This window comes from Lemur catta, chromosome 13 (assembly GCF_020740605.2).
Source record: "Lemur catta isolate mLemCat1 chromosome 13, mLemCat1.pri, whole genome shotgun sequence".
Classification (NCBI taxonomy): Eukaryota; Metazoa; Chordata; class Mammalia; order Primates; family Lemuridae; genus Lemur; species Lemur catta.
Genome location: NC_059140.1, coordinates 20706442 through 20944665, shown reverse-complemented (window position 1 = coordinate 20944665; position 238224 = coordinate 20706442). Strand labels below are relative to the sequence as shown.

Below are 238224 nucleotides of genomic sequence, written 5' to 3'. Positions count from 1 at the left end.
TGATCAATGTCTCACTAGCCCACTGGACACAGGGAGAGCAGGGATCATCTCTTTTTAGCTTGCTGTTGTGTCCCTTCTATCTGGCACAGAGCCTGGCACATGATAGGGGCTAAATCCACATTTGCCAAATGAATAAGTCAATGTGTGATTATTGTCACAATTAGAGAGAATATCCTAAATGACTGGCCCGTAGTAGGTACTTAGTGAGTGACACTGATTATTTTTCAGTGTAGCTTACACTATAAATAAACATTTAATTTTGTTTCCTCATACTTGATGCATGGGGGAGAATGGGGTGAATTTGGGACAACTACAATTTGAACTGTCCAAGGCAAGAAAAAATGTGATGTGATAAGCTACTGGCCTGAAGAACTGGAAGCACGACACACTTTTTAAAGACTTCAGATATAAAATGCCCACAGTTTAAAATAAAGGATAATAAATAAAGGAAAAAGTTGCATTTGTCAGATTCACTTGCCCCCACAGCCCAAACCCCAGAGTGCATCTTCTTAAAAAGCACGTGGTGACAGTAGTTCGCCACCCAAGCGTTCACACCCAGTGTCACTGGCCTGGCCCTTCCTCTTCACGACTTGGGGGTTATTTTAACTGCCCCTTTAATATCAGCCAGCCCAAATATTCTCTTGTCAAATATTTCTGGGGCCTGTACTTGAAGAAAGAAACGATTTTCTCAAATCTGTGAACAGGACACTTTTTTTTTTTAATGTCAAAATAAACCATCTGCTTGTACAACTGTTTCTAATTACTTCCCTGCCTAGACTCTCCACTGAGGGGTTTGGCACCAGCACCCCGCCCAGAGCAGTGCCGCTGCCCAAATCCTCGCAGGCAGCTCATCAACGCAATCGCAACTCCGGGTGGAGTCCCGGACCTGCAAGCCTGGGTGTCCGTGGGTCCGTCTGCCCGGCCATCTGCTGGTGGCACCCCTCCTTCCTGCCCCTCCTGCCGTGAGCCCCACCTTGCAGAAGTGCAGCTCGCCCTGCGCAGCCCGGGAGCTCAGCATGCGTCCCCCAGGCTTCAGGAACTTCTTGCTGCTGGCGTCCTCCCTCCTCTTCGCGGGGCTGTCAGCTGTTCCTCAAGGCTTCTCGCCGCCGTCTCTGAAGTAAGTTTGGTTTGTTATTCTTTAAGACAGACCTGTCCTGCTTATGTGGCAGGGCTCAAGCTTGCAGGATGGCTGTCTTAAGCCAAGAGGAGTTACTATGCTGGGCATGGGATAAACTGTTTTCAACCTGTTCCTTTTCCTTTCCTTATATCCACACTGTGCATTGCCCCATCTCTGTCCTTTTGCTTTTCTTTTGGCAAAATACAGTCATTGAATAAAAATATTTCCTCCTCTGCAAATGCATGCCACGAGTTAAAGGTAGTCCTATGTGTACCTGCATGCTCTCTTAGCTTAGAAGGCAACATTATTTTGGTTTCCTAACAGCATCAACATGTATTACATTAGGTATTACATTCTGAAAAAGACTTTGAAGTGCATCGCAATAGCTTAACTAAACTTTTTAAAAGTTGAGTTCGCAAAGACTGCCTAATTCGAATTTTAAAAAACGTTATGTCCTACCCTATCATAATATATATAACTTTCTATATATTCATCTCTTCTTTTTCGTAAAATATCTGTCCCCTGGCCATCAGATAGCAAGCGGACATTTTTAAGAAGAGAACTGAAAAGAAAAGGCAGCCAAGTATCATACTTTGGATTAATGCGTTTTTAATTTAAATGTGAATATAAGATTCAGGGACAAACTGCCAACGGGCAGGGGCACGGATCACCTCTGCCCACCTGGACGAAGGTGCTGTGCGCAGGTGGGCAGATCCTCCTTAGACCTTTTGGGTCACGGCCATGTCTCAGGCGGGTGGTACCAGTTTGCTTGGGGAAACACAGCCCTTCCAGGGGGCGCGTAGCCCCCACAGAAATGCAGGCCTCAGGCTCCCCTGTACTGGGCGGAGGGTTCTCCGTTCGGAGGGGTCCCGGGGGAGGACGCGTGGGCTCAGAGCAGGGGGCAGTGTCTGAGTGTGACCGAGGCCTGGACCTGGCGTTTGTCCCCCGCGCAGGAGCTGGTCGGGCGCCGCCTGCAGGCTGTCCCGGGCCGAGTCGGAGCGCCGGTGCCGCGCGCCAGGGCAGCCGCCAGGGGGCGCTCTGTGCCACGGCCGGGGGCGGTGCGACTGCGGCGTGTGCATCTGCCACGTGACCGAGCCGGGCACGTACTTCGGGCCCCTGTGCGAGTGCCACGAGTGGGTGTGCGAGACCTACGACGGGAGCACCTGTGCAGGTAAGGGGGCGGCGCTGTCTCCCGCCTTGGGAGGCCAGCACCCCCCTCCCGGGACCTCTACCGCTTCCCAGAGGGTGAAGGGTGGGACACGCTTCCTTCAGATAAACCCCAAGGAAGTTATTACCGCCGTGGAGGTCGTGCTTTTCGCTGGTCGATTCTGAAATCATTTATTGCAATACTTTTCTCCCCCCTGGGGTGCGAACTTCAATGGAAATCATACTTGTAAGTTTCATTCACTTAACTCTAGGTCTCACTTGCCTTTGTTTAAAAAAGTTTAAAAGTTCCTTATTACAAGCGAAATTCCTCAACGTCCTCACAAATGGAGTTATGTTGCTGGGCTCTCCTACCCCTGTCGAGAATGTTAATCATAATATTTGCAGAACATAGCCTGTATTTTGTTTTTACCTAGGAAACACAGGGGGGTATTATTTTCCTGGATTCCAGTGGGGCAGGTTGTGTCTTTGAACACTGATTTGCCCTCTCATAACTTAGGATATAGTTCACAGGCAGGGGTGCATATTACAAAACTGTTAACAAGGAAAAAAAAATAAACATGCACGTATTTACTTAGAAGCGATTGCTCTTGTATTGTTTTAGCTGCTTGGATTTTTAGCTGCAGGGAAACTTGGTATTTTGTAAGGGTGGAGTGAAAAACACATTCATTTCTCTTGTATATTTTTAAGGAATTATTCAGGTTCTGATATTGGAAAGGGTAAAGAAATTACTTGGTGGGGAACACCCTTAACCTCTTTACCTGTTTCATATAAATGGTATCATTTACTTAAGGCCAAGAACCTCAATTAGTTTATTGTGAATGACACAGGAACTGCATTAGTAAAAGCACAACACAATGCATTTCAGCCAGGGTTTGGAAAATTTGTAGGGAAAAAATAGCAACTTATTTTGCCCTCAGTGTAGCTAAGATTAATAAGACACCCAACACTAACGCAGAGAGATCCAGAATGGGTTTATAGCAAAATGTGTTTTCTTGGCACCTGGACCCAGGAGTGCATAGTGAGAATACTTAATATGCAGTCTGTTTGGCAGTGGAGAAAACAGTCATAGAAGTAATTCAGAGGGGCACAGGTGCATCTATATGGTTTGTTTACCCTGTGAGGGCTGCAGCTTAACCCTTTAAAAATATTGAATGCCACAACTTGTTATTTAACTTCGTCAACCTCACAAGCTGCAGTATTATTAAGGGTAGCCCCCTTTGGAATGAAAGTTAAGTATTGTCTCATATTTCATTCCAAATTCAACTGTTACCTGGCTTCTCTGGCTTTTATTGCCTCTGGCAAGGCCTCTCCAATATCATTAGTTTTGAATAAATTTTCCAGGGCTTTTTCTATTATTGTTTCATTAAAAAAGTGAGAAATGAAATGCAGCCTTTACCTGGTGAAACCAGTTATGAGTGCCATCAGATAAACTCCCCTATTGAAAAGCTGAGCTGGTGCCTTTCTGTAAAACTGTGCAGAGGGAATGCTATGGTATATAGCACTCTGGTGTTTCTCCCATAGAAAGTGGTTTGTTTTTACTCATAACAGCTTAGCCACTACATTCTTTCCTTCCTGATATAAAATGCAGTACTGAGTCAAGCATGGTTTTGTTTGGTTATATGTGCATTTCTACAGAAGGAGAAACACTGTTCTTTATTATTGCAAGGCTGAATGAAATAATTGTGTTCATTTTCCATTCTCACCTTGCTGACTGATGACCATCAGGGCCGACTCTGCAAACCTCAGGCAGAATCTGTCCCTGTGCATGCTTTGCTGGGCCCATGAGGGGATCCTTACACGTGGCACATTGGGCCGTCTTGTGGGCTTGCTGGCTGGTCCTGTACTTCAAATTTAGCTTCTCAATTTTATTTTCAAGAAAGAGTTCCAATTTTGTAACTAGTAAGATGGAAACAGAGGGTTTTCTACTTTTATGTGCACCTGGGCCTCTAACTCTATGATAAGCCCTTGTAAGTCCTTTCCAGAAATAAGGTAACTTCCGGAGACCTCTCTGACATCTGTGAAGAAAGCAAAATTCTGCTCTGGTAGTCTATCATAGGTAGATTAAGGGTTCTGGGGGGAAATTTCCAGAATTCAAATCCAAGTTCCATACCTTAGCACCTGTATGAACTTGGGCAGTTACTTACACATCATGAGTGTTGATTTCCTCGTCTGTAAAATGGGAATAATAGCAGTAACTACCATACAGAATTGTTGCGAGGTTTAACATACAGAAAACAGAATAGTGTGTGACACAAAGTAAGTGCTTAGTCAGTGTATATTAATATGTGTATGTGTAAATAACAATATTTTTACAGTGATGCACAAAAGATGGACTAGTATGGATGGAAGGATGGATGGAGAGATGGATGGGTGGATTGATGACAGGTAGATGGATAGACAGCCTGGCATTGTGTTTACATTGGACATTTGATGCAGGGATAGTGATTTAGTTTTCTTCACGTAGTCTGGGCCTGTTATTGATTCAAGGCCCAAAAAGTCAAGCAAGGATAACTATTTTGGCCCAGCCTCAGAGCAGCTGTATTAGATACACTATGCCCTTTTCAAATTAAGTCCATTGGGATTCTTCTACTGTGAATCACAGGAAACATACTTATTTTAGTTTGAGCTGGTTGAAAGTGGTTAGGTCCACTTTTGGTGTCCATTTGTTCATGGTATATGAATCTTTGTCATACCTCTATAACAAAAGAGTCTGGCCCAATAATTGTTCCTGTGGATGTGATGGTCTATTAAGTGGTAAACTAATTTAGGTGAAATGTGTCTTTAAGAACAGCAGATTGTTTGATTTCATGAAAACAAACTTTCAGTTGATATTTCCAAGGAATCTCTGGGTAACCCCATGGACAGCTGTGATTACACTTAAATAAAATGTTGGTTTCTTAAAAATGTTTTAAAATCACTTTTGAAATATGCCACTTTAAAGAGTTTCAGTTTTAGTACCTGGAAAGCAAATGGAATTCAATGTAGCACACATGTATGAAGGGCTGAATAATAACTGGGCTCTCTGCTGTTGCAGGGGATAGAAAGATGAGAAATGTGTGGCAGCTTACCATCAAGTAGGGAGGCTGAGAGAAGTCCTAAATATCTGTAATGCAATGCAGGATGCAGTTTCTACAAATTTCTATGAGGGTTTCACTGAAGTAGGGGTTACATGCTGTGGTTGAAAGTTCTTGAGAAAGAGGCAGAATGGGATGTAAGGCTTTAAGTGTAGGAAAGTTTTTAATCCCAAAGGTGGACTGTTCAAATTCTGAGTGAAGAAAAACTTAAGTAAAGGTGTAGAGGCAGAAAAACATGTAGGTGTGTTTGGGGAATAGTGAGGGGTATAAATTTGGCTTGGCTGAATCTTAGGGCTGTGGGGAGAGTAGTAAAAGATATGTTGAGAGTTAATAGCTGTTGGAGAGTTTTGAACCTGAATGCAAAGTTTGTGTTCGATGAAACAGCATACAGGAACTATTAAGTGTTTTGAATATGGGAGTGATGGTTAGTGCTCTGATTCATAAAAAGAAATACAGTCTTCCCTCATACCCATGGGGGACTGGTTAGGGGACCTTCATCTCCTCGCAGATACCAAAATCTGTGGATGCTTAAGTCCCTGATGTACAATAACATAATATTTGTATATGTAACTTACGTACATCCTCCTATATACTTTAAATCATCTCTCGAGCACACATAATACTTAATACAATGTAAATGCTATGTGAACAGTTATAATGTATTGCTTTTAATTTGTATTATTTTATATTGTTGTATTGTTATTTTTTTCTGAATATTTTCAATCCACACTTGGTTGAACCGAACCCACAGATGCAGAGGGTCGACCGGATGGTGCCTGAGGGCATGGCAGGTTATAGTGGACTTGATGGGGAGGAACTCAGTTTAGATGCCGTTTTAATTATAGTCCAGAGGAGAGATAATAAGGGAAGAATTATGATGAATTTTGAAGACTATTTTAAAGTAGAATCAATATGATTTAGTACTCAAGGATGAGTAAAATGATGAATTAAAATTGATACTGAGTTTGTAAGTCTGAAAGACGGGGAGTGTGATAGAACTGATGGAATAAAGAAGTCAGGAGAAAGAACCAGATACCATAATCAGTGAGTTAAAGTTCTTATTGTAGAACAAATAATTTTACCTGGAATTGCTGGAAAGTGAAAAATTATTGCTAGCAGAAGGAGATTCTGGACTTCATTGGTCAAAAGATCTGGGGCTAGATGGAAATCTAGTCTGAATTATTAACTTTAGTTGACTTGCTTATATTGTTAACCTTCAGCCAGCTGTTTGATTTCTCTGCCATTTAGTGTCTTTTTCTGGAACAACAACATCCTTATGGATTTGAAGAACCTTATATCCTACATGATATAGCAAATAACTTATTATTTGTGTATAAATATATTTAATATGCATATAATTTATACATTTATCAGACTATAACACATTTTTATCAACTTTGGTTTATACACATAAACACAAACATAGCCAGGTGTGGTGCTGCACACCTGTAATCCCAGCTACTCAGGAGGCTGAGGCAGGAGGATCACGTGAACCCCCAGGAATTCGAGGTTGCTATGAGCTATGATCACACCACCTCACTTCAGCATGGAAGATGGAGTGAGACCCTGTCTCTTAAAAAATATATATATATGTATAAACACAACACTATAAAACTAATTAAAATACATTGACACATCTGTAATATATAAATATTAGTAATTTTCTTGCAGATATTTCTGACTTTTACATTGTTAAGTAAATAGTATGAGAATTTTATGTAATTATTCATGAGAACTGGACTTTCTGGCTCTTTCTAGTCTGTCTGAGGACTGTTTGACCTGCTTTTCCTTCACAATTGCATTTTTCTTAGACTGTTGAATAATTTCCTTCCAAGCCTATATGTGGAATCACTCGTTAGGTTTGGTTTCTCAGTTGTTTTCTGTTTTCCAGCTTCTCTTCCTTCTTTCAATCCTTATCCTGTCTTACTTCCCTACTCCTCACCTCTGTCTAGCCCCCTGGGATTTATCACTCCCTGCTTTTTAAAAATATCCCCTCTATGACCTTGAGTCAATGGTACCACACATGTAAGAACATTATCTGCTCCTTAACCGCCTTCACCTATGAATGAATTTATTGAACAGATCGACTCTGGATTCCACGTTGCCTCCTCTGATGTGCTTTCATCATAGTCTTAACATCTCATATAGTTTTCGAGAACATATTCAGGAGTTCTCCATTACTAGCTACCCACTTCATGTAAGCCACTTTTTTGGGGGGGTGGGGCTCTAATCTTTTACATTCATCCATTTTGAATAAATGCATCTTGCTATACCCCAAGTAACACCTAAAAGTTAAAGGTTTTCGTTCTTAGAGAAAGTGCCAGACGTACACACCATTTTCCCTCTGTATTTGGGTATTGCTCTATAGTTCTACTATAGAGACTGGCATACCTTGGCCTTGGACCAGGTCATTCCAGCACCTTGATAACCTGGAAGAACATATTTATAATATTATGGTGTTTAGATCAAATAGTATAAATATGACAAGTTCAGCGGTTATTTTTTATGTAAAAATTTCCCAGAAAGAAAAGGGAACATATGGGAACAAATTTATTTGTGTTACAAGTTTTAAATTTGCAAAGCATAAGCCTCCTCCATGGGGTTCTCAAAAGTCTTCCATGTATTTTGAGACATGATGCTAAAACTGACATTCCAAGTCTCTTGGTATCATAACCCCCCCAAAAGCTGCTCAACTCTATGTGCCTCAGACACAGTATGTTAAATCTGGCCTTGTGACCTATGATTGGCCTTGAGGTGGGTGACTAATAGGAGCAGAGAGTCTGGTATGATCCTTTGTATGGAGAATTCCCTGTCTACGGAGTTATAAACTAAAACCAGACATTTTCCTAAGTTCCATATCCTGCCTGTGTATTAGTTTTCCTTCGCTATTATAACAAATTATCATAAACCTTGTGGCTTGAGCAACACAAATACCTTTTCTTAATAGTTCTGTAGGTCTTATAGTTCCTTGACATGGAACTGCCAGGGCTAAGGTGTTCATAGGCTCTGTTCTTTTCTAGAGGTTCTGGTAGAGGATCTGTTTCCTGATTCTTTGGTGTTGAGATAATTTAGTTCCATGTGGTTGTAGGACTGAGGTTCCCCCTTTCCTCACTAGCTGATAGCTGGGAGGTCTCTCTGATTTCCTAGAAGCCCCTCTAGGGCACTTACAGGTACCCTCCCTCCCCATCTCCGAGCCAGCAGCAGGGTGTCAGATCTCGCTCATGCTGCCATCTCTCTGAGCTCCTTCCATTGTTAATCGCTTATCACCACAGCCTGGAACGGTGCTCCACTTTTCAGGACTCATGTGACTAGATTGGATCTACCCAGATAATCCAGAGAATCTAACCATCTCAAGATCCATAACCTTAATCATATCAGCAAAGTCTCTTTTGCCATGTAAAGTGTGGACACCTTTGGGGGCCTGTATTTGTCACAGCATAATCACACTCCTGTAAACTGCAGGGGAATTCTATGTGTGAACAGCACGGGAGAGAGGTTCCTACTCCACTAACACCTGGCTATGCTTATGTTCTATTCAGGATGGAAGTGCTGAGTCTTTTCCTTCTTTTCAGAGGTTATCTACATGATCTAATTCCTCTGGTCCTAGCCTTTCCCACACCATTCCTGATGAGGAACACCAGGTTTCTTGTCTGAATTATGAAGAGAGACGTACAGCCTAAGAGTTGCCTGGGTTCCATATCTGACATCACATGCCGATGGTGGAGCTATGGGCAAGTGACTTCAAATGGTTACAACTTCCGTTTCCTTGTCTGCAAAAAGAGGACAATAATAGTACCAAATGAGCATAATGGCAGTGCCAAAAACACAGGAGTGAACAGTAAGCATTGGAGTTGTTATGCTTACTTAGGCTGGATGCCCCTCTCCTACCCTAGCTTAATTCCTAGTCCTGAGATATTTATTCCCCAAAGAGCAGTTTTCCATCCACATTATATCTTCCTCTGGGACTGAATATGTGTCTCACATTTCCTCCTCTGATGATCAGTGAGTCTTTGGAACTGCCTTACCTCAGCCAACATGTCTGCTTCTTAGTGCCAAGGGCTGTGTGCACTTTCAGCCCTGGCCAGCATGAAGGAATTGAGAACTCCCGACATCCTGCTCCAACTCCGTGGATATCTATGTTTCTGACCTTTGTTTCTGTCTTTGTCTCAGAACTTGTGTTTTGTGTTCCCGTCTCTGAAATCGTTGTCCTGATTTATACCATAATATACTTGGTTGGATGGAGTGTTCCAGAGCCCTACCCTCAAAACTGTGTAATTCATTTGTCTTTGAATTTAGAACTTTCATTATTTTTCTCTACTGAAAACCTTCAGATATCTGCAGATTTCCAGGGCTTACATTCTCGGTGCCTTTCTGCTTCTGATTCTAACCACCACTGAGATGTCTGTATTTCCAGGCTATTCCTTTATCTCCTTCAGAGTGTTGATACCGAGTAGATTGATCCCAGAAACTGCTTCTTCAATTACAAAAATGCAAGAGGCAACACAATACAAAACCAAACCAAAATAACTCTCACAGAGTGTTCAAGTATGTATTAAACATTACCGAATGTTCTGGAGACATTGAGGTCGGGGTTGTTTAATCACAGGCATGTAAACAACTGAAGATTGAATTGTAATTATTCTAGTTCTTAAAACTCTCAATATTCTGTCATGTGCTTCAGCCATTCCCTCTTTCTCCTCTTTAAACTCCTCTTTCTTGTCACATTTCTTTGCTTTTATTTCATTGCCAAATTTGGTTCATTTTTTGTAAGGAGTTTAGTTATTATTTCTCTCATGTCTTGCTCATCCATCGTCTTTGAAGTCTTGACTTCTACCTCAAGTGTTGGTGCCCTCAGGAATTAAGGACACACACATATATGTATATATGTGCATGTATGTGTGTATATATATATATTTTAAATCTTGCTGCATGATGCATATGTATTCATAAATAACAAGGTCTGAGGAGGTTCTCTTTATATGTATATATTCTGATTGCTTATACAAGCATAAATTATGTATAAAAACATATTACATATATATGTATGCATACATATTTGCTATCTTAATTTTATATACATATACCATATATACATAAATATAAATATGTGCATCAACATACCCATATATGTGTGTGTGAGTGTAAATGTTATATACAGAGACACACATGCGTAGCCCATCTTCTGGTAGACCGCTGCCTGCAGACGAGAGGCAAGTCCACATTCAGATCTCTGTAATGCTAACGCTCTTGATTTATAAGGCTCCTTGGGATTGTTACCACATTGTAAATCTGGTACACATCGATATCTCATTTGGGAAAACCTCAGTAAATACCATTAAGACAATGAGATATTATTTGGGTGACTCCTCATGTGATTGTCTTTTTTCACTGTTCAGTCAATTAAATGTTTTTAGGCTGTGGAAGTCATGTTTGAATTACAATTAAGATTTGGTAATGAGTCTTATTGTAATACTAAAACTATGTGAAGACAGAAAAGAGAAAATAGCTTCTTTTCTTGTTTTTTTATAAGTAATAGTGTTACTCTTGTCACTAATATATTTTTATGCCACATACATTTTGTGGAGAATTTGGTTACTCTGCAAAACCCCTTGTTGCATGCTAAATCCTTAAGTCTATGGTTGGAGGCAAAAATCACTCAGGATTTTCTTACAGCTACCCTCTGGGAGACATAGTCTTAGAAATAAAAAAACTAATGATCAATTTTCTGTATCTTTCAGGCAATAGTTTCTTCAAGTGTTGTCTTGCTTCTAATAATAATTCTACTTTGTGTTACAGAATTTTATTCTTTGCTAAATTCCTCTGAATCTTGTAGTCACACTTCGGCAAGAAGAAAAAAGGAAATAAAATAATGGCATACATAAGCTTTAGATCTATCTGGATTTAGGATCTTCTAACTTAAGAAGCAGTTTGCATTAATAGAAAGGTAACTGGATTAGGAGACAGGAGAAATAGGCCCTATTATATACTTTGCCACTTATCTACTATGTGATCTTGGCAGATAACAAAAATGTCCACCTAATCCTATAGTTATCCATTTATATTTGGTATAATGCTTATTCTTCTTCTTACTTTTTCAAAGGGAAGGTATGAGGTTGAAGAATGCTACAATGAGTAATTGGCACTTTGGGCTCAGTAAATACTTGTTCAGTGGATAAATGAGATTCGAATCACTGTTGTGTCTATGGCGTGCATAGTTACGTAAAGGTGTCTGAACAGGTTCATAATGAAGGATGGTGGTAACAGTGAAGAGGGCAGGGGGGAAGACACTTATCATTGTCAGAGCAGAAATAGTGATGCCTCAGGCAAACAGTTGCCAAGCAAACCTAGAATGTGAAAACATGGAGTTGGAAAGGCTAAGAAAACTTGGACGAGATGACATTCTTTAACCATCTAAGAAAATCATGGCCAACTTTAACTTATCCTTTCATTTACTTTTGTATCCTGCTAATGTTGCTAATGTTCTTATTTAATTTTCTATGGAATCCAGGTCTATTGCTCATGCCCTAGTTCAGCCTCTGTTTCCCTTGACTAGGAACAGCAGTTAAGTTCTTATCACACCTCAGGCCATCTTTCCTGCTGTCTACCCTGCATATGACCACTTGGTAAATTAACATAAATGATATTTTGTCAAGTATCAATGCTTTTGCAAATTCTCCTCAAAGATTACTCTGACCATTTATTCTGGCTGCTTGTTCTGTAGCCCTTCTTTGATTTACTTTGTGAATATATATTGAGGGCATGTGCTGTGGGTATCAAATCTAAACTTTGGCTTCACACCTACTTGTCCATTAAGACCTTCTAGAATGTGGTTCCCCTTTCTAATGGCATGCCTACCCTATTTTCCATTTCTCACCATACATGCTCCCTCCTCTCTGGTCAGATCTTCACAACACTGTCACTTAATATAGTCTACACCACACAAGTTATCACTCTGTTCCAGGTGTTTCTTGTGTTCAAAAATATATTGGATATTCTTTGAATGCTGGCACAATGTTACATATTTTTCTGGAAATGTTAAAAGTATTTAGCACAGTGTTGAATAAATAGTACAAAGTTCTCTTTATTGGAGTTATTTATTTTTTCATGTGGTCTTGAATTACTGTCTAATGTCCTTTTATGTCACCTGAAAGACACCCTTTAGTACTTATCACGGGGCAGGTGTCTTAGTCCATTCAGGCTACTATAAAAAATACCTTAGACTGAGTAGTTTAGAAACAACAGAAATTTATTGCTCATGGTTCTGGAGGCTGGGAAGTCCAAGATCAAGGCACCAGCAGATTCAGTGAAGCTCTCTGCTTCAAAGGTGGTGCCTTCTCATCACATCCTCATGTGGAGGAAGGGGCACATAGGCCTCTTCAAGCCTCTTTTATAAGGGCACTCATCCTATGCATGAGGGTGGATCCCTCATTCCCTAATCACCTCCTAAAGGCCCCGTGCCTCTTAATACTATCACACTAGAGATAGTTTTAAACAAATGGTCCAACCGACATTCAGACCGTCACAGCTGGTTTACTAGCTGATCTTGGTAAAAGGAAACACCAAATCAGTGCAACTGAGACATCTGAAATTTTTGTCATTTGGAAAATTTAGCTTCCAGGCCTGGTCTGGGATTCAAGGGCAAGAGTCACATGTAAGAAGGTGGAGAAGTCTAGTACGGCTAGGACTGAAAGAACCAGAGAAATTTACTGGGGCGTTTCTAGGCTTCTGCACACATAAATTCTGATGCTATTTTCCATTAACTCTTAAATTGATAAAGATAGAGAGCTGCAAGAAGGTTGCAAATCTCATTTTCTTTGGAAAAAGAGTGCTTTGTCTTTCCAAGAATCACATTTCCTGGCAAATGAGAAACTAAATTTTGTAATAGAACTCATTCTCTTGTCTACTCTAAATCATCTTACTTAAGGCTCAGTAGAAGAATGACGGCTTTATAAAGGGAAAAGAAAAATAAGACTTTTATAAGGGTGCTGACTGGTGTGACCTTGTACCATTGCAGTCTTAGCTTATAACATAAAACAAGTTCCTATGCCAAGAGCCCTGTCGTTGTAATTGTTTGCACATAGTCACTCGTTCAAACACTAGATTATTCCTAGTGAATAGTTACCCACTCTAGTTTCCTGTTCTGTTATTTTATCTGGAAACTTCCTAGGGAAAAGCAGTCCAAAACAGTTTTTTTTTTTGGTTTTGTTTTTTAAAGAGGTCAGTGAGTTTTGGTATTGCTTCAAAACTTCTCTTAGGGCAAGGCATTAACTGTAAATTTGTGACTTAATCAGTAGGGGAGAGTAAGGAGCCAAAATCAGAAAATGAAAACATGGTAAATGTATTTCCTAATTGATCATTACTGCTCTTTCAAAGCTATCATTTTCTGCTGTGCAAAATAGTTAGACAAAACTAGTTATTTTTCTAAACAAATGACTTGGCCATTTAAGCCTTCCCATCTCCAAAATACAAAAGACAAGTTATAGGCAATTTTATTTCTTTCTTGGTCAACACCATTAGTTATATAAGCCCCAGTAGCTGTCTTGACATGAAAATAATTCATCTGTTTCAAGAAAGGAAACATTTGATTTGTTAACTATGTAATGGACACACTTCTCTTCAGTTGCCTACTTGCGTGGATTTGAGCCTTGAAATTAATGCTGCATTAATAATACAAAAGAATAATGAGAAAATATCTACTTATATTTATGCTTTGCTGGAAAATATTTTTATATGTAGAAATTCATTCAATATTTATAATAACTTTTAAGAGATAGTCAAAATAATTTTCTTCAACTATCATACTAAGTAACCCTAGGAAGAAATTTGATCCCCACCCACCAAATCAATAGGAGGCTTTTCTTCAAGCATAAAATTAAGGTTGTCCTAAAACCACATATTTAGGGAAAATATTTTCATAAATTTTAGAGTACGGAAATGAGAACATAATTTTCAGAAACCTCATTTTTTACATTAAAAAATATAACTTCTGTTTATTTATTTTTCTTAGGAAAGCAGATTTTGATTCTCATTTCTGTGTTATGTCAGAGTGTGCACATAAAAGCTCAAATGCCGAGAAGGTACTGGGCAAAAGAACCTCTTATGCGTTTAATGTCAAAAGAAATTGAGGTAACAGAAGTCACTGGGACAAAATTACTTGTCATACCAAGAAAGAGCATTTTCTCAGCTGTAATTGAAGTTCTTACAGAGATTGCATTTAGCATCAACTATTATCCAAATAATCAGGATCCTCCTGAGTCAGCAATTGAAGAAACTCCTCCATAACCTGTAATTTTCCTTGTCTTTAGAAGTGAAAGAAAAGGTAGCTAGGAGAGTTGAATCTACATATTTGTTATTTTCATGGACATTATGTTATTTTGTGTATTACATATTTTGACTATGAATAAGTCACATTAGAAAGTCTCTTTTTTTCTTACAAAATTAAAGTATTTCTAAAATGAACTCCAGAAATTCAAATGCATGAAATTCTTAACATTTTGTGTAGCCTTTCTGGTATCCAAGCAATGGGAACCAATAGCAATGCAGAGGGAGGGAAGTAAGGTGTCTATAGAAAGTGAATTTTGATTGGATTATCATGATGGTTTACTTTGCACCTTGGAGATGAGTGTGTAGACCTTTGGGTCATGATACGAAGGCCAATGGAGACATCCTGCCTGTCCAAGTTTTCTGAAAGTCTACTCTTTCTGTATTTCATATATCCCTGTTGATAGGCTGATAGAGAATTTTAAGACTTATGAGTGGCAATGCACTGATATGTAATTAATATAGTCTTTATGAAATTTAGTAATCTTTCCCTTGGGAAAGCTAGGTGGGCTGGTTTGGGTATGTTGGAAACACAGAGGCAGACAACTCTGGAAAATGCTTGGGAACTGGAATTAAAAAACAAGAGCCATTTGTTCTTTCTCCATCATTGCTGCTTAGTGTGTGATCTTGCGCAAGTCACTTAACTTCTCTGAGCCTCAGTTAGGTTAAATTCAGCAAGAATTTATTAAGCATCTCCAAAAGGATGTCTTATGATCAGACCTAACCCCATAGCTGGGAGGCTTGAACCATCAGAAGGCAGCAGGAACTGAATCCAGTGACCGCAGGTTCTGTAAAGGGCTGGAAAGATTTTGCTTTCCTGTAGTTGGCCACTAAGGAGAAAAATCCTGTCACCTGCACCTTGAAAGCTCTACTTTCCTTGAGGATTTTAAGAACTCTGACTTCCATAAGTAATTATTTAATGAGTACCCAGTGCCTACAAGGTATTGTAATATAGGCATTGCTATTTACACACTTGGTGTTTGTCTTCAATCCCCCAACTTTCTGCACACAATCTGTCAAAATACAATAAAATAATAATATTTGTGTGCATCTCAGAATTTACCCACTGGATGTGTAGTTATCAAAAACCATGATAGTCTCTCCTGCCCTCCATAAGGAAGAATCAACTAGGCAACCTAGTAAGAGAACCATGAGTTTGAAGAACAACTAATGAATGATGGGTGGGGATATTTGGAAGAGAATAGCAATAGTCTAGAAAACAAATTCCCTTTCTAAAAGGGCAACATTCTATGGGGTGCACATAAAAAATCTACTTAATTGCAGTAATATATCCCATAAGCTTATTATGAACTTGCAATAAGGTAATGGTAGTACAATTAACATTTATTTGGGTTTTGCTATATGCTTCTTGTGTGGTGTGAAGTTTTCACAGTAAATCTATGGTAGGGTAAGTCACTTTGCCATTCTAAAGATAAAAGCACGAGACTGAGAAAGATTAAACTAATTGTTTATCGCATGTTGTCCACCACCATAACTGTGCACACTATTATTAAGCTGCACCATGTAGCACAGTACCACCAGCTAACAGATGCCCAAGAAATATTAAATCCCTTTTTTGCAGCTTTGAATTAGAATATGCAGTATTAATGCCCAATAATTAAATGTCATTTTCATAAGTGAAAGTGTGAGAAGCAGAATAGTGAGCAGATTGAAAGAGAAGGACTGCCTGGGTTCAAAAGTTGACTCTATACATTATGAGCTGTGTGACTTGGGGAAGTTAATTAACTTCCTTGTGCCTCTGTTTCCTCGTCTCATAGTGTTATTGTGAGTAGAAGGACTCAGAAAAACCCCTGTAAGTGCTCAACGGCAGCTAGTCTTACTATTGTTATCAATATTATTATCAGGCTATTCCCATATTACTCCAATTATATACTCCCCAAGAGCAGGAATACTATCTGATTTTCTATAACATTCTCTCTTATGACTTTATTGTTAGTGCTGCAGGAATGCTGTGTTATAGACCACCCCCAAAGTCAGTGGCTTATAAAAAAAATATTTTCCATTTTTGGGTGTTGCAGTTGAGCTACAGCTCAGCTGGGCAAGGCTGGATTCCAGGCTACACATTGTTCTTATGCTTTTCAGGGTGTGTTTCCATCACGGCGGATCACAGGAGCACTAGAGAATGAGAGGAAATATTAATATTTGAGGTGTCTTACAGCTTTGACTCAGACCCAGTAACCTGCACTTTATGTCCACATATCATTGGGCAAAAGGAGTCACAGGGCCAAGCCAGATGTCTTTGCTCTGCATGGTGGTGTGGCAGGAGGATGTGAAGCGCTGACAGCAATAATTCCATCGGCCATAGGATTTAGGGCAGATACTCAAATAGTGAAGTTAATTGATTGATGTGATTGTAAATATCTAACTGATGTTTACATTTAATTTGGAAATAAATGTTTCATTTTTATTTTAAGTGTAACCATATTAATTACATAGTAAATTATATTGGCATCTAAAGTATTTTCATGAAGGGGCAAGAACAATTTTTTAAAAAGCAAAAATACATCCAGAATCGAATACATGAGGGAGTTCATATCAATCTCATAAAAATTAATTCACTAAGTAAAGATATAATGTCCTATGAGCAAAGGACACGGCACTTAAATACACCCAATCTGTCATGTTATGGCACCTTCTTAGTAAAATGCATGTTCCAAATCCCATAAAGCACAGCAGTTAGATGAAAACCAAGCTATTGATACAGGTCACAAGATGGGTTCAATAGTTGTCTGTTTTCATATGCACAGTCAGCAAGCCATTTATCTATTATTTGTTAAATTACTCTAATTTTCACACTTTTCCTACCTTAAAAGAGTATTTTTTTATAGCATAATGTGTTGTGTTCTTTGAAAAAGCTATTTTTAGAATTTCTTGACAACTTCATAAAAGCATTGAAATCAGTCAACATATTATTATTCTTCTTCAGATTTCCATCTTTTGAGTTTTAAACAATAGAATTCAAGTTCAGAAGAAAAGAAAACAAACGTAAACCGTTTTACATTGTGTTAGCTGTCACACAACCACTGGGTGGGCCAGTCAACTTGTAAACTAACTGACATCGCAATTATGTAGTTCATTAATTTAATACAGAATATGGTTATGGTTTCTTTTTTCTAATGAGGAACTGTGTATCCTTTAAGAACTACTTTTTACATAAAGTTTGATTAATTCTGAAATTTAAAATACAGTTTGATTGGAAATTCACGTTTATAAATATTTTTAACAAAAATATGTGTCATTATTGGAAAGGTCAATCTTATACAATAGATATATTTTTAAGAGTTGAAGCTCTAAAAATTGACTCCTTTCTCATATGCAGAGGCAAAGATTTATGTATAGGTATAAAATAAGAGATATATTTATACTATATGCATGTAATTATTTGTTCGATCAACAGCTATTTATTAAGCAACTGCTATGGATAAGACCCTGCACTGTAGCTGTAGGGGTTATAAGGACTAAAACATATGATTTTTGTCCTTGAGAAACTTAGTAGTTGGTTTATGATATAGCATAATGCAGTATTTTTTTTTTTTTTTGAGACAGAGTTTCATTCTGTCACCCAGGCTACAGTGCCATGGTGTCAGCCTAGCTCACAGCAACCTCAAACTCCTGGGCTGAAGCAATCCTCATGCCTCAGCCTCCCGAGTAGCTGGGACTACAGGCATGTGCCACGACATCTGGCTAATTATCTTTTTCTATTTTTAGTTGCCTGGCTAATTTCTTTGTATTTTTTAGTAGAGATAGGGTCTCACTCTTACTGAGGCTGGTCTCAAACCCTGACCTCAAGTGATCCTCCTGCTTGGGCCTCCCAGAGTGCTAGGATTACAGGTGTGAGCCACCACATCTGGCCCATAATGCAGTATTAAAGAGGTACAAAGTACACATGGGGGGTTGGTAGCTATTTAGAAGATGAGCATGATATTCACTAGTAGTGGATATGGGTAGAAGGACATTTTAGCTAGCCAGGGAGAGAAAATAAATAATATTTTAAGGTAGGACATCATGGATACTAGTCTTGCTTGTTTGGGTCAATGGGTTCTTTCAAGGGCATTGTCAGAGAGAAGCCTGCAGAGAGATGGGAGGAGGAGCAGCTCGTAGGGGGCCTTTCAATACCAAAAAAAAAAAGGCTGCACAGCCCTTGGAAGGCAGTGTGAGCAGAGAATTGGCTTTTCTAGATAGAAATTTCTGGGACATTGCTCTTGGGATAAATGGAAAAAGAAAAGCCTTCAAATGGAGACAACAATGAGAAAGCTATTTTAAAAGCCAAGGGTGAAAACTAAAAATATTTTGAATTTTATTGGTGGCCATAGGAAGAAAAGGGAACGAAAGGTGCTAGACACATTGTGAAATCATGGAATTGACAGGAATTAAAGACCAGGTTGGGGAGGTGGAGACAAGCCTGTGATTTGGTAAATGTAAACTGTTATGGCCATTCTGGTTTTCAAATATTGCATGTTCTGCATCCCTTCCCCTCCATCCCCATCCCAGAGACACCTGGGTTTCTTCATGATTCAAAATTAAAGGGTTGAATCCCTGAATATCTGGAGACCCCCTGCTCTGGTGCTAAATACTGACACCTTTTCCACATTCCTGGTTAAATTTTTTGCTTTTGTTTTTTATTTACATATTTACTATCTTTCTTTCTCTGTACACTCCCAAGTAACATGCAGGCTTCTCTCTCTCTCTCTTTTTTTTTTTTTTTTGAGCTGTATATGCTTTTTTTCCCCCTTTTATTATTAGTTGACACATAATAATTGTACATAATTATGGGATACAGAGTGATATTTTGATACATGTATGCAGTGTATAATGATCAAATCAGGGTAATTAGCATATCCATCACCTCAAACATTTATCATACCTGGAAGAGTGGAGTTAGATATGTTGGAGCCAGAAATGGGAAATTGAGAAGGAAATATTTTTGAGGGCAAAGGGGTGAGGGGCAATTTGTTCATGAAACAGCAGTCTGAAGGTACAAAATGGTGGCCAAAGAATATGTCAGTTCCCAAAGACTGCCAGTTTATTACATAATGAGCATGTATTAGTAGCTGAGAAGACTTTAAAAATTATTAATTCTTGAGTACAATACTTTTTTAAAAAAATACTGTATCCAAGTATCTTCCTAGTTATTTAAATTAGTATTTTTATTTGTGGGTGTCTAGGACACTTTAACCCTTTAGATGTAGGTTAACCATTTCTCATTAGGATTGATAAAGATGAATGATAAATGAAATTATAGATTGCATGTTAAAAAGAAAAACACTAGTTGTAACTTTTGGTTATAGTGTTCTACTCAAAGTAAAATTAGATTTATCTACCTTTTTAATTACATTCATGTAAAAATAGCTTCAATTGAAATTTCTCAGTAATAAAATTCCTCAAGAAAAATATCAGAAACCTATTTTCTTTTATAAGGAAAATAAATCTAAGTATTGGTTTTTCATGTGCCTATAATATTTGACTACCAGATATGATGAAATTTAATTATAGCATAGTATTAAGTGGGACAGAAAGTCCTAAATATTTAATATAATATGAAGTTTATGTTACTCTGTGTAATAATTTCCTTATGACTTTCCTTCATATAGTTTTTAATATACAAGCACCTAATAAGGTAGAGTCATTTAGGTTCATTTTGGGGGCAGGTGTTTTTCAGAGACTCATATGTGTATCAGGTGAGATTCTCTTTCTGAGTCCAAATAATAGAAAACCCAACCCAAGCATGCTTAAGAAAAAAAAAAATACAGTTTACTAGCCCACTTAATTGAAATTTAGAACAGTGATTCCCAAAGTATGTTTCTTGAATCAGCAACATCAATATCAACTTGGACTTGTTAAAAATGTAAACTCTCAGTTTCTGTCTCAAACTCACTGAACCAGACACCGTGGCTGTGAGGCACAGCAATCTGTGTGTTCAAGCCCTTCAGGTGGTTTTGATGCATGGTAAAATGTGGAAACACTGGTCTGGGACTGAATCTTTGGGTGCAAATCAGCTCAGGGCTCAAAGGATAATCACCAGAATCTAAATGTGGGCTCTGCTAAACCCTGGATAGACCCATTTCCAGGCTTCACGTGGTGGCCAGTGACAGCTTTAGATACCTATCATCACAGCACCCCATCCAGTAGACAGAAATTATCTCACCTGGAACTTAGTCTTGATGTCCCTGGGTGTAACCTGGCTTAGGAAGTTATCTCTTTCACTGAGCCAATCACAATGGTGAGTAGATGGGGTGTTCTAATCGATTTAGTGTAGTCATGTCACCCACCTATAGACTCCGGGGTTGAAATCTACTTGATGTGTGGGCATTGCCACAAGGAGGACAAGATGATGTAGAACAGCAACAGAGGATGTTCACAGCAATGTCACAAGCTTAAGAAAGCTTCTTGAGTCCCAGGAGAGATTCGCAGGGCAAAAATTCATTTAACTGAAGCTATTGAAGAAAAAAATATATATATATTTGAAGATGCTCTAAAAGTCAGTCACTTGACTGGAAAATGAGAAAATGTTCACCTTCATACAAAATGCATACTCCCATTTTATACCTCCCCTCTACCTAAAGGGAAATTTTAGTTTCATTGTCTTGATGACAGTATCAGTACTGAAGGTATTTGGGCTAGCAAGGAAGAAAGGCTTGGTGCTTGAAAAATGATAAACATGTTTGCATATATTCTTCTAAAATTCAACTTCTATTTTTAATATAAAGAAAACCTTTTTTTCACTTTAATCTTATTTTATCACATATTTTTGACATCTAATAATATTGCTATCACAGTTATGTAAGTGGCATGGTTTTATAATCATTAAGATAATTAAAGGATCAATTAACAAAGGTGACTACTTGGAGAAGAAGAAGCATAGAAATCTGAAATGCAGGTAAATGAGAAATCCTCAGTGTAAATTCTATCTTCTATCCATTTTATAATCTTTTCCATGTCCTTAATTCATCTCCTTTTAAAAAGGAAGCTAAGTGTAAGCCAGAAATCCTCTGTTTTACACAGCATGGCCTTAGAAATAGCAGAAATTTCTGAATGGGGAAAACAGTACTACAAAGTTTAGGTCCATCATGATTTTCTTCATCAATCACCATTCTTCATGCAAATGACATATTTGTTCTTATGTTTTTCTGCTTTTAGTTTAACTAGTTATATATTGCTTATTATAGATACTTTTGAAAATACCCAAAAATAAAGACATTTGGGAAACTTTCCAGAAGCAACATTTTAGCTAATTTGTTTCCAGTCTTTTTCTGCACTTTGTTTTTTCTTTTTAGGGCTAAAATAAAAACGTAAAAATCCATATGCTTAAAAACATCTTACTTCTCTAATACCTAGGACAATAAGAATTGAATTACAAAATACCTAGAGCTGAATGACAGTGCTTTCTTGTTTCAAATATTTCCTGCTGTGGACTTAGTTTTACTTATTCCATCAGTCATAGTTTATTTCATTCTTGAGAATTCTCAGCCATTTTTCTGTTTCAACATTGCCAGTTGACCCAAATTGAATTTCTAGATAGGAAAACCACAGTATTTGATAAAAAAAAAATACTGCATGGGATTAACAGCAGATTCACATTGTAGAAGAAAGAAATAGTGAATTTGAAGGCAGACCATTAGAAGATACGCACATGAAAAACAGAAAAAATAATTTTAAAAATTGAATAGAGCACTAATTGGCTGTGAAACAGTTTTAAATGACCTAATAGATATTTAATTTAGTTTGTGAAGGAGAGAAACACTTAAAATATCGGAGGAAATAAAGGCTGAAAATGTTCCAAATTTGATGACAACTATATACCCACAAGCATAAGAAGCTCAATAAGCTTGAATCATAAGCAAAGAAATCTGCAGAAAATACACTGAGGCACTTCATAATCAAATTGCTCAAAACCAATGATAAGGAGAAAATTTCAAACAGCATCTAGAGAAAAAAAAATTACCTACAGAGGAAGAAACATAAGGATGACAGCATATTTCTCTTAGTTGGAAGACAGTGAAACAATATCATTAAAGGACTGAAGAAAAAAATGTAGACCTAGAAGTCTAAACTCAGTGAAATATCTTCAAAAACAAATATGAAATAAAGACCTTTTCAGGCTTACAAAACCTTAAAGAATCATCACCAGTTGATGTGTACTAGAATATTAGAGGAAATCATTCAGGCATAAGGAAAATGATGCCAGATTTAAAGATGAATCTGCAGAAAGGAAAGAAAAGAACTAGAAATGGTAACTACCTGGGTAAATAAGTCCAGTGCGTCTTACTTTTATTCACATCCCTTTAAAAGAGAAGGTCAGAGGGAAAATAAAAGTAACAAGAGATTGGAGAAAAAACAGGAGAGAGGGTTACTGGGTAAATAAAGACTATTTGAGAAATTGGCAGAAATGATAAATAGTGCAGATCTGCACCATGGGTTTCATATTTTAAAAGTCTAGACCTCTTGGAGCTTTAAAAATTTATGATGCTATTTAAATGTCATGTTTAGTATTGTAAGTAATGGTAATTTAAAAATGCTAATTGCTGTTCTCCATGGCTATATAACTATTCATTTATTCAGTCAATACATATTTTTTTAGCACTATAAGGGATGTAAGCACACATCCAGTAGTTCATATTTTACTCGGTTTAATTTTACACACAAAGACTATAATGTAGATATTCAATGCCAGCTTTTTTTTTCTGTTTTTTTAAGTTTTTATTTTTTTTAAATTTATTTTTATTTTTTTTATTCTTATTTCAGCATATTGTGGGGGTACAAAAGTTTAGGTTATGTATATTACCCTTGCCCCCCCCACCCCGAGTCAGAGCTTCAAACATGTCCATCCCCTAGACAGTGTGCATTGCACTCATTATGTATGTATACACCCATCCCCTCCCCCACCCACATCTGCTGGACACCCGATCAATGTTATTCCTAAATGTGCTCTTAGGTGATGATCAGTGAAACCAATTTGGTGGTGAGTACATGTGGTGCTTATTTTTCCATTCTTGGGATACTTCTCTTAGTAGAATGGGTTCCAACTCTTTCCAGGAAAATATAAGAGGTGCTATATCACCATTGTTTCTTATAGCTGAGTAGTACTCCATGGTATACATATACCACATTTTATTAATCCACTCATATATTGATGGGCACTTGGGTTGTTTCCACATCTTTGCAATTGTGAATTGTGCTGCTATAAACATTCGAATGCAGATGTCTTTTTTATAGAATGTCTTTTGTTCTTTTGGGTAGATGCCCAATAATGGGATTGCTGGGTCAAATGGTAAGTCTACTTGTATCTGTTTAAGGTATCTCCATATTTCTTTCCACAGAGGTTGGACTAGTTTGCAGTCCCACCAGCAGTGTATGAGTGTTCCTGTCTCTCTGTATCCACACCAACATTTGTTGTTATGGGACTTTTTGATAAAGATCATTCTCACTAGAGTTAAGTGATATGTCATTGTGGTTTTGATTTGCATTTCCCTGATGATTAGAGATGTTGAGCATTTTTTCATATTTTTGTTGGCCATTCTTCTGTCTTCTTTTGAAAAATTTCTGTTCATGTCCTTTGCCCACTTTTTGATACGGTTGTTTCATTTTTTCTTGCTGATTTTCCTGAGTTCTAAATAGATTCCAGTTATCAGTCCTTTAATGCTTTCTAAATTGCATCAGCCAAATGGGGAAAAAAATTCTAAAAATATGTAAAGAACTACCTAAGTGCATTCTTAAGGTCACTATTTTAAGATAATAAAATTTTCTTTTTACTTCATAAACGTTGAATTTCTTTTATTGCTTCTAGGTGCTCACAGTGATTTTGATAACCTATCTTATTTTTTGTTATGATATATTTATAGGTAAAAATACTCAATTTAGCATATTACCTGAGCACATTAAATTTCACAAGAGAAATGTGTGGTTATAGCTCCAAGGCAGGTGGTGTGATCGTATCAAATTGCTCAAGTTAATTTTGAGTCATGTCAGGTCTGTTGCTGGAAGATGTTTGAGGAACACAGGAAATTATATGAGCCTATTGATAACAGCTTGTTCTTGTCCTGTGACCTCAAGTAATACCCAACTTGCCACATTACAAACCCTTTTGTTAAAATATAAGACCTATGTTGGAGGTTTATACCAATGTCACTAAAAAGAGAAAATTATGATTTAAAGATACGATTGTATGGTTGTAATTGTTGAATGCAGTAGTGAAAATTTAGATGAAATTGGCAATTATAATTATATTTGGAAAAAGCAATTTTTAAGTAAATCTATTTGATGTATAGCTAAATGACCTCAGGGATATATAAAACTATGACTGATGGCCTAAAGCCATGTGTTCTAAGCTTGGGTGAGCACAAAAATTACCTGTGATGTTTTTCTGTAATGTAGGTTCCTAAACCCCTTTTCTAGAGAAGTACATTCCATAGATGTGTATATTTAAACAGTGTTTCCATTCATTCGTATGCTCAGGCATGTTGGCAACACACTGACCTAAAGTAAGGAATAATTTTTCAGGAAACTGAAGTGGGGAGCTCATAGAAGTATATCCAGTCTCAGCTTGTTGGTTTTATTTCCTCACAGTTCATTAAGGTCAGAAGGAAGGGTTAATCTCCCTAACTCAAATGGTGCCTGAGAAGACAGAGGAAGGGTTAACTAGGTCTGTGCTCAGTGTGAAGTTGGTGCAGAGGGTGTGGCTGCACACAGCCATGAGGAAAGGTTGAGACTGAGGAGGTGGTGACAATAAAAATCCTGAGGTTCTGAGGGAGATCACATGGGCCTCCCTTGTGCCAAGGAGGGACAGAGGAGATGGCAGTGATGGGGACTTGAAGTAAACAGAGATATTGGTATTTCCTAAAGGCTGTTTAAATTACACATGCCATGCTTTTCTAACAAGGAGCCTTCCTTAGCATTCGCATTTTGGGGAGTGTACAATTCCAAATGAAGTTGGAATCAAATGAGCAATTACTTTCTGTATTAAAGGCATGGTCTTTTCAGAGCAATCTGTCTATTCTTTACAGCGATTTTAAAAAAGGAGTCTAGTTTTTAGCTTGACATAGACATTTCACTGACTCTGTATCTTAGCATAGAAGAGTAGATGGCGGTTCAGAGTTTATTCCTTTATTTCTCAGTGGACTAATGGAATATGTCTACTTAGATTTCCTGTGTTCATTTTCTTAAGAGGAAAGAGACTTTATTCCAGTGAATACTTCACAAACAAGGGAGATGCAGAATTCAAAATAAAATGAAGGTGCTGTCTCAGAGAACAACAGGAGGGTTTGTCTTTTATAGAGAAAGATCTGCACAAGTTCCCACTCAGATCCACTTGTGCAAATGAAGGATTCAAACTTCCTTAGTTCTGATTGGTCGATGGTTGCTAAGTTCTGATGGGTCAATGTACGTAGCAGTCTATCTGGTGGTTCAGGCAGCATAAATAGGAAGAGCAGCTATGAAAGTCCCAAAGTTAAGCGTACTTGTGGGTTTTCTTGGAACTTAGTACATGTGTGATGTCTAGTCAGCAAATGGCCATTTGGATCTAGATTCAATATAGGCCCAGTTTGCCACTCGAAATTCATCTTGAGGGATTGCCTCTTAAGCTTCACAAGGCTCAGAAGTAAAGGAAGACAATTATCAGAATAGCAGTCCTTATAAATAAATCCTTATCCACATCCTTATGTAATCCCTGAAGATAAATTATTTACAAGGTAAATAGTTGGTACCAAGGATGTGCACCTAATAAGTATTGCTGCACTGACACCCATAAAGGTAATATCATTTTGACTCCCTAAGAGAAGCCATGTTCATTGTTTTGAAGAGAGTAGGATTGTAACGCTTTCAGGAATTGACCCTGGGAAAGTTTCCTTGTCACAGGCTTTGTAGCCAGCGTCTTCACAGGAAGACCTAGACTGACTGGGATGCGCATCTTGTGGGAGCTGTGTAGGGAAATAAAGCCACTTAACCTGCCAGAGTCTCAAGTTTCCTTGTCTAAACTGAAGAACAGGACATTTTAATAGAAAGTGCTGTTCACTAAGCATGTGCCATGTGCCCATGCACTGTGCTAAGTACCCTATATATTACTCATGGAATTCCCACTACTGCCTTTGGAGATTTGCATCATTATATTCTGACAACAGCTGTAATGGTATATTTTCCTCACAGAATTTTGTATTTGTGTGTGTGAGTAATCAATGAGATTAGAGACTCATTGAAGATTAAATGAGATTAAAGCCATTGCAATATTAGGTTCTTAGTTCTCAAAGCAAGTGAGTTACATTCCTTTCCTTTCATTTGTGACCATTCCTTTATATCTTTTGGTATTTTCAGGAAACCATTCTGCCTGAGCCCCACTGCAGTGGCCCAGCTGCAGGAGCTAATGGCTGTTTTTCAGTAGGAGATCATACAAGGCACACTAAAGAAACTAAGGGATGTGGTTATTTTATCTTTTGTGTAAGAAAAATCCCTTAATGCTACTATCTCCAAATACAGAAATTTGATTTATTATCTCTAAACTATATTTTTAAGCATAGAAGCCATAACGAATGGCTGTATTGCTATCCCTCTGTTTTAAAACGTACCATAAGACAGCCTTTGTCATGTCGAGGTAAAGAACCAACAATTAAAAGAAAGGTTACTAAAATTATACACAGATAAAATTTTATTTCATACAGCCCTGACATTCCAGTATATTCTAAAAACATATATAAAATAAAAGATGGATAGATAGATGAACACACGGATAGAAGAATGGATACAGCTATCCAGGTGATTTTGAAACAACAAACAAACAAAAGCCATGTTCCAAAGTCGGGATCAAATTCTACTTTTTTTGAGACAGAAACTGTTTACAGCTTTGAGATGACAGTTTTTTCCCCCCAGCACACCCATTAAATTTTTATGGAACCTTTTCTCATCTATTAACACATGGCTTATAGGAGGTGCTCAATATATTTCAGTTCCCCTTCATTGCTTTGGTATGTGATTTGGAAAGACCAGCTGACACAGTTGAATATATATCAGATTCAGGGTTAGAAAAATATTGCATAGCATCTGTAGCAGAAAAATTAGTTTTCAGAAGTGTGATTGTAAATAATGTTAGGGCAGCATGCCTTTGAATAACATTTGGTTAGATCCATTCTGAAAGAAGTTGAGTTAGGGAACTCTTGTATATTTTTCACACTAGAGGAAAACAACCCATATGTCCCCAGTAGGGATGAGGTCATTGATATCAAAGGACACTGAAATACTGATGCACACTGATAAAAGAGCATTTAGTTTGTCTGACTCATTGGTGAAAAAATAGAAACCACTGAGAGGTGGACTAAAGGTCTTGGTGTGATGATTGCTAGCTTTTAGAACAAGTGGAAAACTAAGTGTTTTTGCTTTAAACTCTCTCATGAACAAGTTGTGGTGATGGGAACATTTAATATGGGTAAAGAGTGTTTTTCATTCAATTTAGTTAGCACTTTGTTATGGACTAAATGTTTGTTTTACTCTAAAATTCTTTGTTGAAGCCCTAACCTCCAATGTGATGGTACTTGGAGGTGGGGCCTTTGGAAGGTAATTAGGTTTAGATAAGGTCATGAGGGTGGAGTCCCATGATGGGATTAGTGTCCTTATAAGAAAAAGAAGGGTCATGAAGAGCCTCCTCTCTCCCCCATGTGAAGATATGGCAAGAAGGCTGTTGTGTGCAAGCCAAGAAGAGAGCCCTTACCATGAACTAAATTTACGGGTACCTGTTCTTGGACTTCTCAGCCTCTATAACTGTGAGAAATAAATGTCAGGTGTTTAAGCCACCCCTTCTACAGTGTTTTTGTCATAGTAGCCCTAAGTGACAAAGACGTACTTGATAAGTAGCTGCTATGCACAGAGTCCCCTTAACGTAAAGGAACAGTCCAACCCTGAAGCCAATGAAGAAAAGACTGATTAAAATAATACTACATATAGAGGTGTGAGTAATGTGCTGTTCACACACAGTGAGAAGCCATTAATTCTGCCTGGGATTATCATGGAGGAGGTGCTGTTTGATTTGGGTCTTGGAGAATGAGAGGGATTTATATTCTTGGGATGTTATAGCTTCAGAGGATATGAAACTGGAAATGGATACAGAGAAGAGGCTAAACTACAAATAAATGTGTTGACAAAATATGTCAACCCTAATGTACGTAGGCCAAGCCACATGCAGTGGTAGCTCTGGCTCTTTTTTTTTCCTCATTGCTTCAGATTTTATTCTAACAGATTTACAGAGAGAAGGGGCAGAGTTTCCCATTTGTTAGAAAAATCATCACTGAATAGCAAGTTTTCTCTTGATTAGCTGGGAATCCCTAGGGTTGCTTAAGAATGAAAGCTATTTATTGACATTTAGTAAAGGACCTCTAAAATTTCTTCTTCATACTGGTTTTACTGTTAAAAAGTAGTCTGCCACACATTGAGTGCATAAGGTTTTTCTTGGTTTCTGGGTGGACCATTTGGTTGAAAGTTTATAGGAATACATTTTAAAAAAATTCCAATGACTTTTCTGCTATGTAATTTGTAAGTGCTTATATATCTCCCACCTGTAACTGTGTAAATTACTGTGAGTAATTTTGTCTTTAATGAAGCTCTGTCTGGTTCTCTCTGATTACAGATTATGAGTAAAATGCATTGGTCTTTTTTGCTGCTGCATTCCCCTCTGCAAAGTCGTGAGATGATGGAGTTTGTTAGGGCCAAGTTCTAGTGCGCTCCACTCCAGCCTGCCACCCTGCACGGTCTCATCATCCCCATCACTACAGAACTTAACCTTACAAAGCTGATAGCTTCCAAATTAATCCACTTTTTTGATTTCTCATTATGAGAAAGTTTATCTACCAGGTATCAGTTGTGAAGTTTTATTCATATTTTTACATTTGAAGGGAATTTAAGACCAGACAAATTATGGAAGATGGCCCGTGTCAAAACATAGATTCTAACAACTTTTCCTCCACCGTTCATTGCTGTTTCTTATGCCACATACTCCTTGGATCATTTCAAATAATTCCCTTATTTTCAAACTGATTTATAAGATGACAAATTCTTAGTCACCTGGATAAGCATTGTTTTCTTACAGAAAACACTTACACTTCTTACAGAAGTGTCTGGAACAAATGCATCTCCTCCTTTTAGAAGTTTAAATGCTTTCAGTTAAATATATGACTGTATTTGTGGTCATGCCCAACAGTTATTCATTTAGAAGGTGATTTTGCTATTTTTTTTTTTTTTTTTGAGAAAAGGGAAGAAGAATAAATGGGGTTGCTTTAGAGTCCAGAAATCCATTTGGCTCAATGGAGCTGACACACTTTATTACTGTTTTTAGGACCTCTTTGTAATTTACGGTGGATGCTAATTTCCTGCTCAGGTTTTCCATGGCGGCTTCTATTGAGTCAGAACGGAGGTTAGGACTGGGCCTTACTGTGTGGAATTGTGCCCCGAGAGGGGGTCTGATTCACTTCTGTGGGGCTGTTCCTCTGTCTCCACTTCTCTGTTCTTTCTTTCCTTTCTTTTTCTTTTCCCAGAGTTCCTCTGAGCTTGAAGGATGAGATTTTTTTTCCCCCTTCCTGTCCTCCTTGAAATCCTATGACGTAAACACTAGGCTGTAATTCACCAGCCTCAGCTGTTCATGGGTTTAATGGTAGCCACCAGAGGGATTTAAAGTCCTCTCTCTCTTGACAGGACCTGTCTCTCAAATATATTGTCTCACTGTACCAGCCTCTTTTAATTTCCTAAGCTGAATATGAATTCTTTCTCTTTGTATTGCTTCTGTAATAATCCTAAACTTCCTCATTCTGTTTCCTCATCCAAGTTCAAATGGAGAAGACTTAGACTGCCTAAGGATAAACGCATTTATGAAGAATTAGGCATTTTCCGGGAGTGAATCCTTTGTTAAGCACATAGTATATGCTCTAGCAAGTTTATTGTGTAAATAAATAAATAGGTGAATGGGTGGAGGTGTGTGTGGAAATTACAGATTTTGTGGAATGAGCAGATTTCAAATCATCCTTAGCATTTTCAAAATTTTACTTATAGGAATTGATATTTAGAGCTAAGATAAACCTCCAGAAGTTCACAAAAAAAGAGCCAGATGACTTGTATAACTTCCTTTCGTAGCAGAAATGGAGCTCTTGCCTTTTTATCTTTCACCTTCTAGCCCAAAGATTTGTTGAAAGATGGAGAACCCAATGAAGTGCTGGGGGCACTTTTAAGAAGATACCAATAGTGTCACTTTCTGGGGAAAAAAATTATTTCCCATTAAATAATTTTAACAACTCGCATTTCATGTATTCTTATTATGATTCTCAATATTACAGTAAATTATGTTTTGAGAGTATTTAAAAATTTTTTAATTTAATTTTCTTATTTAATAGACTAATAATTATACGTATACATGGGCTAGGTAGTGGTATATGTCAATACATATAATGTATGGTGATAAGATCAGGGTGATTAGCATATACATCACCTCAGACATTTTATCATTTTTTGTGTTGGGAACATTCGATATTCTCTTTCTGACTATTTGAAACTATATAATATATTATTGTTAACTATAGTCATCCTGCGGTGCTGAGAACACTAGAACTTACTCCTCCTATCTAGCTATGATTTTGAGAGGCTTTTGACTCTCGCTAAATTTTGCATTCACTTGCATGATCTGGAGTGACTGATCTGGGGGTGGGATGATAACGTCAGTGCCGAGGTCCTCTTCATGCAGGACGTGCTTCAGCCGCACAACAGCTCTCCTCCCGAGTGATATGTGAGTCGTGTCTTCATCACCTGTTCATCCTGCCAATATATTTTCCACATCTGTCCTCTCATTCGCCTGAAGATTTATTCCACATACCTGATGACAAAATGTCCTTGCACCTGGGGGACCTAAGCCTGTAGGACATCGATCTCATTTTCTTTCTTTTGACATAAGTCCATTAGCTTCATCTGTCCTGAGGACAATCCCGACTAAGAGCCTATCTGATTTTTCTTCTTCAGGACCTTTCAGAATTTCAAGGTTATAGGAAACTTGGCTTTGTGCAAAGTATGTTGCCATCTGTTGCTAGTTTCTAATCTCAGATCCATTTAAGAGATTTGCCAGGCTAGATTTTTATAGACATTTTAACTAATTATATTTCTTTGTACTTAACCCAAGAGCACATTCTTAGGTTTGTCCTTCCAATATCATTTACGTAAATACCCCACTATTCAGCCATTTTGAGGGGGCATATTGTTTATATGCCATTTATTGTGGTAAGACATAATATACAGCATGTGTTTATTTGGTAGTCATAAAATAATAATGCATGCTAATAGAAAAACCAGAAAGCAAACAGGGGATTTAGAGATTCCTGTTTATTTTGTTTTGCTTTATTTTAAATAAGCAAATTGAAACCCAGAGAGCTTATGAGGTTTTATCAACATCTCAAAATTGACTCATATTTCAGATGAAATTTGCCTTCACATTCTAGACCAACTATAGCACTGAAGTTCTGGTGACCGTTCATTTATTATTCAGATTTTATTTTTGATTACTTGATTAATACACGATTCTTTAAAAAGATAAGAAACTTATTTCCTGGTAAAAATTTGAGACAGATATAACATTCTGGTCACAATATATAGCTATACAAAGATATACACACATAGCTCTATACACATAAATATATGTTATGTTTTATATCATTATATACACTTCATATACGTTTTCTCACGTACAGCACCCTAACCTTAGTGCCAATAAGCTCTCTTCTAGAAATTTATACCAAGAAAGCAATCCAGAAAAAAAAGAAAATGCTATACACTTAAAGTTTCTTAATAAATTGATGTCTACAATAACAAAATATTGTAGGCAAATTGTTTATCTAGTAGTATAAAGTAAATTATAGCATATTAACTAATGTGATAATTTATAGTCATTAAAATGACAAATATGGAGACTTAATAAATGGAAAAAGGATATACAACGAAGTTTAAAAAGCCACAAGTACTATGTTCACTCTATTTTCAACTCTGTGAAAAGTATGTATGCATACAGACAAAAACGAAAAAGTCTATGAAATATGAAGTGTTAGGCTGATGAAATTATAACTGTTCTTTCCACTTTTAAATATTTCTGTAGCTTGATATTGGTTTCGTAACACACCATGGTTGCAATAGCATGATACACGCTGTCAGAGAGTAGGAATGAGGTAGGTGAAGGAAGATGGTGATTACATTACACAAGTGCTCTTCCTCTCTGCTTCCCGTGACTGACATTCCTAATCTATGGGGGAAGGTTTTTGAATCCTCCTCAACAGGGCTTCCGGGTCCTTAATTTGATCACTGACAGCATGGGAGTTGCCAACTATTTTTAACTCTTACGGTAAAATTAACTATGTATTCCAAAGTAATTGTTTAGAAAAACTATTGACTTTAGGGGCTCCAAAATATATAAGAAGCAGGAATGGTGACTGGGGAGGACTCTCAGTGTCCAGTTTCCATTACTTAGAAATTTCTGGAAGTGACGGAAACAGCAGGAACTGAGCTGGCCATTGGCATAACTGTGAACTAACTCACATTTGTTCCTCAGCAGCCATACAAATGATGCTCTGTTTCTATCACACAGACAGACCCATGGTCACCTCTTCCCCAGGCATACTTTACTGTTTCCATCTTGGAGTCCTCTTGTGAAAATGTACCTGTTCTCATCCCATGGTTCAGTTTTTACCCTACTGTCAAGACTTAATCCATGTATGGGGGCCACTCCTCAACAGTGGTACTGCTATTTTTATGGGAATCTTCTGGGTATACGCTTTTTTTTTTGCACAAAGAGGTAACTAGCAGAAGGTATATTTTTCATGCAAATGATTTTTGGTAAATATCAAACCATACTGTATGAGGGGCCTACCTCACATAGAGTGGGCTTGGATCGGGAAGGTCAAAGAGGATTAAGAGAGGTCTTTACTTGGAGCTACCAGGGAGATATATGGGATTACATATGTCTGGGACATGATTAAGAATAAGCTTTTCCATTCGAGCAGGTAAACTTAACAGTTTGCATGACTAGGATAGCTTCTCTTTATCTCAAGACAGGAAAAGGAAGACAGTGATTCTGGGTAAAAGTGATTCATCGAGGTAAAAATTAATATCTCATATCTTACATTGTACATTTCATAAGATAATGGGGCATTTTAAAGCTTTATTTGTCTTATACTGGTTTTCTTAATACTCTGTAATTTTCCCACCAGCTTTAAATTACACAACTTACCTACATGCAGAAACCCCACCCACCCCCACAAATATATATTTCCCACTCTATGTTATTCCAGCCTGACTCTTTCTCACAGAACATTTCTACTTGAGTGATTTGCTAATATTTAACCTATTTCTGTTGCAAAACAACAGATAGTGCTCAGTATAGAATTTCATACTCTAATCAAATCCAATTTACTCCAAAGGCAGATAAGCTTCCAGGCAGGCTAGTGTCCAGCCGGACGAGGGCAGGGCTGGCAGTCAGGAGGCCTGGGCTGGGGTTCCCTCTGCCAGAACACAGCTCTGTGTTTCTGTAAACGACTTAACTTCTCCCCTTGCTCATTCACTGTCTGTAAAAGGAGCTGCTTGACCTAGATGATCTCCAGAGACCCTTTATGCTTGAAAATTCTGGTTCTATGATTTTAATATTTCACAATACACATAATTGCGCTTGTGCTGCATGATAATTAGGCATGAATGATAAGTGGCTCACAATGAATGGCTGTAATTAGTTTTACTCCTACAGAGAACAAATCTATTTTTAAGTCTTCTCCTCTTCTCATTTTATTGGTTTTTCAAATATTGATAATCAGTATCAATACTCTTGATTTTCCATTGAAATCTTGCATCCTTTTATCCTTACCATCCTCAACTTTCTTCCTGCCATTGTTCTTTCTTATCATCATGGTGGTCACAATCACAAACCCACACATATGTTAAAGACCATTATGTTGAATATTAATTCCTGCATAACTGAAGTCTCTCCCTTTTCTGACTCTAAAGTAGATGATCCTCTCCCACATCCTTTGCTCTCATCCAACAGAGATACTTTTGTGGCAGCTTCCTGCCACATCCAGAATAAAGGTGTCCTTAAACATTTAGAGGTGAACATGGAGGAATTAAGAAAACAGGATCTGTGAAATCGGAGGCTGTAGACAGCGTGGGGAGTTGGAAATCAGGCATCTAGATCGTGGTGCAGGGGAGGTCTAGGAGTCAGGGCTGTCTGGAGCTGTGGGAGAGGGCAAAGCCCACGGTGAGAGAGGCTCTGCAGCCTGCCTTCCCACCCAGCGGTTCTGATGTCAGAGGGAAAGAGAGGGAGACTTGGCTTCACAGGATGGGAGAGGCTATAAGTAAGGCCATCTAAAATAGCTGTCTGGCTCTGTAAGTGAATTTACCTGACAAATAATTGCATTCATTATTATAGCTAACATAAATTGATCACTACAAATGTGCAAGGCACTATGATAAGTATTGTTAAAGGATTATTTAACTCATCACTTTATTCCTTTTGATTGAATGCTTTTTGAATCGCTGAATTGTTAAGTCAAGAATCTAAGCCCTAGGTATTTCTGGAAACTCGGTCCCAGGCACGTGGGTAGCAGGGGACAGAACCAGCTTTAGACACAGGAAGATGTATGTCTTTCCACTTCTACTGACCTCACAGTCTCTAGTCCCCCTCCCCAAAAGGTATAATTACTTTTTCCTGTTGAATTGGGCCGGGGCATTTAAACCAGGGAGCCACTGAATCTCTGAGAAGTTCTATGTAATTGGGCAAACTAGTCAAAAAGTGAAGCTGGAAATGAAAGACAAACTTCGATTCCACTTGGTGTGTTTTGATTTAAATTGGTCGTGGGGAATTCCTGAGCACAGGTGCTCAGTGTCCCAAGTGGCCTGGTGCTTGTCTTCCTGAGATGGAAGCTCTGTGTCCCTACTCCCTGCGTGACCACCGAGCTCTCCTTAAGGGCAGTCCCTCTAGATGATGACAAGTGGTCTGCAGGGAAGATTACCTGGAAATTGAGTCTGTTGCTGAGGAGTTCTTGAGACAAAATAGCATTTGTTTCTTCTTTTCTAAGTATAGTAATTCAACTGAGATAGTTTTTCCTTTCAGGCAGGTACAAAATTCCCTGCTGTTGAGTTCAGAGATGAATGTTCCTTTTGCAGGGTTTGATACTTGGACAGTTTCAGTAGACGTTGGGGAGATTTTGATGCCAACCTCTGATCAGAATGTTTTTCCAATAGTCGGGCCTGGTTCTGTGGTAGGATTTCACTCAGTAAGGTTTTCCATTTAGCTTTATGGTTTGGTACTCCTGGTATGAATGTCCGAATTTAATATATCTGACCTTTCACTTAAAAATTTTGTTGCACTTTTTTTTCCATTTAATTTGGTACCCCAGAAAAGTTCTCTACCTGAGACCTCATATGGCTTCCATTGGGAGCTGTCTCCACTTTCAACTTACATTTCCTTTGAAATTCCAGTGGCTGGCCTGACTTTCCACATGGTTTGACGAGAAGTCTCTTCTTTATGCCTGGTCATCAAATTTCCTTTGCAGATGTGAACACGTTTTTTATTTTTAACTTTCAAATAGGATGCACATCTAAGACTGCTAAAATAATCCTCGGGCACTTGGTAAGGGGTACTGCTTGTGTCAGTTTATGTCTAGAGATCTATAGTGGGATTCATTTAGGATTCAAATAATTTTGGTTCATCGAGGCTTTTAGTTAACAAATACCTTAGTTAAGAAGAGGTGACACATCGTCATCATTCAGTTTAAAAAGATAGACAGGTGACCTAAATAATTTGTTCAGATGTATACTTGTATGATATATGACGTCTGGTGGTATGATACATGAGTCAGCTTATTAAACCTCCAATCCTGCCTCCTAGAGTCTAGCAATGTGAATGACCAGAGATGGGGATGTCACCTTGGTTCTCGAATGTCCTCTTTGAGCACAGTCTTGCTTTGTATTGTCTGTGCTTTAATTTCATGCTAGTTGTTTCCTGGCTATCTGCAAAAACAAACAAAAAACCCAAGAGCTCCAGATTCCTGCATTTATCCCATATCATTTTATTCTGGTAGACAACCTTTACTACATTCATTAAAGACCAGCTACTGCTGGATATCGGTGCCTCCGTTGCTACTTTTCTTGTAACTTTGTCAGCCCCTGCCGCATGTCTTCATGTTTGCGATTGCACAGAGGTGCTCGGTGCAAAATACATTGTACCAGCAGCGTAGATTGCTTTGCAGCGAAGTCAGTGCAGATTTTTGTGGTTTTATCTGGAGAAAAAAGATTGTTTCCTAGCACTTAAATATTCTTTTCTTTATGTTCATTCCCAACCCCCACTCCCCAAATCTGATTTTCACTATAAAATGCTCTGACTCAATTTTGGAACTAGATCAAAGAGGACAGGAGAAATGATCTAGACTTGCCACTTCTGACTTGGGCAAATAAATTTCTCATGTTTTCCCTGTCCCCTTAGTGTGAGGCACATAGAAATGAACAGATTTTGGCAATTGATTTTTCTGTTTGTAATCAGATAGTCCCCATAGGAATCACTAATGGAAGACTCTGACTTAAAAAAGGAAAAAGATTTCTGTATTTGAGATTTTTCATAACAATCATTAGGAAAAAGAGAAAAAAGAAGTGGGAGGTAACTCAGGGCTTGGACGCCTATGTCTCCTAATTTGCCCCTGAGATGAAACACATTCCTAAGCTTCCCTCCATTGGCACTTAAACCTCCTTCCCCTCAGTTTGGCTTTCCCGCTGTGACCACTGGCTGACCCTCGCTGCTCCCTTGCTGTGATGCCATCTCCTGCTGCCTCTCAAGGCTCCAGCCTTATCTCCCAGCACCAGGTCATCTCAGCCAAACTGGCCCACTAACTAGTACCTTGCATTTTCTCTGGTTTCCCAGGATTAACACCTAAGGATAAAGCCAGTATATCTAAAATAACCTTTATTTAATTCATCATAGGATAATATTTGATCATTGCCTTGTTCAACTAAACAGCAGAAAGTCCAATAATATGTATCATGAAGCATCTCTTTATAAATTGTTTTCTTGAATAGTTATGAACAGAGTCCATTGGATTCCCATTTATAACACTGAGTTTAATGTAGTGAGATTCCTGCTGACCGATATTGGAAATGAAAGTTTCATTTTTAAGGATGTAATTAAAGCATTGCAGAGTTAAAAATGTCATGTTGCTCTTTGTCAATGAGGTTCATTATGCTATATTATTATATTTGTGTGAATCCTTTCTCCTGAGGAGCTAAATGTTCTTTCTGAATATCAACCAACTGCTACAAAATTCTTGTGAGATTATTGCTCTTTCAAATTACATAGAATTAAAAAATAATTTACTAATTAATCCTCCAGAATCTCCCAGAAGTAGGGGGAACTTGAGCAGATTTACCCATTGGTAAAGGGGACCACCCCCTTTTCTAATGTCGGGTTGATTAATAACCACTCAATTACATTACTCCTGCACTTTTATGTAAATCAATCATGGATGTAGAAGGACATCCTGGTGGGAAATAGCATTTTACAGCCTTCAAACATATTTTTTCCCAAATAAATAATAACCTAATTATTCAGGCTCATGTATAAGTCTTCTGTGAACCTATGTCTAGCAGAGGGATCAGAGTTGACTCCAATATCCAGTCTGGATGTGCCTTTGTACCCTTTGAGGATAAAAGCAAATTAAACTTAGAATCCAACCCCACCTTCATTACTTAGCTGAAGTCACTCACAATACAATTTATCTAACCTTCTTCCTGCTTCCTCTGGATAGTAAATAAAGTAATGACAGATTCTTTTTAAACAATAAAGGGATATATGTCTTAGTGGTTGATATTATGATTATTATGGTTTGTCTCCTGCTCTGTTTCACAGTGGGTGGAGTTTTGTTTGCATGGTGGTTCCCCTTTTGACTCCTTTTGTTTGGGTCTATGTCTTAGGCCTGTTTTCCCTGGCCTGTATTGTTAGTTCTGGGATATGCTCTAGGAAGAAGTTGAGTAGCCTAATCTGATTACTTTTCTGGAGGAAAGGAAAGGTGAGACTAGGAGATGGTAGGAAGTCCTTCTGGACTTCCTGGTCTTCCTGTGGTGGCCCAGCCTTCTAGGATTCCCTGAATCACACTGCTCTATAGAACACTTACAGTAACTGTTGACCATGGCAGCAGAGCTGTCAGACTGTCCTGTCATCGGCTGTGAGTGCACCAGCCTGACTTTGCTAGCTTATCTGCTAGTTCTCAGCAGCCTGATGGGATGCAGCAGTCCCGGTGCCCTGTCACTCTCCTAGTGATTCAGTTTCTAGGCAAAACCAAAGAAGAGCTTTCCCTTTGAGAGTTTAGCTGTCTGACACTGACACCCTCCCTTGAAATACCTTGATTGCAGAAACCCAAAATGAAATTTTGTGAGAAAAGGAATGACTCTTAGATCTTACCCAGCAAGAAAAACCACAGTGTTGCAGAGCACCATGATGCCCGCAATAGCCCTTAAACTCCCTCACCACTTAACGGTTTCTGATTGGAAGATCTGTAAGTGCTGTATGACCTTAGGCTCTATCGTCCAGTGAGGTCAGTTTTTCCCACAAAATATGTTCATTGTTTTGTTCCCATGAGGTCAAGATTTCTCCAAGCTCTGTCCTAATGGATAACTTTTTGGACCAATGGTGAGCAAAGCTATGGTTGGTGGGGCAGATGCTGCCTAACTAGCTTCCTGAAGTGGTGAAAGATGTAATTTTTGGAAATCCCTTATCATAAAGAACGGGAAATTGAGAACCAGAGGGTCAAAAATAAGCCAGTTATATTCTGCTTACTCTGCATGTATCTCTCTCCCCTCAAGGGCTTCAGTGACCTGCCTGACCAGAAAAGGCTACTTGACTTAGCCCCATGAGTGGAAGAAAATGGGATGCGGACAGAACAAAGAGTGAGAATGTGCACTGGGGCCCCCAACAAGGAACCCTAATTTAGGGATTGAATGGATCTCATAAACATAAGTGTACACTTTTTTTAAAGTCATTAGTTTTTGACAGTTTAACCCTTCTGTGAATAAGATAAACACTTTAAGCTGTTAACAGTCTTTAATTTTTATGCAAGTTAGTAGTTTTTATTCTCCAATGAAAAATTTTATTTTATACACGAATTAAGAAAACCACACAAAAGGATGTCTGGTATAATGAGTTATCAGAAAGTTAAATAATCTCATGCTCACTACTCAGACCAGGAAATTGAAGTCTGTGGCCATGCCAGAAGCCTTGTGTCCCATCCCAAGTTTAACCCCACTCTGTCCCTTTAAAAGTAATCATTGTCTTGGTGCCTATTCCTTTATTCATTTATTCACTTATTCAACAAACATTTACAGAGTAGCTGGCATGCAATGGTCTTTCCTTTTCCACTTGAAACGTTCAGAATGGCTTCTTAGGTATCCAAGACATTGTTCTAAATAAATTTTATTCTCTTGGCCTGCAAATTCATTCTCAAAAACTGCTATTTATATAACAGCTCCGGTTACTTGGGTCCATATAGGTTGGTTCATACATTTACTAGTTAAATAAATTTTATTGGTAACTTTTAATATTTGATGCCTTGTGTTGGTAATTATGAGAGATATAAATATGAATAAATCAAAATCTTTGCTTCTACAATGATTATACATTATGCAAACAATGTGAAGTAAAGGTTACTAGTAAAAATGTCAGAGCCTCTTTTCCCCTAAATTCTCATGTGCCTTATTCCAGACTATTAATGTTTGCAACAGAAAGGAAAAAAATGATTCGGGATGTTTCTTTTTCTACACTAGCCATTCCCTTGGAGAGAAGAGAGAATGAGGCAAGATGAATTGGATTGTTCCTTAGTCTTTTTCTATTATGCCTCTCTGTCTACAGACTGTGCCCTCTAACAATTTCCTTCCTCTAATTCAAATGCTGTTGCTCCTGGGAGCTTATTTTATGTGTACCCAATAAAATGGCATTAATCTGATAGTGGTTTGTTCAAACTGGCACAAAATTTGAAGCAAGTGCTATTTTGTACCAGCCAGATGTCATATTTGGCAAAAGAAATATGGGGTGATCAATTTGAAAGTCCTCTGGGTCTTTCTATACTGTGCAATTTAGGGAGCGAAAAATTAGGATTCAGGCAGAAGGATCCAGAGCACCTAAAGAAATGTAGCTGGGCACTTAAGTCATGTGCGTTGTTTTTACATATGTGAGCCCACTGTTCCTCAGACTATTTGTAGTGGGGTCCGGAGTTGAGGCTCTTCTCAAATACTCTAGGACATATAAGAGTAGGAGTTCATAGGTGTCTACTCCACAGAAGGGCTATTGGACCTGTGGAAGAAATGGTGACAAGAATTTGAGCTGAGAGTCAAGCTCAGGGATCAGGAAACTATACTCTGACATAATGAAGGAAAACATACTACATTCCTATCCTTGGGGGCTTGATCAAAGATGGATCCGCAACTCGCCTTGGGCTGGATCCATGGTTAATAGAGATTATGCCTTTAAAAGACATGCTGATGGGCAGCCCTGAAATGACCTCCAACATGCCCCCTGGGGGGAGTACACCCTGAACTTCTCAAAAAATGAGGAACCACTAAAAACTGAAAGAACTGGTGTCTTTTATGGAGCTTTAGTCCCTGCAAGGGCATGGTCTTCCTTCAGCTTCAACAGCTAAAACTCTGGGAAGTGATGAATGACAGAGCTGAGATTGTACCCCTGTGCTGTTAAAGATGACAGAATAGACTCTGGGCATCAGAACAACCAAGAAATAAACAGCAGCCCGTGATATCCCAGGACAGCTGGTCACTGGGAAGAGGGGAGTATTCACATCTGGCTATATGTAAACCCTAAAATTATTACTCTAATCTTGTTGGTCATCTTATGCTAATGTGGCCTAGTAAAAGCAGGGATTACATGAAAAACTCAGGTTGTGGCTGAAATACAAGCATGCCCCTCAATCTTTAAAAGATAAAGGTAATTTAAAAAAATAGACTGTAAAAGAAAATATGTATTTGCTAAATGTTGGAATAATTATTAAAAATAATTATTTTGCTTCATAAAGATACATTCCCAGGAGGATTGTCAAAACTCTATGGTTAGAATAGATCCATTTCTTTAAAAAAATTAAAAGATATGTTTTAAATATAAAAGAGGTTATCTTTTTAGCACTTGACATCTGCTACTAGAGACACAAAGTAGTTGGAAAGGAATCATGCCCTCTCATAGAGTCATGACCCAGTGAGGGATTTGAAAATGACAATCCGACCACCAAGCTCAAGCTCTTAACTACTATTTTATACTGATTCTCAGAAGAAGATTAAATAAGATGATAATAAGTATGTATGGTACTTTTATAGCCAAGTAGAGTATCATCCACTAATAAAACAAATGTTCTGTTTAGTTCCTTAAATGTCTATGTCAAATAATTCATCAAGAATATGAAAATGCTATTCTTCTTATGTCACTAATGTTTATAATCAACATTTTTATAAATTCATTTTAGGTACATAAGTCAGAACACATTGTATACATTTTCTGTGAGAGGAAGGCATTAATAAAACAGTGAAGTCAGAAATGTCACATGAACGTCCCACCTTAGCCAGAAGCCTTTTGTACCTATTTTGCAGGAAGATAATTTAAAGAAGCTAAAATAGTACATGCAAATGATAGCTGGCTGGGTGACTCATTGCTTTAACTTGCTTTGGTAGCTGCTTCCTCTGCCTTGTCTATGTTTTAAGGGGAAAATATACCTGGCAAATTCCTCTAATGCGCACTGCACTATACTTGGAGAAAATGACATCTCCACATAATGTCAAAGCAAAAACAGCATCACACAGCCTTTTTGTACAATTAGGGATAATTCTACCTAAGTGGAAGAAGGTAAGGGCAAAATAGAATGTTCAGCAGGTCATCTCTCCATGAAGTGTTTAATACTCAGGCATTTGGGCTGTCCATGCTGTGCTTTAAGCTGTTACCAACTTTCAAGCATGCCTACTTATTTATTATGAACATTTAAAGCTGAGACCTTCACAAAAGGCCAAAATTAACAGTGAGTGCATTTACACAAAGAGCATGTATTTGAATGAGATTTCTCTACTGTTAGATGGACTGCTGGCAGAATTGTCTCAAAGGATGTTTGTATTTCTCTCTGAGTCATTTGGCTTTGACGATCAAGAACACAAAGATTCTTGTAGTAGAAGTGTACACGTAAATGGCATTTTTACCAATTTCATTAGCACTGCTTGAGTGCCTACTATGTACTAGATGTGCATGTCCTTGAAGAGCTCATAGTCTAGCAGAAGATATAAATAAGCAAATAAATATGTAGAACAGAATGTGATGAAATATTTTAGAGAAAGGTGTTCTGTTTGCCCTGGGGACCCCAAATAGGTTGTGACTAACTCTGCTCAGAGGGTTTAGGGGAGTAATAATGAATAAAACATTCGTTATTTTATTATTTACTGAGTGCTTTAGTATGTCAGGCAATGTATTTGGTGCTGGGAATATATTAGTGACAAAACAGCAGTGTCAAGAACTGCAAAGGTCTGAGGTTTTTACCCTCCTTGCCTGCTAACAAGCTCCAGGCTTTCTCCTGTTCTTATGAACCATCAATATCTGGCTTTCTTATCCTCTTTGTGCTTGCTAACAGTCCCAGGAGCAATCATACCACTTCTGGAGCCAGCCCCTGAATCAGAGGACACAGGCAACTTTGGGTGGCTGCTCTCCAGTTCTTCAGAGACTATATAACTGGCAACAGAAAAGAAAGTGAACTTGCTGGGACTAGGCTGGTAGATTTGAAAGTTGCTTCGGCAGCGGAGCACCAGCATCTGAGTTCACTTTTCTGTCTGCACATCAGCCCCAGGGTGACAATGCAGTAATGACATGAGAAAGAGATCTATTAGCAAGAGACTCAGTTACTTCTGAAGAGACAGGTTTTCCTACCAAGTGAATATTCTTTTGATGATCAGCCTACTGCAATGTGCTCAATGTGGAACTAACCTAAGGACATTTGAGAATACTTCAGATGTCCTAAAATGTGATAATGCACTGCTGAGCTAAACAAGACATTCCTGATGTGTTGGATTTTAGACCTTGGTTTGATTTAGGACAAAATACCAGGAGGCATGTCTTTCTGCATTTATATAGCATCTGTGACATTGAAGATAGAAGAAATGTTAAATGTGTTTGATTGTTCAAAACAAAACTAAAATACGTCAACTACAATGCCATAATTTCTTTATTTTGTTCATTCTGGGATAAATTTCTAGAGTCATACATATCAGAATAGCAATGGGCTTTTGATGGGAGTTGTTTTTTCCATAGCAACTGTGAAAGACCACATGTAGGAAGATACTGGAATACTTGGAAGATGTGCCAGATACTCAGAGTGAAGTAGCAGGTGCATGAATGGGCCAGCAGGGCATGGGAGCCAGGCAGAGCCAGGCTGTGTCCTTGCCTCTACCCACCTTCTCCCTGCAGGCTCCACGGAGCAGTGCCAAACCGAGAGTGGTTCCAGACCACTGAAAGCTAGAGACTTTCTAACTGAGAAAAAATTTGCTTCAGCTTAAAGACTTCCTTTATTCTTTTTTCCTGCGACTTGCTTTTTGTTTTTTATTTTCTTTGGCTTCGGTGACATGTCGGATTCTTGTCTCCCGAGATCTCCTGATTCTGAACTGATTAGCCAGTGTGACATGAAAAAATAATATGCTTCTAATTTCCAAGGATTGTGGATTTTAAAGAGAGTCATTTGTTTATTCAGTAGAGATGATAGGTTTGAAGATGTAATTGGAAGAGCTAAGCTTTTCTACATGAGGGAAAGAGATCTAAAGACATCAAGGAAGATCTGGAAGAAGGAGGAGACAGCCTGGCTGGGCAAGAAGAAATAAAGAAAGCCTGGTTGCTGATCTCGAAAGGATGTTTGGGGGAAGGAAGGAATATATTTAAAGAAGAGTTCATCTCCATGCCTCAGTATAGTCTTCTCACATAATATATAGAATACACTCTTTCCTTGCAACTTTGTGAAATCTTCAGGAAGGTATTGGTTTCTCATCGGTCTGTTGTACAATTGAAACTATTTGTTTTCTGATTTTTTTTTCACCAAAGTTCCATAAAGGATGGAGGATAGCCTATTTTGTTCCCTGCTTTAACCCCCAACACCAAAGACAGTGGTTGGTAGAGTGGACACCCAGAAAATACTTAACCAAATAATTTACTTATTTATTTACAAATAAAAAATAAATGATTCTATTTTTATGATTATGTAGAATAAATAAATGATTTTTCCTTACTTATCATCCCAGTTTATATAATATCTATTTCTAGGGTTCTTTTTTATTACCTTTCCTAATGATAAAAAATATACAAATCATTCAATATTTTAAAAATACAAAATAATGTGAGGCAGGAAAGCAACCACGATTTCATCTAAGGAAACCATTAATTCTTTTAATAGGTCTTAGTAGTCTTCTTTGTATACATTTTTACATAGCTGACATTAACTACAGCATCATTTCTACAATTAACTCTAGCTTGTGTTTTAATGCAGAACAGATACAGCAAGCTCACAGAGCCATTTGCACGCCTGAAGCAAGAGATTTTAAGATGGAGCTTTTGGAAATAACTTCACGTTGATCTTGTTTTCTTTCTGAATATGCTTCGTCAAACTTAGGTCATGTTTGGGGCATTGCATCTAAGGGAGTATGGGAAATGTAGTTTTTAACACACCAAACTCTTTCTTGTGTATTGATTTTTATGCTTTATTTTCTTTGTCTGGAACACTCTTCCTCCAGCTGGTCACACAACTGACATATTTCAAGCCTCAGTCCATCAGTCACCTGTTAAGAGAGACTTCATCTGCTTACTGACTCACACATGGCCTCTCCCAGTTACTCTGTCTCACTATCCAGTTTATTTTCTTTGTAGCATCTCTGACAATGTATAATTATTTATGTGTGTCTCTTGGCTGTCTCCTCCACTAGCATGTAAGATCCAAAAGGGCAAGAACATTGTCTGTTTCATTCATTACCCCAGTACCTAACACTTTGCCAGGGCTTAACATATTTTATAAACTTTTTTTAATATGATTGATTCACCAGAAGTTATACATTCAGTTTCTTTCAAATTTACCACCATAAGAACTGCAATGATGAGCATATTTGCATAAAAATGTTTGTCTAGATTTCTGAACTTTTCCCTAGGATAGATTAATAACAGAAGAGGTGTTATTGAATGGATAGACATGGAACACCTTACATCTTATATATTTGCCAAACTGCTTTATAAGAATAATGTTCCAATTCACTTTCCTGCCCGCAATGTGTGAGAGCTTCCTTCTTATCACATTGTCACTGAAACGGAATATTTTCGTGTTTGAATCTTTGCTGTTTTTTCACTGGAGTTCAGAGGGTTTTTTTTCCTTATAAACAGTCATTAAGTTTTAGTATGTTATGGATATTCCTACTTGATTATATTTTTGAAATAAAATTTACACCATTTTGTTATGAAATGTTAGAAGTTTTAAACTTCTCTGTAGTCAAATTAGTTGATTTTTTCCTTTGTGATTGCTTTCAGAAAGCAGATGAGTATTCTGCTGTTAATTCTTTGATGTTTTCAATATTTCAACACTTTGAGATACTTCCTTAATCAAAATCATTTTAATAAATTGTATCTTAAGGGTTTCAAAAAACTTCCTTTCTTTCTCACATGCGAAACTGGTCGTATTAGTAGGTACAAAACATTGGCTAAGGAAGCAAACATAAATCACAGACAAAAATAGGAAGACCATAAAACTAAAGCTTTTATATCTTGAATATCTATCTAATCTTGCACTAGCATTAATCAAGTCTGAAAATCATGTTCACTCATCTCTCATTTTAACTTTATTCAAAAATATAAATTAATATTATATCCTTGTTCTAAATCATTATTGGATGTTATTATTGTTATGGTTGGATGGCAAGGTTTGTACATAGACCTAATGACAGGTTTGAAACTGAGCCTGGTGATGTCCATAGACAAGGATGAATGGGGAAAATTTGCTTTTAGCAATGCAGGAAGCCAGTCATCTTCAGTGTGTGATTCCAGAATGAATAGAAATGCCTTCCTGTAGTTCCTTTAAAGTTTTAACCTATCAACTGAAGCTCCTTAGTCTAATCTCTGAAAAACAACCTTCCCAAGTTTCCTGTAGTTAACTTCACCTCGGAATTCCAATCACCAATGTTTTGTAACTGTGATTGCTTGCTATAATGATAAATTTAATTTACTTTAACAATGTGCCTTCCTAGACATAGATTATGCAGTGACCTTGAAAGAACAAAAGATACTAGAGAAAAGAAATCTGGCTGGGCTCAGTGGCTCACCCCTGTAATCCCAGGACTTTGGGAGGCTGAAGTGGGAGGATCACTTGAGCCCAGGAGTTTGAGGTTACAATGAGCTGTGATAAGACCACTGCACTCCAGCCTGGGTAACAGAGCAAGAATTTGTCACAAAAAATGGCAAGGAAAAAGAAATCTGCTGATTTCTTATATTTCCTCATTTATTTATTGGCTTTTCTTTAGAATAATTGTTCTTTTCTATTGCATTTTGATAAGAAAGAAAACTCCAGGAGTAGAATGAGAGAGGATTTTAATTTGCAGAAGGTATGGGCTCACCTATTTAGGCAGTATAAATGAGAACTCTTACAGAAATAAAATTTGAATGTAACCCCTCGCCCCAAAGAACTCCCATGAGTGGAACATGGGACTTATCTTTAACCAGTAGAATATGACAAAAGTTGATGGGATGTTCCTCCACTGATATTATTAACTTATATGAAAAGATAAAGGGATTTTGCAGATGTGTTAAGTCTTTAGCCAGTTGTCTTTGAACTAATCAAAAGGGGCATTATACTTAGTAGGACTGACCTAATCAGGTGAGCCCTTTAACACATTAACTGCCATGTGAGTTGTATTTAACTCACACTTGTTTTGAGCTGGGACCTTGTGAAGCATAGTAACTCACATGTCTCTTTACCTTGGGAGCCACGTGGTGTGCAGGCAATCCACACTGCCATGTTGTAGCATACATGTTATATGATGGGTGGGTCCCTGGGCAAAACCCTGCAGTTGATTTGTGAAAATCTTACTTGTTGATATTATTATTGTTACAGTTAATATAGACAATTTAATTGCATATAACTCATGCACAAAAAACAATAAAAATAATTTTTTTATTGAATTAGAAAGGGTCATTTTGTTTTCAAAGTTTTTATTCTATTTTCATAATAAAACACCATGGCCCCAAGGAAAAAATTTTTTTTTCCAGTATGGCAGTCAATGTGTTAAAGGAAATCCAGCCCTTTCCTGAGTTAGAAATTCAAAGAAAGCATCAGAAACTCTCTCCCTCCTTTTCTGACTTTGAAGAAGCAAGTTTCCATAAGTCCTACAGCTATAAGGAAATGAATTCCACAAACAACCTATGGTTGCTGGGAGGTGGAACGTTCCTTGTTTGAACCTCCAGATGAGAATGCGGCCAGACGTATGCCTTGGTGTCAGCCTACTGAGCAAAGAACCCAGCTAAGCTGTGCCCAGACTTCTGGTCTACAGAACTCTGAGATAATAAATGGATGTTATTTTAAGCATCTATGTTCATGGTAATTTGTTATGCTGCAGTAGAAACCTAAAACAAGCAGTCTCCTTGATGATATCAGCTAAAGGAGGGAGAATTCCTCCTCTTGGACAATTCCTTTCTCAGTTTGCAGATTAATTTGAATGTTGTCATTATAATTTGAAATTATGTTCATGCCTGAAGAACTGGTATAGTACTTGTATTTCTTCCTTTGTGGACTATTTTTATTAAGGGACACTGATAAAAATCCCAAAGGGAGTTTTCTTGAAATAATGCCCTTTCTGACTAATAGTAGCACTTATTCCTGTGGATTTTGAGTTTCCTTATAATTCTACTACTCTTCTCAGTTTTTCTATTCTCATTTAAGTCATTTTACCTCCGAGCTCAAATGCATACCCCTTTTCCACATGCCACTGTGTTCGGTGATCTGATCTTCTCTCCTGCCGGTTCCGTGCACTTGGCCTTTGCTGGCTAAGTCTGTACTTCCTCCTCACTTCCCACTCAGTCCCATTCTGGGTCACTCTGGCTCCTCCCCAGGCCACTCAGCATTCAAGATATTTCTGTGTCCTTTTCTCCTTCAGATTACCTCCATTTAAGACTTTTCATTTTCTGCATGACACTTTCAAATTTGTAAATGTGGGGTTTAGCTCTGTTTCCTTGTGTGGTTCATGTTCCATGAGAATCAGCGAGCATGAGGCTTTTCATCCTCCTTGGATATAGATCACGTATGAAAACCTCATCCAAGGTCTAGGACCGAGGAACCGTTATTCACAGGTGGTGGGTGAGCATGAGGACAATTTGAGGGGATGTATGGCCTTTCGTTTTGAGAGCCAGAGCACTGAAGGGAAAGTTGTTCTTTAACTGGAGGACCCTAGATCTGCCCTGAATGCTGTAGCCATGGCTTCTCATCTCTGGTTACCTTTTCCCTTAAGTTGATGAGCATGCCAAAGCCTCACCCAGGTCCCGCATCTGCGCCTCATTCTCTGAAGCTGGGATTCAGAATATATTATAATAGAATAAATTATAAAGATTGCTTGGGTGTTTCCTGCACCAGGACATAGCAGTGGTTTGGTGTCCTGCCCATTTGTGTGGCAGGAAATACTTTTGTTTGTGCTGGTGAATTCGTTTTGTCTGGGAGTTCTTCCTTCACCAAAATCTTGCATTCTTTCATTTAAAAAGCATTTAGTGAATAATTATGACATTCCAGGGAGGGTGCAGAGGGATATGGAAGGTATAAAGATAAAAAAAGAGTTGCCTTCACAGTATATAACAAATGCCTCCCAGGTGTAACAAATGTGAAAGGTACTATGAAGGTGACACTGACGAGTCAGGGTGGGTGTACTACTGCTTGTGGCATAAAGTACATACACAGCAAGACTTACTAAATCATAATTGTTTGGTATGGAGCTTAGGGATCCAACATGCCTCCCATGTGATTCTTGTGCACACTAAAATTGAAGAATATTGTTACCTGGTACCAAAATAATGTTGATGATAATGATGATGAGATAAAATAGCAAAAAACTCTTGTCTTTAAAAGTATGTTACAATTTTGAAAGAGAAATCATATGCTCCTCAAAATTATTTTCATTAATCAAAATTAGCATTTGGAGTATGGCTAGAATTCCTCTGCCTTTATAATTCCCTTCTACTTGTAAGTCTAAAGCTTTTAATACGGTCATTCATAATTATACTTCAAATTAATGAAGAACCATTGACCCTGTGAAATCAAGTTCTGAAATTGACCTACAGGTAATGAATTCTTAATAAGGATGTATTATTCACATCTGGAGTAATTATTTTGGACCAATAATATTCTAGACTTAAATGATCTTGGAAAATATCATACATATAATACCTCTGATCTCAAAGCACAACTTAATAATAAAGAATGTATAATAACTTTTATTTTTCTACAATAGGAATGAAGTGTACATATAGATGTACACCTATAGTATTCCTTTATCCAATGTGATTTTAATCACATACATTTAATAACTTCTGCATTTTTAACTACTGGTTTGTATTGTGAGATTTAGAACATATCTGATGTTTAGCACATGTTCTTTGTTTTCATGTGATGATACATACATGAGGACACATTCTAAAATTAGGGGAAAAATAACCTATATCCTAAATATTCCATCCTACACATCCCTATTTTCTTGCATTGCATGAGAAAGTGTGATCGGTTTATGCAAACTTAATAATTAGGTATAAATCCATTGCTGGATGAATGATAAAGGGAAACTTGTATTTGAAAATGGTCCTAATGTCAGCATCTATTAATATTCAAAATTTTTCAAATTTCATCATTGAAATCACCACAATTTAATATACTACAGTGAATAAATATCTCCCTTGGGAAAAAACTAATCACTTTTAGAACTGTGAGAACTCTTTCAGGTCACCAAGGAGCTATTTAATGAACTACATCTAATTATTATTATTATTATTTGGTTAGGAATCATTTAGGAGCTAATTTATTTCCTGAAGTATTTGATTTCTTCTTTAATGTCATTTGTGTAGTCAGAGATATTAACAACTATTTATAAGTAAACATAAATATTTAAAAAATTATATGTTAATAATTATATCTGTTTATATTATGAGATTTCTAGTTTTTATCCCTCTAGTTGTCAAAAATCGCTCCCATTTAATATCTGAATTTCAATTCCTTTGATATCCCTTGTATATGAAAGTTTAACCTTGAGCCTGAAATGACCACTGAATATATTGCCTTAAAAACGGGAAGACATATGAATGTGGTGTGTACACCTTCACTTCTCTGAACTTGGATGACTTCCATTATTTCCATCCACCTTTGCTCCTGGTGCCCCAGGCTAGAGGAATTTGGGTTGAACTAATAAGGACTTTGATATTGGCCACCAGAGGGCTCCCATATTCCTTCCATCTAAGTATAAAACTACAAAGTACAACGAACATAAAGTTCATCATCGAATAAAAAATATTGTAGGACTTTATGACATAGTTTTCAATAGGGTGAAAATGTTCCAAACCCACTGTGTTCTTATACAGAATAGTTTGAATGAACAAACTTAAGAAATAAAACACTTTCATTAAGACAAAGTGATTAAATTGCATTCAGTTTTGTCTTTGTTTCTAGAGGCCATGGCGTATAGAATTAAAATACTTAATAATTGTTAACTCTATCTCTTAAATATTGATGTTAGTAAAGTTGCATATAAATTCATTATTTACATATGAATGATATAAAATACAACTGACTCTAGTCATTGGAGTACAGTCTTTGATCACAAGCTATTTATGTCAATAATCCTTAATTGAAACACTGGGTATTTTTGATAGCCTAGCTTTTGATGGTACACAAACTTTATAGAACAAGATGATAGAGTTTCTTTAAGTGGGTGTTGGTGGTAAGACAAATAATGCCATAAGCTATGGACATTTCCACTGGTTTTTGTTGAGCTGTATTAGCTGAAAACCAGTCCCAGCTGCTGAGACACACCAGGCTCTCTCTGAGGGCTACTATAAACAGCAAAGGTATCTGATATTTTTTTCTTTCCTTTTATTGGTGGTAATTTGTCTGGCTTTGATAACCCAAGTGCTGCCCATAGTATTTATGTTTGCAGACATTTCTGCTAAGAGATAGAAGGGAGGATTAGCACTTAACGGAAATGTTACAATTCACAGCACAACACACTTTGAACACAGACATCTTTAGGAACTCTCTGAATCCAGGTGAAACAATTCAAATGAGTCATCAGATCGATCTTCTCCAGGATGTGCTTTTAAACCAAAATTCATTTATCATCAGTAACTGAAAATGGTGTTTAACCATTCTACCTTTTTCAATTACTTTTCTTCTAGAATACATTACCTATTACTTCTGCACTTAAATGTGTATCAAAGGGAATAACAACATGGAGGGCCTGATTAACTCAATTATACACCCACACCTAGATGCTGTCTTTTTCACTGTAAGATTGAAATATTGTGTTGCAGAAGAAAATAAAACAATCTGTTCTCCTTTTTATCCATTATGTTCTTCTGGTCTGAGAATTATTGATTGTGCCTTTTCTTTAGAGAGAGAGGATAGAAAATGGAACTAATTTTGGTGTATCTTGTATTTATTGAAATAGTTTTAAAGCAATGTTTTGAATTATGTTCTAATCAACTGATTAGTGTTTGTAAAATGGTATTTTTCAGTGCAGGCTTTCTTTGAATCCTCCTCTATCCCAACCATTGCTTTCTTTCCATGAGACAATGGTGATTAAAAAGCATTTTAATCCTTGAATCATAGATATGAAATTATCGTTGTATAAAATCTATCTTGGAAGTTTAAATAAAATTCCTTTTATTCAGAACCATGTAATAATAAATCTAGTCCAACTAGTCCCCATGATTCACTGGGATTTTGATTTGACAGTGTTCCCAGGCATTTGCGTTCCATTTCTGTTCAAGGAAATACACACTATTGCAACTACCAATTAACTGCACTTTAAGACCATCCCTAATCTCAAATTCAAAATATGCACAAGCAAAAGTAAAATAAAAAACACCAACAAATTTTGATAGTGACTGGGTATTACCATAGCCCATAAGCTAAATGTATTATATTTTATGTTTTTCATGGACGTCTTTAAAAATCAAGGAAAATTTTCTGGGTTAGATAGATTTTATTCAGGAACGTCATTGCTAATTGTCATAATATTTTTAGGTTTATATAACTTACGAATGAAAATACAGGGAAGTATTTCAATTAATATGTTCAAACAATTTCATGTAAAATGATTTGCGGTCCTAAGCTTACTGAATAATTACTTCAATTCTGAAATTCAGCATGTTTAGAAACTACTCCAATCATATATATTTACCATTTAGAGAGAAAATATATTCCTATCTCAACTGTGAGAAATCAAATTGACATAAAATGAACTTTGGCTCAAAATCTTTTCCTGACATTTATTTGCAAAGATTTCTATGACCAATATTCCTGCACTCAAGGTGACATTAAGCTTCCTTGGTCACCAGGGAGAAATGTGGCTTCTTTCTTCACTCATTCTGGGTATGAGAAGAAAGGAATTAGTTCAGGATATGCTAACTTTGCCTTGCCTCTTTCTGCCCCTAGCAATACTTGATATTTGCATTTCAGGTAAAAAAAACAGAGAGCTAAATTCCCAGCATGGTGAGGCGCAGTGACTGGGGAGAGGATCTGCATGCATCACGTAGCTCGTGAATCCTACATAAATACCTGTTCCTGAGGCCACTAGTGGTACCCAGAGACCTTCCTGCATCTCAAGTTGTTGATGTATATCATTTCCCCCCAAGATTTTAGAACATCTTTAACAAAAAGTAAGATATACAATTTATCTTAGAATACTGGCTCTGTCTCGGCTGCACATTATGGTCATCTTGGTGCCTCTTTAATTCATAATGCTTGGGCCGCATCACTGACCAGCTAAGTCAAAATGACTGGAGTTGGAACCAGACATCATTAGTTTTTAAGCTCCCCACATGACAACAATATGGAGCCAAGTTCAAGAACCACTGTCTTACAAATGAACATCGCCAAACAATATCATAATCCTACATGGTGACATATGTAGTAGATAAGGATCTTGGTCTGCAGATCCACATGTTGAAGAAACACAGGTTGGTTATGAGTCGCACAATCCAAATTCTGTAATTCAGCCAGTATGGCGGAGAGCTAATCTCGGCCAATTCAGCATTCTTTCTTTCCCTAACTAAGATTGCAAGTGAATTCCAGTGGGTTTATGGGGTACTAAAGTGTTTAGGGGTGGGGCTGGAGAGGACTCTGTCCTAGGTTGCTACTTACCGGTGCCAGCCTTGCTGAAATGCACACCAGTGCGTCTGTCCAGTGGTCAGTGGTCTTGCCTTTACCCCATCTGAAGGGCCCTTTCCTTCTCCCATGCCATGTTATGGAGTGAGGTGCGCTGGCCTCTGTCTTTCTTGAAGCACCCCCCAACATTTTCTCCTCTCTTGTCTTCCCCACACTTGGGAAAATGGCTATGTGTTTGCTGTTTCCAAGAGACTTACTGTGACCACAAATGAAAATGTTAAGAAAGGAACCAATCATTAAACTGAGTCTCCTTGTCCGTACAACCAACATTTTCTTTCTTTCTTAGACAAAAGCCTGTACATTCCTTTTGCATTTATAAGGAGCCATAAAATCATGCCCTTTTGTCTTGCAGTAACTTTTTTAGCATATGATGGTTTGATTAAACATTATCACTAAAAAGGATATTAATATAAATATTCAATTCCAAGTTGTTTTGCTGGGTAAGTCTTATTTGTCTCTGTCTTCCTCAGGTACTTTTGTCATCTTTCTGAGCAGTGTGAATCATGTTTAAAATCTTATCAGCTGGTGCCTCCTCCAGAGTATTTGTATTAATCCAATTAGTGCTCTCTCTCTCTCTCGTCATTCAGAACCTCTTTTTAATTATTGATTTGGATTAGTTATTTCGTTTTAGTGAATATTTGAAGCCAGTTCAAGAGGAGAAGAAGAAGAGTTTATTCATTAGTACCATTACTGAGTATATCTTCTCAATTTGTCTAACTTAGGCAGGGATCCTTCAGGTATGTCTCATGTTGTAGAAAATGTAAATCTAACTTACAAAGTCCAAGTTAAATAATAATGGCATTTATGTTACTATGATTGTAACAACAGTTTACTTAATTCTATGATTATTATAGTGTTGAATATCACATTAGTACCATATACACATTGTCTTGTTTAATCTGATAATCTCATGGTGAGGGTATTTACTATTTTATTTCCATTTCACAGATGAGACAACTGCTCAAATCACTTGTCCAAGTTCACTCAGCTAGTAAACTGCAGTTAGGACTTACACTGTGTTCTTAACCATTAGACATACAAATTGTAGGCCATTCTTGATGTTTGAAACTAATTATTGTAAACACACGCACATGTACACATACATGGTGAATCCTCCTTTTCCTAGTAGGTGCTAAACTTAGTTAATAAAATTAGTGGTGTGCATTAAGAATAAATATGTTCAAATCCATAATGGAATATTAAAGGGAACTTAGAAATATTTTGGAAATGGACCTTTTGAGTATAACATGAGATATGGTACCCAGGCCTCTGCAAGAAGTTTCTTGATACCCAAGGCAGGTATATGGCCACTTCACTAAGAGCAGTGTGATCTCACCCAGAGCTGCCTAGTACAACTATCAAATATATCTGGTGATAGAAATGCAGTGTTGAATATGGTAACCTGTTGAGCATTTGAAATAAGGATAGTGCAAATAAGTAACTGAATTTTTTAAATTTTTAATTATTATGGGTATTAATAGTTGTGTATATTTATAGGGTACTTGTGATGTTTTGATACAAGCATACAATGTGAATTAATTAAATCAGGGTACTTGGCCTATCCATCACCCCAGGCATTTATCATTTCTTTGTGTGAGGAACATTCTAATTCTACTGTTTTACTTATTTTAAAGTATGCCCTAACTAATTGTTGATTATAGTCACTTTGTTGTGCTATCAAATGTTGTTCATTCTGTCTAACTATCTAATATATTTTTGCACCCATTAATCATTCCCACTTTATCCCCCTCTTCCCACTACCCTTTCCAGCGTCTGGTAGCCATCATTCTACTCTTGTTTCCATGAAATCAATGAGATCACATATGAGTGAGAACATTTGAGATTTGTCTTTCTGTGCTTGGCTTACTTCACTAACATAATGTTCTCCAGGGAACTGAATTTTTAATTTTTTAAAAAATCTTAATTAGTTTAAATTTAAGTAGTCATATGTGGCTAGTGGCTACTGTATTGCACAGTGCACCTTCTTTCCTTCTTTCGTTCTCTCTTTCTCTATCTCCCTTCCTCTCTTCCACCCTCCCTTTCTTCCTCCCTTCCATTAGACAAATGAAAGTTCAATACCTAATAATAATCTGGGTAATCAACTGAGTTTTTCCTTCTTAAATGCAAACAGTAAATAGTAACACCTACTTATATGGCAATTTTTAGGATTAATGAGACAAATCATAACAGCTAATTATTATGGTTATTTTTAGGACTAATTAAAAAATCTATTAATATATAAAGCATCCAGTAGAGTTCCTGCTATAATTGATGATCTGGTGATGATGATAATTATTATGATGATGACGATACTGATGCTAATGGTGTGTTCACTCAGCAAATGTGATGAAAGGAGGTCCTCACTGATACATCAGTGTCTCATGTGCTAAAAATGTCACATGTTTACTCACTGATATAATAATATCCCATGCACTGTTAATAAAGCCATGTATGTATGTAGTGGTTTATGAGTATTGGGCAACTTCTCATGAATGAGCATGTACATATGCTTTTTGAGTAAAGGGTTGAAATATTAGTCTTATGAGAGAGGGATTGGCTGTAGATCACAAAGAATTTGTACTCAAATTCCCATCTTCTTTTCCCATTTACTTCTCTTTCTGCATTATCATATTGCCTATCAAAACAAAAAATGAAAGACTCTAATATTCAATGAAAAACAAGAATTTTTGTGGGACTTCGTTAAAACTTTCTGATATGAAATAAACCAATAATGTATTGGAATCAGCGGTTTAGTATGATCAAAATTACAGATGAGATTATTTTTGGTTCAGTTGTTTTTAACCAATCATTAGCAGTGCTTTTTAGCGAGCAGCATTTATTTTGTTTAATCTTCCAATTGGAAAGTTTCAGCCCAGGCCGTTGAAATGAGTGCAATAGCAGCAAATGATAGATGAAGTCCACTATTCTTAGGGGATAAAAATTAAAGAAGTAATCTTGTGGCCAGGAAGCATGCCAAGTCATGTATCAACTTCCATCTTCCACTTTTGTCATAGTGCCATGGAAGCGATGGCGTCTAATCATGTTCTTAAAGGATAACTGCTGTTCTGCTCAGGACATCCCACTTACTCCATGGGGAATGCCAGCAGGATGTGAGCGATACTGCAAAGCTGCCTCGCGGGAACCAAGGGATTTAGCAAATGGTAGGAAAGGAAGCAAGTTTAAGCTGAGAATGCAAGTGATTTGCTGAGATGCCAAAGCAAGAAGAGTGAAACCAGAGGATTGCTGGGTACATCACAAATTCATGGGGCCTGAGGGAGGTGGGGGTGCAGCAAGCTAGAGACCAGATGTGCTTCCAGTCAAACCCGTTTGTGGCAAGAGCCTGAGAAGGAAGTGGTATCGAGTAAGGAGTGGGACGGTGAGGTAGTTAACTCACTTCCTTTAGATTGCCATGGCAGAGTCCTCTTGTACCTGATTCCTGTCCTAGATTGAAGTGCCACTTGACAGGATTTTAAGAGATATAAAATAAGAAAGAGTTACCAAGTGAAGGGATGACAAAAAGTCCTGGAATGGAAAAATATGTGGCACATTTATAAACTTTGGGTAGACTCAAAAGAACAGAACTTTGCTGATGTAAAAACTGTGTTTGGGGACATATAACTTGAGACAATATTGGAAAGTTATTCCTCATCCATTCACTTACGTATTATTTCACTTATTCATTCATGTCCAGGCATTGTTCTGGAAGTGGGGGATATAACAGCAAATACAAAGGATAAAAATCTCTGCTCACATGCACCTTTCATGGTAATATGCAAGAAAAGAAGTAAAAAAATATAGTATGTTAGATGGTGATACATACTACAGAAAAATTACATGGGAAAGGGGCATAGAGTTCTTTGGGCTAAGAAGAGCTGCAATTTTAAATAGGGTAGCCAGGGAAGGCCGGCAAATGCAAAGTGTCTCGCTTTTGTATTCAAGGAACAGAACAGAGACCAGTGTGGTGGGGCTGTGGGAAGAGAGGGAGAGCAGTAGGAGAGGAAGTCAGAGGAGCAATGAGTGAGATCGGAGGATGTGGTAGAGTCTCATAGACCCCGACCAGACGACCTGCCCAGAGGGAGATTACTTCTCCACCTGCAGCAGCATGGAGAAGGCTTTATTCCCTGTGTGATCCCCACAGCAACAAAGAACAGCATCTCATCCCTCTTCCTGACATATCTGTTTGTGAGTAGCTCAAGTAAAAAATTGCAGCAGCTGCCTCTGTAGACTAGTTGGTTTCCTTCTCTCTCTCTCTGTCTCACCTAAACAACAGAAATTCATTTTCTTACAGTTCTGGAGGCTCAAGTTCAAGATCTAGGTGCTACAAAGATTGGTTTCTGGTGAGGCTTCTCCTTGGTTTGCAGATGGCACCTTCTTGCTGTGTCCTCCCATGGCCTTTTTTCTGTGCCCATGGAGACAGAGAGAGAGTGAGCTCTGGTGTTCTCTTCTTATAAGGACACCACCTCTATCAGTTTAGGGCTGTACCCTTATGATATCATTTATCCTTAATTACCTTCCTAAAGGCCCTATCCATGTTTACAGTCACATTTGAGGTTAGAGCTTCAACATATGAATTTTAGGGAGACTGACCATATGAACGTGTAGTCCATAACATTATATAAACTAAAATTGTAGAATAAAAATTTTTACCTATATTATTTTAGTAAAGAACATATATGCTAGTTACTTTCCATCTAGAAAACTAAACTAAATGAAGAAGAAATACACTCTTACTATTGCATCCAATTTACCTTCATTCTGCCAGTCCCAGAGGTTATGATTTTTGTTACCCCCTAACACGTGTCATGGAGGAATTTGAGTTTGGCTGTGAGGAGCCATTGAAGCCTTTTAAGAAGAAATATACCTTGATCAAAACCATGATTTAGAAGATAAACATGGGCAACTACTTTGTGGGAGGGAGAAAGATTAGGAGAAGGGAGACCAGTCTACTAGGTTTTAGAATACTCTAAGAAAAATGTGATGAGGCTCTTAAGTGGAACAATGACAGAGGTTTATTCAGTCAACAAATATTTACTGAGTATCTACTGTGTGCTTATATCTACTATCACCCATCTACATAGTTCTGAGTGCTAGGAACAAGCCAGAGCTCCTTGCATTAATGGTATTTGCCTTTAATGAAAATAATGAAAAGTTGGATTTGAGGAGCTTTAAACCCAGGCAAAGGGAGACATTGTTTTGATCCAGGCAGACAAGTGACAAAGAGCAAGAGCACAGAGTAGTAGTAACGGAATAAAGTCCTAGTGTTAGAAAAATGAAGCAATGTCTACAAAGAAGAGAGAGTTTGGTTATGTAGCTGCAGGCAAAATAATGCTAATGGATAGACATCTCAATATCTACTCCTCTGCCATCCAAAGATTTCACCTTAGATCATTCAGGGATGCTTTTCCTTTTGTGCCAATTAAAAATGTAGACTGAATGGAAATAGTGTTGCTTTATGAAAATTCACTTTTAACTACCTTTCTTGAAATGAAAGATATTTTCCATCCTAGCTTCTTTGTCTTTGAAATAAATATTTGGTCCTAGATCCAAGATTTCTTAGGAAATTGAATTTATTGTTGGAAGTGTTTCAGTGATCTGTGAATGACCCTAAATTACCTATTCATAAGAGAAGAAGGCCAGGCCTGGATGACAAACAAAGTAGCCTTTTCATTCTTCCCATGATTTACTTTTTTTTGGCAAACTATCCTCTTTGTGAGAGCCCAACTCGAAGTTGGCTTAGAAGATGTCCTGGAGCGTATAGTTTACCACCCACAATATTGGAAGCTGAACGTGTTTTTGCTAACTGAATGTCAAATTAATGAGGTTTTACTATCTAGATGGCATATTTTGATAAAAATACTGTGTACCTTTATTGACAATGAACCTTCTGCTCTGGTGTAATGCTAATCCAAGACTGCTTGTTTTTCATGTTAGAAAACCATAGGTTTGTTATTAATGCAGATGACTTCCAAAATGTCAAAACTAAACACTTTGCTTATTCACTAGAGGAGTTTGTGTTGTTCACATTTAAGACTGCTTATTTTTATTCTCTTGACAACACTTTGAACTTAAAATGGATGCATATCAGACAGTTTTTAGAGGGCTTGTGACTGTAAAAAGAATATAACATCACATGCTCCTGTGTTACTCCATCATAGTAATCCTCCGTTTTGTCCCAGAACCAGTGTGTGTCACTTCCAGTGATTCAGGACCAGCTGGTGGGAGGGACAGCCATTCTGGGCTGCCATGAGCAACTGTTGCATGGACCATGATGACTTTTTGGAAAGCTTCACTCACTGCTCCTCAGACCCAGTTTGTTGTGGGAAAGGCAAAACGTGATGGCTGAGAGAATCATGGACTGTGGCCAAATGAGTTGTCACTCCCTGGTCTAATGTGAGCGAAAGACAGAACCATTTTTACTGTGCTTAAGTGTGATTAATCTATGCCTTCCTAATGAGATTAAGGGGGAAAATATCTATTTTCATTTTTTTTTTTGCCAGCTCTCCTTTACACTGCAAGTTAAACGACTGGTTCTGCAGAAGTTTTAAAGAAAGGAACAATTGTTCTTTTGCTGGAAATTCTTCTCATTAAGAGCATAGCCTGTCTTTCAAAAAACAATACCACTGATGATATGCTTCAGATTATATGTAATCATGTCACACTGTGCCACTATCATGATTTACTTTATAAAGGAAATAATTCAGTTTTTTTATATGAAACAGATTATAAAACTCAGTGTATTTTCACTTTTTTTGTTACAATTATTCTTAAATAAGAAACTTAAAATATGATACCAGGGCTTGATACCTAGAGTAGGGACTGTGAAAAAAATGAATACAACTCATGTTTGGGAAAGATATCTGTGGTCATTAGGCCAACTGACTTATTTATATAGCTGTCAACACTGATGTAATTTTACATTTGTTTGTGTGATTACTTGATTGCTATCTGTCTCTCTGTCTCCCCTACTAGAGAATAAGGTGTATGAAAACAACAATCACAGATGTGTAGGTCCATCACTCCTCTTGGAGGACCTTGTCCTCACACAACATTGGCACATCGCTGGCACTCCATTTGAGTGTTTGTCGAGTTAAAGAATGAATGACTAAACTCATCGCCTATATCTAGAGTTTCCTGCAATTTTCTTTTTATAGACTTTTTTGAACACCTCTAGCTATAGAGAAAAATCTTTATTCATAAGGATAGTCATGCATTTTGGACAGTTTTGGATATTAGAAAGTTTTTTTTTCTTTTATGGAGTTGAAATATGTTCATATATACATTTTACTATTCACAAACAAAATGTGTAGAGAAGAATGACTGATATTAAGGGACAATAATCTTTGTGTAATTTATGTCCTATTAATGGTCTTTTATTGTTTGGCATTCATCCCCTTTCATCCAAGCACTCTTCACAAAGCTTGAGTAGTTATTAATTACAAATGGCTAAAACTGTTTTAGAAGAGGATTTTGTTGTGGAAAAAATATGGGTACTATGCAAAAGTCAGTTGGGGTCCTCTTATCCATTTTAATTAAAATGAAATTGTTTCAAACTTATATTTTCTTAAGCTCCTCTTCCTACCTCTTTCTTGGCCCCCTTATTCTGTCCCTAGGCTACTCTGCAAAAACAGAGGTGATGTTTTATGATCTAGGGAAAAATTATGTCTCTTTTTCTTACTCTTCCACAATTCCAGATGTATTCCAAGTCCTGTTCTTTTAAAATGTTAACTATTCTACAGGTAAATGTGTTACCCCCTTAGAAGGAAAAAGCAACTGCAGTCAGTCATGTTTTATTGTTATTATTTCTATTTTAACGTTTTTTAATTAAAAAAGATAGGTGATATGTGCACACATGAAAACATTCCCGTTGAATAATACTGAAACATGGCAGGTAAAGCTAAGGTCCCCTTTAAGCAATAATACCTCATTCTATTTTCCATTCCAGAAATAAACTTATATCAATTTCATGTTTAGTCTTCTAATCATTATTGTGCATTTAAATGTGTAAACATATGTACATCATTTTTATGGGTTTCATCGAGAAAATATTTACCATATTTACCAGAATCAACAAAGACCAAGATATGTTCTAAGGAACTCCTGGACTGTAAAGAAAAAGAAAAAAATATATTTGGGCATCTGGAAAAACAGTAAGTGACATTAGGAAAAGAAAAATATGTTATCAATTTTGACAAGTATGCCTTATTCCAGAAGAAAAAAAAATTGTCATAATTAAAATAATCAGTGAAAGAACTTATGGTCCAATAATTTTATGTACAACAAAAATAACTTTCAAATATAAAAGACACAAATTGTTATATCCAAGCAAGAATTCAGGCAATATTGAGTAAGCCAATAAAGAATGAGTCTCAAACAATGAAAATAACTACAGAGAAACTGCAGGCGGTAAGCATTAAATACTGGTGGAGAGCATTAAAAATGTAGTTACTTTTGTTGAACAAGTCTTACTGTAATATTCATACGAGGCTAGAACCTGCCTTAGTATAGAACTATGGCTAAGTAAGGGTCAAGGGAAAAAGTATGATGTGTAATAACTATGCCTTTTTATTTCAACAGTGTAGTGCTAAAGAATGAAGTGAAATTTGTACTTCTTATTTTGAAAGGATATAATATAGTGATGACTACTAGTATCTCATGCTTTCTAAGAGTAATTATAACAATGTTGATAATTGTCTTCCTGCTTGTCTCAGGCATAATGGGATTTCATGTAACAGCGTGATTCTTTTCACCATGCAGGGTTTTGCTTGGATGACTTCTCCTGTAAGAATGCTTCTGTCACTATTTCTTAGTGGGTCTAGGGGTTATACTGATGAGACTTTGACTCATTGGGGTGTTTTAACCTAAAAACACATTTTTGGGTATGTTGTATGTGAGCAGCAACTGTTTCCAATGAACTAATCTTGATCATCAACCAATTCTTGAAGGGCAAACCACACATTTAATTGACATCTGGTTGGTCCTGGGATAATCTTAAAAAAATTAGTAAGAAAAATAAAAGCATGTGTTCGAAAGCAACCTGGAGTTTTCTTTTCTTTTTCTTCCCTCCTTCACCCCTCTCTTTCAGTATTAGCTAGAGAAGTTGCCATTCATTCTGGGAAGAAATATTACAGGAAAATTCTTTTGATTTTTAAAACTTTTGGAGGCATGTAGGATAAAATTTAAATGATGGCCAAGTTTATGAAATTCAACTGAAATGTGCAAACTGTATATTTAGCTGTAATTGTTGATTTTTGTAAAAATCTTATACTTGGTTCCAGTCAGAGGTCTTCAATATTACTTCATGTAATTTAAAAGTGACTTTAATTCCCATTTAGTATTGAGTACACGCGGTATTTGTCTTTCCATTTTTGGGATACTTCACTTAGAAGAGTGGTCTCCAGTTCCATCCAGGTTGTTACAAAAGATATTAGTTCACCACTATCTGGGTGATGGGCACACTTATAACATTTACTCAAACTGTGCAAAAGGAAGTTATGTAACTAAAATGTTTTTACCCCCATTATATTCTGAAATTTAAAAAAGTGACTTTAAAAGTTACTGAATAGGAAAAATAACAATTGCTTACATGAGGTGTTTTCAGGGCTCTGATATTTCTGCTATTCTACTGGACTAAAATTACCTTCTTGTAACTTAAAGTTATGGTTTAAGCTTTTGCTGATCATTAATATTCATTTCCTTATTCAGTTGTTAAATAATTACCCACATCCTTCTACTTTTTGTGGGTTAGATATTGTGCTGTTTTAAAGCAATACTATGGAAGGAATAAAAATTAGCCATTAACAGTATAGCGTGAAGTCAGGGTCAGTGGGCGGATTTTCACAGATTTGGAAGAATGACACATACACTGAAAAACAGGGGCCGTTGGTATATGGAATGTGCCAAAACTCTTTATTTCACAGGATTTTTTTGGAATCTACTTTAACTAATTTAGATGTTTAATAGTGATTTTGATTTTTTTTGAGAGATTCTTACTTTTTTATTTGCTTTCCAATATTCAAGAGAGATAAGGTGTACATCTTAAAACAAGGTGAACACCTCTATTAAAGAACTAATTTCTCCAAATTATTCCCTAGAAGTCAGTTATTTATTTGAAGGCACTTTTTTCATGGTATGCATGTCATTGAATGCATTTTTAAAACAAAAAAATAAGTATACAAAATCACTTGCAGTAATTCTCTACTTATCTAAGAAGCTAATTTCTATTTTAAGAACATGCAGAGAATAAACATTCAGTACATTATCTGAATAGTGTGTTTATTCATCGCAAATTAAAAATCTTCAAGTTCGCAATTGTTCTGCCTTATAGATGCTTAAATATATTTTAGCAGATTCCAAATATATGCTAAAGTATATTTTTGGAATTCAGTATGCATATATTTAGATGCTAATTACATATTACTCTTTCTTTCTAAAATGTAAGTTCCATAGATTATAAACAGCATTCCTATTGCAGATTTTCTAAATAATGTTTCTGCTGGTAAAGTCCTCTTCACTACCTGGTACTTAAGATTAAAATTACTAAAGGGAAGCAATTGAACAAATGAAAATCTCTGAACATGAACTTACCAAATGAGGATATACATATACAAAAGAATTGTAAACCATTATCTTGCAAAATGTTTTGTTTTCTATAACACTATTTTGATAAAATTAAAAGATTGGCCGAAGTAGCGAATTTAAATAATAGCATTTCATTGCCAGGAGGATTATAATTATCACTGGAGGCCTACAAGCATTAGGTCCTAACTCCTAAGATCAGGTTCAATTTTCATTGCATGGTTATTTAAAGACAGGTAATTAAACTGACCTAGGATTATTTGGAAGAGAAAATAAAGAACTCCTGTTGGAAGCACAATTAACAATACATAATAGAGATACCATATTTCCAATGGCTGAATGTTAAAATCAACCTTCAGCTAAGCTTAGGCCAAAGCAGGATACCATCACCACATGACACACTTCAAGGACTACAAAAACATATATGAAAGTTGACAAACAACTTTAATTTTATTAATTTGATGACTAAAAGCTTTCATGGTCAAATTTGATGACTAAAAGCTTTCGTGGTCAAATTTGAAAATCTTCATGTTGTAATTCCTCAGCACTTTCATGTGGTTATTTCTGTAGTGACCCTGCTGCACATTTGTCATTCTAAAGGGACACTGACTCTCAGTTTAGGTCTGTGGAACAGCAAGACCCACCTCTGCCATAATCGGTTACTGCTAATGGTTATGTTGCCACAACATTATTAAGCTTTTCTTCCTCTCAGAGAAACTGATTCAGGTGACATCATACGTCCTTTACAATCTTGGGACTTGACATACTGTCCCTAAATGAAGGTTTGTGCAGTGTTTGTAGAAGATACTTTCTGACTATTTTTAGAAACAGACTTAAAATTATTGCATAATTTCTTTTATTTTCCATGAATGCACTTTCTGCTTTACTAAGTCACTATTTAAGAAACATAATTCTTAAAGTCTGGATTCTTCCTTATATTTGATGCTAAATAAATGCTAAATGTACTGATGAAAACTTTTTGATTGAAAGTTAAATGTAAATCCAAACACTAAGTCTTATTCAAGTTACTCAAGTTCTGAAACTGGTTTGGTATGCTATTAAACTCAGGCATAACCAAAGCAATATTCAGGATGAGAGAAGATTTTGCAGCAGGTATTTGGATATTCTGACTTCGAAAGCTGAAGTCCAGTAAAAGAGTCTGGCTCAGCATCTTGGCTAAGCCCTAATGTCAGCGCTTTCCTAGTCTGAGTCATAAAAACACTCTTTTCTAATAATAAACAATCTATTCAGCTGCTACTTTGGACAACTTGAAACCAAAGAATATTGAAGATTCCATTAAGAACCTTAAATTAATGAAGTAATTAATGGTCATTTATTCAAATCTTTGCTTATTTTCTAAGTTTAAAAGTGAGAGGCCATTAAGGCAACAAAGAAGAAATAGTAACAGCAGGCTATTCAGGAAATAGTGCAAGGGAAGACAGAGATAGTTTTTCAAAGAAAAAAATAAATAACTGGCCAACAGCATCCTAATCAGCACAGTCTAATCATGCAAATGTAGATGACTGTACTTGTACCTGCAACACAGATGTCATTGTCAGCATTGGGAAGAGTGGGTTCAGGGAGTAATGGAAGCAATAATTAGGATGAGGAGAACCGTTTTGGATGAGAAGAAAGGAGAAACATAAGGCACAGGCTACTCTTTCGAGAAGCTTGGGGTGGGAGGGAAGGGATGCGATGAGAAACAGGTACATGAGTGTTAGGGCTGAGAAAGGTTTTGTTTTTATTTTATTTTATTTTATTGGTTTTTTTTTTGTCTTTTAGAAAAGGAAATAATTAGGCATAATTTTAGGTTGAAGGAAAAACACTAAGACAGTTTGAGAGTATAGGAGAAAGATGGATCCAAATCCAGGAGGAGACAAAAGATGAAATCCAAGATCCATATACACCAGTAAACCATTAACAGGCAGCTTCCTGTTTCCTCTGAACATGGAAAAGCGCTGGAAAGGGTCAGTGCAGAGGTTGGACAGTTATAACTGATGGGTTCAGTAAAAAGAAATCTTAGTTCCTAATGGCCTCAGTCCTCTTGATGCAGTAGAAAGCAAGGCAGTCTTGAAAAGAACAAAGATTAGGAAGGGGGTACAAAAGATTCATAAAGGTCACAAACGTAATAGAAGGAAATGGAATAAAAAAAGAGCTGGCTGTAAAAGGCTTATTAAACCATGTTAAGTACTCCGGGGAATCTGGAGATCGTGGTTTTATATCCTACAAATCTGCACATAGATGTTATTTTTTCCAATAGTAATTATTAATCCAGGTAGAGAGAATAGATTGTGAAATTGGTCCAGGGTAATATAAAATAAAATAACAGGGTAACATAAATCATTGCAGTGGTATTGTATTAATAGCAAGGACAGATGGAGCACTTGTTGAGGACAAGTGTGATCACTGTACCTATTGTCATCATTCTGTAGCTCTGTTTGTAATAGTCCTCTCGCCTTTATAGTTTCTTCCCCAGAAGTATCACTGCTTTTACTCCACCTGGGATTGGCTTTCCTGAATTGACCCCAAAAGGAGGCCAGAACAGTTTTTTCTTTCTCTGCTGCTGTTGTACTTGACTGCATTGTGCATAGTCTGGTATGGGACTGTTACCTGATTGGTAATAATACCATATTAAAATTAAATCTTCACAGATAGTATTTTAGAAATCTTAAATATTTTCTCATTAACCCCCAAACATCAACCCCCATATACTCTGGCAGAAGAGTAGGAAAAGTATACTCTGATGACTCCGGACATCACCTTGTGATGAGGTGTCACCCGCTCTTTCAGAACTCCGTGAGTCTGTGCTCTTAGGAGAATGCTCGGCATTAATGCTGGACCTTAGAGAATGTGATGTTAGTTGGCAAAGACATCCTGGTCAAATGAGTTTAGTGTGAACTTTCAGTCTCTCTCAAAACATCTTTGAAACCGTATGAAAATCATGATTGGGAAAAGTTTCCTAAAATTCCTTCGACTTGCTGAAATCTAGGCTGACTTGGAACTTTTCTCTGTGGAAACTTTAGGCCCAGGCTTACTCCATAAGGGTAAGTTGAGAGTTCTCCTGAGCATATAAGATCTGTCAAGAACTGAGAACACAGTGAAACTAATTGTCATAATCTTCCCAAACAGCAACAGCGGCAACAAGAACAAAAAATTTGTCCCAGGATGTTCTTAAGCTCTTCAGATTACTTGATTCCTGAAAACATTTTCCTTGCAAGATTTCCCAATTCTTGCAAGACCTTCTTCATAATTATTCTACTAAAAGTTAAGGCTGAATATTATTCATATGATCCTTAGGAACTATTAGTTGAACATTGACAACTGGCGTAATTTGGTTGAGAAAGAGTTTCTAAAATATATTCCTCATTGTTGGTTCTGTGTTTTAGCTTTTTGAAATAGATTTTACATTTGATCCTCAATTTATTCTCTTATTCTTAAATATGAATATCTGGGGAAGGTTGGTGGTCCTTTACTGAAAAGGACTCCACCTGGCAAATAAAGAAGATCAGGTTGTAATTGTCTCCTTTAAGAACAATATTAGCTGCCCATCCCTCCCTGAAGTCAAGTTTACTATTAGAACAATGTTTTATATTTATATTTATATTTTTATATACACACACACACACACACACACACACACACACACACACACACACACATATTTTTAACTTCTAGAAGCTTTTGGTTTCCAGAAGAGGAAATGCATAAAATAACATTAATTTTCTCTAGAATAGGTAATCTAGGAAAGTTTACTTAAAATAATTTCTAAACATATATAATTCTACAATAACTAACCATAGAGGCATGTACTTTCTTAAAAATTATGTTGGAAACAGGCAAAATTGAGAGCAATCCTTGAAGCTGAGGAATGCAGGAGAAAAGACAAGATCATGGATATCAGGATTGAATAGAACGTTACGATTTGAGAGAAGTCACTTGGTCTCCCTGGTCCAAATGTTGGAATTCTCATTCCCAGCTCATAAGATGGTGGTAAATAATTCACTGGGCTAATGATTTTGAGGGACCCAGGTACTGTAGGTGCTCCTTTCCTACCCTCATTTCTTTTTGAAAATGTCTGAGTAAATGGATGTCAGCCCTCTATTATTTTCCTATGGTTATCTCACTAGCAAATAATACCTTTCAACACAGAGGATGATTTCTGATTAAATTACTTTATTATAATCCCTTGTTAAAAATTGTTCCCTGGAAAACAGCTAGGACAAGTGATATTTGTGCATATTCAAGAAACCAATGACATTTAAATATTTCATTTAAACCAACAGCACTTAATAAATTTTTACTACATAGCTATTCTTTGCTTATCTCCACTTTGAGGAGGATGTTTTTGTCTATGATGGAAACTATCTACATTTTAAAATAAATTATTTTCTAAATCTATTCTAGCATCCGTTGTTTCTCTTTCTGATTATGATCAAGCATGTGTGAACATATGGAGGTGACAGTGTTACAGTGGTACCTCCTCTTGCATTCCATGGTCTGTCTCCTGAGATATGTGAAATTCATAATATTCTAATCAAGTTATATTTTATCAGTCCTGACATGAAAAATTATAGCAGCTCTGACTGCCTCAAAGCACATCTTGGCCAGAGTCCGGCTCTTCAGGATACTTTACCTCATTTGAGAAGAATACCAAGAACTAAAACAAATTTTGGCCAAGTAACTAAGGCAGTATTTAAAATAAAATACAGGGGAGGAAAAGATGGCAGATTACTGGTGGCCTCCTGGGTCACTGCTCCCAGAGAAGGAGGTGGAGAACTCAAACAACTACACATGGGTGGATCACTCCCCATCATGAACAGTGTTGTGTTGTGAATCTGCAGAGAAACAGCGTGGGACGTGCAGCTCAGGAAAAAAAAAAAGGTGAAAGGGAGATAACGTTCATAAAGACTGGAGAGTGTGAGATATAAAATAGGGAATAAAGCGCAGGAGGACTGTGCCACCTGGTCAGCACAGTGCGATCTGACCCACAGGAGGACGCCTGGCTCCCCCACAGATCTCCACGCCCACCCAGACAGGGATGCACCTGAAGTTAGTGCAAAGTCGTGGCACGGGATGACAGGCTCTGTGGAGAGGAGTCGATAGCGGGGAACATTTTGAACTCTCCAGTGCTCTGTGCTGGGACTGCACTGTGGGGGAGGGACTGGTCTGCGTGGTTACTTCCTGTGACTGTGACCAGCATGAGGGAGTTTAGAGACAGGCACCTCACTTCTGGTGGTCAGTGGGACCAGAGCCCAGGAGGTGAATGCTGAAAAAGGGGTTCTGCCCCTGGAAACTGATGATTTGGCGAACTCATGGTGGGACAAAAAGAGCAGGACCCTCTGCTAAACAGACTTGAGACTGTGGGACTGTGATGCAGAGGTGACCCCTAGTAACTTGTTGATTCAGCCCGCCAGACTGGCATTTGCCAACTTCTAAGTGGTTGCCCTTAATGCTAGTTCTCCAGGGTCAGGTGGCTGCCATTTTTGGAGTCCCCAGCCCAGGGGACCATATGCAGTAGTTTCAGGCAACACCCCTCCCCCAGCCCAGGGACTTTGGCACCAGGCGCCATGGCCTCTGCCCTTGGAGGTGGGGAGAAGCAAGAAAAGCCATTTTCTCTGTGTGGCTGGCATGAATCAGTGGGACATTGGTGCTAAAAATTAGTCAGTGGCCTGTTGATTTGGCCTGTTGGACCTTCTTAGGTCAGGTAATAAGGACATAACTCTAGGGCTTGCTCTCCAGGTCTGGGCAGCTGCCAGCATTGGGGTTTGTGGACAGGGAAGGAAAAACCTGGCCAGAGACATGAGCAACTGCATCAATTAACCCCTCCCATCAGGAGCAGCTTTTCAAGTGTGGTGAAATAGCTCTGAATATCATATTAGCGGCTCCCCCTAGCTGCTGATAAAGCAACCATAGAAATACACACACCCAGGCTTGTACACACCAGCTACAATCTATCTTGCCCTTACCCCCACTTTAAGGGGGAACAGGGCCCAAGTAACCCTCGGGAGTGGCAAAGACCCTCCCAAAGATTGGGGCATTTGTATACCCCATTTGGGGGACCATAGCCTACCACAGAGACATCAGATTCCCTCGATAACTGGCTCCTCCATACAAACTACAATCAACGACAGAGAGAGTAACCTCATAGCTTAACACAATGCCTTCCATCTCAAGGTATCAGAAGATAGTGGAGTTATACACACAAATGTTATCCACCAGCTGGGAGCTTAAGCTGGGGGACCAAACCCACTAGTCTCCATTGGCAAGAGGTGAAGACAACAGGTCACAGGTAACCCAACTTGCTAAAATACCCCTAAGATAATACAGGACCAGAATACCTCTCCCCAGCACTGTCAAGGAATGACCCTTGGGGACTTGGAGATAGGGTCATAAGCCAGTCCTAGCACCCCTAGTTCTTGACCAAGTAGCCTGACGAGAAAGAATCAGCAAAAGAATGCAGGAAACATGAAAGATCATGGAGAAAAGTCACCCCCAAAAGAAATCATTAGATCCTCAATAATAGATACCAATTTAAATAAAATGACTAAAATCACAGAGAAAGCATTCTGAATATGGATTGTAAGAAAATTCAATGGAATTGAAGAGAAAATAGAAACCCAACACAAAGAAGCCAAAATAACAATAGAGGAAATGAATGAAAAATTCTCTAAAGAAATTGGGTACTATGAAACAGAAATACTGGAAATGAAAGAGGCATTCAAGGAACTACAAAACACAGTGGAAAGCCTTAACAATAGGGTGGAACATGCAGAGGAAAGGCTCTTGGAGCTTGAAAATAATACCTGTGTACTAAACAAACCAGATGAAGCAAAAGAACACAGAAGCAAGAGACATGTACAAAACATACAAGAAATGTGGGATTATGTAAAGAAAAAAAAAACATAAGAATTATAGGCATCCTGGAGAGAGAAGAACAAAATACACAAGGGCTGGAAAGTCTATTTCTTAGAGTAATGGAGGAAAACTTACCTGGCCTGGCCAGAAATCTAGATATCCAGGTACAAGAAGCACACAGACTCCTGGGAGACTCAATGTGAAAAGGCAGTCACCATGTCACATAGTTATTAGGCTGACCAAAGTAAACATGAAAGAGGAAATCCTTTGAGCAGTAAGGTGAAAACAGCAGATAACCTACAATGGAAAACCTATCAGACTAACTGCAGACTTCTCAACTGAAACCTTACAAGCCAGAAGGAACTGCGACCCATCCTCAATCTTCTAAAACAGAATAATGGGCAACCTAGAATTCTTTATCCAGCAAAACTAAGCTTCATTTATGAGGAATACATAAAGACTTTCCCAGACAAGCAATCACTGATGGAATTTGTGAAGATCAGACCTGCCCTTCAGGAAGTACTCAGAGTGCATTATACATGGAACAGTGCAATAGACATCCACCAAAATAAAATCACTCAAGAGTTAAAGTCCACAATGGCTCGAGAGGTAAAACAAAAAAATAAGAATTTATCTAACAGTGTGAACAGAAATCTACCTCAAACATTAATTATTTAAATAAATGTGAATGGCTTGAATTGTCCACTGAAGAGACATAAACTGACTGAGTGGAAAAAAAAAACAACAACACACAAGCCAAGTATCTGCTGTCTTCAGGAAATTCATCTTCCCCACAAAGACAATTTCAGATTCAAGATAAAGGGTTAGAAAACAAACTTCCAGGCAAATCGAAACCAAAAGAAAGCTGGGGTAGCTATTCTTATATCAGATACCATAAACTTTAAAACAGCAAAAATAAAGACAAAGATGATCACTATATAATGGTGGAGGTAAAAATCCAACAAGAAAACTTAACAATTCTTAATATTTATGCACCCAACACAGAAGCACCCAGATTCATGAAGCAAACCCTGTTTGATCTAAATAACATGATAAACAGTAATGCCATAGTAGCTGGGGATTTCAGCACCCCACTGACTGATCAGATCCTTCAAGCAGAAAATAAGCAAAGAAATAATGGACTTAAACAGAGCTCTAGAACAAATGGGTCTAATAGACATCTACAGAACATTCCACCCAAATAAAGCCAGATATATGTTCTTCTCATTAGCTCATGGAACTTTCTCTAATATCAGTCACATCCTAGGCCACAAATCAGATCTCAACAAATTCAAAAAGTAGAGATTATACCATGTACCTTCTCAGACCACAGTGGTATAAAATTAAAGATCAATTCCAACAGAAACACTCACCACTTCACAAAGTCATGGAAATTAAACAATCTATTGCTGAATGACTATTGGGTCAAGGATAGATCCAGATGGAAATCAAAAGATTCTTTAAACTAAATGATAGCAGGGACACAAGTTATCAAAATCTGTGGGATATAGCAAAAACATTTCTGAGAGGAAAACTAATAACATTAAATGCTCACATCCAAAAGACAGAAAGTTCACAAATCAATAAACTAACAAATAATCTTAAGGAACTGGAAAAGGAAGAGCAAATCAATCCTAAACCTAGTAGAAGAAAAGAATAACTAAGATCAGAGCAGAAGTAAATGAAATCAAGAACAAAAGCACTTGAAAAGATAAACAAAATTGGCAGACCTCTTGCTAGGCTGACAAGAACTAGAAAGGAAAGGACTCTAATAAGCTCATTCAGAATTGAAAAAGGAGCAGTCACTACGGACATCACGGAAATACAAAATGTTATCTTTGAATACTATTAAAATCTATATGTCCCCAAACTACAAAACATGGAGGAAATGGATAAATTCTTAGAAACACACAGCCTCTCTAGGCTCAATCAGGAAGAAATAGAATTCCTGAACAGACCAAAATCAAGCACAGAAATTGAAGCAATAATTAAAAATATTCCACCAAAAAAAAGTCCTGGACTTTTCAGATAAGTTCACATCTGAATTTTACCAAACTTACAAAGAACTCATACCTATACTGTGCAAATTATTGCACAACATGGAGAAGGGTGGTATCCTCCTCAATTCATTCTACAAAGCCAATTATCACCTTGATACCAAAGGCAGAAAAGGATACAACAAAAAAAGAAAACTATAGAGTAATATCCCTCATGAATATAGATGGAAAAATCCTCAACAAAATCTTAGCAAACTGAATCCAACAGCACATCAAAAAAATAAGTCATCATGACCAAATGGGCTCTATCTCTATTCTCTGCTTCATATGGAACCAGAGAAGACCTCGTATAGCCAAATCAATCTTAAGCAAAAAAACAAATTGAGAGGCATCAGTCTACCAGACTTAAAGCTTTACTACAAGGCTGTAGTAACCAAAACAGTATGATACTGGCACAAGAACAGAAACATAGACCTTTGGAACACAACTGAGAACCCAGATATAAAAACTGGATAACCACATGCAGAAGATTGAAACTGGATCTACACCTTTCAGCTCTCACAAAAATCAACTCATGATTGATAATAGACTTAAACCTAAGGCACGAAACCTTAAGAATTCTAGAAGAAAATGTTGGCAAAACTCTTATAGACATTAGCCTAGGCAAAGAGTTTATCCAGAAGGGCCCCAAAGCAATCACAGCAGCACCAAAAATAAATAATTTGGACCTGACCAAATTAAAAAGCTTCTGCTCAGCCTAGGGAACTATCATTAGAGTGAATAGACAGCCGACAGAATGGGAGAGAATATTTGCATTCTACATATCTGATAAATGGCTGATAACAAGAATCTATATAGAACTTAGGAAAATTAACAAGAAAAAAATCAAACAACCCCATCAAAAAGTAGGCAAAGGACATTAATAGAAACTTTTCAAAAGAAGACAGGATAATGGTCAGCAAACATATAAACCAGTGCTCAAGATCTCTAATCATTAGGGAAATGCAAATCAAAACCACAATGAGATATCACCCAACTCCAGTGACAATGGCCTTTATCAAAAAGTCCCAAAACAACAAATGCTGGTGTGGATATGGAGAGATAGAAATACTCTTACACTGCTGGTGGGACTGCAAATTAGTACAGCCCTTGTGGAAAGTAATTTAGAGATATCTCAAAGAGCTAAAAATAGAAATACCATTTGATCCAGCAATCTCACTACTAGGCATCTACCCAAAGGGAAAAAAGACATTCTGTAATAAAGACATCTGCACTCAAATGCTTATGGGAGCACAATTCACAATTGCAAAGATGTGGCCACAACCCAAATGATCAATAGGTGAGTGGATTAATAAAATATGGTATATGTATACCATGGAATCCTACTTAACTGCAAAAAACAGTGGTGAATATAGCACCTCTTATATTATCCTGGATAGAGCTTGAACCCATCCTTCAAAGTCAGGTATCACAAGAATGGAAAAACAAGCACCACATGTACTCACCATCAAATTGTTACTAACCAAGCAACACTAAGGTGCTCACATGGAAGTAATATTCACTGGGTGATTGTCAGGTTGAGGGGTAGTGGGGGTGGGTAATCTCACAACTAATGGATGTGGAGTGTACTGTGTGGAGGAAGGGCACACTTATAGCCCTGGCTTGGGCAAGACAAAGGCATTATATGTAACCAAAATATTTGTGCCCCCATAGTATTCTGAAATTTAAAAAAAAAATAGAATACATATCTCAAGTGACTGAAATATATGAGATTAAAATAATTTTATAGGAAACTTTGTCTTAATAAACCATAACATTTCAGAAGAAGGATTTGAACCCAGTTATTAAGACTGATAATATTTGGCAGTTTGGGGATGTTGTTGGTCACAGTGTGGTTTGGCAAAAGTCAAGTTAAAATGAAGGTATACATTTTGACAACTGGATGATTAATTTCACTCAACGTAGAGCACTATGATAACCTCACTAGATTTCCTATATTCAAGGTTTATTCAGGATCCTGAATTAAACTAAATTATTAATTTTAAAGCATACATATTTTTCTTGTAAGGTTGAAAAGTTCCTCTCATTTCCCAGAGAATTGAAATTGCCATGTTAATAACACTTATTAAATTACTATGATAAACTCCAAGTAATTTTTGCCTTAGAATGGACTTGTCTAAAAATAGTCTATATCTTTATCGTGTAAAAACCAAGGGTTTTATAAGGTTATTTACATCAATATGAATTGCGTTTTAGCCATGATTGACAGTTGATTAGTTATAGCCTAATTAACTTAGTCAATGAATTACACAGTACTTTTAGGAGGATTTGTTAATTCTATGTCAAAGTTTGGTTGCATAGATAAAAACTATATTTGGAGCAAGCTTTAAAATCTCATATGAATTAGAACTTATTATTAATGTCTCTGCAAACCATACACCATAATTTTACCAGTATTAAAATAAATGAGTCATTTGCAAAAGTCATTTGAAGGGTAATTATAACTTCATGTATGTAAAACAGATTTTTGACCTAGACTTGAGTTTTTTGGTTTATATTGATATAACCAAGGAAAGTAATAGTGAAAACAATTATGATTTGTTGAGAGAAGAACTGGATTTCTATTCTGCTTTTACTATTTATCAGTGGGGTGCCCATGGGCAAGAAATTTTGAGTTGCCTTCATCCTTTATATATTTGTCATAACATTTCAGAGGAAGGATGTGAACTCAGCCATTAAGCCTGATAATATCTGGCAGTTTGGAGATGCTGTTGCTCACAGTGTGGTTTTGGCAGAAGTCAAGTTAAAATGAAAGTATAAATGAATCAATCAGATTTATTTATTTATTTATTTATTTATTTATTTATTTATTTATTTATTTATTTATTTATTTTGGCAATTAGTATGTGCCAGAAAATTGGATAGGAACTTAGGATATAAAAAATGAAGACCAAGTCCCAGTCCTAAAGAAGGTAACAATTTACTCAGGGGTGGGGAGGGGTGGAGAAGGAGCCCTGCATGAAGATGATAAAAAATAATGAATGTGCATCTGGTATATTGGGAGTCAGGAAAAGTTTTCTCTCCCAGCTGAAGATCAGGGAGCATTTCAAGCAGAGGGGAAGCATAAACAAAAGAAAATCAAGAAGAAGTACTGACTTCCAGTTGGTGGTGGAAATAAAAATGGTTTACAGCCATTTTGGAAAACACTGTGGCCATATCTATTAAACTTATATATTCAGATAATATTTGATTAATCAAATTAACTTTAGAAATTGATAATAAAATATTTGCCCAAGTGCACAAAGTAATATTTATAAAGAGGTTTATTTATCTGATCGCTCCCCACATTATCCTTTCAAAAATAATTGCTTTGGGAAAATTCCTTCTCATTCAGTGATGAATAATAATTAAAAAATTAGCACGAGATTTGTGGAAAAAATAATACAAGAAAGAAATATAGAACATGAGCATAACAAGCAAAACTCATTTTAAAAAGTCAGTACCGGAAAGATCTTATTGGAGCTGATAAAAAATTGTGAACATTTTTTCATGTTTTGAAATTAAAAAGGAAGAGTTTTTATATAAGAAGCTAATGGATATATTGCTTCCAAGAAATAAGAGCTCAAAGGGGAAATGTCAAGTAATCAAGGAGGAAATTACATGAAAACAGAGAGAAATTCTTTTTTTTAAATGATTTAACAAATACTTGCATATAGTGTTTATTATGTGACAAGTACTCTTAAGCACTTTACAATCATCTGATTTAATCCTTATAAAACTCTATGATGTCAATACTGCTATTTTTCCCATTTTATAAATGAGTATTCTGATACATAAAGAAGTTAAATAATTTGCCCAAGTTCACACAACAAAGACAAGTAGCCAGAGTTTGTACACCAGCAGTTACAGAGTCGGTGACTTTTAGCTTTATGATGTGCTGACTCTAAAAGTAAAATGAGCTGGCAGTGTTTTTTGGGGGAAATACAGAGGAAAAATAAAAAGTACTGTAAGAATGAATGTAGAAAAAAGAATAGACATTCCCAGGCCAATTGGGAACAAGAAACAGAGGCTTAAGAATATTAAATGAAGAGTAACCAAGTGTTATATCAATGATTAGAGAGCAAATGTCATATCAAGAAGGATAAAAGTGAGATCCAACATAAATGTAGTAGGTGCCTATAGAAGAGAACAGAAAATATGGAACAGTGTGATTTTCAAAGATATAATTTAAGATTGCTTTGTTGAAAATGTGTGCCCTTTAATTTGTAGAAAGGGAAAAACATGTCTCTGGGTGGATAGGGGAACCGAATCAAGCAGCAGTAAAATCCAATGTGGTAAAGTTAGTGGAAATATAAAGAATCCTATGGAGCAAGCAGGCTAAACATAAGCAATCAAACAAATATCAATTTGTTTAGGGAAATTTATATAAAAACCATCAATCAGATATGTATACAAAAGACATATTTTCAAACATGCAAGGACAGGGGGAGTATACTCAGAGCATTTCTTGGAGAAACTTCTAGAGAAAAAGTTTCTATCAAGGAAGTAACAGGTGAGCACCTTTAATAAATACCTTTCCCAGGCACTGTGGAGACAAGTTAACAAGACAAAACTGTCTTGGTTCTCACTGAGCTAACATTCTAGTTATATAATGGTATAGCGAAAAATAAATTAGAGAATAAAAATATTAGAGTATATTCAAAAATGCTTATTGCCAGGGTTATATTCAACTGATATGTACAGATTAAATTTTAACAGTTGTTAATATTGGAATGCACCTCTAGCCGTTGGTAAAAAGATGTTGTCCCAACTTTTCTAAGGTCCCCCAGCCTCTGTCCACTGCAGGCCCTCCCTAAGCATGGACCATGGTCCAGCAACTTACAGCAACTTAAGGCAGAGTGTAGCATGGAGCCTCTAGGCTGGCATATGTTCAGATTGGATAAGCCTAGTTTGTAAATATTTTGAATATTACACTTGTTTACAGTCACCTTCTTGATATTACAACCAGTATAAATAACCCCAAAGTCCAACAGCAGAAGAAAGAATAATTTTTAAAAATAATTATACATTGAGATATATTAAGGTGAAAATGAATGAAATATAGCTACAAGTAACAAAATGGCTGAATCTCACAAATGTAATATTGAGTAAAATGTTATGATTAAAACCTTAATTATAGCATTAAGTGACAAGAGTTCATATAATATGATTCCTTTATAAAGGTTAGAAAATATGTAAAGTTATACCGTTGTTTATGCATATGTACAAATGCCATAAAACTATAGAGAAAAGCAAAGAAATCATAATAAACATAAACTTTGGGGTGGTTGGTACATTTGCTGTAGGGTACAGGGGACTTCAATACTCATTGTGATCTTGTTTTTTATTATATTATCAGGGTGGCGGTTACAAAGTCTATCATTTCATTATTTGGTGTTAAACCATTTGTAGGTTTTATATATATATATATTTGTGTTTATGATATTGTGTAACAAAACAATTCACATAGCAAAATGAACAATTTTAAGGGTCCAAAATCAAAGTAAGAAAAAGAACAACATAATCAATCTTAAAAAATAAAGTTAATAAAAACAAAAAAAAATAATAGAACAAAGAAAGTCAAATGTTAAATCTTTGAAAACTAAACAATCTTCATGCAAACTCAAACAAGGAAAAACAAAAAACAAGCTAGCAAACTAATAACAAAACAAATAAAAATGAAAAGCAACCAACAAATATAAAATAAAAACAACAAGGAAACAAAAAAAGAAATATATTGCAAATGAAACTTCATATATTAGCTACAAAATTGGCATAGATTAATAAAAATGTAGTGAGCAGTCTTTTTCCAGCATGAATGCAATTTTAGGTGAATCTATTCATTTCCCATAAATACATAGTTTATTGATCTGACTCCAAAGAATTACAGAATTGTTCACTATCAGGAATGAATGAGGAGGTTTATAATCACACCTCCGTTCAGTATTTTAGTGAAGATGCTAGGAGGTAAAAACACTATAAGAATTTGAATTAGAAGTAATTCTCAAATACTGTAGTATTGTTACTTTTCCCCTATAGCTTTAGAAAGAAAAGAATAATCAAATTATAGAAAATAAAACACAAAATAGGATCCTATTGATTATAGATTCTTTTAAAAATCTCTCTTAGAACTCTTGCAACAAAAGAAAAGTCAAACCCAAACTGCAGAGTATTAAGATTATAAAAATCATGGAAATCTTGAATATCAGAAATTTGTATGTGTCTCTATAACCTACATATTTATGTATCTTTTACGTACTTAATGATTTCTTTTCTCAGAATTTGTTGCTAATTTTTCTTTGTTTATTCTGTGAACATGTATGTTCCTTCTTTTTGTATTCATTATGAGAGCTAATGACTTTGCCATTTTGCTAGCTATTGAATTTATTAAACCCATTTATTTGTGTGATTTTTTTCTAATTTATTAAATTATGCTTTCATCTTTAATGAATCCTTCCTTTCTCTTTTCTAAGAATTGTTATTTTTTGACTTTTTATAATTAAATCTTACTTTTATGTCCTTTCTTGTTCAGTATAAAAAAGTATTTATGAAGACAGCTTTTTGCCTTAACACTTCTTTAGATACATACAAAAAGATCTGATAATGTTGAACAAAATAATCTTTATGCACATAAATTTTAGAAAAAATAGATAATGTTCTAAAAATATTTCCCACAATGAACACAGGAAGAGCTAAAATAGATCCTAAAGAGGCCTATTAACCATAGTTACAATTTTAAATTTTTAAAAGTCCTCTCACCCTCAAATGCATGGAACAAGGCAAAATGTTTTACAGATACACATTATAAAACTTTTAAGGATAAGTCCAGTTCTTTCTTAAATTCTTTTAGAATGCTGAAAGAGAAGGAAAATTTCAAGTTTATTTTTAAATTCTGCAAAACATTGACAATACATCCAGACAAATGTGACATTACAAATCTCTGTAACAAACTCACTGGATTACAAAACTTTTAAATAATGTATTAACAAATAGAAATAGCAGTATGTTTAAGAATATTACGTCATTATCAATGCAGTCTGTACAAGAAAAGGAAGGCTGGTTTAATCTTAGTATTTTGCTTTTTTTTTTTGAGAGAGAGTCTCTCTCACGCTGTCACCTGGGCTAGAGTGCAAGTGACATCATCATAGCTTACTGCAACCTCAAACTTCTGGGCTAAAGCCATCCTCTTGCCTCAGCATCCTGAGTAGCTGGGACTATGGGCACGTACTATCATGTCTGGCTAAGTTTTCTATTTTTGTAGAGATGGGGTCTCCCTCTTGCTCAGGCTGGTCTCAAACTTCTGGCCTCGAGCAATCCTCCTGCCTTGGCCTCCCAGAGTGCTAGGAGGCATAAGCCACCACTCCCAGGCTAATCTTAGTATCTTTTAATATCATTTTCTGTAATGATAGGCCAGTCTAGAAAAATAACGTGATCATTTCTATAGAGCTTGAAAAGTTATTTGATAAAATGTAACAGTCATTTATCTCTTTAAAAGGTGACAATAAAATAAAATAGATGAATATTTTCTGTATATGAAAAGAATATACATCATAGCCATTCCCCGCCAAGTAGCATTAAGTTCAGTGCATTTAAGTGAAGAATGAAAACATATAGGCATTCCTGGTACCATCCTAAACATTGTTTTATATATAGAAGACAAAATAACTAAACATAAGAAAAATAATTATTTTAACTATTTAACTATCATTAACTTGATGCAGATCTTATTGTATAACTAAAATAAAATGAAATAGCTATCTGAAAAAATGATTCTAATAAGTAATAAGAGAATATAATAGTCAATTTATTGAAATTGACAAACTGTTTTTATATTTTACACTATTGTATGTCTGTAAATTTACCTTGCTGATCTGTATGTGATTAATGCCTTCCTCCAAGAAGTTCCAAGGTTAATTTTTGCAATTAAATAAACTGAGTGTAAAGATAAGTACTGAAAACAGAGAATACGAAAGAAACACCAGACTTATGAGTTATTTAAAAAATACATTATGATAGTCAGGCATTCAAAACAGTTTGGCATTCACACATGAATTGATAGAGATATCAACATAAGATTATATAGTGTTGAGAAATATATATATTATTTTATATTACATATATATATTTCTGGATATATCCAGGAATGTAATACTTGACAAAGGAGACACTTTAAATCAATTTGAAAATAATAAATTATTTATAAATTGTGTCTCAAAACCTGTCTGGCCATATGGAAAAATAAATATGATCACTTACTTCTTACACCAAAAGAATTCCAGATTTATGCATAAAATCAAACTTTCAAGAAGAATACATGAGAGAATTTGATATGATTTCAGAGTGTTAGAAACTTTATATGTCATAAAACATGGAATTCATAAAGGAAATAATGAATTGTTTTTATTTCATAAAACTAAATTTTTTGTGGAAAATGCCATTTATGAAGTCAAAAGATTGACAATAAACTAAGAAAAATATTTGCAATATGATGGAAAACAAAACTGAATTCTTTAACATATATTAAGTCATTAAGTATGAAATGTCCAATTTCCATAAGTATTCAGTTTGACAGTTGATAGATATTTCTGATGTTTCACTTTGACACTTTTATTGTGAAGGTACATCCTCAGTCGCACATTTTGGCTTGTGATTATATTGCAAATTTATTTTTAGAGCAATTTTTGTGAAACCATGGATAAGTCAAAAATTCAGATTATTTTCTAATATGAGTTCCATTGTGAAACCAATGCCTTGCAGACAAGCTCAAAATATCAATGAAGTGTTTGGGAAGGGCATGGCTAATGAACACACAGTACATCGATGGTTTGAGAAGTTCCATTTTGGTGATTTTAATCTTGAAAATGAGCCATGTGGGCGACTTGAGACCCAGGTGGATAATGATGAGCTGAAAGCTGTAGTGGAAGCAAATCCATCTCAACCTATGTTTGAATTAGCAGCAAGGTTTGAACATTACTATTCCAACAATATTAGAGCATTTGAAATAAATGGGCAAGGTAAAGAAGGTGGATAGATGTGTTCCGCATGAATTAAATGAGAGTCAGAAGAGAAATAGTCTCTAAGCTTGCCTTTCTTTGCTGTCACTACATAAAGGCAAACCATTTCTACACTGTATTGTTACATGTGATGAAAAATGGATCTTTTTGACAATTGTAAGCTTTAAGTGCCAAAACACAGCCCAAAACTGAACATTCATCCAAAAAAGCTAATGGTGTCTGGTGGTCTAGCACTGGTATTATCCACCCCAACTTCATGTAACCTGGTCAATTGATTACAGTGGATGTCTACTGCAACCAGTTGGATGGAATGATGAGGATGCTTGTGATTAAGCAGCCAAAACTGGTCAATAGAGACATGCCAATCCTCTTGCAAGACAATGTTTGACCACATGTCACAAAAACAATGCTGCTCAAACTATAGAGTCTGGACTTGGAAACTCTCTGTCATCCACTGTATTCACCAGACCTTGCACCAACTGGCTACCACTTCTTCCAGGCTTTGGACCACTTATTGCAAGGAAAATATTCAATTTTCAATAGGCTGTGGAAAATGCCTTTCATGATTTTATCACCACTTGCTCTCTAGGCTTCTTCACTGCTGGCATAAACAAGCTACCATTAAGATGGCAAAACTGTGTTGATAATTTAGGTGCACACTTTGATTAATTGTACTGCTTCTTTGAGATATAATAAACTAAACTTTTGATTCAAAATCTGACATTTTGTATTTAATGATCTTAATAAAATATAATGCTCATAAAATCATGAAAACGTCCAAGAACCCAATAGAAGAATAGAAAAAATATATAAGCAAAAAATTCTAAGAAAATAAAACAAAAGTGATTTGTTTATAAAACAAAAATGATTTAAAACCAATGAAAAAAATATTGAACCTTATTCACAGTTGACACCTACCAATGAAAATATCCAGTATAATTTTTAATGTTCAGATTGACACAGGTTATTTGATAATAGTCTCTGCTATGTATTGGCAAGTGTATTCTTACACATTGTTAGTAGGAGTGTATTTAATATAGTTTTGAAAAAAAGCTGTTTATATTTCTTAAAACTGTAATTATATGTGTATGCTTTCATCTATAAATTTCACTTAGAATAGTTGATCCCACAGATCTATTTACACTTCTGCACAAAGATATTAGGTGTAAGGAAGAATACTTATGACAACATAGTTTGCAGTGGTTAATGATCAAAAATTAGTTAAATGTACCTCAGTGAAGGATTGCTAAATTGTTATGGCTATACACAGTCCCACATTACGCATCTGTTAGAAAGAGTAAAGTCGATCTCTATGGGCTAAGATATTTTTTTTAGACATATAAGCACTTTTTATTAGTGCGGTCACTTTTTCGAACAAATTGAGATATGATTTACATACAGTAAAATTTACCCTTTTTGATGTAAAATCTGTGCATTTAAAAAATGCATACAGTCATGTGACCACCACTCCAATCAAGATATACAACAGTTTCATCGTCCTGCAAAATTCCCTCATATCCCTTTGCAGGCAGCCTCAAGCCCCCTGGCAACCACTGATTTGTTTTTTTGTCCAAGTAGTTTTGCGTTTTGTACAATGTAATATAAATGGAGCCATTTATATGTAGTCTTTTGGGTTTGGCTTCTTTCCTTTGACATAATGCATTTGAGGTTTATCAGTGGTGTTTTGGGTATGAATAGTCTGTTCATCAAACTCTCACTCTTTGCTGATGATATGATATTATATCTAGAAAACTCCAAGGATTCAACCAAGAGACTCTTGGAATTGATCAGTGAATTCAGTAAAGTCTCAGGATACAAAATCAATACACACTGCATTCCACTCAGGGCAACAGGGCTAAGATATTGACATGAATAGATATTGCGAGAAAATTCTCCATAGATCTCTTGTGTTTTAGCACTTTTTTGTCTACACAGGTACTAACTATAATACTTTCTCTCCAGACTATGTTTTCCGGATGTTTTTTCAAAGAACAGCCTTGGAAGGTAGACATGATGTCTTCTTCGGCAGAAAAGAGAAGTTTGTTTATAGCCTTATATAATAAAAAAATGTCTCCTTCTGGGGCAAAAGTCAAACGTTCTTACTGCCCTCTATGGAAGAATGAGGACCACCCCCATCCTGAAGGTTCCTCTCCTATAACCCAGCTCGCTGCATGTGCAAGCATCACATCGTCCTCATTTGAATTGCCCTTTAGGAAGTAAAGCTCTGATAACTGTCTCAAATTGATATTCCAGTTACCACTCTTACTGTGAGTAATAAAGTCCTTTGACTCTGATTCAAGAGTCTCGTGTCTTCTGCCAGAGTTCACAAAACTGTGGCAAGCTAATTCGTTAGTTTGAAAGTAGGGTAAAATCTAATCTCAGTCTCCCTTCACAGTTCTTGACAAAAGTTCTCCGAGATATATTTTAGGTGGAAAATTAAATCAAGGCACAGAACAGTGTGCGTGATATATTACTAAATTTAAGAAAACTGTTAAGTATGTGCTTGTAGCAGATTAAACTTTACATTATTTATCTTGAAACTTGGATATTTGGATATGCAAAGGAAATATTTCTTTTAATTGCTTTATATATTCTCTGATGTTCCTTATGAGTTTTCTTCCTATTTTTCAATGGCTCACTGGATGCCAGGGAAAAAATAGAGCAAAACTTAATAAAATATAACTTAGTTCAAGCCGGCTTAAAACCTAGTGTGATTCAATAATGTAAAGAATATCTTTAGGAAAAAAAAAAAGAATATCTTTAGGTATAATTAACTCTTTTCAGAATACATATCCCAGTCTTTCTCGTTCCTTCTATTTGCTTCGTCCTTTCTAAGATGCAGTGGGGTGTATGGATTTTGCTGACGCTCTGTCTGTAGTCACAGTAGAGGAGGGTGAGGATGCAGAGGAGGACAAGAGGTGGGTGGGAGAAGGAGGAGACAGTGTCAAGGGACAAAGAGGCAACCAATAAGGTAAGGACCTAAATGACAATTGAATTAAGCAATAAAAAGCTTATTACTCCATCGTAGAAAAATGTCAGTGCATGGTGGGATTGAAATCTGATTGTAAATAAAAGGTGAGACTCGGAGTGAAAACTACCCTTTTTTGGAGGTTTGAATAAGAAAGGGAGAACTGAATTGAGATAGAAGTTAAATGTAGGAACATGGCTTTAATAGAGTAGTGATATTTTGTAAAGAACAGGAGGCACTTGCTCAGTCTTATGGTGTAAGGGAAGGTACTATTAAGGAAGCTGAGGTTGAACTAGAGGAGAGAGAGGAATTAAAGCCCACAAAGAACCAGAAGGCAAATAAGTCAAAGCTCCTTGACAGGAATAAACCTAGACATGACCTCTGGGGCTGGAGGAAAGGAGGCAAGTGGATGAGGAAGGATGGTAAGAGGACAGAAGGACAGGAAGTGACGGGATTTCACTCTTGCTCCTGAGCTCCGGGGTACCTGAGCTGAGTAAGTGACTTGAGACATTGGCTAAAAATTTGAAGGGATCATTGAAAGACATTCATCAAGATTTCCTCTTCTGTGAGGATGATAATACTTGTGTTCTATTCTTTCATGCCATTCTGAGAATTAAAGTGATTTGTGACTCAGAAGCTTAGCATATATTTATGTTCTGTGCATTATAAACTTGGTAAAACTATTTTGCAAAGTAAATACTTATATGCCAATGCAAAAAGGAAGATAATGTAAATTATTTACAATGATTAAAATGCGATAATTTTAAATGTGAAAATAGGTGAAGGTTATCTATGATGAACTGTGATAACTATAGACTTCGGAAATGGGGAATGCCATAGCTCATGGGTCGAGCACAGGGAGGGCATCCTTAACGGGGGCTGGTAAGTTTTGAACTAATCATATTTCTACATGAAGATAACCCCTTTTTTGACTACCTGCTACCACTGTAACGCTCTTTTTTAAATCTCCAAGAGCCGTGGCTTTAAATTGGTTTCAGAACAACTTAGTGCACTGGCTGCTATAGCAACCTTTGCTCTCATTTTAATCACCTACATGCACACCTAAGTATGGTTTGCCTCCCCTTTTCCAATATATCCGATTTCTTTAAGAGCCCTACTTATAGAATGAGCTGTGTCCTGTGTTTGCTCCTCAAGGAGTGAGGTAGGGGTATCAGAGCAGAGTGACAGAGTATTGTATCCTAAAAAGTATTGCTTACCTTGTGGCTTTATTCCCAATTTAATTTTTTTGTCTACTGACCTAGGATTTTTATTTTTTTAAAAAAGGAATCAAAACTGACACCTCATTTTAAGCATTTTTTACCGTGTCCACTAATTGCTTCTTAAATTTTGTGAGATAATTCACGAGTTATTAAATTTTTAAGAGTGAATAATAATGAGGTCAATTTAGTCTCCATGGCAACTGGAGATATATGTTTTTCTGATGGCTGATTTTTGTATTGTAGAAGAAGTCATGCTTTAAAGTCCTTCTATTGGCTTGCAAGAGAATGATTTCAGTTTTTTAAAGTCAAGTCAACCAAACTGTCAATAACTTTTAACTGCCCACTTTATAACAGCTTACAGCAGAAGTACCCTAGGGCGTTAGAGCTAATAGAAAACTCACTGCAATTAGAGAGTTCACAATAATGTTAACTCAAAATATAAATGTTTGTTAATTTTTGAACTAAGTGAGAAAGGAAGAAAAAATAAATTATTGCTATTTGCTCCTTTTTAGTTGGGTGAGGAAAAAATAACATTCCAAAGAATTGATTGATCATAAGATTTGCAGATCATAGGTGATTATATTAATAGATAATCTTTGATTTAGCCATTACAGACATTTATTGAAAGGGGAATAGAAAAGTTCTCTCTATTAAAAAGCCACTTCTAAGGAATAATTTATAAGTTTTGTATAGGGGAGCATTTACACAGTCCACTGGAATTTAGTAATGCAGTGGAGTTAACAGGAAAGACCTGGCACTGTTTTCAGACAAAAATCATGGCCTTATTTTGTAGACATTTGGAGAATGGAAGAATCCTAAGGAGAATTAGAATGGTAAGTCATAGAGTCATTTGGCCTATTTCTCAGTGATTTCCTAAGCAGTGTATTTTATTAGGGTAGTTTCTATTGCATTTTTTTTTCCTATTGATTTTAGACGCCAGTTAACAAAGAAAAATATATAATTTTGTTCGGAGGTTTTTGCCTTCTAATGTAATTTTCAGGATGGTCCTGGCTATGCTAGACACAACATGCAGATTTAACTATTTCCCCCAAGTTGCAGGTAAACTTCAGCGTTATTTATGAAGTTATATCTTAAGCATATGGATTAAAATGTGTTGAATGTGTCAATGTGTGACAATTACATTTTGAAACTGTAAACTCAGAAATGCAAAATGATTTACCTCCATTTTCCTGTAGTTTCTTTAAACTACACTTTTGAGCTCCTGTCTGAGTTTGGAAGGGCTGCTATCACAAAGTACCACAAACCAGGCAGTTTAAACTACAGAAATTTCTGTCTCACTGTTCTTGAGACTACAAGTCTGAGAACAAGGTGTCAGCAGGTTTCGTCTCTTCTGAGGATTTTGAGAGAGCATCCGCCATGAGCTGCTGGTGGTTTGCTGCTGGTGGTTGCGGGCTCTTTGGTATTCCTTGACTTGTAGATGTATCAGCCTGGTCTGCCTTCATCTTCACGTGGCTTCCCTGTGTGCATGTCTCTGTGTCCGTATTTTCTCTTTTTATGAGGACACCAGTCATACTGGGTTAAGGATTCACCCTATTGCAGTATGATCTCATCTTAACTAATTACATGTATAACAGCCCTATTTCTAAATAAGGTCACATTTTGTGGTACTAAGGGTTAGCACTTCAACATAGGAATTTTAAAGGGACACAGTTCACCTGATAACAGCGTCTATTACAGTGATGATAAAAATATTATTAAATTCTATTCAAGGTGTACTCAGTCAATATGGGTTTTTTTCTGGAGTCAAAACAGCAAGGAGATGCAGTGTTCTTGGGAATAAACTGCTCACCGTTCACAGGGTTTTGCTGCTGCCTCTTTATTCCTGCTCACGTTTAGTTTCCCTAGTTGCTGTCTGATACTCCAACATCTGTATTTCCCAGCTGGTCAGTGGTTGGCACTCCTTGTGGGTCCGTCTGCTCATTCTAACCACAGGACCTCTTCAGGTAGTGACTTTCTACCAGAAAAAAATTATGATTGCTCTCCTGTGTCACGCTGCATCTGCAGAACACTCGGCAGCCTGTGTCAGGTACTTGTGGCCTGAACAGCCAGCTCTATTCTGTTGAAACTGTTTCAAGCTGGTCCGGAAAAAATTTATAAATCTTCTTTTGGGATGGGCAGATTGGATCTCTGACCCTGTCTCTCTGTGTCTTTTCTCTAACACTGGGGTGGGGCAGGGGACATTGCCCTTTTCCTGGGGAGCCACATAATTCCTAGCTCTTCTGTGTACCTCTCATACCGGCTCAACATGTTCTTCTGAATAGTAGTGTTCTCTCATCCCAATAGTCATTAAGTACATTCTATTGTCTCTTCATACACCCTCAGGTTGCAAAGGTTAGTATTACTCCGTCTCCCCCGTGCAGTATCTTATGTCAGGATACTATGGGTTGTAACATCTCCTGATTGTCACTGAAATCCCAAAACAACATCATTGCTTATAGGGGCGTTGCTTCTAACATATGTGTTTTTTTCTTTTTAGAGTTTTTGAGTGAAATATTATCATAAAGTGTAAAAACATATCAATATTGTGTCTCCATCACCTAGCTTGAGAAATAGAATCTTTCTTACAGCCTTGCAAATCTATGCTTAAGGCAGTTGTCTCAAAACTCTTTTGAATACACATAAAAAATGGAATTTACTCATATGTGTGCATATTCATTTGTAACTTATGTAGATATATTTCATATCAATATGTTATGCCCAAAAATATACAAAATGAACATTTTTAAAGATAAGGTAAAAATAAGGATAGGTATTAATTCCGGTGTTTTCATCTTGCATCCCGATTATCTTCCGTGTACTTCCTGAAGAGAGGGCACCACATTTTGGAAACCACCAGTTTCTATCAGGACCCTTGCCCTGAAGCTGATAAACAAAGAAAGATGAAGTTTTTGCTGCTTTTTGTGTTTGTGTTGCTTTTCCAAAGGCAGCTGATGACAAGGTCTAGTAGGAATGTAGGGGGATTTTAGAAACCTTAAAAATACACAAACAACACACACACTTGAGCAAATATATATGCACGTATTTAAGTATGTATGTGTGTGTGTGTGTGTCTGTGTATTAGCATAGTGGTTAGTACTTCTAAAGTCTTTAAGTTTTTATCTGGCTCCAATTGGTTATTGAATTGATCTGTTAGATTTGCCTGTTAGTTTTGTGAAATGTGGACCTTATCCAGGAAAATTTCATATCTCTGTAACCCAGGTGCACTGTTAGTATTTGATCAGGGATTTTTCTGTGCCACATGAGAGAGAGAAAAACATGACTCGGAATTTGCACTTAATGTCCATTTTTTTCGTTCTACAAAAGTACTTCTCCACTTAAGTTCAGGATTTTGAATATCAGGACAGTTGTGTTAGGGCAACCTGCTCCCTACATACTTTCAGTATAGGTGGTAATAGCTAATATTTTATTGAGGCAGAGTTGTAAGTGCTTTATGAGTACTGATGCATTCCATACCCTTAACGACTGTATAAGATAGGCACGATTATTGTCTCTGCTTTTACAAATGAAGATGCAGAGACAATGAGTGATGTTGTGGGTTGAATTGTTTCCCTCTAAAAGATATATTGAAGTCCTAACCCCCAGTACTTCAGAATTTGATCTTATTTGGAAATAGGGTCATTGCAGATATAATTTATTAAGATGAGGTCATACTGGAGTAGAGTGGGCCCTTAATCTGGGATGACTGGTGTCCTTATGAGAAGAAGAGAAGAGACACGGATTCTTGAGAGGAAAAGGCCATGTGATGACAGAGGAAGAGATTGGAGTGATGCAGCCACAGTCCAAGAAATGCTAAGGCTTGCCGACCGCCATCAGAAGCTAAGAAGAGGCATTTCTACCCAAGAGTCCCAGGGGACTGCAGTTCTGCTCCCACTTTGATTCTAGACTTCTAGACTTCAGAAATGTGAGACAATAAATTTCTGTTGTCTGGAGTTACCCAATTTGTGATACTTTATCATCGCAGTTCTTAGGAAAGTAATAAGACAGGTTAAATAGTTGCCCAAACTTAGCAAGTCATAGAAGCAGAATTTGAACCCAGGCAGTCAGTCTGTCACTGGTGCCCATGCTCTGAAGCCCTGCATTACACTACCACACGGAGGAGCCAGAGCAGTGCCATGCCGATGCACATTTGCATATGCAGAGTTCGCTCTGCAGGCAACCAATGGAACTTAAGATGAAGAAGGCAACAGTGTCAAATGAAGAATATTATTTATCAGAAATGCACATTCAAAAAGTTCTGAAAAAATTTTCAACATTGAGAAAAATGCTAAATACCATCTCATCACTGCAGCACTTTTACTTTGGGTAACAATACTAAAAGACTAAGTTTATAGTCTTGCAAAGTATCATATATGCATATACTTTTATATATATATATATATATGAATACATACATATATGTATTAATAAACACATACCACACATCTACCAACTATAGATATGTAGACAAAATTGACAAGAATATATGCTGGGGATAGGACCTCCTTTTCAATAAATGGTGCTGGGAAAATTGGATTACCATATGCAGAAGAATGAAACTGGGCCCCTATCTCTCACTATATACAAAAATCAACTCAAGATGGCTTAAAGACTTAAATGTAAGACCTGAAGCTGTAAAAAAATACTAAAATAAAACCTGGAGAAAAATCTTCTGGACATTGGTCTAATTAAAGAATTCATGCCTAAGACATCAGAAAAATAAGGAACAAAGCCAAAAAAAGACAAAAGAAACTTAATCAAACTAAAAAGCTTCTTCGCAGCAAAAGAAGTAATCAACAGGGTGAACAAACTGTAAAGTGGGAGAAAACATTTGCAAATTATGCATCTGGCAGGCGACTAATATCTAGAATTTACAAGGAACTCAACAACAACAAAATAATAATCCCATTAAAAAGTGGGCAAAGGGCATGAACAGACAATTTTCAAAAGAAGACTTACATTTTAAAGAAGCAAAGTTATTACAGTATGAAAAGCCAAGGAAATATCAAAGTTCTATTCATTTTTCTCAATCACTTTTAATCCTATTTCATTGCTTCAGTGTTTGGATTTAATGTCATGTCTAAAGATGGGGTAATATTTCAAGATATCAAACATGTCTGTCTTGTTGGGCTTGTGTCACTTAGGTTAAATTTAAGTCCTTTCTTTTAAGCTCTATGGTGGAACTGTTTGTATAATTTTTTACTTTAAATTGCTAAACTGGCCTCTTGATTCAAAATACTAAACAATAATTTCTCCTTGGGGGAAAATAAAGGAAGGTTGCCTATGAATAGAAATAAAGATGCCTAGAAAAACCAGGTTCATGAAAAATTAAAAATTTGCATCCCCACCCTATTCAATCTTTAAGCTGTAGTTTTAAAATCTTTTAACACGTAAAACCTGTGTATATCATTCTAATCTCTCCTTGGACTTCAGACCTCATTATGCTCTTAAATGGCAAACGTACCAACTGGATTCAATTTAGAAAGGAGAAGCATCATTGTAATATGATGTGCATGGATATTCAAACTAGCATTTCTTGAACTTTGTTGTATTTAAGCCAAAGGAGATAATCATCAATGTTAAGACCCAACTTTTATGTTTTGAGTACAGTTTGGGATTCAAGTGTTACTATTATTTTCTCATCAGACGGGGTAATGTTCTGACCTTGTAATAACGTTTGAGGGAGGCATATCTCATACATGAGCAGGAAAACCCCATCATCACGTGCAGGCAACTATGATAGAATCTGAGATTCAAGTGTTAATTCTAAAAATGCTCCTTGTATGTGGCTAAATTTATCGAGTCTAGTTTAATTTCGTATTTACACAGGATTTAGTTAATTCTGATTAGCTTTGTTGGAGGTCATAAACCACATTATTAACCTTGAACCTACTGTTTTTTCCTTGAGTTCCTCTGAGTAAGCAGCATGTCACCATCATAATCATATCAGTATAGCATTATGCAAAGTGAAAAAAGACATACAAATGGCCAAACAAGCATATGGAAAAATGCTCAACATCACTGATCATCAGAGAAATGCCAGTTAAAACCAAAATGAGATTTCTTCTTATTCCAGTCAGAATAACTATTATTAAAAAGACAAAAAATAACAGATGTTAGTGAGGATGCAGAGAAAAGGGAACACTATACACTGTTGGTGAGAATGTAAATTAGTACATTCTCTATGGAAAACGGTATGGAGATTTCTCTAAAAATAGAACTACCATTCAGTCCAACAACCCCACTACTGGGTATCTACTCAAAGGAAAAGAAATCATTATGTCAAAAAGACACTTGTACTTATGTGTATCACAGCACTATTGACAATAGCAAAGATAAGGAATTAACCTAACTGTCCATCAACAGATTACTGGATAAAGAAACAAAATACACGCACACACAGACACACTCTGGAATATTACTCAGCCATCAAAAATTGAAATCATGCCTTTGCAGCAACATGGATAGAACTGGAGGCTATTATCGTAAGTGAAGCAGCTCAGAAACAGAAAGACAAATGCTGCATGTTCTCACTAATAAGTGGGAACTAAATAATGTGTATACATGGACATACGGTGTGGATTGATATACAGCGGGGACTTGGAAGGGTGGGAGAGTGGAAGAGGGGATGGATGATGAGAAATTACTTAATGAGTACAATGCACATTATTTGGGTGATGGATGCACTAAAAGTCCAGACTTCACCTTTATGCAATATATCAATGTAACAAAATTGCATTTGTACCCCTTAAATTTATACAAATAAAAAAAACAGTTAATTAAAACACATGCCTGTAATCCTAGCACTCTGGGAGGCAGAGACGGGAGGATCACTTGAGCTCAGAAGTTTGAGACCAGCCTGAGCAAGAGGGAGACTCCATCTGTACTAAAAATATAAAAAAAATTATCCAGGAATGGGGGTGCACGCCTGTAGTCCCAGCTACTCAGGTGGCTGAAGCAGGAGAATCACTTGAGCCCAGGAGTTGGAGGTTGCAGTGAGTTATGATGATGGCACTGAACTGTAGCTGGGGTGACAGAACAAGACTGTCTCAAAAAAAAAAAAAAAAAAAAGACACATACGCACACAAACGTGCATGTATATCTTTATTTGCCCAGAAGATTCCTTGGCACGGGTATTTATCTATGGAGAAGAAGGAGATAAGACTGATTGTGAAGCTTCATCTTTTCTTCAGTAAAAGTGAGATTTCACTAATCTCAGGTCTCTCATTCTGGTTACAATATTCTGAGATTCTTAGATTCCAGTTTGATTAAGTTCACTTCCATTGACTAAGAAATGTTATTGGTTCACATTAAGTTCTAAAGCTTGAGTGACTGCTGTCATTTGGTGTATTTGATGCTAACAGACACTCTTGAATAAAATGCACCAACAGATGACAAAAGGCCGAGGAAAAAGCTAAGAAATTAAGGACTATTTTTATTGAAAAATAAGGTGAAGGGATTTATGTAAATATTTCTGACAAACAGAATCTTAGAACTGATAGCTAGAAGGGGCCAAGAGAAATGAGAACATCTGTCATTGAATTCAGTTGTTTTCCCACTCTCTCGGTCTTTTATTATCAGGGATTCTCAGGTAGGGAAAGGGGCACAAGCTTCTTGGGTTTTATGTGGATGAAACAGGGCAGGAGAGGATAATTCTAATATCCCTTTTAAAAGACATACTCTGCATGCCTCAGGAAGTTCTGAGCTCATATATATTTTTCATTAACCAGATCAAAAAAAAATGGGGCCAGAAAAGTTAAAAGAGTAACTAATCTGCTGACGGTCACAAAGCTAGCTGTGGCATAATCTATGCTAGCACCTACCTGTTTCCCAAGTCCTCAAACTAGTGTTAGTGTTTGTGTGTGTGTATAATTCTTCATGAATTTGAAATATCAGTACACGTGTGACTTTATAAAATTTACTACCTAAGTTCAGCCAAAATATTGTGTCTTGCTTTACTATAATTTAAATTTCATCCTTCAATCCCAGGTTACTATAATAGAATTCTAATTTTAAAGCCCCTCCAATTTTCGTGGTATCAATCCAAACTCACTTTAAAAATAAACATATCAGGATAATCTTCAATATTTTAATGGGTGCCTTGAATAACAAATAGAATTTTAACTATTTCATGATTGTTTATAGTAGCAAACAAGATTTGATAACAATTGATGTCTACCACCACCCTGTGTTAATATATCCTGTGCCCAATTTGAAGAAACTACCTTGTTTTGAGAAAAAGAAAAATAATTGAGGCTATAGCATGGGATTTTCAAGATGAATGGAATCTTGGGGTTATTCAGTGCAGTCTCTTAATTTTGCATATGAACACAATGAGGTCTAGAGAAATTAGCTTACTAGACTTCTGAATTCTTATATCAGTTTTAGCATTAATTTTAAATTGTAAAGTCAGAGAATTTTACTGTTAGGGATCTTTCACCAAAGATTATGAATAATTCAACTATAGGCATGTGAGTTCCAAAAGGAAACAGTGGAAAGAAAACCAGGACACAGCTTTTACCAGCCCCGCCCTTCCTAGAGCAACAGGGTCCTCTCAACTCCATGGCATTCCAGAACTAAACAGAGAACATTGGCAGCAATGGGAAGAACATAGCTTTTGAGCTCACAAGCTATGCAACCTTGAATAAGATCAAGCACTTAAACTCTGCCCTTTAGTCCTCTCATTTGTAAAATGCAGAAACAGGATCTATCTCATTGGCTCATTACGAAAATTAAACAGACTAGCTTGACTGAGTAAAGTACTTAACGTGGTATTGAAAGCCAATAATTATCAGTTTCCCTTTCTTCTCTTCTTTTTCATTTTCCTGATCAAAATCACATGCTAATTAGCGTCCAGGCAGGACATTTAATTTCTAGACAGTGGACCCTTCTACAGGGAATTCTTCCATTGTCCACATCGAAATGTTCTCATAAAGGAAAAGCAGCAATATTGAAGAGGTCATCCTATGTTAGCTTGAGAAGCAAGCCAAGACAGGTTCCCCTGTCTTGAAAGTGGTCAAGTTTCTATCTCAAATCATGAAATAATTGTAATATCAAATAAGGGATTCTTTTACAGTCGTTCCTTAGAATTCTGGATGTGGCACAGTTAATTCTTTTGTTTCTGATCACTAGAGAAGGCTGGGGAATCCACAGTGGCTCAAAGGGTCTAGGAGAAAAATTGAGTCTATTATTAAGTAAGCATATTTGAATCCACTGGAAAATAGGACACAATGCAGGCCTTGGGAATTCACATATTTGAACAAAAGCAAATGGGTTTTAGCTTGCAGAGCCAACCAAATGTTCAAATTAAAATATCTATTTCAAGGTTACCATGAGGCTCTAGCAGTGGTACACTTAGCTTATTTTACATCCCAGAGAAAATAAGTTTTTAACATCCATCCTCCTCTATGTGTTCAAAGTGTTGTCAGTAATAATCATGGAAAGGTAATAATCAAATTTTTTTAATGTTTAGTTTTAAAACAAGTAATGTACATTTAAATTTTTAAAGATATTACTAAAATTCAGTTAAATACTTCATGCATGCACAAAAATTTCCGCTTATCCCCCAAATTGCACATTGTGTCCTTGTGTGTACTGTTTTATTTTTATTTTTATTTCATTTTAGAAAAGGGGTCTTGCTCTGTTACTCAGCATAGATAAATAACAAAGAACACATGCACATACACATGCACACAAATAGGTAGACCTATCATATTCCAGTTGCTGAACACGAAGACAAACATAAACTCTTAGAGGCAGTTACAAAAAAAAAACACACTATATGCAGAGGAACAAAGATAATAATTATAGGACACTTCTTGTCAGAAACCATGCAAGCAAGACGAAAAGAGAGTGACATCTGTAAAGGGCTGAAGAAATAAAAATGTTAACATAGAATTCTATATACAGCAAAAGTATATTCCAAAAATAAAAAAAGAATTAAAGGTTTTTATGAGGATACTCATTACAGCAGGCCTACCCTAAAGAAGTGTAAAGGAAGTTCTTTAGGCAAAAGGAATATGATACTAGACATAAGCTTGGATCTACACGAAGAAATGAAGAACTATGGAAATGGAAGAAATTAAAGTCTAAGAACATTTATATTTCTCTTATTTTTAATTGCTCTAAAATATAACTGACTGTATAAAGCAAAATTAATAGCAGTATATTGTGTGTTTAAATAAATGTATGTGCGTTTATGCAAAAGTAAAATGGCCTAATGGATGAGAGGGAGGAATTGGGAATTTACTACTGTAAGTTCCTAATATTACATGTGAAGTGGTATAGTGTTATTTGAAGGTAGACTGTGATTGATTAAAGCTGTATAACATAAACCCTAGGGCAATCACTAAAAATTAAAATGCATGTAAATAGTAAAGAGAATTATAAATAATGATCAATTAACAAAAGAGAAAACAGAAAAAAAGAGGAAGAAAACAAGCATCAAAAAAGCTAATAAAAATTTCTAAAAAAGTTGGTGGATTTGTATTCAACAATATCAAAAACCATATTAAATGATATCTCTTTAAACATACCAGTTAAAAGACAGACATTGTCAGATTTGATAAAACAAGTGATACGCAGCTATACATTGTCTATAAGAAACTACTTTAAATATAAGTTGGTAAGTTAAAAGTAAATGAATGGGAAAGATATTCCATGCAAACACTAGTCAAATGACAGCCAGATTAGCTATATAGATAGTAGACAAAAACTTTAGGGCAAGGAATAATATCAAGAATAAAGAGGGACATTACACAATGAAAAAGTGGTAATTTGGCAACGAGATAAATGATTGTAAGTATACATGCACTTAACATAGCACTTCAAAATACATAAAAAATGACAGACTAAAAGGAGACAGAGAAAAATTTTCAATTATAGTTGGAAATGTCAAACTCCTTTCTCAGTAATTGACAGAACAAGTAGACAGAAAATTACTGAGGATACAGAAAACTACTGAGGATACAGAAAACTTGAACAAAATTATTACCAACTTGACCTAATTAACTGTTATAGGACACTCACCCAACAACAGCAGAATATATATTCTTTTAAAATGCACAAGGAACATTAAATAAGATGTCATATTTTGTGCCATAAAGGAAGATTTCAGAAATTTAAAAGAAGAGCAACATTATCATATCATAATGGAATCAAACTAGAAGTCACAGAAATAAATTTGAAAAAAATCCCCAAATATTTGGAATTTAAACAGCACACTTCTACATAACTCAAAGTTTAAAAGGAAATCTCAAGGGATGTTAAAATACTTTGAACTGAATGAAAATAAAAATAAAGCAAAATTTGTGAAATGCAACTAAAGTAACACTTGGAGAAAAATTTACAGCATTAAATGTTTATAATAGAATAGATGAAAGGTTTAAAATTCATTTGTACTTCTACCCTAGAAACTAGACAAAGAAGACCTAATTAAATCCAAAGTAAGGAGAAGGAAGGGGACTATCATAATAAAGATTAGAGGAAAAGTTAATGAAATACAAAAGAGAAAAACAACAAAGAAAGTTGACGAGACCAAAAGCTGGTTCTTTGAAAGTATCGATAAAATTGATAATATCTTTAGCCAGACTCACCAAGAAAAATATAGGAAAGACAAAAGTGATCAACATCAGCATGAGATATCATAGATAACAAGTAACATTATGCATATTAAAAGGATAATAACATGTTATAGACAACTCTACCCCTGTAAATGCAACAACCTAGATGAAATTGGGCCAGTACCTTGAAAGAGGTGAGCTCCCAAATTCAGGCAAAAAGAAATAGACAACCCAAATAACCCAATGTGGATTAAAGAAATTGAATCATAGTTAAACATTTACAAAAAATAATATTCTACGTACAGATGGTTTTACTAGCAAATTCTATCAAACTTTTAAGGACAAAATAATGCTGATTTGGTACAACTTCGTCCACAAAATAGAGGATTAGAGAATAACTTTCAAATCGTTTCTTTAGGCCAACATTTTCCTTATACTAAAACAGACAAAGACATTACAACAAATAAAACTATATACCAATATAACTTAATGAATATAGACACAAAAATCCTCAACAAAATATTAGCAAACAGTATCTGATATTTAAAGAAATACATAAAAAACATAGTACTTAACAACCAAATGGGGGTATATCTCACAATGCAAGGCTGGTACAACATTCAAAAATCAACTAATGTATTTCACTATATTCACAAACTAAATATTGTTAAGATGGCAGTTCTAATTTTAGCTATAGAGTCAGTGCAATCCCAATTAAAGTATTTGCAAACTTTTTGTAGATATTAACATGCCAATTCTAAAATTTATATAGAGAATCAGAGGACCTACAGAAGCCAAAATAATTTTTAAGAAGAACAAAGTTGGAGTTCCCATAATACCTGACTTCCGTGCTTACTATAAGTCACAGTCATCCAGACTGTGTGGTAGTGGCAAGAGAATAAATCTGGAGTTAAGCAAAGAGTTTTTAGATAGATACCAAAAGAGTAATTGTTAAAGAAAAAACTTGATACCTTGGATTTAATTAAAATAATAACCTTTTACTCTTCAAAAGATGCTGTTCAAAGGATGAAACACAAGCCACAAATCGGGAGAAAACATTTCCAAATCACATTTGTGTCAATGGACTTATACCCAGGATAAAAAACAAAACAACCTCAAATTTCAACACTAAGAAAAAAGTCCAATATAAAAATGGGCAGATGAAGATAGATGGATTGCAAATAAACATATGAAAATATATTCAATATCATTATTTATTAGGAAATGAGAGTTACGCTGCCACAAGCTAAGAAAGGCCAAGGGTTGCCTGCAGCCACCAGTAGCCAGGAGAGACGTGTGGAACAGTTTCTTCCTCAGATACTTCCTTGGAGCCTCCAAAATGAACCAACCTGATTCCAGGCTCCAGCCTTCAGAACTGTGAGAGAATAAATTTCTGTTGTTTTAAGCCACCAAATTTGTGGTACTTTGTAAAATGGCGGTCCCAAGAAACTAAGCCATAACAGATAACTTATTGTGAAAAATGAAGTGTTTTTGAAGCTATATTATTGATGTTGTAATGGAAACTACCCTGACACAACAATACACCAATCTAATTCTATGAGGTCTGCCAAAGCTCTTACTAACCTTGGAAAAACAGTAAAAATGTCTGAAAACTATTTTCTTTTAAAAAATATTATACATTTATCTTCAAATAAGGTTACATAGCCTATTATTTGATAATTCTTGACAGTCAAAAATCAATGTTTATTCTATTAGATTTTTTAAGTGGGGGAGGGTGAGTCATGGAGGTCTTCATAGGGCATAAAGTTAAGAAAGAACAAAAAAGCAAATGAATGTCCATTAGCTGCTGTCTTTGCCTCCAAATAGATGCTAAAGGAGAATTTGAAAACATTTAAGTGTCTGACACAGTGTTAGTCTAAATGTGTGGCTAAAATGCTAATACAGGTTATAAGAAAAGGGGGCCACTAGTAAAAAAGTTGTAAATTCTAAGCCAAATAAAGTTAAATAGTTTTTTCATAATGGGACATCTGAGGGTCTTTAGTGTGCCAATATATATCATGATAAATTAAAAGAAGAATATAGCAAGATTCTTTTCCATGTTTATTTTACCCTAGAATCTTTTATTTGGGGAATTTCATGAAGCTAGGCCTCTATGGACTTAGTTTGGGGAATAAGCACCTAAGAATATTGCTCATTTTGATGCCTCATTGGGTCAATTTGGGATGGATGGGTCTCTCCTTATCCTCCATACATTTACTTTATTTCCCCCCATTTTTAACCCTCCCCCCTTGAAAAATAATATGTAACCTTTGACCCACAAACTATTGCCCATCTCTGCTATGTATACTTTAGATTCAAATCTAAGATGCCCCATCCAATATTAAAAAGAATTGAGTAGTCTTTTATTCTTAATTCATCAAATCATTACTACCATAGTTCCTTATCTTCTCAATCATTTCCATTTTCTGTGCTGTTAATATGAAGCCTTCTTATTGGGATGAACTATAAGAAATAGCTGATATTAAACTTACAAAAGCAGGGATTTTGTATGGTTCAACCTAATACCTTAATGTTATTAAAGAGTCATAGAGTTTCCAAGATGCTTAATTTACCAAAAAAGCTTTAGCCACGTCAAGAATTTGGCTTAATACTTTTATAAATAGACTGGATGGTTGACAGGGGACATCACTTATGCTTATAAATGATACCAAATTGGCCAAGATTGACAATATCACGTAGGGCCAGACAGGAACGCAAAATGATATAATCAATCTGACAGAGTAATGTGCACTGAATAAAATGAAGTTCAATTAGGATATTTGCAAGGTTTTGTTTGTAAAACAGAATAATTAATTTAACAAATGCAACCGAAATAGAAAAGTTGCATGGACTGGACCACATGAAGAGGGGTTTTAAAGTTGGAGCCAATCACAGATTTAGACTTCGCACAACATGCCCAAATGGGCAACCTCTGAGCCATTCATTCTCACTGACCATCCGGACTTATCCTGTGGGTTTTGGCTGCCACGTTGTTGAATTGACTGTTGGCACCAGATCAGTGATTTCATTCCATGTGGCTTATGAATTTCAAGCATTAAGACATAGCATCATTATCTTGAGTAATGTAAGAATTTTCCCCTTGCAACCTATTCAAATTCTGCTCAACTTTCAAGGCCCAGTTAATGGTCAAGAAAGTCAAGAAAGTCTTCCCTCTTATTTCTAAAGATCGTAGAGTATATTGCTCAACTTAACACGAGGTGATAATCACTTCTGGCTAACATGAGCTTCTTTGTGTATCAGGTGACTTTGAAGTTTGTAAGTTCTTAGAGGACAAGGGCCAAGTAGTGTGCATGTTTTGCACTTCTGTCAGACTAATGTGCAGTCAAAAAACAGTAGTAGGCTTTATCAGGCAGGACTTAATAAAGTTACTGATCACAACAATAGAAATGGCATTGTCATGAAGCAAAATGACAATAGAGAGCATTAAAGATTGAGAAATTTCTGTGGAGGTAGATGAATATGAAAAAAATATATATACATATTTTTTAATGTCGATCTTATCCCAAGATGGTATTTAATATATCCATATAATTTCATTACATGTTTAATTCAAATTAATATAAGGCTAATGTTTAGTGGAGCTTCTTACATGCTTCCTTACTCAGGGCTTGTGGTTTTATGTGTTATATAGTACAGTTAAGTAGAAATAATTTCTACTGGGCTTTTTTCTCTTAAATGATGAGGGTGGAGTATTTTTTTTTTTTTTTAGTGCTGACTTTTTGAGACCATGTAATTTATTACAATTTTGATGTATTACTCTTATAAATTAATTTAATATTTTTATAATCATTTGTCAAAGTTGATTATTGAAATTAAATTCTCATAGTCCATTGTACTATACATATTAGCATTACCCTTCAGCCACTGTGATACAAATGTGTTTGAATTTATTATAGCTCAGTTCTGAACCAACGCCACTCTTAAGAGTTTTGGTTCCAATATGGTTTCCTTTGGAAAACAATTCAAGTCTAACTGGATTTTGTTCGATCCTCAGGCCATGGGAAGTGCGACTGTGGCAAGTGCAAATGTGATGAGGGATGGTCTGGAGATGCTTGCCAGTACCCAGCTAACTGTGACCTGACAAAGAAAAAGAGTAACCAAATGTGCAAGAATTCTCAAGATGTTATCTGCTCTAATGCAGGTAAGAATGATATCCTATGAAAATTCTCAAGTGAAATAATCAAATTTTGTTTTTAATGGAAATATGTAGGCGTGGGGAAAGTCGAACCTCTGAGTGAGACTGCTTTTAGTATATGTTTTAGAAGTGAAATTCGGATAAATCAATAGGAAAAAAAACTGTCATCTTGCTGAGACTGGCAAGTTTGATACTCTCCAGCTGTTCCAAATGCCTCCTTCTAGCAGGGTGTTCACTAGAAACAACACCCCAGCAACATTTTATGTAAATTGTGAGCCGTGATTTGAAATACTGGATTAAATCTTTTAAAAAGGATTTATATAAACTGACAATTATTTTCTGTTACAGAACAAGGGTGCTTTGAATTTATACCTTCACATCAAAATAGAACAAGATCTTTTAAATTGGGTAGATGTTTCATATGTACTGGTTATAAAGCTCATCGAAGAATATAGTGACAGCAAGATTTTTTGTTTGAACGAATTTTTTTTAGATTTCATAGAATTCACTTAAAAACATGTCTTAGACAATTATAGAGAAGCTTTTAAAATTAACTAGCAAAACCATATAAAACAGTTGCAGTTTAGGATTCAATGATATTTAGCCAATATTACTATAATTAATACTCTTTTAACATTTGGCCACGTGGAGCCTCAAAGTCAGTTTTTCTCAACCATGGTTGAACATGAACATCCCAAGGGAAAAGTAAGAAAATGTCAATGATCATGTCCTACACCAGAGGTTACTGCTTTGGGTTGTGGCTTGGACTTCTGTGGTCTTTCAGAGCTCTCTGAGTGATTCTAATGCAGACCTGGGGTACAACTCATTGCCCTACATGCTAAAGGTAAGGGTTTGACTACATGAATGAACAGCTGCCCTCCTAAAGCTCACCTTGTAGGGAGGGCCCTTCTGCAAACAGAACACGGACATTTCCACAGTCTGATTGTGACAAATTGCTCAGTGTAGATTAAACTCAGTGAGGATGTTTCGTTCATAGGAAGTAGGACCATACCCAAAGCGAGGTGTTAGTGGATCAATTGGGAACCAAGACAAATGGTCTTAGCAGTTAGGTCACTTTCTGTGTCTGTGATGTTCTCCTCACTTCTCCCCAGCACTTCACACTTTGTTTTCTCTCAGAAGGATCTCTCTACCTCCAGTTCATAACACTCACCCTACAAACATGCATGCGCACACACACACATGCACACACAACCTATAGCCTCTGTTATCTTGAAAAATTTATTCTTTTCAAACTTCTTTCAGTAACAAGACTTGAATTCTCTTTTGGTGTTGAATTCTCTGTTTTTGGATTTATTTATTGTTTGTTTGCAAATAAAATCCAGGTATTTTAAAAAAAATATATGTGATAACCAAATAGGGGTTAGTCTAGGAATCCAAAGATGTTTCAACATTAAGCAATCTAAACATGTACTTCACCACATTAACATACCATGAAGGAGAAAATATACAGAATTGTTTCAATAGATGATGAAATATATTTGTACCTCTTTCTATGACATTGATACAATAGTTTTATTTACTCTATCACTCATAGCCTAATTTTGTCAAGTTACCCAATAATGGTCTTTATAGCATTTCCCCCTCCTTACAGGACCCAGTCTGTGGAAAATGTGATGTTTACTTTTCATCTCTGTTTAGCCTTCTTTAAAAGGGACCATTTCCACAGCCTTTAGCTTTGATGGCATTAAAATTTTTGAACAAAATGGTCCCCACCTTTTTTAGAAAACTAAAATGTTACTCATTTTGGATTTGTCTCATACATCCTTGTGATTAGATTCATATTATACATTCCTAAGTGAAATAAGAGATAGATGATTTTGTGTTCTCAAGATGCTCTTTCTGGAAGGGCATGATACCCATCTGCTCTCATTGGTGAAGTTAATTTTGATCGGCTGGTCAAGGTGTTGCCTGATGTCTCAATTCTGTTATTACTGATTTACCCTTTTCACAAATGAACAGTCTGTGGGGAAACATTTTGAAACCATATATATGTGTACCATATATATATGTGAGATATACATATCACATTCCTCATAGAATTACCCTAGATTTATCATCCATTGATGACTCTCCTCTGATCCAGTGTTCATAATGATGATTAGAATATGATGATTTATGAACTCCAGCATTCTCTCCATATTTTACCAGTTGGCACTCACAAATGAGAATTCTTTCTCATTTACCAATTAGTTGATATTTCATTTACTTAGTGATTTATTATCAGTCTAGAAACACAATTCCTATTATTTCAATGATTCATTATTCATTTCTGCACATAATTATTCTGGCACACAGGTTGTTCCAGATTAGGTATCGAAGCCCCTTCAGGATAACGTTTGTGTCTTTGTGAAATGTCTCTGTTGTTTTTGTTTTGTTTCATTTTTAGCAATTCTTTACTTTTTGTGATAACAAAATATGCCAGGGTCATATTGTACTGGCTTTGCCACAGTTTTGGAATCAGCCGTTTCTTCAAAGAGCCCTGATTCCTTTTAGTGAATAATGATATTAGAATAAAAATTGTAACCATAAAACTCCAAACAATAATTGACAATAGTGTATGTAAGTTTCCTTCCTACTCCTGTCCCCACTCCTTTGGTTTCCTTTCCCAGTAGCAAACTGTTGCCAGTTTGTATGTATTCTTTTACAAATATTCTATGAGCTCTTAATTTCTTTGAAAATCTTATTATATTGGAGTTTTATTTTTTAATAAAAGAATAAAAATTATAAGCACTAGGGATGTTTATTTCTACTGGAGTGTATTCACTTCTTGGCTCTTTCTGCAGACAGACTAGTATAAAAAGGTAAACTGAGTCATAATACATTTTTTTTTTTAAAGAGTTTATTTGAGCAAACAACAATTCATGAATTGGACAGCTCCAAACCAGAGTGGTTAAGGAGCTCCACTGAGAGAATGCAAAAGGGAGACTTTTGTAAGATGAACACAAAAGTAAAGCAAAGAAAAACATTTGATTGGTAACTGTTATAAAGTTGCCTCATTTGGTCTATTCTGTAGGAAAGTCCCTAGTTATATAATTATAACTTTGTTGGTTGCTTCTGGTTGATTGAGGTTAAGTTCTATTTTTCTTTAATATAGGCATTTATAAGAAATAAGTCAAGTAAATTTTACTTATTTTTGCAAATCAAGCAAGGTTATGGTCACTTATGAAGCCTGACTGACATTATCTACTCAGGGATTCCACAGAAGATTGGAGGATGCAATCAAATGCTATGTTTATAAGCTACTTGGATTTCTTTATTTTCTGCCCTTTAGTGTGGTTTTTAAATAAGTGGTACTTATTTAAAGTACAATTGAGTTTATCTATCTCAGATTGCTTTCAGTTTTAGGTTTTTAAAAATCCCTTCTCATCTTCATCAATATACATTTTATAATGTGTAGAACACTAACATACTTCCAAAAGTCAAAACTATGCAAAAAAGCATAGTCCAAGAATCATCACTCTTTTCATTAAACCTGTGAATTTACCCTCAACTTTACAGGTAACCAGCTTGACTGCTTCCTACCTTATCTGTGTATGTTTCTGTAAAGATAGATAGATACATGTATGTGGTATTATTTTTCATATCTTTCCAGTGCCAATGGTAACACACTATAAATGCTTTTCTGCACGCTGCCTTTGTGACTCAACATTATCTCTTGGAATTCACTCCATATCAGTTGGTAGAAATCTTTCTCATTCTTTTTCCAAAAGCATAGTGCTTAATTCTATGTATGTGACATATTTTATTCAATCTCCTATGCTTGAGCATTTAGACAGTTTCCAATATTTTGAAATTGCAAATAGCAATGCCCAGAATGATCTGGTGCATATGTAATATTTTCATATTTTTAGAGATGTATCTTCAGGGTAAATTACCAGAAGTGAGATTCCTGGTCCAAAAGGTAAATTCATACTCAGTATTACATTTAATCTTTTCTTTCTCACTTATTTTCATCTCAGTATCTAAGCCTTTCATGGTTTACTTTGGCAATCTCATTTTCACCTGTCTGTCTTTTAATATTTACTTCTACCACCCTTGTTCAGGACCATTCTCCCCAAATCACATTAGCCCATGGATTCTGCCTTTCATATCACATTGTGATTTTCTGGAAGTGGCTTGGAGTAGAAGGGGAAGAGGAGTTAAATGGAGTGTGGAATTAGGGTGAAGGGCAGAATGAGGTAGAGCTGTTGACTGAAGAGTTCCAGAAGCTGACTCTGTGGGGGACCCAGAAAGGTAAGGCTCAGTGTGCAGAGTGCGATGAGGCCCCAGCACCCCCACACAAGGGTGCAGGCTGGTGCACGAGTCTGGTAAGTCATCCTGGAGAGAGTCTGCTATCTTAGGCACTCTGAAAAATCAGAGCTAAAATAATCTGGTGTAAAACAGAAGACCAGTCCTAGAGACTGAGTTAACTGGCAACCAAGAAAGAGGAGCAGTATGACACAGCATGAGCACAGGAGTCTGGCACTTTTGCCTGGGCTTCCATATGCCATGTCTTGGAGGCTCAGTTGTGAATTCTACTTGATGGGTGAGACAGGAAGTCTCTGAGCTGTTGTAAACTTCCCACATCAGCCAGGAATGGTTCTGACGTGTGGATGAGAGTGAGCCTGCCTGTGGGGGACAGCAGTGAGGAATTGCAGAATTCAGAGGCATAGCCTGTTCCTTCCCATCTTTTCTGGCAAAAAAAAAAAAAAACATAACCCCCCCCCCCCAAAACCAGCTTCTGCATCCACAGCCTTAACCAAATTACTCTCGGCTCCCAAATCGTAAAAGGGTCCTGGTCTTCCAACAAATAAAATCCAAAATCTGGCTAGGAGCAGTGGCTCGCACCTGTAATCCTAGCACTCTGGGAGGCTGAGGTGGGAGGATCATTTGAGCTCAGGAGTTTGAGACCAGTCTGAGCAAGAGCGAGACCCTGTCTCTACAAAAAATAGAAAAATTAGCTGGGTGTTGTGGTGCATGCCTATAGTCCCAGTTACTTGAGTGGCTGAGGCAGGAGGATCGCTGAAGCCCAGGAATTTGAGGTTGCAGTAAGCTGTGATAGCATCACTGCATTCTAGCCTGGGTGACAGAGTGAAACTGTCACCAAAAAAAAAAAAAAATCTAAAATCCTTCACGATATTCTTGATCGTCTCCTATCTGCCTTTAACCTGCCTTTAAGCATGAATTATAGCATTGGGCTTCAAATAACAAGAAAATGAAGTTTAATAAAAGTAAAATTCATGTTAAGTATTCTCAAGGTAGAAAAATAAACTCAAATTCCGCAAAGTCACCATTTATACGGTGACCCTTTTTTTGAAACTTAAGCCAGACTCTTCACTCTTCTTTAATTTTCCATTCTTATTCCCTATCCCAGGCTTTTTCCTTGACATCAAAAATCTCTTTTTCATTTCCCCTTGTCAGAATCCTATTCATATATCAGATACCCACTCAAGAATTTACTTCTTCACTCTTCTGTTCCTCCTTCCCAAAGCCAGACTGAGGTTTATAATATCTATATAGTGTTTGCCACAGATCTGTTAAAAATATCTTTGTGTCATGTGTCTTAGGTTATATATAATGTATGTGGTAATACGTGTGTGTGTATGTGTGTGTAAAACCAAAGGACACATGACACAAAGGCATTTGCAACAGATTTGTGGGAAATGCCATATAAAACTTATTGATTGATTATCTCTTTCTTCTTGGTCTATGATTTACTTAATTTTAATCATCTCATTTTTTCTTATAACACCTAGTACTTTGCCAATAACGTACTAGGTAACAAGACAGTTTAATAACTGAATCTGCGGGTAGTTCAGAGGCAGAATGAATAAATGTGAAAATAAAAAAGAAGGGTGATAATTAGAGAACAAAAATTGGATGAACCAATAGCATGAATTATAGCATTAGATTTCAAATAAGAAAATGAAGTTTAATAAAAGTAAAATTCATGTTAAGTATTCTCAAGGTAGAAAAATAAACTCAAATTCCGCAAAGTCACCATTTATACGGTGACCCTTTTTTTGAAACTTAAGCCAGACTCTTCACTCTTCTTTAATTTTCCATTCTTATTCCCTATCCCAGGCTTTTTCCTTGACATCAAAAATTTCTTTTTCATTTCCCCTTGTCAGAATCCTATTCATATATCAGATACCCACTCAAGAATTTACTTCTTCACTCTTCTGTTCCTCCTTCCCAAAGCCAGACTGAGGTTTATAATATCTATATAGTGTTTGCCACAGATCTGTTAAAAATATCTTTGTGTCATGTGTCTTAGGTTATATATAATGTATGTGGTAATACATGTGTGTGTATGTGTGTGTAAAACCAAAGGACACATGACACAAAGGCATTTGCAACAGATTTGTGGGAAATGCCATATAAAACTTATTGATTGATTATCTCTTTCTTCTTGGTCTATGATTTACTTAATTTTAATCATCTCATTTTTTCTTATAACACCTAGTACTTTGCCAATAACATACTAGGTAACAAGACAGTTTAATAACTGAATCTGCGGGTAGTTCAGAGGCAGAATGAATAAATGTGAAAATAAAAAAGAAGGGTGATAATTAGAGAACAAAAATTGGATGAACCAATAGCATGAATTATAGCATTAGATTTCAAATAAGAAAATGAAGTTTAATAAAAGTAAAATTCATGTAAGTATTCTCAAGGTAGAAAAATAAACTCAAATTTGCAAAGTCACCATTTATATGTAACTGTGAGAAAAACTCTTATAGATAATAGCAAATTGCAAGTGATCTGGGTATTAGAATCATGTAGAAGGTGAGAAAACAAAGATGTTGTCGGGGTCCATAAATACACGCTGAGTATGGAGAAATGTTTGGAAATATGACTGTCATATTCAATATCTCAATGGGAGAAGAGAAAGAACCCTAAATTCTCTGAAAGCCAACTGTGTACTAAGCGCAGCAGGGTTTCTAGAAAGATACCTAGGTGATATATTCATCACTTGGTCCTCACAGCGGTTCTATGATGTAGACATTATTTGTGGATATGAAATCTGAGAATTAGAGGTGAAATTAATGACCTCAAAAATGCACAGCTAGTGAGGATTAAAAACCTGGATTCAACTGCACATCTACTGTAGCCAGAAATCTATGCTCTTTCTGGTACGCCACATATAGAATTGCCAATATCTAGTAGTACAAGCCAAGTATCAATAGCATCTTTGGTTTCCTCTCTTCCTTGAACCATCACACCCAGTCAGTCACCAGATGTTGTCTACTCCTCCTGAAAATATCCCCAAATGTATTTGCTTCTTTCTAAACTCACTGCCATCACCTGTCTCCAGCCTCTACCTTCTTTCCCGCAGACAAATATAACAGCCTCTTACCTCATTTCCTCATGTCCACTTTTGCTTCACTTCAGTTCATTCTCTAAGTGACAGCAAAAGTAACATGGTAAAAATGCACACCTGATCATGTGACTCCCTTGTGAGAACACGTCTATGTCTTCTGATTGTTCTTGGATTAAAGCTGGAAATCTTTAACATGACCTATAAGATGTTCATAAACTACATCTTTAGTTGCTTTATTCATTTCGTGCCACTCTTGGTGTTATTTTGTATACTTCAACCCTGTTTGATTTTTGTCCCTTTTATATCCTCTCTTATCACAGGGCTTGTGCTATGATCTCTTGCTGGAAGTGAGCTGATTCACCATCTCACCACTCTTAGCTATGTGTTTTTACTTGGCTTTCACTTCCTCAGGGACTCTGTCTTTGACCTCCAGCTCTCGGTTAAATCTCCTTGCTATGTGCTTCTGCAACACTTTGCACTTCTCTGTTTATTTTATCACATTGGTTTTTACTTACATAAAACTCTGAGAGGAAAATTATGGCCGTCTTGACCCCCTGTTGGATTTTCAGAAGCTGGGGTGGTTTCTGATGAGTGATAAAGTCTCAATTGATATATCTTGACTGCTGTCATCATCGGTTAAAACTTGATAAATATACATTAAAAAGGAAGTTCCTCAAGTGGCCTTTCTACTTCTCAATATCATTTGAATGCAATATTACTTTCAGTGAAATCACTCTTAGGGGGATGTAGTAAAATCTGCAGACTTGAATGAGTATGTGGCTTGGGGTAGACCAGATGACTCCAGTGTCTAGCTCTGAACTCCCTTGAGAATTTGGTGAGGTTCCGTGAATCTAGGCCTAAGATAACCCACTCTGGTTCCATTGTTATAAGAACACATATATCAGGATCAGTTAATGCTGAGGATGTGAAATTATCTAGGACATATGAGTTTTTCATTTATGCATTTGATAATGAATTATTTCCACAAATATCCATTATATAAATAATATGTTCAAACATTGTGCAAAGCATTAAGTAAATACTGGTGAGGAAGATAAGCAAGGTTACCACCCTCACAAAGCCTAGAATTTTCTGCTTTAGTTCACGTCAGACCCAGGTGTAATCAGAAGATATTCATTCATGCTTTGGTTGGATGGACATGAACCAAAGTAGCTCTGCACTTGGAGAGGTCAAATTTACATTCATTAAAATATTAGAGGTCAATAATAAGAGCTGTGTGTTATAAAATATAATTGCTATGCTACAATAATCTCAAGAAAGAGTAGCTTGGTTTCTACCTCAACATACCGACAAATATACATAATTAAAATATTAAATTGATTTAAATTATTTACCCTCTTGAAAAGGACACGATAAAAATTCATTAATTGTAATTTATATGCATGTAACAGTCTTTCCTTTGTTTTAATCATTTAGGTACATGTCACTGTGGCAGGTGTAAGTGTGATAATTCAGATGGAAATGGACTTGTTTATGGTAAATTTTGTGAGTGTGATGATAGAGAATGCATAGATGATGAAACAGAAGAAATATGTGGAGGTATGTATACTGACTTTGTAGAAATTAATAAAAGAATCTGTTTTTGCATCTATTTCATTGTATTTTCATCTCTGTATAAATTTCAGCTCTAGGTATACTAATTCAATTTAAACTTGTGTTTGTTTGGAAAACACTTCACATAAGGAGAGTTAGACTAGGGCATTAAGAGTAGACTAGTGTTTTCTAAATGCAAAACTGAATTGTCCCCAGAGGAGAGCCTTATCATTATGGCAACAGGCCAACTGCATAGCTCTGAAGTAGTCCTAGTGGAATGCCACCTTCTCTGCTCACCTTAGCCTCTATTATTCTGTGTTCTCCTTCTCCCTGAGCTGTATGTTTTAATTTCATTTTTTCCCCTTTCTAAACCAAATACCTTTAGATAGTCTCCTGTTCTCTTGGGACATTGAAGGGCAATAGGATTATTAACCTAGGGTTTACCTCTCCCCTCCCCACCAACTCCACACTTGGATAACATTTTTTCATGACCTTTTCTATGTACCACTATAGCTCAGTCCATTTTTCTGTTTTACCAGTTCTCACGTTTGCTAGTGCCAAGTTCTGCTGTAAGTGCTTTACGTTCATTATGTTATGTTTCATAACATCACTCTACAGTGCGAATTATTTTTATCCATGCAGACAGATGTGGAAACTGGGCCTTGGAAAAATTAGGTAACTTACCCAGGGTCATTGCACCAAACTTGGTAGAATTTAGACTCGTGTCTGTGTGATGCCAAAGACTGTGCTCCTGCCCCCTCGCAATTTGGAACTGCATTGGTGCCTCGGAGTTGAGAGCTCCACAGGCAGCGTCCCTCCTCACCATCTGAAGTTTTCTTCTCTTTTGCTTTCCTAACTGCAAGCCTGTACCCAGAGTTTCTTTCAATCTGCAGCCTTGACTAGCCCTGGAAAACGAAAGCAGAAAGCAGTGAGGATCACTTCCGTGTAGGTAAATTCTTCTCTGCTATTATTAAACTTATATTTCACTCGTATCTGACAGGATCCAGTCCACGGAATACTGTCCTGCACTTGGAAAGGGTGGTTTTAGAACAGTATTTCCCTAGAAGGACTTGGGGTAGATGAGGCCTTGAGGAACCAGGCCCTGATGGGCCCAGTGCAGTCTTTAACTTCCTGAGGCTTGTGATATAGCACCGGAAGTTTTGTTTAGTGTACATGTTGAGATAGGCCCTGAGAGGGCCCTGAGAAAGTGTCACTAGCATACAACAAGCTTGTCCCTTTGATTACATTTCTGTAGCTTTGATTCCTGTGGTCATACAGATACTCTTATTTTAGGCCCACTTGGTTCTTTCTCCTTGGTCTTCTGGCTGCACAACGCACCAGCATAAAACAAACACAAAAATCTTCTACTCATTCTTCTAAGCCAGTGACCTAAGCTCAATGCTACTCAGACAATTCTCTCCTAAAGGGCTCAGTCCAAAATAATTAGATCAATTGGATAAATCCACCCACAAATATTACGTATTTGTCCTCTTGATGTTTCATTTCCTATTATTACAGATCAGGGAAGAGGAAGGGAACATTCTGTGGGGCCACTGTGTTCTGATACACGCCACCAAAGCAAAGTCTATTTGCATTTATAAATATAAAAATCTAGGTTGAAACAACACAGCAGTAAATGTTTTACTCTCAACATTTCTACTTGTTATTTCCATTTGTTTGAGGCTTAAACAATTTCATGGTGCAAAGTCTGACCAAGGACACTGGCACTCCAGTAAACACCCTCTGGGGGTGACATTGCCTTGGATTGTAAATCTTTCCATGTGTCATTCACATGAAACCAATCTGTTGAGAGATGATTCTACAGTCCATCAGTGAGGCAATAAAAAAAAGAGATTTTCTGTTTTATCCATTTACACAAAGCAAAGAATTATGTTTATTGTCTGGCATGTGTATTGTCTTGAGGCATACATTCAATCTCAATTATTTATTCATACATGTCATAATATTTTCATTTAAGTTATATGGATATCTGTTTTAATTTTTCATATCTGCATACAGGTATAGCTTTACATGTTTTTTGTTTCCTTATTCACCTAGAACTCAATGATTTCTTAGTAAAACCCTAATTCAATAATGTGTTTTATAAATATTCAAAGAATCTGGATGTGAGTAATGTAGATTTGTGGTAATTTGTTAATATCATGGTAATCTTACATATGTAGCCCCTTCTGTATAAATTATCTGAAATTACAGAGAAAATTAATTCTGTAGTCTCATAAGTTGATTGATCTTACAAAGCCTGACTCCCAGAAAAAGCAATTTGTACACAGTCTTGCTTTTTTCCAGTGCAATCTTTAACTTCCTGAGGCTTGTGACATAGCACCAGAAGTTTTGTTTAGTGTACATGTTGAGATAGTTTTGTTGCATGTATACATAGATATCTTTTTAAGTTAATGAAAGGTAGAAATGATATATTTTGTTAGTGTTAAAATAATTTGATATCCTTTGCATTTGCTTTAGTAAACAGATTTAAAATTAAAATTTGTTATAAAAATGGTCATTGTATGTTAGGTTAAGAAGTTATTTTCCATGGATATCCAAAGTATAGCTCATTTTGACAGAAAACATGGTATTGTGTGCTTTGGTCTCTGTCTCTTTCTCTGTCTCTCACTATAGCACTCTTTCTCTTCATCTCTGTTTCTTTCTTTGGAATGCATGTCTGCTTGATGGAAGTCTCATCTGCTAGACATGAATAGCATAGGAGACCAAAATATTCTCTTGTATTTCCTGCCTCTTTTGTGAGTTTTACAGGCTCTAGTAATGAAAATATGCTATTAAGAGAAATAAAAATAGTCTTGCAGTCAGTTTGCATGGGAATTTGGCTATAAGAGAAGAGAGATGGATGAGCAAAGATTTTAGCCATAGACCTATAAAACACAAACTTCTATAACACAGAAAGAACAGAGTAAAAAAGCAAAACAAGAACAAGGACATACATTCATGTTTAGGTGACACAACAACAAAGAAGAGAGGGCACAAGAAGTGAATTTGGGATAAATGCAATCTTTGGGGAATTCTGTAGAAGAATTGCTGGTCGTGGGTGGGGAAAGCAATGATGTGACAATGAGCAGGTAACAGGTTCCAGAGAGGTGGGAGCTGAAAGGGGCATCGGAACACACAATGATGGGTGCCCTTCACAGGTGGGATGGGAACTGGATTGTGAGACCAAGGGCCCTTGCCATTTTATCCATCTGAGGGATGACTAAACATTGACGAGGCTAAAAACCTCTCTTCCACATGGTGGAACGTAACAGCTTGTGGGACACAGTTGAATGAAAAGATGACTGTTTCCTCTGGTTTAAAAAAATTGGTTGGTCATTAATAATGTGTATCTAAGTAAATATGCACCATTGGTTTCCCAGTAGTTGGTTTCCAATGAAATATTTGAAAGACTAATGTAAGAAATGTCCTTGGAGTGAATACTTAGCTACATTTGAGTTTGATGTCTGCATTTGAGACAGAAGAATAATAGACCTCAACAGCCTTTCATGTCATGTCTTTTAAGAATACTTTTATTTCAATCAGCTCCCTGTCTAGGCAAAGGTAAAGGATGCTTTGGCTTGCTTTATTTGTACAATTATGCCGGTATAGGCCCAAGTATGATATTTTGAGGGGAAACTGTATAATTTGATTATTTTAAGCAAGGAATGTGAAGCTGCTATATTATTTCAGAAGGTAAAAATGATCACAAAGAGGTAGAAAGTTAATTCTGCTTTTAAAAGTTGCTTTTTTCCTCACTGTATAAAATTCATTTTGGGTAAAGGCCATGGGAAGTGTTACTGTGGAAACTGTTACTGCGAGGCTGGTTGGCATGGAGATAAATGCGAATTCCAGTGCGATATCACCCCCTGGGAAAGCAAGCGAGGATGCACATCTCCAGATGGCAAAATCTGCAGTAACAGAGGTGTGTCATTCATACATGCTACTACATAATAATTGGGAGGAAAACAAAGCTCTTAATTGTTAACACTCTTTTCTCTGTATTTCCTTTAGTGTGGGAGGAAGTCATCTTTTATAATCATTTACTTTGATGTAAATCAACATTTACTATATGAACAATCTTCTCTGTCTTTTTTTATTGAGTAGAAAACAGAAAGATAAGGAAGTTGCTGTCATTCTTTAAGCTTTGCTGAACAAATAGTTAACACAGGGGCTGTAATTTCTTTGGCGACCATCCACAAATAGCACAGTGCAGCTAAAAGGCTGTTCTTGTAGATACTTCTGTTAAATGTCTCTTGACTAACAGAACCGTCTACAGCATGAGCATCTAGTCATCCAGAGAGCATTCAGAAAACCCTCTTGTCTTAATTATGAGTAAATTGAAGGCCTGGTTGAAATGCAGAATTGATATAGACTAATTTAACTTCTATATGTAATCATAAAAATATGATATTGAACACAGTATATATAGAAACTATGTATCAAATAGCCATATGAAATTTAGACTGGCCTTAAACAGGAATTTTAAAAATATATTAATATTACTAAAATATAAAGTTAATTAACTGACTATTGATATCAAGCCAAATAGTTTTAACACTTTGTAAAACTCCTTGTAATTTTTCCCTTTGTCTGCTGCGGTGATAGAAAAAGGAGAGCCAGGCTGGACTTTCCATTGCCTTCTCGATGACATAAATAAGTGGCCATATTTTCCTTTATAAAATTATAAAAATCTAGATAGCTGGAATACTATTTTTCTCATTTCTGTAAATGTATGGTGTATTTTAATAGATAATGCTCACACACTGCCTTTAAAAAATTGACATAGAAGAGTATAATGTGCCACAGTTCTTTATATGGACAAAAGAAAGCAAAAGGCCTGAACTTGGAACAAAAATCACAAAGAAAAGTCCTCTCTTTATGTGGACTAGATCTTACTGTATAGCACACGAATTCGCTTTTTGTTTTCTTTTAGTATATAAGGACGTGTTTTCTGCTTAAGTCCTTTCTATTCAATAGCGTTCATAGTCTCCCTTTGGCAGCATGTGAAGCTTGAGCTGGGTTCTGATTTGGAGATCTGGCGGAGGCAGAATGGGAAGTGGTTTACCTGCTAGGGGCTCATAGCTTCTGAGATCCAGGGGTACATGAAGGCAGGGCAGGGGTGGGCACTGAGATGAGTCCTTTTTTTTCTTAGAAAGTACCACTCCTCTCTACCCTGGAACCGGTTCCTTACCGTTGCTTTCCTAGGGAGCAGAGGGACACTGGTCCCTGCACATCCCTACCTCATCTTCCTCTCTGGTCCATCTTCTGGGCTGCGGACACAACCAATTGGTCATAGAATAAATGTCCTCCATTGTCCACACAGTTTATTCACAGTTTCACATTGCACCACTTGACACATGCCTGAGAGGCTGCTGCTTCATCAGCTCTGCATGGCTGGCGGCCCCTGCTCCTCTCGTACCAACAATGTTTATACTAGTATGACAGCAATTCATATCCATCTTTTAAAATCCAGATACTCTGGTAGGGTATAAAGAAGAATAAGAAAATGACCCATATTCTTAACATCCAGATATAATCTCCTTTTACCTTCTAGTACATGGGTGTGGCCTTTCAGTCTGTATTTATTTGCTTATTTATTTATTTAAGTTCATTGTATAGTTTCTCCTCCCCTCGTATTTTCTTCTTGTTTAATACAAAAACTGAGTCATACTATACATAATGGTTTGTCATTTGATTTTTTATTTTATAATATATTTTGCTTATCTTTCTATGTTCACAGAGCAAAAACCTAGTTATTACTCTTAATGGGGGCTTTGTAGTCCACAATGTATGTGTACCATTACTACACTGATTACTCATGGATCAATATTTTGGTCACTAGTACTTTTCTCAATAACATAAGTGCAACCACATTTTATATTTCTGAGGATGTACTTTGTGTACTTTTCTGTTGAATACTTTAACTGAAGTGGACTACTTTGCTAAATAACGCACATCTGAAAAGTACATAATGTAAAATTGCTAGGTAGAAAGTTCTACCATTTTATACTCTATTTCAGATCAGGAGAGTACCTGTTGTCCCACACCTATACTAACTCTGGATCCTAGCAGTCTTTTTAACCTCTGACAGCCTGACATCCAAAATGATTCTACTCACTATTGTTTTGAAGACCTCTACCACTAACCCTTACTAACAATAGGTTGAGTGGTAAACATTTTTCATGTTTACCTATCATTATTTCTCTAAGAAATTTCTTCTTATTGTGCTTTGCCTTTGTCTATTTTGCCTTGGACATATTAATCCTTTACATATTGGTTTCTATGAATTGTTTATATATGTTTATGACAGTGTTTTTTGTCTTTTACATACATATAACCTACTTATTTCAGCTTTTTTTTTTTTTGTCTCTTACAGTTTTTATGGTACTGTTTCCAACCAAAATTTTACATTTTAATGTGGTTTATTTCTCTTTCCCTTTTAATAACTGTGCTTTGGGTGTTTTGAATAAAAGGAAATTTCATTTATATTCTATTGTTTTATTTTTTACATTGAAATCTTTAATCCAGCTGACACTTATTTTGATGTAAGAAAGGGATTTAACTTTGTTTTTCCACCAAATGATTAGCTGGTTGCCCTAAAGATGATTAATGATAATTCACATAAAGTAAATATTATTTACAGCTGGACAAAGGATGTGTCCGTTAGTCTGATCTCCAACATCTTCTATAACTTGGGTTCATCTGATCTAGAAACCTTATTTTTTCATCTTTCTTAGCATGCTCCTCAGGCACTCTGTGCTCAGCCCTGCTATTTTTTGCCTATTTTTGCTTTCTTGACTTTCCCTAAGTTCTACCTCCAATGTCTCCTAGAACATTTCCCTTACTATCCAGACCATCTACTGCAATTACTCCAACCTACCTTGATCCCTGCATCTCTAAGCTCGTATATTAATGGCATTTATATCCTAGTTTACAAAATGTTAGTACACTTGCTTTTAGTTTTTGCTAATTTTTCTTTCATTAGCTTTCTTTTTGTCAAATGGATTGTAAGTTTCATGAGGTCAAAGGTTATATCTTAAATAAATTGTTTTTATATTATCTTTGAGAGAAACTATCACGGTGCTAATGACACATCCCACAATCTCACATAATTATAGACATAGATAATAACTTTTTTATCTCTTAAGGAATCTCTACTATCAACTTCAGAGAGTGCTTTTCCTTTTTAGAATATTTTTATCTAAATATGTGTATTTTACAAATACAAAGTAAACAACAGAAAAAATATATATGAGATGCTTTATTTCATGGTTTTTCTTGACTGGATCCTCATAAAATGTTTCATCCGATCTAGGGACTTGTGTATGTGGTGAATGTTCTTGCCACGATGTTGATCCAACTGGAGACTGGGGAGATATTCACGGAGATACTTGTGAATGTGATGAAAGGGACTGTAGAGCTGTCTATGACCGATATTCTGATGATTTCTGTTCAGGTAAGGACCTTTCCAATTCCTGTCTTTAAATAAAAAAAAAAAAAATCGACCTGTTTACATCCTCTGCTATTTCCTTCCTCAGTGTTTCATAGTTCTCTCTATAGAGGTCTTTTACCTTCTTAGTTAAATATATTCCTAGGTACTTTATTTTCTTTGTTGCTGTTGTGAAGAGTCAGTTTGACTGTTAAAATACCAAGATCATTTTTCACAGATATAGAAAAAATAATTTTATGCTTCGTATGGAATCAGAGAAGACCCCATATAGCAAAAGCAATCCTAGGCACACACAAAAAAAAAAAATTGGGAGGCATCAATTTACCAGACTTCAATCTATACTACAAGGCTATAGTAACTAAAACAGCATGGTACTGGCACAAGAACAGAGACATAGACCAATGGAACAGAACTGAGGACCCAGATATAAAACCATCCCCATATAGCCATCTAATCTTTGACAAAGCAGACAAAAACATACACTGGGGAAAAGAGTCCTTATTCAATAAATGGTGCTGGGAAAACTGGATAGCCACATGTAGGAGACTGAAATGGGATCCACACCTTTTACCTCTCACAAAAATCAATTCACGGTGGATAACAGATTTAAACCTAAGGCATGAAACTATAAGAATTCTAGAGGAAAATGTTGGAAATACTCTTCTAGACATTGGCCTAGGCGAAGAATTTATGAAGAAGACCCCAAAGGCAATCACAACAACAAAAATAAATAAATGGGACCTGATCAAATTAAAAAGCTTCTCCACAGCCAGAGAAACTATCATGAGAGCAAATAGACAACCTACAGAATAGGAGAAAATATTTGCATACTATATCCGATAAAGGGCTGATAACTAAAATCTATTTAGAACTCAGGAAAATCAGTAAGAAAAAATCAAACAACCTTATCAAAAAGTGGGCAAAGGACATGAATAGAAACTTTTCAAAAGAAGACATAATAATGGCCAACAAGTATATGAAAAAATGCTCAGCATCTCTAATTATCAGGGAAATGCAAATCAATGAGATATCACTTACCTCTAGTGAGAATGGCCTTTATCAAAAAGTCCCAAAACAATAAATGTTAATGTGGATGCGAAGAGATAGGAACACTCACACACTGCCGGTGGGACTGTAAACTAGTGCAACCTCTGTAGAAAGCAACATGGAGATACCTCAAAGAGATACAAGTGGACTTACCATTTGATCCAGCAATGCCATTATTAGGCATCTACCCCAAAGAACAAAAGACATTCTATAAAAAAGACGTCTGCACTGGAATGTTTATAGCAGCACAATTCACAATTGCAAAGATGTGGAAATGACCCAAGTGCCCATCAATACATGAGTGGATTAATAAAATGTGGTATATGTATACCATGGAGTACTATTCAGCTCTAAGAAACAATGGTGATATAGCACCTCTTGTATTTTCCTGGAAAGAGTTCAAACCCATTCTACTAAGTGAAGTATCCCAAGAATGGAAAAGTAAGCACCACATGTACTCACCATCAAATTGGCTTTAACTGATCAACACCTAAGTGCACATGTAGGAATAACATTCATCAGGTATCAGGGAGATGGGAGCAGGGAGGAGGGGATGGGTATATACATACATAATGAGTGTGATGTGCACCGTCTAGGGGATGGACACGCTTGAAGTTCTGACTTGGAGGGGGGCTTGGTGGGAAGGGCAATATACGTAACCTAAACATTTGTACCCCCATAATATGCTGAAATAAAAAAATAAAAAAAATTCATTTCCCCATTCTCAAGATTCATTCTGATTCTCACAAATGCTCTATAGTAAACTAAATGTGCATCCCAAAGCACATTCCAAAGCTTTTGATATTTGCAGTATTCCTATTAGTAACTTAGAAAACAGCCAGAGAATTCACACATTTGGCAGACTATAAAGATGAGAGTGTACCCACTCTTTTAAAATTAGTCTAATTCTCATGCAGGAGAACCATTAGCTCCAGATACCTACTCAACTCAACTCTGAGACTACAAAACCTGCAAACCTGATGACAATTAACAGGATAGTTACAATTAGGACACCTATATTAATATATTACAAAACTTAGGATAATGCAGCTCTGAGGGATGTTTTTGTGCGTTAACTCTTTGATGGAATTTTGTAATAAAATCGTTCTGCAATTTAGTCTAGAATTGAATATAATTTAGATTTAAAAATTTCATACATAAATATTTATGGAGCAGACACTATCTGTTAGGGTCTGGGCATCTGAGCTACTAGTTCTACCACATATATGATCTTTGACTTTATAGAGCTTGCAATCTAAATGCAAAGAAAAAAATGCTTCTGGCCAGAATGTTTAATGGTACAAAGAAAAAGTAGTCAGAGATTTATCTGAAAAGGTGTCAGTTAGTAAAAATTGAGTTATGAATTTTCAGTCCGGCTATATTCGACAATCCAGAAGGCAGAGACATATGCCTATATGTCTCTTTAAGCTTGAGTGCTTGATTGGTGCATGTAGATAGAAAACTCCTCCTGTCTCCTGAAAGTTTGCCAGCTAAAGGAGATAAAAGAGCTGCCCTATTTAACTGTGATTATGCAACTTCAAAGGCTTCTCCAGACTGGCTGAGGGAAGCCTGCTGCTAAAACTTCTCATTGCAGAAGGGTTTCCCTCTTCTGATAATCTCTGTGCTCTGGAGGATTCCCCAAATGTTTTGTGAACACTACTCTCTTGAGGCAATTTTTCTACTATTCATTATATATGTCAGTGTTCTTCATTATCGTAATTATCAACACACTGGTTGATAAAACAGCTAACAAACATTGAGTGGCTTCTGTATGCCAGACAGACATTGAGAATGTCTGGGGATGGACCTGTTTGACATATCAATCAGAGTGATGTGGCTCTTCACGGGGGTGGGGGTGGGGTGGGGGGGTGTGTGATGTCGACTCATGCATTTCTGGATACATTGGCTCACAATGCACCTCGGGTTTTGCCCTAAAAGGGAGGCTTGCAGGAAACGAAATATGAGAAGAGCATCCCAGGCAGAAGGAATGGAGATGGGGGTGGGGGTAGGATCTGTGCATGGGACTGGAATCAGTTTGAAATTACCAGAAGGTAAAGGGAAGGGAGGATGTGGTAAACAGTAAAACTAGTGAGAAACATGAGGTTAGCTTGCTGCATACCTAAGCTTTATTCTAAAGCCAATGGGGAGCTAGTAATGGTTTTAGGCAGGAGGGTGCTATAGTCACCAGATTTCTAGTCTGGGAGTCTGGGAAAATGCTGGTGCCATTTACTGAAATGGGGAATATAGAAGGAAGTTGTCAAGTTTGTTTCTAGACATTTTGAGCATAAAGGACAAATGGCAAGCCAAAGTTCGTACTTTTGCTGGCCTATTAAATACGTGAGTCTGAGAGTCAGGGCTAAATAAGAGAATTTAGGGTTGTGAGCATGGAGTTGGTAGTTAAAACTATAGTAGGGTTCAGGAGATGCCACTTAAGAATGCCATTTTAAGATTATGAGACAAACATAAATTGACACAATTTAAAATAGGAAAAGAAAAGATATATATATATATATGTATATATATATATATATACACATATATGACAGGCTGTATATAAAAATTGTATGTTTGTGACTTGCTGATATGATGCCTTCCCCTCCACCCCATGGATATACTCTTTCTTGTTAAATCCATGATTCCAATCTTGATCCTGATTTTGGAGTGTGGTTGAAAAACTCAAAATAACTACATTATCATGACGATCCAGTGTCCTGCCAGTGACACTTCAGCCCTTCATGAGCTCCCAGGTCTTGCTGCGTGTTGTCTGGGCTTAGAGCTGTTACTATAGGTTGAGCAGGTGAAGTGTCATTAAGGAGACCTCTCTGGAATCTAATTTTCCACTCCACCTATTCCCCTCTCTCCCTTCTGCCCTATCTTCTCTTCCTCACGTTTTCTGTTCTTCCCTCTCCTGTGAGCCTCCGTGCTGTGGGTGTAGATGGGTTGGGAGTGGGAAGAAGTGATGATGGGGCAGTCAGCCTTGGTTTGAGTAAAATGTCAGTCTGTAATAGTGATTTTATGATTTGATGGTTGAAATGAATTGAACGTGGCCCATCCTCTGCAGCTCGGCTCCCGCACTTAGGATGAGGATTTTAGGAAAGAAGAAACTCCTTACCAGAGATCCTACTCTGTTGGACCGTTACCCAGTTCTTTCAGACACCTCATTCCATTCTATCCTTACACTGACTCAGGGAGGGAGACATTATTATCTATATTTTAACAGAAGAAGAAATAGATTTGGAGAAATTAAGTAACTTGATAAAGTTCACACTGCCATTTAGTGTCATCTGTAAACACATAGCCTGAGCACTCATGTAATTTCATTTCCAGGTGCTACAAATAAAATTCTTTAATTTTACCTTATTTTGGTAAGGAAGAACTGTCCTCTGAATGCTCAAACTTCTTATAAAACTAAGCTTCTCTGAACATGATTATAATATGGGGAGGGAATCCATCTGGATTATTTCTTCTTTCTTAATAAATAAGTAGAATTCTATCTACTGTACTTTATTGTGATTGCAGGGTTATTGGTCTTCACAGTTTTGCCAATACCAGTCTAAGTTGCACCGTAAGAAGGATGCCATACAGTTGATTTTTGAGCATGTTAATGCCTTCATGTTATAAGACAGAAGTAACCCCGCTCCATAGATATTCTCTAGTCCTTCATGCAAGGCTAGAATGTAATAAGGCTCAGATGAAATACAGTTTTATTTTTAGCTCCCATTGCTGGCATCCTGAGAATATGGGTCTTATTTAAGTTCAAGAGAAGTCTCTGGATGAATTAGTTGAAGTTGGCTCTTTTAATTGCCATTATCATTTTATTTGTTCATTCCCATTCTATCCATTCATCTATTCAATAATTCATTCAAATCTGAATATTTTATGCCTATTACATCATAGATCCTGGAGATATAAATATGTTGTATCACAATTCCTGCCCCCAAATAAGTCAATTTTATTTATTTATTATTTCATTCCAGTTTATTGTTCATCATCCACATGGTGTATATGTATACGTGTGTATGTGTTCATTCATCTGTACACAAACATGACGTATGCACACGTGCACACACACACACACACACATTCCTCAAAGATGATACCGTTGACAAAATTTGAATGTAATTGTAATGACCAGGGCATGGCCAGCCATCCTGAAATACTGACTGTTCTGTTTGTTGTGTTCAATTTACTCCCTGATTCTGAAATAACTCCTTTTTTTCTGATGGCTGCTTACTGATGGTCTATTTCCCAAAATCCCATAATTGGAAAAATATGCCGTGGCATGACCTTAGACTTTATCTTTCAGCTGCCTACCAAAATGATGAAAATATAAGGATGGTCCTGGCTTGAAGTTACATTAGTTTGGAAAATGAAATCGTTTGATAGAACTATACTATGTGGGAAAATTTGTCATTGTGGATTGCCACAGCATTAAGGAATGAAACTAAAGGAGATGATTAAGTATATTCAGCTTACATTGTCTTGAAAGGAAAATCAATATATGGAATGAATTTTTATAAAATAACAATGACTAGTTATATCTAATTTATTCCCCAAAGCTTTTGTCTATTGATGGGCTTCATGTTACTTTGTAAACAGCTGCTTATAAACATCAGATTCAAATTCATAGGCATTTTTTGATCATTTATAAAGAAAGAAATATACCCTACAACCTATGAAAACTGTTGATTGGTAAAAAAAAAAAAAATAGAAATATACCCTACAACTGAAGAATGTTTGTCTGGAATAGATGCAACTGCATTTGTCCTGGACTGATATTCTAGAGTTTGGATAGCTTGACTCAAAAGAGCACTATGGTTATAAATAAAAAATAAGCTTTGGTACCAATGCCTTTTCCTAAAATAGCACAAGACGCTGTATAGCCATTGTCAGCATGGCCTTGAAACCACTTGATAGCTGCTACCACAATAAACCTTCCTGTCCAAGTGGTGCAGACTGGGATGTGGCCACCTTTAGAGTGGGTAGATTATACCAACACTGAGCACTATATTGTTCTTCCATTGCTCTGTGTGTGTGTGTGTGTGTGTGTGTGTGTGTGTGTGTGTGTAATAAACATGTATAGATCTTTTTTTTTTCCATTTTTCTTTTGCTCTTTATTTTTAAAATTGTGTTTAATTTTGAGTAGGTAATATATTCTTTTTTATTTTTATTTTTTATTTTTTATTTTTTATTTCAGCTCTTCATGGGGGTACAAAAGCTCAGGTTATATACATTGTCCGTGTCTCGCCCATCCCCCTGAGTCAGAGCCTCAAACGTGTCCATTCTCCAGACAGTGCGCCTGGCATTCACCATGTAGTCATACCTCCATCCCCTCCCCCCCCACCTCCCCGAGTTAGCACCTTCTAGCATTCTTATGATGTTTGATATCAGGGATAAACAACAACATTCTGTATCTTTCATCTGTATTTGTTGATTTTCTGCCTACATGGTTTAAAGAAATACTTGTTAGAAGCATTGAAATGAACTCCTGCAGGTTTAACGTACACATAGATTTGACACACTAACATGGAAGCATTGTATTTCAGATCAATGTGGTAAATTTTTCTTTTTCTAGTTTTTTCATGTGAAAGATAAAGTAAATTGGGAAGAGGCCCAGAAAGGATAGTGGCACATCTAGAGCAAGGACACATGTCTACTAATTTCTTCTTTTATGAACGTTTCACTATTTATTTATAAATGACACTGATATAATATGTTATGGCAGTCTATAAGGTTTTGGTGCTAAATAGATCTTATTATTTCTAAACTCTTCTTTATATATCAAAATCAAACATTTTCATCTTCTTGACTTTATCCCTACTCAATGATCCCTTCTCTCTCTCTTTGACATAATAACGTTTATGCTAGAATTGAGAAACTGGTAACTCCAGAAGAAAACTTGCAGTCTTATCTTATAATTTCCCCTCTTCTCCGAAATGCTCAACACTTGCTTCAGAATCTGGTATCAATACCTTGCATTGCTAAGTGATTTTCTAACTCTGCTGATTAAATATCATAAAAGATTTTTTCGGAAATGTACAGTTTCATTTAAAGTGGGATCTCTGACATTCTGAAACATATTGTGTCAGCAAGAGACTGAATTCTTCAGAGATAAAGGATATAATTTTCATTACTGGGAAAGTAAAAGTGATGTTTATGCTTTAAACTTCTGTCAATTCATCTCAAATAAACATTTAAATTAGACAATGCCATTGTCAATACTATTTTTCATTATAGTAGAGTATATTTATAGAAACCTTCCTTCATTGATTTTACATTTGCTTCTTCTATGATCCTCATTGGGATATTTGATTTAGGAAATCCTGCTTTCCCTAAAAAATAAAACATCAAAAACATCCTATGCCACTATATCGTCATGTAAACTGTTCACCATATATTCACTGAATTTCAGGAATTTCATGCATTGTGGATGGCTGACTTAATTTCACTCATATTTAAAGTCCTCTTCTTTCATTAGCTTGAACTTGTTCAGTTGATATTAAATCCTAGTGGCAAAGAATAGAAGACACAGAAGTGGATGAATTGAGGAAGAGGGTGGCCATCCTGAACTAAACAATATTCTCCCACTTTGATACTTTCTTATTTGGGGACAAAGCATTTCATCCTACAACCAATCACAGCAATGGCACTGTCTCATAAATTCATCCCAGTTGATTGCAGGTGTGTTTTAATAGGTAAAGCAAAGGGTGGGCTACAAGGCTGAAGTAGAAAGACCAGGAAGTCAGGGGTCATCACATTCACGGCAAAAGTAAGGACACATTATGTATGTTCTTCCCAACCTCCCTTAGAGTTGTCAGTGCTGGAGGTGAAGCATGGATTTGTAGGAGTAATCCTTGAGAATGTTCGTGATGCTGCATTAAGTGCACAGGAAATAGTGGTATGGGACTTTGTAGGCTCTATTTCCCTCCTGGTGTTTATGGCAGAGCACAGAAATAGCAGTGGGATATAAAAATTAAGCAGCCTTAATAGCATTAAGCTAGGGGGAAAAGTTCAGAGAATTAAAACCTGTCCAAGGAAAATAATAAGAAAACAGAAAGTGAATATGGGAGCATTAAGGTAAAACATTGCCAGAGATTTCTTCTTCCAGGTCTAGAGCATCTGCATTTTTAAACATTTTATTACGACCTCCACAATTAATCTGACTTCCTTTGATATTAGTTGGATCAGATTCTAACTTTAAAAATCTTTTTTTAATAACATCTAACTGACTATAGGATTTGTTTTATTCCACTATATTTTCTTTTGAATGTCAACATGTAAGTAAACCTTAGGAAGTAATTACTGCTCTTGTACATGTGTTCCAACGATGCAACTTGAGAACATTCTCCCCTCAGCCACTGGTCTCCCTCCACACATTTGTCCCCAGAGTTTTTGCTTCATTCTACTGCCCAGGGGTGTGAATCTATGTGTGGAGCATGTGTCACTGCCTTTCAGGTGGACCTCAACAGCAGGTGGCATTCCCTTGGGTAGGTAAGGATTTCTGAGCATCCACAACTGCTAGATGTTTTGTTCTAACTTTCACAAGCATTTTAAACTTTTGAGTGTAGAGAAGCTTTTTCCTCCTTCAATCTAACCGTTTTTCAGTTTTATTGTTAAAGTGTCAACTGGTCTTTCATAAATGGCAGCATGTTCTGTACTTTGTCTAGTTTCTTCATGGCAGATCTAACTGTCCCTGAAATAAAACCACTTGTCTTCAAGAATTTCAAAGACATTGACTCCTATGAAACAGCAGAATTGATTGCAATTTAAATGTTAAAGGTTTATGTGTTAAAAAGTGTTATTTATGCATGCATTTGCAATGTAGGTCTGTTTGAAAAGTTTGTTGTAACTTACATGTAGGTTGGGAAGAACGATAAGCACTTCTTAGGCTGGGACAGCTACATAGCAAAAGCCACAGAACCCAACAGCCTATGAAATATAATTGTTAATAAGTATAAACCATTATAAGAAAAATTCTCATATTGCAAGCCCTAACTGATCATATTAACAATCATATATTTATTAATAATCACAATTTTCTTTTCCTTTAAAATGCTGAGCTCTGTGGCAGAGGATTAATGATGACAACAATTTGTTCAATGGACTGTTACATCGTAGGTTCTCAATAAATGATCATTGGATTGAATTCAGTGTTAAATGAGAAATTTGGATTCAGTGATACCTAATATCTCATCCCACTTTGACCTATGATTTTGTGACTTTCTCCATAAGGAATGAGGTTAGGCCAGGCACAGTGATTCATGCCTGTAATCCCAGCACTTTGGGAGGCTGAAGTGGGAGGATCCCTTGAGGCCAGGAGTTGGAGACCATCCTGGGCAACATGATGAGACCCTGACTTTACAAAAAATAGGAAAAAAAATTAGCTGAGCATTGGCCTGAGCTTGTAGTCCCAGCTACTTAGGAGGCTAAGGCAGGGAAATTGCTTGAAGCCTGGGAGTTTGAGGCTGCGGTGAGCTATGATCATGCCCCTGTACTTTAGGCTGGGTGACAGAGTGACACCCTGTCTCTCTGTCTCTAAAACACAAACAAATAAACAAAAAACACAGGATAATAGATAGTGAAAAGCTTCTGCAAATGTATATTTTCGAAATTTTTCAGACTCAGAAGATGGACTCAAAAACCCCAGGGAATATTGATAAAAGGGTCCAGACTTCACTAAAGGCCAATTTCCATATTGCATGATATATATTAATGACAGCTGCTGAAGACAAAATAGCATGGGTTTTCATGTATTAGCATTGTACCTGATATACTTTTTAAAAGTGTGATTCCACGGCTTTTTAAATTCTTCATGCATTTTTGCAGCAATTATGGAAATCTCCTTTGTTCTGCATCGGTAATGATGAGTATCTTCAAGTTTATTAGGAAGTAAGAAAAGCTCAGTTGAAATTATCATGCTTTTTGCTTCTTGGTTACATATGTGGGCGCAAATGAATACAGATAAGAGCAGGTCATTTTATATAGCATTTTAAAATAAATAATATACTTCCCAAAAATGTGGACAGAAAATATATTATGGTCTTGTTTAAAAATGAAGAAACAAACTCAAAGAGATTAACCAGCCCCACCCTGTAGGTAGTAGAATCAGGATTGTAAACCACTGTTTGATTGATCATGTAGGTGGTTTTTGCTGTAGCATACCACTGTCCATCACAGTTCTTCACAAACTCTGTATCCATGTGTCAAGAAATTTAATATCTTTCCTGACCTCTTTTGTATATAATAAGCTGGTCTTCAATATGTAAACTCCACATAGATTACTAGTTTTGGGCTAAGAGTCTCTAGGTTAAACATGTAGTGCTTGGTAAAGAATGAATGAAAATAAAGTGTGGAGACTCCAAAAGTAAGATTCTGCTTCAACAAATACACAAAAAGGAAATTAAGAAAACAATCTTATTTGCAATAGTGTCAAAAAATAAAATATTTAGGAATAAGATTAACCAAGGAGGTGAAAGATCTCTAGCTGAAAACTATGAAACATCAATGAAAGAAATTAAAGACACAAAAAATGGAAAGATATCTCATATTTGTGGATTGGAAAAATCAATATTGTCAAAATGTCCATAACATCCAAAGTGATTTACAGATCCAATACAGTCCTTGTCTAAAGTCCCACGGTGTGACAGACTACTGATTTCCAACAAAAATGTCAAAAGCACACATTGAGGAAAAGGCAGTCTCTTCAATAAATGGTGCTGGGAAGATTGGATATCCATATGCAAAATGAGACTAAACCTCAACCTCTTACCATACACAAAAATCAACTCTCAGTGGATTAAAGAATTTCATGTAAATCCCAAATCTATGAAACTTGTAGAAGAAAACGTAGGGGGAATTATTTATGACATGGTGCTGGGCAAGGATTTTTTTTTTATTTCAGCATATTATGGGGGTACAAATGTTTAGGTTACATATATTTTTTGCCTCACCCAAGTCAGGATTTCAAGCATGTCCATCCCCCAGAGGGTGTGCACCACACCCATTAGGTGTGAACATACACATCCCCTCCTGACCCTTTCCACCTACCCATCACCCAATGAATGTTACTACTATATGTGCACATAAGTAAGTGTCGAAGAGTTAATACCAATTTGATGGTGAATATGTGTGGTGCTTGTTTTTCCATTATTGTGATACTTCACTTAGTAGAATGGGTTACAGCTCTATACAGGATAACACAAGAGGTGATAGATCACCATTGTTTCTTATAGCTGAATAGTACTCCATGGTATACATATACCACATTTTATTAATCCACTCATATATTGATGGGCGCTTGGGTCATTTCCACATCTTTGCAATTGTGAATTGTGCTGCTATAAACATTCCAGTGCAGATGTCTTTTTTATACAATGTCTTTTTTTCCTTTGGGTAGATGCCCAGTAGTGGGATTGCTGGATCAAATGGTAGTTCTCCTTGGAGCTCTTTGAGGTATCTCCATATTACTTTCCACAGAGGTTGTACTAGTTTACAGTCCCACCAGCAGTGTACAAGTGTTCCTATCTCACCACATCCATGCCAACACAGAGACATAGACCAATGGAACGAAACTGAGAACCCAGATATAAAGCCATCCTCATATAGTCATCTAATCTTTGACAAAACAGACAAAAACATACACTGGGGAAAAGAATCCTTATTCAATAAATGCTGCTGGGAAAATTGGATAGCCACATGTAGAAGACTGAAATGGAATCTGCACCTCTCACCTCTCACAAAAATCAACTCACAGTGGATAACAGACTTAAACCTAAGGCATAAAACTATAAGAATTCTAGAAGAAAATGTTGGAAAAACTCTTATAGGCATCAGCCTAGGGAAAGAATTTATGAAGAACACCCCAAAGGCAATCACAGCAATAGCAAAAATAAATAAATGGGACCTATCAAATTAAAAAGCTTCTGCACAGCCAAGGTAACTATCATGAGAGGAAACAGACAACCTACAGAATGGGAGAAAATATTCACATGCTACACATCTGATAAAGTGATGATAATTAGAATCTATATAGAACTGAGGAAAATTGGCAAGAAAAAAATCAAACAACCCTATCAAAAAGTGGGCAAAGGACATGAACAAAAACTTTTCAAAAGAAGATAGACTAATGGCCAACAAACATTTGAAAAAATGCTCAACATCTTTAATAATCAGGGAAATGCAAATCAAAACCACAATGACATATCACTTAATTCCAGTGAATATGGGCAAGGATTTTTTAAAATAAGACTTCAAAATTGCAAGCAATGAAAATAAACAAATGGAACTACATCAAACTAAAAAACTTTTGCACAACAAAGGAAACAATTAACTGAATGAAAAATCAGCCTACAGAATAGAGAAAAATATTTGCAAACTATACATCTGGCAAAGGGTTAATAGCAAGAATATATAGGGAACTTAACTCAAAGCAAAATAAATAAATAAGCCAATTAAAAATGGGCAAAAGACATTTCTCAAAAGAAAACATTCAAATTTCTTTAATTCAAAAGAATTTAAAATGGAACTACTATATGATCTAGCAATTCCACTACTGGGCATATACCCAGAAGAAATGAAATCAGTATGTCAAAGATATATCTGCACTCCCATGTTTATTGCAGTATTATTTATAATGGCCAAGATATGAAATCAACATAAATGTCTAACAACAGATGACTGGATATAGAAAATGTGGTCCATATACACACATAACTACAAAAAAGAATTCAGCCACAAAAAAGAATGAAATTCTGTCATTTGCAACAACATGGGTGGACATGGAGGACATCATGTTAAGAGAAATAAGCTGGATATATAAAGGCAAATACTGCATGATCTCACTCATATGTGGAATCTGAAAACCAAAACAAAACAAAAAAAGAATTGACATCGTAAAAGCAGAGAGTAGAACTGTGATTACCAGAGACTGAGAAAAGGAGGAAAGAGGGAAGATAGGAAGAGGTTGGTCAATGATTACAAAGTTACAATTAGATACACGGAATAATTCAGGTGTTTGGTTGAACAGTAGGGTGCAGATGATAAGATGCGGTATGTTCCAAAGTAGCTAGAAGGGGGCTTCTGAATGTCCTCATTACAAAGAAATGATAACTGCATGAGGTAATGGTCACACTAAAAACCCTAAACTGATCATTATACAACCTACGTATGTATCAAAACATCAAATTGTACCCCATAAGTATGTACAATGTGTTGATTTTAAAAAATGAAAAAGTCCTATGGCATTTTTTACAGAATAAAGATATCCTAAAATTTATATGGAACTACAAATGACCCTGAAAAGCTAAAGCAATCTTGAGCAAGAACAAAGCTGAAGTCATCCCACTTTCTGATTTCAAATTATATTACAAAACTATAGTAATCGAAACAGTATAGTACTGACATAAAAACAGACACATGGACCAATGGAACATAATAGATAGCCCGTAAATAAACCCACACGTTTACAGTTGACTGATTTCAGACACAGACAACAAGAGCACAAAATGGGGAAAGGTCAGTCTCTTCAATAAATTGTGTTGATAAATAGTGTTGGGACTAGTGGATGTCCACATGCAGAAGAATGAAGTTAGATTCACACCATATGCAAAAATCAACTCAAAATGGATTAAAGACTTAAATGCAAAACCTGAAATTATCAAACCTCTAGATGAAAACAGGAGATAATCTCCACATAATTGGTACTGGCAATAATATCTGGGATATGACACTAGAAGCACAGGCAACAAAAGTGAAAGTAAAGAAGTGGGACTGCATTGAACTAAAAAGTTTCTGCAGCAGCAAAGAAAATAATCAGCAAAATGAAAAGGCAACTTATGAAATGGGAGAAAATATTTGCAAACCATATATCCGATAAGGTGTTAATATCTAAAATATTAATATATAAAGAACTCATACAACTCCATAGGGAAAAATCAAATAACCAGATTAAAAATGGGTAAAGTACCTGAACAGACATTTTTCCAAAGAAGCTGTGCAAATGGCCAATGGGTACATGAAAAAGTACTCAACACCCTTAATCATCACAGAAATGCAAATCAAATCCTCAATGAAATATCACTTTACAACACCTGTTAGGATGATTCTTATCAAAAAGTGAAAAGAACCTCAACCGTGTCCATTCCCCAGATAGTGCGCATTGCACTCATCATGTAGTTATACCCCCATCCCTGACTCAGGGAGATGGGCGGGACATAGGCAATATATATAACCTGAACTTTTGTACCCCCATAATAAGCTGAAATAATAATAAAAAAAAAGTGAAAAGATAACTGTCAGTGCAGATGTGGAGAAAAGAGAACACTTACACATTGTTCGTGAGGATGTAAATTGGTATAGCCATTATGAAGTTTCCTCAAATAATTGAAAATAGAGCTATCATATGACCTAGCAATTTCTGGGTATGTATCCAAAGGAAATAAAGACACTGTCTCAAAGAGATATCTGCACTCCCATGTCCATTGCAGCATTACTTATTCTAGTAAAGATATGGAAACAACCTAAGTTACTGTTGAAAGATGAATATGGATAAAGAAAATGTGGCAGATATACAGGATGGGCTATTCATCCTTAAAAATGAAGGAAATCCCTTCATTTACCACAAGATAGATGAACCTGGAGGACTTTATGTTAAATGAAATAAGCCAGACAGACAAATACTGCATAATCTCACTAATATGTAGAATCTAAAAACATCGACCTCATAGAAACAGAGAGAAGAAGGGTGAATATCAGAGACAGATGGGTAGGGGAAATGCGGAGATCTCGGTCAAAGCATACAAACCTTCAGAATTATAAGATGAATAAGTTCCAAGGACTTACTGTACAGCCTGATGACTATATTTAATGTATTACATACTTGAAATTCATGAGAAGAGTAGATCTTAGGTATTCTCACGGTACACACACACACACACATACACACACACACACACACAGATAACTACATGATGTGATGCATATGTTTATTAGCTTGATTGTGGTAATCATTTCACAATGCATATGTATATCAAAACAGGATGTCATACACCGTAAATATATATGATTTTTATTTGTCACTTATACCTCAATAAAGCTGGGAAAAGACCTCTTTTCAAATTATAGATTTCATTGCTTTTTGTCATTTCATGGTTCCTAATTTTTCTGTGGTGTGAAGCCTTCATAAATAAAGATCAATTGAATGGTTCATTAAAAAAATCTTGCTTCAAAAATAAATTGTTTTCCTTTTCCTATGGCTTCCCTCCACAGGAATTAATTGTCAAATCCATCAAATACTCCTTTAGGCCCCAGGAGACCAATAAAATCACCTGCATCTGGATTTTGATAGATTCAAGTTTACAGCCCTACTAAACTGCTTATCTTTAGTTGTTGCATTTCTTTACCCCCCCCATAATCAATTAATATATATCAATTGTTTAAGAATTTGAGAAAAAATGTGCCTTTGCCTGCATGTTTTATATTTTGTGAATTAAGGTCCTGACTCATTTGTGACATTCACTGTTAGAATGAAAACTAATTCTGACTTCATTATCCTTGCATACATTTTTATTTTTTACTCCCCTCCTTGTGAAGGTCATGGGCAGTGTAATTGTGGAAGATGTGACTGCAAAGTAGGCTGGTATGGAAAAAAGTGTGAGCACCCACGGTCCTGCCCACTGTCGGCTGAGGAGAGTATGAAGAAGTGTCAGGGAAGCTCGGATCTGCCTTGCTCTGGAAGGGGTAAGTGAGGTCTCTCTCAGGACTTGTCGCTGTCTCCTAATCATATGATTCAAATGAATTCAGTGCACATATATCTTATTTAAAAAATAGCTGAGATGCATGAATGAGGGATTATTAGTCTTTTCAGAACTAATAATAAATCCAATTTCCATGAGTGAAAGTACATGAAGAAATCTCTTTCTCTCTCTGTCTCTGTTACACACATACATAGTCACTCACTCACTCGCTTACTCTGTCATCCTGCATTAGCTTTGGGGTATGTTCAATTTCAGTTCAGTTCAATTCAGTTCAACGATACATTAAAAAAAAGTTTGGATGTTTGCTTAAAGCTTTCCAAATGAGATCATCTAATTGTCCACTGACATTTATGAAACCTCCTCAATATATTATTCTGAGGAGACTGTTGGCTTTTGAAAAAGCATTGTATAGACAGGTAGCTGTGAACAAGATTTTGTTGTTTTAGAAGGCGTGTAGCCTCAGGTGTGTTCTTGGTATGAGATCAGTACAAATTGGAGGAGAAGGAAAACTTCATCTAGAGGAACACTGGTTTCATTCTTTTTGATTTATCAAAATGAGAAATACAATTTCATCTCTCCCATGAGAATAGCAAAGTTAATAATATGAAATATGCTTTTGGAAGAACTGGTAATTGAATTTATTACAAATTTTGTTCAAGAAAGAAGAAAAATAGAAAGACTTTCTTTACTTGAATGTTAGAGCAGAACTTTAATTTTATGCTGTATTTTTCTTTTTTAAAAATGTTCTTTTTATTGAGATATAATTCACATACCATAAAATTCACATGCAACTCAGAATTTTTAATATAATGACAGAATTATGTAACCATCACTGTTATCTAATTCTAGAGAATTTTCATTGCCATAAAAACTCCTGTATCCCATAAGAGTCACTCCCCATTCTCTTGTCTCCCAACCTCTAGAAAACATTAATCTACTTTTTGACTCTATGGATTTGTCTATTCCGGATATTCCATATAAATGGAATCATAAAGTCTGTGTTCTTTTTGCATCGGGCATTTTTCACTTAGCATCATGTTTGCAGGGTTTATCAAGGTTGTAGCATATATCAGTACTCATTCCTTTTTATGGCTGAAAATACTCCACTGTATGGATATATCACAGTTGTTTAACCATTCATCAGTTGATGGACATTTGGGCATGGTGGTTTCTCCTTTTTGATCATTATGAATAATGCTGGTTGAATATCTATTTGCAGATTTTTGCATGAACATATGTTTTAATTTCTTTGGGGTTTATACCTATGAGTGGAATTGCTGGGTCATATGTTGACACTATGTTTACATTTTTGAGGTAATGCAAAGCTGTCTTTAAAATGGCTACACCACTTTACATTCCCACCAACACTGTATGAAGGTTTCAATTGCTCTACATCCTTGCCATTGCTTGTCTGTCTTTTTGATTACTTATAGTTTTCTTTATATAGAAAACTCCCTAAAGTCTCCAAGATTATTTGTACCATAGGTATTTTCTCATATCCAATATTTTCCCCTAATGATTATGAACAAGAGAGTAGGATATGGGTAGAAAGAATGTATCATTTTTAATTTCAGAAATATTTCTGACTAGCCCTATATTTCACCAATAACAGAAGACAGGAACGACTGTTCTACTTATGTTAATAATATTGTCATTATACTACTGAGTAAACCTAACATGCTTTTAAAGTAATAAAGGTTAAAATTCATATCCTTCAGACTACTCTTGTTTACCCACACTTACAATCTACAGCTAAAAATAAATTATTTTACATTTATAAAAAGCTTTATCTATTGTGCCCAACCATGTAAAAAAAAAAAGAAAAAAGAAAGAAAGAAAGAAAGAAAAAAAGGACACAGGAAAGCTAATCAGTGCCTCTTTTTATTAAAAATATGTGTATCTTTTCAAAAATTTGTTGTAATACTTGGACAATTCTACTTCAAATTGAAAAGCTTGGGAGGCAAAGAAAATAACTTTATCTCAAAAATAGATTTTTGTTCTTGAGAAAACTCTTCCAGTTATATTTACTTTAGAAAAGTTTACGTACAGTGATTTTTGTTGTTGTCTTAAAGTGATAAAGCACGGGGTGATCTGATGTCTTAAAACATTATTGAAGTTAAGGGACTTGCATTCTGCAAAATTATTAAAACCTCAAGTGGTTATGTCATTAGTAGAAGTAAATAGAACAGAAACTATTAATAATGGGGATATGTACTTATTTTTCAAACCAAAAACAGTTGGATAAAATTCATGCAGTTTTACAAATGTTTTTATATTTTGAGGTGAAAAATGACAAATTATATAATGGAAAATTAAGATATTTTTAAGCATACAAAATATCTCTCAAATACAGAAAATCACTTTAGGTATATACTTGAACCAATGATTTTCCATTTGTCTAATATTTTTTAATATATAGAACAAGTAAAAGAAAATTATTGTGGACTTACATATATCAATCTTTAATAAATTCCAGCTAGATTTGCTCTTCCAACACATATTAGTTTCCTATCTTTCTCGAGATTTGCTAACTTACTTAGCTACCATTTTAAACCAAAAGAGTATATTTAAAGTTTATTTGATTTGAAGTTGTTGAATACATGTATAGAATTATGATTGAAAAAAATTTGTAGTTCATGTAAGCCTCTAGCAGTACTTTACAAACAAATAATAAGCTTCACTAGTCGCCTCACAGAGAAATGAAGGTGTTGATGAATGAAGTGATTTCCCAGGGAACCATAACAAAACAGAAGATTTTTGAGAATGAAAACCGAGAATTTACTACAGCCAGCCTAGTGCTTGGACCAGTGGTCGGAGACCCTTCTTTTCTCGTGGTGCTACATCTGCAAACTCATTGGCACTGGATGTTTTGAAGCAAATGGCCAATATGAAAACTTTTACAGGATTAGTTTTGCAATTCATGAATGAAGATTGCAGCTGTGGTTACATGAGTGCGGAAAGCAATTACAAGGCCCATCAGTTCCTAAGCCTGATAGTCTCATCAGCTCACCAGCTGGGGCAAAATTAAAAAATAAAAATCTCCTGGTAGAATGTACTGAAGCTCTTCAGGGGCCAAGCGAAGGCATTTTTTTTTTTAAATTAAAAATTAAATTAGATTACTTCTGCTAGTGATGACTAAGTGTGATCATTATGTGTTGTTTTTTTTTTTTAATTTCAAAGTATTACAGGGGTACAAATGATTTTGTTTACAAGGGTCACTTTTGTAATGCTTGAGTTAAGGTTATAAGTGTGCCCATCACCCAGTGAGTGTTTATTGTACCCGTTAGGTAGGTTTTTGCCCATCCCTTCCCCCCTACTCCTCCCTCCCATTGATTTCCATTCTATGCATATGTGTTCTCATCGGTTAGGTTAGTTCCAGTTTAATAGTGAGTACATGTGGTGTTTATTTTTCCATTCTTTAGATACTTGTAGGGGAATAACCTAGAAGAGATTCTAAATTATCTATTTTTCCTATAATTCCTTGATTTCTATTCCTTATTTCCTGTAGATACCTTTTCACTTAATTAGATGTACCTTGTATAGTCAACATAGATATACAATTATTCATTTTAATTTCAGCTTTTGGGAGTAGGGAGGGGAACATTCTTATATCAATGTTCTGCTCAAAAACTATAATGGCTTATGATAGGCTACACATAAGTTTTAAATGCTTCCTGACTTAAAAATACATTTTCATTATTATTGAGGTTCTCCTGAGTATGAGTCTGGCTTTGGTCAAAAAATGGGCGCAAAAGTGACATGTGTCTTGTGTGAGCAGAAGCCTTATGAGGCAGGGAAAGATTTGCTGTCCTCTTTTTCCCTCTGGCCTGAGGATTTGCAGTGCTTGAGATGGTTGCTGGTCCATTCGCCTGGGTTTCTGAATGAGGATGGTTAGGAGAAACCTCTGCTGACCCACCAAAGGCCTGCAGCATGAGGGAGAAAGAGATTTTTGTTGTTTTTAGCAAGTGAGCTTTTGGAGTTGTTTGTTATTTCAGTAGAACTCTTCACTGATACTCTCTTCCACATACAAAATTTAGGGAATAAAGTTAAGGCAAAGTAAACAAACAAGCAAACACAATACAAATCACACTATCAACAGCTGAGGTTTATAACTATGTATTTATATTATCATTATCAATATACAAATCAAAATAAATGTAAACATGCATATATTTTACAAATGATGCATTTAGGATATTCTGTCAACAGAGTCTTTGTGCACTTATTCAACAGGTAAAATGCTAAGACTGCACTTTGTTAAATTTTCTGAAAACACAATGAGGTAGGAAGAAGTAAAATTATTATTTTCACAGAAAAAGAAATAGGAAATTTGAACAGTCTGCCATCTTATGTAATAAGTTCTGGAGGCACAATTTATTGTTAAAAAAAACCTTTTAATACAGGCCTCTTTGACTCCAGATCTGTTGTTTTAGATAATTTACAGATTCTTTTAACATACCAATATCCTGAACAATATATAATAAATATACTTCCATGTTACAAATACAATTCTGCAAAAACATTGAAATTGCTGCATAATGTTCCATTATATGGTTGTAGCAAAATAATTTAACTCATCCTCTTTTATTAGCCATCCATATTGTCTCTTATTTTATTCAAGTTCTAAATGCTATAATTTACATTCTTGTAGCAGATTTGGGTATAAATCCTTAGTATTAAGTCTTGGCTGTTGGATGCATAGATCTAAATAAAAATAGGTTACATCTTTTGAATAAAAACATGCCCAAACAATTTATAATCTCTAGAAAAATTGTACCAGTATACCTTCCTACCAGGAACAGAAGAGAGGCTCTTTTCCCTCATCAATAGTGACAGTTTAGGTAATCTGTTAGCCCTTCTTGATGTATTTTGCTCTTAGTGTTATAAACTTTTGCCATTTATCAAACTCCTTTCACTGACTTTTATTATCATCAAAACAAATGATTTATCTGCAGGCATTATTATTCAGAGGCTTGTGGTTTGCAGTGTTTGCCGCCTTTGATCATCATTTGTCCTTGTGGCTAAGTCATCTTTTTGTCTGGTTCTGTAATCCCATGTGCTTTTGTTGTCTGTCCTCTGTGCCCTTTGGTTTCTTTTATCAAACTTGTTCTAAGAGGTATCGCATATGTTCTAGTTCCTTAGACACATAACCATACACTCCCATAAGGGAAGGTGTGAACTGGAGGAGGAATGATAAATTGAGGATAATTATTTAATATAGTAGCTTCTAGAAAACAGAAACCATGTCCTCATTTTTATCAATTAGTATGTTTTAATTAATGAATTAAGCAAATTGTTTCAATTCCCTCACCTATGGACATACTTTCAAAGAATAATAGCATGCCAAATTCCAACCATCTGGAGATTTTTCAGTTGAAGTCATAATTTATCTCTCCCTTTTATTGACAAAGCACATCTTTAAATTTTCCCATTTTATTTATCAGAGTAGTTTTCATGCAAGTTTTCTTTTTTTTAACATGTATTTTTTTTAACTCTGTGATTTTGGACAACTGAATCATTACTTGCCTTATTCATGTTTACAGAGATGTTATTAATTTGGAACAAAGAGAAAGTTAAAAATTAGAAGTCCTCCAAACATTTTCAATTAAGCACCATACCACATATAGTGATTTTGATTATATTTTTAAAATCCTCTGTGGCCTAATTAACTATCTGATGGTCAGTTAACTGCTGCAGAAAAGGCACTAAGTGTTCGGGTGACAAGGTACCCCAGTGTGTGTTCATTCAGTAGCACTTTGAGAAAGCAAGTGAGATTCAGATTTACTGTGTTCAGAGTGTCCTGGTAGATTGATCCACCATGTCTGCCAGTGCTAGAGGGCTCTGGAATAGTGATGCACTAAATTATGGTGTTTCATGTCTAGTTTTTATAAACCATGGTCAAAAATGATAAAGAAATGACCCTGCAAAATTAACTTCTTTACTGTTCCTTATCCAGGAGAATGATCCTGCTTTTAGTGTGCACCAAATGAGGAGAAATAGAAATGTATCTGTGAATCTTGTCAGAAGCAAAAGTCTGGACCTTGGCATGTTATAGACATTAAATGATAAGAAATTAGCCTGAGACCACCAGGGAGGCTTTCATGTGTTTTTGAGCATGCTTTGAACTAATGGTGCTCATTATTGTGGCTTATTGATGCTCTATTACCATGCAGTGACCCATAATAGTAATATGGTATCTAGCAATAGAGGAACCTCTTTATCATTGGCTTTCTTTGTCTTCACAAAAACTCAGTAGAATGTCTTAAACTGTATATGCATCCTACATGTCATAAAATCCCAGGAATGTAATTGTCCTTTATTATGACTTTATTAAAGACAGTACACAGACAAAAAGATGGGGATCAAGAGAAAACTAAATGGAGTGCCTCCAGCATCACTTCTCTATGTCTCATGCTGTACTTGGATTCTGTGTGTTGGGACATTGAGTATTCTCAAAGAGGTGGCCACAGGTGCAGGTGGTCAGAACTGGTGGTCTACTTGAAGGTCTTGGTTAAATCAAGTATTAAATCTCTCAGTTGTATGATGAAGCAGCATTTACTAAACTGAAGACATAATTTGAATACATTAAAGGAAGTTGCTAAGCAGAATTGAAAAGAGCCATGTTAAATAGGAGAGATCTCATACAAGGTAATTATTCAGGGTCTCCCCTTTCCAGTGGATAATTATTTATATTGCTTATTTCCCCTCTTTTGTTTTATCTCACCTTTCTTCTTGCTATTTTTTATATTTAACAGAACAGAGAGAAAAAAATAAATTCAGGTGCTGAATTTAAAAATTTTTATGTTTTTAAAAGATGATAGGAAATAATTCAATGGAAAACATTAAACATAATATTTTTTGAATTACCAGAGGTTTTTCTAATCCATAGTCCAGAAAGCTGTATCACTACCAAGTAAGACAGAGTAGTTTTTCATGTTCCCATCAACAGTCTTTATCTATGGTAACAGTACATTTGTATCAAAGATAGGAATTGATTGCAATAGACAATTTTTATTACATTTTGCAGCATTTTTATGTGGTAAGCTGAAAATCAGTGAAATTCTTTGGCTAAGAAAACTTCCTCGTAAAGACTGCAACAAATATTTTCACAATCCATTTGAAATGAAAATAGAAAATTGGACATGAATTCAATTTCAATTTCTTTAAGCAAGCTTAAAATGAAATGTGTGACAACTATGACAATTTTGTTACTGAAAGTATTTATTTCTATTACAAAACTAAAATCACAGTGGAGGTTGTAGTGTGGTGCTCTAGCAATTATTTACCTGATTTTATTCAATATAAACAGGCAAACCACATACTTTTAGTGGGAAACAATTTGGTCTGGTTATCAGCTATCATCTTCATGGAATCATACCCTCAACAGATCTTCTTTTAAATAGAAAATCAATGAGACAGAGTGTCATCACTTTGTCCAGCCTTTAGAGTCATATAGCTGATCAGAACCCTGTGATTTCCCTCTTGTATCCATACGATGTTGTTAAAAATTAATAGGGCCCATAATTGTGCCACAGTTGCAAAATGATTATAGATACTTTGTATATATTCACACGATAGCATATAGACAACATAGGCATCATATTTTCAGAAATGATGTTGCTTATCATATTCACTCAATCTAATGTTTATTGGTCACCCTACCCTGTATGTCTGTGCTAAGCATGGGTCAGGAAGCTAGGGCTAGTAGGCCTGCATTCTGTTTTTGTAAATAAAGATCAATTAGAACACAGCCATGCTCACTTGTTTGCATGCGGCTCTTTTCTTGCTATAATGGAAAGTTGGAGTAGTTATCACAGAGAATGCACGGCCCACAGAGCCTGAAATTTTATTATCTAGCCCCTTGCAGAAAAAGTTTGCTGACCCCTGTTCTAAGCGTTTGGGATAAATGTGACAAATGCGTTGGGCAAAGGGATTGAGTGCTTTGAGAGGCCAAGGAGGAAGATATTATTTGCTCTATTTAGGTGCAAATAGGGCTTCAATAAATGAGTGAAACGAGAATCAAGTCTGCAGAGATGAGTAGCATTAGACAAATAATGACTTAGAAAGAAGGGCATTCCATGTAGAGGGAACAGCATGGGCAGAAACTCTGAGCTAAGAAGGGAATAACTTGTGTAGAGAACAGGAAGTAAACTCACTTTCCATGACATGTAAAGATTAAGAAAGTGGTGAGAGACAGCCTGGGGGCAAATATGTCCCCTCCCCAGATTGTGATAGATTTTAGACAGAAAATAGCAACTTCTTTTTTTTTTTTTTTTTATTTCAGCTCTTCATGGGGGTACAAAAGCTCAGGTTATATACATTGTCCGTGTCCCGCCCATCCCCCTCAGTCAGAGCCTCAAGCGTGTCCATTCTCCAGACAGTGTGCCTGGCACTCACTTTGCAGTGCTTTTTTCTCATAATTGTCTTATGAGGTAAATTGTTAGTAAGAAGGGCACACATTGTAAGTGTGGATTGTAATGACACCAAAACGATGACATGGAAACGCCAGGTTAATGACCAAGTGTAATGTAACTAAATTTGCCGAGATAATCTTTCCATGAACAAGACAAATACTTTATCGCCCTCTCATGTGCCTTTCTGCCCCTTATATCATGTTTACTTATCTACCGACAGAATATGAGAAAAGACACACAAATCCAAATTGTTTTTATTCAAAGTCATTCACATCAGCAAAGTATTAAAATGACAAGTGTTCAGCAGTCCGATTAGTATTTTGAGGATCCTATTATCTAGGTATTGGGTATGTATACACAAACCTACAGGTTGTAAATGGCAAAGGAACATCTTGCTGCAGTGAGGTGAGCTAGGGGGTGACCGGTGTGGGGGTGAGCAGACCCTGACGTAGTCTGGGTTCTGCCACAGCCAGCCGTGTGACCCAGCAAGTCACAGGCTAAAATGACAGCAAGACCCTTCTCCATCACTTTTTGAACTTAGCTCCATACGTCTACCTTCCCTTCCTTTCACTTCTCTCTGCACTAAGTGACTTTGACTCTGTGTTCTGACTCTTTCAGACCCCTAGATTTTTTTTTATATCTGCTGTCCTGGACATTATTCATCGTCACAGTTCGTGTCTGGTTTCACATAGCTAACTACACAGACTGAAAACTGACTACTCCTGAGAACCGTGTGACTAACCCACTATTCTTTCACGTTCTGCTTTCTACCAAGTGTCTGTTTTGGTAGGGAGTCATGTATTCTTCAGTTATGGCATTCTTTCATTTGCAATGTAATAATTAAGATGGATGAGATTTTAGTTCTCCATAAATATTTATTTCTCATGCGATGCCTATTATTTGGATAAAGGAGGAAAGGCAGGATTCTTTGGCTTCCTGTTTAAATTTCTAAATAATTTTGGCCTCTTTGCTGTTCAAACTATTCATGCCATGTGGATGCTGGTAAATAATACCAAATGGACTGTCATAGTACAGTCGTGAGCCTTTGAAGGTTTGGATGGTCCCCAGGATGAAACAGCAAATATTTTGAGGCCATGTAGAAAGTCCTTTACAAAGATGTCTACTCCCTTGCCAGAATTCTTCCCACAGCCCTGTACTGCACAATAGCTAACTGAAGGAGGTTAAAAGGAATGTGAAAAATAATTTAAGACAGTATACGGTGCCTGGAAAGGTCTCTCACACTGCTTCCTCTAATTTGCTGGAAATCTGGGTATGGTTAATGCTACTAATGAATTATGGTTGCAATGCTGAAACAGAATCGCCCTCTTGGGTGTAGTTCATTGTAATTATAAAAGGGGTGGCAGCAAAGCCCAAGTGGCGTAAATGGTGCTTGATTTTGGATACATTATTCTGGATAATTCCAGTACCTAAAGAGAGAAATTCAGAGGGATTATACTAAATAGTCTTCAGGTAGGCCTCTTTAGTAAATAAGATTTTGGATGTGTTAGGAGGCCTGGAGTCCTGTGACTGCACACGGGTGTGACAGGGCCAGCACATGCTGACACCGTTCACCCCTTTCACGAGTGTCATTTCACTCTTCACTGGTGTGGTCCCCAGAAACACCAGTCACAGGTATCGTTTTCACAGAGCGATCACACATACCACCAACGTCGTGCCTTCCCTCGGCACCTAGAGCCATATCAAGTCAGCCAGTTTCTGCTAGTGAGGACACGTACCTCTGAGGGTGCGGGACTGAAAGAGAAGAACACATGCAGTGTGACACCCTCATGGAGCAGATGCTCTCACACCACTTAGTGTCGGTGTGACTCTGGAGAGTTTTGTGTTTTTTTAAAACTTTTTGGACTCTCAATTTTGTTATCTGTAAAAGTGGAGTTACAATTACTGCTCCCTTTCCTCTCAAAAGCTGCTGTTAGGGACAACTAAAATAGTGTATGTGAAATTTCTTTGTTAACTTTAAATTAACATACAATTGTAAGAGATTACAAGGGTTTAAATAGATGACATTCAAATGACCTCAAGGACATAGAATTTAACAGAGAAAACGAGATCAATATTCATGTATTCATTCATTCACTCAGTCACTGTATATTTATTGGGATCCTACTATGTGCCTAGAAACATTCTAGGTGCTGATAATAGAATAATAAACAAGGCAGTCAATGCCATAGAGCTTCTAGTGGGTTTGGGAAGAGAAGTTAAACCAGAGAGCAAATAATTTGGGTGGTGCTGTGAAAAGGGAATGAAGATAATACGATAAAGTGGCCATGGTGGGGTTTGGGGGCTGCTCTAGTTATGGTGGTCAGGGAACCTCTCTGAGGAGGTCATATTTGGCCAGATTTGAGTACTGCAAGCAGGCCAAGTGACAACTCAGGGAGGATGGCCAGAGGAAACAGGGAAAAAATGGTTTATATAAATTTCATACTTAAGCTTTGTCCTTAAAGAATTCATAGAGGAGATGAGGACAATTAGAATTTGTAGAAATATTTTTAAAACACCAGTGCCAAGTTCCCACCTGATTTAATTCATCAGCTGTATGGCCTGGGCAACGGGGACTTTAACAGCTCCCTGGGTGACCCTAGTGTTGCAGTCACATTAAGAACCACCGCTTTACAGGGTTGTGTAATGTGCTCTGCAGCAGGAGAATGGACACTTTAGTTTTTGACCTACTTCCCACTGCATAAACAAGGTTTTAGAGAGTGCTTCAAAGTTGCACAAAACTTACCGTTGTGTGGGGTCTTTGCCCAGTGCTTTGTTGAATAGATGGGAAGCAAGGGAACCAGGGGTGGGTGGAGAAGAAAGAGAGAGGGAGAGGGAACGGAGAGGAGGAGAGGAGCTCTTGAACAGTGAACAATGTTAGGCACATTCCAACACTGGCGGCATGCAGGACAGTGATTTTTTGAAGACAGAAGATAGTTGGCTGAAATACATTTTGGGTTTTCACCATAGGTAATTTTTAGATTGAAGAATGTGGAGGAATATATTTAGCCATTTTTTTCTGGAATAACTATGACAAAATTTAATAATAAAATACTGTTTAGTTCTGTTACCACAAATGCACTAATAAATTACTTTCCATGTTGTCTTTTTTCCCACACATATTATCTTATGTTCTGAGTAAGGTAATTCCCCAGGATTGTATTTTCCTTGTTAATGAAACTAAGATTGTTGTGGCTGCCTCTGAGTAAGTCCAATTTGAGCACCTTTTCTATTATTTAATCAAAGAATTGACCAACTGATTTGTATTAGCTCCCTGGGATATTTTCTCTGGTCAGACTTTCCATTTGATTGGCTGCTCAGCTAACTGCTTGTCTGGTTCATAACCAAGATTTTGTTTGGACATTTATAGATACCATAAGAAGGGACACTTTTGAGAAGTGAGCCACATGCTTGGGGAGCAATTAGCCAATTTGAGATTGGCAGTAAAACCACTGCACATTGTCCAAAGGCTACTCAGGACCAGTGCTAGGAAACACCCTAGATAAAGTTATGCTTGTCCTCAGATGCCCTCCCAGAAACCCTTTCTATGCATAGTGTCTCTTTGAAGAGCCTGTCTTTAAAGAGACTGTCCTTTCTTAGGCACAGCTGACCACTTGTGATCCACAGTTGAGGTCCATCCCACCCCCACCTGTTAGATTCCTGCAGCTGCTGAAACAAATGCCCACAAACTGGGTGGCTTAAAACAACAGAAGTTTATTCTCTCACAGTACTGGAGATCAGAAGTCTGAAATCAAGGTGTCAGAAGGGCCACACTACCTCCAAAGTATCTAGAGGACAATCCTCCCTCCCTTGCCTCTTGCAATTTCTGGTGGCTTCTGGCATTCCTTGGCTTGTGGCATCATAACTCCAATCTTAGCCTCTGTCTTTACGTAGCTGCCTTCCTGCCTCTCCCTGTGTCTAAATCTCCTTCTCCTTTTTCCTTAAAGACACTAGTCATTTGGATTTAGGGCCCACCCTAAATCCAGGATTATTTATCTCCAAGTCCTTAACTAATTACATCTGGAAAGATCCTATTTCCAAATAAAGTAACATCCTGAGGTTCTGGGTAGACATGAATGTTGGGAGGACACTATTCAACTCATTACAGCCCCTTAGTGGAAAGCAAGCCTTCCTCCACCACAGGTGTTTATTCAGAAAATGAATTTCTTATCTACTAGGTGCTAGTTTCTGTACTGAGTGATGGACATTACTGTGGTCTGAACGTTTGTGTCATCCCCCAAATGTGTATGTTGAAAGCTAGCCCCCAAACTGATGGTATTAGAAAGTGTAGGGCCTTTGGGAGGTGATTAGGCCATGAGGGTAGAGTCCTCCCGAAAGGGAATAAAAGAGACCCCAGAGACTCTGCCAGTGTCTTGATCTTGAACTTCCCAGCTTCCAGAACTTTAAGATATAAATTTCTGTTTCTATAAGCTACTCAGTCTGTGTTATTTTTTATAGCAACCTGAATCAACTAAGACAAGTGTCAGAGTTGAATTAGACACAGCATAGAAAAGAGGAAAACATAAATCATTATAGTAGAGTATAGTCGGTGCTCTGATGGAGATACGACTGCTGGGCTCTGCGGGTGGGGAGGAGAAGTAACCTCTGCCTGGGGAATTGAGAAAGTGGGTAAGGGAGATCCTGAGAGGTCAGAGGTTTGCTCTTGGAGAAGGGGAAAGAAGATTTCCGAGATAGGAAATCACATCAGGAGGCACAGAAAGATGAAAGAATGTGTATGTCTCTTCAGGTAGTTCTTTCACCCCAGCTTATGAATATTGAAGGTAGGAGTGGGAATCTGTATTTTTAAATAGATCTCCAGTGCATTTGGGGATGGATGCTGGGGGTATATCTGTTTTATAAAAATGTTCTTCTATGGTCCTCCGTTGTTTATAACCCTTAGATCTGCTTTCAACCTTCATAGATAGTTTTCTGAGAACTAATCTGTGATGTGCTTCCTTAACCAGAATAATCTGCGTTGTAGTGAGGGATTAGGGGAATCTTATATTCGACCTTTCTTAATCTGGAATTTATGCAACTCTGGAGGTTTATGGTTGGGTATCAGGCCATGAGAACCTCTTAAAGTGCCACAAGTATATTGTCATATGTACCTTTTAATATTTGTGTGGAGAGAGGGTCCCTGGCTTCTTTCACTAGATTCTAAAAGGGCTCCATAATATCAACAAAAGGTGACAGTGATTTAGAAACCACCACATAAAACCAAAGATTTTTAGTTGTCGCAGTAGATTATTGAGGATTATATTTTGAGCTACATATGCTTTAACTATGTACAGTACAGTTTACTAAGTAAATTAGTAAATTATTCAAATAATCAAATATAAAAATACCCTGTGATATCAAGTTTATGTAGCTTTTGATTCTGCTTTTTTTTTTTTTAACAAAAGTTGTTCACAAGATTCAAGTGTGGAATGAAAAGATAGACCAAACCCACAGTCATTTTATTTTAAGTCATGAGAATTTGCCACTGAAGTTTCTTATTAGGATAATTGGAAACATAAGCTATAGCTCAAGCAGAGAAAAAAATTCTACTCTTGTTCTGCTGTTAGAGGGGATGACCTTTTTTTAATAATGCTTTAGGTTTTAGTGTCTGTCCATGAGAAGGGTCTTCATTTTTCATTCTGATTAATAAATGTGGTAATATTGGATGCAAATATAAGTACAAACTGACATTCCATAAGTAATAGGAGTATGAGAATAAAAAGAGAAAAGATTTTAATTTGTATGCTAATCAAGTTTCATTTGGAATTGTTTTAAGGAGACCAATCTCATCCTGTAAAAATAAGGTATTTTATTAGCAAATGTAGAAATTTAATAAAGAAATATAATTGGTGTTTTGCAATTCCTACATTAGCCAGTATGATTGTTTTTACTTTGGCTGTTCATATGAATCTTGAGAATGTGTGGGATAGGGCTAAATTATCAAAGAAGATTTCTAACTGTGTGGCAGAGTGCGTGAGCCGAGGAAGCAGTAAGGAAGCTGGACTAACAGGTCATGAAGCAGCAGTAACTGTTGGTTATTGATAATGAGTGATCCAGGGCCCAGCCCCTGGGCTTATAACTATTTGTTCATCATATATCTGTTTACTTGCTCATTCACTCAATGCAGTTAGTTACATTGGCAATATAATATGACAGGAAAATCTCCCTAGTATTTACTTTAATGAAATACATTTGGGTAGCTGTTATTTTGTCTCTCTGCATATGCTGCTTATAGCTTCTGGTTGAATCCAAGGACTGTTTCCATACTATGCACTGGCTACAGCGAGGAAAATTATTTTTAGTGAGAATATATGCTATTATTGGTTCAATGTAGGCAATGGATTTGGAAAGCATTCAAGAGACCATGGTTGATGCCTACTGTAGATCAAAGAGTCTCAGTAACAAAAAGCTGTGGCATTACAGGTGCCAAGTCACACTTACCAGCAATCCCCAGTTTTGGACATATAAAGAGTTGATCTTTGGTTTCTATGTCTTGAAAGAACTCTAGCTTTCTAGATTATGTTTTTAATTCCCTTGTCATTAATCACAGTGCTAAGCACATAACAAAATTATACAACATCTATTTTAGTCAAGAGTCTTTGGGATGAAAATGGCAGAATCCCAATTCAAACAACCAGAAACAAACAAATGATTTATGTGCTTAGAAACCAAGGACAGGGTAAAGATGACATTTAGGATGAATGGCAAAGGGACTTAGACAACCTCACATCAGTCTCTCTCTCTCTCTCTCTCTCTCTCTCACACACACACACACACACACACACACAGAGGCACACACACACATGCACACACATATACTCAACAACCCCTGGCACACACATTTCTGCTTTTGTCAGCAGTTTAATCTTAACCTTGCCTGCTGCAGATGGATTCTTTTCCAGGCTGCGGGGGATCATGGATTTTAGCATCATCTAAGGTTATATTTTTACCATGCCCTGACCAAGGAAGGTAAGAGACTCTTCTCTGGCAGTTCAAGGGAGAAAATAAAAGTTGAGGAAAAGACTCTGATTGACTTAGCTTGGACCTGATGATCAAAAGTTTAGACCAAGCACTGTGCACAAAGAGGGGTGATGATGGAGCACTAAACTTGCCCCACCCTGGGTCAGTGCTGGGGTGGTGAGATGTGAGACTGTAAGACTTCAAAGGGCTTTTCTGAGCAGACAAAGCAATTTTTACTGGCTACAACTGCATTCAGGTTGGTATTGATCTTGAGAATCATTGATTACATGCAGAGCCTTCTTGGCATAGCAAGGATGATATATAGCTTATTTTCAGATTTATAACCAAAGAATAGCACAGCAGGACAGAGCAATTCATTAATGATTGTAGTGAGAAGAATAATGCCCCCTCCAAGATGTCCATGTTCTAATTCCTAGAACCTGTGAATGTGTTAGATTACACAGCAAAGGGGAGTTATGATTGGTAATCAAGAGATTATACTGGATTTTATGGCTGGGCCCAATAACATCACAAAGGTCCTTACAAATGGAAAAGGACATGGAAGAGTCTGAATCAGAGTGATTCAGCATGAAGACTCAACCTGCTGCTGCTGTCTTTGAAAATGGACGAGGGTGACCAAGAGCTGAGGAATGCAGATGAGCTCTAAAAGCTTGAAAAAGCAAGGAAACAGGTCACCCCTAAAGCCTCCAGAGGGAATGAAGTCCTGCAGACACCTTGATTTTAGCCCAGTGAAACCGTTTTAAACTTCTGATTTCCAGAACTGTAGGATAATAAATTTGTGGTGTTTTTAGCCACAAAGTTGTGATAATTTGTTATAACAGTAATAGGAAACGGATACAGTGATCTTTAGAAATATTCTTAGGCACAGTCACCAGAATATATATCAGAATCTTTTTCTGAGTAAATTACGTATTTTTAAAGACTTTTTGTAGACAGTCGGAGAGTAATGTTAAAAATTATTTTTTTTTACTGATAGCTTTTAAACTATAGGCATAAAATGGACAGAGATTAGCTGAGGTATGAGTTCTTTCTGACTCTACCCTGGCTTCATTTTAAAATAACGGAAACTAGTTTTTAAACACAATTTTATATCTTACCTTTTGCACTTATTTAATCTTACAATTTATTCCATATTGTAATACAGGCTTGATACATTGTTTTTAATAGTTATATACTATATTATTTTGACCAAGCCTAATATGTATCAGTATTCCATCATTTACTCCAGTATTCTCTTTAAATGGCCTAGGAACATAATTACAAGATTTCAGAATTATGGTCTGAATATTTATTCCTCTTTCTACATTATAATTCCATGTAGTAATTCTGGATGCACATCTTTATCTAACATAGATAAGCAGGTTTGAATTTTGCAGGGCCTACATTTTGGGAGTTCTTGTTAATAAAGTGAATTCCAAATTGCAAGTACAAAGTTAGTTAAGGTGAATACTAATTTAGGATGGAAAAGCAATCAACACAAATTACATTTTTTATAGCAGACAAATACCATAAAAACCACAAGATCTAGAATATGATGTAATTGTAATTTAACACATCTGTTGTAGATGGCTCTATATACTTCAAAATTGTTTTTATTTTTCCTTCAGCTTCCCAAATGTGGGCTGCATATTATAAGATGCATATAATTTTATGACTTGATATCTGGCCTTACATTTTCATGACCCAGTGGGGCTATATGAGTATTCCTAGAAGTCATTTCGTTGCTATACCCTGAAAAGCCATGGAAATGACTATACCCCACCAGTCTCGAAGGAAATGTATCCTCAACTCAGCTTCACTTGACTGAATCTCAGAAGTACCTAGAGCCATGCCAGTGTCACTTGACATGAGAGGAAATGTGGCTGATGGACATAGGAATAGAAAGTGAGTCAGTTGTCTTAATTCAGTTAAAATTTCTCATTTCTGAAAAATTTCAAAAATATGTATCACCTATTGCCAGGGTCCTCCCCAGTGCCAGGGACTCCCACCCGTGAAGAAATCTGAAGATCAATTGCTATTAGCTCCATGGTAAATGTGCCTGTCTCTTTAATAATTGATACTGAGGGATCTTACCTGAGGCTGTACCCAAAGTAGAGAATAGAGAGTTTCTATGTCCTGAGTGTCATTGACTTTCTACTTTTCCTCTCCAAAGGAATAATAAGCAAATTATTTGGGAAGGTGGAACAGGTGCTGTCATTGAACCTTTCTTTATATCACTGAATAAGGTGAAGGCTGTCTGTAACTGTTTATGATGGTCTCCCAAAGGACTGTTGACACCTTTATGCCCTGGTAGCTTCCTGTTTCATGATACTAATATCATAAACATTCTTCTGACCTATTAACAGGAAAAATACCTGTTTAGATAAATAGTTTTGTACAAGTGGGTGCCTCCAGCCCAGACATCCTTCTGCTTCTGGGCATGTGTGGAATTAGAAATGTCTGCCACATTATCAGCTTCCAGATACATTGTTCTAATCTGGAAGTGTGTAGCCTGGGGCCTCAGTGTTTCCACTTCTGTTTATTTGTCATACAGAGTGTCACTTCTCACCTGAACCCCTTGCAGACATTCCAGCAAAATGAAATCATGACCTTGAGCATTAGTTTCACAGTCCACAAAAAGCTAGACTTTTGGTTATAGAAATTCAAAGTCCTCCTATTTTTTCCTCACTTAAAAAGGGATAAGGAAGCTGATCCATCCTAGACTGATGTTAATCCTAAAATGAGCTTTGCATACCTGTTGAAAAGAGTTCCCATACTCTATAGAGTTTTTATTCTACCTTTTAAAGTGCTCTTGTCCATCTCTTCACAAGATTTTGGAGAAGGAGGTTTTCAGTCCTAATGCATTGGAATGAAGATAATACGAAAAGAAAGCTTGTTCAAAAATTTTAGTCTCAAAAAGACTTCTCTTGGGAAAAGTCAGACCTTTATCTTAGTCAAAAGGAAATGAGACTGTTGGCAATGACAAATTAAAGTTTGAGGGGATAACTGAAATAAGGAAATGGAAACATTTGGACAGTTATCCCCAAAGCCTGGATCAGACAATGAAATATCCTGGAGGCAGCAGACTTAAGTAAAGATATGCACCCGCAGGTCAAGGGCCAAGGATGGTTGAAAGCAAAGAGATATAATAGAAAAAAAGGAAATGGGAGGAAGTATCTTAATATATTTAAGACAGTGGTATATAAATAAGCAGGCAGAGGTTATGTTTTCTATTTCTTGTGTTTTCTTTGCCTACCTGGTGCATAGGTTTATTACTAGACCCTAAAGTGTTGATTGAACTAACCTTTCCTCATGTGCAAAAATCTATCTGTATGATTAAACTTTTGTTCTTATGCAGTGTTCCTAATATTAGATAGAAGAGTAATAGTAGTTAACATTTATTGAGTACTTATACAGTTTTAGCCGCTGTGCTAAGTGCTTCATGCATCTGATTTAATATTCTCACCAACCTCACGATGGTGAATATCATGATTATCCTGACCCAGCTGATAACAACACCTGTTTGTCTGTATAAATTCAATCACTGGTGTTTCCATCAATATCATTCCAGTCTAGGTTCTTGTACGCACCCTTCTCTCTGCCTAGAATATCCACTGACACCTTGAATGCTTGGGGAAATCAAACCTCACATATAGATGTAATCATGTTCTCTTCCATGCTACAACAAAACCTGTGCATGCTTCTAATTTTACATAGACATCACTTTACTATAATTATTTGCTGATGTTAGTCCCTCTTACTGTTAGCTCCATGAATAGTGCTGTCTTTCTTTGTATTTCTAGAATCTAGAATCTAGTGAGTGCTTGACTCAGAGTAAAGAGCGATGATTGTGAAGTCAGTGACCACATGAGTGCACAGATGAATCCAGTGTCTCCTCTTTTAGATCTGCTGTTCTCAACCCCAAGGCCACAGCCTGTGGCCTGTTAGGAAACAGGCCGAACATCACTGCCTGAGCTCTGCACCGCACCCCCTGCAACCCACAGCACCCTACCCCTTCCCACCCCACCCCTGGTCCGTGCCCAGTCCATGGAATTATTGTCTTCCATGAAACCTGTCCCTGGTGCCAAAAAGATTGGGGACCAATGCTTTAGATAAGTGATCATGTATAAGCAATGATAGAACTGGTTCTAAGCATGGATTCTTACGTAGTTAAACAGCCATGAATAGAAAATCTTTATTTCATTTAACATAGGGCCTCCATCTCATGGGTTTAGTTCTAGAATCTGGAAAAATAAAATTGAATCTGGAATGAGGTTGGAGTGTGTGTGTGTGTGTGTGTGTGTGTGTGTGTGTGTTTTCCTGTAGTTGTGACCTAATACCAAAGTCAATAGCAGATAATATGGGCACTTTTCATTATTTACACTTCCTTTCTCTAATTGAGAATAGATTATGTTTACATTTTGCAGACAGACAAAATTTAAATTCATTAATAGCATGTAATTTTTGGAAATCACTGACACTTGTTAACATTATTAGGATGGATGTTATTCTTCATTTAACTTTTATGTTTTAACCTTTCCTTTTAAAAATAACTTGCTACAAATTTTTAAATATTAAAAAATAATTCAATCTGTTGTTTATTAATTTAGTTTGATCCTGTGACAAAGTGAGCTAATTTTGAGTATATAGTCAACAACTTGTAAGAAATTTTCAGAGGTTGCCTCTTAGATGATTCTAGGGTGATAACTATCTACTGGTTTCTCTAAAAGTCGTAAAAAAGTTTGCAAAATGAAATCAAGTCTCAGATTGTCTTATACTGAAATTAGTTTCTTATTCTTACCCAAATATCTATGTACAATTCTCTTTTATTGCTCATTCCACGTGGAGAAACGTTGTCATCATTTTTATAAAAGGCTTGTAAATAGTTACTCCTTCATGTATGCTTCCCATACAAATCCCTGACTAGATAATTCTATAAAATTATAAAACTCAGGTCTCCTGTTGACTTTCATCTGAGGGCAGGCGATGGGTTCACCTGTGAGTCATTGTAGTTCAAAGATGTAAAGAAATCTCTTGTAATCACACTTAACCTTCACATAGCATGGATTTAAAGGGAGAGGCATGATTTAAAAATGGAAAATTAACAAATGACCTTTCTCCTTCACATTAGGTGAGATCATCAGGGCAGTGTAGTAAATAGTCTGATTATAGAACATTTTAAAGGGATGAAAAATTTTTTTGAGTACACACTCTAGCTTTCTGGGCCTGTTTTAAATCTCATTTTAAAATACGCCGTTGCTTAAAATAAGTAAAGGAACAAATTTGGTAAGCATTCCATGAGCGTGGCTAGACAGGACGCCCCCACCCCAGTCTATTTAAAAGAGCAATATATACAGTCCCCTGTGTTCATTCAGAGCTGGGATTTGTACAAGGTGACCCAGAACTGCCAGAATTCCTGGAGCTGTTCCTAAGTATATCCTGGAGCGGTTGCTTTGGAGAGTGAGAAGAAATCTGGGTTTGTTGAGCTTCACTGACTCCACCCCTGCTGCTTCTGGGTAAAATTCACTTATATATGTTTTATTTAGCAAGGATCTATTCATAATTTCATTGGGAATAAGATGTTTCTGCCGGTTTCTTTTTGTTGTTGTCGAAATGTGGAAACCTTTGCTTTAGTGAAAGCAAATACCATTACTTCCTGAACATTTCCGGTCTAACCACTTGCCTCTAGATAAACATTTATGTTCAATACTCCAATAACTATAATAAGGATACAGATTTACCTGGGGTTGGTCATGGATTGAGATCAAACGAAAAGCTGAGGTCGAATAAAATGAAGGGGAGAAGAATTCAGCGAGCATCTGTGCTTTCTCTTTGCCCAGTCCTGACACACTGTTGGCAGCCCCTCTGTATCTCATCCCTGTGAAGTGAGTGACTCTATTATAGACAAGTAGGCAGGAGAGCCCGCCCAGCGTCAAGGATTCCTTTCCCTTCAAAGTCTGCTCCCTGCAACCAGCTGGAGCCGCCCACAGATTCCCTTTGTTGGAAAGTGCTTCAGGAAGGTAAGGGAGAACCTCCCCAGCAGTGGGCTGCAGATGTACTCAACCGCAGCATAATTCATGATGTGGCTAACATTTACCTTCACTTTTGTAGGGGATGGAAGAAGATATTTTTTATAGTAATAAGGTACAATCTGTGAATCCTACCATATACAAAATTAAAAGAGGTTCTGCCGGTACAGCATTCCATGGGGAGAAGAAGCAGGTAATTATTCAGAGATAATGCTTCTGAAACAGAATGTTGTCACTGTATAATGGTCCCCTGCTGGTAGATAAATGCAGAGGCAAAGGCAGTATATTTATTTTTTAAAGCAAGAGACATTTTTTGATGATGCGATTGCAGCTCTTGCAATTACCTTTCCTGTTTTATCAAATGAAAGGTTGTAGATGCAATCATCATGCCTGATGGAGGACTGGTGTCACAAAGTGACAAAAATAAACCCAGTGACAGTGGCCCTGCTGTGTACAGATTGACTTAGTAAACTCTCTTGGCACAGACTTTAACAACTGAAGAACTTTTTAGTTATAAATGGGTAGATTCTTGATGATTTACCTTCTCAAATTTCAAATGAGTTATGTTCCTGCCAGTTAAGACTTAATGTATCTTTGCTTTGTCAATGAAAAGTCAGCTAGCCAGTAACATATGAGATGACAGATTTGATCTCAAGGGATAACATGGCTTCCTCTGTAGATTAAGGGTTACATGTAGTGGCTAAGACAGTTGTATAAGTATACTACTGCAAGAGCTCATCTGGCCCAACTCAGTGTTTATATCCAATAATAGTAATAGTTAGCTTTTATTGAGAACTTATAATGTGTTAGACAATGTTCTGAATACTTCACATAAATTTTTTGTTAATCCTACAACATTTTTAAAAATATGCAATAGATATTCTCATTTTACCCAGGAAGAAATTAGAACTCGGGGAAAAAAAGACCTGTGAATGGTCACATGGCTACTAACTGATAGGACTTTGACTCAGTTGAGTTGGACAGTTAGATGCCAGTTCCAGTCCTCTTAACCATCAGACCTTTGCTAGTCAAAGTGTGGTCCTTGAACCAGCAGTTATCAGCATGAAATCACATGGGAGCTCATTAAAAATGCAAAATTTCAGACACACTTTCTGACCTACTTAATCGGAATCTGCATTCTAATGAGATGGCTAGATGGTTTGTAGTCTTCTTCATAGACAGTGTCTAAAATTTTTTCTGAAGTATTTTTGCTATTTTAAAATATAGATCAGTACCATCTACAGAGTTTTGCAGCCTTTTTCATGATCCTTGATCTATTAAGCATTTTGAAAATGACACTATAATTTCACAGCACAGGAAAGAATAAGAGTTTTGTGGACATTTCAGATTTGAAAAAAATGTAGTTTTTAGTGAATACCAATTTTCTCCAAAATAAGCAGCCTACACTAAAAGTTAATTTGTGACTGATTGGTGTTAGTTCTCAAGGAAGAATCAGACATATCTCTCATCTAACTTTAAAAAGCATCATCTACTCCAGGAAACCTGGTAGTTTCTACTGCTTTTAACTGCATTGCTGTTTGTGACAGTCTTTTGCATGTACAGTAACTTTGTGTCTCAATTCTTTGTAAAGGCATTTTAAATACAAATGAAAGATTTGAATTTAAATTGAAATCCAATTGCACACGTTCTTGCTAAAGGTAATAATTCAATTGAGGAGAAAATCTAATCAGCAGATATTTTCTGTTGATGTTAATAGTTTTCCTATTCTCAGACAATAAGAATCTTTCTTTAAGAAATCATTTTAAGATGCTAATTTCAAAAACCTTAAAATATGAAAAAAATATTTTAGAGTCAAGGGATTGGCTAATTAAATGTTTTCCAATTCTGATCCTAGTTTATCCAGTAGGGAGACAATGGGGTAACTTGAAAATAGCCTTGGAATAGGAGGCTAAAGCTCTGGGGTTAAGTCTTGGTTCAGCCACTTACAGGTTGTTTGACTTTGCATAGGTCACTTAACCTTTTGGATTTGCCTTTGTCTTGTCTGCAAATAAAGATAAAACACTTGTTAGAATGAAATGAGGATTACATATTGGAGTTTTCTGTTTCACTAGTCTCTGTGACAGGTTTTATGTTTTACTTTCATTTCCACTGCTTCTCAAAGCATAGTCTATGTTGTAGGATGCCTATTTCACTTAAATTTTTTGACATTTATTTTAAGCTTTATAGTATTATGATCACAGAATAGAGGTTGTAGAAGTCATTTATGAGAATGTTTCAATGCTTTTTGTAAAAGTCTTTATTTTTTTAGAGCAGTTTTAAGTTCACAGAAGTATAGAGCAGAAAGTACACATCCCCTCTGCCCTGACACAGGTATAACCTACCCTATTGCCAATATCCCCAACAGCCTGGTCCATTTGTTAACAATTCATGAACCTACATTGACACATCATTATCACCCAAAGACTGCAGTTTACATTAGGGTTCGCTCTTGGTGTCATACAGTCTATGGGTCTGGAAAAATTTATAATGGCATGAACCCATTATTATAGTACCATACAGAATAATTTCACTGCCTTAAAAATCCCCTGTGCTCCACCCATTCATCCCTCCCTCCCCCAAACCTCTGACTACCACTGATCTTTTTACTATCTCCAGAGTTTTGCCTTTTCCAGAATGTCAAATAGTTGGAATCATCCAGTATATAGCCTTTTCAGATTGACTTCTTTTACTTAGTAATATGCATTTAAGTTTTTTCAATGTTTTTCTGTGGCTTGATAGCTCATTCCTTTTTAGTGCTGAATAATTTTTCATTGCCCAGATGTACCACAGTTTATTTATACACTTACTTACTGAAGGACATCTAGTTGCTTCCAAGTTTTTGTGATTATGAATATAGCTGCTGTAAACATCCATGTGCAGGTTTTTGCGTGGACATAAGTTTTCAGCTCTTTGGGGTAAATACCAAGGAGTGTGATTGCTGGATCACGTGGTAAGAGTATATTTTGTTTTGTAACAAACTGCTGAACTATCTTCCAAAGTGGCTATACCATTTTGCATTACCATCAGCAATGAATGAAAATTCATGCTCCACATCCTTCCAGCCTTTGGTGTTGTCAGCATTTGGGATTTGGGCCATTCTAATAGGTGTGTGTTAGTATCTCATTGTATTAATTTGCATTTCTCTGATGACGTATAAATGTGGAGCATCTTTTTATATACTTATTTGCAACCTGTATGTATTTTTTTGTGAGTTGTCTGTTAAGGTATTTAGCCCTTTTTATTGTTTTTCTTTTATCATTGAATTTTAAGAGTTCTTTTTATATATTAAATAACAGTCTTTTATCAGATATGCCTTTGCAAATATATTCTCCTTGTCTTGTCATTCTCTTGATATTTCAATGCTTTTTTTGTGATCTAGTATATGGTGTATATAACCAATTTTGGTAAATGTTCTATAGGTTGTTTAAGGTTGTTCAGAATAGGAGACAAAGTTGACATATTTAATAATTATTCCTGTTATTATTTTGTTATGATTCTATATGTTTAGATTTAACCTATCAAAGATGAAAAGAAAGGTACTAAGTTTTCCCAGAACAACACTTAATTTCTCATTTTGTTTCTAACAGTTTTTATGTGTTGTTAATGCATGATACTAACCAAAAAATCATGACATCACATATTCATAAACATTTAAATTATACAAGAACAAAATCTCATGACCCTATTGTTTTGTTAGTTGTTTTGTGTTAAATTCTACTGTTTCTGAAATTTATGGAACCATGTGTTTGTCAATATGCTTGATAAATCTTTGCCAATTCTTTCACTTTTAGTCTTTATTCTTTTGAGTCAGATTTGTCTCTTGTGAGCATTACACACTTTGATTTATGATTTTGTTTACTTTTACCTAATCTGTGGATCTTTGCTGTAAGAGAGTGAGGATTAAACTATTAGAGTTTACTATTATAACTGATATATTTGATTTTGTTCCTGCCAACTTATTTATCCTTTCTTCATGCTCTATTTTTATATTTTGTGTTTTCTTTCACATCATTTATGAAATACATTTTATGCTTTAATCTCCAACCCTTTGCAAATAAACTATTCCTCTTAATAGTTACCTTATATTATTCTAAGAACATTGGGAGTATTTATTTTGTAGCTATCAAGGTCTCCAATTAAATGACGTCATTTGTTCTTAATCTATTTGATATGAAAGATTTAGCATCTTTTTTATTTACCTCTCATCTTAACTTACTGGAAATTATTAGTGTAACCTTTGATTTTTAGAACCAGATAAATTAAATTTTGACTATTGTGTTTCTGTTTTAAGCATTAATTTTGATATTTTCATTGAGTTGTATAATCATATTTATAACATTTCTTAAATCTCACTGCTATAAGTATTGATTGCAGTACTACAACCGGTCACATTTCCCACTTCTCCCATATTTTGAGACCTCTTACTTACATTTGTCTGTTAAGCATTTTGAGGTAAAATTTTAAAGAATATTATTTGGACAATTTATTTTCCAAAAGCTTGAATATCTAAGATTACTTTTTTCTATTGCTCCCAAAGATGAACACCAATTTACCTTTGGGAACCAATAATTTGAATGATAATATTTTAATCTGTAAATGCTCCATTTTCTTCTTGTATTTTAAGTATAAGAAATCTGATTCTTTGTATCTGATCTACATTTATTTCCCACTGTATATTTAAATTCTGTCATTATGTGACTCTTTTAGTTGATGGTTCCATGGAACATGGTAAGTTGTTTTTAACTTCACGCTGAGATCTGGTTTTAGGTACACAATGTGCATTTCAGTAATTTCTTTGCCATCACTTCTGGTACTGTTGTGCTTGATTCTTCCTGGAGAAGACCCGTGATTCTTGGATTAGATATAATTCATCTCCCAGTGATTTTGCTCTTATTGATTTCTTCTACATTTTTAGAAATATTTGTTGAGTCTGTATTCCAAATTACTGGTTGGATCTCCCCTTGTAAGTGCTGGTCTTTATTGTTTTCAATGAAGAATTTAATTTTACAAGTATACTTATATATATAAATTTTATATATAAATTCTTTCTTTTTCATCTGCTCCCTTTCAATCTTAGTAGGCTCTCTTTCCCTCTGTATGGGCGTTTTTTATTGTTGTTTAATTAAAGCTATGTCTTTTTTTTTTTTGCGATCAATAAAGAGAAATCTTTTTAGTGTTTCTACTAAAATAGTTTCAGAAGCCTATGTTTCCTTGAATTCATCTTGTTGCTCTGCTGGTTCTGTAGTTAGTCTTATACTCCAGCTGATAAGACATATCTCAATCACTGTATTCTCTCCTTAGAGATGGACAGTGCCCATTGGTTAGTTAAAAGTTCTGAAACATCTTGCAGTAAGAAAACGCTTTAACTCTGTCCTACCCAGTATCTCCTAAAATTAATTGATCCTGGAACTTTTTTTCCCCATGACACACTTCACAGAGCTAGTGTTTCATGAAATCATACTTGACCACGAATGGTTAAAATATGTGATCTTATGATCAGTAAATATCACAAGAAATCCTTGACTGTTGTGATTACCCACTAGTACTCATCTTCACTTTAAGGCCAATTTATCTGATTTTATATTGAGATACAGTTTCTTTACAAATAAAAAGAAATTGTGTTGCAGAGTTTCCCAATTTTTTTTTCTGGTAATGTAAAAAGGATATGTAGATGTTAATTCTATAGCTTATAGTTCTTTAAATGAGAAGGGAAATCACTTAATGAGGTTTTTACGGACACATTTTCAGACACCCACACAGAGAACTGCGGAAGAGACGTGCAAACACATTTACCGTGCATGTCCTATCATAGATCATGTTGAAATGTTGCAAAGGAGTGCAAAGAGATGTCACATTAACTAATTACAGGATGTGAAATCATGTTTTTGCCTAAATTTGCTAATTAAAGAACTCTGTTGTGTGTGTGAGGGGTTATTGCAAAATGTCAGTGATATGTTTTTTGTTTATCACAAAAATTACGCTCCATTATTTTATCGCTACATAGACTATGAAAAGATATTTATACAAAAGTATATAAAAATGAAAATGAAGAGGTTCTTCAAAACTACAGCTACTTGTCAAGGCAAGCCAATGAGGGATGGAAACCTTTCAACAAAGGGTGCTGGAACAGTGGAATAAATATTTGAAAAAGAATGAATGTCTTGTAAAAAGACTATTAAGAAAATGAAAAAGCAAGTTATACATGAAATAAAAATATTTGGAATATATATATCTGACAATAATTTATACAGTTATACAATAATTTATACCTGACTCAACAATAAAAAGGAATAAATTACTTTATATACAAGAATGTGGATTTATTTATACAGCTTTTATTTTATGTCCACTCATCGAAAAGTGACCAGTTCGGAGGGGAAGATAAATATTTTCTTTCTTTATCTGAGTTTTCCCCAAAAGAGACTATCAGGTGTTCAAGTTTGGAAGTAAGAATGCCGCTCTTCTATTAATAAACATTACTTCAGAAAAGACCTCCTGAGTCACAGACTAAGTTCAGCCTTTAGTTTAATTTCACCTGGTGACATTGCTTTTATATGATAATTGCTGTTGATGCCAAAGCAGTGGTTTCTCAACCCTTACCCTGCATCAGAGTCACGTGGAGTTTCAGACTGGAGCAGAGCCTGAGAATTTTCATTTCTAATAAGTTACCAGGTGATGCTGACTCTGCTGGCTCAGGAGCAGAGGAGTCTGCGGGATGATGGTCTTTCTGGGTAATGGTGGAAGAGCTGAGAAGAATGGTTGATTTCATGATTTGTAGATTTGTATTTCAAAGAGCACATGAATAACAAAGTATGGTGAGGTCACCTGCTGAATCCTGCCCTTTGAGGTATATCACGGATTTGACTATTGGCTGTGTTATTTTAAGCTACTTTAGGCATCCTTATAGTGATTGTACCTACTTTTGGCCCAAATTGATTGTTTTCATATCTCCTTGCCTTAAGGAGAAGCAATCTTGAAAGGATGAACTAGATCAAGGAGGGTTCACATATTGTTTTGGATCTCCTAAATGATCTAGCATTACGCTCTCCAAAATGTATGCGTGTTATTAAGCCATGTTGGTGATGCATTGAAATGGATAGGATGGTGTGGTAGATCTTATTACCCAATTCTTTCTTCCATGCATGTTGCCATGTGACTTACATTGCTGTATGGGATAGAAGGGGTTATGGGGGACATTACCCTATCTGAAAACAAGCCTAGTCCTGTGAGTTGTCTTGGCCGAGAACTCCCATTTGGAATGTGAGTATGACAGTTCTGAGCAGAAGCTCTGAGAGCCCTCCTGTGGTTCCTTAACCCTCTTGTACTTTCTTTTCTGCTGTAAAAAATGACATGTCACAGGTAGCAGCTGTTCCTACAGTCGGGATAAGAAAAATATGTAGAGAAGAGTTGCAGCGAACATGTAACCTGAGCAAGAAACACATATTTGTTACTATGTATTAGTGAGATTTTGGGGTTATTATTATAGCAGAATCTAAAGAAAATTGGCAAATACTCCATACCTCCTACTTGATGCCAAGTATTGGACTAGATTAATTATGTATATTATTTATATTAGTCATCACAATAATCCTAATGGTTAGATTTTTTTGTCAAATTATAGGGAAAGAAATAAGTTTTACAGAGTTGTCTATACTAATTCTGGTAAGAGATTTCTTTCAATTGCACCATGGTGTGATAAGACATAAAATTGTGAAATGCAAGTAAATAATATTATGTTTGAGGGTATAACATTTTAATCCCAATGTCTTAATCAATGGGCAGAATTAATGCAACCATATGTTATAGCAGAATGTCTTTCTTCACCATTGTTTTTTCCATTAGAATTTGATTGAATATATTTTTAACTACTGAAACCAAAAACTTCTGGTTAAAAATCTTTACTCTGCAAAACTCTGAGTACAATTTAATTAGGTTTCTTGGAGTAGATGGACTGAGATTTTTATGTTTGAAAGTGAAAGACAATAGACTCCAATAGGGAGAATGGCTGGGAAGATGAACTTAGCCTATTTAAGAAGTGTTTAGTTGAGTAAACCAACATGATGATAGATCATTTGTATTTTGGTTGCTAATGAGGCAGTAAAGGAAAACTTCATAGGAGATATGTTAAAGGCCTTAACATCCAAGTTTTGTACTTAGGAGGCTTGTTTTAATGATGGGATTAAGTTTAGGGACATACAGGGTAAGCTACTTTCCCATTAAGATAGTAAGATTGCAATGAAGTTGTTATACAAAGGAAGATTGGAGAATCCATGGGGCTAGTCATTTAGCACTAGCTTTCTCAAATACTTCATTCACTCATTCCTTAAACAAACATTTATAGTACACCTACTCTGTGCTAAGTGTGCCAGGTGTGTGTTGTATGAAGTAAATACAACAGATCTCACAAATCTCTTACATTCCAGTGGGTAAACAAACAATAAATAAAGTCATCATCTTTTGGAAATCATAAATGCAATGAAGTAAAATGATCAGAGAATATGGTTTGGAGTGTGACTCTTTGCAGATGGTATTTGCAGTAGGAAGAGGGCCAGATGGGATGAGCAGAAAAATGACCTGATGTTTGATCTGAGACCTGAACGAACTAAAAAAGCGTATATATCTTTGAATAGAAGAAAAGGTGTGTGTGTGTGTGTCTGTGTGTCTGTGTGTTTCTGATGTTGGGCTCCTTTTAAATAATTAGTTTTATAGGCAGATATGCTCAATTTCAATTTTAACTTCTGTTCTATTTCTCTTTTCTCACATTGATTACATGACATGAATTTTTTTTTTAAATTTCAGAATACTGTATACAGGGGTACACAAGTTTTGGTTACATGATTTCCTTTTGTACAGTTTTAGTCAAAGTTATAAGTGTGCCCTTCATGCAGATAGAGTGCATCGTACCTATTAGGTGTGAATTTACCCATGTTCTCCTCCACCCCCCACCTACTTGATTTCCATTGAGTTTTACTTCCATATGTGCACACAAGTGTTGATCTATAAGAATTCTAGAAGAAAATGTTGGAAAACCTCTTATAGATAGCAGTCTAGGCAAAGAACTTATGAAGACCCCAAAAGCAATCACAGCAACAACAAAAATAAATAAATGGGACCTGATCAAATTAAAAAGTTTCTGCACAGCCAAGGATACAATCTGTAGAGCAAATAGACAACCTACAGAATGGGAGAAAATACTTGCGTGCTCTATATCCGATAAAGGGCTGATAACTAGAATCTCTATGGAACTTAAGAAAATTAACAAGAAAAAAGTCAAACAACCCCATTAAAAAGTGGACAAAAGACATGGACAGAAACTTTTCAAATGAAAATACATTAATGGCCAACAAATACATGAAAAAATGTTCAACGTCTCTAATCATCAGGGAAATGCAAATCAAAACCACAATGAGATACCACCTAACTCCAGGGAGAATGGCTCTTATCAAAAAGTCCCAAAACCACAGATGTTGGCCTGGATGAAGAGAGATAGGAACACTCATATACTGCTGGTGGGACTGCAAACTAGTACAACCTCTTTGGAAAGTAGTATGGAGATACCTCAAAGAGCTAAAAGTAGACCTACCATTTGATCTCTCTCTCTCTCTCTCTCTCTGTTAGCTTTCTGGGTGTGTCTTAACTGTAACAGCTATACTGGGAACATGTTAAGTTCTATATTATATAGTCAAAAGAAAATGAGAATGTACAATTATCTGGGAAGTTTCATATCATTCATACAAACATTTTGAAAAATAATTTTTGTTAGCTAAATTATCTGGGCTGCCTCTAGAAATAGGAGTTCCTCAAGCTTTTGTGGCATAAAATATCCTATGGAGCAAATTATTTAGTCACTGAGCTATTTTCACCCCCGACCCCCCCTCCAATAAAATCCCAAACAAATGAAAATAAAACACATGTTAAATATCTAGACAAATAAACCAAATAAAAGAACCCAAAATAACATCTATTTCAATAGAATGAGTAAGAATATGATCTCTGAAATAAACTCCAATTTTATCATAAGCAAATTACTCACGTTAGTGACAATGATATTATTCTATGTCAAACAGTTGTATGAAGTAAAAAAAGAAAAAGCCAGTCTCAAAGTTTATTAAAGAAAATATAATTGTGTTGTTTACTAATAGTGTAAGGTTTATATAAAATGTGACCCTATTTCAGTTAGTGCTGTTGTATATATAGTTTGTTGACCTCCATGGTGAAGGCAGAAGACATCCCTTAATCTGAATGCACTGAGGTAGAGGAGCTTTTTTTTTTATTTCAGCATATTTCAGGGGTACAAATGTTTAGATTATGTATATTGCCTTTGCCCCACCCGAGTCAGAGCTTCAAGCATGTCCATCCCCCAGATGATGCGCACTGCACCCATTAGGTGTGAATATACCCATCCCCTCCGCCCCTTGCCCACCTGCCCGACACCTGATGAACGTTATTACTATATGTGCACTTATGTGTTGATCAGTTAATACCAATGTGCATTTGAGTTAGCTTCAATAACAAATGTAAACCTGAACCATATAGGAGGTAGTCATTATGTATTTATAAAGATGGTAATATTTGATAAATATTTAATAAATATATGAAATAATATTTAATAAATATAAGGAATATTTATTTCAAATACTCTACACAATCCCTGGGGTAATTTTCCACTCTCATAAGGGACTAAAGAAAATGAAGACCAGAAAATCATTTCATCATTTATATTCATCACAACTTAATTTTGGCATAATTCAACCAGTATCTAAGGAAAGCTGAGGAGAAACAATTACTGCTTATCTAACCATCAACACAAAAAACAAAGCTATTTCTGTTTTAAATGACTTATTTTCCAGTGAACTATTAGAAAATATAGAGCATATAGAATTTGAATTATTAACTATTTGCTCAGCAATGAGAATGGTTTTTTCCAATGAGTAAGAGACCATATTTTGATACTTTTCCTTCTATTTTATTCTTTTATGCAATACAATATTAAATTTCAGAATATGTTCTGTTTTTTCAGTTTGTCCCTAACGTTACTCAAGAGACTCCCAATAGTAATTCAGAATAGAAGAACCATTAAATCTGGTAATATGATTTGGGGCAATGACAACCTATTACAGACACTTTTCAGGGAGAAAGGCTACTTTCTAATTAGCCAGTGGCAAGGATCCAAGAGTCACCTGCTCCTTTAATCATCACACATATATCTCTGTAATGGGAAAGTTATCTTAATTTGTCATTTAATCATATTATTCATTTTCAAGCTGAATTAGAAACTATGACATGTTGTTTAATCAAGGGCTAACAGGAGGCACTAGAACTCTTGATAAATATAAAATCTCCGTATTTGATTAGAAGCCTATTCAAACATTTATAGAGTATAGGTTTGTAAATATATTACTTATATTTCCTCAGTATGTTTTATCAAATGGAACTAGTTAAAAATTAATTGGAACCTTCTTATTGACTTTCTTTGGAGACACTGAATTGTAGTCCTAGGTTAGTGGAGTATTTTTAAGTGCACTGAAGTATTTAAAAATAGCTTCAGTTTGTTCTTTGTTAGAGGTAGGAAGGAAAGGCTACTGAAGGTAATCATTCCTAATGTCCATAAACTGGTCATAATGATTTTTAATACTGCAGTGTATTCTAGCATCTCTGAAGTTTCTAGAGTAGATATTGCTATATCTTACTCTGAAAATAATGTGTCATGGTATTTGTTTAGATGCCGGAGATTCAGTCTACTGCTTTGATAAAATTTGTTCTAGCTCATCGTATCAAGCATATTTTATGAATTTATTTAGATTAATTTTATATATGATATATCAAATAATCACATCTACTTAATTCTGAAATTAACTCTTCACTGAGACTGAGGTTCAAATCTACTAAGTCTAGAAAATTTCATGGGTATTAATTAGACAATTTCCTTTTCATAGTCATGAAGATTTTATGTGTTTATTACCAAAAATAAAACTGGAAGATGAATCCGAGTTATATAGAACAGACTTTGCTACTGAATTTTCAATATATGTAGGCACTTTCAGTGACTTAAGTGTGATGATATTTTCTAATAAAATAATTTAAAACCATATCAAGTAAATATTTGTATGCACATGTAAAGATGTGTATGTATGTAACCATGCTTTCACTTTGTGATGTATATGTGCATGCATTTACTTTGAAATTAAATCAGTGACAGGCAAAGCAAAAATGATTAGAACGATAATTTTATTATAATACCATCAATTATTTTTATATTGGCTGCATCACGCAGGAAGAAATACTCCCATCACTATATAACGAATGTCTCTTTTACCCTTGGTTTACACAGAAACCCCCTCTTTGGTTATAGGGAAATACATTTTCTAGGAATCAGTAGCACACTTTCACATTGTCCAATATTCCTGACACTTAAATGAATCTGACAGCATTTAACAGCTCATGACTGAGTTGAGTTGATTTTGTGCAGTAAGACTTAGATCCATAACAAAAACAAATCCCCACTTACTTGTGTTGCCCTATTTAATTATTATGAAGAGTAAATTCTTATTAAATGAAATAATACATATTTGAAAGTAATATTCCCAGTATACTATAAAATGTATTACCAAATATTAGTGTAAGGGTAGAAGAAAAAAAGTGTCTATAGTAAATATATATATATATATCAAATAAAGTTTTACGTGTCATTATATACAATTTCAGAGTGTTTTGAGAGGTTCTTATGGAAGTATACTTCTCATACTTTGAAAGCTCAGTTCCCCTTCTTTAAAGAAAGTCAGTGACATTATTTTATAGACCATTTGGTAGGAATGAAATGTAATTTAATTCCACATAAAAGCAAAAGCATTATATCTGTAATTGCTACATGGTGTATATTATTACAAGTTGCTGTAGCCTTTAAGAGACAGTACTTGAAGTTGAAAGGGAAGAACATGCCTTAGGCTTCCAATATTTGTTTATCTTCTTTCTAAAAAAAATATCAGCTATTATTTGGAACCATTCTTATCAAATGCAAAAGTGAGAAATGAAAATCATTCAGTATTTTGTTTTGAGTAAAAAGCAATTTTGGCTTTCAGCAATGAACAAAGTCATAGTGTTACATGTTTTACTAAACTGTTTTTGAAGCAGTAAACAAATAACTAACAGACTAAGAAAAAAAGAGGAGGGAAGTGAATGCAGTGTTACATGCAAGTAGCTGATCTGGTTTACAGCCTGAGGTTTTTTCTCAGAAGCCCCCAAACCCTGTCTCCCATCTGAGAATCCACGCCTAGGAGCCCACATCTAAACATCAACCCTTGTTTCTTGAACTCAAGACCTAAAACAGCCGTTTACACTTAGAAGATAGTATTCAAAGTATTTTCTTTAAACATCTTATCTAGAAATAGAAAAGAGACATATTTTTTAAAGTTTCAGACATCTCATAGATCTTCTGTGCCATATTTCCTACTCATGGCCAACATTCCACTGAGATAAAATTTTCTTTTGTTCTAAAATTCATGCTATAAAATTGCGTGAGCAAGTAATATTTGAAGGTACTGAAAACTGTGCACAAGAAGAGAGTACATGTATTTCATTGTCATTTCGAGTTGGGTGAGTCATCTCCAAGTGATTTCATCTGAAATATGATCAAGTCAATTATTTAAGTTACAGTTCACAGATATTCCTGAAATTGCTATCCTTTCAAAGATATATAAAAAGGGATTAAATATTTATTTATAAGATTTATTATTGTAAGACAAAGTATTTTATTACATTGAATAGATGCAAGTTTTCAATTTGGGTTTTAAATATAAGGAGGGCTATTCTGCATCATGTACAATCTTGTGTGTCTCTAATTACAAGATGTGTTTCACTGGATTCTTTCAGCATTTTAGAGCATTTTGTTTTTCTTTTTGAAATATTTTGTGGTTGCCCCCTCTCTAAAATGCATTATTGCAATTTTGTTTAAACTTCAGATCATCCAATTATCAGAATAGCGCTATGTAGACTACACATGAAGAAATGAGTCACTCACCCATTTCCTGTCTTTTGTTTCCTTTACTGATTGAAGGGTTCAATAAATTGCTTCAGCTCATAATGACTATGAAAGTTAAATACTATTTTTATCCATTCAGCTGGGTTTTAAATACAGCATGTAGACCTATCATTCTGTCATGGACAGAAGCTCTGGAAATTCCTGACAACTTATAATCTTCTCTGCCCATATTCACAAGTGAAAATGATTATACTTATAAGGAGGAACTTTACACACTAATTTTTGAATCAGCTTTCAGAAAGACAACTCCATAAAAATCAGTGTGCTCTATTGCTTTTGAGAAAATTCTTGTCTCACAGAATAAAGCATCCTGGGTTTAAGGGTTAAACTTATTACTTGTTTGTCATAATTTAAAGAATTAAATATATAAAATCTGATTTGTGATAGCACTTTTGATTTACTCCTATGTAAATTTTCTCAGATTAAAGTTAAATGGAAACATTAGGGAGTCTGTTTGGTAGAAAACATTATTTTCACTTTATGAGCAGAATATAAGGTACTAGACCACTCAATTTAGATCAGCAGCCCACAACCTTTTTGGCACTAGGAATTGTTCATTGAAGACAATTTTTCTATGGACTGGGGTGGGGAGAAATGGCTTCGGGATGATTCAAGTGCATGACATTTATTGTGCAGTCAGACATCTCTGGTAATGCTAATCTATATTTGCAGCCACTCCCCCGCACTAGCATCGCTGTCTCAGCCCCACCTCAGGTCATCAGGCATTAGATTGTCATAAGGAGCGTGCAACCTAGATCCCTCGCATGTGCAGTTTACAGTAGAGTTTGTGCTCCCATGAGAATCTAATGCCACCGCTGATCTGACAGTGGAGGTGGAGCTTATGTGGTGATGTGAGTGATGGGAAGTGGCTGTAAATACAGAAGAAGCTTCGCTAATTCACCCACTGCTCATCTCCTGCTGTGCAGCTCAGTTCCTAACAGGCCAAGGACTGGTACTAGTCCATGGCCGGGGGGTTGGGGACCGCAGATTTAGATCACACCAATCCCTCTCTTTGTTTATCCCTTAGTCTGGCATATACTTTTTCATAGCATTTTTCACTATCTGAAATCATGTCATGTATTTGCTTAGTTCTAGAAGCCTATTTCACCCTTTACAATAGACATTACCAAAGAATGCACACTTTTATTATTTATCTCTGTGGTCTTAAGCCCTAGAGTAGTACATGGTACATCTAGACACATTTATTGGTGTCCCAATAAATAGCAGATGACTGATTGATTAAATGAATGAAAAAAAATCATCATTGCTTAGTTTATTTAGTATTAGCATACATTTTACTACCCGATACGTTTCATACATGGCATTTCTGACTACAGGTTTTGAAATCTGCACTGCAGAACTTCATGGATCTTTTTGTTTGTCAATATATTTTATTACTTCTGTTTTCTGAGTGTAAATATTTCTTAGTTTCTTCATGTGTGTATGGGAATCTTTCTTCTCAACTGGAATGTAAACATGCCACTGGAATAAACTGGCAATATCTTCCTCTTTTGAGTTCTGTCATGTCTGACATAGGTCAGCAGCTGAGTGTAAATGTGTGCAGGAAGGGAATGATGAATATACGTCTGGGTACACAGTAGGTGTCAAATGATGGCTGTTGAATAAATGCATTAGTTTAATAATAACCTGCCAGTCAGTTCACAAATAATGGGAAAAATATACATATATTTCTTTATATTTTTCTGTATATTTCTCTTTATTTCCTCTTTGTCCCTACAATAAGATTTAAAATACTAATAGATGCTTTCTAAAGCACCTCCATTTTTTTCTAATGTCTATTTACGTCATTATGGTGTTTATTGTCATTTGTGAGAATAGAGCACTAGTGCTCCCTCATAACTTTATTGTATTTCTCCATCCCATTACTATTTTGGAATAAAGTCCAACATGGTGATGGAACATGGTTTGTGGAAAATAAAGTCTATGTGTAAGATTTTTAGTTACTAGTGAGGATGACCTACGTTCATTTCCACAAATTCCTGGTGCAGGGTAAAGGGGAGCCACTGAAGGTCAGCTGGATCCACTGTGTGGACTGACAAAGTCACTTAATCTCTTCAAGTCTCTGTTCCCTCACCTGAGCTCTTAGAGATCAGTAACTCTGGGCTCTCACCCTGGACTTGTGTGTTCAGCACTTCTGGTTTTACGATGAGAAGTGCTGCAACTTCTTAATAAATACCAAGCTTTTCCTTCTCTTTCTGGTGTTGTAAACTGGTGGTCCTCCAGATTGGCCCACACAATTTCAGCTCCATTTCAGAGTTAGGACCAACATCCAGATTTCTGGAAACTCTTGAGAAAGTAGGAGATCTGGCAACATTGGCCCAGACCCCTGACTGGCTGTGTCACCTCATCTGAGTAGTGGCTGCCCTCTTTGAAGGACACATGCTTGGTCCTCCAGCCCTAATACTCCTGGTTGCTCCCTTACCTGAACCTTAGTGACAGCTGCTAGTTGTCTTCATACTAGTTTAGTACCATCTAGAGGAGAATAGTATCTGGACTCTGCACCTTCACTCCCTTAATTTGTGGGCTTGGTTGCTTCAGATATTTGGGTTTGTTCTTTCCCCACCAGAACACAAAACAGTGGAGTTTTATGTGTAAACTAGAGGGACATGGTTAAGCTTAGTTTTATTCGTTTCAAGCTGAATGCTATTCATGGATAGGGCAAAAAGGAGATCAAAATTAGTAGTATCTAATATCTACTCCAGATAATGGTAATGGCAAATGACTGTGATACTTACAGATACTGATATAGCATCAAGATATTAAGTAGTGTATCTGCCGATTTCTAAGTATACCCACAATAAAACTACAGCAGGAAAAATAGAATTCACCACATTCACATTGAAATAAAATGTAAATAAAATATGCCAAATGAAGATTCAAATATCTCTTTTAGGGATTCTGCAAATACTTGGAAATCAAAGTCACCTTTATACAAAAATTTGTATTTTGTAACCAAATGCACATGTAGCCATTTTGTATAAAATATACAAAATCTAACCATGCTTCTGATTTTGTTTTATAAAAATCCAGTAACTGTTTTTAGATGGGTAATATTTACTCATTTATGTACATAAGCAATTGACAAATAAAGGAACAAATTAGATAATGCAAAGTACCTGATGGAAATATCAGACTGTATAAATAAGGAGGATTTCTAACTCATGTGTCATCTTAAGCACTAGATTCTGGGAGAGAATATTTAGTCAGTTGCAAGAGAAGCATTGTAGATAGAATGAGAATGCAATCAAAATAGAGAGGCAGTAGAGGAAAATGGAGATGAGGTAGTTAAATGAGTACCTAGAGAATTGCATCAGTCAGGAATAACTTTTGGCTCTGATTAACAGACACACCTTCTCCCAATCAAATAGTAGCTTCAGCAAATTTTGAGGGAGGTCTCATTTTGCAGAAGTCTAAAGGTAGGCAGTTGAGGGCTGGTGTGACAGCTCCACAAGGTGTCATCAAGGTGCCATTGAGGACTTGCTTTGGTTCCATGGTTTGTAGGGTGAGACCACACATGCCTTCATGCTCTGATATCTTCTGGGACCACAAACTTGTGTTCAAGCCTCAGGAAGGAAGAAGGCAAAATGCTAAGGGCAGAAAAAAAAGCCACTTATTCTATTTACCCTATAAGTAAAGAACTTAGCTTCTTTAAAGTAGCCTTTTTAGGAGCCCACTCAGTGGCTTCCCCTTCTTTCTTATTCTCTTATATCTCATTGACTTATATTGCATTGAACAGGATTCCAGCCATGCCTACCTGTGAGTGAGGCTTGGAATAGAGCTTTCTATTTGGGTACATTGTAAACCATAATAAAATAGAGGCTTTTTTCTAAACAAATAAGGGGATCATTGTATTGTATAGGCAGCTAGCATCCTCTATCACATTTCTCTCACTCAGGGAAATTAAATATAATAAACCTTGATGTACGGTTTGCCGCATCTTTGCAAAAAACATATCTTGTTGGAGGCTTACAGCAGCCATGTGAGTGAGGGAGGGAATCTGCGCATAAGGCACTTGGAGGGGAAGATGGAAAGATCAGGGATGGGTAATAGCATGGCCACCTCAAGATTCACACCCTGCCACAGCCACATGCTGGAAGTCCACGTGTGTAAGGGCACTGAGTTTTGGTAAATGTATCTTATGAGTGAATTTTTCATTTCTCATGTTTCATTTGCTGGGATGATTTATTTTCATTTTTTGAAAATTAAGTGGGGGAAGAGCCTAGTATTTAGCTTTTGATGTTAGTGTTTTTTTCTTATCCTCCAATTGAATTGCTCATCCACCCCGACTCCAGAAACAGTCTCTAATTTTGCCGTAGGAGCAATCTAATGCTTTCTCTGCCTAATGAAAGCAGTTAATTGTGATTAATGCCAGTGAGTGTGTGCTCAGATGGAAGAACAGAACCGCTGGGTAGTGTCCCCATCTGTCCGTTAGATTGATGTGTTTTCATTGGCGTTTACCCTCCACTGTTTCCTCGCATCCACAATAGTGTGAACTGTAAGCACCATTTTGAAGATAATGCCTTTTGTTGTAGTGCACCCATTTCTCGTATATTCTACCACTCCACTAAGTTTCTCTGTGAATGAAAGTCTATTAGAGTAATCGGTGGTCCCTTTAGAGAGCCACTAAGTATAATTATTTTTTCTTGTTGTATTTCAGCAGAAAAAATTGTTAATATGAAAAAGCCTCAAAATTATATGAAGAGTACAAATTACATAAAAGAATGGTCAAAGGATTTTGACAAATAACTTACCCAAAGGGGGAAAAACAACTAAAAATGATATATAAAAGTTGTATTAATTTGGAAATTTAAATCTTTTTACATATAACATGGAAGAATGATTTTTATGACATTTGGTGTTGATAAGGATTCACCATAAGGAACATGCTTTGACTTAAAGTTTCTGTGGAGTAATTTGCCAATGTGAATTAAAGAGCCTTACAAATCTATACCCCTTGAGCCAATAGTTTTATTTCAAAGAATATAACACAGCATGTATGTACCAAAAAATGCAAAGATTTGTATATATAAAGATAGTCTTTGAAATTGAATTCCTAATAGTAGAAAAAGGGAAAACAACCTAAGTATCTAATAAGAGGATCAAATGATTAAATGACATAGGAAGCCAAGCCTGACCACAACAAGACAAAGCAAAAAACTTTTCAAAGCATATTGGAAGACATGGGCAGGGTTCATGATATAATAAGTAAAATAAGTAAGACTCAAAACACATCCTTAAATTTTATTTTGTATATTGTGTATAATCTGTTCAAAAGAAAAAACAAAAGAAATAAATAGGCCAAAAATGTAAAAGTGATAAACTTTTACATCATGGATTCATGCGTTACTTTTGTTTTCTTCTTTTTTATTTTTCAAATGTATGCAGTGAATATATATTTATGAAATCACTAAAATGGGAGTAAACATCTCAGTTAGTATGATGTTTATTATTCACTAAATACTGAAGTCAGTTTCTAGGGCAAATGATAGCTGATATGTCACATGATAATGAGAATAGATTTTTAGACCTCTGTTCAGAATTATATCACTCAGTTAACCTCAAGCAATTCAGTAGTAGTAAAAATAGTTACCCAAATTAATATTTTCCATTTTCAAAATACTCTATGATGTGAAAATATTTGACTATAATTCCTTTGTAATTCAATATAAAATTTGTATAGCAAAATTTTACTGTGAACACATTTAAAAATCAATATGTGACTACATTTTTCACTATGATGAAATAGTTTTAGTAGACCAATGTTGCTGCCAAAGACAAAAAGAAAAACTAGATAAAATTTGAAAAAAAAAAGTCATATTTGAAGGAATAGAATGCAATTGAGGCACCCAGGGCTTGAGAAGCCAAGGTCTCCTAGGGAAGAGAAGCTAATTTGAGTGTGAACCTGATATTTTGTGCAGTGCTAACCCATGAGGCCATTTGCTGATTTTTATCTTGTGCAGAGAAAGAGGGTAAGAAGCCCAGCAGAGGACTTGGATGTAAGATGAAGATATGAGAACTTTTTGGGATCTTACAAAGATGGAACAAAAACGTAGCAAGTTGAGGCTGCCAAGCCACCAGCACTTGAGGGGTCATGATCGTGGAGAAAAGGGAGATGCAGGAGAGTGAGCCAAATGTTCCACCCTAGTTTTTTCTCCAAGGAATTTTACAATTTATGAACAGTGAAAGATTAGAGACTAAGAAGCCAAGGAAAAAGTGACTAACAAACCAACTAGAACTTCAGGGAGTTTTGTGGTACTTGAAAGAAAAAACTAAATTGAATTTCAAGACTCACTAAAAAGCGTGGGTCTCATATTCTTCTAGAAGTCTGGAAAAGTGTTGGTGAATCAGAGACAGATCAAATCTAACAAAGACTACAACCTACCTTGAGTCAGCTCAGTCCCTGATTGGACTGGGGAGATCTACCTCTAATGTTGATGCCTGCCAGAGAGTATAGGGTAAATTATTTCAGAAGAATTATTATAAACTCTACAATGTCCCACATTAAATGAAATTATGTCCCAAACATACAACAACCAACAGGAAAGACCAATGATAGAAAGAGACCCATAGGTGATACTGATTGTGGAATTATCCAGAGAGATGTGATCTACATATAAGAAAATAGATGACAAGATATAGAACTTCAACAGATAAGAATGTAGTAACTAACTTTGAGAACTCAGGTGTTGGATTTAACAGCAGATTGGGCATAACAGTGGAGAGAATTAGTCGAAAAGAATAAAAGACATAGTTAATGCTACAATATTTCAAGATTTTCACCAGAGCTCAGGAGCAAGACAAAGGTGCCTGATAGCACCATTTCTGCTCATTATTGTTTTTGTGACTCAAGTCAGTATATTAAGGCAAGAAAAATATAAAAAGGCATAATGAATGCAAAGAAAGAAACTGTCATTATTCACCAATGACATGAATGTGTGTGTGGTGGCGTGTGTGTATATCCAAAAGCATTTCAGGCAAACCATTAAAATTATTAAATGGATTTAAAATATTCCTAGAAAAAAAGAAGGAAAAAAAATCAGTTGCATAACTTTATCCAAGCAACAATGCTAGGATGCCATCTATGTAAATTTTAAAAATTGATCTATAGTAATAGAAATTCAATTAGTGGTTACCTTTAGGGGTTTGTGGGGGAAGATGAGGAATGTCTACGGGGTGCTGGTAACATATTTCTTCATTTCGGTGTTACATGGATCTGTTCACTTTATGAAAATTCATTAGGTCATACATTCATGATTTGTGCATTTCTCTGTAAGTACATTATAAATGACATTAGGATGAATACACTAGAAATATGAGACACCTACATAATATTTTAAAGTTTAAAAAGAAGAGCCATAATTAAAATTATGATTAACATATTTTCCTCTTAATAAAGAGGAGTATATATGAATCAAGAAATGAATAATTTTGGTTTTAGAATCTTGTTGGCTTTTGAACATCTGCTCACTTTTGTTGTTCACAGGTTTGTAATTTTTATTGAAATTCAAATGTGAAAACACATCTGTTTCCCTGATTCATATTTTTGTGGTGAACTCTGAAATGAGACAGTTGTGGTGAACTGGGAAATTATTCAAAACATAAGGGATGTGTCTTCGTATTATTTATGAGGAAGGACGCAATAAAGTCCTGAAATCAGCAACTTATATTGGTGACTTGTTTACATGAGAAAGTTTATTAAATGTTTACTTTCCTACTTGCTTATTTCTGTCTTACTCAATTAGCATATAAGATCAATGTAAGTAGGGCCCCTAAATAAGTGACTGAAAAAATGAAAGTGTGAATAGCTGGATCATCTTTTGAATTAGAAAGAGATTATTTAAAATATTTTCAAGGTCATGGCCTTGTGGATGATAATATTTCTCATGGGAATTTTTACTTGTTTAGATTTTTTTTTCCAGTCAAATGAGGTAGTGTCTGATCCTTTGAATACCTCTGCCGTAACCTTAGCACAGAGCATCATCTCTTAGTTGCATTGTCCTAAGAAGTTTTCAACTTTGCTATTATCCATCCTGTGCACTTTGATTTGTGCATTTGCCACACTGCTCTCAAGGTAATCTTGCCAAAAATCCAAATTTGATTTTCTAAATTTTCAGCTTAAAGTATTAAGCCTTTAGGACAAATCCAGACTCCTTTCCTCTCCCACACCCACTTAGTTTGACTTCAAAACTAAGTGACACTGTCAGGGCTGGGACCCAGCTCTCTGTTGTCCAGTTACATTTATCACACTCTTATCATATTGTGTCGTAATGTGTAGGATTATTTTTCTGCTCTACCCAATAAAGTATAAAACTCTTGAGGAGTGAAAGTGAGAATGAACGCAGAGAGAGACCGTTGGCTGCTTTTCTAAAACTGCATTGCTCTCCTATGTACTGTTAGTGCTCAACTTTCTCATCAGATCCTTGAGTGCCCAATAGCTTTTTGATTAAGGTAAATGTAACTGATGCCCTGCACCATTGCTTTATATTTTGTTAGATATATACTAATAGGATCAGGCGATGTGCTTTATTTTCTTTCCTTTAGGAAGAATATTTGGTTACTTTTTTAATTAATTAATTTTTTTTTCTTTTTTTATATTTCAGAATATTATGGGGGTAAAAGCATTTTGGTTATATATGTTGCCTTTGCATCACCCAAGCCAGAGCTACAAGCATGCCCATCCCCCAGACAGTGTGCTCTGCACCCATTAGTTATGAATTTACCCACCTCTATTACCCCCCTCCCACCTGCCCAGCACCTGATGAGTATTACTTCCATGTGTGCACCTCAGTGTTGATCAGTTAGTACCAATTTGATGGTGAGTACATGTGGTGCTTATTTTTCCATTCTTGTGATACTTCACTTTGAAGAATGGGCTCCAGTTCCAACCAGGATAATACAAGAGGTATTCACCGTTGTTTTTTATGGTTGAGTAGTACTCCATGGTACACATATACCACATTTTATTAATCCACTCATGTATTGATGGGCACTTGGGTTGTTTCCAGATCTTTACAATTGTGAATTTTGCTGCCATAAACTTTCAAGTGCAGATGTCTTTATTATAAATTGACTTTTTTTCCTTCGTGTAGATAGATGGCCAGTAGTGGTATTGCTGGATCAAATGGTAGTTCTATTTTTTAGCTCTTTGAGGTATCTCCATATTACTTTCCATAGAGGTTGTACTAATTTGCAGTCCCACCAGCAGTGTAAGAGTGTTCCTATCTCTCTGCATCCATGCCAGCATTTGTTGTTTTGGGACTTTTTGATAAAAGCCATTCTCACTGGAGTTAGGTGATATCTCATTGTGGTTTTGATTTGAGTTTCCCTGATGATTAGAGATGTGGAGCACTTTTTAATATGTTTGTTGGCCATTCTTCTGTCTTCTTTTGAATAGTTTCAGTTCACGTCCTTTGTCCACTTTTTGATGGGGCTGTTTGATTTTTTCTCCTTAATTTTCTTCAGTTCTATATAGATTTTTATTATCAGCCCTTTATCAGTTGTGTAGCATGCAAATCTTTTCTCACATTCTGTAGGTTGTCTGTTCACTCTAATGATAGTTTCCTTGGCTGTACGGAAGCTTTTTAATTTGATCAAGTCCCATTTATTTATTTTTGTTGCTGCTGTGATTGCTTTTGGCATCTTCTTCATAAACTCTTTGCCTAGGCCAATGTCCATAAGAGTTTTCCCAACATTTTCTTCTAGAATTCTTATAGTTTCTTGTCTTAGGTTTAAGTCTGTTATCCAGGGTGAGTTGATTTTTGTGAGAGGTGAGAGGTGTGGATTCAGTTTCAGTCTCCGGCATGCAGCTATCCAATTTTCCCAGCACAATTTATTGAATAGGGATTCTTTTCCCCAGTGTATGTTTTTGTCTGCTTTGTCAAAGATTAGATGAAAATATGAGCGTAATTTTATGTCTGGGTTCTTAGTCTTGTTCCAAAGGTCTATATCTCTGATCTTGTGCAGTACCATGTTGTTTTGGTTACTATAGCCTTATGGACTGATTGGCTGGTTACTTTGTTTTTAAAATGAACTAACTGGATTGTAAATGTGTTTGTAAGGAGATTATATAAAGTAAATTTTCTTGTATCTGATAGTTGAATGTTTATATTGGATATTTCTCTAGTACCTCCCCTTGCTTGAGAGTAATTTTTATATCATGACATTATTTCATTTTGGAAAATTACATTTATGCTATCTGATAATATTACTTACTTATCTTTGGCATTTGTCCAAAATAATAAGTATCACCTAGTGATTAAAATATATATTTTTGAGTAATCCAGAAATTGTATCAAGTCCTGGTTCCACCATTTGCTGGTGATGTGACTTTGAGTAAATTACCTAAACCCTATATGTCCATGTGCCTCATCTGAAAAACAGGAATAAAAACAAAACTTTATAGGGTCATAGTGAAGAAGAAATCAAACAGTGGACAAGAAATATTTAGTATGATACCAGGAAATTAGTTGAATCATCATAGTCACACAACTGCCTTGGGCAGTTTTATTTTCTTACATACCTTTGGTTTCAGGACATTTTCAAAAATTCCGGCCCTGGAACCTATATGTGGAAAATCCAAATTTATTGTCTAAAGACAATGAAGGTATCAGTGAATGTTTACTCCCCTACAAGTGCTTTGTTGTAGTTAAACATAGGAAATTCTAGATGGGGAAAACTGGAAGAAGGTTCAGGGAGTGTTCCCTCAGAAACACATAAAATGCATGAGAAGGAAATAGATGCACCAAAGTTACCTCATATAGTGATCATCAAAAAATAAGAAGTTTGAGTTATTAAATGACTAAATCCAGTATCATGACAGAAAAGACTGTTACTAGTGTAGAGATGAGGAATATTGACCATATAAGAGACACCTCTGAATTTATCTAGGTATCAGGATGTCATTGACTTTATAAGATTCATTATTTTTATGAGTAAGAAAGAAGAAAATTAGAATTCTGGGTTCCAGAAAGGAGTTGAAGAACAAATTTAAAAAGTAAATGAGCCTTAAAGCATTACCAAAATCAATCAACAAAAATCAATCAACAAATCTTAAGCATGTATGTGAGATACGTTGGCGCTCAAAATAGACAGACTCTTTTAGAAGCATACATGTTATAATTGGGAAGGAGGGGGCTCTAAAAACATGTAAATAGGTGTCAAGACAATACATGATTTTGCTAAGTGCTACGATGAACTATGGCGACATGATAAGAAATGAATATTAGTGGCAGAGAAGGCTTCTCAGAGATGACATGTGAGTTGAGAAGTAAATGAGAAGAAGGCAGTGAGCAAAAATCTGGGGAAAGCTTTACAAACAAAAATAACATCAAATACAAAAACCCTGAGTTTGTTGGTTAGGGTACAAAAGGACCACTGTATTCAGATCATAAGAATTTAGCCTGAGGAACAGAGAGAGATGAGTTCAGATCTTGTTCAGAGACAGACCACAAATGGCCCTGGAGTCCAAGTTTGTATTTTATTTTAAATTAACGAAGCCTCTTGGAGAATTTAAGCAGGGGGAAGTGATATGACCTTTTCCTTTCTTTTGAAAGATCACTCTGGCTGGTATGTGGTGGGTGGCTTCTAGGGAAACAATGGTGGGGCAAGGACCAACTAAAAACAACAGTTCAGCTAGAAGATGGCGATGGTTTAGACTGGGAGCAGTGGAAATGGTATCATTATTTGCATTTGATATCTATTTTACCAAAGTTTGAATTTCTTTTATGAATATAAGAGGGGAATCAAGGACATTTTTGATCTGAGTTACTGGGTGTATAGTCATGTCATTTACAGAGAAAAGGAAGGCTCCAAGGAGCAGATTAGATGGTAGTGTGGGCGAATCACTGGTTCTCCTTTGGTCATGTTAAGTTTGAGTTGCTTGTGATATAAAGTGGGAAGTTGACTACACAAGTGTGGAAGTAAGAAGGGAAGTTTGAGTTAGGTATGGAGATGTGATGTTCTTCAGAAGGCAGATTGATATGAAGCCCTGGGACTGGGGAGGACCACCCAGGGAGAGAGTGTACAGAGCTGTGGGGAAAACTTGGGGCAAAGAAACATTTGCAGGTTTTGGAGGAGAGGCCACAAAGGAAAACCAAGAAGAAAGGATCAGAGGAGTCCTTGGGAACAGCCAGATTTTGGTTAGAGCAAGAAGATAAGAGCAGTGTTCAGAGAAGAGTACGTGGATGTAAATGAACTTGGTGATGACAGAGTAAATTTCATAGATCTTATGAAAGGAATGTAGAGGTGATGGGGGCATGAGGAATAGAACAGAATAGTGATGCATTTCCTTTCAGTGGTGTGTGATCTGGAGACTCAGATTTCTGAAAATGACTGAGGGAAAAGTGATGCAAGGAATAATAGCTTGCTTAAAAGCAAAGCATGCCGTGGAGGCAGGGATCTTGGCAAAGAGGAGGATCAATTCATCAAAGCACCCTGCCCTTGAAATCTCTGCGCTCTACTAGATTGAGGCTAGATTGATGACATAGAATGGACGTCTGGTTTGTCTTATCTGTCTGTTTTCTTAGGTGGGAGGAGTGGGCATATTGCAAAAAGAAGTTGCCAGATACGATTTAAATGCTGTGAAATGCGAGGTGGTAGACAAGATAAATTTAGTCAAATTAATGAGTTAATAATTTATCCTCACAAAATGCAAATGCTTGTTATAGTTCTTTTCCTATTCCTACAAATGTAAATAAAGCATTGATAATACAGGGAAACCAAAGTTTGGCAATTAAGAGCAACCTGGTGTATAAGAAAAGAAGCATTGATAATTTTAAGTTCCCTTCTCCTCTGCTGCTTAATTAATATTTCTATGTCTGTAAACCCAACTTTCACTTTCCCTTTCTATGAAGCGGGTGCTACATCTTGTTTTTTTTAACTACATTTAAAGCATCCACTCCTACTGCCAACATTCATTTGCTTCTCTCTTGCTAAGTCAGGAGGTCACGGCCTCTCACCAGTGTGCCTCGTAGTGGTACCTGAGCTGACTGTGCGGTGGTGGATCTTGCTATGCTGGCCCCAAGTGGTAATTGGCAATGCCCAGAAGAGATGCCATGGAAGCCTTAACCTTAACATACAGAAAATATGATGTATTTTCCATAGAGAAATGTAAAAGTCACCAGCTTACGTTTTCAAAATGTAAATTTTTCAAAATCCTCTCATATTCTAATTTGCTTGTAATAGGTGGCAATATTTCTTTTCATTTATGGATAACTAACCCTCAGCTTTATTAAACATGTCTTTAAGAGTACATATTTTGCAACTCTAAGTCTAATCTATTTTTATGTCCTCCTTATTCTTTTTCTTTTAGTCAATAAAATACATCTTAAATATACATTCAGGCTCCTCTTTAGCTCAAATAGTGCTGTTAAAGTTAATTAGACTATGTTCCCAGTATTGGCTCTATCTATGGAAGACTAGCCCAAATGCAGAAAGGAAAATGACTTGGCCTTAAACATGATGAAGCTGATGTAGTGTGCATTGTTTGAAATTTGAATATAAATGTAATTGATATGTGTTTTGTTGTATTAAGTCAAGGAACTATTTTTATTATGCTTATCCCAGTATATCATTACTTTTTAATTCAAGTTGCACAAAAATTCATCATCTTGCTTCTTAATAAAATGACTTTTTGTTAACTATTTCATGTAACTTCATTGTTTTAGGCTTTTATCAAACGTATGCCCTCTCTGAGGAACTGATCATATGCTAGCCCTAGGTAAATGGTCTGATGGTTACACATACGCTGGCGGTGTAATTCTACCTGTCTCCTCACTTGCCTATCAAACATTAAAAAAAAACTTTTGGTACATTCTTAGCCCCATTCTGTGTATTATATGGGTCCCTTTTTTCATTTTGATTTATTTTATTACATTTGACTTCCCTTACAGGTGACCTACATCTTCCCAAACCATAATAGTGTTTTGTGTTTTTTTTAAAGTTACAAAATATTTTGAGATTGGTTTTCTTCCTGTTGGACTTAGATTCATATTGGAGGGTGAAGTTCTCTCCCTTGGGCCCATTAATCTTCATAGACTCATCTGCTTGATTTAGATTTTAGATACCCTCTCTCTGTATTCTGTATAATACCTAGAATGCTGCCCACATGGATGAATATTAATGACTGTCTCTACCAATAATAAAGCACAGAACAGATAGTCCTCTCTTACATAATCTTGCATTAGAGCAGTACTGAATGAAGGGGGCAGAACAGGGGTCACCTGGCCCTCACAGCTCTTCCTGTCTCCTGGTAGCACACAAGACCAAGAAGGCCATTTGTGAGTGTTCATGGGCAATTTTAAGAGACTGCTGTAGAAAGCTGATTTTTTTTTTTATCCTAGAGATGTTTTACTTACTGACTTAAGTGACTACATCAACATTCTCTCTCCACTGGGAAAGAATGGCCAATTAGTCAAGCTTAAAGTAAATTAATCCACACTTGAAATTCTGTCAGCAGGAAAGATTCAAATGTATATAGCAGAGGTTTTGGCTGGCACCAGATATATATGCTCCTGCTAAGAAACAATGCCATATTTTGGGATTAAGCCCAACCACAGCTTGGATCATGGAAAGGGCTACTGGAAGAATTATCGTAATTAAAATAAATTATTTTCAAAGTGCTCCTAACTATAATACTTATTTTATGATTTTAGATAATATTATGTTGCATTTTTACTCATATCTGTAAAAATAGGTATAGTTAAATACTGCAAGAAAATCAGTTGAAACATTACCAGTATTTCTCCTGGAAGCTGAGTTTAATGGGGAATTTTCTGCTTTCTATTTATGTATTTTTTTAATTTACAGTGATCTTATATTGCTTTAATATTGTTTATATATTGTTTTGATGATCATATTTTAAAAAATCTGTTAAATCTTAATTTAAAAGAAAAAGGCACTCAGTAATTTTAGTGTATGTACATGTGTTTATGTATATATGCTTTACATATTTTATATTAAAATTTTTAATTTAACAATTAGAGAAGTTATTTTTTTAAATAGGGCATAATAGGAGTATACATTAAAACATATATAGTGGATGGGAATCTCAGGTAATGCCATAAAAGTGCTAATGACCCATGTAAGTTTTAATGCAAGATACAAGTGAGCAGCTTACATTAAAAAAAAATAAAACAAACTTTGACACATTGATCACAGTTTAGATCAATAACTATTTGTTAGACTAAAGCACTAACAAGTTTCTATCTTAAATATTATAATGATGCCTGATCCAGCCTTAAAGTGGTGATTGAATACAGGGGTTTAGAGAGTGGCAATGTTTCTTGGAGGAGGTAAAAATGATCAGTCTTAAAGGACAAAGAGTAGATTTTGGTGAAGTAATTTGCAAGTGAGCGTGTATATGTGCCTATGTATATATGTGTGTGTATGAGTGCAAGATACCAGTGGTGTATTTGGACCTCTGGGCAAGGGGAGGAGGGGTAAGCAAGAGATAAATGGAACTCAGCCTCAGATGAGCTCAATCACTGATTGTATAAATTTAGGTGATCTGCCCTCATTCATCCCAGGGTTTCTCAGCAGCAGCACTATTCACATTTTGGGCCTGGTAATTATTTGTTGTGTGGACTATTCTGTGCATTGTAGGATGTTTAGCAGCAACCCTGGCCTCCACCCACTACATACCAGTAGCACTTCTCTCCTCATTGCTATACCTAAAAATGCCCCCAGATACTGCCAGATGTTTCCTGGGGAGTGAGGACAGTAAAATTGTCTGGGATCAAGAAACACTGTTCTATCTTCTACCAAGAGGTGAACCATTTGGAGAAGGAAAGAATGTCATCCAGAGGCTACATAATCTTTTCATATACAATTTTTGACATTCAATTAAAGAAATAAGAAACAGGACTAAGGAAATAACAGATAATAGAAACAGATGCATTAATGACCAAGTTTTGTGATCAACACATATAGATATTTAAATAGCTATAAAAATATAGTCCAAAAAGATGACAAGATGGGTGATTAAACAATATGCAGTCTAAAGCACAGAGAGCTAAAAGAATGTTGTTTTTGCTGACTTTCACTCATGGTGGTTTGTTTCCTTGTGTATGCATTTGTTGGTCTTTGTGAGTTTATATATGATTTATCCTAAATTCTGGAAAATTTTGAAACCTAAATTCAGGACACTTTTTTTTTTCAGTGAGGATTTGTGTTACTCTTTGAGGGAAATATTTCTGATCTTGGACTCAGTGGTCCTCTTTCCATGGTCTCCAGCTTACTCAGGTTGTCTCAGGTTCGTCTTTTCTACCTTTATTGCTTGAAGTGCTGACATAGGTTTTTACCCCCAAGGCCTCTTTCATGTGAGCTTATGGGTTATCACTTTCCTCTTAGCTTATAGTGTTTGCTTTTGGGTTTCTTGAAGAATTGCATTGCTCCTCATAAGCCCAATAATAAAACAAATAGTGTATTATACATGCAATGTATTATTTGGTCTTTGTATTGCTGGAAGGTAAAGCCCATATACTGTGTACTTCATTGTAATATATCATTTGTAGTGCTATTTCAAAAAATGACAGTTACTAAAAACTGACATTCAAGAGCCCATCTCCCCACCAAAAAAAAAAAAGTTAAAAATTAAATGGAGGGTAAATAAGAAACTTAGATTTGGAAGAGAATACATTTAGAATGCTTATTAATGATGATTCCCACAAAGCAGTTGTCATTTGCTAACAGAAAAAAAATGAATCTGCAAATTAAAATTCCTGGTGGAATTAATGCAGTGACTCATTATATAACACATCATGGGCAAGCGATCCATCCTTTGGATTCTCAGACAATCAGATGTATTTAAGCCAAAGATGATTTAAGACAAAAGTAATCAGGGTTCCTCCAACACTGCTTTTTGTGTGATATAAAGCTTATCATTGCTTAACCATTCTTTGTTCTCTTTTATTGCCTTCATTTCATTGCCTGAATAGCTTTTGCAGAGTGATGTTAACTATTATTGTTTGGACTGATTGAATAGTCTATTTCATTTGATAGCCATCGGGTGAAAGCAAAAGTCATTTCACAGCAATTTCCTGTTACTTAAAAGGAGACATTACTTTTCAAACAATGGCATAAATGTTTTCAACAATTAACACTTACATGTGAGTTTTTAAAGTTTTTTATTTTGTTTCCCTTCTTCCATATTAACTCCTTTGATTTTATCGAAGACTTAAATGAGTGAGATATGAGCACAGTTTAACTCCAGTATAAGGGGTCCCAAAGTAAGCTCAGGTTATATTTCAAGCAAATGACTAGTTAGTTTACATTTTCTGTAGTCAGGGAGATGTGAGGGTTTGTATGAAGGACCTGCATTTCAAATACCTTTACTTTCTGACATTTTGCCATTGCCAGTATAGACACATTCATCTGGGTGTTCCTCCTCTTCCAACACCCTCCCTTCCTTCCTCTTTCCTTCTCTTCCTCCATCTCTACCATTATCCCTTTGATGTTCTTTTTAAAATGGAATGTTTCCTCTTATCTGGTAGCATCTGAGGAAAGTAGAGCATCCACACTTATTTGGTACTTATTTGGTCACCTTTCTGTTTTTCTAAGTAACTAAGTTTGTCTACAGAAGTTTCTCTGGTCTCTCTGATGGCTAGGTTTTAATTGTCTTGGAATAGTGAAAAAGATAGTCAAGGAAATTTTTTATGTCTTCTCACAGTGTCTGAACTGTTTCTATCACTTTTTAAACTATTCTCTTTTGCTTTTATAAGAAATATTCATTAAGATGTAATTTGAGAATATCTATATTTTGCTAGATCTATATCACTTGTGGCCCCAGTGAATTCTATTATTTGGAACTGTATTTCTTTTTATTTATTTATTTATTTATTTATTTATTTATTATTTTTTATTTCAGCATATTATGGGGGTACAAAAGTTTAGGTCACATATATTGCCCTTGCCCCCTCCAGTCAGAGCTTCAAGCGTGTCCCCTAGACACTGCACATCGCACTGATTATGTATGTATATACCCATACCCCCCATCTGCTTGACACCCAATTAATGTTATTTCTAAATGTGCTCTTAGGTTATGATCAGTGAAACCAATTTGATGGTGAGTACATGTGGTGCTTATTTTTCCATTCTTGGGATGGAACTGTATTTCTTTACTTAACTATTCTTCAATGGCAGGGAACGTTTCTCTCTCTGAGCTTCTCTAGGAAAAAAATCGATTCAAGGGAACCACAAACAGTTTTGCTTTCTATTTGTGATGGAAGACAACAATTTCAATATTTAAGTAGAAGTTAAATAAATGAGTATGTATTTTATATTTACATTACACAGTAATAGTCTTTGGGAAAAATTGCAAGTAATACCATGATAGCTTCCATCAATTGTACAATGTGACCACATATCTGGAACATTTAACTATTAATAGGAAACAGGACTCGTAGTTATAATCAATGCAGCTTTCTGAATCTAATTCTCTGATTACAGCTGAGACATTTTACAAATCACTTGATCCAATATCTTTGTACAGAGAACAGGAAACTGATTCTTTGAGAAGCAAAAGTAACTTTTTCAGGCTAGATAATAAAAACTGTGACCAAAATGAGGCTTCCAACTGCTGTCATGATGCTTGGCCCATGCCCCCTATGGGCTCTTATGTCAGCTCTGTTTCCTATCTGGAGACCTGAGTATATTCTACTCAGTCCACCCTTTCCTGTTCATGTCCTACTAGTAAAGATGAAATTTATATTTTATAATCCAAGTTATTTTGAGGTAAAATTTCTCTCTCTCTCTTTTTGGTATGTCAGCAACATCTTTCTTGCCAAGGAGAATATGAGTAAAATAAATTAATCAGAATGTGCCACTTGACTATCATATGAGCTTTCTCAATCAAAAGCAGATACAATAGTGATTCAGACCAAGGCATCATGAGTATTAGTTATGTACTTAAATTATCTTATTAGTTATCTCCAGGAAGGAAACAAATGTGTGTGCTTCAGAATGTATCTCTGTTACTACTAGTATATGATAAGCATTTGCACTAAAACTTCTATGAATCTATTTGGGTGATGACTGAAAGAACAATTAAAAAACGAACAAAAAAGAACAACAAAACATCTTTTTCTTACTTGAATTGCATCCATGTTCAAGATGGCCTAAGGGAAGAAAGAGAGGAAATGCTATTTAAGAAATGCTTTCTCTCTCTCTTGAGAAAAAGCAGATTTATTGTCTTCATAATTTCCAAATGCTCTTGAGGAGGTCAGTGGATAGGAAGTCCATGCAGATTGAGTGTCATTGTTGTATCAAAAATTAACCACGTGAACAAGAAATTGATAGTGTGATAGATCTTTACCAAATTAATGTTCTAAAGAAGGTTATTGGTAAAATACAAAGGCTCTGGAAATAAGAGGACTAACAGAGCAGTTTTTAGTGTTACATTTGTAATTAAACTCCAGACAGTGTTTTCAAGAGAATGGAAAATTTAAAGCTTAACATTTCTAGTTACCTAATATAAAGTGATGAAGGGTCAGATACGATAGCATCATTCAGTCAGTCAGTTGTGCCCCAGTGGGGTTTATTTACATTGACATAATATATTAGACTTCCATGGTAAACAAGACCCCAAATTTATTATTTAATATTTTTGGAGATCCTGAATCAAATTAATTACAGGTAACCTGAGAGATCTTTGTCACAAGAATTGTTAAAGGATAGCAATAACCTTTTTAAATATATTTACACTTTGTTTCTTTTCTTAATTCTTGTTTATGCTTATTTTTAATGTATGTCTATAATGTCAGGTAAGGGTTAAAATGCTTTTTAAATTCTATAGGGATATATGATTGATCCAGGATCATTTATTGAAAAATCAACTTTCCCCACTGCACTGAAATGTCACTCCATCATAAATCGTGACTTTATATGTGTGGACGTTTTCTGGTGTTTTTATTCTGCTCCATTTTTCTATTTGTCTAATCTTGAACCAGAAGTACACTCTTAAATACTGTAGCATTATAGTATATCTTGAAATCCAGGATTGAAATTCCTCCACTCATTTTTCTTCCATAACAATGCTTTAGCTATTTTTATCCCTTTGAATTTATGTATACATTTTAGAATAAACTTGTAAATTTTCTCAAAATAAAACCTATTGGGATATTGACGTCGATGCATTAAATCTATAAATCAGTTCTTGGAGAATTGATGATATTGATGTTCTAGTCTATAACCTTTCTTCTATTTATGTATTCTTTAATTTCACTTAATAATTAATAGTTTTCTACATAGGGGTCTTGACATCTTTTATGAGTATTCCTACCTTTTGCTTTTTATATGTTACTATAAATTACATAACTTTTTAAATTCTGTGTTCTGTTGTGTTGGCACTATATAAAAATATAAATAAAATTTTTATTATTAACCACTTGTATCTAGAGACCTTACTAAATTTACTTATTAATTTTAATAGTGTGTATGTAGTTTCTTTTGTATCTTCAACCTACATAATCATGTCATATGTGAATAGTGACAGTGCTGTTTCTTCCTTTCTTTACTATATTTATTTCTTTTTCTTGCCTTAGGGAAAGTAGCTATGACTTCTGTATAATGTTGATTAGATATAGTGTTAGTGGGTATTTTTATCTTTTTCCCAATCTTGAGGGAAATGCTCTGTGAAAGCTATCAGAATCAGAATGGAGTTACTTGTATCAAACCCTGAGAAAATGAAGCTGGGAGAGGTCATGAAGGGAAGGTTTTAATGCACGATTGCCTAGTAATAAGAATTATCACAAAAGATTCTGCCAAAACCACAACGTTGCACAAAGGCCACCATAACATTACACAAAAATATATATTAATATATACTTTTGTAACAGAGAATGGCCTGAAAAAAAAATGGCAAAAATATTTTCTGTCTCTTTGAAACTTCCCCCACTCTTTTGAGAACTGAAACCTGCATCCCTGCCTCAGGCCAGTGGTAGGGAGGAGCAGGGAGAAGGCCTTTTGTTCTCATCCTGGGTAGTGCCATCTCCCCCAGGTGGGCAGCTGGCAGAGTTCACAGGCTTTGCCTTTGGGAAAGATGGAACCTTGAGAATAGTTAACCACAATAGCCTAGAACTGAGGGGCCCTCCCTTTAAAAGCTCTGTATTTCTGCCTATGTTCAGGAAGTATGGATTTTGAGAGGAGAAGGTCTACCATTTTTCCTCCTTTGCCAGCAAAGTAATAAAAATTTTCTTTCCTCCTCCCCAAACCACTTGTCCTTGTTCTTCTGATTCAGCCTCATGGACAAGTGCTGAGCTTTCAGTAATAACTTCTGTGAGGACACCTGCCCAGCAACCACCTGTCTAACCTTGGACTGACATTAGCCTTGTTATTGATCCTTGTAGTCAAGGATAATTGTTTCAAAACAGCTTATGTAAACTCCTCATTTTACCTTAAAAACCCTTGTTTTCTTTTGTTCCCTTGAATATGTCCTTAATTTACTATGGCATATGGCATATTATTCCATATTCCACGTTGCGATACTCACTTTCAAATAAACTTACCATCTTTGAAGGATCTCTCTCTCTCTGTGATTTAGGTTGACATAATCTGGTATCAAAAAGTGGGACCAAAGTTAGCTCATGTTGGACAGGTCGGCAGCCCCTGGTGGCAAGTAAAGTACCAACTGAGTACTGTACTCACGTCCCCGAGTCACCTTGTCTGCCCTGGTGAATCTCCTCTAGGATTCTCGAACTCCCTCCTTTCGTTGAGTTCTTTTGACTTTATTTAGGATCTAGTTTGGTTGTAAGGCTGCCTTGAATAAAGGATCTTGCATCCCTCTTGGAACTGTAAAAGACTTTTTGTCTGGAAAGCCTTTTCTGGTAGGGGAGCAAGGATCCTTCTGAAGAGTGCTCTGGTTTCTGTAGAACTTATGTTCTGTTTGTGAAGCATGTTTTTTTTTTTCCTAGTGAATCCACTTTTAGTTTTTTCTGTGTGCCTGATTTAATATTTTGTTTGATCTGCACCACAGTTTAAAAGTTGTGAGCACTCTTATTTTTATTTCATTTTGGTTTGGTTACATGCGTCTGTAAATGATTTGGCTCTGTTACTTTTTCTTCTCCCTGCTCGTTTCTGAACATCTTTCAATAGGAAAAATAAATATTCCTACAGTGGGTGGAGCATGGCCAATTAAAAGCCATTAGGGTGGTCACCACTATCTATGAAGGACCCTAATAAGAAAGTTTGGGAAGAAAATGTCTCCTATGTGAGGATCATCTGGTTGCAGAAAGGCAAGATACCACTGGGGAATCTGGAGAGCCTGCCAGTCTCAAGAAAAATTCCATGCAACTTGGTCATTGGTCAGATAATTAGGGCATAGGCCATCTGCCAAGTATAAAAAAAAAAAAAAGAATGCTGTGCTAGGTACACTTGTGAAAGCAAAACACTTTGCCCAAACCCTTAAAAGTCCTTGACAGGGCTAACAGGGTCTTGTTTAGCTCTCCAGAGGTTAATAAAAAACTGTGTGGTCTCAAAACAGAGCCCCCATGTATTGAAAAAAACTGAATGGGATTCTAAACTTCTAAGGCAAGCCAAACCTAACCGACTGTCCATTTAAAATTTGTGGCCCATTCTTATGCACATTTTTAAACTGATGGGAAAATTACAATAATGATAATTAATGGGGATCATATGAGCCCTCCAAGCTTGTTTTTGTTTACAAAAGAATACTTTGTCAAATAGCTATAAAGTGCAGTTAGCTTAAGAGAGAATATATTCTTAGATCTGGAAAATAAAACATTAAGTGAAGAACTAGCAATGTTTCAAATAAAAGTCATAAAAACATTATGTTCATCAGTTGTTTCATGTCATGTAATTAGTTGTTGTTCTGCTTGATATTGGTTAGCAGTTTCATGAATTTATTTATTCAGTTTCAGAATATAGAGTTCTGGAAATTTTTACTTAGTCCATTGATTTTAAAGTTATGAAAAGCCTCTATTTAAGAGTACTTGTTGGAGTCTTTTTCATGAATCTGATTGCAGATGCCTTTACAGAAGAATCAAAACTCTAACTGTGGATGACAAAGACTTAGAATAGCCAAGATTTAAAAATCTGATGAATTTGAACTCTGAAGAGTTCATTATAATATTAACACAATTGACAAGGAAATCCAATTATTTTTATTTCATGTAACATTGTAGGATAACCAGAATCATGGCTGACAGCATCACTTAAGAACCATCAGACTTCTATAAATTTTACATAATCTTTAGAACATTCACATCGATAATATATTCATATATGTTAAAGAAGATTTAGCATCACCCTATTATTTGACAATGCTTACCATACAATCCAACATATTAAATTAGTCTAATACCTCTTTTGCAAGGTGAGAGACACATGCCTCAGCGTTCCCAGGGGTCCAACTAGAAATTCCCAAAGATTAGTTTGAGGTCAAAAAGACTGAATTTAGAACTTCAATACTGGGAAATCCTGCAAAAGATGTCACAAGTCATTGTGAAATAATAGTCGTACACTTAACCAGAGGAACAAAAGCTTTCAAAAGTAAATACAGAAAGTTACATGGATGTAAAAAAAAAATAACAACCTTAACTCTTTCAAATCTCAGTTTTTCTAACTAGTCAAATCCTAGTAAAGACAACGTGAAAGACAGGGAATTATCTTGATAAAACACAAAATCTTTGTCCCCCAGGCTAGTTACCAAAAGGGAAAAACAAACAAACAAAACAAAACACTCCTGCAGTGTGATTGCTTCTCCTTTATGGGAAGCCCATCTAGATAACCTGGAAATTGAACCTAATGAAAAGGTGCTAGAATTTGCTAAGACACCAGAAGAGTTTGTCCAAGGTTCTGAGTGCACTCCATATTATAGAAATAAACAAAAAAACTAGTACCTTGAGCAGAGGACTACGGGGCTCCTAGAAAAAGTAAAAGCATGTGAAATTGGCTGGTGACATGGAACACTTCACTCACATCAAGAGAAGCCAAGAGTAGAGAATCAAGTTATACTGGAGGAAAACATTGCTCTCCTGGGCCTTCAAGACAAATAGTTTTCAGCATCAAGCCACAATAGCAGAGTAAGAACTAGAGAGGAAAAAAATGCTGCAGGAATTGCTGAAAATTTAAAGAGTTACCACTTTAGTAAAGTGAAAAGATGTACCTTCCCAAGAAGACAAAGAGAAAGAGCTGAAGGCAATGTTGCCTGACCTGCAAATTATATGTGGTGAGTGAGATGCAGCAAAAAGTTGTATTTCTGAAATATGAATCTGAAAAGCTTTAAGTGAAAAATCCATTTTTTGAAATTAAATTAGTATTTTTAAATGAAGAAGATAGCAGTTTTCACCTGGAATTAGGAAAAGTAAATGGAAACTGTAAGACAGAAAAAAGGCTGCAGTTCAGAAGATGGTTACAAATTTAAAGAAACAGATTTGAGAATTCAAATTTGAAACTTCTTGCAAATTTTACTAAGAGCAGATCAAGAAAACCTCGTTGCTTTAAACATAGAGGACTAGATTCTGGTTTTGTATCAGTGTTTTGGTTTTTTTTTGATATATACATATTTTTTATTTCAGAATATTACTAGGGTACAAATGTTTAGATTACATATATTGCCTTTGCCCTGCCTGAGTCAGAGCTACAAGCACGTCCATCCTCCAGACGGTGCACACCATACCCATTAGGTGTGAATATACCCTTCTCCTCCTCCCCCCTCCCACCTGCCTGACACCCAATGAATGTTACTATCATATGTGCATATAAGTGTTGATCAGTTAGTACCAATTGGATGGTGAGTACATGTGGTGCTTGTTTTTGCATTCTTATTATACTTCGGTGTATTAATGCTCAATTTTAGAAAGACATAAACAATTCCCTTCTAATTTTAGCCAACTTAATTGCACATAAAATTCATTTCATGAGATTCATCCTTTGCAAACCTTTGCAGTTTCCTCAGCCCTTTAAAACTTGATTAAGCCTTTAGTCTTGGCCTATATTTTCTTCTTTTTTATTTTTCTTTTGGGGGAAAAATTTACTTCCCTTTTTTACCTTTATCAATTTTACCACACAAGATTCTTTTTCATATAAAAAATTATTCTCTTTCTCCTTTTAATTTCCTTACCAAAAATACATACTCATACTCATAACTATCTTTGCTTCTCTCTCTCCTAATTATCTGTTTATTTCTTTTTGGCTTGTTATTACTTTGCATATTTTAAAACACTTCCCTTATTAGGAAAAATTATTTTTTCAACCAAAAAATGCATCCTCGTATCTATAACTTTTTTACTCAAAATATATCTTGCTTTTTTGTACACCTTGCATACAGAATTACATATAGTAATTAAATTTTTTAACTTTTAATTTTAGTTAAAACTTAGAAAGTAAGCGTTTTGAACTGTTATATACCAACAGCTTATGAATATACCTATTATAACTTCTAGAAATATGTGCTTTCTTATAGAACAAACTTTCAGTGTGGAACAAGACATATTTATTAACAGATCCAAATGTATTTTGTCCTTCTATAAAATTTAAGTCAAAAGTGAATAAATACAAACATTTGTTTAATAATTCATGTTTAGTATTTTATCTTATTTGGAAATGACCCAGTTTATCATATTGATTACTTAATTTAACATAACATAACTTTATAATCTGAAATTATATGAAAAGTTTATTTGTAAGCATTTTTCACATTTACATTCACCTAATTTAATTCTTTTAAAAAAATATACTTAGATTACTTGTAAAAACTGAGATATTAGACAAAGCTAGTCATGGTTTCAAGTTATTTCCCTGTTAACTCTTTTTACAGCTTGTGAATAACAAGTGTTCATCACCTAAAAAAGAACCTTAAATATATGGGTATTTTGCCTATAATTCAGAGGATACAGCTGTTTTCATTAACCCGAAATTATTAAGTTAGTCTTATTCATCAAAGAGTTACACAAAGATCATTTAACTCTTTTTTAAAATTTATTTCAAAATATTAAGGGGGTACAAATGTTTTTGTTACATGGATAGCTTTTATTAATATAATGCTTTAGTCAGGGCTATAAGTGTGCCCATCACCCAAATAGTGTTCATTGTACCTGTTTTGTAGGTTTTTACCCCTTCTTTCCTCTCCTCTCCTCCCTTTTTGATTTCCAACAATTTTTAATTCTTTCTGTGCCCAAGTGTGCCCATCAATTAGTTCCATATTATTAGAGAGTGCACGTGGTGTTCCTTTTTCCATTCTTGAGATACTTCACTTAGGATAATGGTCTCCAGTTCCATCCAAATTTCTGCAAAAGACATTAATTCATTTCTTTTTATGGCTGAGTAGTACTACTTGGTGTACTATATGTGTGTGTGTGTTTGTGTGGTGCGTGTGTGTGTGTGTGTGAGAGAGAGAGAGAGAGAAAGAGAGAGAGAGATGATTAGTGATGGTGAGCATTTTTTCCTATATTTGTTCGCCATTTGTCTATCTTCTTTTTAAAAGCTTCTGTTCATGTCTGATAAAGGGCTAATATCAAGAATCTACAAAGAACTCAAATCAGCAAGAAAAAAACAACCACATAAAAAGCGGGCAAAAGACATTTTTCTCTGAATCTGGATTTATAGTCTTATGACCCTAAAACGTCTATCAGAGACTAATATAATGCTGCCTGATTAGCAAACCCAGGGAAAAAATGTATGCTAACAATTCTGAAGATACCTTCATTTTTATGTTAACAAATTTAAAACCAGTTTATTTATCAAAGATTTACTTGAATCACATTAACTAAAAGATATTTGTGTTAATTACTATTTTTTTTACAGTCTAAAGTATAATTTACATAACTTATCTCTAAGCCAATCTGAATAGAATTCCTTAAGAGGATTTCTGACTGACCATGCCTGATTTTACCATGTAGACATAGCATATAATGTAACTGGTGTTTATATGTGTAAACTCTCATAAACACATATAAACACAAACATAACTTTCATTTTAGAATTTTAGTCATAAGACAATAAAACACAGTCATATATACTAATTGGTTTGTAAGAGGACAGTTGGATCTAAATTTTATTTCTGATAGAATGAACCCTGTTTACATGGCTAAACTTGAAGATTTCATTTGTCCCGTTAGGTAATCTTATGAAGGCTGTGGACCAAATGTTGGGTAAAGCAGTTTCCATAACAGTTTGTTTTAAAGAGCCTTTTTTTATTCTTTTTTTCTGTTTTTTTTTTTTTAATTCAGTCTCAAATGAGATAAAGACTTAATTCCTTGGTGTTTATGTTTCATTGGAATGCCATAAGAAAAATAATCTTTAAGCAGGCTTTTGTAAACAAAAGTGGAAAATTTATTAATACTTTTTCTCTCTATTTGATTCCTTCAAAATTCAGAACTACGTGAGTATTCTTATTTTTTTATTGGCAACATAGTTGTTTGTTTAACTTCAGTAAGAATCTGCTCTCTTTATAACAGGATACAATTGGAAACATTAGTTACACTACCAATGTTTTGATCGGGATGTCATATTTGTTTATAGGTATTACAGACAAAATTCAAACTCTTTCTTGGTTTGCCTTTCTAGACACAAGAGATTTTTAAAGGTCCAATCTGAGATTATTATGTAGTCAATCACTATTCTTGCTCCACTTATATAAATGAGGGGCCAAATATGACAAAATTAAACTTCTTTTACCAATAAATTAGTATTATTCTGATTACCTTTGGTAAAATGTAGGATGACTGTAGAGAGAAAAATTATGTTTCTAAAGAAACACTATAATGTACTGTTATTAGATTGTGTCCCTGTGCATTGCTTTTGAGTTTTTATTACCTGTCTGTAGACTGGACTGGATCCTGAATTTTTCTAGGTTCCTCCAATCCACTTTTCTCCCATGAATTTACTAATAAGAACAAAACTGCCCTTTTCTAATCCCCTATAAGCTGAAGCTAGGTAACTTCATGTAAATTTCAAGGGACAAGCCTGATGCCTAACATGTGGGCCACCCAAGAAAGTTCACCAAACTTTCTAATGCCATAACCAGAGATATTCAAATTGCACACCAGGCTGAGAAGTTTTCAACTTCATGGTGTGGACAGCTTTTCCCAAGACATCTGAACAAGACTGCCTATCATAATAAGACTCTTAATTTTTCCTTTCTTATGTATGCCTACCTTTTCCATTTGCAGGATAATTGTGTAGTTAAAGTTCCCAATTAGTAGTTTCTGAAGGGAACTTGACAGAATGTTGGATCTGTCATGCCAATCCTAAATATTTACATGACCTAAAACAGTTCCTTTAGTCCATCCAGTGAATAACTTTAGCAACATAACTAGTACAACTGTTGCTCACTGTCTGCTTCAATTCAACCCAATCATGGGTTACTAAATGATAGAATTGCTCTAGATTATCTATTCATTAAATAAGGAAATATCTGTGCTGTTGGTAATACTACATGCCGTACCTGGATAAATTACTCTGGGGAAGTTGAGATCCAAATACTCAAAATAAGAAAACAGGCCACATGCATACAATAGGCCTCACCTAATTCCACTGGTCATTTGATTTATTCGTTTGGTTGCTTTTAAGCCTTGGTTCATGACTCAATACTATTATGCAAATTACTTTTACTGTTACTATTACTTTTATCTTGTCCCATTATCCTATTACTATTATTATTGTACCATTAGTACTCATTTATTTTGCATTTTTTAAGAATCTTTGTACCCATTGCTCATCAAATTTCTGCAGAATTACAACTCCTAACAGAATAATGCTAACCCAGAGCTTTGAGATGATAGCCAATGCCCACGGAACAAATTTGAACTTAACAGTGAATTCCAGGTAGACTTAGCCAGAGAGCCATTCCCCCAGACCTCTCTTGTTGCTCAAATGTCACCAAAGCATTTTGACACTGACTCCTCGTCACCAATCACTTCCCTCTGATGAGGGACCAGACCAACCCAGAGCAGGTCCATCCTGGCATCTAGGGATGTTCAAAACCTAAAAACAGAATAGTTGTTCTTCTAGATCTTTTAGAGAAAGATCTTGATCAAAAGGGGGAAATGTGAAAGTTGTCATAATCAAAATGAAGTTATTTGTGTCAAACCCTGATAAAATGAAGCTGGGAGAAAGCCTATGAAGGGAGGGTCTCACACACAATTGCCTAATAACAAGAACCATCACAAAAGACTACCAAAACCACAAACAATCCATTATATCTGGGCTAAATCCACTTGGACATAATTTTTTTTGCATATTGCTAGATTCAAAGTTCATGGGAGAGACTGATTTGTAATATCCTTTGCCTAATGTCCTTACATGATTTTAGTAGCTAGCTATTATTCTAGTATCATACAATTTAAATTCAAGATTTAGTTTAACTTTTACAAGACATTATTTCTATGGAATTTTTCATTTAGATTTATCCTGTATTTGATTTTTGTTTTTCTTCATTTCTTTCTTTACTGAAATGTTTGTATTTTTAATCTTTTTTCTTCTGTACAAAGAACTTCATTTTTCTTTAATATTTCTTATGATAAGGCTCTTCTGGTCACAACTCTTAGTTTTTGTTTGGATGTGTTCTCATTTTACCTTCAAATTGGAAGGATATTTTTCTTAAGCATAGAATTCTAATTTGACAGTTGCTTTCAGAATTTTTAAGATACCATTCCATTGTCATCTGATTTGAGTATTTGTTTATCAGTCTTGTTGCTTTTTCCTTTGAAAGTAATGCACTTTTTATCTCTATTTTTTTCAGAATATTATGGGGGTACAAGTATTTTGGTCACATGTGTTGCTTTTGTACTGCTTCAGACAACATTATTAGCATGTCCATCTCTCAGATAGTGTACATAGTACTCAACCTGTTTGATTTCTGTTGAGTTTTACTTCCTATTGTGCACATGAGTGCTGTTCGGTTAGTTCCAATTTAATAGTGAATATGTGTGGTGTTTGTTTTTCCATTCTTGCAATACTTAACTTAGGAGAATGATCTCCATTTCCATCCAGATTCTTGCAAAAGGTATTAATTCATTCTTTATGGCTCAGTAGTACTTCATGGTATACATATACCACATTTTATTAATTCATTCATGAATTGATGGGCACTTGGGTTGATTCCACATCTTTGTGAACGTGAATTGTGCTGCTATAAACATTCGAGTGAAGATGTCTTTTTTATAGAATGTCTTTTGTTCTTTTGGGTATATGCCCAATAATGGGATTGCTGGATCAAATGGTAGGTCTACTTTTAGTTCGTTGAGGAATCTCCATACTATTTTTCATAGAGGTTGTACTAGTATCTCTAGTACTAGTACAGAGTACTACCAACAGTACCACCAACAGTGTATAATTGTTCCTTTCTGTCCCCATCTATGCCAACATCAATTGTTTGGGGACTTTTTGATAAAAACCATTCTCACTGGGGTTAGGTGAGATCTCATTATGGCCTGGATTTGCATTTCCTTGATGATTAGTGATGTTGAGCATTTTTCATATGTTTATTGGCTATTAGTCTATCTTCTTTTGAAAAGCTTTTGTTCACGTCTTTTGCCCACTTTTTAGTGGGGTTGTTTGATTTTTTTTTTTTACTGATTTGCTTGAATTCTTTGTGGATTCTGGTTGTTAGACCTTTATTGAATGTATAGCATGTGAATATTTTCTCCCATCCTGCATGTTGTCTGTTCACTCTATTGATTGTTTCCTTGGTTGTACAGGTTTTCAATTTAATCAAGTCCCATTTACTTATTTTTGTTGTTGCTGTGATTGTCATTGGGGTCTTCTTCATAAATTCTTTGCTCTAGCCTTCTCTAACTACTACTAAATTTTTCTCATTGTCTTTGTCTTTTAGCAACATGACTGTGGTATTTATCAGTCAGTGTGGTTTCTTTTTATTTCTTCTCTTTATGCCCTGTGGAGTTTCTTGAGTCTGTAACTTGAATTCTTTTGGCACTTGTGTTAGTTTGCTAAAACTGCCAAAAATTACTACAGATTGAATGGCTAACAATAGAATTTTATTCTCACAGTTCTGGAGGCTAGAAATCCAAGATCAAAATGTCAGCAACGTTGAATTTTTTCTGAGAGCCTCTATCCTTGGCTTATAGATGGCCTTTCCTTTGTGTTTTCACATTGTTTTCCCTCTGTACAATGTCTGTGTCCACATACCCTCTTCTTAAAAGGTCCAGAGGATTAGGGCCACCCTATTGATCTCATTTAATATTAGTTACATCTTTAAGGCCCTATCTCCAAACAGGAGATATATAGTCACCTTCTGAGACATTGGGGATTAGAAATTCAACATGTAAAGTTGGGGGAGAGGGAAACATTTCAACCTCTAATAGCAGTGTTAGAAATGTCTTGTTAATTATCTCTTTAAATGTTACTACTGCCACATTCTACCTTTTCTCCTTCTGGAAAACCAATTAAATGCATGAAATACTATTACATGTCCAGTGTATCTTCTATGCTATTTCCCCCCAACTTTTTTTTTGTTTTCTATGCTTCAATCTGGATATTTTTTACTAACCTATCTTCTAGCTTACTAATCTTCTTTTCTACTGTGTCTAATCTACTATTGAATCCTTTTTAGTCAATTTTTAAATTCAGTTATTGTATTTCTTAATTCAGAAATTTTCATTTTATTTATTTTTTATAGATAATTAGTGAATTTCTCCATGTAGTAATAAAGTTTTTTGAGCATGTTGATCGTAAATATTTTAAAGTCAATGACAATTTCAGTTTGGTTACTTGTATCATTTTTGGATCTCTTTCTATTATCTATTTTTTTCCCTTTTATTTTCAGTAATTCTGTCCTGTTTGTTGATAAATCTGATTTTTTTTGTTGAGTATAAAGATTTATCAAAACTGGTAGAATTTTATAAATGATGTTATCTTCCTTGAAGGGACAGTTTACTTTTTTTTCTGGCAGACATATATACATATCCCATTAGGGATTGAGATGATATCTGAAATGAAAACCTGGGATGTTTATCAGTACCCTCCTTCTTGAAGGTCCTTATATTCCAATTACTGTATTTGCAGCAAGATGAAAAAGCCAGAAGCTCTGCTTAGTTTATTCTTTTTTTAGATATTGTTTTTTGCTTGGCATTTCAAACTCTTGCCCCACATAGTTTCAGAATTGACAAATTCATTAAGAGGATTATTTGCATACAAGGTAGAACTAACTTCTCTGTGGTCCCCTTTTCTCTAATATCTTGGTCACTTAAATCCTGGTGCCTTAGGAGCCTTTTACTTAACCTTATACATTGGATTTTGGCTACTCTAAAAACTGTTTCTAAAGATAGAGACAAAATCACGATAGGGCTTTAAGTTGCAATAGGAGTTTGTTGAGCAATAATGTCAGTATAAGTTTCCTTTGAAGAATAGCATTACTTAATGTAGAAACCATAAGTTATCTGAAACATATTGTTGGCAGTGGGGGAAAAAAAGAAAGTGGAAGTTCATATTAGAATGAGAAACATATTAGGTGTGAAAAAAAACATATGCTACTTACAACTATATAAAAATGAACAATTATATATAGGTCAATTCATGGAAGCCTTTTACTCTTTATGTTATATATTTCTTGAATTTTTAAAACTGTTCCACCGCTGTGCCACAAACTAATATCACAGTGGTGTTCAGGAAATTCAAACTTTAGTATTTGAAAAGCTAGATTTATATTTCAACCTCTTTAAAGATAGTTATTAAGTAGGTACTCACAATTTTGAATTTTTTGAAATAGGAATGTTTAGTTATTTTCCAAGATTGTAGAGCTTATAAGTGATAGATATGAAATTCTCTCTTAGGTTTTTCTGACTACAGAGTACAAACTCTCAACCCTTAGGAAAGACTAACTTCTTGCCTTCAATTTCTTTGGTGATGGGTAACTTACTCCCTACCATGACAGTCCATTTTATTCTGGACTACTCTGATGGGTAGAATGCTATTTATTACAGTACATTAAACTCTGCTTCCCTGTAACTTTTACCTATTTATCCTGATTGTGCTAACTGTGCTGTAAAATGGAAAAGTTAAAGCAAGTTTACTATATCCTGAAACTTTAAGCTTATTGGGATTCTGGCATTTTGTGCTGCACAATTCCCAATCTCTGCACATTTTGACACAACTTTATAGACAAAATTGCTTAAATCCTGAATATGATGCTAAAATATGTTTTTCAAAATTGGATGTAAAATGTGTGGGTAGGTGTATACATAATTATTGATAAGACTTTATCTTTAAAAATACCATTTAGCTACATAAATTATGTATAGAGTTTTATTTATATATATATTTTAGGTGATAAAATATTTTTTATTTTGAAATAATTTCAAACTTAGAAGACTTAAGAATAGTACAAAGAGTTTTTTAAAATAAACTGTGAAGACAAATTGCTCACATGAAATTCCCTCACCCCCAAATTCATATGTACATGTATACATAATTCTTATGTATGTATAAACTCATATATATGCAATGTTCTTTCTAATGTTTTGTGACTTGGGGAAATTAATGTTGGTAGAGTCAGAAACATGACTAGCAAAAAATAAATTACCAGTAGAAAATATTGCTTTATGGTGAATTTTCCCTTAATTTTAAAAGAGTAATCTGTTTGTGATGGAAAGTATATTATGTATTTTTCAATGGATTTTGATGTTCAATTTGTAAAATATATTTGTTAATTATCCTGATTGGGGAGAAAATCCACGCTTATTTCAAAACAGTTTAATTAGCACTTTTGAAATGTGTATTAAGGAAGTGATACCTTCACTCATGCTTTTTAATTTTTGAAGTGTCAAAACAAAAAGTTTCAAATGACTAGGTCGTAATTCCATTCTACTCCCCTTTGCCCAAACAGAGTCATCTTCGAGAAACACTTTCTATAGAAAATTTTATCTGATTATGTCAATCACAGTGTTCTCTTTCACTGGTGAATGGCATTTATTGCTTGTGTCTATCCTTTGGCATTTTTCCCATAGAGTATTTTTATGGTGAATTACAGTTGCATGTGTTTATTTATGACCTGTAATGGTATCAGGTCATAAAGTCAATACTAAAGATAAACCAATATTTGATAGGATTCATGTGTGCAGAAGCCCGATGACCAGTCAATGGGTTATACCAGCTAAGAAAAAAGAAATGCTTATTCTAATTCATATTGGCTGCTTCATAGTGGGCTACATTGGCTAATTACTTAAGATCTACATTTCCTACGTTTCCTAACTTTTTAACCTTGAACCTGTCACTTAGTTTCTGAGTTACATTTGTACATGAGTGTGGTATTACTACCTAATTTATAGGAATTTTGTTAGGGAAAAAAAGAATCTTGAATACTTTTAGATGTTATTTTAGAAACTATCTTAAGGTTGAAATCATGAGATAATCTGATTTGGAGAAATAAACGACCTCCTTTGTAATGTTTTGCTCCATGCCTTGGAAAACCTTTAGAGATGAGTGAGGCTCAGTGCTTCCTTTCCATTTTCAATTTTAGATACTCTAGAGCAAATCATAGAAAATTATATTAGTACAGCATTTGCTTAAATGTCTAAGTTCTTCACATAGGCCATGATTGATTACTTTAATCTCCATGTACTAAGAAGGCACACATAAAGGAGTGACATTTATCTGTATTTTGAAGTCATGAGCAGCTTTCTCTTGGCTAGCAATTGATCTGTAATGTCAGTGTGGCTTGAATTATATGAAGTTTTATTGCCCATTTTGAAATGGAGGGTGAAGGTGCCTCTGCACTTTCAAAGGTCTGGAGGAAGATTACTTTATTCTCACAAAAATATTTGCACTTAGATGAAATGGCCTAGAATATTATAGTTCTCAAGTGTTCCTTCTCATAGAAATTTCAAGAGAACTTAGGATGCATTTGGCAGGCACTTTTTCTAGTGCAATCAGGTTGCTATGGTAAACCTATTATTTTAGGCAAAGGAGGACTATGTTAGTAAAATGCTAATCTATTTTCTGTTTTATGCGAGCCTCTAATTACTCCCCAACTATTGAGCATGTACTGCAAGTGTGTTTTTTTACTATTTTTTAAAGTGAAATATGATAAGGTTGTAGAGATTGTGCCTGCAGTTACCACGCTGGCAGATGCATTTGATGATACGGTGCTCTTCTTAAATAATCTCATTCTGGATTAGGAAAAACATTTATTTTTTGTTTTTATAGAAAAATGGATTAAGAAAAGAAGTGGACAAATTTTATATGAGTAATTAAAATCCAAGCTTCCCCACATGTGTTTTATTATAAAATATAATGATAATAATATATAATATTTGTTGAGCATTTACTACATGCAGGCCCTGGACTGTGTATTTTGTATGCCTTACAAAATTATAATAATTCTATGTTACTGGTATTATTTTTATTCCCATAGTGCAACCACAATGAATGAAGTTTAAATTATTCTTCCAAAGAATCACATTTAGTTGCGGATATGCCAAAATTAAAATCCAGACCTATTTAAAGTCAGAGCCTATGTTTTTAGTTGTATATGTGCCATAAAATTTATTTCCTTTTCTAACATTTGAACAGACACTTTAAGACTCAAACCCACACTAACTTTCCCAGAAACCTTTTCTAACCTTGCAGGTTGTGTGTGCCCATGTATTTTACCTTTATTTTCCTGTGTTTAAATGTCTTTCTTAATTTTATATCTCAGTATCTATCACAATATTTAACCCACAGTTATAGCCAAAATGTGTCTGTTGAATTAATAACTGAGGGAATGATCAAAGTAATGCAGGCATTCAAGACTGTGAGCCCTGCTGAACCTGTTCTTGAGCAAGAATATGTGTGTGTTCTCTACGTGGTATAATTTGAAGGGGGTTAACATCCTCTAGCCAAACACCTCAAACATGAGCATATAGGGTAGAAACGATGTAAGTGTGTGTGTGTGTGTGTGTGTGTGTGTGTGTGTGCATCTTGCATATTCAGTTATGGGTTCTGGAGATGATTTCAATCTTGAACCGTGACAGTGCAGGTCCATGGATCCACCCTGTGGTGTCTGAAACTTCCAGATTTTCACTGTTTCACAAATGCACAACCCTATTACTGGTGGTAATGGAGAAGAGAAGATTCAACTGGTCCTGAGTGAAGAATGAGTTTCTTCAATTAGTTATCCAAGGACTCTCTGCTGTTAATCCATGCGGTTAGGGGGCAGCAGTGTCTGGCCTCTGCATCTCCACCTCGAGCGTCTAGTCGCTAGTCACTGCTGGTTTGAAGCCTGCGTCCTGTAGAAATGAGACCTTGAAGCGAGAAGTTGAAATAAAGTAAGAGAAAGGGAAGTCAAAGTCTAAAGCTGGAGATATTTTTCATGGTTAATATTATGCAAAAAGAAGAATCAAGAAGAAAAATACCTGGCAAAAAGAGGGAGGGGGTGAAAGTGAGGGGTGTGTGTGTGCATGTGTGAGGTTGGGGAGAGTGGCTGGAGAGGCAAGGGAAGGAGTGGAGGGTAGAGAAGAGGAATAGGAGGGAAAGAAGGAAGAGAAGGAGAAAAAGAGGACAAAATATTATATATAGGCTGAGAAACAAATGCTGTCAGATTCATAATTCCACATTGGTAACTTTATACCAGTTTTAGAAAATGAACCTCTACCAGAGATTAACACTTTCACAAAAGGCTTTGAGATATCTCTTATTTTCATTAAGAAAGATTCCCCCAAGAAGTCCTAACTATTAAAAAAGACAAACAATAGCTATATGAATGGTGAGGAGTGAGACGACCGTTTTCTTTCTTCCCTTGTTCTGTGACCTCAAGATATGACCTGTGTATGCATTGAGCACTGTGTGATTTTGAGCAAGTCACATATTATCTCACTCAGAGAGTCATTTTCCACATCTGTAAATGGTGGAACTCATTGGACTTGGTCATCCTTCACAACTTTTCTACTTCTAACAGTCCCCAATTTTGTGGAATAATTAACTGGTTATTTCTACCATAACTGTACTCCAGCAGTTAATAAGGAAGAACACCAATGGAATTACTAAATAATGTTTTTATCTTTCAATCTGTAACAATCTACATTTCATAAACATCTCAAGCTACTTTTTATTTCATCTTGTAATTTAGTTGTACTGAGTTATCCTATAAGTAGAATGAAAGTTCTACTTTCTCTTGCTAATATTAAGATAATGTTATTTTGTTTACATAGACTTTGCAACATCTTGTAAGTAAAATCCAAAACACATGAATGAAAGTTTCTTCCAGGCATATCAAAGTAAATTTTAGTAATTTAAAGATTACAGAAATTTCAAGTATTTTAATGAACATGGTTTCTTGCCCCCCAAAAGTATAATTATTTAAAGTTTGTGGTTAATTTCCATAAAATTTACTAAAAGATGTAAATAATTTACTGTTGACAATGATCAATGTGTATTACTTTCATTATAAATGATCTATTTTTGTCTGTGGTCTGTTTTCCTTCTGGGTGTTTATTATTAGCTATTTATATTGGAGCTCATACCTGTAGTGGTGTTTACTTAGTGTCTGTCTTATTTTTACAAATAGTTTGTCCTCATTTATTGTTTATATTTTAGTCTTATGTTATTTGTTGAATATTGAATATTTTATGGTCAAATTTATATTTTTTTTATGTTTCTGTTTTGGTGTCATGTTTAGAATAGTCTTTCGCACCCAAGGGTTATGAAAACTCAAACCTATATTTCTGTCTAGTATTTTATGACTCAAACTCTTGCATTCAAATGTTGAATCTACTGGAAATTTATTCAGTTGTGGAGAGTTATATAAAAAGACTGATTATTTCTGCAACATGGTTCACCAATTATATCAAACTTATTTTTTGAATAATCTGTTCTGCCCAGAAAAGCATATAACATACTAATTTATAGCATTATGAATCATTATAAAGTAATCACACTCCAGGTCCAGAAATAGAATAATGCCGGAATCCCAATAGCTCCCTTCCCACAGCTCCAAAGGCAGAATACTCCCTCCCATGAAGATAGCCATTTTCACTTTCATGGTAATCACCTCTATGCCTTTCTTTAAAGTTCTCCCCCTAAGTATTGTAATAATATATATCTCTAAGCACTATGGTGTTTAGACTTGCCTGTTTTGGAATTATACTATCAAAGAGTATGTATTATTTTGTGACTGACTTCTTGCACTCTCCATCATTTTCTTAAGATTCAGGTATGACATTGCGTGTATTTGTGACTCTTTCATCTTAATTGCTGTAGTATTTCATTTAAGAATATAACTGATAAGTATTTTATAATTTATAAATATTTGGTACATTTCTTCTTTGAGGCTGTTAGGAATAATGTTGCTATAATTGTTCTGGAACATCTCCTGGTGCACACATGTATGCTGTTCTCTAGGGAACACAACCAAGAATTGGATTGCTGGTTCTTAGATTATGAATATCAACTCTAATAGATAATGCCAAATAATCCTCTAAAATACTCTACCTATTTATACTTCCACCTGCTGTATAAGTCACGTCTTGTAGTTCCAAACCATTGCCAATGCTTATTATGGTCATTTTTTAAATGTTTGCTAATCTGGTTGATCGATATAGAATCTCATTTTGATTTTAGCTTGTATTTTCCATATGAATAAGAGAAGAGGCATCTTTTTGTATGTTTATTGGCCATATCAGTTTCCCATTTGCTGAAGTGCCCGTTCAGATCTCTCACCCGTATCTTTAATGGATTGTATGTTTTGCTGTCATTGTTAGAGTCCTTACATATTTTGGATAAGAGACAGTTATCAGATATGTGTGTTGCTAATATCATCTTTTTTTTATTTCAGCATATTATGGGAGTACAAAAGTTTAGGTTACGTATATTGCCCTTGTCCCCCCGCCCCCAGTCAGAGCTTCAAGCGTGTCTATCCCCTAGATGGTGTGCATCACACTCATTATGTATGTATACACCCATCCCCTCCCCGCCCCCATCTGCCTGACACAAGATTAATGTTATTCCTAAATGTGCTCTTAGGTGATGATCAATGAAACCAAATTTGATGGTGAGTACATGTCAGACTTTAATATCATCTCTTATTCTGTGGCTCACCTTTTCACTTTCTTATTATTTCTTTAATGAACTTAAGCTCCTAATTATGATTCAAATGGTTAATATTTTCTTCTATTGTTTATGTACCCAAGCACCATTTATATGAAAGGTCATCTGCCCTTTATTGCTCTGTATTGCTACCTTGTCCAAATCAAATGTTCACATATGCTAGGGTTTGTTTCAGGATTCTCTATTTGTTCCACTTTGTCTCTCTTTCCACCAAAACCCAACTTTAAAATCACTGCTTCTACAGAAGAATGGCCAACAAACATATGAAAAAATGCTCAACATCTCTATTCATCAGGGAAATGGAAATCAAAACCACAATGAGATATCACTTACCTTCAGTGAGAATGGCCTTTATCAAAAAGTCCCAAAACAATAAATGTTGGCGTGGATGCGGAGAGACAGGAACACTCATACACTGCTGGTTGGACTGCAAACTAGTGCAACCTCTGTGGAAAGAAATATGGAGATACCTTAAACAGATACAAGTAGACCTACCATTTGATCCAGCAATCCCATTATTGGGCATCTACCCAAGAGAACAAAAGACATCCTTTAAAAAAGACATCTGCATTCAAATGTTTATAGTAGCACAATTCACAATTGCAAAGATGTGGAAACAACCCAAATGCCCATCAATACATGAGTGGATTAATAAAATGTGGTATATGTATACCATGGAGTACTACTCAGCTATAAGAAACAATGGTGATATAGCACCTCTTGTATTTTCCTGGATAGAGCTGGAACCCATTCTACTAAGTGAAGTATCCCAAGAGCAGAAAAATAAGCACCACATGTACTCACCATCAAATTGGTTTCACTGATCATCACCTAAGAGCACTTTTAGGAATAACATTAATCGGGTGTTGGGCAGATGTGGGGGGGGGACGGGATGGGTGTATACATACATAATGAGTGCGATGCACACTGTCTGGGGGATGGACACACTTGAAGCTCTGACTCAGGGAGGGGGGCAAAGGCAATATACATAACCTAAACATTTGTACCCCCATAATATGCTGAAATAAAATAAATAAAATAAATAAATAAATAAAAATAAAATTACTGCTTGTTTTTAATAAGCCTTAATATCTTTTAGAAAAGGTGTTTCTACCTTCTACTTGTTCATAAGTATTTTGGTTATCAGCACTTCTCATTTCTATATAAATATTAGAATAGCTTTTAATTTTTACAAAAATCATGGTGAGCTATTGATTGTGATTGCATGGAAGCTATAAATCAATCTGGAGATATTTGGTATTTTAGCAATACTGAGTAATAAATATACAGTATCTCTACTTATTTAAACCTGCTTAATTTTTTTTTGTTTAGCGTTGGTATATTTTGTATGCATATTTGGTATATGGCAACTAATATACTTACTTTTTTAATAATCCAGATTATCTGTTAGTAGTGGTTTTCATTTTCTATGTACACACTTTTCTGTGAAGTAATACTGTTTGTTTCTTCCTTTCTCTTCTTTATGTCATTTTATTTTCTTACCACCGTATTCCACTGACAGGGAGATCTAGTGTGTTGTTGAATAGAACTAATGAGAAAGTAATCTTTCTCTTATTCCTAACCTCTAAGAAAAGATTTTAAAATTTTCACAGCACCAAGCAATCACTGTCATTAATTATTATGCTCATACATTTTCTTTAATATTTTTTCTGTCTCTTCCTCTTTCTTTTCTTCCTTTTTCACCAGTAACACACTTTATTATAGTTAGAGGACATTTTATTTGGTTGAGTTATATAAAATTGGTGATGACCATTTTGACTTACAAAAAGAGACATTTTATATGGTTCACCTTTATCTGATGACATATCTCCACTGGCCCTCCTTATACACTCACACACAAGCTCATGCACACTCTCTCTCTCTCTCTCTCTGTTTTCATAGTATTCTTTAATGTTATCATACTGGTTATTTCCAATAAACTTGAGAATCATTTTATCAATTTGTGAGATTTCAGTTGGCACCACGTTATTTAATACAGTAATTAAGAAAAAATCATGTAATTTCTTTTTATTCAATAAAAAGTATGTCCTTTATAAAATTATAAGTCTTATCTTAAAGCCTTCACTGTGACTTTATAGTGCAAGGTAGTATAAGTTCATTGTGTTATATTTCTGATATTCTTGTATATGAGGCAATGTCCCATTTTATTAGATTTGGTTACTGTTGGTACATACAAAGTTATTCATTTTTGTATGTTAATTTTGTCACCAGACACCTTGCCAAAATGTCATTACTTTAAATACATTTGCTATTTTTTTTTTGTCTTGGGCATAAAAACACACCAGCTGCTAATAATAACATTAGCTCTTTGTTTTCTCACCTAATTTTTATTAAATTGTACTTAAAATATAACTGATTATTATAAGCATCTTTCTCTCATCTCTGACTTAGACCACTCCCTGTTAAACATGATGTTGGATATTGTTTGAATGGATTATTGTATATACCTATCACAATTATTATTTAAATAATTTTATAGAGCATTGTGTTCTCAGAGGATAGAACGAGGCCAATGGTATATTTGAGAGTCTTTGTCATGTATGGTAGATTTTGAATCCATGGGACTCGATGTGATTTGGGGAAATACAGAGGCAAGAAGGTTGAGGGCTGAGCCTTTGGTCAGTCTAAGGTTTAGATATTTGTATAAGGAAGAAACGGTAAGTACAGTAATCTAACAATAGCTAATAGAAGAAAGTATTTCAAAAAAAAAATGGAAAGTCAACTCTTGAAAGCTTCTGTGAGGCTATTATAAGATGGTTCAGAGAACTGGCCACTGGATTTGGGTCACTGGAGACCTTGCTAAACCAGTACTTGTTAAGTAGCTGTGTTTCAAGATGGTTGGGGTGGGTTGAGATGAGAGTGGAGTTAAGACAACAACAGATGACTCTTTTTGAGAAATTTGCTTTGAATTAAACTTTGCAGCTATACTCTTGCAATACAAGGTGCTCTCCTTTTCTTTTTCTCGTCTAAGTTTTGCACGGTTTCTGTGTTACTCTCCCCAACCACAACTACCATGGCTTTCTTCTATTAGAATGAGGTAGTTCTAGCTAAGCCTTCTTTTCCTCCTCCTCCTCCTTCTCCTTTTAACTGCTTTGAAGTTTAATCTCTCCCATATGTCACCCATATGTATAGAAAAAGATGATAATATATTTATCGTGGATTATGTTGAGATAATTTTTGAAGGCAGTCTATTGTTAGTGCTAGAGCATGCTATGATCTATAGGTGAGATCTGGAATGGATTTAGAAAAATATGCAAGTGATTATTATTTGATAAACACAGAAGAGAATTCTATTGTCAGAATTATTTCTACATACAAAATAATCAATGCATGTAGTATTGTTCAAAAATATGCATGGCGTTCTGAAATTTTAAGCTTCCTTTTTTTAATGAAGGATTTTAAGATTTTGAGATAGTTATATATAAGATTGGGCCAAAGTTTAAAATGAGAGACTGTCTTTGGAAATTTTAGCTGTCATACATTTTATAAAACCATTATTTAAAGTATGTTAACCTTTTAGTTTTAAACTAGTAGTACTTTTTTTTATTATGAAGTCAGTAATGTTGCTCAGAACAATTAAGTGGTTAACATTGGCAATATAATCATTCTCCAACATGTTTATTTGTAGTTAATACTTAGTGAAATGAGATGAGCTCTATAGAGTAGCAGGAATTACAGAATTAATGTATCTTTTCTTTAGCAGTACTCTTCCATATCTATGCAAGTACTTCACACAAAACATATTCTTAATGAATATTTGTTGAATTTGATACAAGAAATATTTTATAGTAAGTGAATCTGGGTTTTTAAATTTTAATCTAGTTCTTATAGAAAAATATACTCTAAGGCAAACATATGCATTTGTGTTTATCTTAATCTTTTAATGATTGTGGGGAAGTATAAAGTTAAAGAGGTTTAAGTTAAATGAGATATATTTTATTTGTTAAAATAATTAGCTGTACATAGAGTTGTAAACTGTGCTTTCGGTCAATGTCTTGACTTAGAGTTTTTCTGTATTTTACAAAGTTACATGTCAAATTTGAAATGTTTAAGTAAAACCTATTTTGTTCAGACCTTCTAGATATCTGCCTTAGTTCATTATCCTTCTTTGCTAGTGTATAATGAGCCTTAAAATATAATGCATAGGGATTGTAGTCATTTATAAAGTAATATCATTGGACCGATTTGTGTATGTGTCTAAAGATTATCTACTTTATTAAAATTCAATAGGAGTAGGCAGAGTTAGGATAGAGTAAATTCCAGATAAGTTTTGGTTGGATGATATTGATGATTTTGACTGACTTAATTTCTTCTCCCACCATTATTTCTATCTTCTTTTCTTTCTGTTCCTGAATTGTCTTCTTATAAATGACTTCCTTTATTTTTATTTCTTTGGGTATCTCTTTTTTAGATTTTTCTGTAAATATGTTGTATAAAATAGCACTTAGTGCTAGAAATGCAGACTTCTGTTATCCTTCTTTCTTATTTATGAAATTATTAATTTGGTAGTCATTTGAGAAAATATGATATAACTTCAAATCATGAAAACAATAATAATAATATTGTTTAGTAAATAAAAGAAAAAGATTGGACTCAATTTCATTTGGAAAAAAAGTCAATAAATCTATATGTCTGTGTCTTTCTATTACATCAGTGGAGAATTTAGTTGGCTGCTAACAAGATACAAATCTCACTATTTGTCTGGACCAGAGAGATCTGACTATTTTTGATAGGGATCAGTGATTTACCTATCTATTATAAAATTTGCATTCCATGCTTTACTGGTGATGTGGACAAAGAGCTATGGGATCAGAGAGAAGGAGCAATTTTCCCAGGTAACCAAACAGGGGTGGCAAGGAAACTCTGAGAGGGAAAATTAGAGCTGAGCTAGCTATTGCACACTGGGTAAGATTTTACAGAGAAAGTGGTAGAATGCACAACAGAGAGCAGAAATAGGGCATATAAGCAAAGTCTCTGAACATGAATGCACAGTGATCGCTAGAGATACACTGGGAAAGTGAGCCGGACCAAGCGTGGGGAACTCTGCTGAGGAATTTGATTTTGACTTTGAAGATCAGATGAGGCCATCAGAAGGATTTATGCAAGGCAATTACACAACCATATGTATGGTTTAAGAAAGTAGATTTTTTGAAATTTCAAATTGAAAGGAGGAGAAAAGTATAAGAGGAAAGAATCAAATATGCTATCAGGTTTTTTTAGATTCAGTGACAGATTGGATGATGGTGACATTCTTCCACATAAAGGACCCAGGAAGAGGAGTAGGTTTGTGACTAGAGATGATGAATTTTCTTTGGGACATATTTAATTGATCTAACTGTGGGAAACACAAACGGAGGTCTTCAGGCAATTGAAAATGAATCTGTGTTCTGAGAGAGATATGCCATTTCAAATTCACATTCTACCATTAAAGCTCTTAATAGTGTGTGAATATTACTAAACTATTTACACATGATTATTGTTTAGATACATCCATTTGATAAACATTGATTCAAAACATCATGAGGACAGATATAAAGTACAGCTACTTCTGTATTTGTGAAGGTACGTGAGAAGGGGGGTGAAAGTGTCATGGATTTGGTGAAATTTACTTTGGACTTTGAAGAAAGTTTGGAAATTTATCTTGCAGGTATAAGATAGTGACTGAAACAAAGTTGGTAGTGACTTGTGGTAATGACCATAAGTACATAAAACCTGGAAATTAAAAGCATTCTGTCTTTGTAACTGGGAGTGCTTACTTCTTCAGAATAATGCAATTTATTATTGTAGTTTCCCAGGTCTGTCCATGAGGGAATAGTTAACCGTACTGGACCATACTGCCGATGGTCCTGTAGTTTGTCTTTTTGTTCCCACATTCTGCATTATTGGAATTATCTGCACATCCACCTATGAAGCGGATGAGTGTTTATGCACATCATAAGGTGGCTGGAGCTCAGAAAATCAACGTTCTAACACTAGCGCTGCTAATATATAGTTATCTGGCCTTGGGAAAATCATTTAGCCCCAGTATGCTTGAGTTTCCTCATCTACTAAATAAATTGAAGGAAGTCATAGATCCTCCTGACATTTCACCAAAAAAAAAAAAAAAAAAAAGGAAAAAAAAAAAAAGATGTGTGTTGGTATATTTGTCCAGGGAGAGATCTGAGTTCTACTAGTTAGGGTTCTTGTTTGCAAACAACAGAGACCAACTTCATCAACTGGGATTTTAAAAAAGATTCTGTCAGAAAGGTTTAGGCTCCGAATGCAGCTTTGAACAATCAGCTCCTGCAGCAACCTGGAGAAGCAAGGCACTGCCAGGATTCAGTTCCCGCTGCCATCACTTCTGAATGCCAGCTGCTGTGGGCTCAGCCCCGCTGCCCCTGGACACTCACTGCTGTGCTGTGGCACTTGCCGCTCTGCCACAGGCCCTGTGCCTTTGCTTTCACCCTCAGAAGCAAAGCCTTGACCAAGAGCATCTGGTGTCTCCCTGTTCTGGCCACCAGCGCATAAGACGAGGGAACTTCAGTGGTGGTGGCTGGGGGAGTATGGTCCTGCCTCCTGCAGAATTTGGGAATACTCCAAGTAGAAAGAGAGATTTATTGACGGGCAGCCAGAACAACACCATGTATTGCCATATCTGCCACCAGCCTCTCAAAGGGGCTGTGACCTCACCACTTCTGCCAGAAAAGATTATGAATCACTGCATTAGATTATCTTTAATTACAGCTCAGAAATTATACGATCCGAAATACTAATTTTTCTTTCCTCCATCATCTACCAACTCAGAATTTCCTTAACAAGATACAAACAAGTTCAGCAACAGAGTGACTAACAACATTGCAGGGTCAGCCCTGAAGCGTCTTGTGATCATTTCAGTGGGTGTGTAATTATGATGATTGGGCTAATGACAGAGAGTAACAGATGTCTCGGGGCACTGTCACCCAACCGAATTTTGGACAAAACAGTACCAATCCCTCATACAAAGGAATTTACTTTCTCATATAGGCTCCTGATGCTGCATATTAAGATGCAGTATGGTTTAATGGTTAGGTGTGCAAACTTTAAGGTTAATGGGGATGGACAGAAATTTTGAATCTATTCCTTACTAGCTGGTTCACGTGGAAAATTATTTGGCCTCAATATGTCTCCATTTAGTAAAATGGTAGTAATAATGCTATTCAATGTGTGGTATTTAAAAACAAAACGACATAATGCAACGAATTATAGCGTTTGACACAGCTACAGTTCAAAAATAATAGTGAAAATCCTCCTACTATTACTCGTTAAGGAACTCCCAACTATGAACCAAATTCATTCCAAAAATATTTATACTTTTAAATTTTAAGTCAAGAAGGATAAAGATGTTTAGATCATGTGCTTTGACATATGTTTCATGTTAAAATGAGTTCTATGAGCTGTAAACTTAACTACATATAATCAGTAAAATATCACATTGAAATGTTCCTTATGAATTTTTTTTCCTCATGGGGCAGATAGATCCTCTAAAGTAAAAATATTTTAAAAAACACAATATCCTAAATTATATAAAATATATATAATTTATTCAGTTATTTTAAATGGCATCATCAATCTAAGTTGAATAAGAAATCCAGAGAGTTTCATAACTGATTTATGCTTCAAAGGTTTCACTGATCATCACCTAAGAGCACATTTAGGGTTAACATTAATTGGGTGTCAGGCAGATGTGGGGGGGAGGGGATGGGTGTATACATACATAGTGAGTGCGATGCATACCATCTAGGGGATGGACACGCTTGAAGCTCTGATTCGGGGGGCAGGGGGCAAGGGCAATATATGTAACCTAAACTTTTGTACCTCCATAATATGCTGAAATAAAAAACAAAGAAAAGCAAATAAAACACTACCTATTAAAAAAAAGAAACTGTGAAATAGTAAATTTGTAAAAAAAAAAAAAAAAAAAAAAGGTGAATGAAACAAAAAGAGAGCAGCAGATATGAGCGACTCCTGAGCCAATAATTGTCACTTCAACTCCCGACCTCCTTGTCATTTGTTCTTCACCTTTAACTTACCTGAAGGAGATTAAAAAAGTTATTCGCCTATTGTCAGACATAGCCTAGAACTGGTCTGGGAGATTTGGGTTTAAGATTATGCTTGTTTCCTTGGAAGCCTCAGTGATTCTGTGGCTCTCCCAGTGAGTGTGCTGTCTCTATGCTCTCCAGGTAAATGTGAATGCGGCAAATGCACTTGCTACCCTCCAGGAGATCGCAGGGTGTATGGCAAGACGTGCGAGTGTGACGACCGCCGCTGTGAAGACCTCGACGGTGTGGTCTGTGGAGGTAATAACATTTCTCAAAGGCTCACGCTACCTGCATGCAACTTGCTTCACCTGCCTTTCTTATTCAACTTACTTGTATTTTTTAAAATTGCTCTTTAAAAGAAGATAAACAAATAACAATATAGCATCGGACCTAAAAGCAATATACAAGTAGGTTTATAATGACTTTTATTTCCTTGAACTCTTGATTTGGGGGGAGGTAGGTGAAAGTACCCAGTACACTATCAATAAAAGATCGTTGAGTCTAAACTAAGTACTGTGATGTTATGATAGTGAAAGGTTTTGCTGCAAGTCAACACTTTAACATGATTTTTATGACTTTACTAATAAGCACTGACAAGGAAAAGTATCATCCACACACTTGAAAAAAAGGTAGTAAGATTACACTCTAAGTTGAACTACAAAATCACCAGAGATGTACACTCTGTTTCCATAATGGCTCTCGGACCCAAACAGGAGCATACTGAAAGTGACAGAGTGTCCAGAGAAAGAATAAGGCAGATAGAGGGTAGACAGCAAAGGTAACCCCAAAAATGAGAGTCCCAGAAGTAGATGCTGACCTGAGCGCCATCCAGGGGAGGGAATGTGGGTCAACATCATACTTGTTATTAATATTTCAGACTTGAAACTTCATGTTGTAGAGATTGATGCCTGCAGATTACAGCTCCATTAGGTTTTCGGTACAATTGAAGTGAACTGGACACAGAATCGCATTCAAAGAATATCATTCTATTGCTTTGAGATAATTATTATAACACATTGGGCACTATTATTGGAAAAAACTAGAATTCCTGTCTTACTTACGGAAGGCTGGGGCACCATCCATCCAACATCTGTATCTATCATCTGTCCACCTATTCTCTCTCTAGCCAATTACAAAATACTTGCAATTTAACCAAGAATATCTTCTTCTTTCCTTTCTCTGTGAGGCAAGGGAAAGCGTCCTTTTAAATATCTGTTGTGCTGAGTGTTTTACCTTATGCCTTCATCATGGCAGCCGCTCTAAGAGATCATTGCTTTCGTTTTATACAAGGGAAATTAACTGAGGTTGGAGAAGTTAACGTCCCATGACTAAAAAGTGTCAGATCCAGGATTGGAGCTCTGATGTTCAGTTCACAGATCTGTCCCTATGCCACAGTTTTCCCAAGCATGACACCAAACTGTTTTCGCATTATGTTAATATTATATTTAGGTTAAACCCTCTCCTCACTGGTATTAGTTACCAGAAATATCTCAGTAGACTTTAGTCTTTCTTATTTGTTAAGCACATGGCATCTATTAACTCACTTAATTTTCACAACAATATCTGTAAAGCCTGCCTGGCACCTAGAAAGTACAACATACATGTCCCTGTTCTTATCATCCCTGTCAGTTTCTCTCTGACATGCTGTGTTTATTCACATGGGCCCCCTTGCCCAACTTCTTTGGTGACTTGGTTGAAATGGTCAATATTATAGAAACCTGTTACATTTCTATACCCATTAAATTATATATCTTTCCTCCATGAATCTCTCTTTATCTCCAACTCTGGGGAAGAAATCAAAGATGCAAACAAATCTATTAGATGAAATCAAATGTTACCTGGGTAAGTGAGATGACATCTCACAAAGTGATAATGTTTGATTAATTCTCAGCTCTGCATATCCACACTCTTTATGATGTCTGTCTACACAGAGCTGCTTGTGTCTCAGTGGGAAAGGACTTCTGTGAACCAAACTTGTAGAAGACCAATGTATAAACCAGAACACCAGTTACTTGATTTACAATGAAAAATATAATTGCCCCCAAAGATTAGAACTCCCTGTAGGAAGAGTCTATAGGAAATCGGATCCAAAAGTGAAGATTTGGTTGCAAGTAACTTATTTATAAAGTGAAGGAAATACTGGTGGGAGAGTTGGAAATCATGGCAGGAAAGGCAAGGGAGCTGATAAAAATTGTGTAATCAATCTAGTTCTTGTTTATGGTCAACTGCAGCTTCATCCCAGTATGGGGGATAAAACTCAGGGAGCCTGTGTAAAACACACAATTCTTACATACCCATCACTTGCTAGTTAAGGACTATTTCTAGGAGGCATCAATTCTCCTGTGAGTCATGTTCATTCATCCTAGACTATATGTGGAACCTCTGAAAACATCTTTATTAATAAAAATTTGTGTGTCCTATTAATGCATGGGTTTCTCATCAAATAAGTCACTATTGTAAAAACATGCTTTGTCCAGTTATAGTCCCTAAGATTTGTTCATTTTTAGTGTATGTGATTTTAAGGTTCCATAAAGAAAATATATTCACATGCTGGCTCATGTGTGTTTTATTGTTTTAGGCTAATATAAGCTTAATCAGAGACTTCCCTCCTGTATCTCATATACCCAGGGTGAGAATAAGAAATAGACTGTTCACTGCTTTTCTTCTTGCCTCTCTGCTCCCGGAATAGCTGCCCATGAGTCCAATTTAAGAAACAAGAAGGGATAATGAAGAGCCACCTCTTAATTACACAATCAGTTCACAATTCTTCAGGGAGTTCTTTAGTTCATAGCTGCAATTTGAAGGAAATAATGCAGCCTAGGAGTATGAATTCAGTGACTCCCAGGCACTGCTGGATTGTTATGTTGAGAAAGAGCTCAGTGAGTGCACTTGGGCCAAGCCTTTCTTAGATGGACAATATAGTCAGCTGGCAATTGTGTCCAAATTACATCTTAAAATCAAAAACTTCTTTCCCGAATTTATAACTCTATCAGTTAGCACTGTGTTGGGATAAAAGGTGAAGAACACAGATAAGTCTGCAGGTTGTCACTCCAGGGATTCCTGAGAGCCATCAGTGTCCCCAAACCCTGTCTATCTTCCCTTTTGCTTTGTCCTCCCAGCATAACTTTAAACGTCATGCTCATAAACAATCTCCAGTTGTGTCTCTCTTCCAGGAAAAAAGAAATGGGAAAGAAAATGACAATTGAAAAGGACATATGCTGGCTAAGTTCGTCCCATTTCCTTTGGAAAACAATAGTTTCCTGGAAATATTATCCAGGAGATTTTCTCTTATTTCTCATGGATTAGAGCTATGACATATGAATGCCTCTAGGTCAAAGGAGCCTGGATAGCAAAACACCTTCCATATGGGCAAATTGTCACCTCCCTGAAAAATGAAATGATGGTTTTCTTAATATTAAGAAGGTGTAAGGATATCGAGTTGGCAAGGTGTGGTATCTGGTTGAATAGTATCCGTTCATAGGTCAGTTTCCTAACTGAGAATCATCATCACAGTGTTTTAAAGAAATGTGCATAAGAGCCAATAAACTTTATTGAAAAAGGTCATTATCAAGAACAGCACTGTCCAATAGAACTTTCAAAGATGATGAGAATGTTCTCTATACGCATTCATCAACTCAATAGCCACTGGCCCATGTGGTTATCAAGCACTTGAAACGTGACTAGTGAGACCATGAAATTGATTTTTAAATTTTACTTTAATAAATTTAAATAGTCACATGTGGCTAGTGACTACTGTGATATACTGGACCATGCAAGTCCAGAGCATTCTTGGTGAATATCTTTGTGTGGGGAAAGGGAAGGGAATGAGAAGAAAAATCCCTGATGGCAGTACCAGATGCGAGGAGGTGAGTGTCCGGGAGAGGACGGATGGCATTCTACGTCTGGATAATTATTCACCTTATGAAGCCATGGGAAGCCAAGTGCATGCAGATTGAGTACCTCCAGTGGTTCATTAGGCTTGTTCTCTTTATAGTTTCATTCTTTGATGATATATTGTAGACTTACTATATGGGGATTACTTAATCACTGCCAATTCTACCACTAAGCAGAGATGTCGTTCTCAGTTAATGGTCTATATGGGTGAATCTCCAACAGCTCTGCCACCTCTGGGTCTTCCACTCATAGGCCTAAGTGGCAACACAGTGGTATCGGTCAGGAAAAAAGCCGATTGAAACTACGTCTATGGTCTCAATTTTTAGCTCAAATTTTCAGGGACATTTCACTCAGTAGGCCCCCTTGATGGGGTCCTCTCCTTTGTCATCTTATAAGACAGCACACTTTTCTTTTCTTGCTTCCTTACTGAATGTTCCCACTTGTCTAGCTTCCCTTCCTGTAGCCTAGTCCTGAATATTGGAGTTTCCCAAGAGTTTTGTCTCCCTTGGTGGACTCATTCACTTCTACAGCACTACGTGCTTCTATGTTTGTAAATCCCAATGTGTGCATGCCTAGAGCCTAGCCCTAACCTGTCCTGAGTACCAGCTCATGTCCAACTACTACTTGACCTTGCTATTTGGTTGTCATAAGAATGTCTCAAACACAGGACATTTAAAACAGAGCTGATTTTCTGCCCTCAACTTCTCCCTTTTGAAGCTGATATGCTTGATAAATAGCACCATTATTCACACTATTTTTCTAGCAAGAAAAATACTGTTCTCTTTCCCTCACCTGTCATATCCAATCCAGCATCGTGGCCCATAGGTACAGGCTCCATAGCCAAAGCACATCTCCATTTACTTCTCTGCATTTCCACTGCCACTACCCTACTTTAAAGCCTCTACCACCTTTCATCTGGAGTAGCCCTGCAGTAGCCCTCCCACTTTCTCTATACTCATTTCCTCCCAACACACCTTTGTCTGTTCCACCAAGTTGCCAAAGTGAATTTGCAAAGTGTAAATTATATCACATCACTCTCTTGCTACCCTTTTGTTATTTCTCATTTCTCTTAGAATAGATTTAACTTCCTTCCTAAGAATAAACCGTTTACTATGTTCTCATTTCTGAATATCTCTCCAACTGTATTATTCCATTTTTTTACTTATGATTTTTCAAACACATTGGGCTTCTTTCACTGCCTATAACATGCCAAGTTCTTTCTTGTCTCAAGGACTTTTCATTAGCTTTTCTAGGCTCTGTTCCTAGAACATTGGCTGTCTGGCTCCTCATCCCTCGAGTGTCATCCCTTGACTACACTAGTTTTCAGTGTTCTCACTGTTGCATATACTAGAACCCTCTTTCAGTCTTCTATAAACCAAGTGTGTTTGTTCATTTATTGTTACTTGTTTTCTTCCCTAATGGATTGCAAGTACCAGGAAAACAAGGCCAATGTGTATTTTATTCACGATTACATTCTAAACTACTAATATAATGCCTGGTACACAACAAATACAAGGGCATATTTTGAATGGATGAGTAAATTATTAGAATTTATAAAGAATATTTTTTGGTTTTTATTAATTTTAAGTAAAAGGAGGTCGGATAAATTGTTAATCAAAGCATTGAAATACCAGCACATTTTGGTGATCATAGGTAGGGGCTAGGTGCTAACTTAATTTTCCAGAAGGATGTGACAAAGGAGCTAATACATGAGAATCAATCTCCCATTTTTGTGCATATAATTTTATATTAAATTAATTTCTGTGAGGAGCCATTGAGTTATTCTTAATGATACCCTGAATCAAAGGCAGAATATCTTCCTCTGCAGTAGACATCAAATGATTCCAATTACGTCAAATTGATGACAGTTCTTACCAACTTAGAGTCAGTAAGAAACACAAGCAGTTGAAAAGTCCAGAGTTCAATGGACCTGTTACTAGAAACTCTCTCTCTCTCTTTATGGTTTTTTTTTTTTTTTTTTTTTTATACTCTGGAATCTCTGCCTTCAAAGATGGACAACATTTTACTTAACTTATTAAGGAGACCTGTACTTTAAGTAGACTTTGATTCTAGTGGAGAAGTCAAGATACCATCTATTTATTAACTATTTATTGAGTGGATAGCTCTTAGGGAACACCGATTCTCTAACTTGGCTCTACTCTACAGAAAATAGAAATAAAACAGCAATTCAAGAACTGCCCGTTGCCTTTAAATGAAAGTCCATTAACCAAATAAGCTGTAAACATGTCTTAGAATCAGTTTAGGGTTGGTTCTCAGTTTGGATTTGTGGGGAAAAAATGAGAAGCATATTTTGATTAAGTCAACCTCAATCTACTACAAGAGTTTTTGCAGATCCACTGTGTCCAAGGCAGTGTGCAGGGCACTCTAGAAACTGCGGTGCTGAATCAGAAGTAATTCCCACTGTCAGGAATTCACAGTCAAGTGATGGATTCATTTGACAAATAAGTACTGTGGAAGACCACAAGTGTTCCACAGAAGGTGAAAAATAAATTCATAAAAAATTCAGAGGAGAGGCAATGAGTTCCACTTAAGGATATCAGGACAATCTTCATGAAGTTGTACTCACTTTTGCTGAGCTTTGAAAATTAAGTAGGACCCGAATATGTAGAGTAGGGGAAAGGCATTCCTGCCTCTGCAGAGGCATGAAGTTGGAAAAGCTGCAAAATGTACAGCGAACAATGAGTATGCCAGTGTGTTTACAGGGAAAAGAGAAGGAATAAGATTGGAAAAGAAGCTTGGGACTCTGTTTTTTAGGAAGCTAGAACATAACAAAGGCTAAAGTAGGTGAAATTTATGTCACAAGCATTAGAGAAACATATAGGACTAGAGATCAAGGCTGTTATGTGAGCAGAGTTGTGCTGTGGCAATCTGTGAGCAAGAATATTGGAGAGAGATGTGATAGACAGGTTTCTCCAAGTTCACGACTGTGATATAAGTGGAAATGTTGGAGGTGGCATCAATAAGACTTGACACCTTTGGATGAAGGGAATAAGGGACATTCAAATGTGACTCAAAATATTTTCAACTGGTTGCCTGAAAGGGTAGCTGTGCTATTAAAAGAAAGGTTGCACCTTTGGAAAGAACATTATATAACTAGTTCTGGAAGTATTAATTGGGAATGCTAATAGCACACAAAATATGGAATCCTGAGAGTGGAGCTGGGGAGAGAACTGGAAGCTGGAGATATAGCCCTGTGGTCATTGTGGTTATCTGATATCCTATAGTTTGATGAATTTTTAAAGGGAGAAATTGTAGTGAGGTAAAAGAAGATGATTAAAGCTAGGAAATGAGAGGACACCAACATTTATCAGGTCAGAAAAAAAAGGCAGAAGAATAAATAGAGACAAAGGAGGAGTTTTCAATGGGGCAAGGAGAGTTTCATGTCATGAAAACCAAGAGAGAAGAGACTTTCCCTGAGAAAGTGCCCATGAATGTCAAATGTACACTTTCAAATGATGCATAGTTTAAAAAGGTAGGAATTTTTAAAAGTCTGCTAAGAGTCTTGTTTTCTAAAATGAAGTACAGAGGCAGTGTGACACATTGGGAAAAGTGTGGGCAATGAAATCAGAGGAACCTACAATCGAGTTCTAGCCCTATGTAGCTGAACTATGTGATTTGAAGCAAAATCACTTAGTCTATCTGAGGCTCAGTTGCCTGAAAGTAAGATGGGGCTAATACCAGACTCAAAGGGCTGTGGTGAGAATAAATTTAATACATCGCCATATGGAGTAGAAGAGACTTGTGGGAAATAGGTTTGTCAATGAAGCTCCTTTGAGTTTGCCTCCCCATTTGCTTTCCATTAACTTCCAGATGATCATGTGTTATGGAAAACCATCGCCAGGATTCATGGGTGGTTACATTAAATTAATCATAACAATGCATTGCAAACCGTTGAGTGCTGGCCACTTGTTTTTTTCTTGTGCAGAGCTGAATTTAGAGGGGAAAAATGGAGCCAGGTTTATGCTTAAAGGTCCTGCCAGAATGAATGGTCAAGGGAAAATGGTGTCAACAGCTTCAGAGAGTCTGATCACTCTGAATGATGATGATATATGTCCCTGGTAGAAGACCAGGGACAACTGTGTACATCGTGCTTGATTTTGTATCCCCTAGTGCTTAGCAAAATGCTCTGTTCATAATAGATACTCAGTAGGTCTTTGCCAGGCAAAGAGCTGATTCAGAGAGACCCTGGTGTAAGGCAGTGCACATATCAGGAAAAGAAACAAAGTATTGAGTAGAAACAAGAAATTAAAATGGAAGTCCATGCAATCTAACGGGGTGTTGGTGGCAAGCAACTAAACTGGTATATATGTTGGTGTATAACTGTCACAAATACAATGTTGCATATATATCAGAAGATAAATATCTCAAAAACCAGAAGCCAATGTCAGGAACTGAAAAAAAAAAAGTGCCAAATGTGAATCCAAGCCTGATGTTTTTAACTTTTATGCAATAATAGAGAGACACCATTACTTACACTTACATCTATTCTTATTAGTAAGTAGAGAGGTACACAGGTAAAGTAATTTAATGCCAAATGCCATTCATAGGGAAGTTAACCTTTTGTTTTTATTGGTAAGCAATAGGAGAGCAATCAATAAATGCTGCCAGCAGTGGTAACGTGACTAGCCTTGCAAATTGGTCGGGATGTCGTGCTGTGCACAATGAAGAGTCGCACTAAGACTCCATACTGATAAAAATGCAAATGAGTAAATACTCTGTATCAAGAAAGGATGCTATAATTCCATTTTAAATTATTTCAAGGTTTCTTTCTCTCACGTCCGTTTCCTATGCTGCATTCCAATTTATTATGTTAAACTAGAACTCTGTTGTGAAGTTCTCTTAAACAATTACATGCCAAATTGACTATGCATAAAGGGAAAAGCGTGTTTGATAGGAAATGAGGTCCTAGGGTTTATACATTACCTTCTTAAAAACTCTGCCTCAGCTGGTTGTTTACCCATCCTCTCTTCTCGCCCCCGCCCTGTGGTTGCTTCTCAGGCCACGGCACATGTTCCTGTGGCCGCTGCGTGTGTGAGAGAGGGTGGTTCGGAAAGCTCTGCCAGCACCCGCGGAAGTGTAACATGACGGAAGAACAAAGCAAGAGCCTGTGTGAATCAGCAGATGGCATATTGTGCTCGGGGAAGGGTGAGTATCTCTGCTGGAGCCTGGACTGGATTCCTGCTCTGACACATGGTTTGCATGACAGCACTAGCAACCATCTTTTCCAGACCAAACTTTGCATGGAAGGAAACCACTATGCTGTCTGCCTGGATCAAACTTGAAGCCTGAAGGTTAGTCGTGTGAAGTTTTGGATCTAAGAAAATGAAATACACGACAGAAGGTTCATGCAAAAAGATCCTTAGCCACTTGTGTGCAAAGTTATTGCTGAATGCAATAGGATTAATAATTTTATAAAGAATAAGGATGACAGAATATACTGGGTGCTGTATACAAAAAAGGCAAAAGGGTCATTGTTGAGCTCACCTCTGAAATAGCACAGCCCACAACTGCAGAACAGTGATCACACGCATCTGAGATGCCAAAGATTTTGACTTTTGGAAATTTGGGGGCTAAATTATACAGATGGATCTGGAGAAGGGGCGAGTTGGAAGTGTGAGAAAGATAGAACAGGAGACTAAATATTTAGTTTCATAAAAAATGAAAGAAAAAGTATATGGGTCCCACAATTCTGGTGCAATTTTCTTTGACCTAAAAATTACCAACTGTTCCAAGCAACATGTGTAGCCTAATATAAAAAAAAATAGATAATAATTAAACAAAGAAAAAAAAAAGAAGCTTACCAAATGGTTATAACCTTCAAGTTGGTTGAATAGAGCCATCAACCCAATCAAACTTTGCCACAGAAACAGATTCAGGGAAAAAGGAAACCTTCCCTCCACACGTGCAGAAAAAAGAAACACTAAGGCAGATTTTTTTCAGAATAAAGAAGACTAATAGATTAAATTTTGGATGTCTTGCTTTTGATGTTTCTGTATAGTGTTCTTTTTCTTTTTATTTTTTGAAAGGTATTTAGTTTCAGTTTTCTTCTAAAAATACATTACAAATTATTTAGGCATAATTTTAAATATATGTACAAATGAGGGAGAAGTATTATGGTCGAAAATGAAAACCTGATAGATCCATAGAAACAGTTAAAAAAGAAAGATTGAAATTAAATCTAACTCTTTTTTTATAATTTCAAAGTATTACAGGGGTACAAGTATTTTTGGTTACAAGGATCGCTTTTGTAACACGCTTGAGTCAGGGTTGTGAAGTGTGCAGTATTCTTGAAGGGACTTTAGAACCTGCTATCATAGTGCATATGGCACTGTTGAGGGGGCTGCTGTCTTCCTTTTGTTAGTGCCTAGGAAGACACTGGGGGCGTAGGCAGCTCTGACCACCTGTCCAGGGGATGACCCACAGGGCACTGGGAGTTAGGGAGCTCCCCAGCTCTCCTCTTCAGCTCGACAGTCTCCGTGCAGAACAGACAGCCCCCTCTTTTCAGACAAATCACAGCTCTGGCTGAAGCTTTGTTTACCCTCAGACATTTCTGCTGGGTCAGGACGAGCACATAAATAACTTTCTGAAGAAGACAGACAGGGCCACTGAATAGTGTTAACAGAGAAGTCTGCCAGTGACACCACCTCCCACGTGAAGGAGGTCTCTGCAGCAGGATGTGCTGAACAGTCCCCTGAACAGTGGCTGTTGCTTTTCCCATCACACAGGGCCAATGCTATCAGGTTGAAAGAGACTTTTTGACATAATTTCAGACAAAAGAGGATGGATGCTGTGACTACCTATGGTGCCAAGAAGAAAGTTGAAAATGGATACAAACATGCTCATTTCAATGGATAACAGTGTCCTTGGTATCCAGGAATTCTGTGTTCCAGAACTTCTGTTTACAGTGCTCAGGCAAGGAGGCCATGCCTTCAACCTAATGCCATTATAGCAGGCAGGTGGCACTTAAGTGAGTTTAAAGCAGTCACTTTGTTTCCTGTTTGTTCTCCCGTCAAATTCAATCTAATTCCAAGCCTTAAACAAATCTTCCACCAGTTCTGTTCTCAGGGGCCTCAGCTCCTTGAAAACACCTGCCTTGAGTTCAAGCTATGTTGGGAGAACAAAAAAGGTGGAAAAAAATGTTAAAAGGAAGAGACCAAGGGAAAGAACTGAAGAGAAAGAGATTAATGAATAAAAGCAGGAAAGGAGGCAGAGATGCAATTAAACTGAAGCAGGAGAGAAGAAGAGAGATGTTATCAGATCAGAAGGGAATGTTCTGTGTATAAACAATAACGAAAACGATTAATTTTTTTTGAATTAAATATTTTTTTCCTGAGCATCCTAACATAGAGCTCTAAAGCTTAGATACGTTTTTACTTGGTTTTCCTAAATAGCATTATCATTGGAACAAAGATGTAAGCTTTTCACAGAAGCTGTACCAAACTGGGGACACCCATTTATATTAAAACACTAGTGTGCTTGTTTATATTTGTTTATTTTAAAAATCAGCCATTGTGTGTGTGTGTGTGTGTGTGTGTGTGTGTGTGTGTGTGTGTGTGTGTGTTTGCCAGGCACATTATCAAATCATTAACACTGTCCATAAGCAGGTCTTCCCGAAGTCACGTCCAATTGCAAGTGCAGGAAAAATACACAAAGCAGTATGCAACAGTATATATAGTCAATAGCAGCCTGCCATCTCCTTAACTGAATTTCATTCAAAAAGAGTTGTTTCATTTCAAGAAATAAACATTCTTATTCACGTTTTTACAGTCTAAGGAAAGATCCTCATTTTTCAGCATCATAAATGTAGAAAATACAAAAAAAAAAAAAAAAATAGGTTGACTAAACATTGGCCCCAAGGCATTTCCTCAAAACAAAATGAAACCAAAAAAATCTATAGTTAATGCCTTTTCAAATTGTTTGCTCCGGGTGATGGAAATATATCCGGAGATCAATGAAGGGTTGAAAGCATATTTGTCTAAACTATTTGTTTATCCATCAATGGGTAGAGAGTTGTAGAGTCTTTAAACGCAAAAGAGAATGTAAAAGCTGCCCAAGGCTGCAGGGGCAGATGTTCATGTTAGCGGCTGGGCATTTGTACTGCTGGCAGCAGCTGGTTGCGGGCTCTTTCTTTTCTTTCCTCCTGTTCTGGAGACATCAGTCCTGGCAGAAAGGGGCCAAAACCATGACCATGGAACTGTGGTCTGTTGTAGCCACAGAGGACAATGGGGATGCAGCAGTTATTCCCGGTTCCTATGGGCAGTAACCCCCACCCCAGAACCACTGGAAAAGTAACCCATGAAATAGACTTAGGGACGTCCACATGGCAGCAGAAAAGAGAAACCTGTTCCAAATAATTTGGGGCCATGTATTTCTTGATAAGTCTCATGGGCTTGTCCAAATCCCATATCATTTTTCTCCAATTTTTCAAGGAAAGCCCTTCACCCTGATGATTGCAAAATATCCAGAATCGTCCTTCTCTGATTACGGGCCAGGACTGAGCAGTGGGCCTGAGCGCACCACTTAATGGCCTGTCCCCACCAAAACAAGGCTGAAACACACCCTTCCCACAAGCTGTGAATAAAGCCGTCACCTCAGGAGACGATGAAGAAATAGCGTTTTATTTCTTTACAAATTTATAGCCAAGACAATAAATCACTCCATAGAAAAATTTAAAACAAGATACATTGTTGTGACTTTCATAACAGATGGAGTAGTTAGTACAATAGTGAAAACCGCCTGCTGGGATGTCAGGTTGCAGCATTTTGTCAGGCTTGATGAATGGAAACCAAAGTCCAAGGTTGGTAGTGGAATGGGGCCACTAACAAGGTGCCTTGCCCTTAGACTCCAGTTGTTTTTGTGAATAACCAAGAGAGATGAGCTTAGTGGCCAGACCTCCATTACGAATACATGATATAACGCATTTGGGTTTGTTGTTGTTCGTTTGGTGACGTATTTATTTGGATCCAAGACTACACAGGAACATTTTTGCCTTGATTACTTCAACCTAGATCCAGGCGATCGCCTCTGATAATCCTACAGACTGCTGTTGTGTGGTCATGACTGGAAACACGCCATTAACTAGCTCCTTAAACCCTGACAGTGATTCTTGTCAGGCCTCGCTTCATCGAAATAAGTCCAAAGTACACCCACTCACCCACCCACCACCCGCCCCTCTAGCACCCCCATCCCATGTCCCCAGAGAAGAGAAAGAGTCAACGTTACACTTCACAAAATCAATCTTAGCCTGGCGTTCTCAGTGCCAATATGTCTGTCCAGGCAGATCTGCAGGAACAAGCAGCTCATGTCCAAAACTACTGCACAGGAAAGTTTTTGCTGTGTGAGACATCACAGATAGGCAGATAGCTAGACAGAAGGTAGATTTAATTACATGGAAGTCTTAACCGTTGTGTACTGCCTGTGTGGTCCAGGGGCAATTCCTTTATCCTTATTGTACCTCCATTCTCATCTTTGAAGGCAAAATTTCATTTCTTTCCCCTTTTTAAGTCCTAAGAATGCTCTGAAGACACATGAGAAAATGTAGCTGATTCCCCAGGGATGGAAGCCTGCCAATAGCAACGAGGGAGATGGGAACATTCTTAAAGGTCCTTCTACTGGGAAAGAAAATGAATGGGCCAGTGGTGTTGTGGTCGTGAACTTACCGCCCCAGAGCTGGCTGCTGCCCTCTGGATGGGCTGGGTCTTAGGGGTGTGTGGATCCCAGCCAGCTGGGTTGAACAATTGCTCACCTCTTGGTAGTCATGCAGCCCATATCTGCCTCACAGAACCTCTCCCTAAGTTGTCCCAGAGAGGGACAATTTGACCCTCGTTACTGATGAAAACAGCCAGAGCGCTCTATACGAAAGGTGCTATGATAGGTCCTAATAACTATTCACACTGCGTTATGAGTAAATGCTATCTACTCCTAGTTTCACAAGCAGTAGAAGAATTTCCTACCTCTAAGATGCACTGAGCTTTGACAAACAGAAAAGAATAACACAGCTGGGAAAATGCTGACCTAGAAAAGCTACTGTTTCATGGCATGTACAAAATCAATCCTCATTTTTCATTCTAACTGTTTCAATGATTAGTAGACTTTTGGAACTGGAACTTATTCATCAAATGCTCTATCCATATATACCATATTAGCTTTGGCTGAGCTTATGAGTTTTAGGAAAATAGTTTACTGTAGCCTGAAGCTTAGCATTCCAGAAGCCAGAGCAGTGATTAGAATAGTTCCAGGGCCAGAGGATAAGGTCAAAGATGAAATGTGAGATCTTTTCATGAATTGTGACACACACAAAAATATATCCTAGGTGTAACATATGAATATTGTGGACATATAAAATAAGTTACATTTGTTGTAGAAATAACTTTTCAGTGTAAGGAAGATACTATTTAGGAACAACTGAAACAGTCTTCAAGTAATCTTCCTCCATTCATGGAAGTATGACACTAAATATGGTTCCTTCTGAGGAAATTGCTCTGATTGTCAATGAAATACTCAATGTTTTCTTGGTTGGCACATATATCACTAATCTACTGTATTTTAAAAAGCAGTTGAGTGGTGGACATTTCCATGCTAGAAATTTGAAAGAAAGTGTTTAAAATTAGGGTAAACACATTTCTAAAACAAGGAAACTGTGTACTTGGGGAGATCAAGAGGGGACCACCATCCCTTGCAGAGTGACCTGGGAGGACCATTTCCCAGGTCCAGAGAAACCACCAGCCTGTCAGTCACTCATCAGGACTGAACGATGGTTATATTTTGCTCAGGAATATGCAAATCAATCAAGACCCTCAGGAAAACAAGTCAAGACTAAATGAAATTATGCTATCACTAAGCAAGAAGTTAAAAATAAATGTAAAAACAATTCTCATGATATAACTAATTCTGCCTACTCTCTTACCCTGAGAAGTGTGGCAAGGAATGGCAAAAGTTTAATTTGGCTATCAGGGATTCTCGCAACTAAACTGCATGTACTAGTTTCCATGATATGAAATATCGTGTAGCGCTTAATGCTATATGATAACACAGATCCCTTCATGGTATCTGTGATAAGTATAACTTCATTTTCCTAATTATTTTAATCACCCAGGTTGTTAACTCATTTTTTAATCACTGTATTTCAAAAAGATGCTAATAATTAATTCCTGCCCCCCATTAGACCCCATATACTTTGAACTAACGAAGTCTGGAACTTTTGTTAAATATGTCAAAATACTTTTTTATATCACATTCTCTTAAGCTGATTTTTGACCTGAAAAATTTAGTGACACCATCTTTTAGTAAAAGGAAATAACATTTGGAAAGAACAGCCAGCCCATGGAAATAGAAGAAAGGGGAACTCCTTTTTATTTGTTTCTTTTTCATTTTAAAGTTGTCTTTCCTGCTCTAGTGGGAACAGTTTTGCCCTGTGAGGGATTTTTAGCCTGTCATTTAGAGATGTTTAGACTGAGAGAAATTTCTTCTCTTTGGGACAGCATTTACCTTATTTTTTTCTACGATTTTACATATACTATTAATAAAATTCTTGCTCAATAACCCAAAATAGTTTTAATAATGAAAGGGGAAGTTTTATTTAATTAGGTAGGAGGATAAAAGAGGGGAAATGGGTGAAGTAGAAGGGAAGGTGGTTGAACCTAGAGCTTCAAAAAGGATGAAGGGCAATTAGCATTATCCTTGGTTACACAGACAATCCTGAGGATGAGTCTGATAAGTCAATAGACATGAATGATCCTGCGTGCATCCTTAGCACTTTAATTAGCCACCCAATATGCAAGTGTGTTCCTACTGCAAGAAAATTATGTAAACAAAAATCCAAAATTATGAGCATAATAATCTAGTTGTTATTTTAATTATGAATGCATCCTCACCTAACAGAATTTACTATTCAATTCCTTTAAAGGACAGGCACTTTAAAAACATGACTCAATTCAGAAAAAAATACCTATTTTTGAATACCTTTTTGGAAGGTCCTTGGAAGGATCAGCTACATTCTGCTCTCATTGACATTTCAACCAGACTGGGCCATGGGACATTTGCTCAAGGCTAATTGCGACTGTCTAGATCCATAATGAAGGCTTTCCTGGATGACCTTTATGAATTACAGCAAGTAAAGCTCCCCTCTGAGTAACCGGCCATTCAATAAACTTTTACCTTTGGAAGATAGGTTATTAGAAGCTATTGTCAGCGTGTCAACGATATTCTATTCTAGATGGAAACCTTTAGTTACACTGTGATGGCCAGTAATACCCTTTGTAATTTCAGGTTCTTGTCATTGTGGAAAGTGCATTTGTTCTGCCGAAGAATGGTATATTTCAGGGGAATTTTGTGACTGTGATGACAGAGACTGCGACAAACATGATGGCCTCATTTGTACAGGTGCAGTATCGACCTACTCTAATTGTTCTGTGCCACAGTTTGCAGTAGGGCCAAATGGCATCCAGGACACAATGCTTTAGGTGGCTGGACATGGTAGCTTTCATATAATCCAGGGTCAGCTGATAATGTGAAGTAACTGTGAAAGGGGAGGTGGGAATTTGGTTGTAAGCACTAGCATTATTCCCAGGCATAGAAGAATAAAAAATAGTGAAGCTAAGTTACAGAATTATTGCGAAACTTCCACAAAGTAATCTGCCCTCCAGACTCACACATTTGAATCTCACATATATTGAAAAGAGCGAAGAATTCTCTTGGCAACCATTTTAGTTTGAACATGGTATAGGGAGTGGAATGTTTTCAAACAGGATCCAGGTACTACTAGTTGATGTGTTGGCTGTTTTCAGGGCAATGGATGTGTGTATGTATGCAGGGGAGAAGTGGGGGCAAGGTATAAAAGAGGCAAGAGCCACCTTATTTACTGAGTCTTAATAATTGGTTTTAAAATACATTTGCTTGACCAAGTTATAGGGGAGATGGAGGCACATATATTTGCTCTCCTCATTCTACCTGAAAGTAAAAGATGAATATTTGTGTGTGTCATTAAGTCAGACAGTTGCTTTCTGTGCATCCCTACTATGCAAAACTGCTTTTCAAGCTAATTAATTGGCCTGCCTCAGATTATGTCAAGGAGCTTTATGTTTCTCTAAGGGAAAACAGAATCATGACAGGGAAACCCCACCGGAGTGATACAGGTTGGTTACTATCCGATTTGTAGATGGTGGCACCAAATAAATGCCAGTAATTGTTGGCAAGATTAGATTTCTCACAGCAGCTTAATAAGATGTAACAATAAGATCACTGCACAATAAGAAAATCTACCAAGGATGGATGAAATGGTTTTATTATGGACACTTAGAGTTTATAACAGCATATTTAAACTTGGTGCATTTCAATCATGATAATGCTTCCCATGTGTATTTTATTGCAGGGAATGGAATATGTAGCTGTGGAAACTGTGAATGCTGGGATGGATGGAATGGAAATGCATGTGAAATCTGGCTTGGCACAGAATATCCTTAACAACCACATGGGAGAGGACTGGATTCTTACTTTTCTAGGCCATTAGAACATATAAATGCAAAGGAAACCATATATAATCACCACTAGGACAGGTTCAACAGACCGTTGTATGTTTTCTATTTCTGAATGCCTGAATGAAATCTGGGTACTCATTACAAATGAGTTAAGCAAATTCTGTTATAAATAACACTAAAAAGACTCTTTCTTCTATAATAAACATTAATGGTTCTCAATGAGGGCAATTTTGCCATCCAAAAGACATTTGGCAACGTTTACAGACAATTTTTATGGTCACACTGGGCGGGCTGGGAGGGTGCGGTACAGGCACCTAACGGGTAGAGGCCAGGGATACGCTGAACATCCCGCTGTGCACAGGACACCCCTGCGACAAAGGACTGTGTGACTCCAAATGTCAATAGTGCTGGAGTTGAGAAACGCTGAATTACACGGTTGTTAGAAATCCACACTCCTACACAAGAAAGACTATATTAGAATCTAAAGAAAAGATACATCTTCACGTAAATCAATGGATGAGATTTTTCCAGAATTCTCTATCACTCAGCATCTCCATGTGGGAATAGTGAAGATAACACACATGAGGTATAATGCCAGGTTGGGGATGGATCCAGGGAAGAGGCTGGTCATTTTTAGCTATAAAGTCATTTGTCTAATCTCACTTTACTTGCAAAAGATTATCTTAAGATAAAGAAAGAAATTATGAAAAATGTACAATTTAACATTTTTAATAAATAGTGACAGAAGTTGTTTATAGTTTGTGTCCATATATATTTACCTACTGATAATTAACAAAAAAAAAATGAATTGCTATTCAGGGATATGCATTTTAGGTTCCTAGAACTAAAGGATCACATTTTTAAGAGTAGGCAGAGGTTACATATACAAGAAATCTGATTTTTGATTAATTAATTTATATCATGGCCTTTTAAAAAGACAAAATCTGATTATATATCTGATGGGCCTGAAATATGCATTCATTTCCCTTAAAAGACTTTCTATCTTCTAAGGATATCTTACGGGAAGAGTGGGGTCATGAAAGAAGTCAAGAAGAGATACTGGGATAAAATGACACCAATCTCAAAAGCTCAGAAAAGGACCAAAAAAATTTAGAAATGGCTTAAACATAAATTTCAAATATTCACTCAGTGATAGGAACAAAATGTTTATTTTTTTAATGGTGAAACTTTGCTTTGTATGAAATTCACATTGGATTATGAAAATGTACAATAATTGGGACTTCCCTTATATATTTACAGGTAAATCTACTTAAACACATTAGTTTAGACAACCTTTAATTATTTAGAGCTTAAAAAAACCCACTTTTTTCCTAAATGTGAATTATTTTGTAAAATCCTAGAATAATGTAGCAAAATCATTTCCATATTATTTTAAGATGAAAATTTTTACTTGGAAATTTTATTTTAATGATGTAAATATTCTAGAGTCATGGCTTGAACTCTTTAAGTCAAATCACCAAAAATAAATATGCATCTGCTGCCTTACTTAAAAATATAATATTGAAAATTATTTTAAGATAAAATTTAACTGGTGCTGACTTTTATAGTACTAATAATGTTCTCATAATTTAAGAGATTTATAAAATTGTTATCTCTATCCTGAGATTAAGGAGTGCAACCACATTAGTTGTGTCTCTATTGTTGAGTATGTAAATGGATCTATCAGTTTTGTAAAATGAGGGAAATATAAGTAGCCAAGAAATAACATAGATTATATTCTTTTTTCTTCTCTGTCTAAACATTTGAAGCCTCAGAAAAACCTATTATAATTGTTCAGTAGCAATTTTGATGACTTATTTGATGATGTGCAGGCATTGGAATTTATGACAATATCTAGCCATCATAATACAAGTGACCTTCAGATTCCTGTATCACAGTGCTTGGCTTTCTGTAAAGGACCAGATAGTAAATATTTTAGACTTTGTTGGCCACATATGTCTCTGTCTTACGTTCTTTGTTTGTTTGTGTTTAATACTTTAAAATTGTGAAAAAATTAAAAATTCATTCTGAGCTCCCAGGGCATACCACGCCAGATTGGGGGTTGGGTTTGGCTTGTGGCTGAGCATCAATCTGCCACCTTCTGCTCCCCAAGAGCTGCCCTGAATTCCCTAGGGCGCATCATGTAACCGTAGATGTGTCGTATTTTTCTTTAAAGTCTCTATATGTCATTACCTCTTTTTGTTAACAACAACTACAACTAACATGCTCCTCTTTTTTATATATTCACAGAAGTGTCAAAAATGTCCTCAGCATTCAAGTTTTCTAGGAAAAAAAGTTTAGATACTGGAGAAATTATTATACCATAAAGTTCAAAGTGTGATTTGTCTAAATTTTTGGACAAAGATGTAAATATGTTAGAGTCAGCTATGTTCTGGGGTTCATTTAGTGACAAATTATAGAAGCAAAACTGAATTATAGCATAAGTCACATAGTACCTAAACTCTGAGGAATGCTTTTTCTTTGAAAATAGAAATAGTTTACTTTTACTTCTTTTCACCTGCTATAATTGTGTGTATGTGTTTGTCTGTGTGTGTGTGTGTGTGTGTGTGTGTGTGTGTGTGTGTGTGTATGTGTGTGGTTTTGACTGTAGTGATACAAAGATCAGTATATTTATTAAGATGTGATTGAATTTATACTTTTTAGATTGGAAAAAATAAAACTAACACAGTTACATGTAAAGACATAAATTCTAACCTTCTTAAATGTGATTTTGTACTTCAAACTTAGACTCCAAGATACAAACTCCCTCTAAAAAACAAGCAGAGCAGAAGCAAACTTGTAATGGGTGGGAAAAAATAAGCAAATCTCATTGGTTTGTTCATGATTTTAGGAAGCTGCAGTGGGATTAATGTCAATTGGAAGGGATGCAACAAGTTTGCAGATAGTGTCAGCACTAACCCTGCTTGTTTGGCAAACCAGCCCTGAGGAATTCCTCCACAAGGACTTTTCCAAAAAAGTCAACCAAAGTCCTAAGACATATGAGGAGAATCACTATACCCTTTGCTTTGCTGGGCTCCTTGAGCTTATCTGGATTCCAGCAGCTCATTGGAAGGAATGGCCTGTGCCATCTCAAATGCAAATACCATCTGTGCCAGACATCAGAATTAGACTGAGTGGAAACCAAGAAAAATGAAAAAGAAACAAAGAAAGAAAAAAATATATATATATATATATAAACTCAGCCTTAGTTGCAGAGTCAACTGTCAAAACTTTGAAACCGTTGGTATTCAAGAGCGCCAACAGGCCTATGTGTCACCTTGTAAGCTAAGAAACCTCAGCTATGAAATGTATGTTAGTTCAAAGCAACACAATTTACATTCTGGATTTTGATATGCCCATAAATAATTCAGCATTTAGCTCAATTCCTTTCCCTTGATATAGCCTTGTCATGAAATAAAATTGAAAATAATTTTCAATTCTTTTCGTCTTCTAAACTGGATCTTAGTCAATCTAGTTTCTTATTGGGGAAGTATCAAATATTAACTATCCCTGTAATATTAGGGATAAAATTTTGAATGAAGTGATCCATGCCTAACTTAAAGAACAAGAAGTTTTTGTTCTTTTTTGTTGTTGTGGTTTGTTTTTTAAAGAGAACCAATTCTGATATTTGTCATCCTGAAAAAAACAGCTATTTC

The 238224-nt window shown here is 36.1% G+C and overlaps 1 protein-coding gene and 1 non-coding gene across 2 annotated transcripts; one reads left to right on the top strand and one right to left on the bottom strand.

The window, feature by feature from the left end:
- The first annotated feature begins 819 nt into the window (after positions 1-819).
- On the top strand, positions 820-235325 carry ITGBL1 (integrin subunit beta like 1). Its single transcript, XM_045567036.1, has 11 exons — positions 820-1117; positions 2041-2288; positions 102379-102525; positions 111281-111403; positions 115182-115322; positions 118716-118856; positions 134487-134633; positions 217320-217436; positions 226092-226238; positions 233361-233474; positions 234463-235325. Exons 1-11 carry the CDS (start codon positions 1017-1019, stop codon positions 234552-234554), a joined length of 1518 nt encoding a protein of 505 aa, XP_045422992.1. The 5' UTR covers positions 820-1016; the 3' UTR covers positions 234555-235325.
- Positions 92443-92548, bottom strand: LOC123649585. The gene has a single exon (XR_006739083.1). It is a non-coding gene; the product is annotated as a small nucleolar RNA U13 (small nucleolar RNA).
- Positions 235326-238224: the final 2899 nt, after the last annotated feature.

Bases quoted from the DNA above. Each gene is read 5' to 3' on its own strand.
- ITGBL1 (XM_045567036.1), top strand. From the start codon at position 1,017: ATGCGTCCCCCAGGCTTCAGGAACTTCTTGCTGCTGGCGTCCTCCCTC. The intron at 115,323-118,715 runs GTGTGTCATTCA...CATCCGATCTAG, and splicing joins CAAAATCTGCAGTAACAGAG to GGACTTGTGTATGTGGTGAA. The intron at 226,239-233,360 runs GTGAGTATCTCT...TTGTAATTTCAG, and splicing joins CATATTGTGCTCGGGGAAGG to GTTCTTGTCATTGTGGAAAG.